Raw genomic sequence first — 288,358 nt, forward strand, 5'->3', positions numbered from 1 at the left:
GTTGATTCCATACCATTCCATTGCATTCCTTTCCATTCCATTGGGGTTGATTTCATTCCATTCCATTCCATTCCATTCCATTCCATCCCGTTTCATTCCATTCCATTCCATTCCATTTCATTCCATTCCCTTCCATTGCAATCTGGTTAAATTCATTCCATTCCATTCCATTCCATTCGGGTTGATTGCATTCCATTACATTCCATTCCATTACATTCCATTCCAATCCATTCCATTCGGGTTGATTCCATTCCATTCCAGTCCATTCCATTCCATTCCATTTCATCCCATTCCTTTCCATTTGGGTTGATTCCATTCCATTCCATACCATTACATTACTTTTCGTTCCGGTCCATTCCATTCGGTTTGATTCCATTCCATTCTATTCCATTCCATTCCAGTCTGATTGATTCCGTTCCATTCCATTACATTCCATTCGTTTCCATTCCATTCCATTCCTATCCATTCCATTCCATTTCGGTTGATTCCATTCCATTCCATTTCATTCAATTCCATTCCATTTCATTTCATTTCTCTCCATTCCATTCCATTCCATTCCATTCCATTCCATTCCATTCCATTAGGGTTGATTCCATTCCATTCCCCTCGATTCCATTCCATTCCTTTAGGGTTGATTCCATTCCATTCGATTCCATTCCGTTCCATTCCATTCCATTCCATTCCATTAGGGTTGATTCCATTACATTCCATTCCGTTACTTTCCATTCCATTAGGGTTGATTACAGTCCATTACATTCCATTCCATTCTGTTGCACTCCATTCCATTCCGGTTGATCCATTCCATTCCATTTCTTTCCATTCCGTTCCATTCCATTCAATTTCATTTCATTCCATTCCATTCCATTCCATTCCATTCCGTTCCATTCCATTCCATTCCATGATTTTCCATTCCATTCCATTCGGGTTGCTTCCGTTCGATTCCATTCCATTCCATTCCATTCCTTTCCGTTCCAGTCCTTTCGTGTTGACTTCTTTTCATTCCATTTCATTCCATTCAATTCCATTCCATTCTGGTTTATTCCATTCCATTCGATTACATTCCATTCCATTCGTGTTGATTCCATTCCTTTCCACTCCATTTAATTCCATTCCATTCCATTTGGGTTGATTCCATTCCATTCCATTCCATTCCATTCCATTCCATTAGATTACATTACATTCCAGTCCATTCCATTGGGGTTGATTCCATTCCATTCCAGTCCATTCCATTCCATTCCATTCCATTCCATCCAATTCCATTCCATTTGGGTTGATTCCATTCCATTCCATGCCATTACATTGCATTTCATTCCGGTCCATTCCATTCGGTTTGATTCCATTCCATTCCATTCCATTCCATTCCATTCAGTTCCAGTCTGCTTGATTCCATTCCATTCCATTCCACTCCATTCGGTTCCATTCCATTCCATTCCTTTCCATTCCATTCCTTTCCGGTTGATTCCATTCCATTCCATTTCATTCCATTCCATTCCATTTCCTTGCATTCCATTCCACTCCATTCCATTCCATTGCATTCCGGTTGATTCCACTCCATTCCATTCCATTCCATTCCATGCCATTCCATTGCAATCGTGTTGATTTCATTCCATTCCATTCCATTCTATTCAATTCCATTCCATTCCATTCCACTCCATTGCATTCCATTCAATTTGGATTGATTCCATTCCATTCCATTCCATTCCATTCCATTCCATTCCATTCCATGCCATTCCATTCCATTTCATTCCATTCCATTCCATTTCATTCCATTCCATTCCATTTCATTCCATTCCATTCCATTTCATTCCATTCCATTTCATTCCATTCCATTCCATTCCATTCCATTTCATTCCATTCCATTCCATTCCATTCCATTCCATTCCATTCCATTCCATTCCATTTCATTCCATTCCATTCCATTCCATTCCATTCCATTCCATTCCATTTCATTTTAATCCATTCCATTCCATTTCATTCCATTCCATTCCATTTCATTCCAATCTATTCCATTCCATTCCATTTCATTCCATTCCATTCCAATGCATTCCATGATATTCCATTCCATTCCATTCCGGTTGATTCCATTTGATTCCATTCCATTCCATTCTCTTCCATTCCATTCCTTTCGGGTTGATTCCATTTCATTGCATGCCAATTCATTCCATTAGATTCCATTCCATTCGGGTTGATTCCATTCCATTCCATTCCATTCCATTGCATTCCATTCCGTTTGGGATGATTCCATTCCATTCCTTTCCATTCCTTTCCATTCAATTCCATTCCATTAGGGTTGGTTCCATTCCATTCCATTCCCTTGCATTCCATTCCATTCGCGTTGAGTCCACTCGATTCCATTCCATTCCATTCCATTCCATTCCATTCCATTCCATTCCATTCCATTCCATTCCGGTTGATTTCATTCCGTTCCGTTGCATTCCATTCCATTGCATTCCATTCCATTTCATTCCATTCGGGTTGTTTCCATTCGATTCCATTCCATTCCATTCCATTCCATTCCATTCGGGTTGATTCCATTCGATTCCATTCGATTCCATTCCATTCCATTCGGGTTGACTCCCTTCCTTAACATTCCATTTAATTCGATTCCATTCCATTTGGGTTGATTCCATTCCATTCCATTCCATTACATTACATTCCAGTTCATTCCATTCGGGTTGATTCCATTCCATTCCATTCCATTCCAGTGCATTCCATTCGAGTTGATTCCATTCCATTCCATTGCATTCCATTGCATTCCTTTCCATTCCGTTCGGGTTGATTCCATTCCATTCCATTCCATTCCATTCCATTCCATTCCGGTGGATTCCATTCCATTCCATTCGATTCCAATCCATTCCATTCCATTCCATTCCATTACGGTTGATTCCATTCGGTTCCATTCCATTCCATTCCATTCCATTCCGGTTGATTCCATTCGTTTCCACTCCATTTAATTCCATTCCATTCCAATCCATTCCATTTGGGTTGATTGCATTCCATTCCATTCCATTGTGTTACATTACATTCAAGTCCATTCCATTCGGGTTGATTTCATTCCATTCCATTCCAGTCCATTCCATTCCATCCCATTCCATTCCATTTGGTTTGATTCCATTCCATTCCATACCATTACATTACATTTGATTCCAGGTCATTCCATTCGGTTTGATTCCATTCCATTCCATTCCATTCCATTCTGGTTGATTCCATTCTATTCCATTCCATTCATTTCATTCCATTCGGTTCCATTCAATTCCATTCCTTTCCATTCCATTCCATTCCGGTTGATTCCATTCCATTCCATTTCATTCCATTCCATTCCATTTCATTCCATTCCATTCCATTTCATTCCATTCCATTCCATTTCACTCCATTCCATTCCATTTCATTCCGTTCCATTCAATTTCACTCCATTCCATTCCATTTCATTTCATTCCATTCCATTGCATTCCATTCCATTCCATTTCATTCCATTCCATTTCACTCCATTCCATTCCATTTCATTCCATTCCATTCCATTTCATTCCATTCCATTCCATTTCACTCCATTCCATTCCATTTCATTCCATTACATTCCATTTCATTCCATTCCATTCCATTTCATTCCATTCCATTCCATTTCACTCCATTCCATTCCATTTCATTCCATTCCATTCCAATTCATTCCATTCCATTCCATTCCATTCCATTTCATTCCATTCCATTCCATTTCATTCCATTCCATTCCATTTCATTCCATTCCATTCCATTCCATTCCATTTCATTCCATTCCATTCCATTTCATTCCATTCCATTCCATTCCATTCCATTTCATTCCATTCCATTCCATTCCATTCCATTCCATTTTAATCCATTCCATTCCATTTCATTGCATTCCATTCCATTTCATTCCAATCTATTCCATTCCATTCCATTTCATTGCATTCCATTCCAATGAATTCCATGATATTCCATTCCATTCCATTCCGGTAGATTCCATTTGATTCCTTTCCATTCCATTCTCTTCCATTCCATTCCTTTCGGGTTGATTCCATTTCATTGCATTCCAATTCATTCCATTAGATTCCATTCCATTCACGTTGATTCCATTCCATTCCATTCCATTCCATTGCATTCCATTCCGTTTTGGATGATTCCATTCCATTCCCTTCCATTCCTTTCCATTCAATTCCATTCCATTAGGGTTGGTTCCATTCCATTCCATTCCCTTGCATTCCATTCCATTCGCTTTGAGTCCATTCATTTCCATTCCATTCCATTCCGTTCCATTCCATTCCATTGCATTCCATTCCATTCCATTCTATTCGGGTTGATTCCATTCGATTCCATTCCATTCCATTCCATTCCATTCCATTCCATTCGGGTTGACTCCCTTCCTTTCCATTCCATTTAATTCGATTCCATTGCATTTGGGTTGATTCCATTCCATTCCATTCCATTCCATTACATACCAGTTCATTCCATTCGGGTTGATTCCATTCCATTCCATTCCATTCCAGTCCATTCCATTCGAGTTGATTCCATTCCATTCCATTCAATTTCATTCCATTCCATTCCATTCTATTCTGGTTGATTCCATTCCACTCCATTCCATTCCATTTCTTTCAATTCCAGTCCATTCGTGTCCATTCCATTCCATTCCTTTACGTTCCATTCCATTCGGGTTGAATGCATTCCATTCCACTCCATTCCATTCCATTCCATTCCATTCCATTCCATTCCATTCCTTTCCATTCCATTCCATTTTGTTTTATTCCATTCCATTCCCTTCCATTCCGTTCCATTCCATTCGGGTTGATTCCATTCCATTCCATTCCATTCCATTCGTGTTGATTCCATTCCATTCCAATCCATTCCATCCCACTCCATTCCATTCCATTAGTTTTGATTCCATTCCATTCCATTCCATTCCATTCCATTCGCGTTGATGCCATTCGATTCCATTCCATTCCATTCTAATCCATTCCATTCCACTCGGGTTGATTCCTTTCAATACCATTCTATTCCATTCCATTCCATTCCCATTCGGGTTCATTCCATTCCAGTCCATTCCACTCCATTCCATTCCATTCCATTCCCTTCCATAAGTGTTGATTCCATTCTATTCCATTCTATTCTATTCCATCCAATTCCATTCCATTCCATTCCATTCCATTCCGTTCCACTCCATTCCATTCCATTCCATTCCAAAGGGTTGATTCCATTCTATTCCATTCTCTTCTATTCCATCCAATTCCACTCCATTCCTTTCCATTCCATAAGATTTGAATTAATTCCATTCCATTCCATTCCATTCATTCCGTTCCATTCCATTCCATTCCATTCCATTCCATTTGGGTAGATTACATTTGAGTCCATTCCATTCCATTCTATTCCATTCCATTGCATTCCATTCGTGTTGATTCCATTCCATTCCATTCCACTCCATTCCACTCCATTGCATTCCATTCATGTTGATTTCATTCTATTCCATTCTATTCCTTTCCATTCCATTCCATTCCATTCCATTCCATTCTATTCCATTCCATTCCATTCCATTCTTTTCAATTCCATTCCATTCCATTCCATTCCTTTCCCTTCTGGTTGATTCCATTGCAATCCATTCCATTCCATTCCATTCCATTCAATTAGGTATGATTCCATTCCATTCCATTCCATTCCATTCCCTTCCATTCTATTTGGGTTGATTCCTTTCCATTACAATCTATTCCATTCCATTCCATTCCATTAGGGATGATTCCATTCCATTCCATTCCATTCCATTCCATTCTGGTTTATTCCATTCCATTCGATTCCATTCCATTCCATTACATTCCATTCGGGTTGTTTCCATTCGTTTCCACTCCATTTAATTCCATTCCATTCCAATCCATTCCACTTGGGTTGATTCCACTCCATTCCATTCCATTGTGTTACATTACATTGAAGTCCATTCGATTCGGGTTGATTCCATTCCATTCCATTCCAGTCCATTCCTTTCCACTCCATTCCATCCCATTCCATTCCATTCCATTCTGGTTGATTCCATTCCATTCCATTCCATTCCATTCCATTCCATTCGGTTCCATTCCATACCATTCCTTTCCATTCCATTCCATTCCGGTTGATTCCATTCCATTCCATTTCATTCCATTCCATTCCATTTCACTCCATTCCATTCCATTTCACTCCATTCCATTCCATTTCACTCCATTCCATTCCATTTCACTCCATTCCATTCCATTCCATTGCATTCCATTCCATTCGGATTGATTCCATTCCATTCCATTCCATTCCATTCTTGTTGATTCCAGTCGATTCCATTCCATTCCATTCCATTACGTTCGGGTTGATTCCATTCCATTCCATTCCATTTAATTCGATTCCATTCCATTTGGGTTGATTCCATTCCATTCCATTCCGTTCCATTCCATCCCATTATATTCCAGTTCATACCATTCGGGTTGATTCCATTCCACTCCATTCCATTGCATTCCGTTCCATTCAATTCCATTGCATTCCATTCCATTCGTGTTGATTAGATTCCATTCCATTCCATTCCATTCCATTCCATCCCATTCCATTCGGTTTGATTCCATTCCTTTCCATTCCATTCCATTCCATTCCATTCCATTCCATTCGGGATGATTCCATTCCATTCCGTTCCATACCATTACATTCAATTCCACTCTGGTTGATTCCATTCCATTCCATTCCATTCCATTCCATCATATTCCATTCCATTCCATTCCGGTTGATTCCATTCGATTCCATTCGATTGCATTCCATTCCATTCCATTTCATAAGAGTTGATTATATTCCATTCCATTCCATTCCATTCCATTCCCTTCCATTCAATTCCATTTCATTCCATTCCATTCCATTCCTTTCCATTATTGTTGATTCCATTCCATTCCATTCCATTCCATTCCATTAGTGTTGATTGCATTCCATTCCATTCCATTCCACTCCATTCCCTTCCATTCCACTCCATTCCTTTCCTTTCCATTCCATTCTATTCCATTCCATTCCATTACATCACATTCCTTTCCCTTCGAGTTGATTGCGTTCCAATCCATTCCATTCCATTCCGTTCCATCAGGGTTGATTCCATTCCATTCCATTCCATTCCATTCCATTCCCTTCCCTTCCATTTGGGTTGATTCCTTTCCATTCCATTCTATTCCATTCCATTCGAGTTGATTCCATTCCATTCCATTCCATTCCATTGCATTTCGGCTGATTCTATTCCATTCCATTCCTTTCCATTGCATTTGGGTTGATTCCATTCCATTCCATTCCATTCCATTCCATTTCATTCCATTCGGGATGATTCCATTCCATTCCTTCCATCCCATTCCATTCGGGATGATTCCATTCCATTCCATTCCATCCCATTCCATTCCACTCGGGTTGAGTCCATTGCATTCCATTCCATTCCATTCCATTCCATTCAATGATATTCCATTCCATTCCTTTCCGGTTGATTCCATTCAATTCCATTCGATTGCATTCCATTCCATTTGGATTGATTCCAGTCGATTCCATTCCATTCCATTCCATTCCGTTCGGGATGATTCCATTCCATTCCATTCCATTTAATACGATTCCATTCTATTTGGGTTGTTTCCATTCCATTCCATTCCATTCCATTATATTCCAGGTCTTTCCATTCAGGTTGATTCGATTCCATTCCATTCCATTCCATTCCAGTCCATTCCATTTGGGTTGATTCCATTCCATTCCATTCAATTTCATTCCATTCCATTCCTTTCTATTCTATGCTGTGTGATTCCATTCCATTCCATTCCATTCCATTCCTTTCCATTCCATTTCATTCGCTTCCATTCCATTCCATTCCTTTCGGCTCCATTCCATTCGGGTGGAATCCATTCCATTCCATTTCATTCCTTTCCATTCCATTCCATTCCATTCCTTTCCATTCCATTCTATTCCATTCCATTCGGGTTGATTCCATTCCATTGCATTCCATTGCATTCCTTTCCATTCCTTTCGTGTTGATTCCATTCCATTCCATTCCATTCCATTTCGGTGGATTCCATTCCGTTCCATTCGATTCCAATCCATTCCATTCCACTCCATTCCATTACGGTTGATTCCATTCCGTTCCATTCCATTCCATTCCATTCCATTCGGGTTGATTCCATTATTTTCCACTCCATTTAATTCCATTCCATTCCAATCCATTCCATTTGGGTTGATTCCATTCCATTCCATTCCACTGTGTTTCATTACATTCAAGTCCATTCCATTCGGGTTGATTCCATTCCATTCCATTCCATTCGGTTCCATTCCATTCCATTCCTTTCCATTCCATTCCATTCCGGTTGATTCCTTTCCATTCCACTTCATTCCATTCCATTCCATTTCATTCCATTCCATTCCATTTCAGTCCATTCCATTCCATTTAATTCCATTCCATTCCATTTCATTCCATTCCATTCCATTTCATTCCATTCCATTCCAATCCATTCCATTCCATTCCATTCGTGTTGATTCCATTCGAGCCCATTCCATTCCATTCCAATCCATTCTATTCCATTCCATCCCATTCCATTCCACTCCATTCCATTCCGGTTGGTTCCATTCCATTCCATTCCATTCTGGTTTATTCCATTCCATTCCATTCCATTCCATTCCATTCCATTCCATTCGGATTGATTCCATTCCTTTCCACTCCTTTTAATTCCATTCCATTCCAATCCATTCCATCTGGGTTGATTCCATTCCATTCCATTCCATTCCATTCCATTACATTACATTACATTACATTGCATTCCAGTCCATTACATTCGGGTTCATTCCATTCCATTCCATTCCATTCCATTCCATTCTATTCCATTCCATTCTGGTTGATTCCATTCCATTGCATTCCATTGCATTCCTTTCCATTCCTTTCGTGTTGATTTCATTCCATTCCATTCCATTCCATTTCGGTGGAATCCATTCCGTTCCATTCGATTCCAATCCATTCCATTCCACTCCATTCCATTACGGTTGATTCCATTCCGTTCCATTCCATTCCATTCCATTCCATTCGGGTTGATTCCATTATTTTCCACTCCATTTAATTCCATTCCATTCCAATCCATTCCATTTGGGTTGATTCCATTCCATTCCATTCCACTGTGTTTCATTACATTCAACTCCATTCCATTCGGGTTGATTCCATTCCATTCCATTCCATTCGGTTCCATTCCATTCCATTCCATTCCATGATATTCCGTTACATTCCATTCCGGTTGATTCCATTCGATTCCATTCCATTTCATTCCATTCCATTGCATTCCAATCCATAAGAGTTGATTTAATTCGATTCCATTCCATTCCATTCCATTCTGTTCCATTCCATTCCATTCCATTCCATTCCATTCCATTCGGGTTGATTCCATTCGAGTCCATTCCATTCCATTCCAATTCACTCTATTCCGTTCCTTTCAATTGCATTCCATTCCGTTAGTGTTGATTCCATTCCATTCCATTCCATTTCATTCCATTCCCCTCCATTCCCTTCCATTCCACTCCATTCCATTCGATTCCATTCTATTCCATTCCATTCCATTACATTGCATTCCATTCCTTTTGGGTTGATTCCATTCCAATCCATTCCATTCCATGCCATTCCATCAGGGTTGATTCCAATCCTTTCCATTCCATTCCATTCCCTTCCCTTCCATTTGGGTTGATTCCTTTCCATTCTATTCCTTTCCATTGCATTTGGTTTGATTCCATTCCAATGCATTCCATTCCACTCCATTCGGGATGATTCCATTCCATTCCATTCCATTCCACTCGGGTTGATTCCATTCCAATCCATTCCATTCCATTCCATTCCATTCCATTCCATTCCATGATATTCCATTCTATTCCATTCCGGTTGATTCCATTCGATTCCACTCGATTCCATTCGGTTCCATTCCATTCCATTCCTTTCCATTCCATTCCATTCCATTTCATTCCATTCCATTCCATTCCATTCATATCATTCCATTCCATTCCATTCCATATCATTCCATTCCATTCCATTCTATATCATTCCATTCCATTCCATTCCATTTCATTTCAGTCCATTCCATTCAATTCCATTCCATTCCACTTCTTTGCATTCCATTCTATTCCATTCCATTCGGGTTGATTCCATTCCATTCCATTCCATTCCCTTCCATTCCATTCCATTCGGGTCCATTCCATTCCATTCCATTCCATTCCATTCCATTCAATTCGGTTGGATTCCATTCCATTCCTTTCCATTCCATTCCATTCCATTCCTTTCAGGTTGATTCCGTTCCATTCCATTCCATTCCCATCCATACCATTCCATTCAATTTCATTCCATTCGGGTTAATTCCATTCTATTCGATTCGGTTTGATATGATTCGATTCAATTCAATTCCAGTCCATTCCATTAGGGTTGATTCCAATCCGTTCCATTCCATTCCCTTCCTTTCCATTCGGGATGACTGCATACCATTCGATTCCATTCCATTCCACTCCTTTCCTTTTCATTCCATTCGGGTTGATTCCATTCCATTCCATTCCATTCTATTCCATTCCATTCGGGTTGATTCCACTCCGTTCCATTCCATTCCATTCCATTCCATTCCATTCCATTCCATTCCATTCCATTGCAACCGTGTTGATTTCATTCCATTCCATTCCATTCTATTCCATTCCATTCCTTTCCATTCCTTTCCACTCCATTCCATTCCATTCCACTCCATTCCATTCCATTCCATTTGGGTTGATTCCATTCCATTCCACTCCATTCCATTCCATTCCTATCGGGTTGATTCCATTCCATTCCATTCCATTCGTGTTGATTCCATTCCATTCCATTCCATTCCATTTCATTCCATTCCATTCCTTTCCATTCCATTCCATTCCATTCCATTCCGTTCCATTCCATTCCTTTCCATTCCGTTCCATTCCATTCCATTCCATTCTGTTCCATTCCATTCCATTCCATTCCATTCCATTCTATTCCATTCCATTCGGGTTGATTCCATTCCATTCCATTCCATTTCATTCGGGTTCATTCCATTCCATTCCGTTCCATTGCATTCCAATCCATTCAATTCGTCTGGATTCCATTCCATTCCATTCTATTTCATTCCATTCCATTCCATTTCGGTTGATCCCTTTCCATTCCATTCCATTCCATTCCATTCCATTCCATTCCATTTGGGTTGATTCCATTCTATTCCATTCCATTCCATTCAATTCCATTCGGGATTATTCCATTCCATTCCATTCCATTCCAATCAATTCCACTCGTGTTGATTCCATTCCATTCCATTCCATTCCATTCCATTCCATTCCATGATATTCCGTTACATTCCATTCCGGTTGATTCCATTCGATTCCATTCCATTTCATTCCATTCCATTCCATTCCAATCCGTAAGAGTTGATTTAATTCGATTCCATTCCATTCCATTCCATTCTGTTCCATTCCATTCCATTCCATTCCATTCCATTCCATTCCATTCCATTCGGGTTGATTCCATTCGAGTCCATTCCATTCCATTCCAATTCACTCTATTCCATTCCTTTCAATTGCATTCCATTCCATTAGTGTTGATTCCATTCCATTCCATTCCATTCCATTCCATTCCATTCCATTCCCCTCCATTCCCTTCCATTCCGCTCCATTCCATTCGATTCCATTCTATTCCATTCCATTTCATTACATTACATTACATTCCTTTTGGGTTGATTCCATTCCAATCCATTCCATTCCATTCCATTCCATCAGGGTTGATTCCATTCCTTTCCATTCCATTCCATTCCCTTCCCTTCCATTTGGGTTGAGTCCTTTCCATTCTATTCCTTTCCATTGCATTTGGTTTGATTCCATTCCAATGCATTCTATTCCATTCCATTCGGGATGATTCCATTCAATTCCATTCCATTCCATTCCATTCCATTCCATGATATTCCATTCTATTCCATTCCGGTTGATTCCATTTGAATCCACTCGATTCCATTCCGTTCCATTCCATTCTATTCCATTCCATTCTTTTCGGGTTGATTCCATTTCTTTGCATTCCAATTCATTCCATTAGATTTCATTCCGTTCGGGCTGATTCCATTCCATTCCACATCTTTCCATTTCATTCCATTCCGTTTTGGATGATTCCAATCCATTACCTTCCATTCCATTCCATTCAATTCGATTGCAATAGGGTTGGCTCCATTCCATTCCATTCCCTTGCATTCCATTCCATTCCACTCGGGTTGATTCCGTTCCATTCCATTCCATTCCATTCCATTCGCGTTGAGTCCATTCGATTTCATCCCATTCCATTCCATTCCATTCCAGTCCGGTTGATTCCACTCCGTTCCGTTCCATTCCAATCCATTGCATTCCATTCCATTCCATTCCATTCTGGTTGATTCCAGTCAACTCCATTCCATTCCATTCTGCTCGGGTTGATTCCATTCCATTCCATTCCATTTGATTCATTTCCATTCCCTTTGGGTTTATTCCATTCCATTCCATTCCAGTCCATTCCATTCCAGTTCATTCCATTTGCGTTGATTCCATTCCACTCCATTCCATTCCATTCCATTCCGTTCTATTCCATTCGTGATGATTGCATTCCATTCCATTCCATTCCATTCCATTCCATTCCACTCCATTCCCTTCCATTCCGCTCCATTCCGTTCGATTCCATTCTATTCCATTCCATTCCATTCCCTTCGGGTTGATTCCATTCCAATCCATTCCAATCCATTCCATTCCATTCCATCAGGGTTGATTCCATTCCTTTCCATTCCATTCCAATCCCTTCCCTTCCATTTGGGTTGATACCTTTCCATTACATTCCTTTCCATTGCATTTGGGTTGATTCCATTCCATTCCATTCCATTCCATTCCATTCGGGATGATTCCATTCCATTCCATTCCATTCCATTCCATTCCATTCCATTCAATTCCACTTGGGTTGATTCCAATCCAATCCATGACATTCCATTCCATTCCATTCTATGATATTCCATTCTATTCCATTCCGTTTGATTCCATTCGATTTCATTCGATTCCATTCCGTTCCATTCCATTCTATTCCATACCATTCTTTTTGGGTTGATTCAATTTTATTGCATTCCAATTCATTCCATTAGATTTCATTCCGTTCGGGTTGATTCCATTCCATTCCATTCCATTGCATTCCATTCCGTTTGGGATGATTCCCTTCCATTCCCTTCCATTCCATTCCATTCAATTCCATTCCTTTAGGGTTGGTTCCATTACATTCCATTCCCTTGCATTCCATTCCATTCGCGTAGAGTCCATTCGATTCCATTCCATTCCATTCCATTCCATTCCGGTTGATTCCTTTCCGTTCCGTTCCATTGCATTCCATTGCATTCCATTCCATTCCATTCCATTCCCTTCCATTCCACTCCATTCCATTCCATTCCATTCCATTCTATTCCATTCCATTCCATTACGTTCCATTCCATTCGGATTGATTCCTTTGCAATCCATTCCGTTCCATTCCATTCCATTCCATTCCATTTCATTCCATTCCTTTCCATTCCATTCCATTCCATTCCATTCCATTCCATTCTATTCCATTCCATTCCATTCCATTGCATTCCATTCCATTCCATTCCCTTCCATTCCACTCCATTCCATTCCATTCTATTCCATTCCATTCCATTCTATTATGTTCCATTCCAATCGGATTGATTCCATTGCAATCCATTCCGTTCCATTCCATTCCATTCCATTCCATTTCATTCCATTCTTTTCCATTCCATTCCATTCCATTCCATTCCATTCTATTCCATTCCATTCGTGTTGATTCCATTCCATTCCATTCCATTCCATTCTGGTTTATTCCATTCCATTCCATTCGGGTTGATTCCATTCGTTTCCACTCCATTTAATTCCATTCCATTCCAGTTCATTCCATTTGGGTTGATTGCATTCCACTCCATTCCATTCCATTCCATTCCGTTCTATTCCATTCGTGATGATTGCATTCCATTCCATTCCATTCCATTCCATTCCATTCCATTCCACTCCATTCCCTTCCATTCCATTCCATTAGTGTTTATTCCATTCCATTCCATTGCATTCCATTCCATTCCACTCCATTCCCTTCCATTCCACTCCATTCCATTCCATCCCTTTCAATTCTACTCCATTCCATTCCATTCCATTCCATTCCATTCCCTTCGGGTGGATTCCGTTCCAATCCATTCCATTCCATTCCATTCCATTCCATTCCATCAGGGTAGACTCCTTTCCATTCCATTCCATTCCATTCCCTTCCCTTCCATTTGGGTTGATTCCTTTCCATTCCATGCTATTCCATTCCATACGAGTTGATTGCATTCTATTCCGTTCCATTCCATTTCATTCGGGTGGATTCCATGCTATTCCATTCCATTCCATTCCATTCCATTCCATTCCGTTCCATTTCGGCTGATTCTATTCCGTTCCATTCCTTTCCATTGCATTTGGGTTGATTCCATTCCATTCCATTCCATTCCATTCGGGATGATTCCATTCCATTCCATTCCATTCCATTCCATTCCACTCGGGTTGATTCCATTCCATTCCATTCCATTCCATGACATTCCATTCCATTCCATTCGGGATGATTCCATTCCATTCCATTCCATTCCATTCAATTCCATTCGGTTTGATTCCATTCCATTCCATTCCATTCCATTCCATTCCATTCCATTCCATTCCATGATATTCCATTCCATCCCATTCCTGTTGATTCCATTCGATTCCATTCGATTCGATTCCATTCCATTCCATTCTATTCCATTCCATTGTTTTCGGGTTGATTCCATTTTATTCCATTCTAAATCATTCCATTAGATTCCATTCCGTTCGGGTGGATTCCATTCCATTCCCTTGCATTCCATTCCATTCAATTCCATTCAATTAGGTTTGGTTCCATTCCATTCCATTCCCTTGCGTTCCATTTCATTCCATTCGGGTTGATTCCATTCCATCCCATTCCATTCCACTCCATTCCATTCCAGTTGATTCCACTGCGTTCCGTTCCATTTAAATTCCACTCCATTCCATTCCATTCCATTCCATTCCATTCCATTCCATTCCATTCGGATTGATTCCATTCCATTCCATTCCACTCCATTCCTTTCCATTCCATTCATGTTGATTCCGCTCCATTCCATTCCATTCCATTCCACTGCACTTGTGTTGATTTCATTCCATTCCATTCCATTCTACTCCATTCCTTTCCATTCCCTTCCACTCCATTCGATTCCATTCCATTTGGGTTGATTCCATTCCATTCCATTCCATTCCATTCCATTCCATTCCATTCCATTCCATTCCAGTTGGGTTGATTCCATGCCATTCCATTCCATTCCATTCGTGTTGATTCCGTTTGATTCCATTCCATTCCATTCCATTCCATTCCATTCCATTCCAGTCGGGTTGATTCCATTCCATTCCATTCCATTCCATTCCAATCCATTCCATTCCTTTCCATTCCATTCCATACCGGTTGATTCCTTTCGATTCCATTCTATTCCATTCCATTCCATTCCATTCCATTCACTTGCATTCGGGTTGATTCCATTCCATTCCATGCCATTCTATTCCATTCCATTCCTTTCCATTAGGGTTGATTGCATTCCGTTCCATTCCCTTCCATTCCATTCCATTCCATTCCATTCCATTCTGGTTGATTCCAGTCGATTCCATTCCACTCCTTTCGGGTTGATTCCATTCAATTTCATTCCATTTAATTCGATTCCATTCCATTTGGGTTGATTCCATTCCATTCCATTCCATTCCATTTCATTACTTTCCAGTTCATTCCATTCTGGTTGATTCCATTCCACTCCATTCCATTGCATTCCATTCCATTCCATTCCATCCCATTCCATTCCATTCCATTCCATCCCATTCCATTCCATTAGGTTTGATTCCATTCCATTCAATTCCATTCTATGCCATTCCATTCGGAATGATTCCATTCCGTTCCATTCCATTCCATTCCATGATTTTCCATTCCATTCCATTCGGGTTGCTTCCGTTCGATTCCATTCCATTCCATTCCATTCCTTTCCGTTCCATTCCTTTCGTGTTGATTCCATTTCATTCCATTTCCTTCAATTCCATTAGCGTTGAGTCCATTCTATTCCATCCCATTCCATTCCATTCCTTTCGATTCCGGTTGGTTCCATTCCATTCCATTCCATTCCTCTCCATTCCATTCCATTCCATTCTGGTTTATTCCATTCCATTCCATTCCATTCCATTCCATTTGTGTTGATTCCCTTCATTTCCACTCCATTTAATTCCATTCCATTCTATTTGGGTTGATTCCATTCCATTCCATTCCATTCCATTATATTCCATTACATTCCAGTCCATTCCATTTGGGTTCATTCAATTCCACTCCAGTCCATTCCATTCCATTCCATCCCATTCCATTCCATTTGGGTTGAGTCCATTCCATTCCATGCCATTACATTACATTTCATTCCAGTCCATTCCTTTCAGTTTGATTCCATTCCACTGCATTCCATTCCATTCAATTCCATTCCATTCTGGTTCATTCCATTCCATTCCATTCCATTCGGTTCCATTCCATTCCATTCCTTTCCATTGCATTCCATTCTGGTTGATTCCATTCCATTCCATTTCATTCCATTCCATTCCATTTCCTTTCATTCCATTCCATTCAATGTCATTCCATTCCATTCCATTTCATTCCATTCCATTCCATTCCATTTCATTTCATTCCATTCCATTCAATGTCATTCCATTCCATTCCGTTTCATTCCATTCCATTCCATTCCATTTCATTTTATTCCATTCAGTTCCATTCCATTTCATTTTATTCCATTCCATTTCATTCCATTCCATTCCATTCCATTCCATTTCATTCCATTCCATTCCATCCCATTCCATTCCATTCCATTCCATTCTATTCCATTCAATTCCATTCCATTCTACTCCATTCTATTCCATTCCATTCGGGTTGATTCCATTCCATTCCGTTCCATTCCATTCCATTCCATTCGGTTGGATTCCATTCCATTCCATTCTATTCGATTCCATTCCATTCCATTCCAATCGGGTTGATTCCATTCCATTCCATTCCATTGCCATCCATTCCATGCCATTCAATTTCATTCCATTCGCGTTGATTCCATTCTATTCGATTCGATTTGATTTGATTCGATTTCATTCCATTCCAGTCCATTCCATTAGGGTTGATTCCAATCCGTTCCATTCCATTCCATTCCATTCCATTCGGGATGACTACATTCCATTCGATTCCATTCCATTCCACTCCTTCCCTTTGCATTCCATTCGGGTTGATTCCATTCCATTCCATTCCATTCCATTCCATTCCATTACATTCGGGTGGATTCCATTCCATTCCATTCCATTCCATTCTTATCCATGCCATTCCATTCCATTCCATTCCATTCCATACGTGTTGATTCCATTCGATTCCATTCTATTCCATTCCATTCCATTCCATTCTATTCGGATTGATTGCATTCCATTCCATTCCATTCCATTCCATTCCATTCCGTTACTATAGTGTTGATTCCATTCCATTCGATTCCATTCCGTTCCATTCCATTCCACTCCATTCCATTAGGGTTGATTCCATTCCATTCCATTCCATTCCGTTCCATTCCATTCCATTCCATTCCATTAGGGTTGATTCCATACCATTCCATTGCATTCCTTTCCATTCCATTGGGGTTGATTTCATTCCATTCCATTCCATTCCATTCCATTCCATTCCGTTTCATTCCATTCCATTCCATTCCATTTCATTCCATTCCCTTCCATTGCAATCTGGTTAAATTCATTCCATTCCATTCCATTCCATTCCATTCCATTCCATTCCATTCGGGATGGTTCCATTCCATTCCTTTCCATTCCATTCCATTCCATTCCCCTTCGGTTGATTCCCTTCCATTCCATTCCACTCCATTCCGTTCAATTCCATTCCATTCCATGATTTTCCATTCCATTCCATTCGGGATGATTCCATTCCATTCCGTTCCATACCATTACATTCAATTCCACTCGGGTTGATTCCATTCCATTCCATTCCATGATATTCCATTCCATTCCATTCCGGTTGATTCCATTCGATTCCATTTGATTGCATTCCATTTCATTCTATTTCATAAGAGTTGATTATATTCCATTCCATTCCATTCCATTCCATTCCTTTCCGTTCCATTCCATTCCATTCCATTCCGGTTGATTCCATTCGATTCCACTCGATTCCATTCGGTTCCATTCCATTCCATTCCTTTCCATTCCATTCCATTCCATTTCATTCCATTCCATTCCATTCCATTCATATCATTCCATTCCATTCCATTCCATATCATTCCATTCCATTCCATTCTATATCATTCCATTCCATTCCATTCCATTTCATTTCAGTCCATTCCATTCAATTCCATTCCATTCCACTTCTTTGCATTCCATTCTATTCCATTCCATTCGGGTTGATTCCATTCCATTCCATTCCATTCCCTTCCATTCCATTCCATTCGGGTCCATTCCATTCCATTCCATTCCATTCCATTCCATTCAATTCGGTTGGATTCCATTCCATTCCTTTCCATTCCATTCCATTCCATTCCTTTCAGGTTGATTCCGTTCCATTCCATTCCATTCCCATCCATACCATTCCATTCAATTTCATTCCATTCGGGTTGATTCCATTCTATTCGATTCGGTTTGATATGATTCGATTCAATTCAATTCCAGTCCATTCCATTAGGGTTGATTCCAATCCGTTCCATTCCATTCCCTTCCTTTCCATTCGGGATGACTGCATACCATTCGATTCCATTCCATTCCACTCCTTTCCTTTTCATTCCATTCGGGTTGATTCCATTCCATTCCATTCCATTCTATTCCATTCCATTCGGGTTGATTCCACTCCGTTCCATTCCATTCCATTCCATTCCATTCCATTCCATTCCATTCCATTGCAACCGTGTTGATTTCATTCCATTCCATTCCATTCTATTCCATTCCATTCCTTTCCATTCCTTTCCACTCCATTCCATTCCATTCCACTCCATTCCATTCCATTCCATTTGGGTTGATTCCATTCCATTCCACTCCATTCCATTCCATTCCTATCGGGTTGATTCCATTCCATTCCATTCCATTCGTGTTGATTCCATTCCATTCCATTCCATTCCATTTCATTCCATTCCATTCCTTTCCATTCCATTCCATTCCATTCCATTCCGTTCCATTCCATTCCTTTCCATTCCGTTCCATTCCATTCCATTCCATTCTGTTCCATTCCATTCCATTCCATTCCATTCCATTCCATTCCATTCTATTCCATTCCATTCGGGTTGATTCCATTCCATTCCATTCCATTTCATTCGGGTTCATTCCATTCCATTCCGTTCCATTCCATTCCAATCCATTCAATTCGTCTGGATTCCATTCCATTCCATTCTATTTCATTCCATTCCATTCCATTTCGGTTGATCCCTTTCCATTCCATTCCATTCCATTCCATTCCATTCCATTCCATTCCATTTGGGTTGATTCCATTCTATTCCATTCCATTCCATTCAATTCCATTCGGGATTATTCCATTCCATTCCATTCCATTCCAATCAATTCCACTCGTGTTGATTCCATTCCATTCCATTCCATTCCATTCCATTCCATTCCATGATATTCCGTTACATTCCATTCCGGTTGATTCCATTCGATTCCATTCCATTTCATTCCATTCCATTCCATTCCAATCCGTAAGAGTTGATTTAATTCGATTCCATTCCATTCCATTCCATTCTGTTCCATTCCATTCCATTCCATTCCATTCCATTCCATTCCATTCGAGTTGATTCCATTCGAGTCCATTCCATTCCATTCCAATTCACTCTATTCCATTCCTTTCAATTGCATTCCATTCCATTAGTGTTGATTCCATTCCATTCCATTCCATTCCATTCCATTCCATTCCCCTCCATTCCCTTCCATTCCGCTCCATTCCATTCGATTCCATTCTATTCCATTCCATTTCATTACATTACATTACATTCCTTTTGGGTTGATTCCATTCCAATCCATTCCATTCCATTCCATTCCATCAGGGTTGATTCCATTCCTTTCCATTCCATTCCATTCCCTTCCCTTCCATTTGGGTTGAGTCCTTTCCATTCTATTCCTTTCCATTGCATTTGGTTTGATTCCATTCCAATGCATTCTATTCCATTCCATTCGGGATGATTCCATTCAATTCCATTCCATTCCATTCCATTCCATTCCATGATATTCCATTCTATTCCATTCCGGTTGATTCCATTTGAATCCACTCGATTCCATTCCGTTCCATTCCATTCTATTCCATTCCATTCTTTTCGGGTTGATTCCATTTCTTTGCATTCCAATTCATTCCATTAGATTTCATTCCGTTCGGGCTGATTCCATTCCATTCCACATCTTTCCATTTCATTCCATTCCGTTTTGGATGATTCCAATCCATTACCTTCCATTCCATTCCATTCAATTCGATTGCAATAGGGTTGGTTCCATTCCATTCCATTCCCTTGCATTCCATTCCATTCCACTCGGGTTGATTCCGTTCCATTCCATTCCATTCCATTCCATTCGCGTTGAGTCCATTCGATTTCATCCCATTCCATTCCATTCCATTCCAGTCCGGTTGATTCCACTCCGTTCCGTTCCATTCCAATCCATTGCATTCCATTCCATTCCATTCCATTCTGGTTGATTCCAGTCAACTCCATTCCATTCCATTCTGCTCGGGTTGATTCCATTCCATTCCATTCCATTTGATTCATTTCCATTCCCTTTGGGTTTATTCCATTCCATTCCATTCCAGTCCATTCCATTCCAGTTCATTCCATTTGCGTTGATTCCATTCCACTCCATTCCATTCCATTCCATTCCGTTCTATTCCATTCGTGATGATTGCATTCCATTCCATTCCATTCCATTCCATTCCATTCCACTCCATTCCCTTCCATTCCGCTCCATTCCGTTCGATTCCATTCTATTCCATTCCATTCCATTCCCTTCGGGTTGATTCCATTCCAATCCATTCCAATCCATTCCATTCCATTCCATCAGGGTTGATTCCATTCCTTTCCATTCCATTCCAATCCCTTCCCTTCCATTTGGGTTGATACCTTTCCATTACATTCCTTTCCATTGCATTTGGGTTGATTCCATTCCATTCCATTCCATTCCATTCCATTCGGGATGATTCCATTCCATTCCATTCCATTCCATTCCATTCCATTCCATTCAATTCCACTTGGGTTGATTCCAATCCAATCCATGACATTCCATTCCATTCCATTCTATGATATTCCATTCTATTCCATTCCGTTTGATTCCATTCGATTTCATTCGATTCCATTCCGTTCCATTCCATTCTATTCCATACCATTCTTTTTGGGTTGATTCAATTTTATTGCATTCCAATTCATTCCATTAGATTTCATTCCGTTCGGGTTGATTCCATTCCATTCCATTCCATTGCATTCCATTCCGTTTGGGATGATTCCCTTCCATTCCCTTCCATTCCATTCCATTCAATTCCATTCCTTTAGGGTTGGTTCCATTACATTCCATTCCCTTGCATTCCATTCCATTCGCGTAGAGTCCATTCGATTCCATTCCATTCCATTCCATTCCATTCCGGTTGATTCCTTTCCGTTCCGTTCCATTGCATTCCATTGCATTCCATTCCATTCCATTCCATTCCCTTCCATTCCACTCCATTCCATTCCATTCCATTCCATTCTATTCCATTCCATTCCATTACGTTCCATTCCATTCGGATTGATTCCATTGCAATCCATTCCGTTCCATTCCATTCCATTCCATTCCATTTCATTCCATTCCTTTCCATTCCATTCCATTCCATTCCATTCCATTCTATTCCATTCCATTCCATTCCATTGCATTCCATTCCATTCCATTCCCTTCCATTCCACTCCATTCCATTCCATTCTATTCCATTCCATTCCATTCTATTATGTTCCATTCCAATCGGATTGATTCCATTGCAATCCATTCCGTTCCATTCCATTCCATTCCATTCCATTTCATTCCATTCTTTTCCATTCCATTCCATTCCATTCCATTCCATTCTATTCCATTCCATTCGTGTTGATTCCATTCCATTCCATTCCATTCCATTCTGGTTTATTCCATTCCATTCCATTCGGGTTGATTCCATTCGTTTCCACTCCATTTAATTCCATTCCATTCCAGTTCATTCCATTTGGGTTGATTGCATTCCACTCCATTCCATTCCATTCCATTCCGTTCTATTCCATTCGTGATGATTGCATTCCATTCCATTCCATTCCATTCCATTCCATTCCATTCCATTCCACTCCATTCCCTTCCATTCCATTCCATTAGTGTTTATTCCATTCCATTCCATTGCATTCCATTCCATTCCACTCCATTCCCTTCCATTCCACTCCATTCCATTCCATCCCTTTCAATTCTACTCCATTCCATTCCATTCCATTCCATTCCATTCCCTTCGGGTGGATTCCGTTCCAATCCATTCCATTCCATTCCATTCCATCAGGGTAGACTCCTTTCCATTCCATTCAATTCCATTCCCTTCCCTTCCATTTGGGTTGATTCCTTTCCATTCCATGCTATTCCATTCCATACGAGTTGATTGCATTCTATTCCGTTCCATTCCATTTCATTCGGGTGGATTCCATGCTATTCCATTCCATTCCATTCCATTCCATTCCATTCCGTTCCATTTCGGCTGATTCTATTCCATTCCATTCCTTTCCATTGCATTTGGGTTGATTCCATTCCATTCCATTCCATTCCATTCGGGATGATTCCATTCCATTCCATTCCATTCCATTCCATTCCACTCGGGTTGATTCCATTCCATTCCATTCCATTCCATGACATTCCATTCCATTCCATTCGGGATGATTCCATTCCATTCCATTCCATTCCATTCAATTCCATTCGGTTTGATTCCATTCCATTCCATTCCATTCCATTCCATTCCATTCCATTCCATTCCATGATATTCCATTCCATCCCATTCCTGTTGATTCCATTCGATTCCATTCGATTCGATTCCATTCCATTCCATTCTATTCCATTCCATTGTTTTCGGGTTGATTCCATTTTATTCCATTCTAAATCATTCCATTAGATTCCATTCCGTTCGGGTGGATTCCATTCCATTCCCTTGCATTCCATTCCATTCAATTCCATTCAATTAGGTTTGGTTCCATTCCATTCCATTCCCTTGCGTTCCATTTCATTCCATTCGGGTTGATTCCATTCCATCCCATTCCATTCCACTCCATTCCATTCCAGTTGATTCCACTGCGTTCCGTTCCATTTAAATTCCACTCCATTCCATTCCATTCCATTCCATTCCATTCCATTCCATTCCATTCGGATTGATTCCATTCCATTCCATTCCACTCCATTCCTTTCCATTCCATTCATGTTGATTCCGCTCCATTCCATTCCATTCCATTCCACTGCACTTGTGTTGATTTCATTCCATTCCATTCCATTCTACTCCATTCCTTTCCATTCCCTTCCACTCCATTCGATTCCATTCCATTTGGGTTGATTCCATTCCATTCCATTCCATTCCATTCCATTCCATTCCATTCCATTCCATTCCATTCCAGTTGGGTTGATTCCATGCCATTCCATTCCATTCCATTCGTGTTGATTCCGTTTGATTCCATTCCATTCCATTCCATTCCATTCCATTCCATTCCAGTCGGGTTGATTCCATTCCATTCCATTCCATTCCATTCCAATCCATTCCATTCCTTTCCATTCCATTCCATACCGGTTGATTCCTTTCGATTCCATTCTATTCCATTCCATTCCATTCCATTCCATTCACTTGCATTCGGGTTGATTCCATTCCATTCCATGCCATTCTATTCCATTCCATTCCTTTCCATTAGGGTTGATTGCATTCCGTTCCATTCCCTTCCATTCCATTCCATTCCATTCCATTCCATTCTGGTTGATTCCAGTCGATTCCATTCCACTCCTTTCGGGTTGATTCCATTCAATTTCATTCCATTTAATTCGATTCCATTCCTTTTGGGTTGATTCCATTCCATTCCATTCCATTCCATTTCATTACTTTCCAGTTCATTCCATTCTGGTTGATTCCATTCCACTCCATTCCATTGCATTCCATTCCATTCCATTCCATCCCATTCCATTCCATTCCATTCCATCCCATTCCATTCCATTAGGTTTGATTCCATTCCATTCAATTCCATTCTATGCCATTCCATTCGGAATGATTCCATTCCGTTCCATTCCATTCCATTCCATGATTTTCCATTCCATTCCATTCGGGTTGCTTCCGTTCGATTCCATTCCATTCCATTCCATTCCTTTCCGTTCCATTCCTTTCGTGTTGATTCCATTTCATTCCATTTCCTTCAATTCCATTAGCGTTGAGTCCATTCTATTCCATCCCATTCCATTCCATTCCTTTCGATTCTGGTTGGTTCCATTCCATTCCATTCCATTCCTCTCCATTCCATTCCATTCCATTCTGGTTTATTCCATTCCATTCCATTCCATTCCATTCCATTTGTGTTGATTCCCTTCATTTCCACTCCATTTAATTCCATTCCATTCTATTTGGGTTGATTCCATTCCATTCCATTCCATTCCATTATATTCCATTACATTCCAGTCCATTCCATTTGGGTTCATTCAATTCCACTCCAGTCCATTCCATTCCATTCCATCCCATTCCATTCCATTTGGGTTGAGTCCATTCCATTCCATGCCATTACATTACATTTCATTCCAGTCCATTCCTTTCAGTTTGATTCCATTCCACTGCATTCCATTCCATTCAATTCCATTCCATTCTGGTTCATTCCATTCCATTCCATTCCATTCGGTTCCATTCCATTCCATTCCTTTCCATTGCATTCCATTCTGGTTGATTCCATTCCATTCCATTTCATTCCATTCCATTCCATTTCCTTTCATTCCATTCCATTCAATGTCATTCCATTCCATTCCATTTCATTCCATTCCATTCCATTCCATTTCATTTCATTCCATTCCATTCAATGTCATTCCATTCCATTCCGTTTCATTCCATTCCATTCCATTCCATTTCATTTTATTCCATTCAGTTCCATTCCATTTCATTTTATTCCATTCCATTTCATTCCATTCCATTCCATTCCATTCCATTTCATTCCATTCCATTCCATCCCATTCCATTCCATTCCATTCCATTCTATTCCATTCAATTCCATTCCATTCCACTCCATTCTATTCCATTCCATTCGGGTTGATTCCATTCCATTCCATTCCATTCCATTAGGGTTGTTTCCATTCCATTCCATTCCATTCCATTCCCTTCCATTCCATTTGGGTTTATTCCTTTCCATTCCATTCTATTCCATTCCATTCCTTCTATTCGGGTTGAATCCATTCCATTTCATTCCATTCCAATTCATTCCATTCCATTCCATTCGGGTGTTTTCCATGCGATCCCTTTCCATTCCATTCCTTTCTATTCCATTCCATTCCATTCCATTTCGTTTGATTCCATTCCATTCCATTCCATTCCATTCCATCCCATTTGCGTTGATTCCATTCCATTCCATTCCATTCCATTCCATTCCATTCCATTCCATTCGGGATGATTCCATTCCATTCCATTCCATACCATTCCATTCAATTCCACTCGGGTTGATTCCATTCCATTCCATTCCATTCCATTCCATTCCATGATATTCCATTCCATTCCATTCCGGTTGATTCCATTCGATTCCATTCGATTCCATTCCTTTCCATTCCATTCCATTTCGTTCCATTCCATTGCATTCCATTCCATTCCATTCCATTCCATTCCATTCCATTCCATTCCATTCGGGTTGATTCCATTCGAGTCCATTCCATTCCATTCCAATCCATCCTATTCCATTCCATTCAATTCCATTCCATTGATTCCATTCCATTCCATTATTGTTGATTCCATTCCATTCCATTCCATTTCATTCCGTTACACTCCATTCCCTTCCATTCCACTCCATTCCATTCCATTCCATTCCATTCCATTCCATTCTATTCCATTCCATTCCATTCCCTTCCATTCCATTTGGGTTGATTCCTTTCCATTCCTTTCTATTCCATTCCATTCCATTCCATTCGGGTTGAATCCATTCCATTCCATTCCATTCCAATTCATTCCATTCCATTCCATTCGGGTGTATTCCATGCGATTCCCTTCCATTCCATTCCTTTCTATTCCATTCCATTCCATTCCATTTCGTTTGATTCCATTCCATTCCATTCCATTCCATTAGGGTTGTTTCCATTCCATTCCATTCCATTCCATTCCCTTCCATTCCATATGGGTTGATTCCTTTCCATTCCATTCTATTCCATTCCATTCCTTCCATTCGGGTTGAATCCATTCCATTCCATTCCATTCCAATTCATTCCATTCCATTCCATTCGGGTGTTTTCCATGGGATCCCTTTCCATTCCATTCGTTTCTATTCCATTCCATTTCATTCCAATTCGTTTGATTCCATTCCATTCCATTCCATTCCATTCCATCCGATTTGCGTTGATTCCATTCCATTCCATTCCATTCCATTCCATTCCATTCCATTCCATTTGGGTTGATTCCATTCCATTCTATTCCATTCCATTCCATTCGGGATGATTCCATTCCATTCCATTCCATACCATTCCATTCAATTCCACTCGGGTGGATTCCATTCCATTCCATTCCATTCCATTCCATTCCATTCCATGATATTCCATTCCATTCCATTCTGGTTGATTCCATTCGATTCCATTCGATTCCATTCCTTTCCATTCCATTCCATTTCTTTCCATTCCATTGCATTCCATTCCATTCCATTCCATTCCATTCCATTCCATTCCATTCCATGCGGGTTGATTCCATTCGAGTCCATTCGATTCCATTCCAATCCATCCTATTCCATTCCATTCAATTCCATTCCATTGATTCCATTCCATTCCATTCCATTTCATTCCGTTACACTCCTTTCCCTTCCATTCCACTCCATTCCATTCCATTCCATTCCATTCTATTCCATTCCATTCCATTCCCTTCCATTCCATTTGGGTTGATTCCTTTCCATTCCTTTCTATTCCATTCCATTCCATTCCATTCGGGTTGAATCCATTCCATTCCATTCCATTCCAATTCATTCCATTCCATTCCATTCGGGTGTATTCCGTGCGATTCCCTTCCATTCCATTACTTTCTATTCCATTCCATTCCATTCCATTTCGTTTGATTCCATTCCATTCCATTCCATTCCATTCCATTCCATTCCATTTGGTTTGATTCCATTCCATTCCATTCCATTCCATTCCATTCCATTCCATTCCACTCGGGATGATTCCATTCCATTCCATTCCAAACCATTCCATTCAATTCCACTCGGGTTGATTCCATTCCATTCCATTCCATTCCATTCCATTCCATTCCATTCCATTCCATTCCATTCCGTTCTATTCCATTCCATTCCATTCCATTCCGGTTGATTACATTCATTTCCATTCGATTGCATTCGATTCCATTCCATTCCATTCCATTCCATTCCGTTCTATTCCATTCCATTCCATTCCATTCGGGTTGATTCCATTCGAGTGCATTCCATTCCATTTCAATCCGTCCTATTCCATTCCATTCAATTCTATTCCATTCCATTCCATTCCCTTCAAATCCATTGCATTAGAGTTGACTCCATTCCATTCCATTCCATTCCATTCCATTCCACTCCATTCCCTTGCATTCCAGTCCATTCCATTCCGTTCCATTCCATTCTATTCCATTCCATTCCATTACATTCCATTCCCTTCGGGTTTATTCCGTTCCAATCCATTCCATTCCATTCCATTCCATTCCATTCCATTCCATCAGGGTTGATTCCATTCCATTCCATTCCATTCCATTCCCTTCCCTTCCATTTCGGTTGAATCCTTTCCATTCCATTCTATTCCATTCCATTCGAGTTTATTCCATTCTATTCCATTCCATTCCGTTCCCTTCGGGTGGATTCCATGCTATTACATTCCATTCCATTCCATTCCATTTCGGCTGATTCTGTTCCATTCCATTCATTTCCATTGCATTTGGGTTGATTCCATTCCATTCCATCCCATTCCATTCCATTCCATTCCATTCCATTCAATTCCACTCGGGTTGATTCCATTCCATTCCATTCCATTCCATTCCATTCCATTCCATTCCATTATATTCCATTCCATTCCATTCCTGTTAATTCCATTCGATTCCATTCGATTCCATTCCATTCCTTTCCATTCTATTCCATTCCATTCCTTTCGGTTTGATTCCATTTCATTCCATTTCAATTCATTCCATTAGATACCATTCCGTTCGGTTTGATTCCATTCCATTGCATTCCACTCCGTTTGGGACGATACCATTCCATTCCCTTCCATTCCCTTCCATTCAATTCCATTGCATTAGGGTTGGTTCCTTTCCATTCCATTCCCTTGCGTTCCATTCCATTCCATTCGGGTTGATTCCATTCCATCCCATTCCATTCCATTCCATTCCATTCGCGTTGAGTCCATTCAATTCCATCCCATTCCATTCCATTCCATTCCTTTCCGGTTGATTCCATTCCGTTCCGTTCCATTCCATTCCATTGCATTCCATTCCATTCCATTCTGGTTGATTCCTGTCGATTCCATTCCATTCCATTCCATTCCGTTCGGGTTGATTCCATTCCATTCCATTCCAATTAATTCGATTCCATTCCATTTGGGTTGATTCCATTCCATTCCATTCCATTACATTACATTATATTCCAGTTCATTCCATTCGGGTTGATTCCATTCCATTCCATTCCATTCCATTCCATTCCATTCCATCCCATTTCATTCGGGTTGATTCCATTCCATTCCATTCCATTCCATTCCATTCCATTCCATTCTATTCCATTCGGTATGATTACATTCCATTCCATTCCATTCCCCTTGGCTTGATTCCCTTCCATTCCATTCGATTCCAGTCCATTCCATTCCACTGCATTCCGTTCCATTCCATTCCATTCCATGATTTTCCATTCCATTCCATTCGGGTTGCTTCCGTTCAATTCCATTCCTTTCCATTCCATTCTTTTCCGTTCCAGTCCTTTCGGGTTGATTCCATTTCATTCCATTTCATTCCATTCCATTAGCGATGAGTCCATTCGATTCCATCCCTTTCCATTCCATTCCCTTCCATTCCGGTTGGTTCCATTCCATTCCATACCATTGCACTCCACTCCATTCGATTACATTCGGGTTTATTCCATTCCATTCCATTCCATTCCATTCCATTCCATTCCCTTCCATTTGGATTGATTCCATTCCTTTCCACTCCATTTAATTCCATTCCATTCCTTTCCATTCCATTTGGGTTGATTTCATTCCATTCCATTCCATTCCATTCCATTCCATTCCATTCTATTCCATTCCGTTCCATTCCCTTCCATTCCATTTGGGTTGATTCCTTTCCATTCCTTTCTATTCCATTCCATTCCATTCCATTCGGGTTGAATCCATTCCATTCCATTCCATTCCAATTCATTCCATTCCATTCCATTCGGGTGTATTCCATGCGATTCCCTTCCATTCCATTCCTTTCTATTCCATTCCATTCCATTCCATTTCGTTTGATTCCATTCCATTCCATTCCATTCCATTAGGGTTGTTTCCATTCCATTCCATTCCATTCCATTCCCTTCCATTCCATTTGGGTTGATTCCTTTCCATTCCATTCTATTCCATTCCATTCCTTCCATTCGGGTTGAATCCATTCCATTCCATTCCATTCCAATTCATTCCATTCCATTCCATTCGGGTGTTTTCCATGGGATCCCTTTCCATTCCATTCGTTTCTATTCCATTCCATTTCATTCCAATTCGTTTGATTCCATTCCATTCCATTCCATTCCATTCCATTCCATCCGATTTGCGTTGATTCCATTCCATTCCATTCCATTCCATTCCATTCCATTCCATTTGGGTTGATTCCATTCCATTCTATTCCATTCCATTCCATTCGGGATGATTCCATTCCATTCCATTCCATACCATTCCATTCAATTCCACTCGGGTGGATTCCATTCCATTCCATTCCATTCCATTCCATTCCATTCCATGATATTCCATTCCATTCCATTCTGGTTGATTCCATTCGATTCCATTCGATTCCATTCCTTTGCATTCCATTCCATTTCTTTCCATTCCATTGCATTCCATTCCATTCCATTCCATTCCATTCCATTCCATGCGGGTTGATTCCATTCGAGTCCATTCGATTCCATTCCAATCCATCCTATTCCATTCCATTCAATTCCATTCCATTGATTCCATTCCATTCCATTCCATTTCATTCCGTTACACTCCTTTCCCTTCCATTCCACTCCATTCCATTCCATTCCATTCCATTCCATTCCATTCCATTCTATTCCATTCCATTCCATTCCCTTCCATTCCATTTGGGTTGATTCCTTTCCATTCCTTTCTATTCCATTCCATTCCATTCCATTCGGATTGAATCCATTCCATTCCATTCCATTCCAATTCATTCCATTCCATTCCATTCGGGTGTATTCCGTGCGATTCCCTTCCATTCCATTACTTTCTATTCCATTCCATTCCATTCCATTTCGTTTGATTCCATTCCATTCCATTCCATTCCATTCCATTCCATTTGGTTTGATTCCATTCCATTCCATTCCATTCCATTCCATTCCATTCCATTCCACTCGGGATGATTCCATTCCATTCCATTCCAAACCATTCCATTCAATTCCACTCGGGTTGATTCCATTCCATTCCATTCCATTCCATTCCATTCCATTCCATTCCGTTCTATTCCATTCCATTCCATTCCATTCCGGTTGATTACATTCATTTCCATTCGATTGCATTCGATTCCATTCCATTCCATTCCATTCCATTCCGTTCTATTCCATTCCATTCCATTCCATTCGGGTTGATTCCATTCGAGTGCATTCCATTCCATTTCAATCCGTCCTATTCCATTCCATTCAATTCTATTCCATTCCATTCCATTCCCTTCAAATCCATTGCATTAGAGTTGACTCCATTCCATTCCATTCCATTCCATTCCATTCCACTCCATTCCCTTGCATTCCAGTCCATTCCATTCCGTTCCATTCCATTCTATTCCATTCCATTCCATTACATTCCATTCCCTTCGGGTTGATTCCGTTCCAATCCATTCCATTCCATTCCATTCCATTCCATTCCATTCCATCAGGGTTGATTCCATTCCATTCCATTCCATTCCATTCCCTTCCCTTCCATTTGGGTTGAATCCTTTCCATTCCATTCTATTCCATTCCATTCGAGTTTATTCCATTCTATTCCATTCCATTCCGTTCCCTTCGGGTGGATTCCATGCTATTACATTCCATTCCATTCCATTCCATTTCGGCTGATTCTGTTCCATTCCATTCATTTCCATTGCATTTGGGTTGATTCCATTCCATTCCATCCCATTCCATTCCATTCCATTCCATTCCATTCAATTCCACTCGGGTTGATTCCATTCCATTCCATTCCATTCCATTCCATTCCATTCCATTATATTCCATTCCATTCCATTCCTGTTAATTCCATTCGATTCCATTCGATTCCATTCCATTCCTTTCCATTCTATTCCATTCCATTCCTTTCGGTTTGATTCCATTTCATTCCATTTCAATTCATTCCATTAGATACCATTCCGTTCGGTTTGATTCCATTCCATTGCATTCCACTCCGTTTGGGACGATACCATTCCATTCCCTTCCATTCCCTTCCATTCAATTCCATTGCATTAGGGTTGGTTCCTTTCCATTCCATTCCCTTGCGTTCCATTCCATTCCATTCGGGTTGATTCCATTCCATCCCATTCCATTCCATTCCATTCCATTCGCGTTGAGTCCATTCAATTCCATCCCATTCCATTCCATTCCATTCCTTTCCGGTTGATTCCATTCCGTTCCGTTCCATTCCATTCCATTGCATTCCATTCCATTCCATTCTGGTTGATTCCTGTCGATTCCATTCCATTCCATTCCATTCCGTTCGGGTTGATTCCATTCCATTCCATTCCACTTAATTCGATTCCATTCCATTTGGGTTGATTCCATTCCATTCCATTCCATTCCATTACATTATATTCCAGTTCATTCCATTCGGGTTGATTCCATTCCATTCCATTCCATTCCATTCCATTCCATTCCATTGCATTCCATTCCATTCGTGTTGATTCCATTCCATTCCATTCCATTCCATTCCATTCCATCCCATTTCATTCGGGTTGATTCCATTCCATTCCATTCCATTCCATTACATTATATTCCAGTTCATTCCATTCGGGTTGATTCCATTCCATTCCATTCCATTCCATTCCATTCCATTCCATTGCATTCCATTCCATTCGTGTTGATTCCATTCCATTCCATTCCATTCCATTCCATTCCATTCCATTCCATTCGGGATGATTCCATTCCATTCCATTCCATACCATTCCATTCAATTCCACTCGGGTTGATTCCATTCCATTCCATTCCATTCCATTCCATTCCATGATATTCCATTCCATTCCATTCCGGTTGATTCCATTCGATTCCATTCGATTCCATTCCTTTCCATTCCATTCCATTTCGTTCCATTCCATTGCATTCCATTCCATTCCATTCCATTCCATTCCATTCCATTCCATTCCATTCGGGTTGATTCCATTCGAGTCCATTCCATTCCATTCCAATCCATCCTATTCCATTCCATTCAATTCCATTCCATTGATTCCATTCCATTCCATTATTGTTGATTCCATTCCATTCCATTCCATTTCATTCCGTTACACTCCATTCCCTTCCATTCCACTCCATTCCATTCCATTCCATTCCATTCCATTCCATTCTATTCCATTCCATTCCATTCCCTTCCATTCCATTTGGGTTGATTCCTTTCCATTCCTTTCTATTCCATTCCATTCCATTCCATTCGGGTTGAATCCATTCCATTCCATTCCATTCCAATTCATTCCATTCCATTCCATTCGGGTGTATTCCATGCGATTCCCTTCCATTCCATTCCTTTCTATTCCATTCCATTCCATTCCATTTCGTTTGATTCCATTCCATTCCATTCCATTCCATTAGGGTTGTTTCCATTCCATTCCATTCCATTCCATTCCCTTCCATTCCATATGGGTTGATTCCTTTCCATTCCATTCTATTCCATTCCATTCCTTCCATTCGGGTTGAATCCATTCCATTCCATTCCATTCCAATTCATTCCATTCCATTCCATTCGGGTGTTTTCCATGGGATCCCTTTCCATTCCATTCGTTTCTATTCCATTCCATTTCATTCCAATTCGTTTGATTCCATTCCATTCCATTCCATTCCATTCCATCCGATTTGCGTTGATTCCATTCCATTCCATTCCATTCCATTCCATTCCATTCCATTCCATTTGGGTTGATTCCATTCCATTCTATTCCATTCCATTCCATTCGGGATGATTCCATTCCATTCCATTCCATACCATTCCATTCAATTCCACTCGGGTGGATTCCATTCCATTCCATTCCATTCCATTCCATTCCATTCCATGATATTCCATTCCATTCCATTCTGGTTGATTCCATTCGATTCCATTCGATTCCATTCCTTTCCATTCCATTCCATTTCTTTCCATTCCATTGCATTCCATTCCATTCCATTCCATTCCATTCCATTCCATTCCATTCCATGCGGGTTGATTCCATTCGAGTCCATTCGATTCCATTCCAATCCATCCTATTCCATTCCATTCAATTCCATTCCATTGATTCCATTCCATTCCATTCCATTTCATTCCGTTACACTCCTTTCCCTTCCATTCCACTCCATTCCATTCCATTCCATTCCATTCTATTCCATTCCATTCCATTCCCTTCCATTCCATTTGGGTTGATTCCTTTCCATTCCTTTCTATTCCATTCCATTCCATTCCATTCGGGTTGAATCCATTCCATTCCATTCCATTCCAATTCATTCCATTCCATTCCATTCGGGTGTATTCCGTGCGATTCCCTTCCATTCCATTACTTTCTATTCCATTCCATTCCATTCCATTTCGTTTGATTCCATTCCATTCCATTCCATTCCATTCCATTCCATTTGGTTTGATTCCATTCCATTCCATTCCATTCCATTCCATTCCATTCCATTCCACTCGGGATGATTCCATTCCATTCCATTCCAAACCATTCCATTCAATTCCACTCGGGTTGATTCCATTCCATTCCATTCCATTCCATTCCATTCCATTCCATTCCATTCCATTCCATTCCGTTCTATTCCATTCCATTCCATTCCATTCCGGTTGATTACATTCATTTCCATTCGATTGCATTCGATTCCATTCCATTCCATTCCATTCCATTCCGTTCTATTCCATTCCATTCCATTCCATTCGGGTTGATTCCATTCGAGTGCATTCCATTCCATTTCAATCCGTCCTATTCCATTCCATTCAATTCTATTCCATTCCATTCCATTCCCTTCAAATCCATTGCATTAGAGTTGACTCCATTCCATTCCATTCCATTCCATTCCATTCCACTCCATTCCCTTGCATTCCAGTCCATTCCATTCCGTTCCATTCCATTCTATTCCATTCCATTCCATTACATTCCATTCCCTTCGGGTTTATTCCGTTCCAATCCATTCCATTCCATTCCATTCCATTCCATTCCATTCCATCAGGGTTGATTCCATTCCATTCCATTCCATTCCATTCCCTTCCCTTCCATTTCGGTTGAATCCTTTCCATTCCATTCTATTCCATTCCATTCGAGTTTATTCCATTCTATTCCATTCCATTCCGTTCCCTTCGGGTGGATTCCATGCTATTACATTCCATTCCATTCCATTCCATTTCGGCTGATTCTGTTCCATTCCATTCATTTCCATTGCATTTGGGTTGATTCCATTCCATTCCATCCCATTCCATTCCATTCCATTCCATTCCATTCAATTCCACTCGGGTTGATTCCATTCCATTCCATTCCATTCCATTCCATTCCATTCCATTCCATTATATTCCATTCCATTCCATTCCTGTTAATTCCATTCGATTCCATTCGATTCCATTCCATTCCTTTCCATTCTATTCCATTCCATTCCTTTCGGTTTGATTCCATTTCATTCCATTTCAATTCATTCCATTAGATACCATTCCGTTCGGTTTGATTCCATTCCATTGCATTCCACTCCGTTTGGGAAGATACCATTCCATTCCCTTCCATTCCCTTCCATTCAATTCCATTGCATTAGGGTTGGTTCCTTTCCATTCCATTCCCTTGCGTTCCATTCCATTCCATTCGGGTTGATTCCATTCCATCCCATTCCATTCCATTCCATTCCATTCGCGTTGAGTCCATTCAATTCCATCCCATTCCATTCCATTCCATTCCTTTCCGGTTGATTCCATTCCGTTCCGTTCCATTCCATTCCATTGCATTCCATTCCATTCCATTCTGGTTGATTCCTGTCGATTCCATTCCATTCCATTCCATTCCGTTCGGGTTGATTCCATTCCATTCCATTCCAATTAATTCGATTCCATTCCATTTGGGTTGATTCCATTCCATTCCATTCCATTACATTACATTATATTCCAGTTCATTCCATTCGGGTTGATTCCATTCCATTCCATTCCATTCCATTCCATTCCATTCCATTCCATCCCATTTCATTCGGGTTGATTCCATTCCATTCCATTCCATTCCATTCCATTCCATTCTATTCCATTCGGTATGATTACATTCCATTCCATTCCATTCCCCTTGGCTTGATTCCCTTCCATTCCATTCGATTCCAGTCCATTCCATTCCACTGCATTCCGTTCCATTCCATTCCATTCCATGATTTTCCATTCCATTCCATTCGGGTTGCTTCCGTTCAATTCCATTCCTTTCCATTCCATTCTTTTCCGTTCCAGTCCTTTCGGGTTGATTCCATTTCATTCCATTTCATTCCATTCCATTAGCGATGAGTCCATTCGATTCCATCCCTTTCCATTCCATTCCCTTCCATTCCGGTTGGTTCCATTCCATTCCATACCATTGCACTCCACTCCATTCGATTACATTCGGGTTTATTCCATTCCATTCCATTCCATTCCATTCCATTCCATTCCCTTCCATTTGGATTGATTCCATTCCTTTCCACTCCATTTAATTCCATTCCATTCCTTTCCATTCCATTTGGGTTGATTTCATTCCATTCCATTCCATTCCATTCCATTCCATTCCATTCTATTCCATTCCGTTCCATTCCCTTCCATTCCATTTGGGTTGATTCCTTTCCATTCCTTTCTATTCCATTCCATTCCATTCCATTCGGGTTGAATCCATTCCATTCCATTCCATTCCAATTCATTCCATTCCATTCCATTCGGGTGTATTCCATGCGATTCCCTTCCATTCCATTCCTTTCTATTCCATTCCATTCCATTCCATTTCGTTTGATTCCATTCCATTCCATTCCATTCCATTAGGGTTGTTTCCATTCCATTCCATTCCATTCCATTCCCTTCCATTCCATTTGGGTTGATTCCTTTCCATTCCATTCTATTCCATTCCATTCCTTCCATTCGGGTTGAATCCATTCCATTCCATTCCATTCCAATTCATTCCATTCCATTCCATTCGGGTGTTTTCCATGGGATCCCTTTCCATTCCATTCGTTTCTATTCCATTCCATTTCATTCCAATTCGTTTGATTCCATTCCATTCCATTCCATTCCATTCCATTCCATCCGATTTGCGTTGATTCCATTCCATTCCATTCCATTCCATTCCATTCCATTCCATTTGGGTTGATTCCATTCCATTCTATTCCATTCCATTCCATTCGGGATGATTCCATTCCATTCCATTCCATACCATTCCATTCAATTCCACTCGGGTGGATTCCATTCCATTCCATTCCATTCCATTCCATTCCATTCCATGATATTCCATTCCATTCCATTCTGGTTGATTCCATTCGATTCCATTCGATTCCATTCCTTTGCATTCCATTCCATTTCTTTCCATTCCATTGCATTCCATTCCATTCCATTCCATTCCATTCCATTCCATGCGGGTTGATTCCATTCGAGTCCATTCGATTCCATTCCAATCCATCCTATTCCATTCCATTCAATTCCATTCCATTGATTCCATTCCATTCCATTCCATTTCATTCCGTTACACTCCTTTCCCTTCCATTCCACTCCATTCCATTCCATTCCATTCCATTCCATTCCATTCCATTCTATTCCATTCCATTCCATTCCCTTCCATTCCATTTGGGTTGATTCCTTTCCATTCCTTTCTATTCCATTCCATTCCATTCCATTCGGGTTGAATCCATTCCATTCCATTCCATTCCAATTCATTCCATTCCATTCCATTCGGGTGTATTCCGTGCGATTCCCTTCCATTCCATTACTTTCTATTCCATTCCATTCCATTCCATTTCGTTTGATTCCATTCCATTCCATTCCATTCCATTCCATTCCATTTGGTTTGATTCCATTCCATTCCATTCCATTCCATTCCATTCCATTCCATTCCACTCGGGATGATTCCATTCCATTCCATTCCAAACCATTCCATTCAATTCCACTCGGGTTGATTCCATTCCATTCCATTCCATTCCATTCCATTCCATTCCATTCCGTTCTATTCCATTCCATTCCATTCCATTCCGGTTGATTACATTCATTTCCATTCGATTGCATTCGATTCCATTCCATTCCATTCCATTCCATTCCGTTCTATTCCATTCCATTCCATTCCATTCGGGTTGATTCCATTCGAGTGCATTCCATTCCATTTCAATCCGTCCTATTCCATTCCATTCAATTCTATTCCATTCCATTCCATTCCCTTCAAATCCATTGCATTAGAGTTGACTCCATTCCATTCCATTCCATTCCATTCCATTCCACTCCATTCCCTTGCATTCCAGTCCATTCCATTCCGTTCCATTCCATTCTATTCCATTCCATTCCATTACATTCCATTCCCTTCGGGTTGATTCCGTTCCAATCCATTCCATTCCATTCCATTCCATTCCATTCCATTCCATCAGGGTTGATTCCATTCCATTCCATTCCATTCCATTCCCTTCCCTTCCATTTGGGTTGAATCCTTTCCATTCCATTCTATTCCATTCCATTCGAGTTTATTCCATTCTATTCCATTCCATTCCGTTCCCTTCGGGTGGATTCCATGCTATTACATTCCATTCCATTCCATTCCATTTCGGCTGATTCTGTTCCATTCCATTCATTTCCATTGCATTTGGGTTGATTCCATTCCATTCCATCCCATTCCATTCCATTCCATTCCATTCCATTCAATTCCACTCGGGTTGATTCCATTCCATTCCATTCCATTCCATTCCATTCCATTCCATTATATTCCATTCCATTCCATTCCTGTTAATTCCATTCGATTCCATTCGATTCCATTCCATTCCTTTCCATTCTATTCCATTCCATTCCTTTCGGTTTGATTCCATTTCATTCCATTTCAATTCATTCCATTAGATACCATTCCGTTCGGTTTGATTCCATTCCATTGCATTCCACTCCGTTTGGGACGATACCATTCCATTCCCTTCCATTCCCTTCCATTCAATTCCATTGCATTAGGGTTGGTTCCTTTCCATTCCATTCCCTTGCGTTCCATTCCATTCCATTCGGGTTGATTCCATTCCATCCCATTCCATTCCATTCCATTCCATTCGCGTTGAGTCCATTCAATTCCATCCCATTCCATTCCATTCCATTCCTTTCCGGTTGATTCCATTCCGTTCCGTTCCATTCCATTCCATTGCATTCCATTCCATTCCATTCTGGTTGATTCCTGTCGATTCCATTCCATTCCATTCCATTCCGTTCGGGTTGATTCCATTCCATTCCATTCCACTTAATTCGATTCCATTCCATTTGGGTTGATTCCATTCCATTCCATTCCATTCCATTACATTATATTCCAGTTCATTCCATTCGGGTTGATTCCATTCCATTCCATTCCATTCCATTCCATTCCATTCCATTGCATTCCATTCCATTCGTGTTGATTCCATTCCATTCCATTCCATTCCATTCCATTCCATCCCATTTCATTCGGGTTGATTCCATTCCATTCCATTCCATTCCGTTACATTCCATTCTATTCCATTCGGTATGATTACATTCCATTCCATTCCATTCCCCTTGGCTTGATTCCCTTCCATTCCATTCGATTCCAGTATATTCCATTCCACTGCATTCCGTTCCATTCCATTCCATTCCATGATTTTCCATTCCATTCCATTCGGGTTGCTTCCGTTCAATTCCATTCCTTTCCATTCCATTCTTTTCCGTTCCAGTCCTTTCGGGTTGATTCCATTTCATTCCATTTCATTCCATTCCATTAGCGATGAGTCCATTCGATTCCATCCCTTTCCATTCCATTCCCTTCCATTCCGGTTGGTTCCATTCCATTCCATACCATTGCACTCCACTCCATTCGATTACATTCGGGTTTATTCCATTCCATTCCATTCCATTCCATTCCATTCCATTCCCTTCCATTTGGATTGATTCCATTCCTTTCCACTCCATTTAATTCCATTCCATTCCTTTCCATTCCATTTGGGTTGATTTCATTCCATTCCATTCCATTCCATTGCATTACATTCCAGTCCATTCCATTCGGGTTGATTCCATACCATTCCAGTCCATTCCATTCCATTCAATTGCATCCCATTCCATTGCATTTTGGTTGATTCCATTCCATTCCATACCATTACATTTCATTTCATTCCAGTCTATTCCGTTCGGTTTGATCCCATTCCATTCTATTCCATTCCATTCCATTCCATTCCAGTCTGGTTGATTCCATTCCATTCCATTCCATTCCATTCCACTCGTTTCCATTCCATTCCATTCCTTTCCATTCCATTCCATTCCGGTTGATTCCATTCCATTCCATTTCATTCCATTCCGTTCCATTTCATTCCATTCCATTCAATTCCATTCCATTTCATTTTATTCCATTCCATTCCATTCCATTCCATTCCAATCTATTCCATTCCATTCCATTCGGGTTGATTCCATTCCATTCCATTCCATTCCATTCCATTCCATTTCATTCGGGTTCATTCCATTCCATTCCATTCCATTCCATTCCATTCCATTCCATTCCATTAGGGTTGATTCCATTCCATTCCACTCCATTCAATTCCATTCTTTTAGGGTTGATTCCTTTCCATTCGATTCCATTCCGTTCCTTTCCATTCCATTCCATTCCATTAGGGTTGATTCCATTCCATTCCATTCCATTCCATTTCATTCCTTTGCATTCCATTCCATTCCGGTTGATTCCATTCCATTCCATTCCATTCCATTCCATTCCATTCCATTCCATTCCATTCCATTCCATTCCATTCAATTTCATTTCATTCCATTCCATTCCATTTCATTCCATTCCATTCCATTCCCTTCGGGTTGATTCCATTCCATTCCATTCCATTCCATTAGGGTTGTTTTCATTCCATTCCATTCCATTCCATTCCCTTGCATTCCATTTGGGTTGATTCCTTTCCATTCCATTCTGTTCCATTCCATTCCATTCCATTCGGGTTGAATCCATTCCATTCCATTCCATTCCAATTCATTCTTTCCATTCCATTCGGATGTATTCCATGCGATTCCCTTCCATTCCATTCCTTTCTATTCCATTCCATTCCATTCCATTTCGGTTGATTCCATTCCATTCTTTTCCATTCCATTCCATTCCATTTGGGTTGATTCCATTCCATTCCATTCCATTCCATTCCTTTTGGGTTGATTCCATTCCATTCCATTGCATTCCATTCCAATCCATTTGGGTTGATTCCATTCCATTCCATTGCATTCCATTCCATTCCATTCCATGATATTCCATTCAATTCCATTCCAGTTGATTCCATTCGATTCCTTTCGATTCCATTCCATTCCATTCCGTTCCATTCCGTTCCATTCCATTCCATTCCATTCCATTCCATTTGGGTTGATACCATTCGAGTCCATTCCATTCCATTCCAATCCATCCTATTCCATTCCATTCAATTCCATTCCATTCCATTCCATTCCATTCCATTACTGTTGATTCCATTCCATTCCATTCCATTCCATTCCACTCCATTCCCTTCCATTCCACTCCATTCCATTCCATTCCATTCTATTCCATTCCATTCCATTCCATTATATTCCATTACCTTCGGATTGATTCCGTTCCAATCCATTCCATTCCATTCCACTCCATTCCCTTCCATTCCACTCCATTCCATTCCAGTCTATTCCATTCCATTCCACTCCATTACATTCCATTCCCTTCGGGTTGATTCCGTTCCAATCCATTCCATTCCATTCCATTCCATTCCATTCCATTCCATTCCATTCCATTCCCTTCCCTTCCCTTCCATTTGGGTTGATTCCTTTCCATTCCATTCTATTCCATTCCATTCGAGTTGCTTCCATTCCGTTCCATTACATTCCATTCCTTTCCTGTGGATTCCATGCTATTCCATTCCATTCCATTCCATTCCATTCCATTGCATTCCATTCCATTTCGGCTGATTCTATTCCATTCCATTCCTTTCCATTGCATTTGGGTTGATTCCATTCCATTCCATTCCATTCCATTCCATTCCATTCCACTCAGGACGATTCCATTCCATTCCACTCCATTCCATTCCATTCCAATGGGGTTGATTCCATTCCATTCCCTTCCATTCCATTCCAATCCATTCCATTATATTCCATTCCATTCCATTCCGGTTGATTCCACTCGATTCCATTCGATTCCATTCCATTCCATTCCATTCTATCCCATTCCATTCCTTTCGGGTTGATTCCATTTAATTCCATTCCAATTCATTCCATTAGATTCCATTCCGTTTGGTTTGATTCCATTCCATTCCATTCCATTGCATTCCATTCCGTTTGGGATGATTCCATTCCATTTCCTTCCATTCCATTCTATTCCATTGCATTCCATTAGGGTTGGTTCCATTCCATTGCATTTCTTTCCATTCAATTCCATTCCATTAGGGTTGGTTCCATTCCATTCCATTCCCTTGCATTCCATTCCATTCCATTCGGGTTTATTCCATTCCATCCCATTCCATTCCATTTCATTCCATTCCGGTTGATTCCATTCTCTTCCGTTCCATTCCATTCCATTGCATTCCATTCCATTGCATTCCATTCTGGTTGATTCCAGTCGATTCCATTCCATGCCATTCCATTCCATTCGGGTTGATTCCTTTCCATTCCATTCCATTTAATTCGATTCCATTGCATTTGGGTTGATTCCATTCCATTCCATTCCATTCCATTCCATTCCATTCCATTCCATTATATTCCAGTTCATTCCATTCGGGTTGATTCCACTCCACTCCATTCCATTCCATTCCATTCCATTCCATTGCATTCCATTCCATTCGTGTTGATTCCATTCCATTCCATTCCCTTCCATCCCTTTCCATTCGGGTTGATTCCATTCCATTCCATTCCATTCCATTCCATTCCATTCCATTCTGGTTGATTCCAGTAGATTCCATCCATTCCGTTCGTGTTGATTCCATTTCATTCCATTCCATTTAATTCGATTCCATTCCATTTGGGTTGATTCCATTCCATTCCATTCCATTCCATTCCATTCCATTCCATTCCATTCCAGTTCATTCCATTCGGGTTGATTCCATTCCACTCCATTCCATTCCATTCCATTCCATTCCATTCCAATCCATTCCATTGTATTCGGGTTGATTCCATTCCATTCAATTCCATTCTATGCCATTCCATTCGGGATGATTCCATTCCATTCCAATCCATTCTATTCCATTCCCCTCGGGTTGATTCCCTTCCGTTCCATTCCTTTTCATTCCATTCCATTCCATTCCATCCCGTTCTATTCCATTCCATGATTTTCCATTCCATTCCATTCGGTATGCTTCCTTTCGATTCCATTCCATTCCATTCCATTCCATTCCATTCCATTCAATTCCATTCTGGTTTATTCCATTCCATTCCATTCCATTCCATTCCATTCCATTCCATTCCATTCCATTCGTGTTGATTCCATTCCTTTCCACTCCATTTAATTCCATTCCATTCCATTTGGGTTGATTCCATTCCATTCCATTCCATTCCATGCCATTCCATTCCATTCCATTCCAGTCCATTCCATTTGGATTGATTTCATTCCATTCCAGTCCATTCCATTCCATTCCATTCCATTCCATTCCATCCCATTCCATTCCATTTGGTTTGATTCCATTCCATTCCATGCCATTACATAACATTTCATTCCAGTCCATTCCATTCGGTTTGATTCCATTCCATTCCATTCCACTCCATTCCATTCCATTCCATTCTGGTTGATTCCATTCCATTCCATTCCATTCCATTCGGTTCCATTCCATTCCATTCCTTTCCATTCCATTCCATTCCGGTTGATTCCATTCCATTCCATTTCATTCCACTCCATTCCATTTCATTTCATTCCATTCCATTGCATTTCATTCCATTCAATTCCATTCCATTCCATTCCATTTTATTCCATTCCATTCCATTTCATTCCATTCCATTCCATTCCATTCCATTCCATTCCATGCCATTCCATTCTATTCTATTCCATTCCATTCGGGTTGATTCCATTCGATTCCATTCCATTCCATTCCATTCCATTCCATTTCATTCGGGTTCATTCCATTCCATTCCATTCCATTCCATTACATTACATTCCGGTGGATTCCATTCCATTCCTTTCGATTCCATTCCATTCCATTGCATTCCATTTGGGGTGTTTCCATTGCATTCCTTTCCATTCCCATCCATTCCATTCCATTCAATTTCATTCCATTCGCGTTGATTCCATTCTATTCGATTCGATTTGATTTGATTCGATTCCATTCCATTCCAGTCCATTCCTTTAGGGTTTATTTCCATTCCGTTCTATTCCATTCCATTCCATTCGGGATGACTCCTTACCATTCGATTCCATTTCATTCCACTTCTTTCCTTTCCATTGCATTCGGGTTGATTCCATTCCACTCCATTCCATTGCATTCCATTCCATTCCATACCATTCCATTCCATTCCATTCCACTCCATTCCATTCCGTTCCATTCCGGTTGATTCCACTCCATTCTATTCCATTCCATTCCATTCCATGCCATGCCATTGCAATCGTGTTGATTTCATTCCATTCCATTCCATTCTATTCCATTCCATTCCATTCCATTCCACTCCATTGCATTCTATTCCACTTGGGTTGATTCCATTCCATTCCGTTCCATTCCATTCCAGTCTGGTTGATTCCATTCCATTCCATTCCATTCCATTCGTGTTGATTCCCTTCATTTCCATTCCATTCCATTTCATTCCATTCCATTGCATTGCATTCCAGTCGGGTTGATTCTATTCCATTCCATTCTATTCCATTCCATTCCATTCCATTCCGGTGGATTCCATTCCATTCCATTCCACTCCATTCCAATCCATTCCATTCCATTCCATTCCATTCCATTCCATTCCATTCCATTCCATTCCATTCCATGCGCGTTGATTCCATTCGTTTCCATTCTATTCCATTCCGTTCCATTCCATTCCATTCGGGTTGGTTGCATTCCATTCCATTCCATTCCATTCCATTCCATTCCATTCCTTTCCATTAGGGTTGATTCCACTCCATTCCACTCCATTCCATTCCACTCCTTCAGGGTTGATTCCATTCCATTCCATTCCATTCCTTTCCACTCCATTCCATTCCATTCCATAAGAGTTGATTCCATTCCATTCCATTCCACTCCTTTCCATTCCATTAGGGTTGATTCCATTCCATTCCATTCCATTCCATTTCATTTCATTCCATTCCATTCCATTGCAATCAGGTTGATTTCATTACATTTCATTGCATTCCATTCCTTTCCATTCCATTTGGGTTGATTTCATTCCATTCCATTCCATTACATTACATTCCAGTCCATTCCATTCGGGTTGATTCCATTTCATTACAGTGCATTCCATTCCATTCCATTCAATTCCATCCCATTCCATTCCATTTGAGTTGCTTCCATTCCATGCCATACCATTACATTCCCTTTCATTCCAGTCTATTCCATTCGGTTTGATTCCATTCCATTCTATTCCATTCCATTCCATTCCACTCCATTCCATTCCATTCCATTCCATTCCATTCTGGTTGATTCCATTCCATTCCATTCGGTTCCATTCCATTCCATTCCTTTCCATTCCATTCCATTCCGGTTGTTTCCATTCCATTCCATTCCGGTTGATTCCATTCCATTCCATTTCATTCCATTCCGTTCCATTTCACTCCATTCCATTCCATTCCATTTCATTTTATTCCATTCCATTCCATTCCATTCCATTCCATTCGGTTTGATTCCATTCCATTCCATTCCATTCCATTCCATTTCATTCGGGTTCATTCCATTCCATTCCATTCCATTCCATTCCATTTGGGTTGATTCCATTCCATTCCATTCCATTCCATTCCATTCGGGATGATTCCATTCCATTCCATTCCATTCCATACCATTCCATTCAATTCCACTCGGGTTGATTCCATTCCATTCCATTCCATTCCATTCCATGATATTCCATTCCATTCCATTCCGGTTGATTCCATTCAATTCCATTCGATTCCATTCCTTTCCATTCCATTCCAATTCGTTCCATTCCATTGCATTCCATTCCATTCCATTCCATTCCATTCCATTCCATGCGGGTTGATTCCATTCGAGTCCATTCCATTCCATTCCAATCCATCCTATTCCATTCCATTCAATTCCATTCCATTGATTCCATTCCATTCCATTATTGTTGATTCCATTCCATTCCATTCCATTTCATTCCGTTACACTCCATTCCCTTCCATTCCACTCCATTCCATTCCATTCCATTCCATTCCATTCCATTCTATTCCATTCCATTCCATTCCCTTCCATTCCATTTGGGTTGATTCCTTTCCATTCCTTTCTATTCCATTCCATTCCATTCCATTCGGGTTGAATCCATTCCATTCCATTCCATTCCAATTCATTCCATTCCATTCCATTCGGGTGTATTCCGTGCGATTCCCTTCCATTCCATTACTTTCTATTCCATTCCATTCCATTCCATTTCGTTTGATTCCATTCCATTCCATACTATTCCATTCCATTCCATTTGGTTTGATTCCATTCCATTCCATTCCATTCCATTCCATTCCACTCGGGATGATTCCATTCCATTCCATTCCAAACCATTCCATTCAATTCCACTCGGGTTGATTCCATTCCATTCCATTCCATTCCATTCCATTCCATTCCATTCCGGTTGATTACATTCATTTCCATTCGATTGCATTCGATTCCATTCCATTCCATTCCATTCCATTCCATTCCATTCCATTCCGTTCTATTCCATTCCATTCCATTCCATTCCTGTTGATTACATTCATTTCCATTCGATTGCATTCGATTCCATTCCATTCCATTCCATTCCATTCCATTCCATTCCATTCCATTCCGTTCTATTCCATTCCATTCCATTCCATTCGTGTTGATTCCATTCGAGTGCATTCCATTCCATTTCAATCCGTCCTATTCCATTCCATTCAATTCTATTCCATTCCATTCCCTTCAAATCCATTGCATTAGAGTTGACTCCATTCCATTCCATTCCATTCCATTCCATTCCATTCCATTCCACTCCATTCCCTTGCATTCCAGTCCATTCCATTCCGTTCCATTCCATTCTATTCCATTCCATTCCATTACATTCCATTCCCTTCGGGTTGATTCCGTTCCAATCCATTCCATTCCATTCCATTCCATTCCATTCCATTCCATCAGGGTTGATTCCATTCCATTCCATTCCATTCCATTCCCTTCCCTTCCATTTTGGTTGAATCCTTTCCATTCCATTCTATTCCATTCCATTCGAGTTTATTCCATTCTATTCCATTCCATTCCGTTCCTTTCGGGTGGATTCCATGCTATTACATTCCATTCCATTCCATTCCATTTCGGCTGATTCTTTTCCATTCCATTCCTTTCCATTGCATTTGGGTTGATTCCATTCCATTCCATCCCATTCCATTCCATTCCATTCCATTCCATTCAATTCCACTCGGGTTGATTCCATTCCATTCCATTCCATTCCATTCCATTCCATTCCATTCCATTATATTCCATTCCATTCCATTCCTGTTAATTCCATTCGATTCCATTCGATTCCATTCCATTCCTTTCCATTCTATTCCATTCCATTCCTTTCGGTTTGATTCCATTTCATTCCATTTCAATTCATTCCATTAGATACCATTCCGTTCGGTTTGATTCCATTCCATTGCATTCCACTCCGTTTGGGACGATACCATTCCATTCCCTTCCATTCCCTTCCATTCAATTCCATTGCGTTAGGGTTGGTTCCTTTCCATTCCATTCCCTTGCGTTCCATTCCATTCCATTCGGGTTGATTCCATTCCATCCCATTCCATTCCATTCCATTCCATTCGCGTTGAGTCCATTCAATTCCATCCCATTCCATTCCATTCCATTCCTTTCCGGTTGACTCCATTCCGTTCCGTTCCATTCCATTCCATTGCATTCCATTCCATTCCATTCTGGTTGATTCCTGTCGATTCCATTCCATTCCATTCCATTCCGTTCGGGTTGATTCCATTCCATTCCATTCCACTTAATTCGATTCCATTCCATTTGGGTTGATTCCATTCCATTCCATTCCATTCCATTACATTATATTCCAGTTCATTCCATTCGGGTTGATTCCATTCCATTCCATTCCATTCCATTCCATTCCATTCCATTCCATTCCATCCCATTTCATTCGGGTTGATTCCATTCCATTCCATTCCATTCCGTTACATTCCATTCTATTCCATTCGGTATGATTACATTCCATTCCATTCCATTCCCCTTGGCTTGATTCCCTTCCATTCCATTCGATTCCAGTCCATTCCATTCCACTGCATTCCGTTCCATTCCATTCCATTCCATGATTTTCCATTCCATTCCATTCGGGTTGCTTCCGTTCAATTCCATTCCTTTCCATTCCATTCTTTTCCGTTCCAGTCCTTTCGGGTTGATTCCATTTCATTCCATTTCATTCCATTCCATTAGCGATGAGTCCATTCGATTCCATCCCTTTCCATTCCATTCCCTTCCATTCCGGTTGGTTCCATTCCATTCCATACCATTGCACTCCACTCCATTCGATTACATTCGGGTTTATTCCATTACATTCCATTCCATTCCATTCCATTCCATTCCATTCCCTTCCATTTGGATTGATTCCATTCCTTTCCACTCCATTTAATTCCATTCCATTCCTTTCCATTCCATTTGGGTTGATTTCATTCCATTCCATTCCATTCCATTCCATTCCATTCCATTCTATTCCATTCCATTCCATTCCCTTCCATTCCATTTGGGTTGATTCCTTTCCATTCCTTTCTATTCCATTCCATTCCATTCCATTCGGGTTGAATCCATTCCATTCCATTCCATTCCAATTCATTCCATTCCATTCCATTCGGGTGTATTCCATGCGATTCCCTTCCATTCCATTCCTTTCTATTCCATTCCATTCCATTCCATTTCGTTTGATTCCATTCCATTCCATTCCATTCCATTAGGGTTGTTTCCATTCCATTCCATTCCATTCCATTCCCTTCCATTCCATTTGGGTTGATTCCTTTCCATTCCATTCTATTCCATTCCATTCCTTCCATTCGGGTTGAATCCATTCCATTCCATTCCATTCCAATTCATTCCATTCCATTCCATTCGGGTGTTTTCCATGGGATCCCTTTCCATTCCATTCGTTTCTATTCCATTCCATTTCATTCCAATTCGTTTGATTCCATTCCATTCCATTCCATTCCATTCCATCCGATTTGCGTTGATTCCATTCCATTCCATTCCATTCCATTCCATTCCATTCCATTTGGGTTGATTCCATTCCATTCTATTCCATTCCATTCCATTCGGGATGATTCCATTCCATTCCATTCCATACCATTCCATTCAATTCCACTCGGGTGGATTCCATTCCATTCCATTCCATTCCATTCCATTCCATTCCATGATATTCCATTCCATTCCATTCTGGTTGATTCCATTCGATTCCATTCGATTCCATTCCTTTGCATTCCATTCCATTTCTTTCCATTCCATTGCATTCCATTCCATTCCATTCCATTCCATTCCATTCCATGCGGGTTGATTCCATTCGAGTCCATTCGATTCCATTCCAATCCATCCTATTCCATTCCATTCAATTCCATTCCATTGATTCCATTCCATTCCATTCCATTTCATTCCGTTACACTCCTTTCCCTTCCATTCCACTCCATTCCATTCCATTCCATTCCATTCCATTCCATTCCATTCTATTCCATTCCATTCCATTCCCTTCCATTCCATTTGGGTTGATTCCTTTCCATTCCTTTCTATTCCATTCCATTCCATTCCATTCGGGTTGAATCCATTCCATTCCATTCCATTCCAATTCATTCCATTCCATTCCATTCGGGTGTATTCCGTGCGATTCCCTTCCATTCCATTACTTTCTATTCCATTCCATTCCATTCCATTTCGTTTGATTCCATTCCATTCCATTCCATTCCATTCCATTCCATTCCATTTGGTTTGATTCCATTCCATTCCATTCCATTCCATTCCATTCCATTCCATTCCATTCCACTCGGGATGATTCCATTCCATTCCATTCCAAACCATTCCATTCAATTCCACTCGGGTTGATTCCATTCCATTCCATTCCATTCCATTCCATTCCATTCCATTCCATTCCATTCCGTTCTATTCCATTCCATTCCATTCCATTCCGGTTGATTACATTCATTTCCATTCGATTGCATTCGATTCCATTCCATTCCATTCCATTCCATTCCGTTCTATTCCATTCCATTCCATTCCATTCGGGTTGATTCCATTCGAGTGCATTCCATTCCATTTCAATCCGTCCTATTCCATTCCATTCAATTCTATTCCATTCCATTCCATTCCCTTCAAATCCATTGCATTAGAGTTGACTCCATTCCATTCCATTCCATTCCATTCCATTCCACTCCATTCCCTTGCATTCCAGTCCATTCCATTCCGTTCCATTCCATTCTATTCCATTCCATTCCATTACATTCCATTCCCTTCGGGTTGATTCCGTTCCAATCCATTCCATTCCATTCCATTCCATTCCATTCCATTCCATCAGGGTTGATTCCATTCCATTCCATTCCATTCCATTCCCTTCCCTTCCATTTGGGTTGAATCCTTTCCATTCCATTCTATTCCATTCCATTCGAGTTTATTCCATTCTATTCCATTCCATTCCGTTCCCTTCGGGTGGATTCCATGCTATTACATTCCATTCCATTCCATTCCATTTCGGCTGATTCTGTTCCATTCCATTCATTTCCATTGCATTTGGGTTGATTCCATTCCATTCCATCCCATTCCATTCCATTCCATTCCATTCCATTCAATTCCACTCGGGTTGATTCCATTCCATTCCACTCCATTCCATTCCATTCCATTCCATTATATTCCATTCCATTCCATTCCTGTTAATTCCATTCGATTCCATTCGATTCCATTCCATTCCTTTCCATTCTATTCCATTCCATTCCTTTCGGTTTGATTCCATTTCATTCCATTTCAATTCATTCCATTAGATACCATTCCGTTCGGTTTGATTCCATTCCATTGCATTCCACTCCGTTTGGGACGATACCATTCCATTCCCTTCCATTCCCTTCCATTCAATTCCATTGCATTAGGGTTGGTTCCTTTCCATTCCATTCCCTTGCGTTCCATTCCATTCCATTCGGGTTGATTCCATTCCATCCCATTCCATTCCATTCCATTCCATTCGCGTTGAGTCCATTCAATTCCATCCCATTCCATTCCATTCCATTCCTTTCCGGTTGATTCCATTCCGTTCCGTTCCATTCCATTCCATTGCATTCCATTCCATTCCATTCTGGTTGATTCCTGTCGATTCCATTCCATTCCATTCCATTCCGTTCGGGTTGATTCCATTCCATTCCATTCCACTTAATTCGATTCCATTCCATTTGGGTTGATTCCATTCCATTCCATTCCATTCCATTACATTATATTCCAGTTCATTCCATTCGGGTTGATTCCATTCCATTCCATTCCATTCCATTCCATTCCATTCCATTCCATTGCATTCCATTCCATTCGTGTTGATTCCATTCCATTCCATTCCATTCCATTCCATTCCATCCCATTTCATTCGGGTTGATTCCATTCCATTCCATTCCATTCCGTTACATTCCATTCTATTCCATTCGGTATGATTACATTCCATTCCATTCCATTCCCCTTGGCTTGATTCCCTTCCATTCCATTCGATTCCAGTCCATTCCATTCCACTGCATTCCGTTCCATTCCATTCCATTCCATGATTTTCCATTCCATTCCATTCGGGTTGCTTCCGTTCAATTCCATTCCTTTCCATTCCATTCTTTTCCGTTCCAGTCCTTTCGGGTTGATTCCATTTCATTCCATTTCATTCCATTCCATTAGCGATGAGTCCATTCGATTCCATCCCTTTCCATTCCATTCCCTTCCATTCCGGTTGGTTCCATTCCATTCCATACCATTGCACTCCACTCCATTCGATTACATTCGGGTTTATTCCATTACATTCCATTCCATTCCATTCCATTCCATTCCCTTCCATTTGGATTGATTCCATTCCTTTCCACTCCATTTAATTCCATTCCATTCCTTTCCATTCCATTTGGGTTGATTTCATTCCATTCCATTCCATTCCATTGCATTACATTCCAGTCCATTCCATTCGGGTTGATTCCATACCATTCCAGTCCATTCCATTCCATTCAATTCCATCCCATTCCATTGCATTTTGGTTGATTCCATTCCATTCCATACCATTACATTTCATTTCATTCCAGTCTATTCCGTTCGGTTTGATCCCATTCCATTCTATTCCATTCCATTCCATTCCATTCCAGTCTGGTTGATTCCATTCCATTCCATTCCATTCCATTCCACTCGTTTCCATTCCATTCCATTCCTTTCCATTCCATTCCATTCCGGTTGATTCCATTCCATTCCATTTCATTCCATTCCGTTCCATTTCATTCCATTCCATTCAATTCCATTCCATTTCATTTTATTCCATTCCATTCCATTCCATTCCATTCCAATCTATTCCATTCCATTCCATTCGGGTTGATTCCATTCCATTCCATTCCATTCCATTCCATTCCATTCCATTTCATTCGGGTTCATTCCATTCCATTCCATTCCATTCCATTCCATTCCATTCCATTCCATTAGGGTTGATTCCATTCCATTCCACTCCATTCAATTCCATTCTTTTAGGGTTGATTCCTTTCAATTCGATTCCATTCCGTTCCTTTCCATTCCATTCCATTCCATTAGGGTTGATTCCATTCCATTCCATTCCATTCCATTTCATTCCTTTGCATTCCATTCCATTCCGGTTGATTCCATTCCATTCCATTCCATTCCATTCCATTCCATTCCATTCCATTCCATTCCATTCAATTTCATTTCATTCCATTCCATTCCATTTCATTCCATTCCATTCCATTGCAATCGGGTTGATTTCATTCCATTCCATTCCATTACATTCCATTCCCTTCGGGTTGATTCCATTCCATTCCATTCCATTCCATTAGGGTTGTTTTCATTCCATTCCATTCCATTCCATTCCCTTGCATTCCATTTGGGTTGATTCCTTTCCATTCCATTCTGTTCCATTCCATTCCATTCCATTCGGGTTGAATCCATTCCATTCCATTCCATTCCAATTCATTCTTTCCATTCCATTCGGATGTATTCCATGCGATTCCCTTCCATTCCATTCCTTTCTATTCCATTCCATTCCATTCCATTTCGGTTGATTCCATTCCATTCTTTTCCATTCCATTCCATTCCATTTGGGTTGATTCCATTCCATTCCATTCCATTCCATTCCTTTTGGGTTGATTCCATTCCATTCCATTGCATTCCATTCCAATCCATTTGGGTTGATTACATTCCATTCCATTCCATTCCATTTCGGTTGATTCCATTCCATTCTTTTCCATTCCATTCCATTCCATTTGGGTTGATTCCATTCCATTCCATTCCATTCCATTCCTTTTGGGTTGATTCCATTCCATTCCATTGCATTCCATTCCAATCCATTTGGGTTGATTCCATTCCATTCCATTGCATTCCATTCCATTCCATTCCATGATATTCCATTCAATTCCATTCCAGTTGATTCCATTCGATTCCTTTCGATTCCATTCCATTCCATTCCGTTCCATTCCGTTCCATTCCATTCCATTCCATTCCATTCCATTTGGGTTGATACCATTCGAGTCCATTCCATTCCATTCCAATCCATCCTATTCCATTCCATTCAATTCCATTCCATTCCATTCCATTCCATTCCATTACTGTTGATTCCATTCCATTCCATTCCATTCCATTCAATTTCATTTCATTCCATTCCATTCCATTTCATTCCATTCCATTCCATTGCAATCGGGTTGATTTCATTCCATTCCATTCCATTACATTCCATTCCCTTCGGGTTGATTCCATTCCATTCCATTCCATTCCATTAGGGTTGTTTTCATTCCATTCCATTCCATTCCATTCCCTTGCATTCCATTTGGGTTGATTCCTTTCCATTCCATTCTGTTCCATTCCATTCCATTCCATTCGGGTTGAATCCATTCCATTCCATTCCATTCCAATTCATTCTTTCCATTCCATTCGGATGTATTCCATGCGATTCCCTTCCATTCCATTCCTTTCTATTCCATTCCATTCCATTCCATTTCGGTTGATTCCATTCCATTCTTTTCCATTCCATTCCATTCCATTTGGGTTGATTCCATTCCATTCCATTCCATTCCATTCCTTTTGGGTTGATTCCATTCCATTCCATTGCATTCCATTCCAATCCATTTGGGTTGATTACATTCCATTCCATTCCATTCCATTTCGGTTGATTCCATTCCATTCTTTTCCATTCCATTCCATTCCATTTGGGTTGATTCCATTCCATTCCATTCCATTCCATTCCTTTTGGGTTGATTCCATTCCATTCCATTGCATTCCATTCCAATCCATTTGGGTTGATTCCATTCCATTCCATTGCATTCCATTCCATTCCATTCCATGATATTCCATTCAATTCCATTCCAGTTGATTCCATTCGATTCCTTTCGATTCCATTCCATTCCATTCCGTTCCATTCCGTTCCATTCCATTCCATTCCATTCCATTCCATTTGGGTTGATACCATTCGAGTCCATTCCATTCCATTCCAATCCATCCTATTCCATTCCATTCAATTCCATTCCATTCCATTCCATTCCATTCCATTACTGTTGATTCCATTCCATTCCATTCCATTCCATTCCACTCCATTCCCTTCCATTCCACTCCATTCCATTCCATTCCATTCTATTCCATTCCATTCCATTCCATTATATTCCATTACCTTCGGATTGATTCCGTTCCAATCCATTCCATTCCATTCCACTCCATTCCCTTCCATTCCACTCCATTCCATTCCAGTCTATTCCATTCCATTCCACTCCATTACATTCCATTCCCTTCGGGTTGATTCCGTTCCAATCCATTCCATTCCATTCCATTCCATTCCATTCCATTCCATTCCATTCCATTCCATTCCATCAGGGTTGATTCCATTCCATTCCATTCCATTCCATTCCATTCCCTTCCCTTCCCTTCCATTTGGGTTGATTCCTTTCCATTCCATTCTATTCCATTCCATTCGAGTTGCTTCCATTCCGTTCCATTACATTCCATTCCTTTCCTGTGGATTCCATGCTATTCCATTCCATTCCATTCCATTCCATTCCATTCCATTGCATTCCATTCCATTTCGGCTGATTCTATTCCATTCCATTCCTTTCCATTGCATTTGGGTTGATTCCATTCCATTCCATTCCATTCCATTCCATTCCATTCCATTCCACTCAGGACGATTCCATTCCATTCCACTCCATTCCATTCCATTCCAATGGGGTTGATTCCATTCCATTCCCTTCCATTCCATTCCAATCCATTCCATTATATTCCATTCCATTCCATTCCGGTTGATTCCACTCGATTCCATTCGATTCCATTCCATTCCATTCCATTCTATCCCATTCCATTCCTTTCGGGTTGATTCCATTTAATTCCATTCCAATTCATTCCATTAGATGCCATTCCGTTTGGTTTGATTCCATTCCATTCCATTCCATTGCATTCCATTCCGTTTGGGATGATTCCATTCCATTTCCTTCCATTCCATTCTATTCCATTGCATTCCATTAGGGTTGGTTCCATTCCATTGCATTTCTTTCCATTCAATTCCATTCCATTAGGGTTGGTTCCATTCCATTCCATTCCCTTGCATTCCATTCCATTCCATTCGGGTTTATTCCATTCCATCCCATTCCATTCCATTTCATTCCATTCCGGTTGATTCCATTCTCTTCCGTTCCATTCCATTCCATTGCATTCCATTCCATTGCATTCCATTCTGGTTGATTCCAGTCGATTCCATTCCATGCCATTCCATTCCATTCGGGTTGATTCCTTTCCATTCCATTCCATTTAATTCGATTCCATTGCATTTGGGTTGATTCCATTCCATTCCATTCCATTCCATTCCATTCCATTCCATTATATTCCAGTTCATTCCATTCGGGTTGATTCCACTCCACTCCATTCCATTCCATTCCATTCCATTCCATTGCATTCCATTCCATTCGTGTTGATTCCATTCCATTCCATTCCCTTCCATCCCTTTCCATTCGGGTTGATTCCATTCCATTCCATTCCATTCCATTCCATTCCATTCTGGTTGATTCCAGTAGATTCCATCCATTCCGTTCGTGTTGATTCCATTTCATTCCATTCCATTTAATTCGATTCCATTCCATTTGGGTTGATTCCATTCCATTCCATTCCATTCCATTCCATTCCATTCCATTCCAGTTCATTCCATTCGGGTTGATTCCATTCCACTCCATTCCATTCCATTCCATTCCATTCCATTCCAATCCATTCCATTGTATTCGGGTTGATTCCATTCCATTCAATTCCATTCTATGCCATTCCATTCGGGATGATTCCATTCCATTCCAATCCATTCTATTCCATTCCCCTCGGGTTGATTCCCTTCCGTTCCATTCCTTTTCATTCCATTCCATTCCATTCCATCCCGTTCTATTCCATTCCATGATTTTCCATTCCATTCCATTCGGTATGCTTCCTTTCGATTCCATTCCATTCCATTCCATTCCATTCCATTCCATTCAATTCCATTCTGGTTTATTCCATTCCATTCCATTCCATTCCATTCCATTCCATTCCATTCCATTCCATTCGTGTTGATTCCATTCCTTTCCACTCCATTTAATTCCATTCCATTCCATTTGGGTTGATTCCATTCCATTCCATTCCATTCCATGCCATTCCATTCCATTCCATTCCAGTCCATTCCATTTGGATTGATTTCATTCCATTCCAGTCCATTCCATTCCATTCCATTCCATTCCATTCCATCCCATTCCATTCCATTTGGTTTGATTCCATTCCATTCCATGCCATTACATAACATTTCATTCCAGTCCATTCCATTCGGTTTGATTCCATTCCATTCCATTCCACTCCATTCCATTCCATTCCATTCTGGTTGATTCCATTCCATTCCATTCCATTCCATTCGGTTCCATTCCATTCCATTCCTTTCCATTCCATTCCATTCCGGTTGATTCCATTCCATTCCATTTCATTCCACTCCATTCCATTTCATTTCATTCCATTCCATTGCATTTCATTCCATTCAATTCCATTCCATTCCATTCCATTTTATTCCATTCCATTCCATTTCATTCCATTCCATTCCATTCCATTCCATTCCATTCCATGCCATTCCATTCTATTCTATTCCATTCCATTCGGGTTGATTCCATTCGATTCCATTCCATTCCATTCCATTCCATTCCATTTCATTCGGGTTCATTCCATTCCATTCCATTCCATTCCATTACATTACATTCCGGTGGATTCCATTCCATTCCTTTCGATTCCATTCCATTCCATTGCATTCCATTTGGGGTGTTTCCATTGCATTCCTTTCCATTCCCATCCATTCCATTCCATTCAATTTCATTCCATTCGCGTTGATTCCATTCTATTCGATTCGATTTGATTTGATTCGATTCCATTCCATTCCAGTCCATTCCTTTAGGGTTTATTTCCATTCCGTTCTATTCCATTCCATTCCATTCGGGATGACTCCTTACCATTCGATTCCATTTCATTCCACTTCTTTCCTTTCCATTGCATTCGGGTTGATTCCATTCCACTCCATTCCATTGCATTCCATTCCATTCCATACCATTCCATTCCATTCCATTCCACTCCATTCCATTCCGTTCCATTCCGGTTGATTCCACTCCATTCTATTCCATTCCATTCCATTCCATGCCATGCCATTGCAATCGTGTTGATTTCATTCCATTCCATTCCATTCTATTCCATTCCATTCCATTCCATTCCACTCCATTGCATTCTATTCCACTTGGGTTGATTCCATTCCATTCCGTTCCATTCCATTCCAGTCTGGTTGATTCCATTCCATTCCATTCCATTCCATTCGTGTTGATTCCCTTCATTTCCATTCCATTCCATTTCATTCCATTCCATTGCATTGCATTCCAGTCGGGTTGATTCTATTCCATTCCATTCTATTCCATTCCATTCCATTCCATTCCGGTGGATTCCATTCCATTCCATTCCACTCCATTCCAATCCATTCCATTCCATTCCATTCCATTCCATTCCATTCCATTCCATTCCATTCCATTCCATTCCATGCGCGTTGATTCCATTCGTTTCCATTCTATTCCATTCCGTTCCATTCCATTCCATTCGGGTTGGTTGCATTCCATTCCATTCCATTCCATTCCATTCCATTCCATTCCTTTCCATTAGGGTTGATTCCACTCCATTCCACTCCATTCCATTCCACTCCTTCAGGGTTGATTCCATTCCATTCCATTCCATTCCTTTCCACTCCATTCCATTCCATTCCATAAGAGTTGATTCCATTCCATTCCATTCCACTCCTTTCCATTCCATTAGGGTTGATTCCATTCCATTCCATTCCATTCCATTTCATTTCATTCCATTCCATTCCATTGCAATCAGGTTGATTTCATTACATTTCATTGCATTCCATTCCTTTCCATTCCATTTGGGTTGATTTCATTCCATTCCATTCCATTACATTACATTCCAGTCCATTCCATTCGGGTTGATTCCATTCCATTACAGTGCATTCCATTCCATTCCATTCAATTCCATCCCATTCCATTCCATTTGAGTTGCTTCCATTCCATGTCATACCATTACATTCCCTTTCATTCCAGTCTATTCCATTCGGTTTGATTCCATTCCATTCTATTCCATTCCATTCCATTCCACTCCATTCCATTCCATTCCATTCCATTCCATTCTGGTTGATTCCATTCCATTCCATTCGGTTCCATTCCATTCCATTCCTTTCCATTCCATTCCATTCCGGTTGTTTCCATTCCATTCCATTCCGGTTGATTCCATTCCATTCCATTTCATTCCATTCCGTTCCATTTCACTCCATTCCATTCCATTCCATTTCATTTTATTCCATTCCATTCCATTCCATTCCATTCCATTCGGTTTGATTCCATTCCATTCCATTCCATTCCATTCCATTTCATTCGGGTTCATTCCATTCCATTCCATTCCATTCCATTCCATTTGGGTTGATTCCATTCCATTCCATTCCATTCCATTCCATTCGGGATGATTCCATTCCATTCCATTCCATTCCATACCATTCCATTCAATTCCACTCGGGTTGATTCCATTCCATTCCATTCCATTCCATTCCATGATATTCCATTCCATTCCATTCCGGTTGATTCCATTCAATTCCATTCGATTCCATTCCTTTCCATTCCATTCCAATTCGTTCCATTCCATTGCATTCCATTCCATTCCATTCCATTCCATTCCATTCCATGCGGGTTGATTCCATTCGAGTCCATTCCATTCCATTCCAATCCATCCTATTCCATTCCATTCAATTCCATTCCATTGATTCCATTCCATTCCATTATTGTTGATTCCATTCCATTCCATTCCATTTCATTCCGTTACACTCCATTCCCTTCCATTCCACTCCATTCCATTCCATTCCATTCCATTCCATTCCATTCTATTCCATTCCATTCCATTCCCTTCCATTCCATTTGGGTTGATTCCTTTCCATTCCTTTCTATTCCATTCCATTCCATTCCATTCGGGTTGAATCCATTCCATTCCATTCCATTCCAGTTCATTCCATTCCATTCCATTCGGGTGTATTCCGTGCGATTCCCTTCCATTCCATTACTTTCTATTCCATTCCATTCCATTCCATTTCGTTTGATTCCATTCCATTCCATACTATTCCATTCCATTCCATTTGGTTTGATTCCATTCCATTTCATTCCATTCCATTCCATTCCACTCGGGATGATTCCATTCCATTCCATTCCAAACCATTCCATTCAATTCCACTCGGGTTGATTCCATTCCATTCCATTCCATTCCATTCCATTCCATTCCATTCCATTCCGGTTGATTACATTCATTTCCATTCGATTGCATTCGATTCCATTCCATTCCATTCCATTCCATTCCATTCCATTCCATTCCGTTCTATTCCATTCCATTCCATTCCATTCCTGTTGATTACATTCATTTCCATTCGATTGCATTCGATTCCATTCCATTCCATTCCATTCCATCATGGTTGATTCCATTCCATTCCATTCCATTCCATTCCATTCCCTTCCCTTCCATTTGGGTTGATTCCTTTCCATTCCATTCTATTCCATTCCATTCGAGTTGATTCCATTCCGTTCCATTACATTCCATTCCTTTCGTGTGGATTCCATGCTATTCCATTCCATTCCATTCCATTCCATTCCATTGCATTCCATTCCATTTCGGCTGATTCTATTCCATTCCATTCCTTTCCATTGCATTTGGGTTGATTCCATTCCATTCCATTCCATTCCATTCCATTCCACTCAGGACGATTCCATTCCATTCCACTCCATTCCATTCCATTCCAATGGGGTTGATTCCATTCCATTCCCTTCCATTCCATTCCAATCCATTCCATTATATTCCATTCCATTCCATTCCGGTTGATTCCACTCGATTCCATTCGATTCCATTCCATTCCATTCCATTCTATCCCATTCCATTCCTTTCGGGTTGATTCCATTTAATTCCATTCCAATTCATTCCATTAGATTCCATTCCGTTTGGTTTGATTCCATTCCATTCCATTCCATTGCATTCCATTCCGTTTGGGATGATTCCATTCCATTCCCTTCCATTCCATTCCATTCCATTCCATTCCATTAGGGTTGGTTCCATTCCATTCCATTTCTTTCCATTCAATTCCACTCCATTAGGGTTGGTTCCATTCCATTCCATTCCCTTGCATTCCATTCCATTCCATTCGGGTTTATTCCATTCCATCCCATTCCATTCCATTTCATTCCATTCCGGTTGATTCCATTCCCTTCCGTTCCATTCCATTCCATTGCATTCCATTCCATTGCATTCCATTCTGGTTGATTCCAGTCGATTCCATTCCATGCCATTCCATTCCATTCGGGTTGATTCCTTTCCATTCCATTCCATTTAATTCGATTCCATTGCATTTGGGTTGATTCCATTCCATTCCTTTCCATTCCATTCCATTCCATTCCATTCCATTATATTCCAGTTCATTCCATTCGGGTTGATTCCACTCCACTCCATTCCATTCCATTCCATTCCATTCCATTGCATTCCATTCCATTCGTGTTGATTCCATTCCATTCCATTCACTTCCATCCCTTTCCATTCGGGTTGATTCCATTCCTTTCCATTCCATTCCATTCCATTCCATTCCATTCTGGTTGATTCCAGTAGATTCCATCCATTCCGTTCGGGTTGATTCCATTTCATTCCATTCCATTTAATTCGATTCCATTCCATTTGGGTTGATTCCATTCCATTCCATTCCATTCCATTCCATTCCAGTTCATTCCATTCGGGTTGATTCCATTCCACTCCATTCCATTCCATTCCATTCCATTCCATTCCATTCCATTCCAATCCATTCCATTGTATTCGGGTTGATTCCATTCCATTCAATTCCATTCTATGCCATTCCATTCGGGATGATTCCATTCCATTCCAATCCATTCTATTCCATTCCCCTCGGGTTGATTCCCTTCCGTTCCATTCCTTTTCATTCCATTCCATTCCATTCCATCCCGTTCCATTCCATTCCATGATTTTCCATTCCATTCCATTCGGTTTGCTTCCGTTCGATTCCATTCCATTCCATTCCATTCCATTCCATTCTGGTTTATTCCATTCCATTCCATTCCATTCCATTCCATTCCATGCGGGTTGATTCCATTCGAGTCCATTCCATTCCATTCCAATCCATCCTATTCCATTCCATTCAATTCCATTCCATTGATTCCATTCCATTCCATTATTGTTGATTCCATTCCATTCCATTCCATTTCATTCCGTTACACTCCATTCCCTTCCATTCCACTCCATTCCATTCCATTCCATTCCATTATATTCCAATCCATTCCATTCCCTTCCATTCCATTTGGGTTGATTCCTTTCCATTCCTTTCTATTCCATTCCATTCCATTCCATTCGGGTTGAATCCATTCCATTCCATTCCATTCCAATTCATTCCATTCCATTCCATTCGGGTGTATTCCGTGCGATTCCCTTCCATTCCATTACTTTCTATTCCATTCCATTCCATTCCATTTCGTTTGATTCCATTCCATTCCATTCTATTCCATTCCATTCCATTTGGTTTGATTCCATTCCATTCCATTCCATTCCATTCCATTCCACTCGGGATGATTCCATTCCATTCCATTCCAAACCATTCCATTCAATTCCACTCGGGTTGATTCCATTCCATTCCATTCCATTCCATTCCATTCCATTCCATTCCATTCCGGTTGATTACATTCATTTCCATTCGATTGCATTCGATTCCATTCCATTCCATTCCATTCCATTCCATTCCATTCCGTTCTATTCCATTCCATTCCATTCCATTCCTGTTGATTACATTCATTTCCATTCGATTGCATTCGATTCCATTCCATTCCATTCCATTCCATTCCATTCCATTCCATTCCGTTCTATTCCATTCCATTCCATTCCATTCGTGTTGATTCCATTCGAGTGCTTTCCATTCCATTTCAATCCGTCCTATTCCATTCCATTCAATTCTATTCCATTCCATTCCCTTCAAATCCATTGCATTAGAGTTGACTCCATTCCATTCCATTCCATTCCATTCCATTCCATTCCATTCCACTCCATTCCCTTGCATTCCAGTCCATTCCATTCCGTTCCATTCCATTCTATTCCATTCCATTCCATTACATTCCATTCCCTTCGGGTTGATTCCGTTCCAATCCATTCCATTCCATTCCATTCCATTCCATTCCATTCCATCATGGTTGATTCCATTCCATTCCATTCCATTCCATTCCCTTCCCTTCCATTTTGGTTGAATCCTTTCCATTCCATTCTATTCCATTCCATTCGAGTTTATTCCATTCTATTCCATTCCATTCCGTTCCTTTCGGGTGGATTCCATGCTATTACATTCCATTCCATTCCATTTCATTTCGGCTGATTCTTTTCCATTCCATTCCTTTCCATTGCATTTGGGTTGATTCCATTCCATTCCATCCCATTCCATTCCATTCCATTCCATTCCATTCAATTCCACTTGGGTTGATTCCATTCCATTCCATTCCATTCCATTCCATTCCATTCCATTCCATTCCATTCCATTATATTCCATTCCATTCCATTCCTGTTAATTCCATTCGATTCCATTCGATTCCATTCCATTCCTTTCCATTCTATTCCATTCCATTCCTTTCGGTTTGATTCCATTTCATTCCATTTCAATTCATTCCATTAGATACCATTCCGTTCGGTTTGATTCCATTCCATTGCATTCCACTCCGTTTGGGACGATACCATTCCATTCCCTTCCATTCCCTTCCATTCAATTCCATTGCGTTAGGGTTGGTTCCTTTCCATTCCATTCCCTTGCGTTCCATTCCATTCCATTCGGGTTGATTCCATTCCATCCCATTCCATTCCATTCCATTCCATTCGCGTTGAGTCCATTCAATTCCATCCCATTCCATTCCATTCCATTCCTTTCCGGTTGACTCCATTCCGTTCCGTTCCATTCCATTCCATTGCATTCCATTCCATTCCATTCTGGTTGATTCCTGTCGATTCCATTCCATTCCATTCCATTCCGTTCGGGTTGATTCCATTCCATTCCATTCCACTTAATTCGATTCCATTCCATTTGGGTTGATTCCATTCCATTCCATTCCATTCCATTCCATTACATTATATTCCAGTTCATTCCATTCGGGTTGATTCCATTCCATTCCATTCCATTCCATTCCATTCCATTCCATTCCATCCCATTTCATTCGGGTTGATTCCATTCCATTCCATTCCATTCCGTTACATTCCATTCTATTCCATTCGGTATGATTACATTCCATTCCATTCCATTCCCCTTGGCTTGATTCCCTTCCATTCCATTCGATTCCAGTCCATTCCATTCCACTGCATTCCGTTCCATTCCATTCCATTCCATGATTTTCCATTCCATTCCATTCGGGTTGCTTCCGTTCAATTCCATTCCTTTCCATTCCATTCTTTTCCGTTCCAGTCCTTTCGGGTTGATTCCATTTCATTCCATTTCATTCCATTACATTAGCGATGAGTCCATTCGATTCCATCCCTTTCCATTCCATTCCCTTCCATTCCGGTTGGATCCATTCCATTCCATACCATTGCACTCCACTCCATTCGATTACATTCGGGTTTATTCCATTCCATTCCATTCCAGTCCATTCCATTCCATTCCATTCCCTTCCATTTGGATTGATTCCATTCCTTTCCACTCCATTTAATTCCATACCATTCCTTTCCATTCCATTTGGGTTGATTTCATTCCATTCCATTCCATTCCATTGCATTACATTCCAGTCCATTCCATTCGGGTTGATTCCATTCCATTCCAGTCCATTCCATTCCATTCAATTCCATCCCATTCCATTGCATTTTGGTTGATTCCATTCCATTCCATACCATTACATTTCATTTCATTCCAGTCTATTCCATTCGGTTTGATCCCATTCCATTCTATTCCATTCCATTCCATTCCATTCCAGTCTGGTTGATTCCATTCCATTCCATTCCATTCCATTCCACTCGTTTCGATTCCATTCCATTCCATTCCTTTCCATTCCATTCCATTCCGGTTGATTCCATTCCATTCCATTTCATTCCATTCCGTTCCATTTCATTCCATTCCATTCAATTCCATTCCATTCCATTCCATTCCATTCCATGCGGGTTGATTCCATTCGAGTCCATTCCATTCCATTCCAATCCATCCTATTCCATTCCATTCAATTCCATTCCATTGATTCCATTCCATTCCATTATTGTTGATTCCATTCCATTCCATTCCATTTCATTCCGTTACACTCCATTCCCTTCCATTCCACTCCATTCCATTCCATTCCATTCCATTCCATTCCATTCTATTCCATTCCATTCCATTCCCTTCCATTCCATTTGGGTTGATTCCTTTCCATTCCTTTCTATTCCATTCCATTCCATTCCATTCGGGTTGAATCCATTCCATTCCATTCCATTCCAGTTCATTCCATTCCATTCCATTCGGGTGTATTCCGTGCGATTCCCTTCCATTCCATTACTTTCTATTCCATTCCATTCCATTCCATTTCGTTTGATTCCATTCCATTCCATACTATTCCATTCCATTCCATTTGGTTTGATTCCATTCCATTCCATTCCATTCCATTCCATTCCACTCGGGATGATTCCATTCCATTCCATTCCAAACCATTCCATTCAATTCCACTCGGGTTGATTCCATTCCATTCCATTCCATTCCATTCCATTCCATTCCATTCCATTCCGGTTGATTACATTCATTTCCATTCGATTGCATTCGATTCCATTCCATTCCATTCCATTCCATTCCATTCCATTCCATTCCGTTCTATTCCATTCCATTCCATTCCATTCCTGTTGATTACATTCATTTCCATTCGATTGCATTCGATTCCATTCCATTCCATTCCATTCCATTCCATTCCATTCCATTCCATTCCGTTCTATTCCATTCCATTCCATTCCATTCGTGTTGATTCCATTCGAGTGCATTCCATTCCATTTCAATCCGTCCTATTCCATTCCATTCAATTCTATTCCATTCCATTCCCTTCAAATCCATTGCATTAGAGTTGACTCCATTCCATTCCATTCCATTCCATTCCATTCCATTCCACTCCATTCCCTTGCATTCCAGTCCATTCCATTCCGTTCCATTCCATTCTATTCCATTCCATTCCATTACATTCCATTCCCTTCGGGTTGATTCCGTTCCAATCCATTCCATTCCATTCCATTCCATTCCATTCCATTCCATCAGGGTTGATTCCATTCCATTCCATTCCATTCCATTCCCTTCCCTTCCATTTTGGTTGAATCCTTTCCATTCCATTCTATTCCATTCCATTCGAGTTTATTCCATTCTATTCCATTCCATTCCGTTCCTTTCGGGTGGATTCCATGCTATTACATTCCATTCCATTCCATTCCATTTCGGCTGATTCTTTTCCATTCCATTCCTTTCCATTGCATTTGGGTTGATTCCATTCCATTCCATCCCATTCCATTCCATTCCATTCCATTCCATTCAATTCCACTCGGGTTGATTCCATTCCATTCCATTCCATTCCATTCCATTCCATTCCATTCCATTATATTCCATTCCATTCCATTCCTGTTAATTCCATTCGATTCCATTCGATTCCATTCCATTCCTTTCCATTCTATTCCATTCCATTCCTTTCGGTTTGATTCCATTTCATTCCATTTCAATTCATTCCATTAGATACCATTCCGTTCGGTTTGATTCCATTCCATTGCATTCCACTCCGTTTGGGACGATACCATTCCATTCCCTTCCATTCCCTTCCATTCAATTCCATTGCGTTAGGGTTGGTTCCTTTCCATTCCATTCCCTTGCGTTCCATTCCATTCCATTCGGGTTGATTCCATTCCATCCCATTCCATTCCATTCCATTCCATTCGCGTTGAGTCCATTCAATTCCATCCCATTCCATTCCATTCCATTCCTTTCCGGTTGACTCCATTCCGTTCCGTTCCATTCCATTCCATTGCATTCCATTCCATTCCATTCTGGTTGATTCCTGTCGATTCCATTCCATTCCATTCCATTCCGTTCGGGTTGATTCCATTCCATTCCATTCCACTTAATTCGATTCCATTCCATTTGGGTTGATTCCATTCCATTCCATTCCATTCCATTACATTATATTCCAGTTCATTCCATTCGGGTTGATTCCATTCCATTCCATTCCATTCCATTCCATTCCATTCCATTCCATTCCATTCCATTCCATCCCATTTCATTCGGGTTGATTCCATTCCATTCCATTCCATTCCGTTACATTCCATTCTATTCCATTCGGTATGATTACATTCCATTCCATTCCATTCCCCTTGGCTTGATTCCCTTCCATTCCATTCGATTCCAGTCCATTCCATTCCACTGCATTCCGTTCCATTCCATTCCATTCCATGATTTTCCATTCCATTCCATTCGGGTTGCTTCCGTTCAATTCCATTCCTTTCCATTCCATTCTTTTCCGTTCCAGTCCTTTCGGGTTGATTCCATTTCATTCCATTTCATTCCATTACATTAGCGATGAGTCCATTCGATTCCATCCCTTTCCATTCCATTCCCTTCCATTCCGGTTGGATCCATTCCATTCCATACCATTGCACTCCACTCCATTCGATTACATTCGGGTTTATTCCATTCCATTCCATTCCAATCCATTCCATTCCATTCCCTTCCATTTGGATTGATTCCATTCCTTTCCACTCCATTTAATTCCATACCATTCCTTTCCATTCCATTTGGGTTGATTTCATTCCATTCCATTCCATTCCATTGCATTACATTCCAGTCCATTCCATTCGGGTTGATTCCATTCCATTCCAGTCCATTCCATTCCATTCAATTCCATCCCATTCCATTGCATTTTGGTTGATTCCATTCCATTCCATACCATTACATTTCATTTCATTCCAGTCTATTCCATTCGGTTTGATCCCATTCCATTCTATTCCATTCCATTCCATTCCATTCCAGTCTGGTTGATTCCATTCCATTCCATTCCATTCCATTACACTCGTTTCCATTCCATTCCATTCCATTCCTTTCCATTCCATTCCATTCCGGTTGATTCCATTCCATTCCATTTCATTCCATTCCGTTCCATTTCATTCCATTCCATTCAATTCCATTCCATTTCATTTTATTCCATTCCATTCCATTCCATTCCATTCCAATCCATTCCATTCCATTCCATTCGGGTTGATTCCATTCCATTCCATTCCATTCCATTCCATTCCATTCCATTCCATTTCATTCGGGTTCATTCCATTCCATTCCATTCCATTCCATTCCATTCCATTCCATTCCATTAGGGTTGATTCCATTCCATTCTACTCCATTCAATTCCATTCTTTTAGGGTTGATTCCTTTCCATTCGATTCCATTCCGTTCCTTTCCATTCCATTCCATTCCATTAGGGTTGATTCCATTCCATTCCATTCCATTTCATTCCTTTGCATTCCATTCCATTCCGGTTGATTCCATTCCATTCCATTCCATTCCATTCCATTCCATTCCATTCCATTTCATTCGGGTTCATTCCATTCCATTCCATTCCATTCCATTCCATTCCATTCCATTAGGGTTGATTCCATTCCATTCCACTCCATTCAATTCCATTCTTTTAGGGTTGATTCCTTTCCATTCGATTCCATTCCGTTCCTTTCCATTCCATTCCATTCCATTAGGGTTGATTCCATTCCATTCCATTCCATTCCATTTCATTCCTTTGCATTCCATTCCATTCCGGTTGATTCCATTCCATTCCATTCCATTCCATTCCATTCCATTCCATTCCATTCCATTTCATTTCATTCCATTCCATTCCATTCCATTTCATTCCATTTCATTCCATTGCAATCAGGTTGATTTCATTCCATTCCATTCCATTACATTCCATTCCCTTCTGGTTGATTCCATTCCATTCCATTCCATTCCATTAGGGTTGTTTTCATTCCATTCCATTCCATTCCATTCCCTTCCATTCCATTTGGGTTGATTCCATTCCATTCCATTCCATTCCATTAGGGTTGTTTTCATTCCATTCCATTCCATTCCATTCCCTTCCATTACATTTGGGTTGATTCCTTTCCATTCCATTCTATTCCATTCCATTCCATTCCATTCGGGATGAATCCATTCCATTCCATTCCATTCCAATTCATTCTTTCCATTCCATTCGGATGTATTCCATGCGATTCCCTTCCATTCCATTCCTTTCTATTCCATTCCATTCCATTCCATTTCGGTTGATTCCATTCCATTCTTTTCCATTCCATTCCATTCCATTTGGGTTGATTCCATTCCATTCCATTCCATTCCATTCCTTTTTGGTTGATTCCATTCCATTCCATTGCATTCCATTCCAATCCATTTGGGTTGATTCCATTTCATTACATTGCATTCCATTCCATTCCTTTCCATTCGGGATGATACCATTCCATTCCATTGCATTCCATTCCATTCCATTCCATGATATTCCATTCAATTCCATTCCAGTTGATTCCATTCGATTCCTTTCGATTCCATTCCATTCCATTCCGTTCCATTCCTTTCCATTCCATTCCATTCCATTCGGGTTGATACCATTCGAGTCCATTCCATTCCATTCCAATCCATCCTATTCCATTCCATTCAATTCCATTCCATTCCATTCCATTCCATTACTGTTGATTCCATTCCATTCCATTCCATTCCATTCCACTCCATTTCCTTCCATTCCACTCCATTCCATTCCATTCCATTCCATTCTATTCCATTCCATTCCATTCCATTATATTCCATTACCTTCGGATTGATTCCGTTCCAATCCATTCCATTCCATTCCACTCCATTCCCTTCCATTCCACTCCATTCCATTCCAGACTATTCCATTCCATTCCACTCCATTACATTCCATTCCCTTCGGGTTGATTCCGTTCCAATCCATTCCATTCCATTCCATTCCATTCCATTCCATTCCATCATGGTTGATTCCATTCCATTCCATTCCATTCCATTCCATTCCCTTCCCTTCCATTTGGGTTGATTCCTTTCCATTCCATTCTATTCCATTCCATTCGAGTTGATTCCATTCCGTTCCATTACATTCCATTCCTTTCGTGTGGATTCCATGCTATTCCATTCCATTCCATTCCATTCCATTCCATTGCATTCCATTCCATTTCGGCTGATTCTATTCCATTCCATTCCTTTCCATTGCATTTGGGTTGATTCCATTCCATTCCATTCCATTCCATTCCATTCCACTCAGGACGATTCCATTCCATTCCACTCCATTCCATTCCATTCCAATGGGGTTGATTCCATTCCATTCCCTTCCATTCCATTCCAATCCATTCCATTATATTCCATTCCATTCCATTCCGGTTGATTCCACTCGATTCCATTCGATTCCATTCCATTCCATTCCATTCTATCCCATTCCATTCCTTTCGGGTTGATTCCATTTAATTCCATTCCAATTCATTCCATTAGATTCCATTCCGTTTGGTTTGATTCCATTCCATTCCATTCCATTGCATTCCATTCCGTTTGGGATGATTCCATTCCATTCCCTTCCATTCCATTCCATTCCATTCCATTCCATTAGGGTTGGTTCCATTCCATTCCATTTCTTTCCATTCAATTCCACTCCATTAGGGTTGGTTCCATTCCATTCCATTCCCTTGCATTCCATTCCATTCCATTCGGGTTTATTCCATTCCATCCCATTCCATTCCATTTCATTCCATTCCGGTTGATTCCATTCCCTTCCGTTCCATTCCATTCCATTGCATTCCATTCCATTGCATTCCATTCTGGTTGATTCCAGTCGATTCCATTCCATGCCATTCCATTCCATTCGGGTTGATTCCTTTCCATTCCATTCCATTTAATTCGATTCCATTGCATTTGGGTTGATTCCATTCCATTCCTTTCCATTCCATTCCATTCCATTCCATTCCATTATATTCCAGTTCATTCCATTCGGGTTGATTCCACTCCACTCCATTCCATTCCATTCCATTCCATTCCATTGCATTCCATTCCATTCGTGTTGATTCCATTCCATTCCATTCACTTCCATCCCTTTCCATTCGGGTTGATTCCATTCCTTTCCATTCCATTCCATTCCATTCCATTCCATTCTGGTTGATTCCAGTAGATTCCATCCATTCCGTTCGGGTTGATTCCATTTCATTCCATTCCATTTAATTCGATTCCATTCCATTTGGGTTGATTCCATTCCATTCCATTCCATTCCATTCCATTCCAGTTCATTCCATTCGGGTTGATTCCATTCCACTCCATTCCATTCCATTCCATTCCATTCCATTCCAATCCATTCCATTGTATTCGGGTTGATTCCATTCCATTCAATTCCATTCTATGCCATTCCATTCGGGATGATTCCATTCCATTCCAATCCATTCTATTCCATTCCCCTCGGGTTGATTCCCTTCCGTTCCATTCCTTTTCATTCCATTCCATTCCATTCCATCCCGTTCCATTCCATTCCATGATTTTCCATTCCATTCCATTCGGTTTGCTTCCGTTCGATTCCATTCCATTCCATTCCATTCCATTCCATTCTGGTTTATTCCATTCCATTCCATTCCATTCCATTCCATTCCATGCGGGTTGATTCCATTCGAGTCCATTCCATTCCATTCCAATCCATCCTATTCCATTCCATTCAATTCCATTCCATTGATTCCATTCCATTCCATTATTGTTGATTCCATTCCATTCCATTCCATTTCATTCCGTTACACTCCATTCCCTTCCATTCCACTCCATTCCATTCCATTCCATTCCATTCCATTCCATTCTATTCCAATCCATTCCATTCCCTTCCATTCCATTTGGGTTGATTCCTTTCCATTCCTTTCTATTCCATTCCATTCCATTCCATTCGGGTTGAATCCATTCCATTCCATTCCATTCCAATTCATTCCATTCCATTCCATTCGGGTGTATTCCGTGCGATTCCCTTCCATTCCATTACTTTCTATTCCATTCCATTCCATTCCATTTCGTTTGATTCCATTCCATTCCATTCTATTCCATTCCATTCCATTTGGTTTGATTCCATTCCATTCCATTCCATTCCATTCCATTCCATTCCACTCGGGATGATTCCATTCCATTCCATTCCAAACCATTCCATTCAATTCCACTCGGGTTGATTCCATTCCATTCCATTCCATTCCATTCCATTCCATTCCATTCCATTCCGGTTGATTACATTCATTTCCATTCGATTGCATTCGATTCCATTCCATTCCATTCCATTCCATTCCATTCCATTCCGTTCTATTCCATTCCATTCCATTCCATTCCTGTTGATTACATTCATTTCCATTCGATTGCATTCGATTCCATTCCATTCCATTCCATTCCATTCCATTCCATTCCATTCCGTTCTATTCCATTCCATTCCATTCCATTCGTGTTGATTCCATTCGAGTGCATTCCATTCCATTTCAATCCGTCCTATTCCATTCCATTCAATTCTATTCCATTCCATTCCCTTCAAATCCATTGCATTAGAGTTGACTCCATTCCATTCCATTCCATTCCATTCCATTCCATTCCATTCCACTCCATTCCCTTGCATTCCAGTCCATTCCATTCCGTTCCATTCCATTCTATTCCATTCCATTCCATTACATTCCATTCCCTTCGGGTTGATTCCGTTCCAATCCATTCCATTCCATTCCATTCCATTCCATTCCATTCCATTCCATCATGGTTGATTCCATTCCATTCCATTCCATTCCATTCCCTTCCCTTCCATTTTGGTTGAATCCTTTCCATTCCATTCTATTCCATTCCATTCGAGTTTATTCCATTCTATTCCATTCCATTCCGTTCCTTTCGGGTGGATTCCATGCTATTACATTCCATTCCATTCCATTTCATTTCGGCTGATTCTTTTCCATTCCATTCCTTTCCATTGCATTTGGGTTGATTCCATTCCATTCCATCCCATTCCATTCCATTCCATTCCATTCCATTCAATTCCACTTGGGTTGATTCCATTCCATTCCATTCCATTCCATTCCATTCCATTCCATTCCATTATATTCCATTCCATTCCATTCCTGTTAATTCCATTCGATTCCATTCGATTCCATTCCATTCCTTTCCATTCTATTCCATTCCATTCCTTTCGGTTTGATTCCATTTCATTCCATTTCAATTCATTCCATTAGATACCATTCCGTTCGGTTTGATTCCATTCCATTGCATTCCACTCCGTTTGGGACGATACCATTCCATTCCCTTCCATTCCCTTCCATTCAATTCCATTGCGTTAGGGTTGGTTCCTTTCCATTCCATTCCCTTGCGTTCCATTCCATTCCATTCGGGTTGATTCCATTCCATCCCATTCCATTCCATTCCATTCCATTCGCGTTGAGTCCATTCAATTCCATCCCATTCCATTCCATTCCATTCCTTTCCGGTTGACTCCATTCCGTTCCGTTCCATTCCATTCCATTGCATTCCATTCCATTCCATTCTGGTTGATTCCTGTCGATTCCATTCCATTCCATTCCATTCCGTTCGGGTTGATTCCATTCCATTCCATTCCACTTAATTCGATTCCATTCCATTTGGGTTGATTCCATTCCATTCCATTCCATTCCATTCCATTCCATTACATTATATTCCAGTTCATTCCATTCGGGTTGATTCCATTCCATTCCATTCCATTCCATTCCATTCCATTCCATTCCATCCCATTTCATTCGGGTTGATTCCATTCCATTCCATTCCATTCCGTTACATTCCATTCTATTCCATTCGGTATGATTACATTCCATTCCATTCCATTCCCCTTGGCTTGATTCCCTTCCATTCCATTCGATTCCAGTCCATTCCATTCCACTGCATTCCGTTCCATTCCATTCCATTCCATGATTTTCCATTCCATTCCATTCGGGTTGCTTCCGTTCAATTCCATTCCTTTCCATTCCATTCTTTTCCGTTCCAGTCCTTTCGGGTTGATTCCATTTCATTCCATTTCATTCCATTACATTAGCGATGAGTCCATTCGATTCCATCCCTTTCCATTCCATTCCCTTCCATTCCGGTTGGATCCATTCCATTCCATACCATTGCACTCCACTCCATTCGATTACATTCGGGTTTATTCCATTCCATTCCATTCCATTCCATTCCATTCCATTCCATTCCCTTCCATTTGGATTGATTCCATTCCTTTCCACTCCATTTAATTCCATACCATTCCTTTCCATTCCATTTGGGTTGATTTCATTCCATTCCATTCCATTCCATTGCATTACATTCCAGTCCATTCCATTCGGGTTGATTCCATTCCATTCCAGTCCATTCCATTCCATTCAATTCCATCCCATTCCATTGCATTTTGGTTGATTCCATTCCATTCCATACCATTACATTTCATTTCATTCCAGTCTATTCCATTCGGTTTGATCCCATTCCATTCTATTCCATTCCATTCCATTCCATTCCAGTCTGGTTGATTCCATTCCATTCCATTCCATTCCATTCCACTCGTTTCGATTCCATTCCATTCCATTCCTTTCCATTCCATTCCATTCCGGTTGATTCCATTCCATTCCATTTCATTCCATTCCGTTCCATTTCATTCCATTCCATTCAATTCCATTCCATTTCATTTTATTCCATTCCATTCCATTCCCTTCCATTCCAATCCATTCCATTCCATTCCATTCGGGTTGATTCCATTCCATTCCATTCCATTCCATTCCATTCCATTCCATTCCATTTCATTCGGGTTCATTCCATTCCATTCCATTCCATTCCATTCCATTCCAGTCCATTCCATTCCATTAGGGTTGATTCCATTCCATTCTAATCCATTCAATTCCATTCTTTTAGGGTTGATTCCTTTCCATTCGATTCCATTCCGTTCCTTTCCATTCCATTCCATTCCATTAGGGTTGATTCCATTCCATTCCATTCCATTCCATTTCATTCCTTTGCATTCCATTCCATTCCGGTTGATTCCATTCCATTGCATTCCATTCCATTCCATTCCATTCCATTCCATTTCATTCGGGTTCATTCCATTCCATTCCATTCCATTCCATTCCATTCCATTCCATTCCATTAGGGTTGATTCCATTCCATTCCACTCCATTCAGTTCCATTCTTTTAGGGTTGATTCCTTTCCATTCGATTCCATTCCGTTCCTTTCCATTCCATTCCATTCCATTAGGGTTGATTCCATTCCATTCCATTCCATTCCATTTCATTCCTTTGCATTCCATTCCATTCCGGTTGATTCCATTCCATTCCATTCCATTCCATTCCATTCCATTCCATTCCATTTCATTTCATTCCATTCCATTCCATTCCATTTCATTCCATTTCATTCCATTGCAATCAGGTTGATTTCATTCCATTCCATTCCATTACATTCCATTCCCTTCTGGTTGATTCCATTCCATTCCATTCCATTCCATTAGGGTTGTTTTCATTCCATTCCATTCCATTCCATTCCCTTCCATTCCATTTGGGTTGATTCCATTCCATTCCATTCCATTCCATTAGGGTTGTTTTCATTCCATTCCATTCCATTCCATTCCCTTCCATTACATTTGGGTTGATTCCTTTCCATTCCATTCTATTCCATTCCATTCCATTCCATTCGGGATGAATCCATTCCATTCCATTCCATTCCAATTCATTCTTTCCATTCCATTCGGATGTATTCCATGCGATTCCCTTCAATTCCATTCCTTTCTATTCCATTCCATTCCATTCCATTTCGGTTGATTCCATTCCATTCTTTTCCATTCCATTCCATTCCATTTGGGTTGATTCCATTCCATTCCATTCCATTCCATTCCTTTTTGGTTGATTCCATTCCATTCCATTGCATTCCATTCCAATCCATTTGGGTTGATTCCATTTCATTACATTGCATTCCATTCCATTCCTTTCCATTCGGGATGATACCATTCCATTCCATTGCATTCCATTCCATTCCATTCCATGATATTCCATTCAATTCCATTCCAGTTGATTCCATTCGATTCCTTTCGATTCCATTCCATTCCATTCCGTTCCATTCCTTTCCATTCCATTCCATTCCATTCGGGTTTATACCATTCGAGTCCATTCCATTCCATTCCAATCCATCCTATTCCATTCCATTCAATTCCATTCCATTCCATTCCATTCCATTACTGTTGATTCCATTCCATTCCATTCCATTCCATTCCACTCCATTCCCTTCCATTCCACTCCATTCCATTCCATTCCATTCCATTCTATTCCATTCCATTCCATTCCATTATATTCCATTACCTTCGGATTGATTCCGTTCCAATCCATTCCATTCCATTCCACTCCATTCCCTTCCATTCCACTCCATTCCATTCCAGACTATTCCATTCCATTCCACTCCATTACATTCCATTCCCTTCGGGTTGATTCCGTTCCAATCCATTCCATTCCATTCCATTCCATTCCATTCCATTCCATTCCATCATGGTTGATTCCATTCCATTCCATTCCATTCCATTCCATTCCATTCCCTTCCCTTCCATTTGGGTTGATTCCTTTCCATTCCATTCTATTCCATTCCATTCGAGTTGATTCCATTCCGTTCCATTACATTCCATTCCTTTCGTGTGGATTCCATGCTATTCCATTCCATTCCATTCCATTCCATTCCATTGCATTCCATTCCATTTCGGCTGATTCTATTCCATTCCATTCCTTTCCATTGCATTTGGGTTGATTCCATTCCATTCCATTCCATTCCATTCCATTCCACTCAGGAAGATTCCATTCCATTCCACTCCATTCCATTCCATTCCAATGGGGTTGATTCCATTCCATTCCCTTCCATTCCATTCCAATCCATTCCATTATATTCCATTCCATTCCATTCCGGTTGATTCCACTCGATTCCATTCGATTCCATTCCATTCCATTCCATTCTATCCCATTCCATTCCTTTCGGGTTGATTCCATTTAATTCCATTCCAATTCATTCCATTAGATTCCATTCCGTTTGGTTTGATTCCATTCCATTCCATTCCATTGCATTCCATTCCGTTTGGGATGATTCCATTCCATTCCCTTCCATTCCATTCCATTCCATTCCATTCCATTCCATTAGGGTTGGTTCCATTCCATTCCATTTCTTTCCATTCAATTCCACTCCATTAGGGTTGGTTCCATTCCATTCCATTCCCTTGCATTCCATTCCATTCCATTCGGGTTTATTCCATTCCATCCCATTCCATTCCATTTCATTCCATTCCGGTTGATTCCATTCCCTTCCGTTCCATTCCATTCCATTGCATTCCATTCCATTGCATTCCATTCTGGTTGATTCCAGTCGATTCCATTCCATGCCATTCCAATCCATTCGGGTTGATTCCTTTCCATTCCATTCCATTTAATTCGATTCCATTGCATTTGGGTTGATTCCATTCCATTCCATTCCATTCCATTCCATTCCATTATATTCCAGTTCATTCCATTCGGGTTGATTCCACTCCACTCCATTCCATTCCATTCCATTCCATTCCATTGCAATCCATTCCATCCGTGTTGATTCCATTCCATTCCATTCACTTCCATCCCTTTCCATTCGGGTTGATTCCATTCCTTTCCATTCCATTCCATTCCATTCCATTCCATTCTGGTTGATTCCAGTAGATTCCATCCATTCCGTTCGGGTTGATTCCATTTCATTCCATTCCATTTAATTCGATTCCATTCCATTTGGGTTGATTCCATTCCATTCCATTCCATTCCATTCCATTCCATTCCATTCCATTCCATTCCAGTTCATTCCATTCGGGTTGATTCCATTCCACTCCATTCCATTCCATTCCATTCCATTCCATTCCATTCCAATCCATTCCATTGTATTCGGGTTGATTCCATTCCATTCAATTCCATTCTATGCCATTCCATTCGGGATGATTCCATTCCATTCCAATCCATTCTATTCCATTCCCCTCGGGTTGATTCCCTTCCGTTCCATTCCTTTTCATTCCATTCCATTCCATTCCATCCCGTTCCATTCCATTCCATGATTTTCCATTCCATTCCATTCGGTTTGCTTCCGTTCGATTCCATTCCATTCCATTCCATTCCATTCCATTCTGGTTTATTCCATTCCATTCCATTCCATTCCATTCCATTCCATTCCATTCCATTCCATTCGTGTTGATTCCATTCCTTTCCACTCCATTTAATTCCATTCCATTCCATTTGGGTTGATTCCATTCCATTCCATTCCATTCCATTCCATTCCATTCCATTCCATTCCACTCGGGATGATTCCATGCCATTCCATTCCAAACCATTCCATTCAATTCCACTCGGGTTGATTCCATTCCATTCCATTCCATTCCATTCCATTCCATTCCATTCCATTCCATTACGGTTGATTACATTCATTTCCATTCGATTGCATTCGATTCCATTCCATTCCATTCCATTCCATTCCATTCCGTTCTATTCCATTCCATTCCATTCCATTCCTGTTGATTACATTCATTTCCATTCGATTGCATTCGATTCCATTCCATTCCATTCCATTCCATTCCATTCCATTCCATTCCGTTCTATTCCATTCCATTCCATTCCATTCGGGTTGATTCCATTCGAGTGCATTCCATTCCATTTCAATCCGTCCTATTCCATTCCATTCAATTCTATTCCATTCCATTCCCTTCAAATCCATTGCATTAGAGTTGACTCCATTCCATTCCATTCCATTCCATTCCATTCCATTCCATTCCATTCCATTCCACTCTATTCCCTTGCATTCCAGTCCATTCCATTCCGTTCCATTCCATTCTATTCCATTCCATTCCATTACATTCCATTCCCTTCGGGTTGATTCCGTTCCAATCCATTCCATTCCATTCCATTCCATTCCATTCCATTCCATTCCATTCCATTCCATCAGGGTTGATTCCATTCCATTCCATTCCATTCCATTCCCTTCCCTTCCATTTTGGTTGAATCCTTTCCATTCCATTCTATTCCATTCCATTCGAGTTTATTCCATTCTATTCCATTCCATTCCGTTCCTTTCGGGTGGATTCCATGCTATTACATTCCATTCCATTCCATTCCATTTCGGCTGATTCTTTTCCATTCCATTCCTTTCCATTGCATTTGGGTTGATTCCATTCCATTCCATCCCATTCCATTCCATTCCATTCCATTCCATTCAATTCCACTCGGGTTGATTCCATTCCATTCCATTCCATTCCATTCCATTCCATTCCATTCCATTCCATTATATTCCATTCCATTCCATTCCTGTTAATTCCATTCGATTCCATTCGATTCCATTCCATTCCTTTCCATTCTATTCCATTCCATTCCTTTCGGTTTGATTCCATTTCATTCCATTTCAATTCATTCCATTAGATACCATTCCGTTCGGTTTGATTCCATTCCATTGCATTCCACTCCGTTTGGGACGATAACATTCCATTCCCTTCCATTCCCTTCCATTCAATTCCATTGCGTTAGGGTTGGTTCCTTTCCATTCCATTCCCTTGCGTTCCATTCCATTCCATTCGGGTTGATTCCATTCCATCCCATTCCATTCCATTCCATTCCATTCGCGTTGAGTCCATTCAATTCCATCCCATTCCATTCCATTCCATTCCTTTCCGGTTGATTCCATTCCGTTCCTTTCCATTCCATTCCATTGCATTCCATTCCATTCCATTCTGGTTGATTCCTGTCGATTCCATTCCATTCCATTCCATTCCGTTCGGGTTGATTCCATTCCATTCCATTCCACTTAATTCGATTCCATTCCATTTGGGTTGATTCCATTCCATTCCATTCCATTCCATTACATTATATTCCAGTTCATTCCATTCGGGTTGATTCCATTCCATTCCATTCCATTCCATTCCATTCCATTCCATTCCATTGCATTCCATTCCATTCGTGTTGATTCCATTCCATTCCATTCCATTCCATTCCATTCCATTCCATCCCATTTCATTCGGGTTGATTCCATTCCATTCCATTCCGTTACATTCCATTCTATTCCATTCGGTATGATTCCATTCCATTCCATTCCATTCCATTCCCCTTGGCTTGATTCCCTTCCATTCCATTCGATTCCAGTCCATTCCATTCCACTGCATTCCGTTCCATTCCATTCCATTCCATGATTTTCCATTCCATTCCATTCGGGTGGCTTCCGTTCAATTCCATTCCTTTCCATTCCATTCTTTTCCGTTCCAGTCCTTTCGGGTTGATTCCATTTCATTCCATTTCATTCCATTACATTAGCGATGAGTCCATTCGATTCCATCCCTTTCCATTCCATTCCCTTCCATTCCGGTTGGATCCATTCCATTCCATACCATTGCACTCCACTCCATTCGATTACATTCGGGTTTATTCCATTCCATTCCATTCCATTCCATTCCATTCCATTCCCTTCCATTTGGATTGATTCCATTCCTTGCCACTCCATTTAATTCCATTCCATTCCTTTCCATTCCATTTGGGTTGATTTCATTCCATTCCATTCCATTCCATTGCATTACATTCCAGTCCATTCCATTCGGGTTGATTCCATTCCATTCCAGTCCATTCCATTCCATTCAATTCCATCCCATTCCATTGCATTTTGGTTGATTCCATTCCATTCCATACCATTACATTTCATTTCATTCCAGTCTATTCCATTCGGTTTGATCCCATTCCATTCTATTCCATTCCATTCCATTCCATTCCAGTCTGGTTGATTCCATTCCATTCCATTCCATTCCATTCCACTCGTTTCCATTCCATTCCATTCCTTTCCATTCCATTCCATTCCGGTTGATTCCATTCCATTCCATTTCATTCCATTCCGTTCCATTTCATTCCATTCCATTCAATTCCATTCCATTTCATTTTATTCCATTCCATTCCATTCCATTCCATTCCAATCCATTCCATTCCATTCCATTCGGGTTGATTCCATTCCATTCCATTCCATTCCATTCCATTCCATTTCATTCGGGTTCATTCCATTCCATTCCATTCCATTCCATTCCATTCCATTCCATTAGGGTTGATTCCATTCCATTCCACTCCATTCAATTCCATTCTTTTAGGGTTGATTCCTTTCCATTCGATTCCATTCCGTTCCTTTCCATTCCATTCCATTCCGTTAGGGTTGATTCCATTCCATTCCATTCCATTCCATTTCATTCCTTTGCATTCCATTCCATTCCGGTTGATTCCATTCCATTCCATTCCATTCCATTCCATTCCATTCCATTCCATTTCATTCCATTCCATTCCATTCCATTTCATTACATTTCATTCCATTGCAATCAGGTTGATTTCATTCCATTCCATTCCATTACATTCCATTCCCTTCGGGTTGATTCCATTCCATTCCATTCCATTCCATTAGGGTTGTTTTCATTCCATTGCATTCCATTCCATTCCCTTCCATTCCATTTGGGTTGATTCCATTCCATTCCATTCCATTCCATTAGGGTTGTTTTCATTCCATTCCATTCCATTCCATTCCCTTCCATTCCATTTGGGTTGATTCCTTTCCATTCCCTTCTATTCCATTCCATTCCATTCCATTCGGGATGAATCCATTCCATTCCATTCCATTCCAATTCATTCTTTCCATTCCATTCGGATGTATTCCACGCGATTCCCTTCCATTCCATTCCTTTCTATTCCATTCCATTCCATTCCATTTCGGTTGATTCCATTCCATTCTTTTCCATTCCATTCCATTCCATTTGGGTTGATTCCATTCCATTCCATTCCATTCCATTCCTTTTTGGTTGATTCCATTCCATTCCATTGCATTCCATTCCAATCCATTTGGGTTGATTCCATTTCATTACATTGCATTCCATTCCATTCCTTTCCATTCGGGATGATTCCATTCCATTCCATTGCATTCCATTCCATTCCATTCCATGATATTCCATTCAATTCCATTCCAGTTGATTCCATTCGATTCCTTTCGATTCCATTCCATTCCATTCCGTTCCATTCCGTTCCATTCCATTCCATTCCATTCCATTCGTGTTGATACCATTCGAGTCCATTCCATTCCATTCCAATCCATCCTATTCCATTCCATTCAATTCCATTCCATTCCATTCCATTCCAGTCTATTCCATTCCATTCCACTCCATTACATTCCATTCCCTTCGGGTTGATTCCGTTCCAATCCATTCCATTCCATTCCATTCCATTCCATTCCATTCCATTCCATTCCATCATGGTTGATTCCATTCCCTTCCATTCCATTCCATTCCATTCCATTCCATTCCCTTCCCTTCCCTTCCATTTGGGTTGATTCCTTTCCATTCCATTCTATTCCATTCCATTCGAGTTGATTCCATTCCGTTCCATTACATTCCATTCCTTTCGTGTGGATTCCATGCTATTCCATTCCATTCCATTCCATTCCATTCCATTGCATTCCATTCCATTTCGGCTGATTCTCTTCCATTCCATTCCTTTCCATTGCATTTGGGTTGATTCCATTCCATTCCATTCCATTCCATTCCATTCCATTCCATTCCACTCAGGACGATTCCATTCCATTCCACTCCATTCCATTCCATTCCAATGGGGTTGATTCCATTCCATTCCCTTCCATTCCATTCCAATCCATTCCATTATATTCCATTCCATTCCATTCCGGTTGATTCCACTCGATTCCATTCGATTCCATTCCATTCCATTCCATTCTATCCCATTCCATTCCTTTCGGGTTGATTCCATTTAATTCCATTCCAATTCATTCCATTAGATTCCATTCCGTTTGGTTTGATTCCATTCCATTCCATTCCATTGCATTCCATTCCGTTTGGGATGATTCCATTCCATTTCCTTCCATTCCATTCTATTCCATTGCATTCCATTAGGGTTGGTTCCATTCCATTGCATTTCTTTCCATTCAATTCCATTCCATTAGGGTTGGTTCCATTCCATTCCATTCCCTTGCATTCCATTCCATTCCATTCGGGTTTATTCCATTCCATCCCATTCCATTCCATTTCATTCCATTCCGGTTGATTCCATTCTCTTCCGTTCCATTCCATTCCATTGCATTCCATTCCATTGCATTCCATTCTGGTTGATTCCAGTCGATTCCATTCCATGCCATTCCATTCCATTCGGGTTGATTCCTTTCCATTCCATTCCATTTAATTCGATTCCATTGCATTTGGGTTGATTCCATTCCATTCCATTCCATTCCATTCCATTCCATTCCATTCCATTCCATTATATTCCAGTTCATTCCATTCGGGTTGATTCCACTCCACTCCATTCCATTCCATTCCATTCCATTCCATTGCATTCCATTCCATTCGTGTTGATTCCATTCCATTCCATTCCCTTCCATCCCTTTCCATTCGGGTTGATTCCATTCCATTCCATTCCATTCCATTCCATTCCATTCTGGTTGATTCCAGTAGATTCCATCCATTCCGTTCGTGTTGATTCCATTTCATTCCATTCCATTTAATTCGATTCCATTCCATTTGGGTTGATTCCATTCCATTCCATTCCATTCCATTCCATTCCATTCCATTCCAGTTCATTCCATTCGGGTTGATTCCATTCCACTCCATTCCATTCCATTCCATTCCATTCCATTCCAATCCATTCCATTGTATTCGGGTTGATTCCATTCCATTCAATTCCATTCTATGCCATTCCATTCGGGATGATTCCATTCCATTCCAATCCATTCTATTCCATTCCCCTCGGGTTGATTCCCTTCCGTTCCATTCCTTTTCATTCCATTCCATTCCATTCCATCCCGTTCTATTCCATTCCATGATTTTCCATTCCATTCCATTCGGTTTGCTTCCTTTCGATTCCATTCCATTCCATTCCATTCCATTCCATTCCATTCCATTCCATTCCATTCTGGTTTATTCCATTCCATTCCATTCCATTCCATTCCATTCCATTCCATTCCATTCCATTCGTGTTGATTCCATTCCTTTCCACTCCATTTAATTCCATTCCATTCCATTTGGGTTGATTCCATTCCATTCCATTCCATTCCATGCCATTCCATTCCATTCCATTCCAGTCCATTCCATTTGGATTGATTTCATTCCATTCCAGTCCATTCCATTCCATTCCATTCCATTCCATTCCATTCCATCCCATTCCATTCCATTTGGTTTGATTCCATTCCATTCCATGCCATTACATAACATTTCATTCCAGTCCATTCCATTCGGTTTGATTCCATTCCATTCCATTCCACTCCATTCCATTCCATTCCATTCTGGTTGATTCCATTCCATTCCATTCCATTCCATTCGGTTCCATTCCATTCCATTCCTTTCCATTCCATTCCATTCCGGTTGATTCCATTCCATTCCATTTCATTCCACTCCATTCCATTTCATTTCATTCCATTCCATTGCATTTCATTCCATTCAATTCCATTCCATTCCATTCCATTTTATTCCATTCCATTCCATTTCATTCCATTCCATTCCATTCCATTCCATTCCATTCCATGCCATTCCATTCTATTCTATTCCATTCCATTCGGGTTGATTCCATTCGATTCCATTCCATTCCATTCCATTCCATTCCATTTCATTCGGGTTCATTCCATTCCATTCCATTCCATTCCATTACATTACATTCCGGTGGATTCCATTCCATTCCTTTCGATTCCATTCCATTCCATTGCATTCCATTTGGGGTGTTTCCATTGCATTCCTTTCCATTCCCATCCATTCCATTCCATTCAATTTCATTCCATTCGCGTTGATTCCATTCTATTCGATTCGATTTGATTTGATTCGATTCCATTCCATTCCAGTCCATTCCTTTAGGGTTTATTTCCATTCCGTTCTATTCCATTCCATTCCATTCGGGATGACTCCTTACCATTCGATTCCATTTCATTCCACTTCTTTCCTTTCCATTGCATTCGGGTTGATTCCATTCCACTCCATTCCATTGCATTCCATTCCATTCCATACCATTCCATTTCATTCCATTCCACTCCATTCCATTCCGTTCCATTCCGGTTGATTCCACTCCATTCTATTCCATTCCATTCCATTCCATGCCATGCCATTGCAATCGTGTTGATTTCATTCCATTCCATTCCATTCTATTCCATTCCATTCCATTCCATTCCACTCCATTGCATTCTATTCCACTTGGGTTGATTCCATTCCATTCCGTTCCATTCCATTCCAGTCTGGTTGATTCCATTCCATTCCATTCCATTCCATTCGTGTTGATTCCCTTCATTTCCATTCCATTCCATTTCATTCCATTCCATTGCATTGCATTCCAGTCGGGTTGATTCTATTCCATTCCATTCTATTCCATTCCATTCCATTCCATTCCGGTGGATTCCATTCCATTCCATTCCACTCCATTCCAATCCATTCCATTCCATTCCATTCCATTCCATTCCATTCCATTCCATGCGCGTTGATTCCATTCGTTTCCATTCTATTCCATTCCGTTCCATTCCATTCCATTCGGGTTGGTTGCATTCCATTCCATTCCATTCCATTCCATTCCATTCCATTCCTTTCCATTAGGGTTGATTCCACTCCATTCCACTCCATTCCATTCCACTCCTTCAGGGTTGATTCCATTCCATTCCATTCCATTCCTTTCCACTCCATTCCATTCCATTCCATAAGAGTTGATTCCATTCCATTCCATTCCACTCCTTTCCATTCCGTTAGGGTTGATTCCATTCCATTCCATTCCATTCCATTTCATTTCATTCCATTCCATTCCATTGCAATCAGGTTGATTTCATTACATTTCATTGCATTCCATTCCTTTCCATTCCATTTGGGTTGATTTCATTCCATTCCATTCCATTACATTACATTCCAGTCCGTTCCATTCGGGTTGATTCCATTCCATTACAGTGCATTCCATTCCATTCCATTCAATTCCATCCCATTCCATTCCATTTGAGTTGCTTCCATTCCATGCCATACCATTACATTCCCTTTCATTCCAGTCTATTCCATTCGGTTTGATTCCATTCCATTCTATTCCATTCCATTCCATTCCACTCCATTCCATTCCATTCCATTCCATTCCATTCTGGTTGATTCCATTCCATTCCATTCGGTTCCATTCCATTCCATTCCTTTCCATTCCATTCCATTCCGGTTGTTTCCATTCCATTCCATTCCGGTTGATTCCATTCCATTCCATTTCATTCCATTCCGTTCCATTTCACTCCATTCCATTCCATTCCATTTCATTTTATTCCATTCCATTCCATTCCATTCCATTCCATTCGGTTTGATTCCATTCCATTCCATTCCATTCCATTCCATTTCATTCGGGTTCATTCCATTCCATTCCATTCCATTCCATTCCATTTGGGTTGATTCCATTCCATTCCATTCCATTCCATTCCATTCGGGATGATTCCATTCCATTCCATTCCATTCCATACCATTCCATTCAATTCCACTCGGGTTGATTCCATTCCATTCCATTCCATTCCATTCCATGATATTCCATTCCATTCCATTCCGGTTGATTCCATTCGATTCCATTCGATTCCATTCCTTTCCATTCCATTCCAATTCGTTCCATTCCATTGCATTCCATTCCATTCCATTCCATTCCATTCCATTCCATGCGGGTTGATTCCATTCGAGTCCATTCCATTCCATTCCAATCCATCCTATTCCATTCCATTCAATTCCATTCCATTGATTCCATTCCATTCCATTATTGTTGATTCCATTCCATTCCATTCCATTTCATTCCGTTACACTCCATTCCCTTCCATTCCACTCCATTCCATTCCATTCCATTCCATTCCATTCCATTCTATTCCATTCCATTCCATTCCCTTCCATTCCATTTGGGTTGATTCCTTTCCATTCCTTTCTATTCCATTCCATTCCATTCCATTCGGGTTGAATCCATTCCATTCCATTCCATTCCAATTCATTCCATTCCATTCCATTCGGGTGTATTCCGTGCGATTCCCTTCCATTCCATTACTTTCTATTCCATTCCATTCCATTCCATTTCGTTTGATTCCATTCCATTCCATACTATTCCATTCCATTCCATTTGGTTTGATTCCATTCCATTCCATTCCATTCCATTCCATTCCATTCCACTCGGGATGATTCCATTCCATTCCATTCCAAACCATTCCATTCAATTCCACTCGGGTTGATTCCATTCCATTCCATTCCATTCCATTCCATTCCATTCCATTCCATTCCGGTTGATTACATTCATTTCCATTCGATTGCATTCGATTCCATTCCATTCCATTCCATTCCATTCCATTCCATTCCATTCCACTCCGTTCTATTCCATTCCATTCCATTCCATTCCTGTTGATTACATTCATTTCCATTCGATTGCATTCGATTCCATTCCATTCCATTCCATTCCATTCCATTCCATTCCGTTCTATTCCATTCCATTCCATTCCATTCGTGTTGATTCCATTCGAGTGCATTCCATTCCATTTCAATCCGTCCTATTCCATTCCATTCAATTCTATTCCATTCCATTCCCTTCAAATCCATTGCATTAGAGTTGACTCCATTCCATTCCATTCCATTCCATTCCATTCCATTCCATTCCATTCCATTCCAATCCATTCCCTTGCATTCCAGTCCATTCCATTCCGTTCCATTCCATTCTATTCCATTCCATTCCATTACATTCCATTCCCTTCGGGTTGATTCCGTTCCAATCCATTCCATTCCATTCCATTCCATTCCATCAGGGTTGATTCCATTCCATTCCATTCCATTCCATTCCCTTCCCTTCCATTTTGGTTGAATCCTTTCCATTCCATTCTATTCCATTCCATTCGAGTTTATTCCATTCTATTCCATTCCATTCCGTTGCTTTCGGGTGGATTCCATGCTATTACATTCCATTCCATTCCATTCCATTTCGGCTGATTCTTTTCAATTCCATTCCTTTCCATTGCATTTGGGTTGATTCCATTCCATTCCATCCCATTCCATTCCATTCCATTCCATTCCATTCAATTCCACTCGGGTTGATTCCATTCCATTCCATTCCATTCCATTCCATTCCATTCCATTCCATTCCATTCCATTGCATTCCATTCCATTCGTGTTGATTCCATTCCATTCCATTCCATTCCATTCCATTCCATTCCATCCCATTTCATTCGGGTTGATTCCATTCCATTCCATTCCATTCCGTTACATTCCATTCTATTCCATTCGGTATGATTCCATTCCATTCCATTCCATTCCCCTTGGCTTGATTCCCTTCCATTCCATTCGATTCCAGTCCATTCCATTCCACTGCATTCCGTTCCATTCCATTCCATTCCATGATTTTCCATTCCATTCCATTCGGGTGGCTTCCGTTCAATTCCATTCCTTTCCATTCCATTCTTTTCCGTTCCAGTCCTTTCGGGTTGATTCCATTTCATTCCATTTCATTCCATTCCATTAGCGATGAGTCCATTCGATTCCATCCCTTTCCATTCCATTCCCTTCCATTCCGGTTGGATCCATTCCATTCCATACCATTGCACTCCACTCCATTCGATTACATTCGGGTTTATTCCATTCCATTCCATTCCATTCCATTCCATTCCATTCCATTCCCTTCCATTTGGATTGATTCCATTCCTTTCCACTCCATTTAATTCCATTCCATTCCTTTCCATTCCATTTGGGTTGATTTCATTCCATTCCATTCCATTCCATTGCATTACATTCCAGTCCATTCCATTCGGGTTGATTCCATTCCATTCCAGTCCATTCCATTCCATTCAATTCCATCCCATTCCATTGCATTTTGGTTGATTCCATTCCATTCCATACCATTACATTTCATTTCATTCCAGTCTATTCCATTCGGTTTGATCCCATTCCATTCTATTCCATTCCATTCCATTCCATTCCAGTCTGGTTGATTCCATTCCATTCCATTCCATTCCATTCCACTCGTTTCCATTCCATTCCATTCCTTTCCATTCCATTCCATTCCGGTTGATTCCATTCCATTCCATTTCATTCCATTCCGTTCCATTTCATTCCATTCCATTCAATTCCATTCCATTTCATTTTATTCCATTCCATTCCATTCCATTCCATTCCAATCCATTCCATTCCATTCCATTCGGGTTGATTCCATTCCATTCCATTCCATTCCATTCCATTCCATTTCATTCGGGTTCATTCCATTCCATTCCATTCCATTCCATTCCATTCCATTAGGGTTGATTCCATTCCATTCCACTCCATTCAATTCCATTCTTTTAGGGTTGATTCCTTTCCATTCGATTCCATTCCGTTCCTTTCCATTCCATTCCATTCCATTAGGGTTGATTCCATTCCATTCCATTCCATTCCATTTCATTCCTTTGCATTCCATTCCATTCCGGTTGATTCCATTCCATTCCATTCCATTCCATTCCATTCCATTCCATTCCATTCCACTCCATTCCATTCCATTCCATTCCATTTCATTTCATTCCATTCCATTCCATTCCATTTCATTCCATTCCATTCCATTGCAATCAGGTTGATTTCATTCCATTCCATTCCATTACATTCCATTCCCTTCGGGTTGATTCCATTCCATTCCATTCCATTCCATTAGGGTTGTTTTCATTCCATTCCATTCCATTCCATTCCCTTCCATTCCATTTGGGTTGATTCCATTCCATTCCATTCCATTCCATTAGGGTTGTTTTCATTCCATTCCATTCCATTCCATTCCCTTCCATTCCATTTGGGTTGATTCCTTTCCATTCCCTTCTATTCCATTCCATTCCATTCCATTCGGGATGAATCCATTCCATTCCATTCCATTCCAATTCATTCTTTCCATTCCATTCGGATGTATTCCACGCGATTCCCTTCCATTCCATTCCTTTCTATTCCATTCCATTCCATTCCATTTCGGTTGATTCCATTCCATTCTTTTCCATTCCATTCCATTCCATTTGGGTTGATTCCATTCCATTCCATTCCATTCCATTCCTTTTTGGTTGATTCCATTCCATTCCATTGCATTCCATTCCAATCCATTTGGGTTGATTCCATTTCATTACATTGCATTCCATTCCATTCCTTTCCATTCGGGATGATTCCATTCCATTCCATTGCATTCCATTCCATTCCATTCCATGATATTCCATTCAATTCCATTCCAGTTGATTCCATTCGATTCCTTTCGATTCCATTCCATTCCATTCCGTTCCATTCCGTTCCATTCCATTCCATTCCATTCCATTCGGGTTGATACCATTCGAGTCCATTCCATTCCATTCCAATCCATCCTATTCCATTCCATTCAATTCCATTCCATTCCATTCCATTCCATTCCAGTCTATTCCATTCCATTCCACTCCATTACATTCCATTCCCTTCGGGTTGATTCCGTTCCAATCCATTCCATTCCTTTCCATTCCATTCCATTCCATTCCATTCCATCATGTTTGATTCCATTCCCTTCCATTCCATTCCATTCCATTCCATTCCATTCCCTTCCCTTCCCTTCCATTTGGGTTGATTCCTTTCCATTCCATTCTATTCCATTCCATTCGAGTTGATTCCATTCCGTTCCATTACATTCCATTCCTTTCGTGTGGATTCCATGCTATTCCATTCCATTCCATTCCATTCCATTCCATTGCATTCCATTCCATTTCGGCTGATTCTCTTCCATTCCATTCCTTTCCATTGCATTTGGGTTGATTCCATTCCATTCCATTCCATTCCATTCCATTCCATTCCATTCCACTCAGGACGATTCCATTCCATTCCACTCCATTCCATTCCATTCCAATGGGGTTGATTCCATTCCATTCCCTTCCATTCCATTCCAATCCATTCCATTATATTCCATTCCATTCCATTCCGGTTGATTCCACTCGATTCCATTCGATTCCATTCCATTCCATTCCATTCTATCCCATTCCATTCCTTTCGGGTTGATTCCATTTAATTCCATTCCAATTCATTCCATTAGATTCCATTCCGTTTGGTTTGATTCCATTCCATTCCATTCCATTGCATTCCATTCCGTTTGGGATGATTCCATTCCATTCCCTTCCATTCCATTCCATTCCATTCCATTCCATTAGGGTTGGTTCCATTCCATTCCATTTCTTTCCATTCAATTCCATTCCATTAGGGTTGGTTCCATTCCATTCCATTCCCTTGCATTCCATTCCATTCCATTCGGGTTTATTCCATTCCATCCCATTCCATTCCATTTCATTCCATTCCGGTTGATTCCATTCCCTTCCGTTCCATTCCATTCCATTGCATTCCATTCCATTGCATTCCATTCTGGTTGATTCCAGTCGATTCCATTCCATGCCATTCCATTCCATTCGGGTTGATTCCTTTCCATTCCATTCCATTTAATTCGATTCCATTGCATTTGGGTTGATTCCATTCCATTCCATTCCATTCCATTCCATTCCATTCCATTCCATTATATTCCAGTTCATTCCATTCGGGTTGATTCCACTCCACTCCATTCCATTGCATTCCATTCCATTCCATTGCATTCCATTCCATTCGTGTTGATTCCATTCCATTCCATTCACTTCCATCCCTTTCCATTCGGGTTGATTCCATTCCTTTCCATTCCATTCCATTCCATTCCATTCTGGTTGATTCCAGTAGATTCCATCCATTCCAGTCTGGTTGATTCCATTCCATTCCATTCCATTCCATTCCACTCGTTTCCATTCCATTCCATTCCTTTCCATTCCATTCCATTCCGGTTGATTCCATTCCATTCCATTTCATTCCATTCCGTTCCATTTCATTCCATTCCATTCAATTCCATTCCATTTCATTTTATTCCATTCCATTCCATTCCATTCCATTCCAATCCATTCCATTCCATTCCATTCGGGTTGATTCCATTCCATTCCATTCCATTCCATTCCATTCCATTTCATTCGGGTTCATTCCATTCCATTCCATTCCATTCCATTCCATTCCATTAGGGTTGATTCCATTCCATTCCACTCCATTCAATTCCATTCTTTTAGGGTTGATTCCTTTCCATTCGATTCCATTCCGTTCCTTTCCATTCCATTCCATTCCATTAGGGTTGATTCCATTCCATTCCATTCCATTCCATTTCATTCCTTTGCATTCCATTCCATTCCGGTTGATTCCATTCCATTCCATTCCATTCCATTCCATTCCATTCCATTCCATTCCACTCCATTCCATTCCATTCCATTCCATTTCATTTCATTCCATTCCATTCCATTCCATTTCATTCCATTCCATTCCATTGCAATCAGGTTGATTTCATTCCATTCCATTCCATTACATTCCATTCCCTTCGGGTTGATTCCATTCCATTCCATTCCATTCCATTAGGGTTGTTTTCATTCCATTCCATTCCATTCCATTCCCTTCCATTCCATTTGGGTTGATTCCATTCCATTCCATTCCATTCCATTAGGGTTGTTTTCATTCCATTCCATTCCATTCCATTCCCTTCCATTCCATTTGGGTTGATTCCTTTCCATTCCCTTCTATTCCATTCCATTCCATTCCATTCGTGATGAATCCATTCCATTCCATTCCATTCCAATTCATTCTTTCCATTCCATTCGGTTGTATTCCACGCGATTCCCTTCCATTCCATTCCTTTCTATTCCATTCCATTCCATTCCATTTCGGTTGATTCCATTCCATTCTTTTCCATTCCATTCCATTCCATTTGGGTTGATTCCATTCCATTCCATTCCATTCCATTCCTTTTTGGTTGATTCCATTCCATTCCATTGCATTCCATTCCAATCCATTTGGGTTGATTCCATTTCATTACATTGCATTCCATTCCATTCCTTTCCATTCGGGATGATTCCATTCCATTCCATTGCATTCCATTCCATTCCATTCCATGATATTCCATTCAATTCCATTCCAGTTGATTCCATTCGATTCCTTTCGATTCCATTCCATTCCATTCCGTTCCATTCCGTTCCATTCCATTCCATTCCATTCCATTCGGGTTGATACCATTCGAGTCCATTCCATTCCATTCCAATCCATCCTATTCCATTCCATTCAATTCCATTCCATTCCATTCCATTCCATTCCAGTCTATTCCATTCCATTCCACTCCATTACATTCCATTCCCTTCGGGTTGATTCCGTTCCAATCCATTCCATTCCTTTCCATTCCATTCCATTCCATTCCATTCCATCATGGTTGATTCCATTCCCTTCCATTCCATTCCATTCCATTCCATTCCATTCCCTTCCCTTCCCTTCCATTTGGGTTGATTCCTTTCCATTCCATTCTATTCCATTCCATTCGAGTTGATTCCATTCCGTTCCATTACATTCCATTCCTTTCGTGTGGATTCCATGCTATTCCATTCCATTCCATTCCATTCCATTCCATTGCATTCCATTCCATTTCGGCTGATTCTCTTCCATTCCATTCCTTTCCATTGCATTTGGGTTGATTCCATTCCATTCCATTCCATTCCATTCCATTCCATTCCATTCCACTCAGGACGATTCCATTCCATTCCACTCCATTCCATTCCATTCCAATGGGGTTGATTCCATTCCATTCCCTTCCATTCCATTCCAATCCATTCCATTATATTCCATTCCATTCCATTCCGGTTGATTCCACTCGATTCCATTCGATTCCATTCCATTCCATTCCATTCTATCCCATTCCATTCCTTTCGGGTTGATTCCATTTAATTCCATTCCAATTCATTCCATTAGATTCCATTCCGTTTGGTTTGATTCCATTCCATTCCATTCCATTGCATTCCATTCCGTTTGGGATGATTCCATTCCATTCCCTTCCATTCCATTCCATTCCATTCCATTCCATTAGGGTTGGTTCCATTCCATTCCATTTCTTTCCATTCAATTCCATTCCATTAGGGTTGGTTCCATTCCATTCCATTCCCTTGCATTCCATTCCATTCCATTCGGGTTTATTCCATTCCATCCCATTCCATTCCATTTCATTCCATTCCGGTTGATTCCATTCCCTTCCGTTCCATTCCATTCCATTGCATTCCATTCCATTGCATTCCATTCTGGTTGATTCCAGTCGATTCCATTCCATGCCATTCCATTCCATTCGGGTTGATTCCTTTCCATTCCATTCCATTTAATTCGATTCCATTGCATTTGGGTTGATTCCATTCCATTCCATTCCATTCCATTCCATTCCATTCCATTCCATTATATTCCAGTTCATTCCATTCGGGTTGATTCCACTCCACTCCATTCCATTGCATTCCATTCCATTCCATTGCATTCCATTCCATTCGTGTTGATTCCATTCCATTCCATTCACTTCCATCCCTTTCCATTCGGGTTGATTCCATTCCTTTCCATTCCATTCCATTCCATTCCATTCTGGTTGATTCCAGTAGATTCCATCCATTCCGTTCGGGTTGATTCCATTTCATTCCATTCCATTTAATTCGATTCCATTGAATTTGGGTTGATTCCATTCCATTCCATTCCATTCCATTCCATTCCTGTTCATTCCATTCGGGTTGATTCCATTCCACTCCATTCCATTCCATTCCATTCCAATCCATTCCATTGTATTCGGGTTGATTCCATTCCATTCAATTCCATTCTATGCCATTCCATTCGGCATGATTCCATTCCATTCCAATCCATTCTATTCCATTCCCCTCGGGTTGATTCCCTTCCGTTCCATTCCTTTTCATTCCATTCCATTCCATTCCATCCCGTTCCATTCCATTCCATGATTTTCCATTCCATTCCATTCGGTTTGCTTCCGTTCGATTCCATTCCATTCCATTCCATTCCATTCTGGTTTATTCCATTCCATTCCATTCCATTCCATTCCATTCCATTCCATTCCATTCCATTCGTGTTGATTCCATTCCTTTCCACTCCATTTAATTCCATTCCATTCCATTTGGGTTGATTCCATTCCATTCCATTCCATTCCATTTGGATTGATTTCATTCCATTCCATTCCATTCCATTCCATTCCATTCCATTTTATTCCATTCCATTCCATTCCATTCCATTCCATTCCATTCCATTTCATTCCATTCCATTCCATTTCATTTCATTCCATTCAATTCCATTTCATTCCATTCAATTCCATTCCATTCCATTCCATTCCATTCCATTCCATTTTATTCCATTCCATTTCATTCCATTCCTTTCCATTCCATTCCATACCATTCCATTCCATTCCATTCCACTCCATTCCATTCCGTTCCATTCCGGTTGATTCCACTCCATTCTATTCCATTCCATTCCATTCCATGCCATGCCATTGCAATCGTGTTGATTTCATTCCATTCCATTCCATTCTATTCCATTCCATTCCATTCCATTCCACTCCATTGCATTCTATTCCACTTGGGTTGATTCCATTCCATTCCGTTCCATTCCATTCCAGTCGGGTTGATTCCATTCCATTCCATTCCATTCCATTCCATTCGTGTTGATTCCCTTCATTTCCATTCCATTCCATTTCATTCCATTCCATTGCATTGCATTCCAGTCGGGTTGATTCCATTCCATTCCATTCTATTCCATTCCATTCCGGTGGATTCCATTCCATTCCATTCCATTCCACTCCATTCCAATCCATTCCATTCCATTCCATTCCATTCCATTCCATTCCATTCCATTCCATGCGCGTTGATTCTATTCGTTTCCATTCTATTCCATTCCGTTCCATTCCATTCCATTCGGGTTGGTTGCATTCCATTCCATTCCATTCCATTCCATTCCTTTCCATTCCATTCCTTTCCATTAGGGTTGATTCCACTCCATTCCACTCCATTCCATTCCACTCCTTCAGGGTTGATTCCATTCCATTCCATTCCATTCCTTTCCACTCCATTCCATTCCATTCCATAAGAGTTGATTCCATTCCATTCCATTCCACTCCTTTCCATTCCATTAGGGTTGATTCCATTCCATTCCATACCATTCCATTTCATTTCATTCCATTCCATTCCATTGCAATCAGGTTGATTTCATTACATTTCATTGCATTCCATTCCTTTCCATTCCATTTGGGTTGATTTCATTCCATTCCATTCCATTACATTACATTCCAGTCCATTCCATTCGGGTTGATTCCATTCCATTACAGTGCATTCCATTCCATTCCATTCCATTCCATCCCATTCCATTCCATTTGAGTTGCTTCCATTCCATGCCATACCATTACATTCCATTTCATTCCAGTCTATTCCATTCGGTTTGATTCCATACCATTCTATTCCATTCCATTCCATTCCACTCCATTCCATTCCATTCCATTCCATTCTGGTTGATTCCATTCCATTCCATTCCATTCCATTCGGTTCCATTCCATTCCATTCCTTTCCATTCCATTCCATTCCGGTTGTTTCCATTCCATTCCATTCCGGTTGATTCCATTCCATTCCATTTCATTCCATTCCGTTCCATTTCACTCCATTCCATTCCATTCCATTTCATTTTATTCCATTCCATTCCATTCCATTCCATTCCATTCGGTTTGATTCCATTCCATTCCATTCCATTCCATTCCATTTCATTCGCGTTCATTCCATTCCATTCCATTCCATTCCATTCCATTCGGGTTGATTCCTTTCCATTCGACTCCATTCCATTCCATTCCTTTAGGGTTGATTCCTTTCCATTCGATTCCATTCCTTTCCATTCCATTCCATTCCATTAGGGTTGATTGAATTCTATTCCATTCCATTCCATTCCATTCCATTCCTTTGCATTCCATTCCATTCCGGTTGATTCCATTCCATTCCATTTCATTCCATTCCATTCCATTCCATTCCATTTCATTCCATTCCATTCCATTCCATTCCATTCCATTCCATTCCATTTCATTCCCTTCCATTCCACTCCATTCCATTCCAGTCTATTCCATTCCATTCCACTCCATTACATTCCATTCCCTTCGGGTTGATTCCGTTCCAATCCATTCCATTCCATTCCATTCCATTCCATTCCATTCCATTCCATCATGGTTGATTCCATTCCATTCCATTCCATTCCATTCCATTCCATTCCATTCCCTTCCCTTCCCTTCCATTTGGGTTGATTCCTTTCCATTCCATTCTATTCCATTCCATTCGAGTTGATTCCATTCCGTTCCATTACATTCCATTCCTTTCGTGTGGATTCCATGCTATTCCATTCCATTCCATTCCATTCCATTCCATTGCATTCCATTCCATTTCGGCTGATTCTATTCCATTCCATTCCTTTCCATTGCATTTGGGTTGATTACATTCCATTCCATTCCATTCCATTCCATTCCACTCAGGACGATTCCATTCCATTCCACTCCATTCCATTCCATTCCAATGGGGTTGATTCCATTCCATTCCCTTCCATTCCATTCCAATCCATTCCATTATATTCCATTCCATTCCATTGCGGTTGATTCCACTCGATTCCATTCGATTCCATTCCATTACATTCCATTCTATCCCATTCCATTCCTTTCGGGTTGATTCCATTTAATTCCATTCCAATTCATTCCATTAGATTCCATTCCGTTTGGTTTGATTCCATTCCATTCCATTCCATTGCATTCCATTCCGTTTGGGATGATTCCATTCCATTCCATTCCATTCCATTCCATTACGGTTGATTACATTCATTTCCATTCGATTGCATTCGATTCCATTCCATTCCATTCCATTCCATTCCATTCCGTTCTATTCCATTCCATTCCATTCCATTCCTGTTGATTACATTCATTTCCATTCGATTGCATTCGATTCCATTCCATTCCATTCCATTCCATTCCATTCCATTCCATTCCATTCCATTCCGTTCTATTCCATTCCATTCCATTCCATTCGGGTTGATTCCATTCGAGTGCATTCCATTCCATTTCAATCCGTCCTATTCCATTCCATTCAATTCTATTCCATTCCATTCCCTTCAAATCCATTGCATTAGAGTTGACTCCATTCCATTCCATTCCATTCCATTCCATTCCATTCCATTCCATTCCATTCCACTCTATTCCCTTGCATTCCAGTCCATTCCATTCCGTTCCATTCCATTCTATTCCATTCAATTCCATTACATTCCATTCCCTTCGGGTTGATTCCGTTCCAATCCATTCCATTCCATTCCATTCCATTCCATTCCATTCCATTCCATTCCATTCCATTCCATCAGGGTTGATTCCATTCCATTCCATTCCATTCCATTCCCTTCCCTTCCATTTTGGTTGAATCCTTTCCATTCCATTCTATTCCATTCCATTCGAGTTTATTCCATTCTATTCCATTCCATTCCGTTCCTTTCGGGTGGATTCCATGCTATTACATTCCATTCCATTCCATTCCATTTCGGCTGATTCTTTTCCATTCCATTCCTTTCCATTGCATTTGGGTTGATTCCATTCCATTCCATCCCATTCCATTCCATTCCATTCCATTCCATTCAATTCCACTCGGGTTGATTCCATTCCATTCCATTCCATTCCATTCCATTCCATTCCATTCCATTATATTCCATTCCATTCCATTCCTGTTAATTCCATTCGATTCCATTCGATTCCATTCCATTCCTTTCCATTCTATTCCATTCCATTCCTTTCGGTTTGATTCCATTTCATTCCATTTCAATTCATTCCATTAGATACCATTCCGTTCGGTTTGATTCCATTCCATTGCATTCCACTCCGTTTGGGACGATAACATTCCATTCCCTTCCATTCCCTTCCATTCAATTCCATTGCGTTAGGGTTGGTTCCTTTCCATTCCATTCCCTTGCGTTCCATTCCATTCCATTCGGGTTGATTCCATTCCATCCCATTCCATTCCATTCCATTCCATTCGCGTTGAGTCCATTCAATTCCATCCCATTCCATTCCATTCCATTCCTTTCCGGTTGATTCCATTCCGTTCCGTTCCATTCCATTCCATTGCATTCCATTCCATTCCATTCTGGTTGATTCCTGTCGATTCCATTCCATTCCATTCCATTCCGTTCGGGTTGATTCCATTCCATTCCATTCCACTTAATTCGATTCCATTCCATTTGGGTTGATTCCATTCCATTCCATTCCATTCCATTCCATTATATTCCAGTTCATTCCATTCGGGTTGATTCCATTCCATTCCATTCCATTCCATTCCATTCCATTCCATTCCATTGCATTCCATTCCATTCGTGTTGATTCCATTCCATTCCATTCCATTCCATTCCATCCCATTTCATTCGGGTTGATTCCATTCCATTCCATTCCATTCCGTTACATTCCATTCTATTCCATTCGGTATGATTCCATTCCATTCCATTCCATTCCCCTTGGCTTGATTCCCTTCCATTCCATTCGATTCCAGTCCATTCCATTCCACTGCATTCCGTTCCATTCCATTCCATTCCATGATTTTCCATTCCATTCCATTCGGGTGGCTTCCGTTCAATTCCATTCCTTTCCATTCCATTCTTTTCCGTTCCAGTCCTTTCGGGTTGATTCCATTTCATTCCATTTCATTCCATTCCATTAGCGATGAGTCCATTCGATTCCATCCCTTTCCATTCCATTCCCTTCCATTCCGGTTGGATCCATTCCATTCCATACCATTGCACTCCACTCCATTCGATTACATTCGGGTTTATTCCATTCCATTCCATTCCATTCCATTCCATTCCATTCCCTTCCATTTGGATTGATTCCATTCCTTGCCACTCCATTTAATTCCATTCCATTCCTTTCCATTCCATTTGGGTTGATTTCATTCCATTCCATTCCATTCCATTGCATTACATTCCAGTCCATTCCATTCGGGTTGATTCCATTCCATTCCAGTCCATTCCATTCCATTCAATTCCATCCCATTCCATTGCATTTTGGTTGATTCCATTCCATTCCATACCATTACATTTCATTTCATTCCAGTCTATTCCATTCGGTTTGATCCCATTCCATTCTATTCCATTCCATTCCATTCCATTCCAGTCTGGTTGATTCCATTCCATTCCATTCCATTCCATTCCACTCGTTTCCATTCCATTCCATTCCTTTCCATTCCATTCCATTCCGGTTGATTCCATTCCATTCCATTTCATTCCATTCCGTTCCATTTCATTCCATTCCATTCAATTCCATTCCATTTCATTTTATTCCATTCCATTCCATTCCATTCCATTCCAATCCATTCCATTCCATTCCATTCGGGTTGATTCCATTCCATTCCATTCCATTCCATTCCATTCCATTTCATTCGGGTTCATTCCATTCCATTCCATTCCATTCCATTCCATTCCATTAGTGTTGATTCCATTCCATTCCACTCCATTCAATTCCATTCTTTTAGGGTTGATTCCTTTCCATTCGATTCCATTCCGTTCCTTTCCATTCCATTCCATTCCATTAGGGTTGATTCCATTCCATTCCATTCCATTCCATTTCATTCCTTTGCATTCCATTCCATTCCGGTTGATTCCATTCCATTCCATTCCATTCCATTCCATTCCATTCCATTCCATTCCATTCCATTCCATTTCATTTCATTCCATTCCATTCCATTCCATTTCATTCCATTCCATTCCATTGCAATCAGGTTGATTTCATTCCATTCCATTCCATTACATTCCATTCCCTTCGGGTTGATTCCATTCCATTCCATTCCATTCCATTAGGGTTGTTTTCATTCCATTCCATTCCATTCCATTCCCTTCCATTCCATTTGGGTTGATTCCATTCCATTCCATTCCATTCCATTAGGGTTGTTTTCATTCCATTCCATTCCATTCCATTCCCTTCCGTTCCATTTGGGTTGATTCCTTTCCATTCCCTTCTATTCCATTCCATTCCATTCCATTCGGGATGAATCCATTCCATTCCATTCCATTCCAATTCATTCTTTCCATTCCATTCGGATGTATTCCACGCGATTCCCTTCCATTCCATTCCTTTCTATTCCATTCCATTCCATTCCATTTCGGTTGATTCCATTCCATTCTTTTCCATTCCATTCCATTCCATTTGGGTTGATTCCATTCCATTCCATTCCATTCCATTCCTTTTTGGTTGATTCCATTCCATTCCATTGCATTCCATTCCAATCCATTTGGGTTGATTCCATTTCATTACATTGCATTCCATTCCATTCCTTTCCATTCGGGATGATTCCATTCCATTCCATTGCATTCCATTCCATTCCATTCCATGATATTCCATTCAATTCCATTCCAGTTGATTCCATTCGATTCCTTTCGATTCCATTCCATTCCATTCCGTTCCATTCCGTTCCATTCCATTCCATTCCATTCCATTCGGGTTGATACCATTCGAGTCCATTCCATTCCATTCCAATCCATCCTATTCCATTCCATTCAATTCCATTCCATTCCATTCCATTCCATTCCAGTCTATTCCATTCCATTCCACTCCATTACATTCCATTCCCTTCGGGTTGATTCCGTTCCAATCCATTCCATTCCATTCCATTCCATTCCATTTCATTCCATTCCATTCCATTCCATCATGGTTGATTCCATTCCCTTCCATTCCATTCCATTCCATTCCATTCCCTTCCCTTCCCTTCCATTTGGGTTGATTCCTTTCCATTCCATTCTATTCCATTCCATTCGAGTTGATTCCATTCCGTTCCATTACATTCCATTCCTTTCGTGTGGATTCCATGCTATTCCATTCCATTCCATTCCATTCCATTCCATTGCATTCCATTCCATTTCGGCTGATTCTCTTCCATTCCATTCCTTTCCATTGCATTTGGGTTGATTCCATTCCATTCCATTCCATTCCATTCCATTCCATTCCATTCCACTCAGGACGATTCCATTCCATTCCACTCCATTCCATTCCATTCCAATGGGGTTGATTCCATTCCATTCCCTTCCATTCCATTCCAATCCATTCCATTATATTCCATTCCATTCCATTCCGGTTGATTCCACTCGATTCCATTCGATTCCATTCCATTCCATTCCATTCTATCCCATTCCATTCCTTTCGGGTTGATTCCATTTAATTCCATTCCAATTCATTCCATTAGATTCCATTCCGTTTGGTTTGATTCCATTCCATTCCATTCCATTGCATTCCATTCCGTTTGGGATGATTCCATTCCATTCCCTTCCATTCCATTCCATTCCATTCCATTCCATTAGGGTTGGTTCCATTCCATTCCATTTCTTTCCATTCAATTCCATTCCATTAGGGTTGGTTCCATTCCATTCCATTCCCTTGCATTCCATTCCATTCCATTCGGGTTTATTCCATTCCATCCCATTCCATTCCATTTCATTCCATTCCGGTTGATTCCATTCCCTTCCGTTCCATTCCATTCCATTGCATTCCATTCCATTGCATTCCATTCTGGTTGATTCCAGTCGATTCCATTCCATGCCATTCCATTCCATTCGGGTTGATTCCTTTCCATTCCATTCCATTTAATTCGATTCCATTGCATTTGGGTTGATTCCATTCCATTCCATTCCATTCCATTCCATTCCATTCCATTATATTCCAGTTCATTCCATTCGGGTTGATTCCACTCCACTCCATTCCATTCCATTCCATTCCATTCCATTGCATTCCATTCCATTCGTGTTGATTCCATTCCATTCCATTCACTTCCATCCCTTTCCATTCGGGTTGATTCCATTCCATTCCATTCCATTCCATTCCATTCTGGTTGATTCCAGTAGATTCCATCCATTCCGTTCGGGTTGATTCCATTTCATTCCATTCCATTTAATTCGATTCCATTGAATTTGGGTTGATTCCATTCCATTCCATTCCATTCCATTCCATTCCATTCCATTCCATTCCAGTTCATTCCATTCGGGTTGATTCCATTCCACTCCATTCCATTCCATTCCATTCCATTCCATTCCAATCCATTCCATTGTATTCGGGTTGATTCCATTCCATTCAATTCCATTCTATGCCATTCCATTCGGCATGATTCCATTCCATTCCAATCCATTCTATTCCATTCCCCTCGGGTTGATTCCCTTCCGTTCCATTCCTTTTCATTCCATTCCATTCCATTCCATCCCGTTCCATTCCATTCCATGATTTTCCATTCCATTCCATTCGGTTTGCTTCCGTTCGATTCCATTCCATTCCATTCCATTCCATTCCATTCTGGTTTATTCCATTCCATTCCATTCCATTCCATTCCATTCCATTCCATTCCATTCCATTCGTGTTGATTCCATTCCTTTCCACTCCATTTAATTCCATTCCATTCCATTTGGGTTGATTCCATTCCATTCCATTCCATTCCATTCCATTCCATTTGGATTGATTTCATTCCATTCCATTCCATTCCATTCCATTCCATTCCATTTTATTCCATTCCATTCCATTCCATTCCATTCCATTCCATTCCATTCCATTCCATTTCATTCCATTCCATTCCATTTCATTTCATTCCATTCAATTCCATTTCATTCCATTCAATTCCATTCCATTCCATTCCATTCCATTCCATTCCATTTTATTCCATTCCATTTCATTCCATTCCATTCCATTTCATTTAATTCCATTCAATTCCATTTCATTCCATTCAATTCCATTCCATTCCATTCCATTCCATTCCATTCCATTTTATTCCATTCCATTTCATTCCATTCCTTTCCATTCCATTCCATACCATTCCATTCCATTCCATTCCACTCCATTCCATTCCGTTCCATTCCGGTTGATTCCACTCCATTCTATTCCATTCCATTACATTCCATGCAATGCCATTGCAATCGTGTTGATTTCATTCCATTCCATTCCATTCTATTCCATTCCATTCCATTCCATTCCACTCCATTGCATTCTATTCCACTTGGGTTGATTCCATTCCATTCCGTTCCATTCCATTCCAGTCGGGTTGATTCCATTCCATTCCATTCCATTCCATTCCATTCGTGTTGATTCCCTTCATTTCCATTCCATTCCATTTCATTCCATTCCATTGCATTGCATTCCAGTCGGGTTGATTCCATTCCATTCCATTCTATTCCATTCCATTCCATTCCATTCCGGTGGATTCCATTCCATTCCATTCCTTTCCACTCCATTCCAATCCATTCCATTCCATTCCATTCCATTCCATTCCATTCCATTCCATGCGCGTTGATTCCATTCGTTTCCATTCTATTCCATTCCGTTCCATTCCATTCCATTCGGGTTGGTTGCATTCCATTCCATTCCATTCCATTCCATTCCTTTCCATTCCATTCCTTTCCATTAGGGTTGATTCCACTCCATTCCACTCCATTCCATTCCACTCCTTCAGGGTTGATTCCATTCCATTCCATTCCATTCCTTTCCACTCCATTCCATTCCATTCCATAAGAGTTGATTCCATTCCATTCCATTCCACTCCTTTCCATTCCATTAGGGTTGATTCCATTCCATTCCATACCATTCCATTTCATTTCATTCCATTCCATTCCATTGCAATCAGGTTGATTTCATTACATTTCATTGCATTCCATTCCTTTCCATTCCATTTGGGTTGATTTCATTCCATTCCATTACATTACATTACATTCCAGTCCATTCCATTCGGGTTGATTCCATTCCATTACAGTGCATTCCATTCCATTCCATTCAATTCCATCCCATTCCATTCCATTTGAGTTGCTTCCATTCCATGCCATACCATAACATTCCATTTCATTCCAGTCTATTCCATTCGGTTTGATTCCATACCATTCTATTCCATTCCATTCCATTCCACTCCATTCCATTCCATTCCATTCCATTCTGGTTGATTCCATTCCATTCCATTCCATTCCATTCGGTTCCATTCCATTCCATTCCTTTCCATTCCACTCCATTCCGGTTGTTTCCATTCCATTCCATTCCGGTTGATTCCATTCCATTCCATTTCATTCCATTCCGTTCCATTTCACTCCATTCCATTCCATTCCATTTCATTTTATTCCATTCCATTCCATTCCATTCCATTCCATTCCATTCGGTTTGATTCCATTCCATTCCATTCCATTCCATTCCATTTCATTCGGGTTCATTCCATTCCATTCCATTCCATTCCATTCCATTCGGGTTGATTCCTTTCCATTCGACTCCATTCCATTCCATTCCTTTAAGGTTGATTCCTTTCCATTCGATTCCATTCCTTTCCATTCCATTCCATTCCATTAAGGTTGATTGAATTCTATTCCATTCCATTCCATTCCATTCCATTCCTTTGCATTCCATTCCATTCCGGTTGATTCCATTCCATTCCATTTCATTCCATTCCATTCCATTCCATTCCATTTCATTCCATTCCATTCCATTCCATTCCATTTCATTCCATTCCATTCCATTCCATTCCATTCCATTCCATTCCATTTCATTCCCTTCCATTCCACTCCATTCCATTCCAGTCTATTCCATTCCATTCCACTCCATTACATTCCATTCCCTTCGGGTTGATTCCGTTCCAATCCATTCCATTCCATTCCATTCCATTCCATTCCATTCCATCATGGTTGATTCCATTCCATTCCATTCCATTCCATTCCATTCCATTCCATTTCATTCCCTTCCCTTCCCTTCCATTTGGGTTGATTCCTTTCCATTCCATTCTATTCCATTCCATTCGAGTTGATTCCATTCCGTTCCATTACATTCCATTCCTTTCGTGTGGATTCCATGCTATTCCATTCCATTCCATTCCATTCCATTCCATTCCATTGCATTCCATTCCATTTCGGCTGATTCTATTCCATTCCATTCCTTTCCATTGCATTTGGGTTGATTACATTCCATTCCATTCCATTCCATTCCATTCCACTCAGGACGATTCCATTCCATTCCACTCCATTCCATTCCATTCCAATGGGGTTGATTCCATTCCATTCCCTTCCATTCCATTCCAATCCATTCCATTATATTCCATTCCATTCCATTCCGGTTGATTCCACTCTATTCCATTCGATTCCATTCCATTCCATTCCATTCTATCCCATTCCATTCCTTTCGGGTTGATTCCATTTAATTCCATTCCAATTCATTCCATTAGATTCCATTCCGTTTGGTTTGATTCCATTCCATTCCATTCCATTGCATTCCATTCCGTTTGGGATGATTCCATTCCATTCCCTTCCATTCCATTCCATTCCATTCCATTCCATTAGGGTTGGTTCCATTCCATTCCATTTCTTTCCATTCAATTCCATTCCATTAGGGTTGGTTCCATTCCATTCCATTCCCTTGCATTCCATTCCATTCCATTCGGGTTTATTCCATTCCATCCCATTCCATTCCATTTCATTCCATTCCGGTTGATTCCATTCCCTTCCGTTCCATTCCATTCCATTCCATTCCATTCGGGTTGATTCCATTCGAGTGCATTCCATTCCATTTCAATCCGTCCTATTCCATTCCATTCAATTCTATTCCATTCCATTCCCTTCAAATCCATTGCATTAGAGTTGACTCCATTCCATTCCATTCCATTCCATTCCATTCCACTTCATTCCCTTGCATTCCAGTCCATTCCATTCCGTTCCATTCCATTCTATTCCATTCCATTCCATTACATTACATTCCCTTCGGGTTGATTCCGTTCCAATCCATTCCATTCCATTCCATTCCATTCCATTCCATTCCATCAGGGTTGATTCCATTCCATTCCATTCCATTCCATTCCCTTCCCTTCCATTTTGGTTGAATCCTTTCCATTCCATTCTATTCCATTCCATTCGAGTTTATTCCATTCTATTCCATTCCATTCCGTTCCTTTCGGGTGGATTCCATGCTATTACATTCCATTCCATTCCATTCCATTTTGGCTGATTCTGTTCCATTCCATTCCTTTCCATTGCATTTGGGTTGATTCCATTCCATTCCATCCCATTCCATTCCATTCCATTCAATTCCACTCGGGTTGATTCCATTCCATTCCATTCCATTCCATTCCATTCCATTCCATTCCATTCCATTATATTCCATTCCATTCCATTCCTGTTAATTCCATTCGATTCCATTCGATTCCATTCCATTCCTTTCCATTCTATTCCATTCCATTCCTTTAGGTTTGATTCCATTTCATTCCATTTTAATTCATTCCATTAGATACCATTCCGTTCGGTTTGATTCCATTCCATTGCATTCCACTCCGTTTGGGACGATACCATTCCATTCCCTTCCATTCCCTTCCATTCAATTCCATTGCGTTAGGGTTGGTTCCTTTCCATTCCATTCCCTTGCGTTCCATTCCATTCCATTCGGGTTGATTCCATTCCATCCCATTCCATTCCATTCCATTCCATTCGCGTTGAGTCCATTCAATTCCATCCCATTCCATTCCATTCCATTCCTTTCCGGTTGATTCCATTCCGTTCCGTTCCATTCCATTCCATTGCATTCCATTCCATTCCATTCTGGTTGATTCCTGTCGATTCCATTCCATTCCATTCCATTCCGTTCGGGTTGATTCCATTCCATTCCATTCCACTTAATTCGATTCCATTCCATTTGGGTTGATTCCATTCCATTCCATTCCATTCCATTACATTATATTCCAGTTCATTCCATTCGGGTTGATTCCATTCCATTCCATTCCATTCCATTCCATTCCATTCCATTGCATTCCATTCCATTCGTGTTGATTCCATTCCATTCCATTCCATTCCATTCCATTCCATTCCATCCCATTTCATTCGGGTTGATTCCATTCCATTCCATTCCATTCCGTTACATTCCATTCTATTCCATTCGGTATGATTCCATTCCATTCCATTCCATTCCCCTTGGCTTGATTCCCTTCCATTCCATTCGATTCCAGTCCATTCCATTCCACTGCATTCCGTTCCATTCCATTCCATTCCATGATTTTCCATTCCATTCCATTCGGGTGGCTTCCGTTCAATTCCATTCCTTTCCATTCCATTCTTTTCCGTTCCAGTCCTTTCGGGTTGATTCCATTTCATTCCATTTCATTCCATTCCATTAGCGATGAGTCCATTCGATTCCATCCCTTTCCATTCCATTCCCTTCCATTCCGGTTGGATCCATTCCATTCCATACCATTGCACTCCACTCCATTCGATTACATTCGGGTTTATTCCATTCCATTCCATTCCATTCCATTCCATTCCATTCCCTTCCATTTGGATTGATTCCATTCCTTGCCACTCCATTTAATTCCATTCCATTCCTTTCCATTCCATTTGGGTTGATTTCATTCCATTCCATTCCATTCCATTGCATTACATTCCAGTCCATTCCATTCGGGTTGATTCCATTCCATTCCAGTCCATTCCATTCCATTCAATTCCATCCCATTCCATTGCATTTTGGTTGATTCCATTCCATTCCATACCATTACATTTCATTTCATTCCAGTCTATTCCATTCGGTTTGATCCCATTCCATTCTATTCCATTCCATTCCATTCCATTCCAGTCTGGTTGATTCCATTCCATTCCATTCCATTCCATTCCACTCGTTTCCATTCCATTCCATTCCTTTCCATTCCATTCCATTCCGGTTGATTCCATTCCATTCCATTTCATTCCATTCCGTTCCATTTCATTCCATTCCATTCAATTCCATTCCATTTCATTTTATTCCATTCCATTCCATTCCATTCCATTCCAATCCATTCCATTCCATTCCATTCGGGTTGATTCCATTCCATTCCATTCCATTCCATTCCATTCCATTTCATTCGGGTTCATTCCATTCCATTCCATTCCATTCCATTCCATTCCATTAGGGTTGATTCCATTCCATTCCATTCCATTCCATTTCATTCCTTTGCATTCCATTCCATTCCGGTTGATTCCATTCCATTCCATTCCATTCCATTCCATTCCATTCCATTCCATTCCATTTCATTCCATTCCATTCCATTTCATTCCATTCCATTCCATTGCAATCAGGTTGATTTCATTCCATTCCATTCCATTACATTCCATTCCCTTCGGGTTGATTCCATTCCATTCCATTCCATTCCATTAGGGTTGTTTTCATTCCATTCCATTCCATTCCATTCCCTTCCATTCCATTTGGGTTGATTCCATTCCATTCCATTCCATTCCATTAGGGTTGTTTTCATTCCATTCCATTCCATTCCATTCCCTTCCATTCCATTTGGGTTGATTCCTTTCCATTCCATTCTATTCCATTCCATTCCATTCCATTCGGGATGAATCCATTCCATTCCATTCCATTCCAATTCATTCTTTCCATTCCATTCGGATGTATTCCACGCGATTCCCTTCCATTCCATTCCTTTCTATTCCATTCCATTCCATTCCATTTCGGTTGATTCCATTCCATTCTTTTCCATTCCATTCCATTCCATTTGGGTTGATTCCATTCCATTCCATTCCATTCCATTCCTTTTTGGTTGATTCCTTTCCATTCCATTGCATTCCATTCCAATCCATTTGGGTTGATTCCATTTAATTACATTGCATTCCATTCCATTCCTTTCCATTCGGGATGATTCCATTCCATTCCATTGCATTCCATTCCATTCCATTTCATGATATTCCATTCAATTCCATTCCAGTTGATTCCATTCGATTCCTTTCGATTCCATTCCATTCCATTCCGTTCCATTCCGTTCCATTCCATTCCATTCCATTCCATTCGGGTTGATACCATTCGAGTCCATTCCATTCCATTCCAATCCATCCTATTCCATTCCATTCAATTCCATTCCATTCCATTCCAGTCTATTCCATTCCATTCCACTCCATTACATTCCATTCCCTTCGGGTTGATTCCGTTCAAATCCATTCCATTCCATTCCATTCCATTCCATTCCATTCCATTCCATTCCATCATGGTTGATTCCATTCCATTCCATTCCATTCCATTCCATTCCATTCCATTCCCTTCCCTTCACTTCCATTTGGGTTGATTCCTTTCCATTCCATTCTACTCCATTCCATTCGAGTTGATTCCATTCCGTTCCATTACATTCCATTCCTTTCGTGTGGATTCCATGCTATTCCATTCCATTCCATTCCATTCCATTCCATTGCATTCCATTCCATTTCGGCTGATTCTATTCCATTCCATTCCTTTCCATTGCATTTGGGTTGATTCCATTCCATTCCATTCCATTCCATTCCATTCCATTCCACTCAGGACGATTCCATTCCATTCCACTCCATTCCATTCCATTCCAATGGGGTTGATTCCATTCCATTCCCTTCCATTCCATTCCAATCCATTCCATTATATTCCATTCCATTCCATTCCGGTTGATTCCACTCGATTCCATTCGATTCCATTCCATTCCATTCCATTCTATCCCATTCCATTCCTTTCGGGTTGATTCCATTTAATTCCATTCCAATTCATTCCATTAGATTCCATTCCGTTTGGTTTGATTCCATTCCATTCCATTCCATTGCATTCCATTCCGTTTGGGATGATTCCATTCCATTCCCTTCCATTCCATTCCATTCCATTCCATTCCATTAGGGTTGGTTCCATTCCATTCCATTTCTTTCCATTCAATTCCATTCCATTAGGGTTGGTTCCATTCCATTCCATTCCCTTGCATTCCATTCCATTCCATTCGGGTTTATTCCATTCCATCCCATTCCATTCCATTCCATTCCATTCGCGTTGAGTCCATTCAATTCCATCCCATTCCATTCCATTCCATTCCTTTCCGGTTGATTCCATTCCATTCCATTCCATTCCATTCCATTCCGTTCTATTCCATTCCATTCCATTCCATTCGGGTTGATTCCATTCGAGTGCATTCCATTCCATTTCAATCCGTCCTATTCCATTCCATTCAATTCTATTCCATTCCATTCCCTTCAAATCCATTGCATTAGAGTTGACTCCATTCCATTCCATTCCATTCCATTCCATTCCACTCCATTCCCTTGCATTCCAGTCCATTCCATTCCGTTCCATTCCATTCTATTCCATTCCATTCCATTACATTACATTCCCTTCGGGTTGATTCCGTTCCAATCCATTCCATTCCATTCCATTCCATTCCATTCCATTCCATTCCATCAGGGTTGATTCCATTCCATTCCATTCCATTCCATTCCCTTCCCTTCCATTTTGGTTGAATCCTTTCCATTCCATTCTATTCCATTCCATTCGAGTTTATTCCATTCTATTCCATTCCATTCCGTTCCTTTCGGGTGGATTCCATGCTATTACATTCCATTCCATTCCATTCCATTTCGGCTGATTCTGTTCCATTCCATTCCTTTCCATTGCATTTGGGTTGATTCCATTCCATTCCATCCCATTCCATTCCATTCCATTCCATTCCATTCCATTCAATTCCACTCGGGTTGATTCCATTCCATTCCATTCCATTCCATTCCATTCCATTCCATTCCATTCCATTATATTCCATTCCATTCCATTCCTGTTAATTCCATTCGATTCCATTCGATTCCATTCCATTCCTTTCCATTCTATTCCATTCCATTCCTTTAGGTTTGATTCCATTTCATTCCATTTTAATTCATTCCATTAGATACCATTCCGTTCGGTTTGATTCCATTCCATTGCATTCCACTCCGTTTGGGACGATACCATTCCATTCCCTTCCATTCCCTTCCATTCAATTCCATTGCGTTAGGGTTGGTTCCTTTCCATTCCATTCCCTTGCGTTCCATTCCATTCCATTCGGGTTGATTCCATTCCATCCCATTCCATTCCATTCCATTCCATTCGCGTTGAGTCCATTCAATTCCATCCCATTCCATTCCATTCCATTCCTTTCCGGTTGATTCCATTCCGTTCCGTTCCATTCCATTCCATTGCATTCCATTCCATTCCATTCTGGTTGATTCCTGTCGATTCCATTCCATTCCATTCCATTCCGTTCGGGTTGATTCCATTCCATTCCATTCCACTTAATTCGATTCCATTCCATTTGGGTTGATTCCATTCCATTCCATTCCATTCCATTACATTATATTCCAGTTCATTCCATTCGGGTTGATTCCATTCCATTCCATTCCATTCCATTCCATTCCATTCCATTGCATTCCATTCCATTCGTGTTGATTCCATTCCATTCCATTCCATTCCATTCCATTCCATTCCATCCCATTTCATTCGGGTTGATTCCATTCCATTCCATTCCATTCCGTTACATTCCATTCTATTCCATTCGGTATGATTCCATTCCATTCCATTCCATTCCCCTTGGCTTGATTCCCTTCCATTCCATTCGATTCCAGTCCATTCCATTCCACTGCATTCCGTTCCATTCCATTCCATTCCATGATTTTCCATTCCATTCCATTCGGGTGGCTTCCGTTCAATTCCATTCCTTTCCATTCCATTCTTTTCCGTTCCAGTCCTTTCGGGTTGATTCCATTTCATTCCATTTCATTCCATTCCATTAGCGATGAGTCCATTCGATTCCATCCCTTTCCATTCCATTCCCTTCCATTCCGGTTGGATCCATTCCATTCCATACCATTGCACTCCACTCCATTCGATTACATTCGGGTTTATTCCATTCCATTCCATTCCATTCCATTCCATTCCATTCCATTCCCTTCCATTTGGATTGATTCCATTCCTTGCCACTCCATTTAATTCCATTCCATTCCTTTCCATTCCATTTGGGTTGATTTCATTCCATTCCATTCCATTCCATTGCATTACATTCCAGTCCATTCCATTCGGGTTGATTCCATTCCATTCCAGTCCATTCCATTCCATTCAATTCCATCCCATTCCATTGCATTTTGGTTGATTCCATTCCATTCCATACCATTACATTTCATTTCATTCCAGTCTATTCCATTCGGTTTGATCCCATTCCATTCTATTCCATTCCATTCCATTCCATTCCAGTCTGGTTGATTCCATTCCATTCCATTCCATTCCATTCCACTCGTTTCCATTCCATTCCATTCCTTTCCATTCCATTCCATTCCGGTTGATTCCATTCCATTCCATTTCATTCCATTCCGTTCCATTTCATTCCATTCCATTCAATTCCATTCCATTTCATTTTATTCCATTCCATTCCATTCCATTCCATTCCAATCCATTCCATTCCATTCCATTCGGGTTGATTCCATTCCATTCCATTCCATTCCATTCCATTCCATTTCATTCGGGTTCATTCCATTCCATTCCATTCCATTCCATTCCATTCCATTAGGGTTGATTCCATTCCATTCCATTCCATTCCATTTCATTCCTTTGCATTCCATTCCATTCCGGTTGATTCCATTCCATTCCATTCCATTCCATTCCATTCCATTCCATTCCATTCCATTTCATTCCATTCCATTCCATTTCATTCCATTCCATTCCATTGCAATCAGGTTGATTTCATTCCATTCCATTCCATTACATTCCATTCCCTTCGGGTTGATTCCATTCCATTCCATTCCATTCCATTAGGGTTGTTTTCATTCCATTCCATTCCATTCCATTCCCTTCCATTCCATTTGGGTTGATTCCATTCCATTCCATTCCATTCCATTAGGGTTGTTTTCATTCCATTCCATTCCATTCCATTCCCTTCCATTCCATTTGGGTTGATTCCTTTCCATTCCATTCTATTCCATTCCATTCCATTCCATTCGGGATGAATCCATTCCATTCCATTCCATTCCAATTCATTCTTTCCATTCCATTCGGATGTATTCCACGCGATTCCCTTCCATTCCATTCCTTTCTATTCCATTCCATTCCATTCCATTTCGGTTGATTCCATTCCATTCTTTTCCATTCCATTCCATTCCATTTGGGTTGATTCCATTCCATTCCATTCCATTCCATTCCTTTTTGGTTGATTCCTTTCCATTCCATTGCATTCCATTCCAATCCATTTGGGTTGATTCCATTTAATTACATTGCATTCCATTCCATTCCTTTCCATTCGGGATGATTCCATTCCATTCCATTGCATTCCATTCCATTCCATTTCATGATATTCCATTCAATTCCATTCCAGTTGATTCCATTCGACTCCTTTCGATTCCATTCCATTCCATTCCGTTCCATTCCGTTCCATTCCATTCCATTCCATTCCATTCGGGTTGATACCATTCGAGTCCATTCCATTCCATTCCAATCCATCCTATTCCATTCCATTCAATTCCATTCCATTCCATTCCAGTCTATTCCATTCCATTCCACTCCATTACATTCCATTCCCTTCGGGTTGATTCCGTTCCAATCCATTCCATTCCATTCCATTCCATTCCATTCCATTCCATTCCATTCCATTCCATCATGGTTGATTCCATTCCATTCCATTCCATTCCATTCCATTCCATTCCATTCCCTTCCCTTCACTTCCATTTGGGTTGATTCCTTTCCATTCCATTCTACTCCATTCCATTCGAGTTGATTCCATTCCGTTCCATTACATTCCATTCCTTTCGTGTGGATTCCATGCTATTCCATTCCATTCCATTCCATTCCATTCCATTGCATTCCATTCCATTTCGGCTGATTCTATTCCATTCCATTCCTTTCCATTGCATTTGGGTTGATTCCATTCCATTCCATTCCATTCCATTCCATTCCATTCCACTCAGGACGATTCCATTCCATTCCACTCCATTCCATTCCATTCCAATGGGGTTGATTCCATTCCATTCCCTTCCATTCCATTCCAATCCATTCCATTATATTCCATTCCATTCCATTCCGGTTGATTCCACTCGATTCCATTCGATTCCATTCCATTCCATTCCATTCCATTCTATCCCATTCCATTCCTTTCGGGTTGATTCCATTTAATTCCATTCCAATTCATTCCATTAGATTCCATTCCGTTTGGTTTGATTCCATTCCATTCCATTCCATTGCATTCCATTCCGTTTGGGATGATTCCATTCCATTCCCTTCCATTCCATTCCATTCCATTCCATTCCATTAGGGTTGGTTCCATTCCATTCCATTTCTTTCCATTCAATTCCATTCCATTAGGGTTGGTTCCATTCCATTCCATTCCCTTGCATTCCATTCCATTCCATTCGGGTTTATTCCATTCCATCCCATTCCATTCCATTTCATTCCATTCCGGTTGATTCCATTCCCTTCCGTTCCATTCCATTCCATTGCATTCCATTCCATTGCATTCCATTCTGGTTGATTCCAGTCGATTCCATTCCATGCCATTCCATTCCATTCGGGTTGATTCCTTTCCATTCCATTCCATTTAATTCGATTCCATTGCATTTGGGTTGATTCCATTCCATTCCATTCCATTCCATTCCATTCCACTATATTCCAGTTCATTCCATTCGGGTTGATTCCACTCCACTCTATTCCATTCCATTCCATTCCATTCCATTGCATTCCATTCCATTCGTGTTGATTCCATTCCATTCCATTCACTTCCATCCCTTTCCATTCGGGTTGATTCCATTCCATTCCATTCCATTCCATTCCATTCTGGTTGATTCCAGTAGATTCCATCCATTCCGTTCGGGTTGATTCCATTTCATTCCATTCCATTTAATTCGATTCCATTGAATTTGGGTTGATTCCATTCCATTCCATTCCATTCCATTCCATTCCATTCCAGTTCATTCCATTCGAGTTGATTCCATTCCACTCCATTCCATTCCATTCCATTCCATTCCATTCCATTCCATTCCATTCCAATCCATTCCATTGTATTCGGGTTGATTCCATTCCATTCAATTCCATTCTATGCCATTCCATTCGGGATGATTCCATTCCATTCCAATCCATTCTATTCCATTCCCCTCGGGTTGATTCCCTTCCGTTCCATTCCTTTTCATTCCATTCCATTCCATTCCATCCCGTTCCATTCCATTCCATGATTTTCCATTCCATTCCATTCGGTTTGCTTCCGTTCGATTCCATTCCATTCCATTCCATTCCATTCCATTCTGGTTTATTCCATTCCATTCCATTCCATTCCATTCCATTCCATTCGTGTTGATTCCATTCCTTTCCACTCCATTTAATTCCATTCCATTCCATTTGGGTTGATTCCATTCCATTCCATTCCATTCCATTCCATTCCATTCCATTCCATTTGGATTGATTTCATTCCATTCCATTCCATTCCATTCCATTCCATTCCATTTTATTCCATTCCATTCCCTTCCATTCCATTCCATTCCATTCCATTCCATTTCATTCCATTCCATTCCATTTCATTTCATTCCATTCAATTCCATTTCATTCCATTCAATTCCATTCCATTCCATTCCATTCCATTCCATTCCATTTTATTCCATTCCATTTCATTCCATTCCTTTCCATTCCATTCCATACCATTCCATTCCATTCCATTCCACTCCATTCCATTCCGTTACATTCCGGTTGATTCCACTCCATTCTATTCCATTCCATTCCATTCCATTCCATGCCATGCCATTGCAATCGTGTTGATTTCATTCCATTCCATTCCATTCTATTCCATTCCATTCCATTCCATTCCACTCCATTGCATTCTATTCCACTTGGGTTGATTCCATTCCATTCCGTTCCATTCCATTCCAGTCGGGTTGATTCCATTCCATTCCATTCCATTCCATTCCATTCCATTCGTGTTGATTCCCTTCATTTCCATTCCATTCCATTTCATTCCATTCCATTGCATTGCATTCCAGTCGGGTTGATTCCATTCCATTCCATTCTATTCCATTCCATTCCATTCCATTCCGGTGGATTCCATTCCATTCCATTCCACTCCATTCCAATCCATTCTATTCCATTCCATTCCATTCCATTCCATTCCATTCCATTCCATGCGCGTTGATTCCATTCGTTTCCATTCTATTCCATTCCGTTCCATTCCATTCCATTCGGGTTGGTTGCATTCCATTCCATTCCATTCCATTCCATTCCATTCCATTCCATTCCTTTCCATTAGGGTTGATTCCACTCCATTCCACTCCATTCCATTCCACTCCTTCAGGGTTGATTCCATTCCATTCCATTCCATTCCTTTCCACTCCATTCCATTCCATTCCATAAGAGTTGATTCCATTCCATTCCATTCCACTCCTTTCCATTCCATTAGGGTTGATTCCATTCCATTCCATACCATTCCATTTCATTTCATTCCATTCCATTCCATTGCAATCAGGTTGATTTCATTACATTTCATTGCATTCCATTCCTTTCCATTCCATTTGGGTTGATTTCATTCCATTCCATTCCATTACATTACTTTCCAGTCCATTCCATTCGGGTTGATTCCATTCCATTACAGTGCATTCCATTCCATTCCATTCCATTCCATCCCATTCCATTCCATTTGAGTTGCTTCCATTCCATGCCATACCATTACATTCCATTTCATTCCAGTCTATTCCATTCGGTTTGATTCCATACCATTCTATTCCATTCCATTCCATTCCACTCCATTCCATTCCATTCCATTCCATTCTGGTTGATTCCATTCCATTCCATTCCATTCCATTCGGTTCCATTCCATTCCATTCCTTTCCATTCCATTCCATTCCGGTTGTTTCCATTCCATTCCATTCCGGTTGATTCCATTCCATTCCATTTCATTCCATTCCGTTCCATTTCACTCCATTCCATTCCATTCCATTTCATTTTATTCCATTCCATTCCATTCCATTCCATTCCAGTCGGTTTGATTCCATTCCATTCCATTCCATTCCATTCCATTTCATTCGGGTTCATTCCATTCCATTCCATTCCATTCCATTCCATTCCATTCGGGTTGATTCCTTTCCATTCGACTCCATTCCATTCCATTCCTTTAGGGTTGATTCCTTTCCATTCGATTCCATTCCTTTCCATTCCATTCCATTCCATTAGGGTTGATTGAATTCTATTCCATTCCATTCCATTCCATTCCTTTGCATTCCATTCCATTCCGGTTGATTCCATTCCATTCCATTTCATTCCATTCCATTCCATTCCATTCCATTTCATTCCATTCCATTCCATTCCATTCCATTCCATTCCATTCCATTCCATTCCATTCCATTTCATTCCATTCCATTCCATTGCAATCGGTTTTATTTCATTCCATTCCATTCCATTCCATTCCATTCACTTCGGGTTGATTCCATTCCATTCCATTCCATTCTTTAGGGTTCTTTCCATTCCATTCCATTCCACTCAATTCCCATCCATTCCATTTGGGTTGATTCCTTTCCATTCCATTCTATTCCATTGCATTCCATTCCATTCGGGATGAATCCATTCCATTCCATTCCATTCCAATTCATTCCATTCCATTCGGGTGTATTCCATGCGATTCCCCTCCATTCCATTCCTTTCTATTCCATTCCATTCCATTCCATTTCGGTTGATTCCATTCCATTCCATTCCATTCCATTCCATTCCATTCCATTCCATTCCGTTTGGGTTGATTCCATTCCATTCCATTGCATTCCATTCCATTCCATTCCATTCCATTCGGGTTGAGTCCATTACATTCCATTCCATTCCATTCCATGATATTCCATTCCATTCCATTCCGGTTGATTCCATTCGATTCCATTCGATTGCATTCCATTCCATTCCATTTCATAAGAGTTGATTATATTCCATTCCATTCCATTCCATTCCATTCCGTTCCATTCCATTCCATTCCATTCCATTCGGGTTGATTCCATTCGAGTCCATTCCATTCCATTCCAATCCATTCTATTCCCTTCCATTCAATTCCATTTCATTCCATTCCATTCCATTCCATTATTGTTGATTCCATTCCATTCCATTCCATTCCCTTCCATTCCATTCTATTCCATTAGTGTTGATTCCATTCCATTCCATTCTATTCCATTCCATTCCATTCCATTCCACTCCATTCCCTTCCATTCGACTCCATTCCATTCCTTTCCATTCCATTCTATTCCATTCCATTCCATTACATTACATTCCTTTCCCTTCGTGTTGATTAGGTTCAAATCCATTCCATTCCATTCCATTTCATTCCATTCCATTCCATTCCATTCCATTCCATTCCATCAGTGTTGATTCCATTCCATTCCATTCCATTCCATTCCATTCCATTCCCTTCCCTTCCATTTGGGTTGATTCCTTTCCATTCCATTCTATTCCATTCCATTCGAGTTGATTCCATTCCATTCCATTCCATTTAGGTGGATTCCATGCTATTCCATTCCATTCCATTCCATTCCATTCCATTCCATTCCATTCCATTATATTCCATTCCATTCCTTTCCATTGCATTTGGGTTGATTCCATTCCATTCCATTCCATTCCATTCCATTTCATTCCATTCGGGATGATTCCATTCCATTCCATTCCATTCCATTCCATTCCACTCGGGTTGAGTCCATTCCATTCCATTCCATTCCATTCCATGATATTCCATTCCATTCCCTTCCGGTTGATTCCATTCGATTCCATTCGATTGCATTCCATTCCATTCCATTTCATAAGAGTTGATTATATTCCATTCCATTCCATTCCATTCTATTCCATTCCATTCCATTCGGGTTGATTCCATTCGAGTCCATTCCATTCCATTCCAATCCATTCTATTCCCTTCCATTCAATTCCATTTCATTCCATTCCATTCCATTATTGTTGATTCCATTCCATTCCATTCCATTCCATTCCATTCCATTTGTGTTGATTCCATTCCATTCCATTCCATTCCATTCCACTCCATTCCCTTCCATTCCACTCCATTCCATTCCTTTCCATTCCATTCTATTCCATTCCATTCCATTCCATTACATTCCTTTCCCTTCGGGTTGATTCCGTTCCAATCCATTCCATTCCATTCCATTCCATTCCATTCCATTCCATCAGGGTTGATTCCATTCCATTCCATTCCCTTCCCTTCCATTTGGGTTGATTCCTTTCCATTCCATTCTATTCCATTCCATTCGAGTTGATTCCATTCCATTCCATTCCATTCTGGTGGATTCCATGCTATTCCATTCCATTCCATTCCATTCCATTCCATTCCATTCCATTTCGGCTGATTCTATTCCATTCCATTCCTTTCCATTGCATTTGAGTTGATTCCATTCCATTCCATTCCATTCCTTTCAATTCCATTCCATTCCTTTCAATTCCATTCCATTCCATTCCATTCCAGTCAATTCCACTCCGGTTGATTCCATTCCATTCCATTCCATTCCATTCCATTGCATTCCATTATATTCCATTCCATTCTGGTTGATTCCATTCGATTCCATTCGATTCCATTCCATTCCATTCCATTCTATTCCATTCCATTCCTTTCGGGTTGATTCCATTTCATTCCATTCCAATTCAATCCATTAGATTCCATTCCGCTCGGTTTGATTCCATTCCATTCCATTCCATTCCATTTCATTCCATTCCGTTGGGGATGACTCCATTCCATTCCCTTCCATTCCATTCCATTCTATTCCATTCCATTAGGGTTGGTTGCATTCCATTCCATTCCCTTGCGTTCCATTCCATTCCATTTGGGTTGATTCGATTCCATCCCATTCCATTCCATTCCATTCCACTCGCGTTGAGTCCATTCGATTCCATCCCATTCCATTCCATTCCACTGTATTCCGGTTGATTCCATTCCGTTCCGTTCCATTCCATTCCATTGCATTCCATTCCATTCCATTCCATTCCATTTGGGTTGATTCCAGTCGATTCCATTCCATTCCATTCCATTCCGTTCGGGATGATTCCCTTCCATTCCATTCCATTCCATTATATTCTAGGTCTTTCCATTCAGGTTGATTCTATTCGATTCCATTCCATTCCATTCCAGTACATTCCATTTTAGTTGATTCCATTCCATTCCATTCAATTTCATTCCATTCCATTCCATTCTATTCTATGCTTGGTGATTCCATTCCAATCCATTCCATTCCTTTCCATTCCATTTCATTCGCATCCATTCCATTCCATTCCTTTCGGCTCCGTTCCATTCGGGTGGAATCCATTCCATTCCATTTCATTCCTTTCCATTCCATTCGGGTTGATTCCATTCCATTGCATTCCATTGCATTCCTTTCCATTCCGTTCGGGTTGATTCCATTCCATTCCATTCCATTCCATTCCATTCCATTCCGGTGGATTCCATTCCATTCCATTCCATTCCAATCCATTCCATTCCATTCCATTCCATTACGGTTGATTCCATTCCGTTCCATTCCATTCCATTCCATTCTGGTTGATTCCATTCTTTTCCACTACATTTAATTCCATTCCATTCCAATCCATTCCATTTGGGTTGATTCCATTCCATTCCATTCCATTGTGTTACATTACATTCACGTCCATTCCATTCGGGTTGATTCCATTTCATTCCATTCCAGTACATTCCATTCCATTCCATTCCATTCCATCCCATTCCATTCCTTTTGATTTGATTCCATTCCATTCCATACCATTACATTACATTTCATTCCAGTCCATTCCAATCGGTATGATTCCATTCCATTCCATTCCATTCCAATCTGGTTGATTCCATTCCATTCCATTCCATTCCATTCCATTCCATTCTTTCGGTTCCATTCCATTCCATTCCTTTCCAATCCATTCCATTCCGGTTGATTCCATTCCATTCCATTTCATTCCATTCCATTCCATTTCATTCCATTCCATTCCATTTCATTCCATTCCATTCCATTTCATTCCATTCCATTCCAATCCATTCCATTCCATTCCATTCGTGTTGATTCCATTCGAGTCCATTCCATTCCATTCCAATCCATTCTATTCCATTCCATCCCATTCCATTCCAATCCATTCCATTCCGGTTGGTTCCATTCCATTCCATTCCATTCTGGTTTATTCCATTCCATTCCATTCCATTCCATTCCATTCCATTCCAATCCATTCGGATTGATTCCATTCCTTTCCACTCCTTTTAATTCCATTCCATTACAATCCATTCCATTTGGGTTAATTCCATTCCATTCCATTCCATTCCATTCCATTACATTACATTCTATTCCAGTCCATTCCATTCGGGTTGATTCCATTCCATTCCAGTCCATTCCATTCCATTCCATTCCATCCCATTCCATTCCATTCGGTTTGATTCCATTCCATTCCATTCCATTCTGGTTGATTCCATTCGATTCCATTCCATTCCATTCGGTTCCATTCCATACAATTCCTTTCCATTCCATTCCCTTCCATTTCATTCCATTCCATTCCATTTCATTCCATTCCATTCCATTCCATTCCATATCATTCCATTCCATTCCATTCCATCCCATATCATTCCATTCCATTCCATTCCATATCATTCCATTCCATTCCATTCCATTTCATTTCAGTCCATTCCATTCAATTCCATTCCATTCCACTTCATTGCATTCCATTCTATTCCATTCCTTTCGGGGTGATTCCATTCCATTCCATTCCATTCCATTCCATTCTTTCGTTTCCATTCCATTCCATACCTTTCCATTCCATTCCATTCCATTCCATTCCATTCCATTCCATTCTGTTCCATTCCATTCCATTCCATTTCATTCCATTCCATTCCATTTCATTCCATTCCATTCCAATCCATTCCATTCCATTCCATTCGTGTTGATTCCATTCGAGTCCATTCCATTCCATTCCAATCCATTCTTTTCCATTCCATCCCATTCCATTCCAATCCATTCCATTCCGGTTGGTTCCATTCCATTCCATTCCATTCTGGTTTATTCCATTCCATTCCATTCCATTCAATTCCATTCCATTCCATTCCATTCCATTCGGATTGATTCCATTCCTTTCCACTCCTTTTAATTCCATTCCATTCCAATCCATTCCATTTGGGTTAATTCCATTCCATTCCATTCCATTCCATTCCAATACATTGCATTCCAGTCCATTCCATTCGGGTTGATTCCATTCCATTCCAGTCCATTCCATTCCATTCCATTCCATCCCGTTCCATTCCATTCGGTTTGATTCCATTCCATTCCATTCCATTCTGGTTGATTCCATTCCATTCCATTTCATTCCATTCCATTCCATTTCATTCCATTCCATTTCATTCCATTCCATTCCATTTCATTCCATTCCATTCCATTCCATTCCATTCCATATCATTCCATTCCATGCCATTCCACTCCATATCATTCCATTCCATTCCATTCCATATCATTCCATTCCATTCCATTCCATTCCATTTCATTTCAGTCCATTCCATTCAATTCCATTCCATTCCACTTCATTGCATTCCATTCTATTCCATTCCATTCCACTTCATTGCATTCCATTCTATTCCATTCCATTCGGGTTGATTCCATTCCATTCCATTCCATTCCATTCCATTCCATTCCATTCAATTCGGTTGGATTCCATTCCATTCCATTCCATTCCATTCCATGGCATTCCATTCCTTTCAGGTTGATTCCGTTCCATTCCATTCCATTCCCATCCATTCCATTCCATTCAATTTCATTCCATTCGATTTGATTCCATTCAATTTGATTCGGTTTGATATGATTCGATTCCATTCCATTCCAGTCCATTCCATTAGGGTTAATTCCATTCCGTTCCATTCCATTCCCTTCCATTCCATTCGGGATTACTGCATACCATTTGATTCCATTCCATTCCACTCCTTTCCTTTTCATTCCATTCGGGTTGATTCCATTCCATTCCATTCCATTCCATTCCATTCCATTCCACTCCATTCCATTCCATTCCATTCGGGTTGATTCCACTCCATTCCATTCCATTGCATTCCATTCCATTCCATTGCAACCGTGTTGATTTCATTCCATTCAATTCCATTCTATTCCATTCCATTCCATTCCATTCCTTTCCACTCCATTCCATTCCATTCCACTCCATTCCATTCCATTCCATTTGGGTTGATTCCATGCCATTCCACTCCATTCCATTCCATTCCAGTCGGGTTGATTCCATTCCATTCCATTCCATTCGTGTTGATTCCATTCCATTCCATTCCATTCCATTTCATTCCATTCCATTCCATTCCATTCCATTCCATTCCATTCCATTCCATTCCATACCTTTCCATTCCATTCCATTCCATTCCATTCCATTCCATTCCATTCTGTTCCATTCCATTCCATTCCATTCCATTCCATTCTATTCCATTCCATTCGGGTTGATTCCATTCGATTCCATTCCATTCCATTCCATTTCATTCCATTCCATTCCATTTCATTCGGGTTCATTCCATTCCATTCCATTCTTTTCCATTACATTACATTCCGGTGGATTCCATTCCATTCCTTTCGATTCCATTCCATTCCATTGCATTCCATTTGGGGTGTTTCCATTGCATTCCTTTCCATTCCCATCCATTCCATTCCATTCAATTTCATTCAACTTGCGCTGATTCCATTCTATTCGATTCGATTTGATTTGATTCGATTCCATTCCATTCCAGTCCATTCCTTTAGGGTTTATTTCCATTCCGTTCTATTCCATTCCATTCCATTCGGGATGACTCCATACCATTCGATTCCATTTCATTCCACTTCTTTCCTTTCCATTGCATTCGGGTTGATTCCATTCCACTCCATTCCATTGCATTCCATTCCATTCCATACCATTCCATTCCATTCCATTCCACTCCATTCCATTCCGTTCCATTCCGGTTGATTCCACTCCATTCCATTCCATTCCATTCCATTCCATGCCATGCCATTGCAATCGTGTTGATTTCATTCCATTCCATTCCTTTCCATTCCATTCCATTATATTCCAGTTCATTCCATTCGGGTTGATTCCATTCCACTCCATTCCATTCCATTCCATTCCATTCCATTCCATTGCATTCCATTCGTGTTGATTCCATTCCATTCCATTCCCTTCCATCCCTTTCCATTCGGGTTGATTCCATTCCATTCCATTCCATTCCATTCCATTCTGGTTGATTCCAGTCGATTCCATCCATTCCGTTTGTGTTGATTCCATTTCATTCCATTCCATTTAATTCGATTCCATTCCATTTGGGTTGATTCCATTCCATTCCATTCCATTCCATTCCATTCCATTCCAGTTCATTCCATTCGGGTTGATTCCATTCCACTCCATTCCATTCCATTCCATTCCATTCCAATCCATTCCATTGTATTCGGGTTGATTCCATTCCATTCAATTCCATTCTATGCCATTCCATTCGGGATGATTCCATTCCATTCCAATCCATTCTATTCCATTCCCCTCGGGTTGATTCCCTTCCGTTCCATTCCTTTTCATTCCATTCCATTCCATTCGATCCCGTTCCATTCCATTCCATGATTTTCCATTCCATTCCATTCGGTTTGCTTCCGTTCGATTCCATTCCATTCCATTCCATTCTGGTTTATTCCATTCCATTCCATTCCATTCCATTCCATTCCATTCCATTCCATTCCATTCGTGTTGATTCCATTCCTTTCCACTCCATTTAATTCCATTCCATTCCATTTGGGTTGATTCCATTCCATTCCATTCCATTCCATTCCATTACATTCCAGTCCATTCCATTTGGATTGATTTCATTCCATTCCAGTCCATTCCATTCCATTCCATTACATTACATTCCATTCCATCCCATTCCATTCCATTGCATTCCATCCCATTCCATTCCATTTGGTTTGATTCCATTCCATTCCATGCCATTACATAACATTTCATTCCAGTCCATTCCATTCGGTTTGATTCCATTCCATTCCATTCCACTCCATTCCATTCCATTCCATTCCATTCTGGTTGATTCCATTCCATTCCATTCCATTCCATTCGGTTCCATTCCATTCCATTCCTTTCCATTCCATTCCATTCCGGTTGATTCCATTCCATTCCATTTCATTCCATTCCATTCCATTTCATTTCATTCCATTCCATAGCATTTCATTCCATTCAATTCCATTCCATTCCATTCCATTCCATTCCATTTTATTCCTTTCCATTCCATTTCATTCCATTCCATTCCATTCCATTCCATTCTATTCTATTCCATTCCATTCGGGTTGATTCCATTCGATTCCATTCCATTCCATTCCATTCCATTCCATTCCATTCCATTTCATTCGGCTTCATTCCATTCCATTCCATTACATTACATTACATTCCGGTGGATTCCATTCCATTCCTTTCGATTCCATTCCATTCCATTGCATTCCATTTGGGGTGTTTCCATTGCATTCCTTTCCATTCCCATCCATTCCATTCCATTCAATTTCATTCCATTCGCGTTGATTCCATTCTATTCGATTCGATTTGATTTGATTCGATTCCATTCCATTCCAGTCCATTCCTTTAGGGTTTATTTCCATTCTGTTCTATTCCATTCCATTCCATTCGGGATGACTCCATACCATTCGATTCCATTTCATTCTACTTCTTTCCTTTCCATTGCATTCGGGTTGATTCCATTCCACTCCATTCCATTGCATTCCATTCCATTCCATACCATTCCATTCCATTCCATTCCACTCCATTCCATTCCGTTCCATTCCGGTTGATTCCACTCCATTCCATTCCATTCCATGCCATGCCATTGCAATCGTGTTGATTTCATTCCATTCCATTCCATTCTATTCCATTCCATTCCATTCCATTCCATTCCACTCCATTGCATTCTATTCCACTTGGGTTGATTCCATTCCATTCCGTTCCATTCCATTCCAGTCTGGTTGATTCCATTCCATTCCATTCCATTCCATTCGTGTTGATTCCCTTCATTTGCATTCCATTCCATTTCATTCCATTCCATTGCATTGCATTCCAGTCGGGTTGATTCCATTCCATTCCATTCTATTCCATTCCATTCCATTCCATTCCATTCCGGTGGATTCCATTCCATTCCATTCCACTCCATTCCAATCCATTCCATTCCATTCCATTCCATTCCATTCCATTCCATTCCATGCGTGTTGATTCCATTCGTTTCCATTCTATTCCATTCCGTTCCATTCCATTCCATTCCATTCGGGTTGGTTGCATTCCATTCCATTCAATTCCATTCCATTCCATTCCATTCCATTCCATTCCATTCCTTTCCATTAGGGTTGATTCCATTCCATTCCATTCCATTCCTTTCCATTCCATTCCATTCCATTCCATAAGGGTTGATTCCATTCCATTCCATTCCACTCCTTTCCATTCCATTAGGGTTGATTCCATTCCATTCCATTCCATTTCATTTCATTCCATTCCATTACATTTCATTCCATTCCATTCCATTGCAATCAGGTTGATTTCATTACATTTCATTGCATTCCATTCCTTTCCATTCCATTTGGGTTGATTTCATTCCATTCCATTCCATTACATTACATTCCAGTCCATTCCATTCGGGTTGATTCCATTCCATTACAGTGCATTCCATTCCATTCCATTCAATTCCATCCCATTCCATTCCATTTGAGTTGCTTCCATTCCATTCCATACCATTACATTCCATTTCATTCCAGTCTATTCCATTCGGTTTGATTCCATTCCATTCTATTCCATTCCATTCCATTCCACTCCATTCCATTCCATTCCATTCCATTCTGGTTGATTCCATTCCATTCCATTCCATTCCATTCGGTTCCATTCCATTCCATTCCTTTCCATTCCATTCCATTATATTCCAGTTCATTCCATTCGGGTTGATTCCATTCCACTCCATTCCATTCCATTCGTGTTGATTCCATTCCATTCCATTCCCTTCCATCCGTTTCCATTCGGGTTGATTCCATTCCATTCCATTCCATTCCATTCTGGTTGATTCCAGTCGATTCCATCCTTTCCGTTTGTGTTGATTCCATTTCATTCCATTCCATTTAATTCGATTCCATTCCATTTGGGTTGATTCCATTCCATTCCATTCCATTCCATTCCAGTTCATTCCATTCGGGTTGATTCCATTCCACTCCATTCCATTCCATTCCATTCCATTCCAATCCATTCCATTGTATTCGGGTTGATTCCATTCCATTCAATTCCATTCTATGCCATTCCATTCGGGATGATTCCATTCCATTCCAATCCATTCTATTCCATTCCCCTCGGGTTGATTCCCTTCCGTTCCATTCCTTTTCATTCCATTCCATTCCATTCCATCCCGTTCCATTCCATTCCATGATTTTCCATTCCATTCCATTCGGTTTGCTTCCGTTCGATTCCATTCCATTCCATTCCATTCTGGTTAATTCCATTCCATTCCATTCCATTCCATTCCATTCCATTCGTGTTGATTCCATTCCTTTCCACTCCATTTAATTCCATTCCATTCCATTTGGGTTGATTCCATTCCATTCCATTCCATTCCATTCCATTACATTCCAGTCCATTCCATTTGGATTGATTTCATTCCATTCCAGTCCATTCCATTCCATTCCATTCCATTCCATTCCATTCCATTCCATTCCATTACGGTTGATTACATTCATTTCCATTCGATTGCATTCGATTCCATTCCATTCCATTCCATTCCATTCCATTCCGTTCTATTCCATTCCATTCCATTCCATTCCTGTTGATTACATTCATTTCCATTCGATTGCATTCGATTCCATTCCATTCCATTCCATTCCATTCCATTCCATTCCGTTCTATTCCATTCCATTCCATTCCATTCGGGTTGATTCCATTCGAGTGCATTCCATTCCATTTCAATCCGTCCTATTCCATTCCATTCAATTCTATTCCATTCCATTCCCTTCAAATCCATTGCATTAGAGTTGACTCCATTCCATTCCATTCCATTCCATTCCATTCCACTCCATTCCCTTGCATTCCAGTCCATTCCATTCCGTTCCATTCCATTCTATTCCATTCCATTCCATTACATTACATTCCCGTCGGGTTGATTCCGTTCCAATCCATTCCATTCCATTCCATTCCATTCCATTCCATTCCATCAGGGTTGATTCCATTCCATTCCATTCCATTCCATTCCCTTCCCTTCCATTTTGGTTGAATCCTTTCCATTCCATTCTATTCCATTCCATTCGAGTTTATTCCATTCTATTCCATTCCATTCCGTTCCTTTCGGGTGGATTCCATGCTATTACATTCCATTCCATTCCATTCCATTTCGGCTGATTCTGTTCCATTCCATTCCTTTCCATTGCATTTGGGTTGATTCCATTCCATTCCATCCCATTCCATTCCATTCCATTCCATTCCATTCCATTCAATTCCACTCGGGTTGATTCCATTCCATTCCATTCCATTCCATTCCATTCCATTCCATTATATTCCATTCCATTCCATTCCTGTTAATTCCATTCGATTCCATTCGATTCCATTCCATTCCTTTCCATTCTATTCCATTCCATTCCTTTCGGTTTGATTCCATTTCATTCCATTTCAATTCATTCCATTAGATACCATTCCGTTCGGTTTGATTCCATTCCATTGCATTCCACTCCGTTTGGGACGATACCATTCCATTCCCTTCCATTCCCTTCCATTCAATTCCATTGCGTTAGGGTTGGTTCCTTTCCATTCCATTCCCTTGCGTTCCATTCCATTCCATTCGGGTTGATTCCATTCCATCCCATTCCATTCGATTCCATTCCATTCGCGTTGAGTCCATTCAATTCCATCCCATTCCATTCCATTCCATTCCTTTCCGGTTGATTCCATTCCGTTCCGTTCCATTCCATTCCATTGCATTCCATTCCATTCCATTCTGGTTGATTCCTGTCGATTCCATTCCATTCCATTCCATTCCGTTCGGGTTGATTCCATTCCATTCCATTCCACTTAATTCGATTCCATTCCATTTGGGTTGATTCCATTCCATTCCATTCCATTCCATTACATTATATTCCAGTTCATTCCATTCGGGTTGATTCCATTCCATTCCATTCCATTCCATTCCATTCCATTCCATTCCATTGCATTCCATTCCATTCGTGTTGATTCCGTTCCATTCCATTCCATTCCATTCCATTCCATTCCATTCCATCCCATTTCATTCGGGTTGATTCCATTCCATTCCATTCCATTCCGTTACATTCCATTCTATTCCATTCGGTATGATTCCATTCCATTCCATTCCATTCCCCTTGGCTTGATTCCCTTCCATTCCATTCGATTCCAGTCCATTCCATTCCACTGCATTCCGTTCCATTCCATTCCATTCCATGATTTTCCATTCCATTCCATTCGGGTGGCTTCCGTTCAATTCCATTCCTTTCCATTCCATTCTTTTCCGTTCCAGTCCTTTCGGGTTGATTCCATTTCATTCCATTTCATTCCATTCCATTAGCGATGAGTCCATTCGATTCCATCCCTTTCCATTCCATTCCCTTCCATTCCGGTTGGATCCATTCCATTCCATACCATTGCACTCCACTCCATTCGATTACATTCGGGTTTATTCCATTCCATTCCATTCCATTCCATTCCATTCCATTCCATTCCCTTCCATTTGGATTGATTCCATTCCTTGCCACTCCATTTAATTCCATTCCATTCCTTTCCATTCCATTTGGGTTGATTTCATTCCATTCCATTCCATTCCATTGCATTACATTCCAGTCCATTCCATTCGGGTTGATTCCATTCCATTCCAGTCCATTCCATTCCATTCAATTCCATCCCATTCCATTGCATTTTGGTTGATTCCATTCCATTCCATACCATTACATTTCATTTCATTCCAGTCTATTCCATTCGGTTTGATCCCATTCCATTCTATTCCATTCCATTCCATTCCATTCCAGTCTGGTTGATTCCATTCCATTCCATTCCATTCCATTCCACTCGTTTCCATTCCATTCCATTCCTTTCCATTCCATTCCATTCCGGTTGATTCCATTCCATTCCATTTCATTCCATTCCGTTCCATTTCATTCCATTCCATTCAATTCCATTCCATTTCATTTTATTCCATTCCATTCCATTCCAATCCATTCCATTCCATTCCATTCGGGTTGATTCCATTCCATTCCATTCCATTCCATTCCATTCCATTTCATTCGGGTTCATTCCATTCCATTCCATTCCATTCCATTCCATTAGGGTTGATTCCATTCCATTCCACTCCATTCAATTCCATTCTTTTAGGGTTGATTCCTTTCCATTCGATTCCATTCCGTTCCTTTCCATTCCATTCCATTCCATTAGGGTTGATTCCATTCCATTCCATTCCATTCCATTTCATTCCTTTGCATTCCATTCCATTCCGGTTGATTCCATTCCATTCCATTCCATTCCATTCCATTCCATTCCATTCCATTTCATTTCATTCCATTCCATTCCATTCCATTTCATTCCATTCCATTCCATTGCAATCAGGTTGATTTCATTCCATTCCATTCCATTACATTCCATTCCCTTCGGGTTGATTCCATTCCATTCCATTCCATTCCATTCCATTAGGGTTGTTTTCATTCCATTCCATTCCATTCCATTCCCTTCCATTCCATTTGGGTTGATTCCATTCCATTCCATTCCATTCCATTAGGGTTGTTTTCATTCCATTCCATTCCATTCCATTCCCTTCCATTCCATTTGGGTTGATTCCTTTCCATTCCATTCTATTCCATTCCATTCCATTCCATTCGGGATGAATCCATTCCATTCCATTCCATTCCAATTCATTCTTTCCATTCCATTCGGATGTATTCCACGCGATTCCCTTCCATTCCATTCCTTTCTATTCCATTCCATTCCATTCCATTTCGGTTGATTCCATTCCATTCTTTTCCATTCCATTCCATTCCATTTGGGTTGATTCCATTCCATTCCATTCCATTCCATTCCTTTTTGGTTGATTCCTTTCCATTCCATTGCATTCCATTCCAATCCATTTGGGTTGATTCCATTTCATTACATTGCATTCCATTCCATTCCTTTCCATTCGGGATGATTCCATTCCATTCCATTGCATTCCATTCCATTCCATTCCATGATATTCCATTCAATTCCATTCCAGTTGATTCCATTCGATTCCTTTCGATTCCATTCCATTCCATTCCGTTCCATTCCGTTCCATTCCATTCCATTCCATTCCATTCGGGTTGATACCATTCGAGTCCATTCCATTCCATTCCAATCCATCCTATTCCATTCCATTCAATTCCATTCCATTCCATTCCAGTCTATTCCATTCCATTCCACTCCATTACATTCCATTCCCTTCGGGTTGATTCCGTTCCAATCCATTCCATTCCATTCCATTCCATCATGGTTGATTCCATTCCATTCCATTCCATTCCATTCCATTCCATTCCCTTCCCTTCCCTTCCATTTGGGTTGATTCCTTTCCATTCCATTCTATTCCATTCCATTCGAGTTGATTCCATTCCGTTCCATTACATTCCATTCCTTTCGTGTGGATTCCATGCTATTCCATTCCATTCCATTCCATTCCATTCCATTGCATTCCATTCCATTTCGGCTGATTCTATTCCATTCCATTCCTTTCCATTGCATTTGGGTTGATTCCATTCCATTCCATTCCATTCCATTCCATTCCATTCCATTCCACTCAGGACGATTCCATTCCATTCCACTCCATTCCATTCCATTCCAATGGGGTTGATTCCATTCCATTCCCTTCCATTCCATTCCAATCCATTCCATTATATTCCATTCCATTCCATTCCGGTTGATTCCACTCGATTCCATTCGATTCCATTCCATTCCATTCCATTCTATCCCATTCCATTCCTTTCGGGTTGATTCCATTTAATTCCATTCCAATTCATTCCATTAGATTCCATTCCGTTTGGTTTGATTCCATTCCATTCCATTCCATTGCATTCCATTCCGTTTGGGATGATTCCATTCCATTCCCTTCCATTCCATTCCATTCCATTCCATTCCATTAGGGTTGGTTCCATTCCATTCCATTTCTTTCCATTCAATTCCATTCCATTAGGGTTGGTTCCATTCCATTCCATTCCCTTGCATTCCATTCCATTCCATTCGGGTTTATTCCATTCCATCCCATTCCATTCCATTTCATTCCATTCCGGTTGATTCCATTCCCTTCCGTTCCATTCCATTCCATTGCATTCCATTCCATTGCATTCCATTCTGGTTGATTCCAGTCGATTCCATTCCATGCCATTCCATTCCATTCGGGTTGATTCCTTTCCATTCCATTCCATTTAATTCGATTCCATTGCATTTGGGTTGATTCCATTCCATTCCATTCCATTCCATTCCATTCCACTATATTCCAGTTCATTCCATTCGGGTTGATTCCACTCCACTCCATTCCATTCCATTCCATTCCATTCCATTGCATTCCATTCCATTCGTGTTGATTCCATTCCATTCCATTCACTTCCATCCCTTTCCATTCGGGTTGATTCCATTCCATTCCATTCCATTCCATTCCATTCTGGTTGATTCCAGTAGATTCCATCCATTCCGTTCGGGTTGATTCCATTTCATTCCATTCCATTTAATTCGATTCCATTGAATTTGGGTTGATTCCATTCCATTCCATTCCATTCCATTCCATTCCATTCCATTCCAGTTCATTCCATTCGAGTTGATTCCATTCCACTCCATTCCATTCCATTCCATTCCATTCCATTCCATTCCATTCCAATCCATTCCATTGTATTCGGGTTGATTCCATTCCATTCAATTCCATTCTATGCCATTCCATTCGGGATGATTCCATTCCATTCCAATCCATTCTATTCCATTCCCCTCGGGTTGATTCCCTTCCGTTCCATTCCTTTTCATTCCATTCCAATCCATTCCATCCCGTTCCATTCCATTCCATGATTTTCCATTCCATTCCATTCGGTTTGCTTCCGTTCGATTCCATTCCATTCCATTCCATTCCATTCCATTCTGGTTTATTCCATTCCATTCCATTCCATTCCATTCCATTCCATTCCATTCCATTCCATTCGTGTTGATTCCATTCCTTTCCACTCCATTTAATTCCATTCCATTCCATTTGGGTTGATTCCATTCCATTCCATTCCATTCCACTCCATTCCATTTGGATTGATTTCATTCCATTCCATTCCATTCCATTCCATTCCATTCCATTTTATTCCATTCCATTCCCTTCCATTCCATTCCATTCCATTCCATTCCATTTCATTCCATTCCATTCCATTTCATTTTATTCCATTCCATTCCCTTCCATTCCATTCCATTCCATTCCATTCCATTTCATTCCATTCCATTCCATTTCATTTCATTCCATTCAATTCCATTTCATTCCATTCAATTCCATTCCATTCCATTCCATTCCATTCCATTTTATTCCATTCCATTTCATTCCATTCCTTTCCATTCCATTCCATACCATTCCATTCCATTCCATTCCACTCCATTCCATTCCGTTACATTCCGGTTGATTCCACTCCATTCTATTCCATTCCATTCCATTCCATTCCATGCCATGCCATTGCAATCGTGTTGATTTCATTCCATTCCATTCCATTCTATTCCATTCCATTCCATTCCATTCCACTCCATTGCATTCTATTCCACTTGGGTTGATTCCATTCCATTCCGTTCCATTCCATTCCAGTCGGGTTGATTCCATTCCATTCCATTCCATTCCATTCCATTCGTGTTGATTCCCTTCATTTCCATTCCATTCCATTTCATTCCATTCCATTGCATTGCATTCCAGTCGGGTTGATTCCATTCCATTCCATTCTATTCCATTCCATTCCATTCCATTCCGGTGGATTCCATTCCATTCCATTCCACTCCATTCCAATCCATTCTTTTCCATTCCATTCCATTCCATTCCATTCCATTCCATGCGCGTTGATTCCATTCGTTTCCATTCTATTCCATTCCGTTCCATTCCATTCCATTCGGGTTGGTTGCTTTCCATTCCATTCCATTCCATTCCATTCCATTCCATTCCATTCCATTCCTTTCCATTAGGGTTGATTCCACTCCATTCCACTCCATTCCATTCCACTCCTTCAGTGTTGATTCCATTCCATTCCATTCCATTCCTTTCCACTCCATTCCATTCCATTCCATAAGAGTTGATTCCATTCCATTCCATTCCACTCCTTTCCATTCCATTAGGGTTGATTCCATTCCATTCCATACCATTCCATTTCATTTCATTCCATTCCATTCCATTGCAATCAGGTTGATTTCATTACATTTCATTGCATTCCATTCCTTTCCATTCCATTTGGGTTGATTTCATTCCATTCCATTCCATTACATTACATTCCAGTCCATTCCATTCGGGTTGATTCCATTCCATTACAGTGAATTCCATTCCATTCCATTCAATTCCATCCCATTCCATTCCATTTGAGTTGCTTCCATTCCATGCCATACCATTACATTCCATTTCATTCCAGTCTATTCCATTCGGTTTGATTCCATACCATTCTATTCCATTCCATTCCATTCCACTCCATTCCATTCCATTCCATTCCATTCTGGTTGATTCCATTCCATTCCATTCCATTCCATTCCATTCGGTTCCATTCCATTCCATTCCTTTCCATTCCATTCCATTCCGGTTGTTTCCATTCCATTCCATTCCGGTTGATTCCATTCCATTCCATTTCATTCCATTCCGTTCCATTTCACTCCATTCCATGCCATTCCATTTCATTTTATTCCATTCCATTCCATTCCATTCCATTCCATTCGGTTTGATTCCATTCCATTCCATTCCATTCCATTCCATTTCATTCGGGTTCATTCCATTCCATTCCATTCCATTCCATTCCATTCCATTCGGGTTGATTCCTTTCCATTCGACTCCATTCCATTCCATTCCTTTAGGGTTGATTCCTTTCCATTCGATTCCATTCCTTTCCATTCCATTCCATTCCATTAGGGTTGATTGAATTCTATTCCATTCCATTCCATTCCATTCCATTCCTTTGCATTCCATTCCATTCCGGTTGATTCCATTCCATTCCATTTCATTCCATTCCATTCCATTCCATTCCATTTCATTCCATTCCATTCCATTCCATTCCATTCCATTCCATTCCATTCCATTCCATTTCATTCCATTCCATTCCATTGCAATCCGTTTTATTTCATTCCATTCCATTCCATTCCATTCCATTCACTTCGGGTTGATTCCATTCCATTCCATTCCATTCTTTAGGGTTGTTTCCATTCCATTCCATTCCACTCAATTCCCATCCATTCCATTTGGGTTGATTCCTTTCCATTCCATTCTATTCCATTGCATTCCATTCCATTCGGGATGAATCCATTCCATTCCATTCCATTCCAATTCATTCCATTCCATTCGGGTGTATTCCATGCGATTCCCCTCCATTCCATTCCTTTCTATTCCATTCCATTACATTCCATTTCGGTTGATTCCATTCCATTCCATTCCATTCCATTCCATTCCATTCCATTCCATTCCATTCCGTTTGGGTTGATTCCATTCCATTCCATTGCATTCCATTCCATTCCATTCCATTCCATTCGGGTTGAGTCCATTACATTCCATTCCATTCCATTCCATGATATTCCATTCCATTCCATTCCGGTTGATTCCATTCGATTCCATTCGATTGCATTCCATTCCATTCCATTTCATAAGAGTTGATTATATTCCATTCCATTCCATTCCATTCCATTCCGTTCCATTCCATTCCATTCGGGTTGATTCCATTCGAGTCCATTCCATTCCATTCCAATCCATTCTATTCCCTTCCACTCAATTCCATTTCATTCCATTCCATTCCATTCCATTTTTGTTGATTCCATTCCATTCCATTCCATTCCCTTCCATTCCATTCTATTCCATTAGTGTTGATTCCATTCCATTCCATTCTATTCCATTCCATTCCATTCCATTCCACTCCATTCCCTTCCATTCGACTCCATTCCATTCCTTTCCATTCCATTCTATTCCATTCCATTCCATTACATTACATTCCTTTCCCTTCGTGTTGATTAGGTTCAAATCCATTCCATTCCATTCCATTTCATTCCATTCCATTCCATTCCATTCCATTCCATCAGGGTTGATTCCATTCCATTCCATTCCATTCCATTCCATTCCATTCCCTTCCCTTCCATTTGGGTTGATTCCTTTCCATTCCATTCTATTCCATTCCATTCGAGTTGATTCCATTCCATTCCATTCCATTTAGGTGGATTCCATGCTATTCCATTCCATTCCATTCCATTCCATTCCATTCCATTCCATTCCATTATATTCCATTCCATTCCTTTCCATTGCATTTGGGTTGATTCCATTCCATTCCATTCCATTCCATTCCATTTCATTCCATTCGGGATGATTCCATTCCATTCCATTCCATTCCATTCCATGATATTCCATTCCATTCCCTTCCGGTTGATTCCATTCGATTCCATTCGATTGCATTCCATTCCATTCCATTTCATAAGAGTTGATTATATTCCATTCCATTCCATTCCATTCTATTCCATTCCATTCCATTCGGGTTGATTCCATTCGAGTCCATTCCATTCCATTCCAATCCATTCTATTCCCTTCCATTCAATTCCATTTCATTCCATTCCATTCCATTATTGTTGATTCCATTCCATTCCATTCCATTCCATTCCATTCCATTCCATTTGTGTTGATTCCATTCCATTCCATTCCATTCCATTCCACTCCATTCCCTTCCATTCCACTCCATTCCATTCCTTTCCATTCCATTCTATTCCATTCCATTCCATTCCATTACATTCCTTTCCCTTCGGGTTGATTCCGTTCCAATCCATTCCATTCCATTCCATTCCATTCCATTCCATTCCATCAGGGTTGATTCCATTCCATTCCATTCCATTCCATTCCATTCCCTTCCCTTCCATTTGGGTTGATTCCTTTCCATTCCATTCTATTCCATTCCATTCGAGTTGATTCCATTCCATTCCATTCCATTCTGGTGGATTCCATGCTATTCCATTCCATTCCATTCCATTCCATTCCATTCCATTCCATTCCATTCCATTTCGGCTGATTCTATTCCATTCCATTCCTTTCCATTGCATTTGAGTTGATTCCATTCCATTCCATTCCATTCCTTTCAATTCCATTCCATTCCTTTCAATTCCATTCCATTCCATTCCATTCCAGTCAATTCCACTCCGGTTGATTCCATTCCATTCCATTCCATTCCATTCCATTGCATTCCATTATATTCCATTCCATTCTGGTTGATTCCATTCGATTCCATTCGATTCCATTCCATTCCATTCCATTCTATTCCATTCCATTCCTTTCGGGTTGATTCCATTTCATTCCATTCCAATTCAATCCATTAGATTCCATTCCGCTCGGTTTGATTCCATTCCATTCCATTCCATTCCATTTCATTCCATTCCGTTGGGGATGACTCCATTCCATTCCCTTCCATTCCATTCCATTCTATTCCATTCCATTAGGGTTGGTTGCATTCCATTCCATTCCCTTGCGTTCCATTCCATTCCATTTGGGTTGATTCGATTCCATCCCATTCCATTCCATTCCATTCCACTCGCGTTGAGTCCATTCGATTCCATCCCATTCCATTCCATTCCACTGTATTCCGGTTGATTCCATTCCGTTCCGTTCCATTCCATTCCATTGCATTCCATTCCATTCCATTCCATTCCATTCCATTTGGGTTGATTCCAGTCGATTCCATTCCATTCCATTCCATTCCGTTCGGGATGATTCCCTTCCATTCCATTCCATTCCATTATATTCTAGGTCTTTCCATTCAGGTTGATTCTATTCGATTCCATTCCATTCCATTCCAGTACATTCCATTTTAGTTGATTCCATTCCATTCCATTCAATTTCATTCCATTCCATTCCATTCTATTCTATGCTTGGTGATTCCATTCCAATCCATTCCATTCCTTTCCATTCCATTTCATTCGCATCCATTCCATTCCATTCCTTTCGGCTCCGTTCCATTCGGGTGGAATCCATTCCATTCCATTTCATTCCTTTCCATTCCATTCGGGTTGATTCCATTCCATTGCATTCCATTGCATTCCTTTCCATTCCGTTCGGGTTGATTCCATTCCATTCCATTCCATTCCATTCCATTCCATTCCATTCCATTCCGGTGGATTCCATTCCATTCCATTCCATTCCAATCCATTCCATTCCATTCCATTCCATTACGGTTGATTCCATTCCGTTCCATTCCATTCCATTCCATTCTGGTTGATTCCATTCTTTTCCACTACATTTAATTCCATTCCATTCCAATCCATTCCATTTTGGTTGATTCCATTCCATTCCATTCCATTGTGTTACATTACATTCACGTCCATTCCATTCGGGTTGATTCCATTTCATTCCATTCCAGTACATTCCATTCCATTCCATTCCATCCCATTCCATTCCTTTTGATTTGATTCCATTCCATTCCATACCATTACATTACATTTCATTCCAGTCCATTCCAATCGGTATGATTCCATTCCATTCCATTCCATTCCAATCTGGTTGATTCCATTCCATTCCATTCCATTCCATTCCATTCCATTCTTTCGGTTCCATTCCATTCCATTCCTTTCCAATCCATTCCATTCCGGTTGATTCCATTCCATTCCATTTCATTCCATTCCATTCCATTTCATTCCATTCCATTCCATTTCATTCCATTCCATTCCATTTCATTCCATTCCATTCCAATCCATTCCATTCCATTCCATTCGTGTTGATTCCATTCGAGTCCATTCCATTCCATTCCAATCCATTCTATTCCATTCCATCCCATTCCATTCCAATCCATTCGATTCCGGTTGGTTCCATTCCATTCCATTCCATTCTGGTTTATTCCATTCCATTCCATTCCATTCCATTCCATTCCATTCCAATCCATTCGGATTGATTCCATTCCTTTCCACTCCTTTTAATTCCATTCCATTACAATCCATTCCATTTGGGTTAATTCCATTCCATTCCATTCCATTCCATTCCATTACATTACATTCTATTCCAGTCCATTCCATTCGGGTTGATTCCATTCCATTCCAGTCCATTCCATTCCATTCCATTCCATCCCATTCCATTCCATTCGGTTTGATTCCATTCCATTCCATTCCATTCTGGTTGATTCCATTCGATTCCATTCCATTCCATTCGGTTCCATTCCATACAATTCCTTTCCATTCCATTCCCTTCAATTTCATTCCATTCCATTCCATTTCATTCCATTCCATTCCATTCCATTCCATTCCATTCCATTCCATTCCATTCCATATCATTCCATTCCATTCCATTCCATCCCATATCATTCCATTCCATTCCATTCCATATCATTCCATTCCATTCCATTCCATTTCATTTCAGTCCATTCCATTCAATTCCATTCCATTCCACTTCATTGCATTCCATTCTATTCCATTCCTTTCGGGTTGATTCCATTCCATTCCATTCCATTCCATTCCATTCTTTCGTTTCCATTCCATTCCATACCTTTCCATTCCATTCCATTCCATTCCATTCCATTCCATTCCATTCTGTTCCATTCCATTCCATTCCATTTCATTCCATTCCATTCCATTTCATTCCATTCCATTCCAATCCATTCCATTCCATTCCATTCCATTCGTGTTGATTCCATTCGAGTCCATTCCATTCCATTCCAATCCATTCTTTTCCATTCCATCCCATTCCATTCCAATCCATTCCATTCCGGTTGGTTCCATTCCATTCCATTCCATTCTGGTTTATTCCATTCCATTCCATTCCATTCAATTCCATTCCATTCCATTCCATTCCATTCGGATTGATTCCATTCCTTTCCACTCCTTTTAATTCCATTCCATTCCAATCCATTCCATTTGGGTTAATTCCATTCCATTCCATTCCATTCCATTCCAATACATTGCATTCCAGTCCATTCCATTCGGGTTGATTCCATTCCATTCCAGTCCATTCCATTCCATTCCATTCCATCCCGTTCCATTCCATTCGGTTTGATTCCATTCCATTCCATTCCATTCTGGTTGATTCCATTCCATTCCATTTCATTCCATTCCATTCCATTTCATTCCATTCCATTTCATTCCATTCCATTCCATTTCATTCCATTCCATTCCATTTCATTCCATTCCATTCCATTCCATTCCATTCCATTCCATTCCATATCATTCCATTCCATGCCATTCCACTCCATATCATTCCATTCCATTCCATTCCATATCATTCCATTCCATTCCATTCCATTCCATTCCATTTCATTTCAGTCCATTCCATTCAATTCCATTCCATTCCACTTCATTGCATTCCATTCTATTCCATTCCATTCGGGTTGATTCCATTCCATTCCATTCCATTCCATTCCATTCCATTCCATTCAATTCGGTTGGATTCCATTCCATTCCATTCCATTCCATTCCATGGCATTCCATTCCATTCAGGTTGATTCCGTTCCATTCCATTCCATTCCCATCCATTCCATTCCATTCAATTTCATTCCATTCGATTTGATTCCATTCAATTTGATTCGGTTTGATATGATTCGATTCCATTCCATTCCAGTCCATTCCATTAGGGTTAATACCATTCCGTTCCATTCCATTCCCTTCCATTCCATTCGGGATTACTGCATACCATTTGATTCCATTCCATTCCACTCCTTTCCTTTTCATTCCATTCGGGTTGATTCCATTCCATTCCATTCCATTCCATTCCATTCCACTCCATTCCATTCCATTCCATTCGGGTTGATTCCACTCCATTCCATTCCATTGCATTCCATTCCATTCCATTGCAACCGTGTTGATTTCATTCCATTCAATTCCATTCTATTCCATTCCATTCCATTCCATTCCTTTCCACTCCATTCCATTCCATTCCACTCCATTCCATTCCATTCCATTTGGGTTGATTCCATGCCATTCCACTCCATTCCATTCCATTCCAGTCGGGTTGATTCCATTCCATTCCATTCCATTCGTGTTGATTCCATTCCATTCCATTCCATTCCATTTCATTCCATTCCATTCCATTCCATTCCATTCCATTCCATTCCATTCCATACCTTTCCATTCCATTCCATTCCATTCCATTCCATTCCATTCTGTTCCATTCCATTCCATTCCATTCCATTCCATTCTATTCCATTCCATTCGGGTTGATTCCATTCGATTCCATTCCATTCCATTCCATTTCATTCCATTCCATTCCATTTCATTCGGGTTCATTCCATTCCATTCCATTCTTTTCCATTACATTACATTCCGGTGGATTCCATTCCATTCCTTTCGATTCCATTCCATTCCATTGCATTCCATTTGGGGTGTTTCCATTGCATTCCTTTCCATTCCCATCCATTCCATTCCATTCAATTTCATTCAACTTGCGCTGATTCCATTCTATTCGATTCGATTTGATTTGATTCGATTCCATTCCATTCCAGTCCATTCCTTTAGGGTTTATTTCCATTCCGTTCTATTCCATTCCATTCCATTCGGGATGACTGCATACCATTCGATTCCATTTCATTCCACTTCTTTCCTTTCCATTGCATTCGGGTTGATTCCATTCCACTCCATTCCATTGCATTCCATTCCATTCAATACCATTCCATTCCATTCCATTCCACTCCATTCCATTCCGTTCCATTCCGGTTGATTCCACTCCATTCCATTCCATTCCATTCCATTCCATGCCATGCCATTGCAATCGTGTTGATTTCATTCCATTCCATTCCTTTCCATTCCATTCCATTATATTCCAGTTCATTCCATTCGGGTTGATTCCATTCCACTCCATTCCATTCCATTCCATTCCATTCCATTCCATTGCATTCCATTCGTGTTGATTCCATTCCATTCCCTTCCATCCCTTTCCATTCGGGTTGATTCCATTCCATTCCATTCCATTCCATTCCATTCTGGTTGATTCCAGTCGATTCCATCCATTCCGTTTGTGTTGATTCCATTTCATTCCATTCCATTTAATTCGATTCCATTCCATTTGGGTTGATTCCATTCCATTCCATTCCATTCCATTCCATTCCATTCCATTCCAGTTCATTCCATTCGGGTTGATTCCATTCCACTCCATTCCATTCCATTCCATTCCATTCCAATCCATTCCATTGTATTCGGGTTGATTCCATTCCATTCAATTCCATTCTATGCCATTCCATTCGGGATGATTCCATTCCATTCCAATCCATTCTATTCCATTCCCCTCGGGTTGATTCCCTTCCGTTCCATTCCTTTTCATTCCATTCCATTCCATTCCATCCCGTTCCATTCCATTCTATGATTTTCCATTCCATTCCATTCGGTTTGCTTCCGTTCGATTCCATTCCATTCCATTCCATTCTGGTTTATTCCATTCCATTCCATTCCATTCCATTCCATTCCATTCGTGTTGATTCCATTCCTTTCCACTCCATTTAATTCCATTCCATTCCATTTGGGTTGATTCCATTCCATTCCATTCCATTCCATTACATTACATTCCAGTCCATTCCATTTGGATTGATTTCATTCCATTCCAGTCCATTCCATTCCATTCCATTACATTACATTCCATTCCATCCCATTCCATTCCATTGCATTCCATCCCATTCCATTCCATTTGGTTTGATTCCATTCCATTCCATGCCATTACATAACATTTCATTCCAGTCCATTCCATTCGGTTTGATTCCATTCCATTCCATTCCACTCCATTCCATTCCATTCCATTCCATTCTGGTTGATTCCATTCCATTCCATTCCATTCCATTCGGTTCCATTCCATTCCATTCCTTTCCATTCCATTCCATTCCGGTTGATTCCATTCCATTCCATTTCATTCCATTCCATTCCATTTCATTTCATTCCATTCCATAGCATTTCATTCCATTCCATTCCATTCCATTCCATTCCATTCCATTCCATTCCATTTTATTCCTTTCCATTCCATTTCATTCCATTCCATTCCATTCCATTCCATTCCATTCCATTCCATTCTATTCTATTCCATTCCATTCGGGTTGATTCCATTCGATTCCATTCCATTCCATTCCATTCCATTCCATTCCATTCCATTTCATTCGGCTTCATTCCATTCCATTCCATTACATTACATTACATTACATTCCGGTGGATTCCATTCCATTCCTTTCGATTCCATTCCATTCCATTGCATTCCATTTGGGGTGTTTCCATTGCATTCCTTTCCATTCCCATCCATTCCATTCCATTCAATTTCATTCCATTCGCGTTGATTCCATTCTATTCGATTCGATTTGATTTGATTCGATTCCATTCCATTCCAGTCCATTCCTTTAGGGTTTATTTCCATTCTGTTCTATTCCATTCCATTCCATTCGGGATGACTCCATACCATTCGATTCCATTTCATTCTACTTCTTTCCTTTCCATTGCATTCGGGTTGATTCCATTCCACTCCATTCCATTGTATTCCATTCCATTCCATACCATTCCATTCCATTCCATTCCACTCCATTCCATTCCGTTCCATTCCGGTTGATTCCACTCCATTGCATTCCATTCCATGCCATGCCATTGCAATCGTGTTGATTTCATTCCATTCCATTCCATTCTATTCCATTCCATTCCATTCCATTCCATTCCACTCCATTGCATTCTATTCCACTTGGGTTGATTCCATTCCATTCCGTTCCATTCCATTCCAGTCTGGTTGATTCCATTCCATTCCATTCCATTCCATTCGTGTTGATTCCCTTCATTTGCATTCCATTCCATTTCATTCCATTCCATTGCATTGCATTCCAGTCGGGTTGATTCCATTCCATTCCATTCTATTCCATTCCATTCCATTCCATTCCATTCCGGTGGATTCCATTCCATTCCATTCCACTCCATTCCAATCCATTCCATTCCATTCCATTCCATTCCATTCCATTCCATTCCATGCGTGTTGATTCCATTCGTTTCCATTCTATTCCATTCCGTTCCATTCCATTCCATTCCATTCGGGTTGGTTGCATTCCATTCCATTCCATTCCATTCCATTCCATTCCATTCCATTCCTTTCCATTAGGGTTGATTCCACTCCATTCCACTCCATTCCATTCCACTCCTTCAGGGTTGATTCCATTCCATTCCATTCCATTCCTTTCCATTCCATTCCATTCCATTCCATAAGAGTTGATTCCATTCCATTCCATTCCACTCCTTTCCATTCCATTAGGGTTGATTCCATTCCATTCCATTCCATTCCATTTCATTTCATTCCATTCCATTCCATTTCATTCCATTCCATTCCATTGCAATCAGGTTGATTTCATTACATTTCATTGCATTCCATTCCTTTCCATTCCATTTGGGTTGATTTCATTCCATTCCATTCCATTACATTACATTCCAGTCCATTCCATTCGGGTTGATTCTATTCCATTACAGTGCATTCCATTCCATTCCATTCAATTCCATCCCATTCCATTCCATTTGAGTTGCTTCCATTCCATTCCATACCATTACATGCCATTTCATTCCAGTCTATTCCATTCGGTTTGATTCCGTTCCATTCTATTACATTCCATTCCATTCCACTCCATTCCATTCCATTCCATTCCATTCTGGTTGATTCCATTCCATTCCATTCCATTCCATTCGGTTCCATTCCATTCCATTCCTTTCCATTCCATTCCATTCCGGTTGATTCCATTCCATTCCATTTCATTCCATTCCGTTCCATTTCTCTCCATTCCATTCCATTCCATTTCATTTTATTCCATTCCATTCCATTCCATTCCATTCCATTTCATTCGGGTTCATTCCATTCCATTCCATTCCATTCCATTCCATTAGGGTTGATTCCTTTCCATTCGACTCCATTCCATTCCATTCCTTTAGGGTTGTTTCCTTTCCATTCGATTCCATTCCTTTCCATTCCATTCCATTACATTAGGGTTGATTGAATTCTATTCCATTCCATTCCATTCCATTCCTTTGCATTCCATTCCATTCCGGTTGATTCCATTCCATTCCATTTCATTCCGTTCCATTCCATTCCATTCCATTTCATTCCATTCCATTCCACTCCATTCCATTTCATTCCATTCCATTCCATTCCATTCCATTTCATTCCATTCCATTCCATTGCAATCGGTTTGATTTCATTCCATTCCATTCCATTCCATTCCCTTCGGGTTGATTCCATTCCATTCCATTCCATTCCATTCCATTAGGGTTGTTTCCATTCCATTCCATTCCACTCAATTCCCTTCCATTCCATTTGGGTGGATTCCTTTCCATTCCATTCTATTCCATTGCATTCCATTCCATTCGGGATGAATCCATTCCATTCCATTCCATTCCAATTCATTCCATTCCATTCCATTCGGGTGTATTCCATGCGATTCCCCTCCATTCCATTCCTTTCTATTCCTTTCCATTCCATTCCGCTCCGGTTGATTCCATTCCATTCCATTTCATTCCATTCCGTTCCATTTCACTCCATTCCATTCCATTCCATTTCATTTTATTCCAATCCATTCCATTCCATTCCATTCCATTCGGTTTGATTCCATTCCATTCCATTCCATTCCATTCCATTTCATTCGGGTTCATTCCATTCCATTCCATTCCATTCCATTCCATTCCATTAGGGTTGATTCCTTTCCATTCGACTACATTCCATTCCATTCCTTTAAGGTTGTTTCCTTTCCATTCGATTCCATTCCTTTCCATTCCATTCCATTCCATTAGGGTTGATTGAATTCTATTCCATTCCATTCCATTCCATTCCTTTGCATTCCATTCCATTCCGGTTGATTCCATTCCATTCCATTTCATTCCCTTCCATTCCATTCCATTCCATTTCATTCCATTCCATTCCATTCCATTCCATTTCATTCCATTCCATTCCATTGCATTCCATTTCATTCCATTCCATTCCATTGCAATCGGTTTGATTTCATTCCATTCCATTCCATTCCTTTCCCTTCGGGTTGATTCCATTCCATTCCATTCCATTCCATTCCATTAGGGTTGTTTCCATTCCATTCCATTCCACTCAATTCCCTTCCATTCCATTTGGGTTGATTCCTTTCCATTCCATTCTATTCCATTGCATTCCATTCCATTCGGGATGAATGGATTCCATTCCATTCCATTCCAATTCATTCCATTCCATTCCATTCGGGTGTATTCCATGCGATTCCCCTCCATTCCATTCCTTTCTATTCCTTTCCATTCCATTGCATTTCGGTTGATTCCATTCCATTCCATTCCATTCCATTCCATTCCATTCAATTCCATTTGGGTTGATTCCATTCCATTCCATTCCATTCCATTCCATTCCATTCCATTTGGGTTGATTCCATTCCATTCCATTCCATTCCATTCCATTCGGGATGATACCATTCCATTCGATTGCATTCCATTCCATTCCATTACATTCCACTCGGGTTGAGTCCATTCCATTCCATTCCATTCCATTCCATGATATTCCATTCCATTCCATTCCGGTTGATTCCATTCGATTCCATTCCATTCCATTCCATTCCATTCCACTCGGGTTGAGTCCATTCGATTCCATTCGATTGCATTCCATTCCATTCCATTTCAAAAGAGTTGATTATATTCCATTCCATTCCATTCCATTCCATTCCGTTCCATTCCATTCCATTCCATTCCATTCCATTCCATTCCATTCCATTCGGGTTGATTCCATTCGAGTCCATTCCATTCCATTCCAATCCATTCTATTCCCTTCCATTCAATTCCATTTCATTCCATTCCATTCCATTCCATTATTGTTGATTCCATTCCATTCCATTCCATTCCATTCCATTCCATGATATTCCATTCCATTCCATTCCGGTTGATTCCATTCGATTCCATTCGATTCCATTCCTTTCCATTCCATTCCATTTCATTCCATTCCATTCCATTCCATTCCATTCCATTCCATTCGGGTTGATTCCTTTCCATTCGACTCCATTCCATTCCATTCCTTTAGGGTTGATTCCTTTCCATTCGATTCCATTCCTTTCCATTCCATTCCATTCCATTAGGGTTGATTGAATTCTATTCCATTCCATTCCATTCCATTCCATTCCTTTGCATTCCATTCCATTCCGGTTGATTCCATTCCATTCCATTTCATTCCATTCCATTCCATTCCATTCCATTTCATTCCATTCCATTCCATTCCATTCCATTCCATTCCATTCCATTTCATTCCATTCCATTCCATTGCAATCGGTTTTATTTCATTCCATTCCATTCCATTCCATTCCATTCACTTCGGGTTGATTCCATTCCATTCCATTCCATTCTTTAGGGTTGTTTCCATTCCATTCCATTCCACTCAATTCCCATCCATTCCATTTGGGTTGATTCCTTTCCATTCCATTCTATTCCATTGCATTCCATTCCATTCGGGATGAATCCATTCCATTCCATTCCATTCCAATTCATTCCATTCCATTCGGGTGTATTCCATGCGATTCCCCTCCATTCCATGCCTTTCTATTCCATTCCATTCCATTCCATTTCGGTTGATTCCATTCCATTCCATTCCATTCCATTCCATTCCATTCCATTCCGTTTGGGTTGATTCCATTCCATTCCATTGCATTCCATTCCATTCCATTCCATTCGGGTTGAGTCCATTACATTCCATTCCATTCCATTCCATGATATTCCATTCCATTCCATTCCGGTTGATTCCATTCTATTCCATTCGATTTCATTCCATTCCATTCCATTTCATAAGAGTTGATTATATTCCATTCCATTCCATTCCATTCCATTCCGTTCCATTCCATTCCATTCCATTCCATTCGGGTTGATTCCATTCGAGTCCATTCCATTCCATTCCAATCCATTCTATTCCCTTCCATTCAATTCCATTTCATTCCATTCCATTCCATTCCATTATTGTTGATTCCATTCCATTCCATTCCATTCCCTTCCATTCCATTCTATTCCATTAGTGTTGATTCCATTCCATTCCATTCCATTCCATTCCACTCCATTCCCTTCCATTCGACTCCATTCCATTCCTTTCCATTCCATTCTATTCCATTCCATTCCATTACATTACATTCCTTTCCCTTCGTGTTGATTAGGTTCAAATCCATTCCATTCCATTCCATTTCATTCCATTCCATTCCATTCCATTCCATTCCATCAGGGTTGATTCCATTCCATTCCATTCCATTACATTCCATTCCATTCCCTTCCCTTCCATTTGGGTTGATTCCTTTCCATTCCATTCTATTCCATTCCATTCGAGTTGATTCCATTCCATTCCATTCCATTTAGGTGGATTCCATGCTATTCCATTCCATTCCATTCCATTCCATTCCATTCCATTCCATTCCATTCCATTATATTCCATTCCATTCCTTTCCATTGCATTTGGGTTGATTCCATTCCATTCCATTCCATTCCATTCCATTTCATTCCATTCGGGATGATTCCATTCCATTCCATTCCATTCCATTCCATTCCACTCGGGTTGAGTCCATTCCATTCCATTCCATTCCATTCCATGATATTCCATTCCATTCCCTTCCGGTTGATTCCATTCGATTCCATTCGATTGCATTCCATTCCATTCCATTTCATAAGAGTTGATTATATTCCATTCCATTCCATTCCATTCTATTCCATTCCATTCCATTCGGGTTGATTCCATTCGAGTCCATTCCATTCCATTCCAATCCATTCTATTCCCTTCCATTCAATTCCATTTCATTCCATTCCATTCCATTATTGTTGATTCCATTCCATTCCATTCCATTCCATTCCATTCCATTCCATTTGTGTTGATTCCATTCCATTCCATTCCATTCCATTCCACTCCATTCCCTTCCATTCCACTCCATTCCATTCCTTTCCATTCCATTCTATTCCATTCCATTCCATTCCATTACATTCCTTTCCCTTCGGGTTGATTCCGTTCCAATCCATTCCATTCCATTCCATTCCATTCCATTCCATTCCATTCCATTCCATCAGGGTTGATTCCATTCCATTCCATTCCATTCCATTCCATTCCATTCCATTCCATTCCCTTCCCTTCCATTTGGGTTGATTCCTTTCCATTCCATTCTATTCCATTCCATTCGAGTTGATTCCATTCCATTCCATTCCATTCTGGTGGATTCCATGCTATTCCATTCCATTCCATTCCATTCCATTCCATTCCATTCCATTTCGGCTGATTCTATTCCATTCCATTCCTTTCCATTGCATTTGAGTTGATTCCATTCCATTCCATTCCATTCCTTTCAATTCCATTCCATTCCTTTCAATTCCATTCCATTCCATTCCATTCCAGTCAATTCCACTCCGGTTGATTCCATTCCATTCCATTCCATTCCATTCCATTGCATTCCATTATATTCCATTCCATTCTGGTTGATTCCATTCGATTCCATTCGATTCCATTCCATTCCATTCCATTCTATTCCATTCCATTCCTTTCGGTTTGATTCCATTTCATTCCATTCCAATTCAATCCATTAGATTCCATTCCGCTCGGTTTGATTCCATTCCATTCCATTCCATTCCATTTCATTCCATTCCGTTGGGGATGACTCCATTCCATTCCCTTCCATTCCATTCCATTCTATTCCATTCCATTAGGGTTGGTTGCATTCCATTCCATTCCCTTGCGTTCCATTCCATTCCATTTGGGTTGATTCGATTCCATCCCATTCCATTCCATTCCATTCCACTCGCGTTGAGTCCATTCGATTCCATCCCATTCCATTCCATTCCACTGTATTCCGGTTGATTCCATTCCGTTCCGTTCCATTCCATTCCATTGCATTCCATTCCATTCCATTCCATTCCATTTGGGTTGATTCCAGTCGATTCCATTCCATTCCATTCCATTCCGTTCGGGATGATTCCCTTCCATTCCATTCCATTCCATTATATTCTAGGTCTTTCCATTCAGGTTGATTCTATTCGATTCCATTCCATTCCATTCCAGTCCATTCCATTTTAGTTGATTCCATTCCATTCCATTCAATTTCATTCCATTCCATTCCATTCTATTCTATGCTTGGTGATTCCATTCCAATCCATTCCATTCCTTTCCATTCCATTTCATTCGCATCCATTCCATTCCATTCCTTTCGGCTCCGTTCCATTCGGGTGGAATCCATTCCATTCCATTTCATTCCTTTCCATTCCATTCGGGTTGATTCCATTCCATTGCATTCCATTGCATTCCTTTCCATTCCGTTCGGGTTGATTCCATTCCATTCCATTCCATTCCATTCCATTCCATTCCATTCCGGTGGATTCCATTCCATTCCATTCGATTCCAATCCATTCCATTCCATTCCATTCCATTACGGTTGATTCCATTCCGTTCCATTCCATTCCATTCCATTCTGGTTGATTCCATTCTTTTCCACTACATTTAATTCCATTCCATTCCAATCCATTCCATTTGGGTTGATTCCATTCCATTCCATTCCATTGTGTTACATTACATTCACGTCCATTCCATTCGGGTTGATTCCATTTCATTCCATTCCAGTCCATTCCATTCCATTCCATTCCATCCCATTCCATTCCTTTTGGTTTGATTCCATTCCATTCCATACCATTACATTACATTTCATTCCAGTCCATTCCAATCGGTATGATTCCATTCCATTCCATTCCATTCCAATCTGGTTGATTCCATTCCATTCCATTCCATTCCATTCCATTCCATTCTTTCGGTTCCATTCCATTCCATTCCTTTCCAATCCATTCCATTCCGGTTGATTCCATTCCATTCCATTTCATTCCATTCCATTCCATTTCATTCCATTCCATTCCATTTCATTCCATTCCATTCCATTTCATTCCATTCCATTCCAATCCATTCCATTCCATTCCATTCGTGTTGATTCCATTCGAGTCCATTCCATTCCATTCCAATCCATTCTATTCCATTCCATCCCATTCCATTCCAATCCATTCCATTCCGGTTGGTTCCATTCCATTCCATTCCATTCTGGTTTATTCCATTCCATTCTATTCCATTCCATTCCATTCCATTCCAATCCATTCGGATTGATTCCATTCCTTTCCACTCCTTTTAATTCCATTCCATTACAATCCATTCCATTTGGGTTAATTCCATTCCATTCCATTCCATTCCATTCCATTCCATTACATTCTATTCCAGTCCATTCCATTCGGGTTGATTCCATTCCATTCCAGTCCATTCCATTCCATTCCATTCCATCCCATTCCATTCCATTCGGTTTGATTCCATTCCATTCCATTCCATTCTGGTTGATTCCATTCGATTCCATTCCATTCCATTCGGTTCCATTCCATACAATTCCTTTCCATTCCATTCCCTTCCATTTCATTCCATTCCATTCCATTTCATTCCATTCCATTCCATTCCATTCCATTCCATTCCATATCATTCCATTCCATTCCATTCCATCCCATATCATTCCATTCCATTCCATTCCATATCATTCCATTCCATTCCATTCCATTTCATTTCAGTCCATTCCATTCAATTCCATTCCATTCCACTTCATTGCATTCCATTCTATTCCATTCCTTTCGGGTTGATTCCATTCCATTCCATTCCATTCCATTCCATTCTTTCGTTTGCATTCCATTCCATACCTTTCCATTCCATTCCATTCCATTCCATTCCATTCCATTCCATTCTGTTCCATTCCATTCCATTCCATTTCATTCCATTCCATTCCATTTCATTCCATTCCATTCCAATCCATTCCATTCCATTCCATTCGTGTTGATTCCATTCGAGTCCATTCCATTCCATTTCATTCCATTCCATTCCATTTCATTCCATTCCATTCCAATCCATTCCATTCCATTCCATTCGTGTTGATTCCATTCGAGTCCATTCCATTCCATTCCAATCCATTCTTTTCCATTCCATCCCATTCCATTCCAATCCATTCCATTCCGGTTGGTTCCATTCCATTCCATTCCATTCTGGTTTATTCCATTCCATTCCATTCCATTCAATTCCATTCCATTCCATTCCATTCCATTCGGATTGATTCCATTCCTTTCCACTCCTTTTAATTCCATTCCATTCCAATCCATTCCATTTGGGTTAATTCCATTCCATTCCATTCCATTCCATTCCAGTACATTGCATTCCAGTCCATTCCATTCGGGTTGATTCCATTCCATTCCAGTCCATTCCATTCCATTCCATTCCATCCCGTTCCATTCCATTCGGTTTGATTCCATTCCATTCCATTCCATTCTGGTTGATTCCATTCCATTCCATTTCATTCCATTCCATTCCATTTCATTCCATTCCATTTCATTCCATTCCATTCCATTTCATTCCATTCCATTCCATTCCATTCCATTCCATTCCATTCCATATCATTCCATTCCATGCCATTCCACTCCATATCATTCCATTCCATTCCATTCCATATCATTCCATTCCATTCCATTCCATTCCATTCCATTTCATTTCAGTCCATTCCATTCAATTCCATTCCATTCCACTTCATTGCATTCCATTCTATTCCATTCCATTCGGGTTGATTCCATTCCATTCCATTCCATTCCATTCCATTCCATTCCATTCAATTCGGTTGGATTCCATTCCATTCCATTCCATTCCATTCCATTCCATGGCATTCCATTCCTTTCAGGTTGATTCCGTTCCATTCCATTCCATTCCCATCCATTCCATTCCATTCAATTTCATTCCATTCGATTTGATTCCATTCAATTTGATTCGGTTTGATATGATTCGATTCCATTCCATTCCAGTCCATTTCATTAGGGTTAATTCCATTCCGTTCCATTCCATTCCCTTCCATTCCATTCGGGATTACTGCATACCATTTGATTCCATTCCATTCCACTCCTTTCCTTTTCATTCCATTCGGGTTGATTCCATTCCATTCCATTCCATTCCATTCCATTCCACTCCATTCCATTCCATTCCATTTGGGTTGATTCCATGCCATTCCACTCCATTCCATTCCATTCCAGTCGGGTTGATTCCATTCCATTCCATTCCATTCGTGTTGATTCCATTCCATTCCACTCCATTCCATTTCATTCCATTCCATTCCATTCCATTCCATTCCATTCCATTCCATTCCATACCTTTCCATTCCATTCCATTCCATTCCATTCCATTCCATTCCATTCTGTTCCATTCCATTCCATTCCATTCCATTCCATTCTATTCCATTCCATTCGGGTTGATTCCATTCGATTCCATTCCATTCCATTCCATTTCTTTCCATTCCATTCCATTTCATTCGGGTTCATTCCATTCCATTCCATTCTTTTCCATTACATTACATTCCGGTGGATTCCATTCCATTCCTTTCGATTCCATTCCATTCCATTGCATTCCATTTGGGGTGTTTCCATTGCATTCCTTTCCATTCCCATCCATTCCATTCCATTCAATTTCATTCAACTTGCGCTGATTCCATTCTATTCGATTCGATTTGATTTGATTCGATTCCATTCCATTCCAGTCCATTCCTTTAGGGTTTATTTCCATTCCGTTCTATTCCATTCCATTCCATTCGGGATGACTCCATACCATTCGATTCCATTTCATTCCACTTCTTTCCTTTCCATTGCATTCGGGTTGATTCCATTCCACTCCATTCCATTGCATTCCATTCCATTCCATACCATTCCATTCCATTCCATTCCACTCCATTCCATTCCGTTCCATTCCGGTTGATTCCACTCCATTCCATTCCATTCCATTCCATTCCATGAAATGCCATTGCAATCGTGTTGATTTCATTCCATTCCATTCCTTTCCATTCCATTCCATTATATTCCAGTTCATTCCATTCGGGTTGATTCCATTCCACTCCATTCCATTCCATTCCATTCCATTCCATTCCATTGCATTCCATTCGTGTTGATTCCATTCCATTCCCTTCCATCCCTTTCGATTCGGGTTGATTCCATTCCATTCCATTCCATTCCATTCCATTCTGGTTGATTCCAGTCGATTCCATCCATTCCGTTTGTGTTGATTCCATTTCATTCCATTCCATTTAATTCGATTCCATTACATTTGGGTTGATTCCATTCCATTCCATTCCATTCCATTCCAGTTCATTCCATTCGGGTTGATTCCATTCCACTCCATTCCATTCCATTCCATTCCATTCCAATCCATTCCATTGTATTCGGGTTGATTCCATTCCATTCAATTCCATTCTATGCCATTCCATTCGGGATGATTCCATTCCATTCCAATCCATTCTATTCCATTCCCCTCGGGTTGATTCCCTTCCGTTCCATTCCTTTTCATTCCATTCCATTCCATTCCATCCCGTTCCATTCCATTCCATGATTTTCCATTCCATTCCATTCGGTTTGCTTCCGTTCGATTCCATTCCATTCCATTCCATTCTGGTTTATTCCATTCCATTCCATTCCATTCCATTCCATTCCATTCCATTCGTGTTGATTCCATTCCTTTCCACTCCATTTAATTCCATTCCATTCCATTTGGGTTGATTCCATTCCATTCCATTCCATTCCATTACATTACATTCCAGTCCATTCCATTTGGATTGATTTCATTCCATTCCAGTCCATTCCATTCCATTCCGTTACATTACATTCCATTCCATCCCATTCCATTCCATTGCATTCCATCCCATTCCATTCCATTTGGTTTGATTCCATTCCATTCCATGCCATTACATAACATTTCATTCCAGTCCATTCCATTCGGTTTGATTCCATTCCATTCCATTCCACTCCATTCCATTCCATTCCATTCCATTCTGGTTGATTCCATTCCATTCCATTCCATTCCATTCGGTTCCATTCCATTCCATTCCTTTCCATTCCATTCCATTCCGGTTGATTCCATTCCATTCCATTTCATTCCATTCCATTCCATTTCATTTCATTCCATTCCATAGCATTTCATTCCATTCAATTCCATTCCATTCCATTCCATTCCATTCCATTCCATTTTATTCCTTTCCATTCCATTTCATTCCATTCCATTCCATTCCATTCCATTCCATTCCATTCTATTCTATTCCATTCCATTCGGGTTGATTCCATTCGATTCCATTCCATTCCATTCCATTCCATTCCATTCCATTCCATTCCATTTCATTCGGCTTCATTCCATTCCATTCCATTACATTACATTACATTCCGGTGGATTCCATTCCATTCCTTTCGATTCCATTCCATTCCATTGCATTCCATTTGGGGTGTTTCCATTGCATTCCTTTCCATTCCCATCCATTCCATTCCATTCAATTTCATTCCATTCGCGTTGATTCCATTCTATTCGATTCGATTTGATTTGATTCGATTCCATTCCATTCCAGTCCATTCCTTTAGGGTTTATTTCCATTCTGTTCTATTCCATTCCATTCCATTCGGGATGACTCCATACCATTCGATTCCATTTCATTCTACTTCTTTCCTTTCCATTGCATTGGGGTTGATTCCATTCCACTCCATTCCATTGCATTCCATTCCATTCCATACCATTCCATTCCATTCCATTCCACTCCATTCCATTCCGTTCCATTCCGGTTGATTCCACTCCATTCCATTCCATTCCATGCCATGCCATTGCAATCGTGTTGATTTCATTCCATTCCATTCCATTCTATTCCATTCCATTCCATTCCATTCCACTCCATTGCATTCTATTCCACTTGGGTTGATTCCATTCCATTCCGTTCCATTCCATTCCAGTCTGGTTGATTCCATTCCATTCCATTCCATTCCATTCGTGTTGATTCCCTTCATTTGCATTCCATTCCATTTCATTCCATTCCATTGCATTGCATTCCAGTCAGGTTGATTCCATTCCATTCCATTCTATTCCATTCCATTCCATTCCATTCCATTCCGGTGGATTCCATTCCATTCCATTCCACTCCATTCCAATCCATTCCATTCCATTCCATTCCATTCCATTCCATTCCATTCGAGTTGATTCCATTCGAGTCCATTCCATTCCATTCCAATCCATTCTATTCCCTTCCATTCAATTCCATTTCATTCCATTCCATTCCATTCCATTATTGTTGATTCCATTCCATTCCAATCCATCCTATTCCATTCCATTCAATTTCATTCCATTCCATTCCATTGATTCCATTCCATTCCATTATTGTTGATTCCATTCCATTCCATTCCATTTCATTCCGTTACACTCCATTCCCTTCCATTCCACTCCATTCCATTCCATTCCATTCCATTCCATTCCATTCCATTCCATTCTATTCCATTCCATTCCATTCCCTTCCATTCCATTTGGGTTGATTCCTTTCCATTCCATTCTATTCCATTCCATTCCATTCCATTCGGGTTGAATCCATTCCATTCCATTCCATTCCAATTCATTCCAATCCATTCCATTCGGGTGTATTCCATGCGATTCCCTTCCATTCCATTCCTTTCTATTCCATTCCATTCCATTCCATTTCGTTTGATTCCATTCCATTCCATTCCATTCCATTCCATTCCATTCCATTCCATTTGGTTTGATTCCATTCCATTCCATTCCATTCCATTCCATTCCATTCCATTCCATTCCTTTCGGGTGCATTCCATGCTATTCCATTCCATTCCATTCCATTCCATTCCATTCCATTCCATTTCGGCTGATTCTATTCCTTTCCATTCCATGATTTTCTATTCCATTCCATTCGGGTTGCTTCCATTCGATTCCATTCCATTCCATTCCATTCCATTCCATTCCATTCTATTCCATTCCATTCTGGTTGATTCCTTTCCATTCCATTCCATTTCTTTCCATTCCATTTCCTTCGTGTTCATTCCATTCCATTCCGTTGCATTCCATTCCAATCCATTCAATTCGGTTGTATTCCATTCCATTCCAATCCATTCTATTCCATTCCATCCCATTCAATTCCATTCCATTCCATTCCGGTTGATTCCACTCGATTCCATTCGATTCCATTCCATTCCATTCCATTCTGTTCCATTCCATTCCTTTCGGGTTGATTCCATTTCATTCCATTCCAACTCGTTCCATTAGATTCCATTCCGTTCGGTTTCATTCGATTCCATTCCACTCCATTCCATTGCATTCCATTCCGTTTGGGATGATTCCATTCCATTCCCTTCCATTCCATTCCCTTCAATTCCATTGCATTAGGGTTTGTTCCATTCCATTCCATTCCCTTGCGTTCCATTCCATTCCATTCGGGTTGATTCCATTCCATCCCATTCCATTCTATTCCATTCCATTCGCGTTCAGTCCATTCGATTCCATCCCATTCCATTTCATTCCATTCCATTCCGGTTGATTCCATTCCGTTCCGTTCCATTCCATTCCGTTGCATTCCATTCCATTCCATTCCATTCTGGTTGATTCCAGTCGATTCCATTCCATTCCATTCCATTCGGGTTGATTGCTTTCCATTCCATTCCATTTAATTCGATTCCATTCCATTTGGGTTGATTCCATTCCATTCCATTCCATTGTATTCCATTATATTCGAGTACATTCCATTCGGGTTGATTCCATTCCGTTCCATTCCATTCCATTCCATTCCATTCCATTCCATTCCATTGCATTGCATTCCATTCGTGTTGTATCCACTCCATTCCATTCCATTCCATTCCATTCCATCCCATTCCATTCCATTCCATCCCATTCCATTCGCGTTGATTCCATTCCATTCCATTCCATTCCATTCCATTCCATTCCATTCGGGATGATTCCATTCCATTCCATTCCATTCCATTCAATTCCATTCCATTCCATTCGGGATGATTCCATTCCATTCCATTCCATGCCATTCCCCTTGGGTTTATTCCCTTCCATTCCATTCCATTCGGGATGATTCCATTCCATTCCATTCCATGCCATTCCCCTTGGGTTTATTCCCTTCCATTCCATTCCATTCCCGTCCATTCCATTCCACTCCATTCCGTTCCATTCCATTCCATTCCACGATTTTCCATTCCATTCCATTCGGGTGGCTTCCGTTCGATTCCATTTTTCTCCATTCCTTTCCGTTCCAGTCCTTTCGGGTTGATTCCATTTCATTCCATTTGATTCCATTCCATTAGCGTTGAGTCCATTCGATTCCATCCCATTCCATTCCATTCCCTTCCATTACGGTTGGTTCCATTCCATTCCATTCCATTGCACTCCATTCCGTTCCATTCCATTCTGGTTTATTCCATTCTATTCCATTCCATTCCATTCCATTCCATTCCATTCCATTCCATTCCATTCGGGTTAATTCCATTCCTTTCCACTCCATTTAATTCCATTCTATTCCTTTCCATTCCATTTGGGTTGATTTCAGTCCATTCCATTCCATTACATTACATTACATTCCAGTCCATTCCATTCGACTGGATTCCATTCCATTCCAGTCCATTCCATTCCATTCAATTCCATCACATTCCATTCCATTTGGGTTGATTCCATTCCATTCCACTCCATTCCATTCCATTCCTTTAGGGTTGATACCTTTGTATTCGATTCCATTCCGTTCCATTCCATTCCATTCCATTCCATTAGGGTTGATTCCATTCCATTCCATTCCATTCCATTCCATTCCATTCCATTCCATTCCATTCCTTTGCATTCCATTCCATTCCGCTTGATTCCATTCCATTCCATTCCATTCCATTCCATTCCATTCCATTCCATTCCATTGCATTCCATTGCAATCGGGTTGATTTCATTCCATTCCATTACACTACATTCCATTCCATTCACTTCGGGTTGATTCCGTGCCATTCCTTTCCATTCCATTAGGGTTGTTTCCATTCGATTCCATTCCATTCCATTCCCTTCCATTCCATTTTGGTTGATTCCTTTCCATTCCATTCTATTCCATTCCATTCCTTTCCATTCGGGTTGAATCAATTCCATTCCATTCCATTCCAATTCATTCCATTCCATTCCATTCGGGTGTATTCCATGCTATTCCCTTCCATTCCATTCCTTTCTATTCCATTCCATTCCATTCCATTTGTGATGATTCCATTCCATTCCATTCCATTCCATTCCATTCCATTCCATTCCATTCCATTCCATTTGGGTTGATTGCATTCCATTCCATTACATTCCATTCATATTCCATTCCATGATATTCCATTCCATTCCATTCCGGTTGATTCCATTCGATTCCATTCGATTCCATTCCGTTCCATTCCATTCCATTCCGTTCCATTCCATTCCATTCCACTCCGTTCCATTCCATTCCATTCCATTCCATTCGGGTTGATTCCATTCCATTCCATTCCATTCCATTGATTCCATTCCATTCCATTATTGTTGATTCCATTCCATTCCATTCCATTCCATTCCATTCCATGATATTCCACTCCATTCCATTCCGGTTGATTCCATTCGATTCCATTCCTTTCCATTCCATTCCATTCCGTTCCATTCCATTCCATTCCATTGCATTCCATTCGGGTTGATTCCATTCGAGTCCATTCCATTCCATTCCAATCCATCCTATTCCATTCCATTCAATTCCATTCAATTCCATTCCATTGATTCCCTTCCATTCCACTATTGTTGATTCCATTCCATTCCATTCCATTTCATTCCATTACACTCCATTCCCTTCCATTCCACTCCATTCCGTTCCATTCCATTCCATTCCATTCCATTCTATTCCATTCCATTCCATTACATTCCATTCCCTGCAGGTTGATTCCTTTCCAATCCATTCCATTCCATTCCATTCCTTTTCATTCTATTCCATTCCATTCCATCATGGTTGTTTCCATTCCATTCCATTCCATTCCATTGCATTCCATTCCCTTCCATTCCATTTGGGTTGATTCCTTTCCATTCCATTCCATTCCATACCATTCCTTTCCATTCCATTCGGGTGGCTTCCATGCTATTCCGTTCCATTCCACTCCATTCCATTTCGGCTGATTCTATTCCATTCCATTCATTTCCATTGCACTTGTGTTGATTCCATTCCATTCCATTTCATTCCATTCCATTCCATTCCATTCGGGATGATTCCATTCCATTCCATTCCATTCCATTCAATTCCACTCGGTTTGATGCCATTCTATTCCATTCCATTCCATTCCATTCCATTCCATTATATTCCATTCCATTCCATTCTATTCCATTCCATTCCATTCCATTAGGGTTGTTTCCTTTCCATTCCATTCCATTCAATTAACTTCCATTCCATTTGGGTTGATTCCTTTCCATTCCATTCTATTCCATTCCACTCCATTCGGGTTGAATCCATTCCATTCCGTTCCATTCCAATTCATTCCATTCCATTCCATTCAGGTTTATTCCATGCGATTCCCTTCCATTCCATTCCTTTCTATTCCATTCCATTCCCTTCCATTCCATTTCATTCCATTCCATTCCATTCTGGTTTATTCCATTCCATTCCATTCCATTACATTCCATTCCAGTCCATTCGGGTTGATTCCATTCCTTTCCACTCCATTTAATTCCATTCCATTCCATTCCATTCCATTTGGGTTGGTTCCATTCCATTCCGTTCCATTCCATTACATTACATTCCAGTCCATTCCATTCGTGTTGATTCCATTCCATTCCATTCCATTCCATTCCATTCCATTCCATTCCATTCCATTCCATTCCATTTGGGTTGATTCCATTCCATTCCATACCATTACATTACATTTCATTCCAGTCCATTCCATTCGGTTTGGTTTGATTCCATTCCATTCCATTCCTTTCCATTCCATTCCATTCCATTCCATTCTGGTTGATTACATTCCATAACATCCCATTCCATTCGGTTCCATTCCATTACATTCCTTTCCATTCCATTCCATTCCGGTTGATTCCATTCCATTCCATTTCATTCCATTTCATTCCTTTCCATTCCATTTCATTCCATTCCATTCCACTTCATTCCATTTCATTCCATTCCATTCCATTTCATTTTATTCCATTCCATTCCATTTCATTCCATTCCATTCCTTTCCATTCCATTCCAATCCATTCAATTCGGTTGGATTCCATTCCATTCCATTCTATTCCATTCCATTCCATTTCGGTTGTTTCCATTCCATTCCATTCCATTCCATTCCATTCAGGATGATTCCATTCCAATCCTTTGCATTCCATTCCATTCCGGTTGATTCCATTCCATTCCATTCCATTCCATTCCATTCCATTCCATTCCATATCATTTCATTCCATTCCATTCCATTCCATTTCATTCCATTCCATTCCATTGCAATCGGGTTGATTTCTTTCCATTCCATTCCATTCCATTCCATTCCATTCGGGTTGATTCCATTCCATTCCGTTCCATTACATTCCATTAGGGTTGTTTCCATTCCAATCCATTCCATTCCATTGCCTTCCATTCCATTTGGGTTGATTCCTTTCCATTCCATTCCATTCCAGTTGATTCCATTCCGTTCCGTTCCATTCCATTCCATTGCATTCCATTTCATTCCATTCCCTTCTGGTTGATTCCAGTCGATTCGATTCCATTCCATTCCATTCCATTTGGGATGATTCCATTCCATTCCATTCCAAACAATTCCATTCAATTCCACTCTGCTTGATTCCATTCCGTTCCATTCCATTCGATTCCATTCCATTCCATTCCATTCCATTCCATTCCATTCCATTCCATTCCATAAGAGTTGATTAAATTCCATTCCATTCCATTCCATTCCATTCCATTCCGTTCCGTTCCATTCCATTCCATTTCATTCCATTCCATTCAATTCGGGTTGATTCCATTCGAGTCCATTCCATTCCATTCCAATCCATCCTATTCCATTCCATTCAATTCCATTCCATTCCATTCCATTCCATTCCATTCCATTAGTGTTGATTCCATTCCATTCCATTCCATTCCATTCCATTCCACTCCATTTCCTTCCATTCCATTCCATTCCACTCCATTCCCTTCCATTCCACTCCATTCCATTCCATTCCATTCCATTCCATTCCATTCCATTCCATTCCATTACATTCCCTTCGGGTTGATTCCGTTCCAATCCATTCCATTCCATTCCATTCCATCAGGGTTGATTCCATTCCATTCCATTCCATTCCATTCCCTTCCCTTCCGTTTGTGTTGATTTCTTTCCATTCCATTCTATTCCATTCCATTCGAGTTGATTCCATTCCATTCCATTCCATTCCACTACTTTCGGGTGGTTTACATGCTATTCCATTCTATTCCATTCCATTCCATTCCATTTCGGCTGATTCTATTCCATTCCATTCCATGATTTTCTGTTCCATTGCATTTGGGTTGCTTCCATTCGATTCGATTCGATTCGATTCGATTCGATTCGATTCGATTCCATTCCATTCCATTCCATTCCATTCCATTCCATTCGGGTTGATTCCTTTCCATTCCATTCCATTCCGTTCCATTCCATTTCATTCGTGTTCATTCCATTCCATTCCGTTCAATTCCATTCCAATCCATTCAATTCGGTTGGATTCCATTCCATTCCATTCAATTCTATTCCATTCCATTCCATTTCGGTTGTTTCCATTCCATTCCATTCCATTGTATTCCATTATATTCGAGTACATTCCATTCGGGTTGATTCTATTCCACTCCATTCCATTCCATTCCATTCCATTCCATTCCATTCCATTCCATTGCATTCCATTCCATTCGTGTTGAGTCCACTCCATTCCATTCCATTCCATTCCATTCCATTCCATCCCATTCCATTCGCGTTGATTCCATTCCATTCCATTCCATTCCATTCCATTCCATTCCATTCCATTCCATTCGGGATGATTCCATTCCATTCCATTCCGTTCCATTCCCATTGGGTTTATTCCCTTCCAATCCATTCCATTCCAGTCCATTCCATTCCACGCCATTCCGTTCCATTCCATTCCATTCCAAGATTTTCCATTCCATTCTATTCTGGTTCCTTCCATTTGATTCCATTCTACTCCATTCCTTTCCGTTCCAGTCCTTTCGGGTTGATTCCATTTCATTCCATTTCATTCCATTCCATTAGCGTTGAGTCCATTCGATTCCATCCCATTCCATTCCATTCCCTTCCATTACGGTTGGTTCCATTCCATTCCATTCCATTGCACTCCATTCCGTTCCATTCCATTCTGGTTTATTCCATTCCATTCCATGCCATTCCATTCCATTCCATTCGGGTTGATTCCATTCCTTTCCAATCCATTTAATTCCATTCCATTCCTTTCCATTCCATTTGGGGTGATTTCATTCAATTCCATTCCATTCCATTACATTACATTCCAGTCCATTGCATTCGAGTTGATTCCATTCCATTCCAGTCCATTCCATTCCATTCAATTCCAACCCGTTCCATTCCATTTGGGTTGATTCCATTCCATTCCACTCCATTCCATTCCATTCTTTTAGGGTTGATTCCTTTCTATTCGATTCCATTCCGTTCCATTCAATTCCATTCCATTCCATTAGGGTTGATTTCGTTCCATTCCATTCCATTCCATTCCATTCCATTCCATTCCATTCCTTTGCATTCCATTCCATTCCGGTTGATTCCATTCCATTCCATTTCATTCCATTCCATTCCATTCCATTCCATTGCAATCGGGTTGATTTCATTCCATTCCATTCCATTACATTCCATTCACTTCGGGTTGATTCCATTCCATTCCATTCCATTCCATTAGGGTTGTTTCCATTCCATTCCATTCCATTCCATTCCATTCCCTTCCATTCCATTTGGGTTGATTCCTTTCCATTCCTTTCTATTCCATTCCATTCCTTCCATTCGGGTTGAATCCATTCCATTCCATTGCATTCCAATTCATTCCATTCCATTCCATTCCATTCTGGTTGATTCCAGTCGATTCCATTCCATTCCATTCCATTCGGGTTGATTGCTTTCCATTCCATTCCATTTAATTCGATTCCATTCCATTTGGGTTGATTCCATTCCATTCCATTCCATTGTATTCCATTATATTCGAGTACATTCCATTCGGGTTGATTCCATTCCATTCCATTCCATTCCATTCCATTCCATTCCATTCCATTCCATTGCATTGCATTCCATTCGTGTTGTATCCACTCCATTCCATTCCATTCCATTCCATTCCATCCCATTCCATTCCATTCCATCCCATTCCATTCGCGTTGATTCCATTCCATTCCATTCCATTCCATTCCATTCCATTCCATTCGGGATGATTCCATTCCATTCCATTCCATTCCATTCAATTCCATTCCATTCCATTCGGGATGATTCCATTCCATTCCATTCCATGCCATTCCCCTTGGGTTTATTCCCTTCCATTCCATTCCATTCGGGATGATTCCATTCCATTCCATTCCATGCCATTCCCCTTGGGTTTATTCCCTTCCATTCCATTCCATTCCCGTCCATTCCATTCCACTCCATTCCGTTCCATTCCATTCCATTCCACGATTTTCCATTCCATTCCATTCGGGTGGCTTCCGTTCGATTCCATTTTTCTCCATTCCTTTCCGTTCCAGTCCTTTCGGGTTGATTCCATTTCATTCCATTTGATTCCATTCCATTAGCGTTGAGTCCATTCGATTCCATCCCATTCCATTCCATTCCCTTCCATTACGGTTGGTTCCATTCCATTCCATTCCATTGCACTCCATTCCGTTCCATTCCATTCTGGTTTATTCCATTCTATTCCATTCCATTCCATTCCATTCCATTCCATTCCATTCCATTCCATTCGGGTTAATTCCATTCCTTTCCACTCCATTTAATTCCATTCTATTCCTTTCCATTCCATTTGGGTTGATTTCAGTCCATTCCATTCCATTACATTACATTACATTCCAGTCCATTCCATTCGACTGGATTCCATTCCATTCCAGTCCATTCCATTCCATTCAATTCCATCACATTCCATTCCATTTGGGTTGATTCCATTCCATTCCACTCCATTCCATTCCATTCCTTTAGGGTTGATACCTTTCTATTCGATTCCATTCCGTTCCATTCCATTCCATTCCATTCCATTAGGGTTGATTCCATTCCATTCCATTCCATTCCATTCCATTCCATTCCATTCCATTCCATTCCATTCCATTCCTTTGCATTCCATTCCATTCCGGTTGATTCCATTCCATTCCATTCCATTCCATTCCATTCCATTCCATTCCATTCCATTGCATTCCATTGCAATCGGGTTGATTTCATTCCATTCCATTACACTACATTCCATTCCATTCACTTCGGGTTGATTCCGTGCCATTCCTTTCCATTCCATTAGGGTTGTTTCCATTCGATTCCATTCCATTCCATTCCCTTCCATTCCATTTTGGTTGATTCCTTTCCATTCCATTCTATTCCATTCCATTCCTTTCCATTCGGGTTGAATCAATTCCATTCCATTCCATTCCAATTCATTCCATTCCATTCCATTCGGGTGTATTCCATGCTATTCCCTTCCATTCCATTCCTTTCTATTCCATTCCATTCCATTCCATTTGTGATGATTCCATTCCATTCCATTCCATTCCATTCCATTCCATTCCATTCCATTCCATTCCATTTGGGTTGATTGCATTCCATTCCATTCCATTCCATTCATATTCCATTCCATGATATTCCATTCCATTCCATTCCGGTTGATTCCATTCGATTCCATTCGATTCCATTCCGTTCCATTCCATTCCATTCCGTTCCATTCCATTCCATTCCACTCCGTTCCATTCCATTCCATTCCATTCCATTCGGGTTGATTCCATTCCATTCCATTCCATTCCATTGATTCCATTCCATTCCATTATTGTTGATTCCATTCCATTCCATTCCATTCCATTCCATTCCATGATATTCCACTCCATTCCATTCCGGTTGATTCCATTCGATTCCATTCCTTTCCATTCCATTCCATTCCGTTCCATTCCATTCCATTCCATTGCATTCCATTCGGGTTGATTCCATTCGAGTCCATTCCATTCCATTCCAATCCATCCTATTCCATTCCATTCAATTCCATTCAATTCCATTCCATTGATTCCCTTCCATTCCACTATTGTTGATTCCATTCCATTCCATTCCATTTCATTCCATTACACTCCATTCCCTTCCATTCCACTCCATTCCGTTCCATTCCATTCCATTCCATTCCATTCTATTCCATTCCATTCCATTACATTCCATTCCCTGCAGGTTGATTCCTTTCCAATCCATTCCATTCCATTCCATTCCATTTCATTCTATTCCATTCCATTCCATCATGGTTGTTTCCATTCCATTCCATTCCATTCCATTGCATTCCATTCCCTTCCATTCCATTTGGGTTGATTCCTTTCCATTCCATTCCATTCCATACCATTCCTTTCCATTCCATTCGGGTGGCTTCCATGCTATTCCGTTCCATTCCACTCCATTACATTTCGGCTGATTCTATTCCATTCCATTCATTTCCATTGCACTTGTGTTGATTCCATTCCATTCCATTTCATTCCATTCCATTCCATTCCATTCGGGATGATTCCATTCCATTCCATTCCATTCCATTCAATTCCACTCGGTTTGATGCCATTCTATTCCATTCCATTCCATTCCATTCCATTCCATTATATTCCATTCCATTCCATTCTATTCCATTCCATTCCATTCCATTAGGGTTGTTTCCTTTCCATTCCATTCCATTCAATTAACTTCCATTCCATTTGGGTTGATTCCTTTCCATTCCATTCTATTCCATTCCACTCCATTCGGGTTGAATCCATTCCATTCCGTTCCATTCCAATTCATTCCATTCCATTCCATTCAGGTTTATTCCATGCGATTCCCTTCCATTCCATTCCTTTCTATTCCATTCCATTCCCTTCCATTCCATTTCATTCCATTCCATTCCATTCTGGTTTATTCCATTCCATTCCATTCCATTACATTCCATTCCAGTCCATTCGGGTTGATTCCATTCCTTTCCACTCCATTTAATTCCATTCCATTCCATTCCATTCCATTTGGGTTGGTTCCATTCCATTCCGTTCCATTCCATTACATTACATTCCAGTCCATTCCATTCGTGTTGATTCCATTCCATTCCATTCCATTCCATTCCATTCCATTCCATTCCATTCCATTCCATTTGGGTTGATTCCATTCCATTCCATACCATTACATTACATTTCATTCCAGTCCATTCCATTCGGTTTGGTTTGATTCCATTCCATTCCATTCCATTCCATTCCATTCCATTCCATTCCATTCTGGTTGATTACATTCCATAACATCCCATTCCATTCGGTTCCATTCCATTACATTCCTTTCCATTCCATTCCATTCCGGTTGATTCCATTCCATTCCATTTCATTCCATTTCATTCCTTTCCATTCCATTTCATTCCATTCCATTCCCCTTCATTCCATTTCATTCCATTCCATTCCATTTCATTTTATTCCATTCCATTCCATTTCATTCCATTCCATTCCTTTCCATTCCATTCCAATCCATTCAATTCGGTTGGATTCCATTCCATTCCATTCTATTCCATTCCATTCCATTTCGGTTGTTTCCATTCCATTCCATTCCATTCCATTCCATTCAGGATGATTCCATTCCAATCCTTTGCATTCCATTCCATTCCGGTTGATTCCATTCCATTCCATTCCATTCCATTCCATTCCATTCCATTCCATATCATTTCATTCCATTCCATTCCATTCCATTTCATTCCATTCCATTCCATTGCAATCGGGTTGATTTCTTTCCATTCCATTCCATTCCATTCCATTCCATTCGGGTTGATTCCATTCCATTCCGTTCCATTACATTCCATTAGGGTTGTTTCCATTCCAATCCATTCCATTCCATTGCCTTCCATTCCATTTGGGTTGATTCCTTTCCATTCCATTCCATTCCAGTTGATTCCATTCCGTTCCGTTCCATTCCATTCCATTGCATTCCATTTCATTCCATTCCCTTCTGGTTGATTCCAGTCGATTCGATTCCATTCCATTCCATTCCATTTGGGATGATTCCATTCCATTCCATTCCAAACAATTCCATTCAATTCCACTCTGCTTGATTCCATTCCGTTCCATTCCATTCGATTCCATTCCATTCCATTCCATTCCATTCCATTCCATTCCATAAGAGTTGATTAAATTCCATTCCATTCCATTCCATTCCATTCCATTCTGTTCCGTTCCATTCCATTCCATTTCATTCCATTCCATTCAATTCGGGTTGATTCCATTCGAGTCCATTCCATTCCATTCCAATCCATCCTATTCCATTCCATTCAATTCCATTCCATTCCATTCCATTCCATTCCATTCCATTAGTGTTGATTCCATTCCATTCCATTCCATTCCATTCCATTCCACTCCATTTCCTTCCATTCCATTCCATTCCACTCCATTCCCTTCCATTCCACTCCATTCCATTCCATTCCATTCCATTCCATTCCATTCCATTCCATTACATTCCCTTCGGGTTGATTCCGTTCCAATCCATTCCATTCCATTCCATTCCATCAGGGTTGATTCCATTCCATTCCATTCCATTCCATTCCCTTCCCTTCCGTTTGTGTTGATTTCTTTCCATTCCATTCTATTCCATTCCATTCGAGTTGATTCCATTCCATTCCATTCCATTCCACTACTTTCGGGTGGTTTACATGCTATTCCATTCTATTCCATTCCATTCCATTCCATTTCGGCTGATTCTATTCCATTCCATTCCATGATTTTCTGTTCCATTGCATTTGGGTTGCTTCCATTCGATTCGATTCGATTCGATTCGATTCGATTCGATTCGATTCGATTCCATTCCATTCCATTCCATTCCATTCCATTCCATTCGGGTTGATTCCTTTCCATTCCATTCCATTCCGTTCCATTCCATTTCATTCGTGTTCATTCCATTCCATTCCGTTCAATTCCATTCCAATCCATTCAATTCGGTTGGATTCCATTCCATTCCATTCAATTCTATTCCATTCCATTCCATTTCGGTTGTTTCCATTCCATTCCATTCCATTGTATTCCATTATATTCGAGTACATTCCATTCGGGTTGATTCTATTCCACTCCATTCCATTCCATTCCATTCCATTCCATTCCATTCCATTCCATTCCATTGCATTCCATTCCATTCGTGTTGAGTCCACTCCATTCCATTCCATTCCATTCCATTCCATTCCATCCCATTCCATTCGCGTTGATTCCATTCCATTCCATTCCATTCCATTCCATTCCATTCCATTCCATTCCATTCGGGATGATTCCATTCCATTCCATTCCGTTCCATTCCCATTGGGTTTATTCCCTTCCAATCCATTCCATTCCAGTCCATTCCATTCCACGCCATTCCGTTCCATTCCATTCCATTCCAAGATTTTCCATTCCATTCTATTCTGGTTCCTTCCATTTGATTCCATTCTACTCCATTCCTTTCCGTTCCAGTCCTTTCGGGTTGATTCCATTTCATTCCATTTCATTCCATTCCATTAGCGTTGAGTCCATTCGATTCCATCCCATTCCATTCCATTCCCTTCCATTACGGTTGGTTCCATTCCATTCCATTCCATTGCACTCCATTCCGTTCCATTCCATTCTGGTTTATTCCATTCCATTCCATGCCATTCCATTCCATTCCATTCGGGTTGATTCCATTCCTTTCCAATCCATTTAATTCCATTCCATTCCTTTCCATTCCATTTGGGGTGATTTCATTCAATTCCATTCCATTCCATTACATTACATTCCAGTCCATTGCATTCGAGTTGATTCCATTCCATTCCAGTCCATTCCATTCCATTCAATTCCAACCCGTTCCATTCCATTTGGGTTGATTCCATTCCATTCCACTCCATTCCATTCCATTCTTTTAGGGTTGATTCCTTTCTATTCGATTCCATTCCGTTCCATTCAATTCCATTCCATTCCATTAGGGTTGATTTCGTTCCATTCCATTCCATTCCATTCCATTCCATTCCATTCCATTCCTTTGCATTCCATTCCATTCCGGTTGATTCCATTCCATTCCATTTCATTCCATTCCATTCCATTCCATTCCATTGCAATCGGGTTGATTTCATTCCATTCCATTCCATTACATTCCATTCACTTCGGGTTGATTCCATTCCATTCCATTCCATTCCATTAGGGTTGTTTCCATTCCATTCCATTCCATTCCATTCCCTTCCATTCCATTTGGGTTGATTCCTTTCCATTCCTTTCTATTCCATTCCATTCCTTCCATTCGGGTTGAATCCATTCCATTGCATTGCATTCCAATTCATTCCATTCCATTCCATTCGGGTGTTTTCCATGCGATTCCTTTCCATTCCATTCCTTTCTATTCCATTTCATTCCATTCCATTTCGTTTGATTCCATTCCATTCCATACCATTGAATTCCATTCCATTCCGTCCCATTTGCGTTGATTCCATTCCATTCCATTCCATTCCATTCCATTCCATTTGGGTTGATTCCACTCCATTCCATTCCATTCCATTCCATTCCATTCCATTCCATTCCATTCGGGATGTTTCCAATCCATTCCATTCCATTCCATTCCAATCAATTCCACTCGGGTTGATTCCATTCCATTCCATTCCATTCCATTCCATTCCATTCCATTCGATGATATTCCATTCCATTCCATTCCGGTTGATTCCATTCGATTCCATTCGATTCCATTCCTTTCCATTCCATTCCATTTCGTTCCATTCCACTGCATTCCATTCCATTCGATTCCATTCTGGTTGATTCCATTCGAGTCCATTCCATTCCATTCCAATCCATCCTATTCCATTCCATTCAATTCCATTCCATTCCATTCCATTGATTACATCCCATTCCATTATTGTTGATTCCATTCCATTCCATTCCATTTCATTCCGTTACACTCCATTCCCTTCCATTCCACTCCATTCCATTCCATTCCATTCCATTATTGTTGATTCCATTCCATTCCATTCCATTTCATTCCGTTACAATCCATTCCCTTCCATTCCACTCCATTCCATTCCATTCCATTCCATTCCATTCCATTCCATTCCATTCTATTCCATTCCATTCCATTCCCTTCCATTCCATTTGGGTTGATTCCTTTCCATTCCATTCTATTCCATTCCATTCCATTCCATTCGGGTTGAATCCATTCCATTCCATTCCATTCCAATTCATTCCAATCCATTCCATTCGGGTGTATTCCATGCGATTCCCTTCCATTCCATTCCTTTCTATTCCATTCCATTCCATTCCATTTCGTTTGATTCCATTCCATTCCATTCCATTCCATTCCATTTGGTTTGATTCCATTCCATTCCATTCCATTCCATTCCACTCGGGATGATTCCAGTCCAATCCATTCCAAACCATTCCATTCAATTCCACTCGGGTTGATTCCATTCCATTCCATTCCATTCCATTCCATTCCATTCCATTCCATTCCATGATATTCCATTCCATTCCATTCCGGTTGATTACATTCAATTCCATTCGATTGCATTCAATTCCATTCCATTCCATTCCATTCCATTCCGTTCCATTCCATTCCATTCCATTCCATTCGGGTTGATTCCATTCGAGTGCATTCCGTTCCATTTCAATCCGTCCTATTCCATTCCATTCAATTCTATTCCATTCCATTCCATTCCATTCCCTTCAAATCCGTTGCATTAGAGTTGACTCCATTCCATTCCATTCCATTCCATTCCATTCCACTCCATTCCCTTGCATTCCAGTCCATTCCATTCCGTTCCATTCCATTCTATTCCATTCCATTACATTCCATTCCCTTCGGGTTGATTCCGTTCCAATCCATTCCATTCCATTACCTTCCATTCCATTCCATTCCATTCCATTCCATCAGGGTTGATTCCATTCCATTCCATTCCATTGCATTCCCTTCCCTTCCATTTGGGTTGAATCCTTTCCATTCCATTCTATTCCATTCCATTCGAGTTTATTCCATTCTATTCCATTCCATTACTTTCCATTGCATTTGGGTTGATTCCATTGCATTCCATCCCATTCCATTCCATTCCATTCCATTCCATTCCATTCCATTCAATTCCACTCGGGTTGATTCCATTCCATTCCATTCCATTCCATTCCATTCCAATCCATTATATTCCATTCCATTCTATTCCTGTTAATTCCATTCGATTCCATTCGTTTCCATTCCATTCCTTTCCATTCTATTCCATTCCATTCGTTTCGGTTTGATTCCATTTCATTCCATTTCAATTCATTCCATTAGATACCATTCCGTTCGATTTGATTCCATTCCATTGCATTCCATTCCGTTTGGGACGATACCATTCCATTCCCTTCCATTCCGTTCCATTCAATTCCATTGCATTAGGGTTGGTTCCTTTCCATTCCATTCCCTTGCGTTCCATTCCATTCCATTCCATTCGGGTTGATTCCATTCCATCCCATTCCATTCCATTCCATTCCATTCGCGTTGAGTCCATTCAATTCCATCCCATTCCATTCCATTCCATTCCTTTCCGGTTGATTCCATTCCGTTCCGTTCCATTCCATTCCATTGCATTCCATTCCATTCCATTCTGGTTGATTCCAGTCGATTCCATTCCATTCCATTCCATTCCGTTCGGGTTGATTCCATTCCATTCCATTCCACTTAATTCGATTCCATTCCATTTGGGTTGATTCCATTCCATTCCATTCCATTCCATTCCATTCCATTCCATTATATTCCAGTTCATTCCATTCGGGTTGATTCCATTCCACTCCATTCCATTCCATTCCATTCCATTCCATTCCATTGCATTCCATTCCATTCGTGTTGATTCCATTCCATTCCATTCCATTCCATCCCATTTCATTCGGGTTGATTCCATTCCATTCCATTCCATTCCGTTACATTCCATTCTATTCCATTTGGTATGATTCCATTCCATTCCATTCCATTCCATTCCCCTTGGCTTGATTCCCTTCCATTCCATTCGATTCCAGTCCATTCCATTCCACTGCATTCCGTTCCATTCCATTCCAATCCATGATTTTCCATTCCATTCCATTCGGGTTGCATCCGTTCAATTCCATTCCATTCCATTCCATTCCTTTCCGTTCCAGTCCTTTCGGGTTGATTCCATTTCATTCCATTTCATTACATTCCATTAGCGATGAGTCAATTCGATTCCATCCCTTTCCATTCCATTCCCTTCCATTCCGGTTGGTTCCATTCCATTCCATACCATTGCACTCCACTCCATTCTATTACATTCGGGTTTATTCCATTCCATTCCATTCCATTCCATTCTATTCCCTTCCATTCGGATTGATTCCATTCCTTTCCACTCCATTTAATTCCATTCCATTCCTTTCCATTCCATTTGGGTTGATTTCATTCCATTCCATTCCATTCCATTGCATTACATTCCAGTCCATTCCATTCGGGTTGATTCCATTCCATTCCAGTCCATTCCATTCCATTCAATTCCATCCCATTCCATTCCATTTTGGTTGATTCCATTCCATTCCATACCATTACATTTCATTTCATTCCAGTCTATTCCATTCGGTTTGATCCCATTCCATTCTATTCCATTCCATTCCATTCCATTCCAGTCTGGTTGATTCCATTCCATTCCATTCCATTCCATTCCACTCGTTTCCATTCCATTCCATTCCTTTCCATTCCATTCCATTCCGGTTGATTCCATTCCATGCCATTTCATTCCATTCCGTTCCATTTCATTCCATTCCATTCAATTCCATTCCATTCCATTCCATTCCATTCCATTCCATTCCAATCCATTCCATTCCATTCCATTCGGGTTGATTCCATTCCATTCCATTCCATTCCATTCCATTCCATTCCATTTCATTCGGGTTCATTCCATTCCATTCCATTCCATTCCATTCCATTCCATTCCATTCCATTAGGGTTGATTCCATTCCATTCCACTCCATTCAATTCCATTCTTTTAGGGTTGATTCCTTTCCATTCGATTCCATTCCGTTCCTTTCCATTCCATTCCATTCCATTAGGGTTGATTCCATTCCATTCGATTCCATTCCATTCCTTTGCATTCCATTCCATTCCGGTTGATTCCATTCGATTCCATTCCATTCCATTCCATTCCATTCCATTTCATTCCATTCCATTCCATTCCATTTCATTCCATTCCATTCCATTGCAATCGGGTTGATTTCATTACATTCCATTCCATTACATTCCATTCCTTTGGGTTGATTCCATTCCATTCCATTCCATTCCATTAGGATTGTTTTCATTCCATTCCATTCCATTCCATTCCATTCCCTTCCATTCCATTTGGGTTGATTCCTTTCCATTCCATTGTATTCCATTCCATTCCATTCCATTCGGGTTGAATCTATTCCATTCCATTCCATTCCAATTCAATCCATTCCATTCCATTCGGATGTATTCCATGAGATTCCCTTCCATTCCATTCCTTTCTATTCCATTCCATACCATTCCATTTCGGTTGATTCCATTCCATTCTTTTCCATTCCATTCCATTCCACTTGGGTTGATTCTTTTCCATTCCATTCTATTCCATTCCATTCGAGTTGATTCCATTCCGTTCCATTACATTCCATTCCTTTCGTGTGGATTCCATGCTATTCCATTCCATTCCATTCCATTCCATTCCATTCCATTCCATTCCATTCCTTTCCATTTCGGCTGATTCTATTCCATTCCATTCCTTTCCATTGCATTTGGGTTGATTCCATTCCATTCCATTCCATTCCATTCCATTCCATTCCATTCCATTCCACTCAGGACGATTCCATTCCATTCCATTCCATTCCATTCCATTCCATTCCAATGGGTTTGATTCCATTCCATTCCCTTCCATTCCATTCCAATCCATTCCATTATATTCCATTCCATTCCATTCCGGTTGATTCCACTCGATTCCATTCGATTCCATTCCATTCCATTCCATTCTATCCCATTCCATTCCTTTCGCGTTGATTCCATTTAATTCCATTCCAATTCATTCCATTAGATTCCATTCCGTTTGTTTTGATTCCATTCCATTCCATTCCATTGCATTCCATTCCGTTTGGGATGATTCCATTCCATTCCTTTCCATTCCATTCCATTCAATTCCATTCCATTAGGGTTGGTTCGATTCCATTCCATTTCTTTCCATTCAATTCCATTCCATTAGGGTTGGTTCCATTCCATTCCATTCCCTTGCATTCCATTCCATTCCATTCGGGTTTATTCCATTCCATCCCATTCCATTCCATTTCATTCCATTCCGGTTGATTCCATTCACTTCCGTTCCATTCCATTCCATTGCATTCCATTCCATTGCATTCCATTCTGGTTGATTCCAGTCGATTCCATTCCATGCCATTCCATTCCCTTCGGGTTGATTCCTTTCCATTCCATTCCATTTAATTCGATTCCATTGCATTTGGGTTGATTCCATTCCATTCCATTCCATTCCATTCCATTCCATTATATTCCAGTTCATTCCATTCGGGTTGATTCCATTCCACTCCATTCCATTCCATTCCATTCCATTCCATTGCATTCCATTCCATTCGTGTTGATTCCATTCCATTCCATTCCCTTCCATCCCTTTCCATTCGGGTTGATTCCATTCCATTCCATTCCATTCCATTCCATTCTGGTTGATTACAGTCGATTCCATCCATTCCGTTCGGGTTGATTCCATTTCATTCCATTCCATTTAATTCGATTCCATTCCATTTGGGTTGATTCCATTCCATTCCATTCCATTCCATTCCATTACAGTTCATTCCATTCGGGTTGATTCCATTCCACTCCATTCCATTCCATTCCATTCCATTCCAATCCTTTCCATTGCATTCGGGTTGATTCCATTCCATTCAATTCCATTCTATGCCATTCCATTCGGGATGATTCCATTCCATTCCAATCCATTCTATTCCATTCCCCTCGGGTTGATTCCCTTCCGTTCCATTCCTTTTCATTCCATTCCATTCCATTCCATTCCGTTCCATTCCATTCCATGATTTTCCATTCCATTCCATTCGGTTTGCTTCCGTTCGATTCCATTCCATTCCATTCCATTCTGGTTTATTCCATTCCATTCCATTCCATTCCATTCCATTCCATTCCATTCGTGTTGATTCCATTCCTTTCCACTCCATTTAATTCCATTCCATTCCATTTGGGTTGATTCCATTCCATTCCATTCCATTCCATTCCATTACATTCCAGTCCATTCCATTTGGATTGATTTCATTCCATTCCAGTCCATTCCATTCCATTCCATTCCATTCCATTCCATTCCATTCCTTTCCATTCCATGATATTCCATTCCATTCCATTCCGGTTGATTCCATTCGACTCCATTCGATTCCATTCCATTCCATTCCATTCTATTCCATTCCACTCCTTTCGGGTTGATTCCATTTCATTCCATTCCAATTCATTCCATTAGATTCCATTTCGTTCGGGTTGATTCCATTCCATTCCATTCCATTGCATTCCATTCCGTTTCGGATGATTCCATTCCATTCCATTCCATTCAATTCCATTCCATTAGGGTTGGTTCCATTCCATTCCGTTCCCTTGCATTCAGTTCCATTCCATTTGGGTTGATTCCATTCCATTCCATTCCATTCCATTCCATTCCATTCCATTCCAATCCAATTGCGTTGAGTCCATTCGATTCCATCCCATTCCATTCCGTTCCGTTCCATTCCGATTGATTCCATTCTGTTCCGTTCCATTCCATTCCATTCCATTCCATTCCATTTCATTCCATTCCATTCCATTTCATTCCATTCCATTCCATTGCAATCGGTTTGATTTCATTCCATTCCATTCCATTTCATTCCATTCCATTCCATTCCCATCGGGTTGATTCCATTCCATTGCATTCCATTCCATTAGGGTTGTTTCCATTTCATTCCATTCCATTCCCTTCCCTTCCATTCCATTTGGGTTGATTCCTTTCCATTCCATTCTATTCCATTCCATTCCATTCCATTCGGGTTGAATCCATTCCATTCCATTCCATTCCAATTCATTCCATTCCAATCCATTTGGGTGTATTCCATGCGATTCCCTTCCATTCCATTCCTTTCTATTCCATTCCATTCCATTCCATTTCAGTTGATTGCATTCTATTCCATTCCATTTAGTTTGATTCCATTCCATTCCATTCCATTCCATTCCATTCCATTCGGGATGATTCCATTCCATTCCATTCCATACCATTCCATTCAATTCCACTCGGGTTGATTCCATTTCATTCTTTTCCATTCCATTCCATTCCATTCCATTCCATGATATTCCATTTCATTCCATTCCGGTTGATTACATTCAATTCCTTTGGATTCCATTCCATTCCATTCCATTCCATTCCATTCCATAAGAGTTGGTTAAATTCCATTCCAGTCCATTCCATTCCATTCCATTCGGGATGATTCCATTCCATTCCATTCCATACCATTCCAATCAATTCCACTCGGGTTGACTCCATTCCATTCCATTCCATTCCATTCCATTCCATGATATTCCATTCCATTCCATTGCGGTTGATTCCATTCAATTCCATTCGATTCCATTCCTTTCCATTCCATTCCATTTCGTTCCATTCCACTGCATTCCATTCCATTCGATTCCATTCGGGTTGATTCCATTCGAGTCCATTCCATTCCATTCCAATCCATCCTATTCCATTCCATTCAATTCCATTCCATTCCATTCCATTGATTACATTCCATTCCATTATTGTTGATTCCATTCCATTCCATTCCATTTCATTCCGTTACACTCCATTCCCTTCCATTCCACTCCATTCCATTCCATTCCATTCCATTCCATTCCGTTCTATTCCATTCCATTCCATTCCCTTCCATTCCATTTGGGTTGATTCCTTTCCATTCCATTCTATTCCATTCCATTCCATTCCATTCGGGTTGAATCCATTCCATTCCATTCCATTCCAATTCATTCCAATCCATTCCATTCGGGTGTATTCCATGTGATTCCCTTCCATTCCATTCCTTTCTATTCCATTCCATTCCATTCCATTTCGTTTGATTCCATTCCATTCCATTCCATTCCATTCCATTTGGTATGCTTCCATTCCAATCCATTCCATTCCATTCCATTCCATTCCATTCCATTCCACTCGGGATAATTCCAGTCCAATCCATTCCAAACCATTCCATTCAATTCCACTAGGGTTGATTCCATTCCATTCCATTCCATTCCGGTTGATTACATTCAATTCCATTCGATTGCATTCGATTCGATTCCATTCCATTCCATTCCATTCCACTCCATTCCGTTCCATTCCATTCCATTCCATTCCATTCGGGTTGATTCCATTCGAGTGCATTCCGTTCCATTTCAATCCGTCCTATTCCATTCCATTCAATTCTATTCCATTCCATTCCATTCCATTCCCTTCAAATCCATTGCATTAGAGTTGACTCCATTCCATTCCATTCCATTCCATTCCATTCCACTCCATTCCCTTTCATTCCAGTCCATTCCATTCCGTTCCATTCCATTCTATTCCATTCCATTCCATTACATTCCATTCCCTTCGGGTTGATTCCGTTCCAATCCATTCCATTCCATTCCGTTCCATTCCATTCCATTCCATTCCATTCCATCAGGGTAGATTCCATTCTATTCCATTCCATTGCATTCCCTTCCCTTCCATTTGGGTTGAATCCTTTCCATTCCATTTTATTCCATTCCGTTACTTTCCATTGCATTTGGGTTGATTCCATTGCATTCCATCCCATTCCATTCCATTCCATTCCATTCTATTCAATTCCACTCGGGTTGATTCCATTCCATTCCATTCCATTCCATTCCATTCCATTCCATTCCATTCCATTATATTCCATTCCATTCCATTCCTGTTAATTCCATTCGATTCCATTCGTTTCCATTCCATTCCTTTCCATTCTATTCCATTCCATTCGTTTCGGTTTGATTCCATTTCATTCCATTTCAATTCATTCCATTAGATACCATTCCGTTCGGTTTGATTCCATTCCATTGCATTACATTCCGTTTGGGACGATACCATTCCCTTCCCTTCCATTCCGTTCCATTCAATTCCATTGCATTAGGGTTGGTTCCTTTCCATTCCATTCCCTTGCGTTCCATTCCATTCCATTCGGGTTGATTCCATTCCATCCCATTCCATTCCATTCCATTCCATTCGCGTTGAGTCCATTCAATTCCATCCCATTCCATTCCATTCCATTCCTTTCCGGTTGATTCCATTCCGTTCCATTCCATTCCATTCCATTGCATTCCATTCCATTCCATTCTGGTTGATTCCAGTCGATTCCATTCCATTCCATTCCATTCCGTTCGGGTTGATTCCATTCCATTCCATTCCACTTAATTCGATTCCATTCCATTTGGGTTGATTCCATTCCATTCCATTCCATTCCATTCCATTACATTACATTATATTCCAGTTCATTCCATTCGGGTTGATTCCATTCCACTCCATTCCATTCCATTCCATTCCATTCCATTGCATTCCATTCCATTCGTGTTGATTCCATTCCATTCCATTCCATTCCATTCCATTCCATCCCATTTCATTCGTGTTGATTCCATTCCATTCCATTCCATTCCGTTACATTCCATTCTATTCCATTCGGTATGATTCCATTCCATTCCATTCCATTCCCCTTGGCTTGATTCCCTTCCATTCCATTCGATTCCAGTCCATTCCATTCCACTGCATTCCGTTCCATTCCATTCCAATCCATGATTTTCCATTCCATTCCATTCGGGTTGCATCCGTTCAATTCCATTCCATTCCATTCCATTCCTTTCCGTTCCAGTCCTTTCGGGTTGATTCAATTTCATTCCATTTCATTCCATTCCATTAGCGATGAGTCAATTCGATTCCATCCCTTTCCATTCCATTCCCTTCCATTCCGGTTGGTTCCATTCCATTCCATACCATTGCACTCCACTCCATTCGATTACATTCGGGTTTATTCCATTCCATTCCATTCCATTCCATTCTATTCCCTTCCATTCGGATTGATTCCATTCCTTTCCACTCCATTTAATTCCATTCCATTCCTTTCCATTCCATTTGGGTTGAATTCATTCCATTCCATTCCATTCCATTGCATTACATTCCAGTCCATTCCATTCGGGTTGTTTCCATTCCATTCCAGTCCATTCCATTCCATTCAATTCCATCCCATTCCATTCCATTTTGGTTGATTCCATTCCATTCCATACCATTACATTTCATTTCATTCCAGTCTATTCCATTCGGTTTGATCCCATTCCATTCTATTCCATTCCATTCCATTCCATTCCAGTCTGGTTGATTCCATTCCATTCCATTCCATTCCATTCCACTCGTTTCCATTCCATTCCATTCCTTTCCATTCCATTCCATTCCGGTTGATTCCATTCCATGCCATTTCATTCCATTCCGTTCCATTTCATTCCATTCCATTCAATTCCATTCCATTCCATTCCATTCCATTCCAATCCATTCCATTCCATTCCATTCGGGTTGATTCCATTCCATTCCATTCCATTCCATTCCATTCCATTCCATTTCATTCGGGTTCATTCCATTCCATTCCATTCCATTCCATTCCATTCCATTAGGGTTGATTCCATTCCATTCCACTCCATTCAATTCCATTCTTTTAGGGTTGATTCCTTTCCATTCGATTCCATTCCGTTCCTTTCCATTCCATCTCATTCCATTAGGGTTGATTCCATTCCATTCCATTCCATTCCATTTCATTCCTTTGCATTCCATTCCATTCCGGTTGATTCCATTCGATTCCATTCCATTCCATTCCATTCCATTCCATTCCATTCCATTCCATTTCATTTCATTCCATTCCATTCCATTCCATTCCATTCCATTCCATTCCATTCCATTCCATTTCATTTCATTCCATTCCATTCCATTCCATTTCATTCCATTCCATTCCATTGCAATCGGTTTGATTTCATTACATTCCATTCCATTACATTCCATTCCTTTGGGTTGATTCCATTCCATTCCATTCCATTCCATTAGGATTGTTTTCATTCCATTCCATTCCATTCCATTCCCTTCCATTCCATTTGGGTTGATTCCTTTCCATTCCATTGTATTCCATTCCATTCCATTCCATTCGGGTTGAATCCATTCCATTCCATTCCATTCCAATTCAATCCATTCCATTCCATTCGGATGTATTCCATGTGATTCCCTTCCATTCCATTCCTTTCTATTCCATTCCATTCCATTCCATTTCGGTTGATTCCATTCCATTCTTTTCCATTCCATTCCATTCCACTTGGGTTGATTCTTTTCCATTCCATTCTATTCCATTCCATTCGAGTTGATTCCATTCCGTTCCATTACATTCCATTCCTTTCATGTGGATTCCATGCTATTCCATTCCATTCCATTCCATTCCATTCCATTCCATTCCATTCCATTCCTTTCCATTTCGGCTGATTCTATTCCATTCCATTCCTTTCCATTGCATTTGGGTTGATTCCATTCCATTCCATTCCATTCCATTCCACTCAGGACGATTCCATTCCATTCCATTCCATTCCATTCCATTCCATTCCATTCCAATGGGTTTGATTCCATTCCATTCCCTTCCATTCCATTCCAATCCATTCCATTATATTCCATTCCATTCCATTCCGGTTGATTCCACTCGATTCCATTCGATTCCATTCCATTCCATTCCATTCTATCCCATTCCATTCCTTTCGCGTTGATTCCATTTAATTCCATTCCAATTCATTCCATTAGATTCCATTCCGTTTGTTTTGATTCCATTCCATTCCATTCCATTGCATTCCATTCCGTTTGGGATGATTCCATTCCATTCCTTTCCATTCCATTCCATTCAATTCCATTCCATTAGGGTTGGTTCGATTCCATTCCATTTCTTTCCATTCAATTCCATTCCATTACGGTTGGTTCCATTCCATTCCATTCCCTTGCATTCCATTCCATTCCATTCGGGTTTATTCCATTCCATCCCATTCCATTCCATTTCATTCCATTCCGGTTGATTCCATTCACTTCCGTTCCATTCCATTCCATTGCATTCCATTCCATTGCATTCCATTCTGGTTGATTCCAGTCGATTCCATTCCATGCCATTCCATTCCATTCGGGTTGATTCCTTTCCATTCCATTCCATTTAATTCGACTCCATTGCATTTGGGTTGATTCCATTCCATTCCATTCCATTCCATTCCATTCCATTATATTCCAGTTCATTCCATTCGGGTTGATTCCATTCCACTCCATTCCATTCCGTTCCATTCCATTCCATTGCATTCCATTCCATTCGTGTTGATTCCATTCCATTCCATTCCCTTCCATCCCTTTCCATTCGGGTTGATTCCATTCCATTCCATTCCATTCCATTCCATTCTGGTTGATTACAGTTGATTCCATCCATTCCGTTCGGGTTGATTCCATTTCATTCCATTCCATTTAATTCGATTCCATTCCATTTGGGTTGATTCCATTCCATTCCATTCCATTCCATTCCATTACAGTTCATTCCATTCGGGTTGATTCCATTCCACTCCATTCCATTCCATTCCATTCCATTCCAATCCATTCCATTACATTCGGGTTGATTCCATTCCATTCAATTCCATTCTATGCCATTCCATTCGGGATGATTCCATTCCATTCCAATCCATTCTATTCCATTCCCCTCGGGTTGATTCCCTTCCGTTCCATTCCTTTTCATTCCATTCCATTCCATTCCATTCCGTTCCATTCCATTCCATGATTTTCCATTCCATTCCATTCGGTTTGCTTCCGTTCGATTCTATTCTATTCCATTCCATTCCATTCCATTCCATTCCATTCCATTCCATTCCATTCTGGTTTATTCCATTCCATTCCATTCCATTCCATTCCATTCCATTCCATTCCATTCCATTCCATTCGTGTTGATTCCATTCCTTTCCACTCCATTTAATTCCATTCCATTCCATTTGGGTTGATTCCATTCCATTCCATTCCATTCCATTCCATTACATTCCAGTCCATTCCATTTGGATTGATTTCATTCCATTCCAGTCCATTCCATTCCATTCCATTCCATTCCATTCCATTCCATTCCATTCATTTCCATTCCATGATATTCCATTCCATTCCTTTCCGGTTGATTCCATTCGACTCCATTCGATTCCATTCCATTCCATTCCATTCTATTCCATTCCACTCCTTCCGGGTTGATTCCATTTCATTTCATTCCAATTCATTCCATTAGATTCCATTCCGTTCGGGTTGATTCCATTCCATTCCATTCCATTGCATTCCATTCCGTTTCGGATGATTCCATTCCATTCCCTTCCATTCCATTCCATTCAATTCCATTCCATTAGGGTTGGTTCCATTCCATTCCGTTCCCTTGCATTCAGTTCCATTCCATTTGGGTTGATTCCATTCCATTCCATTCCATTCCATTCCATTCCATTCCATTCCATTCCAATTGCGTTGAGTCCATTCGATTCTATCCCATTCCATTCCGTTCCATTCCAGTCCGATTGATTCCATTCTGTTCCGTTCCATTCCATTCCATTCCATTCCATTCCATTTCTTTGCATTGCATTCCATTGCAATCGGTTTGATTTCATTCCATTCCATTCCATTTGATTCCATTCCATTCCATTCTCATCGGGTTGATTCCATTCCATTGCATTCCATTCCATTAGGGTTGTTTCCATTTCATTCCATTCCATTCCCTTCCCTTCCATTCCATTTGGGTTGATTCCTTTCCATTCCATTCTATTCCATTCCATTCCATTCCATTCGGGTTGAATCCATTCCATTCCATTCCATTCCAATTCATTCCATTCCAATCCATTTGGGTGTATTCCATGCGATTCCCTTCCATTCCATTCCTTTCTATTCCATTCCATTCCATTCCATTTCGGTTGATTGCATTCTATTCCATTCCATTTGGGTTGATTCCATTCCATTCCATTCCATTCCTTTCCATTCCATTCCATTGGGGATGATTCCATTCCATTCCATTCCATACCATTCCATTCAATTCCACCCGGGTTGATTCCATTTCATTCTTTTCCATTCCATTCCATTCCATTCCATTCCATTCCGTGATATTCCATTCCATTCCATTCCGGTTGATTACATTCAATTCCTTTGGATTCCATTCCATTCCATTCCATTCCATTCCATTCCATTCCATAAGAGTTGGTTAAATTCCATTCCATTCCATTCCATTCCATTCCGTTCCATTCCATTCCATTCCATTCCATTCCATTCCATTCCATTCCATTCCATTCCATTCCTTTCAGGTTGACTGCATTCGAGTGCATTCCATTCCATTCCAATCCATCCTATTCCATTCCATTCAATTCCATTTCATTCCATTCCATTGCATTCCGTTAGTGTTGATTCAATTCGAATCCATTCCATTCCATTCTATTCCATTCCATTAGGGTTGATTCCATTCCATTCCATTCCATTCCATTCCATTTCATTCGGGTTCATTCCATTCCATTCCATTCCATTCCATTCCATTCCATTCCATTCCATTAGGGTTGATTCCACTCCATTCGAATCCATTACATTCCCTTCCATTCCATTAGGGTTGATTCCACTCCATTCGAATCCATTCCATTCCCTTCCTTTAGGGTTGATTCCTTTCCATTCAATTCCATTCCGTTCCATTGCATTCCATTCCATTCCATTAGGGTTGATTCCTTTCCATTCCATTCCATTCCATTCCTTTGCATTCGATTCCATTCCAGTTGATTCCATTCCATTTCATTTCATTCCATTCCATTCCATTCCATTCCATTCCATTAGGGTTGTTTCTATTCCATTCCATTCCATTCCCTTCCATTCCATTTGGGTTGATTCCTTTCCATTCCATTCTATTCCATTCCATTCCATTCCATTCGGGTTGAATCCATTCCATTCCATTCCATTCCAATTCACTCCATTCCCTTCCATTCGTGTGTATTCCATGCGATTCCCTTCCATTCCATTCCTTTCTATTCCATTCCATTCCATTCCATTTCGGTTGACTCCATTCCATTCCATTCCACTCCATTCCATTCCATCCCATTCCATTCGGGTTGATTCCATTCCATTCCATTCCATTCCATTCCCTTCCATCCCATTCCATTCGGGTTGATTCCATTCCGTTCCATTCCATTCCATTCCATTCCATCCTTGTTGATTCCAGTCGATTCCATTCCATTCCGTTCTCGTTGATTCCATTCCATTCCATTCCACTTAATTCGATTCCAATCCATTTGGGTTGACTCCATTCCATTCCATTCAATTCCATTCCATTCCATTCCATTCCAGTTCATACCATTCGGGTTGATTCCATTCCACTCCATTCCATTCCATTCCATTCCATTCTGTTCCATTCCATTCCATGATTTTTCATTCCATTCCATTCGGGTTGCCTCCGTTCGATTCCATTCCATTCCATTCCATTCCTTTCCATTCCAGTCCTTTCGTGTTGATTCCATTTCATTCCATTTCATTCCATTCCATTCCATTCCATTCTGGTTTATTCCATTCCATTTCATTCCATTCCATTCCATTCCATTCCATTCGTGTTGATTCCATTCCTTTTCACTCCATTTAATTCCATTCCATTCCATTTGGGTTGATTCCATTCCATTCCATTCCATTCCATTCCATTCCATTCCATTTGGATTGATTCCATTCCATCCCATTCCATTCCATTTGGGTTGATTCCATTCCATTCCATTCCATTCCATTTCATTCGGGTTCATTCCATTCCATTCCATTGCATTCCATTCCATTCCATTCCATTCGGGTGGATTCCATTCCATTCCATTCCATTCCATTCCATTCCATTCCATTCCATTTGGGTTGTTTCCATTGCATTGCATCCCATTCCCATCCATTCCTTTCCATTCAATTTCACTTCATTCGCGTTGATTCCATTCTATTCGATTCGATTTCATTTGATTCGATTCCATTCCATTCCAGTCCATTCCATTAGGGTTTATTTCCATTCCGTTGCATTCCATTCCATTCCATTCGGGATGACTCCATACCATTCGATTCCATTCCATTCCACTCCGTTCCTTTCCATTCCATTCGGGTTGATTCTATTCCACTCCATTCCATTGCATTCCATTCCATTCCATTCCACTCCATTCCATTCCATTCCATTCCACTCGATTGCATTCTATTCCATTTATGTTGATTCCATTCCACTCCATTGCATTCCATTCCAGTCGGGTTGATTCCTTTCCATTCCATTCGTTTGATTCCCTTCATTTCGATTCCATTCCATTTCATTCCATTCCATTGCATTGCATTCCAGTCGGGTTGATTCCATTCCATTCCATTCTATTCCTTTCCATTCCATTCCATTCCATTCCATTCCATTCCATTCCTTTGGATTCCATTCCATTCCATTCCATTCCATTCCATTCCATTCCATTCCATTCCATTCCATTCCTTTCCATTCCATTGCATGCGCGTTGATTCCATTCATTTCCATTCTATTCCATTCCATTCCATTCCATTCCATTCGGGTTGATGGCATTCCATTCCATTCCATTCCATTCCATTCCATTCCATTCCATTCCTTTCCATTAGGGTTGATTTTACTCCATTCCACTCCATTCCATTCCACTCCTTCAAGGTTGATTCCATTCCATTCGATTCCGTTCCTTTCCATTCAATTCCATTCCATTCCATTAGGGTTGATTCCATTCCATTCCATTCCATTCCATTCCATTCCATTCTGGTTTATTCCATTCCATTTCATTCCATTCCATTCCATTCCATTCCATTCGTGTTGATTCCATTCCTTTTCACTCCATTTAATTCCATTCCATTCCATTTGGGTTGATTCCATTCCATTCCATTCCATTCCATTCCATTCCATTCCATTCCATTCCATTTGGATTGATTCCATTCCATCCCATTCCATTCCATTTGGGTTGATTCCATTCCATTCCATTTCATTCGGGTTCATTCCATTCCATTCCATTCCATTCCATTCCATTCCATTCGGGTGGATTCCATTCCATTCCATTCCATTCCATTCCATTCCATTCCATTCCATTCCATTTGGGTTGTTTCCTTTGCATTGCATCCCATTCCCATCTATTCCATTCCATTCAATTTCACTTCATTCGCGTTGATTCCATTCTATTTGATTCGATTTCATTTGATTCGATTCCATTCCATTCCAGTCCATTCCATTAGGGTTTATTTCCATTCCGTTGCATTCCATTCCATTCCATTCGGGATGACTCCATAACATTCGATTCCATTCCATTCCACTCCGTTCCTTTCCATTCCATTCGGGTTGATTCTATTCCACTCCATTCCATTGCATTCCATTCCATTCCATTCCACTCCATTCCATTCCATTCCATTCCACTCGATTGCATTCTATTCCATTTATGTTGATTCCATTCCACTCCATTGCATTCCATTCCAGTCGGGTTGATTCCTTTCCATTCCATTCGTTTGATTCCCTTCATTTCCATTCCATTCCATTTCATTCCATTCCATTGCATTGCATTCCAGTCGGGTTGATTCCATTCCATTCCATTCTATTCCTTTCCATTCCATTCCATTCCATTCCATTCCATTCCATTCCTTTGGATTCCATTCCATTCCATTCCATTCCATTCCATTCCATTCCATTCCATTCCATTCCATTCCTTTCCATTCCATTGCATGCGCGTTGATTCCATTCATTTCCATTCTATTCCATTCCATTCCATTCCATTCCATTCGGGTTGATGGCATTCCATTCCATTCCATTCCATTCCATTCCATTCCTTTCCATTAGGGTTGATTTTACTCCATTCCACTCCATTCCATTCCACTCCTTCAAGGTTGATTCCATTCCATTCGATTCCGTTCCTTTCCATTCAATTCCATTCCATTCCATTAGGGTTGATTCCATTCCATTCCATTCCGTTCCATTCCATTCCATTCCATTCCATTCCATTTCATTTCATTCCATTCCATTCCATTCCATTTCATTCCATTCCATTCTATTCCATTCCATTTCGGTTGATTAAATTCCATTCCATTCCACTTCAGTCCATTCCATTCCATTCGGGATGATTCCATTCCATTCCATTCCATTCCATTCCATTCAATTCCACTCGGTTGATTCCATTCCATTCCCTTCCATTCCATTCCAGGATATTCCATTCCATTCCATTCCATTCCAGTTGATTCCATTCGATTCCATTCCATTCCATTCCATTCCATTCCATTCCATTCCATTCCATAAGGGTTGATTAAATTCCATTCCATTCCATCCCATTCCATTCCGTTCCATTCCATTCCAATCCATTCCATTCCATTCCGTTCGGGTTGATTCCATTCGAGTCCATTCCATTCCATTCCATTCCATTCTATTCCATCCCATCCCATTCCATTCCAATTCATTCCATTCCGTTTGGTTCCATTCCATTCCATTCCATTCCACTCCATTCCATTCCATTCCATTCTGGTTTATTCCATTCCATTCCATTCCATTCCATTCCATTCCATTCCATCTGGGTTGATTCCATTCCATTCCATACCATTACATTCCATTTCATTCCAGTCTATTCCATTCGGTTTGATTCCATTCCATTCAATTCCATTCCATTCTATTCGTTTCCATTCCATTCCATTCCTTTCCATTCCATTCCATTCCGGTTGATTCCATTCCAATCCATTTCATTCCATTCCGTTCCCTTTCATTCCATTCCATTCCATTCCATTAAATTTCATTTTATTCCATTCCATTCCATTCCATTCCATTCCATTCCATTCGGTTTGATTCCATTCCATTCCATTCCATTTCATTCGGTTTCATTCCATTCCACTCCATTCCATTCCATTCCATTAGGGTTGATTCCGTTCCATTCCACTCCATTCCATTCCATTCCTTTAGGGTTGATTCCTTTCCATTCGATTCCATTCCATTCCATTCCATTCCATTCCATTCCATTCCATTCCATTAGGGTTGATTCCATTGCATTCCAGTTCTTTGCATTCCATTCCATTCCTGTTGATTCCATTCCATTCCATTCCATTCCATTCCATTTCACTCCATTTCATTCCATTCCATTCCATTCCATTTCATTCCATTCTATTCCATTGCAATCGGGTTGATTTCATTCTATTGCATTCCATTACATTCCATTCCCTTCGGGTTGATTCCATTCCATTCCATTCCATTCCATTAGGGTAGTTTCCATTCCATTCCATTCCATTCCATTCCCTTCCATTCCATTTGGGTTGATTCCTTTCCATTCCATTCTATTCCATTCCATTCCATTCCATTCGTGTTGAATCCATTCCATTCCATTCCATTCCAATTCATTCCATTCCATTGCATTCGGTTGTATTCCATTCCATTCCATTCCATTCCATTCCATTCCATTCCCCGCGGGTTGATTCCCTTCCATTCCATTCCATTGCATTCCATTCCATTCCGTTCCCTTCCATTCCATTCCATGCCATTCGGTTGATTCCATTCGAGTCCATTCCATTCCATTCCAATCCATCCTATTCCATTCCATTCCATTCCATTCCATTCCATTCCATTCCATTCCATTAGTGTTGATTCCATTCCATTCCATTGCATTCCATTCCATTCCACTCCATTCCCTTCCATTCCACTCCATTCCATTCCATTCCTTTCAATTCTACTCCATTCCATTCCATTCCATTACATTCCATTCCCTTCGGGTGGATTCCGTTCCAATCCATTCCATTCCATTCCATTCCATTCCATCAGGGTAGACTCCTTTCCATTCCATTCCATTCCATTCCCTTCCCTTCCATTTGGGTTGATTCCATTCCATTCCATGCTATTCCATTCCATTCGAGTTGATTGCATTCTATTCCGTTCCATTCCATTTCATTCGGGTGGATTCCATGCTATTCCATTCCATTCCATTCCATTCCATTCCTTTCCGTTCCATTTCGGCTGATTCTATTCCATTCCATTCTTTTCCATTGCATTTGGGTTGATTCCATTCCATTCCATTCCATTCCATTCGGGATGATTCCATTCCATTCCATTCCATTCCATTCCATTCCACTCGGGTTGATTCCATTCCATTCCATTCCATTCCATGACATTCCATTCCATTCCATGACATTCCATTCCATTCCATTCGGGATGATTCCATTCCATTCCATTCCATTCCATTCAATTCCATTCGGTTTGATTCCATTCCATTCCATTCCATTCCATTCCATGATATTCCATTCCATCCCATTCCGGTTGATTCCATTCGATTCCATTCGATTCGATTCCATTCCATTCCATTCTATTCCATTCCATTGTTTTCGGGTTGATTCCATTTCATTCCATTCTAATTCATTCCATTAGATTCCATTCCGTTCGGGTGGATTCCATTCCATTCCCTTGCATTCCATTCCATTCAATTCCATTCAATTAGGTTTGGTTCCATTCCATTCCATTCCCTTGCGTTCCATTCCATTCCATTCGGGTTGATTCCATTCCATCCCATTCCATTCCATTCTATTCCATTCGCGTTGAGTCCATTCGATTCCATCCCATTCCATTCCACTCCATTCCATTCCAGTTGATTCCACTGCGTTCCGTTCCATTTAAATTCCGTTGCATTCCATTCCCTTCCATTCCATTCCATTCCATTCCATTCCATTCGGATTGATTCCATTCCATTCCATTCCACTCCATTCCTTTCCATTCCATTCGGGTTGATTCCGCTCCATTCCATTCCATTCCATTCCACTGCACTTGTGTTGATTTCATTCCATTCCATTCCATTCTACTCCATTCCTTTCCATTCCCTTCCACTCCATTCCATTCCATTCCATTTGGGTTGATTCCATTCCATTCCATTCCATTCCATTCCATTCCATTCCATTCCATTCCATTCCAGTTGTGTTGATTCCATGCCATTCCATTCCATTCCATTCGTGTTGATTCCGTTTGATTCCATTCCATTCCATTCCATTCCATTGCATTCCATTCCATTCAATTCCAGTTGGGTTGATTCCATTCCTTTCCATTCCATTCCATTCCAATCCATTCCATTCCTTTCCATTCCATTCCATACCGGTTGATTCCTTTCGATTCCATTCAATTCCATTCCATTCCATTCCAATCCATTCACTTGCATTAGGGTTGATTCCATTCCATTCCATGCCATTCTATTCCATTCCATTCCTTTCCATTAGGGTTGATTCCATTCCGTTCCATTCCATTCCATTGCATTCCATTCCATTCCATTCCATTCTGGTTGATTCCAGTCGATTCCATTCCACTCCGTTCGGGTTGATTCCATTCAATTCCATTCCATTTAATTCGATTCCATTCCATTTGGGTTGATTCCATTCCATTCCATTCCATTTCATTACTTTCCAGTTCATTCCATTCGGGTTGATTCCATTCCACTCCATTCCATTGCATTCCATTCCATTCCATTCCATCCCATTCCATTCCATTCCATTCCATTCCATCCCATTCCATTCCATTCGGTTTGATTCCATTCCATTCAATTCCATTCTATGCTATTCCATTCGGAATGATTCCATTCCATTCCATTCCATTCCATTCCATGATTTTCCATTCCATTCCATTCGGGTTGCTTCCGTTCGATTCCATTCCATTCCATTCCATTCCTTTCCGTTCCATTCCTTTCGTGTTGATTCCATTTCTTTCCATTTCCTTCAATTCCATTTGCGTTGAGTCCATTCTATTCCATCCCATTCCATTCCATTCCTTTCCATTCCGGTTGGTTCCATTCCATTCCATTCTGGTTTATTCCATTCCATTCCATTCCATTCCATTCCATTTGTGTTGATTCCCTTCCTTTCCACTCCATTTAATTCCATTCCATTCTATTTGGGTTGATTCCATTCCATTCCATTCCATTCCATTATATTCCATTACATTCCAGTCCATTCCATTTGGGTTGATTCTATTCCACTCCAGTCCATTCCATTCCATTCCATCCCATTCCATTCCATTTGGGTTGAGTCCATTCCATTCCATGCCATTACATTACATTTCATTCCAGTCCATTCCTTTCAGTTTGATTCCATTCCATTGCATTCCATTCCATTCAATTCCATTACATTCTGGTTCATTCCATTCCACTCCATTCCATTCGGTTCCATTCCATTCCATTACTTTCCATTGCATTCCATTCTGGTTGATTCCATTCCATTCCATTTCATTCCATTCCATTCCATTTCCTTTCATTCCATTCCATTCAATGTCATTCCATTCCATTCCATTTCATTCCATTCCATTCCAATCCATTTCATTTCATTCCATTCCATTCAATGTCATTCCATTCCATTCCGTTTCATTCCATTCCATTCCATTTTATTCCATTCAGTTCCATTCCATTTCATTTTATTCCATTCCATTTCATTCCATTCCATTCCATTCCATTCCATTTCATTCCATTCCATTCCATTCCATCCCATTCCATTCCATTCCATTCCATTCTATTCCATTCAATTCCATTCCATTCCACTCCATTCTATTCCATTCCATTCGGGTTGATTCCATTCCATTCCATTCCATTCCATTCCATTCCATTCCATTCCATTCCATTCCATTCCATTCGGTTGGATTCCATTCCATTCCATTCGATTCGATTCCATTCCATTCCATTCCAATCGGGTTGATTCCATTCCATTCCATTCCATTGCCATCCATTCCATGCCATTCAATTTCATTCCATTCGCGTTGATTCCATTCTATTCGATTCGGTTTGATTTGATTCGATTTCATTCCATTCCAGTCCATTCCATTAGGGTTGATTCCAATCCGTTCCATTCCATTCCATTCCATTCCATTCGGGATGACTACATTCCATTCGATTCCATTCCATTCCACTCCTTCCCTTTGCATTCCATTCGGGTTGATTCCATTCCATTCCATTCCATTCCATTCCATTCCATTCGGGTGGATTCCATTCCATTCCATTCCATTCCATTCTTATCCATGCCATTCCATTCCATTCCATTCCAATCCATTCCATACGTGTTGATTCCATTCGATTCCATTCTATTCCATTCCATTCCATTCCATTCCATTCCATTCCATTCCATTCTATTCGGGTTGATTGCATTCCATTCCATTCCATTCCATTCCATTCCATTCCATTCCATTCCATTACTATAGTGTTGATTCCATTCGATTCGATTCCATTCCGTTCCATTCCATTCCACTCCATTCCATTAGGGTTGATTCCATACCATTCCATTCCATTCCTTTTCATTCCATTGGGGTTGATTTCATTCCATTCCATTCCATTCCATTCCATTCCATTCCGTTTCATTCCATTCCATTCCATTCCATTTCATTCCTTTCCCTTACATTGCAATCTGGTTGAATTCATTCCATTCCATTCCATTCCATTCCATTCCATTCCATTCGGGTTGATTGCATTCCATTACATTCCATTCCATTACATTACATTCCAATCCATTCCATTCGGGTTGATTCTATTCCATTCCAGTCCATTCCATTCCATTCCATTCCATCCCATTTCTTTCCATTTGGGTTGATTCCATTCCATTCCATACCATTACATTAATTTTCATTCCAGTCCATTCCATTCGGTTTGATTCCATTCCATTCTATTCCATTCCATTCCAGTCTGATTGATTCCGTTCCATTCCATTCCATTCCATTCGTTTCCATTCCATTCCATTCCTATCCATTCCATTCCATTTCGGTTGATTCCATTCCATTCCATTTCATTCCATTCCATTCCATTTCATTTCATTTCTCTCCATTCCATTCCACTCCATTCCATTCCATTCCATTCCATTAGGGTTGATTCCATTCCATTCCCCTCGATTCCATTCCATTCCTTTAGGGTTGATTCCATTCCATTCGATTCCATTCCGTTCCATTCCATTCCATTGCATTCCATTAGGGTTGATTCCATTACATTCCATTCCGTTACTTTCCATTCCATTAGGGTTGATTACATTCCATTACATTCCATTCCATTCTGTTGCACTCCATTCCATTCCGGTTGATTCCATTCCATTCCATTTCTTTCCATTCCGTTCCATTCCATTCAATTTCATTTCATTCCATTCCATTCCATTCCATTCCTTTCCATTCCATTCCATTCCATGATTTTCCATTCCATTCCATTCGGGTTGCTTCCGTTCGATTCCATTCCATTCCATTCCATTCCTTTCCGTTCCAGTCCTTTCGTGTTGACTTCTTTTCATTCCATTTCATTCCATTCAATTCCATTCCATTCTGGTTTATTCGATTCCATTCCATTCCATTCCATTCCATTCGTGTTGATTCCATTCCTTTCCACTCCATTTCATTCCATTCCATTCCATTTGGGTTGATTCCATTCCATTCCATTCCATTCCATTCCATTAGATTACATTACATTCCAGTCCATTCCATTGGGGTTGATTCCATTCCATTCCAGTCCATTCCATTCCATTCCATTCCATTCCATTCCATTCCATTCCATCCAATTCCATTCCATTTGGGTTGATTCCATTCCTTTCCATGCCATTCCATTGCGTTTCCATTCCATTCCATTCCAGTCTGCTTGATTCCATTCCATTCCATTCCATTCCATTCGGTTCCATTCCATTCCATTCCTTTCCATTCCATTCCATTCCGGTTGATTCCATTCCATTCCATTTCATTTCATTCCATTTCCTTGCATTCCATTCCACTCCATTCCATTCCATTGCATTCCAGTTGATTCCACTCCATTCCATTCCATTCTATTCCATGCCATTCCATTGCAATCGTGTTGATTTCATTCCATTCCATTCCATTCTATTCAATTCCATTCCATTCCATTCCACTCCATTGCATTCCATTCCATTTGGATTGATTCCATTCCATTCCATTCCATTAAATTCCATTCCATTCCATGCCATTCCATTCCATTTCATTCCATTCCATTCCATTGCATTCCATTCCATTCCATTCCATTTCATTCCATTCCATTCCATTCCATTCCATTCCATTCCATTCCATTCCATTCCATTCCATTCCATTCCATTCCATTTCATTTTAATCCATTCCATTCCATTTCATTCCATTCCATTCCATTTCATTCCAATCTATTCCATTGCATTCCATTTCATTCCATTCCATTCCAATGAATTCCATGATATTCCATTCCATTCCATTCCGGTTGATTCCATTTGATTCCATTCCATTCCATTCTCTTCCATTCCATTCCTTTCGGGTTGATTCCATTTCATTGCATGCCAATTCATTCCATTAGATTCCATTCCATTCGGGTTGATTCCATTCCATTCCATTCCATTCCATTGCATTCCATTCCGTTTGGGATGATTCCATTCCATTCCCTTCCATTCCTTTCCATTCAATTCCATTCCATTAGGGTTGGTTCCATTCCATTCCATTCCCTTGCATTCCATTCCATTCGCGTTGAGTCCACTCGATTCCATTCCATTCCATTCCATTCAATTCCGGTTGATTCCATTCCGTTCCGTTGCATTCCATTCCATTGCATTCCATTCCATTTCATTCCATTCGGGTTGTTTCCATTCGATTCCATTCCATTCCATTCCATTCCATTCGGGTTGATTCCATTCGATTCCATTCGATTCCATTCCATTCCATTCGGGTTGACTCCCTTCCTTAACATTCCATTTAAATCGATTCCATTCCATTTGGGTTGATTCCATTCCATTCCATTCCATTCCATTACATTCCAGTTCATTCCATTCGGGTTGATTCCATTCCATTCCATTCCATTCCAGTGCATTCCATTCGAGTTGATTCCATTCCATTCCATTGCATTCCATTGCATTCCTTTCCATTCCGTTCGGGTTGATTCCATTCCATTCCATTCCATTCCATTCCATTCCATTCCGGTGGATTCCATTCCATTCCATTCGGTCCCAATCCATTCCATTCCATTCCATTCCATTACGGTTGATTCCATTCCGTTCCATTCCATTCCATTCCATTCCATTCCGGTTGATTCCATTCGTTTCCACTCCATTTAATTCCATTCCATTCCAATCCATTCCATTTGGGTTGATTGCATTCCATTCCATTCCATTGTGTTACATTACATTCAAGTCCATTCCATTCGGGTTGATTTCATTCCATTCCATTCCAGTCCATTCCATTCCATCCCATTCCATTCCATTTGGTTTGATTCCATTCCATTCGATACCATTACATTACATTTGATTCCAGTTCATTCCATTCGGTTTGATTCCATTCCATTCCATTCCATTCCATTCCATTCTGGTTGATTCCATTCCATTCCATTCCATTCATTCCATTCCATTCGGTTCCATTCAATTCCATTCCTTTCCATTCCATTCCATTCCGGTTGATTCCATTCCATTCCATTTCATTCCATTCCATTCCATTTCACTCCATTCCATTCCATTTCATTCCGTTCCATTCCATTTCACTCCATTCCATTCCATTTCATTCCATTCCATTCCATTTCATTCCATTCCATTTCATTCCATTCCATTTCATTCCATTCCATTCCATTTCACTCCATTCCATTCCATTCCATTTCATTCCATTCCATTCCATTCCATTCCATTTCATTCCATTCCATTCCATTCCATTCCATTTCATTCCATTCCATTCCATTCCATTCCATTTCATTCCATTCCATTCCATTCCATTCCATTTCATTCCATTCCATTCCATTCCATTCCATTTTAATCCATTCCATTCCATTTCATTGCATTCCATTCCATTTCATTCCAATCTATTCCATTCCATTCCATTTCATTCCATTCCATTCCAATGAATTCCATGATATTCCATTCCATTCCATTCCGGTTGATTCCATTTGATTCCTTTCCATTCCATTCTCTTCCATTCCATTCCTTTCGGGTTGATTCCATTTCATTGCATTCCAATTCATTCCATTAGATTCCATTCCATTCAGGTTGATTCCATTCCATTCCATTGCATTCCATTCCGTTTTGGATGATTCCATTCCATTCCCTTCCATTCCTTTCCATTCAATTCCATTCCATTAGGGTTGGTTCCATTCCATTCCATTCCCTTGCATTCCATTCCATTCGCGTTGAGTCCATTCATTTCCATTCCATTCCATTCCTTTCCATTCCATTCCATTGCATTCCATTCTATTTCATTCCATTCGGGTTGTTTCCATTCGATGCCTTTCCATTCCATTCCATTCTATTCGGGTTGATTCCATTCCATTCCATTCCATTCCATTCGTGTTGATTCCATTCCATTCCAATCCATTCCATCCCACTCCATTCCATTCCATTAGTGTTGATTCCATTCCATTCCATTCCATTCCATTCCATTCGCGTTGATGCCATTCGATTCCATTCCATTCCATTCTAATCCATTCCATTCCACTCGGGTTGTTTCCTTTCAATACCATTCTATTCCATTCCATTCCATTCCCATTCGGGTTCATTCCATTCCAGTCCATTCCACTCCATTCCATTCCATTCCATTCCCTTCCATAAGTGTTGATTCCATTCTATTCCATTCTATTCTATTCCATCCAATTCCATTCCATTCCATTCCATTCCATTCCATTCCACTCCATTCCATTCCATTCCATTCCAATGGGTTGATTCCATTCTATTCCATTCTCTTCTATTCCATCCAATTCCATTCCATTCCTTTCCATTCCATAAGATTTGAATTAATTCCATTCAATTCCATTCCATTCATTCCGTTCCATTCCATTCCATTCCATTCCATTCCATTTTGGTAGATTACATTTGAGTCCATTCCATTCCATTCTATTCCATTCCATTGCATTCCATTCGTGTTGATTCCATTCCATTCCATTCCACTCCATTCCACTCCATTGCATTCCATTCATGTTGATTTCATTCCATTCCATTCTATTCCTTTCCATTCCATTCCATTCCATTCCATTCCATTCTATTCCATTCCATTCCATTCCATTCTTTTCCATTCCATTCCATTCCATTCCATTCCTTTCCCTTCTGGTTTATTCCATTGCAATCCATTCCATTCCATTCCATTCCATTCAATTAGGTTTGATTCCATTCCATTCCATTCCACTCCATTCCCTTCCATTCTATTTGGGTTGAATCCTTTCCATTACAGTCTATTCCATTCCATTCCATTCCATTAGGGATGATTCCATTCCATTCCATTCCATTCCATTCCATTCCATTCCATTCTGGTTTATTCCATTCCATTCCATTCCATTCCATTCCATTCCATTACATTCCATTCGGGTTGTTTCCATTCGTTTCCACTCCATTTAATTCCATTCCATTCCAATCCATTCCATTTGGGTTGATTCCATTCCATTCCATTCCATTCTGTTACATTACATTCAAGTCCATTCGATTCGGGTTGATTCCATTCCATTCCATTCCAGTCCATTCCTTTCCATTCCATTCCATCCCATTCCATTCCATTCCATTCTGGTTGATTCCATTCCATTCCATTCCATTCCATTCCATTCCATTCCATTCGGTTCCATTCCATACCATTCCTTTCCATTCCATTCCGGTTGATTCCATTCCATTCCATTTCATTCCATTCCATTCCATTTCACTCCATTCCATTCCATTTCACTCCATTCCATTCCATTTCACTCCATTCCATTCCATTCCATTGCATTCCATTCCATTCGGATTGATTCCATTCCATTCCATTCCATTCCATTCTTGTTGATTCCAGTCGATTCCATTCCATTCCATTCCATTCCGTTCGGGTTGATTCCATTCCATTCCATTCCATTTAATCCGATTCCATTCCATTTGGGTTGAGTCCATTCCATTCCATTCCGTTCCATTCCATCCCATTATATTCCAGTTCATACCATTCGGGTTGATTCCATTCCACTCCATTCCATTGCATTCCATTCCATTCAATTCCATTGCATTCCATTCCATTTGTGTTGATTAGATTCCATTCCATTCCATTCCATTCCATTCCATTCCAACCCATTCCATTCGGTTTGATTCCATTCCTTTCCATTCCATTCCATTCCATTCCATTCCATTCCATTCGGGATGATTCCATTCCATTCCGTTCCATACCATTACATTCAATTCTACTCTGGTTGTTTCCATTCCATTCCATTCCATTCCATTCCATTCCATCATATTCCATTCCATTCCATTCCGGTTGATTCCATTCGATTCCATTCGATTGCATTCCATTCCATTCCATTTCATAAGAGTTGATTATATTCCATTCCATTCCATTCCATTCCATTCCGTTCCGTTCAATTCCATTCCATTCCATTCCATTGGATTCCTTTCGGGTTGATTCCATTCGAGTCCATTGCATTCCAATCCATTCTATTCCCTTCTATTCAATTCCATTTCATTCCATTCCATTCCATTCCATTATTGTTGATTCCATTCCATTCCATTCCATTTCATTCCATTAGTGTTGATTCCATTCCATTCCATTCCATTCCACTCCATTCTCTTCCATTCCACTCCATTCCATTCCTTTCCATTCCATTCTATTCCATTCCATTACATCACATTCTTTTCCCTTCGAGTTGATTCCGTTCCAATCCATTCCCTTCCATTCCATTCCATCAGGGTTGATTCCATTCCATTCCATTCCATTCCATTCCATTCCATTCCATTCCCTTCCCTTCCATTTGGGTTGATTCCTTTCCATTCCATTCTATTCCATTCCATTCGAGTTGATTCCATTCCATTCCATTCCATTCCATTGCATTTCGGCTGATTCTATTCCATTCCATTCCTTTCCATTGCATTTGGGTTGATTCCATTCCATTCCATTCCATTCCACTCCATTTCATTCCATTCGGGATGATTCCATTCCATTCCATTCCATCCCATTCCATTCGGGATGATTCCATTCCATTCCATTCCATCCCATTCCATTCCACTCGGGTTGAGTCCATTCCATCCCATTCCATTCCATTCCATTCCATTCCATGATATTCCATTCCATTCCTTTCCGGTTGATTCCATTCGATTCCATTCGATTGCATTCCATTCCATTCCATTTCATAAGAGTTGATTATATTCCATTCCATTCCATTCCATTCCGTTCCGTTCCATTCCATTCCACTCCATTCTATTCCATTCGGGTGGATTCCATGCTATTCCATTCCACTCCATTCCCTTCCATTCCACTCCATTCCGTTCCGTTCCATTCCATTCTATTCCATTCCATTCCATTCCATTATATTCCTTTCCCTTCGGGTTTATTCCGTTCCAATCCATTCCATTCCATTCCATTCCATTCCATTCCCTTCCATTTGTATTGATTCCTTTCCATTCCATTCTATTCCATTCCATTCGAGTTGATTCCATTCCATTCCATTCCATTCGGGTGGATTCCATGCTATTCCATTCCATTCCATTCCATTCCATTCCATTTCGGCTGATTCTATTCCATTCCATTGCTTTCCATTGCATTTGGGTTGATTCCATTCCATTCCATTCCATTGCTTTCAATTGCATTCCATTCGGAATGATTCCATTCCATTCCATTCCATTCCAGTCAATTCCACTCCGGATGATTCCATTCCATTCCATTCCATTCCATTCCATTGCATTCCATTATATTCCATTCCATTCTGGTTGATTCCATTCGATTCCATTCGATTCCATTCCATTCCATCCCATTCTATTCCATTCCATTCCTTTCGGGTTCATTCCATTTCATTCCATTCCAATTCAATCCATTAGATTCCATTCCGTTCGGTTTGACTCCATTCCATTCCATTCCATTCCATTTCATTCCATTCCGTTGGGGATGACTCCATTCCATTCCCTTCCATTCCATTCCATTCGATTCCATTCCATTAGGGTTGGTTGCATTCCATTCCATTCCCTTGCGTTCCATTCCATTCCATTTGGGTTGATTCCATTCCATCCCATTCCATTCCATTCCATTCCACTCGCGTTGAGTCCTTTCGATTCCATCCCATTCCATTCCATTCCATTGTATTCCGGTTGATTCCATTCCGTTCCAATCCATTCCATTCAACTGCATTCCATTCCATTCCATTCCATTCCATTTGGGTTGATTCCAGTCGATTCCATTCCATTCCATTCCATTCCGTTCGGGATGATTCCATTCCATTCCATTCCATTTAATACGATTCCATTCTATTTGGGTTGATTCCATTCCATTCCATTCCATTCCATTATATTCCAGGTCTTTCCATTCAGGTTGATTCGATTCCATTCCATTCCATTCCATTCCAGTCCATTCCATTTGAGTTGATTCCATTCCATTCCATTCAATTTCATTCCATTCCATTCCATTCAATTTCATTCCATTCCATTCCATTCTATTCTATGCTGTGTGATTCCATTCCATTCCATTCCATTCCATTCCTTTCCATTCCATTTCATTCGCTTCCATTCCATTCCATTCCTTTCGGCTCCATTCCATTCGGGTGGAATCCATTCCATTCCATTTCATTCCTTTCCATTCCATTCCATTCCATTCCATTCCATTCTATTCCATTCCATTCGGGTTGATTGCATTCCATTGCATTCCATTGCATTCCTTTCCATTCCTTTCGTGTTGATTCCATTCCATTCCATTCCATTCCATTTCGGTGGGTTCCATTCCATTCCATTCGATTCCAATCCATTCCATTCCTCTACATTCCATTACGGTTGATTCCATTCCGTTCCATTCCATTCCATTCCATTCGGGTTGATTCCATTATTTTCCACTCCATTTAATTCCATTCCATTCCAATCCATTCCATTTGGGTTGATTCCATTCCATTCCATTCCACTGTGTTTCATTACATTCAAGTCCATTCCATTCGGGTTGATTCCATTCCATTCCATTCCATTCGGTTCCATTCCATTCCATTCCTTTCCATTCCATTCCATTCCGGTTGTTTCCATTCCATTCCACTTCATTCCATTCCATTCCATTTCATTCCATTCCATTCCATTTCAGTCCATTCCATTCCATTTAATTCCATTCCATTCCATTTCATTCCATTCCATTCCATTTCATTCCATTCCATTCCAATCCATTCCATTCCATTCCATTCGGGTTGATTCCATTCGAGTCCATTCCATTCCATTCCAATCCATTCTATTCCATTCCATCCCATTCCATTCCACTCCATTCCATTCCGGTTGGTTCCATTCCATTCCATTCCATTCTGGTTTATTCCATTCCATTCCATTCCATTCCATTCCATTCCATTCCATTCCATTCCATTCGGATTGATTCCATTCCTTTCCACTCCTTTTAATTCCATTCCATTCCAATCCATTCCATTTGGGTTGATTCCATTCCATTCCATTCCATTCCATTCCATTCCATTACATTACATTACATTGCATTCCAGTCCATTCCATTCGGGTTGATTCCATTCCATTCCAGTCCATTCCATTCCATTCCATTCCATCCCATTCCATTCCATTCGGTTTGATTCCATTCCATTCCATTCCATTCCATTCCATTCCATTCCATTCCATTCCATTCCATTCTGGTTGATTCCATTCGATTCCATTCCATTCCATTCGGTTCCATTCCATTCCATTCCTTTCCATTCCATTCCATATCATTCCATTCCATTCCATTCCATATCATTCCATTCCATTCCATTCCATTTCATTTCAGTCCATTCCATTCAATTCCATTCCATTCCATTCCACTTCATTGCATTCCATTCTATTCCATTCCATTCGGGTTGATTCCATTCCATTCCAATCCATTCCTTTCCATTCCATTCGGGTCCATTCCATTCCATTCCATTCCATTCCATTCAATTCGGTTGGATTCCATTCCATTCCTTTCCATTCCATTCCATTCCATTCCATTCCATTCCTTTCAGGTTGATTCCGTTCCATTCCATTCCATTCCCATCCATTCCATTCCATTCATTTTCATTCCATTCGGGTTGATTCCATTCTATTCGATTCGGTTTGATATGATTCGATTCCATTCAATTCCAGTCCATTCCATTAAGGTTGATTCCATTCCGTTCCATTGCATTCCCTTCCATTCCATTCGGGATGACTGCATACCATTCGATTCCATTCCATTCCTCTCCTTTCCTTTTCATTCCATTCGGGTTGATTCCATTCCATTCCATTCCATTCCATTCCATTCGGGTTGATTCCACTCCATTCCATTCCATTCCATTCCATTCCATTCCATTCCATTCCATTGCAACCGTGTTGATTTCATTCCATTCCATTCGTTTCTATTCCATTCCATTCCTTTCCATTGCTTTCCACTCCATTCCATTCCATTCCACTCCATTCCATTTCATTCCATTCGTGTTGATTCCATTCCATTCCATTCCATTCCATTCCATTCCATTCCATTCCATTCCTTTCCTTTCCATTCCATTCCATTCCATTCCATTCTGTTCCTTTCCATTCCATTCCATTCCATTCCATTCCATTCCATTCCCTTCGCGTTGTGTCCATTCGATTTCATCCCATTCCATTCCATTCCATTCCAGTCCGTTTGATTCCATTCCGTTCCGTTCCATTCCATTCCATTGCATTCCATTCCATTCCATTCTTGTTGATTCCAGTCATCTCCATTCCATTCCATTCCGCTCGCGTTGATTCCATTCCATTCCATTCCATTTGATTCATTTCCATTCCCTTTGGGTTGATTCCATTCCATTCCATTCCATTCCATTCCATTCCAGTTAATTCCATTTGGGTTGATTCCATTCCTCTCCATTCCATTCCATTCCATTCCGTTCCATTCCATTCGTGATGATTGCATTCCATTCCATTCCATTCCATTCCATTCCATTCCATTCCCGTCGGGTTGATTCCATTCCATTCCATTGCTTTCCGTTCCATTCCTTTCGGGTTGATTCCATTTCATTCCGATTCATTCCATTCCATTAGCGTTGAGTCCATTCGATTCCATCCCATTCCATTCCATTCCATTCCGGCTGGTTCAATTCCATTCCATTCCATTCCATTCCGGTTCGTTCCATTCCATTCCATTCCATTCCACTCCATTCCATTCTGGTTTATTCCATTCCATTCCATTCCATTTCATTCCATTCCATTCCATTCCATTGCATTCGGGATGATTCCATACCTTTCCACTCCATTTAACTCCATTCCATTCCTTTCCATTCCATTTGGGTTGATTCCATTCCATTCCATTCCATTCCATTCCATTCCATTCCATTCCATTCCATTACCTTCCAGTCCATTCCATTCGGGTTGATTCCATTCCATTCCAGTCCATTCCATTCTATTCCATTCCATCCCATTCCATTCCACTTGGGTTGATTCCATTCCATTCCATTTCATTCCATTCCATTCCATTCCATTCCATTCCATTCTGGTTGATTCCATTCCATAACATTCCATTCCATTCGGTTCCATTCCATTCCATTGGTTTAAATTCCATTCCATTCCGGTTGATTCCATTCCATTCCATTTCATTTCATTCCATTCCACTTCATTCCATTCCATACCATTTCATTTCATTCCATTCCATTTCATTCGATTCCATTCCATTTCATTCTCTTCCATTCCATTTCATTCCATTCCATTCCATTTCATTCTATTTCATTCCATTCCATTCCATTTCATTTTATTCCTTTCCATTCCATTCCATTGCATTCCACACCATTCCATTCCATTCCATTCCATTCCATGATATTCCGTTACATTCCATTCCGGTTGATTCCATTCGATTCCATTCCATTTCATTCCATTCCATTCCATTCCAATCCATAAGAGTTGATTTAATTCGATTCCATTCCATTCCATTCCATTCTGTTCCATTCCATTCCATTCCATTCCATTCCATTCCATTCGGGTTGATTCCATTCGAGTCCATTCCATTCCATTCCTATTCACTCTATTCCATTCCTTTCAATTGCATTCCATTCCATTAGTGTTGATTCCATTCCATTCCATTCCATTCCATTCCATTCCATTGCATTCCATTCCATTCCATTCCCCTCCATTCCCTTCCATTCCACTCCATTCCATTCGATTCCATTCTATTCCATTCCATTCCATTACATTACATTCCATTCCTTTTGGGTTGATTCCATTGCAATCCATTCCATTCCATTCCATTCCATCAGGGTTGATTCCATTCCTTTCCATTCCATTCCATTCCCTTCCCTTCCATTTGGGTTGATTCCTTTCCATTCTATTCCTTTCCATTGCATTTGGTTTGATTCCATTCCAATGCATTCCATTCCATTCCATTCGGGATGATTCCATTCCATTCCATTCCATTCCATTCCATTCCACTCGGGTTGATTCCATTCCAATCCTTTCCATTCCATTCCATTCCATTCCATTCCATTCCATTCCATTCCATTCCATGATATTCCATTCTATTCCATTCCGGTTGATTCCATTCGATTCCACTCGATTCCATTCCGTTCCATTCCATTCTATTCCATTCCATTCTTTTCGGGTTGATTCAATTTCATTGCATTCCAATTCATTCCATTAGATTTCATTCCGTTCGGGCTGATTCCATTCCATTCCATTCCATTCCATTGTATTCCATTCCGTTTTGGATGATTCCAATCCATTCCCTTCCATTCCATTCCATTTAATTCGATTGCAATAGGGTTGGTTACATTCCATTCCATTCCCTTGCATTCCATTCCATTCCACTCGGGTTGATTCCATTCCATTCCATTCCATTCCATTCCCTTTGCGTTGTGTCCATTCGATTTCATCCCATTCCATTCCATTCCATTCCAGTCCGTTTGATTCCATTCCGTTCCGTTCCATTCCATTCCATTGCATTCCATTCCACTCCATTCCATTCTGGTTTATTCCATTCCATTCCATTCCATTTCATTCCATTCCATTCCATTCCATTGCATTCGGGATGATTCCATACCTTTCCACTCCATTTAACTCCATTCCATTCCTTTCCATTCCATTTGGGTTGATTCCATTCCATTCCATTCCATTCCATTCCATTCCATTCCATTCCATTCCATTACCTTCCAGTCCATTCCATTCGGGTTGATTCCATTCCATTCCAGGCCATTCCATTCCATTCCATTCCATCCCATTCCATTCCACTTGAGTTGATTCCATTCCATTCCATTCCATTCCATTCCATTCCATTCCATTCTGGTTGATTCCATTCCATAACATTCCATTCCATTCGGTTCCATTCCATTCCATTGCTTTAAATTCCATTCCATTCCGGTTGATTCCATTCCATTCCATTTCATTTCATTCCATTCCACTTCATTCCATTCCATACCATTTCATTTCATTCCATTCCATTTCATTCGATTCCATTCCATTTCATTCTATTCCATTCCATTTCATTCCATTCCATTCCATTTCATTCTATTTCATTCCATTCCATTACATTTCATTTTATTCCATTCCATTCCATTCCATTGCATTCCACACCATTCCATTCCATTCCATTCCATTCAATTCCATTCTATTCCATTCCATTCCATTCCATTCCATTCTATTCTATTCCATTCCATTCCAATCCATTCCATTCCATTCCATTCTATTCCATTCCATTCGGATTGATTCCATTCCATTTCATTCCATTCCATTCCATTCCATTTCATTCGGGTTCATTCCATTCCATTCCGTTCCATTCCATTCCAATCCATTCAATTCGGTTTGATTCCATTCCATTCCATTCTATTCCATTCCATTCCATTCCATTTCGGTTAATTCCATTCCATTCCATTCCATTCCATTTCCGTTGATTCCATTCCATTCCATTCCATTCCATTCCTTTCCTTTCCATTCCATTCCATTCCATTCCATTCCATTCCATTCCATTCCATTCTATTCCATTCCATTCGGGTTGATTCCATTGCATTCCATTCCATTCCATTTCATTCGGGTTCATTCCATTACATTCCGTTCCATTCCATTCCAATCCATTGAATTCGGATGGATTCCATTCCATTCCATTCTATTTCATTCCATTCCATTCCATTTCGGTTGATTCCATTCCACTCCATTCCATTCCATTCAATTCCACTCGGGTTGATTCCATTCCATTCCATTCCATTCTATTCCATTCCATTCAATTCCATGATATTCCGTTACATTCCATTCTGGTTGATTCCATTCGATTCCATTCCATTCCATTCCATTCCATTCCATTCCACTCCATTCCCTTCCATTCCGCTCCATTCCGTTCGATTCCATTCTATTCCATTCCATTCCATTCCTTTCTGGTTGATTCCATTGCAATCCATTCCAATCCATTCCATTCCATTCCATCAGGGTTGATTCCATTCATTTCCATTCCATTCCATTCCCTTCCCTTCCATTTGGGTTGATACCTTTCCATTACATTCCTTTCCATTGCATTTGGGTTGATTCCATTCCATTCCATTCCATTCCATTCCATTCCATTCGGGATGTTTCCATTCCATTCCATTCCATTCCATTCCATTCAATTCCACTCGGGTTGATTCCAATCCAATCCATGCCATTCCATTCCATTCCATTCTATGATATTCCTTTCTATTCCCTTACCGTTGATTCCATTCGATTCCATTCGATTCCATTCCGTTCCATTCCATTCTATTCCATTCCATTGCATTCCATTATATTCCTATCCCTTCGGGTTGATTCCATTCCAATCCATTCCAATCCATTCCATTCCATTCCATTCCATTCCATTCTATTCCATTCCATTCCATTCAACAGGGTTGATTCCATTCCATTCCATTCCATTCCATTCCATTCCCTTCCCTTCCATTTGGGTTGATTCTTTTCCATTCCATTCTATTCCATTCCATTCGAGTTGATTCCGTTCCATTCCATTCCATTCGGGTGGATTCCATGCTATTCCATTCCATTCCATTCCATTCCATTCCATTCCATTTCGGCTGATTCTATTCCATTCCATTCCTTTCCATTGCATTTGGGTTGATTCCATTCCATTCCATTCTATTCCTTTCAATTCCATTCCATTCGGGATGATTCCATTCCATTCCATTCCATTCCAGTCAATTCCACTCCGGATGATTCCATTCCATTCCATTCCATTGCATTCCATTGCATTCCATTATATTCCATTCCATTCTGGTTGATTCCATTCGATTCCATTCGATTCCATTCCATTCCATTCTATTCCATTCCATTCCTTTCGGGTTGATTCCATTTCATTCCATTGCAATTCAATCCATTAGATTCCATTCCGCTCGGTTTGATTCCATTCCATTCCATTCCATTCCATTTCATTCCATTCCGTTGGGGATGACTCCATTCCATTCCCTTCCATTCCATTCCATTCCATTCCATTCTATTAGGGTTGGTTGCATTCCATTCCATTCCCTTGCGTTCCATTCCATTCCATTTGGGTTGATTCCATACCATCCCATTCCATTCCATTCCATTCCACTCGCGTTGAGTCCATTCGATTCCATCCCATTCCATTCCATTCCATTTTATTCCGGTTGATTCCATTCCGTTCCGATCCATTCAATTCCATTGCATTCCATTCCATTCCATTCCATTCCATTTGGGTTGATTCCAGTCGATTCCATTCCATTCCATTCCATTCTGTTCGGGATGATTCCATTCCATTCCATTCCATTCCATTTAATACAATTCCATTCTATTTGGGTTGATTCCATTCCATTCCATTCCATTCCATTCCATTGTATTCCAGGTCTTTCCATTCAGGTTGATTCGATTCCATTCCATTCCATTCCACTCCATTCCATTTGAGTTGATTCCATTCCATTCCATTCCATTCTACTCTATGCTGGGTGATTCCATTCCATTCCATTCCATTCCTTTCCATTCCATTTCATTCGCTTGCATTCCATTCCATTTCTTTCGGCTCCATTCCATTCGGGTGGAATCCATTCCATTCCATTTCATTCCTTTCCATTCCATTCCATTCCATTCCATTCTATTCCATTCCATTCGGGTTGATTCCATTCCATTGCATTGCATTGCATTCCTTTCCATTCCGTTCGTGTTGATTCCATTCCATTCCATTCCATTCCATTCCAATCCATTCCATTCCATTCCATTCCCTTACGGTTGATTCCATTCCGTTCCATTCCATTCCATTCCATTCCATTCGGGTTGATTCCATTCTTTTCCACTCCATTTAATTCCATTCCATTCCAATCAATTCCATTTGGGTTGATTCCATTCCATTCCATTCCATTGTGTTACATTACATTCAAGTCCATTCCATTCGGGTTGATTCCATTCCATTCCATCCCAGTCCATACAATTCCATTCCATTCCATCCCATTCCATTCCATTTGGTTTGATTCCATTCCATTCCATACCATTACATTACATTTCATTCCAGTCCATTCCATTCGGTTTGATTCCATTCCATTCCATTCCATTCCATTCTGGTTGATTCCATTCCATTCCATTCCATTCCATTCCATTCCATTCGGTTCCATTCCATTCCATTCCTTTCCATTCCATTCCATTCCGGTTGATTCCATTCCATTCCATTTCATTCCATTCCATTCCATTTCATTCCATTCCATTCCATTTCATTCCATTCCATTCCAATCCATTCCATTCCATTCCATTTGGGTTGAATCCATTCGAGTCCATTCCATTCCATTCCAATCCATTCTATTCCATTCCATCCCATTCCATTCCACTCCATTCCATTCCGGTTGGTTCCATTCCATTCCATTCCATTCTGGTTTATTCCATTCCATTCCATTCCATTCCTTTCCATTCCATTCGAATTGATTCCATTCCTTTCCACTCCTTTTAATTCCATTCCATTCCAATCCATTCCATTTGGGTTGATTCCATTCCATTCCATTCCATTCCATTCCATTCCATTACATTACATTGCATTCCAGTCCATTCCATTCGGGTTGATTCCATTCCATTCCAGTCCATTCCATTCCATTCCATTCCATCCCATTCCATTCCATTCGGTTTGATGCCATTCCATTCCATTAAATTCCATTCCATTCCATTCCATTCCATTCTGGCTGATTCCATGCGATTCCATTCCATTCCATTCGGTTCCATTCCATTCCATTACTTTCCATTAGCATTCCATTCCATTTCATTCCATTCCATTCCATTCCATTCCTTTCCATTCCATATCATTCCATTCCATTCCATTCCATTCCATATCATTCCATTCCATTCCATTCCATTTCATTCCATTCCATTCCATTCCATTTCATTCGGGTTCATTCCATTCCATTCCGTTCCATTCCATTCCAATCCATTCAATTCGGTTTGATTCCATTCCATTCCATTCTATTCCATTCCATTCCATTCCATTTCGGTTAATTCCTTTCCATTCCATTCCATTCCATTTCCGTTGATTCCATTCCGTTCCATTCCATTCCATTCCTTTCCTTTCTATTCCATTCCATTCCATTCCATTCCATTCCATTCGGGTTGATTCCATTGCATTCCATTCCATTCCATTTCATTCGGGTTCATTCCATTACATTCCGTTCCATTCCATTCCAATCCATTGAATTCGGCTGGATTCCATTCCATTCCATTCTATTTCATTCCATTCCATTCCATTTCGTTTGATTCCATTCCACTCCATTCCATTCCATTCAATTCCACTCGGGTTGATTCCATTCCATTCCATTCCATTCTATTCCATTCCATTCAATTCCATGATACTCCGTTACATTCCATTCCGGTTGATTCCATTCGATTCCATTCGATTCCATTCCATTCCATTCCATAAGATTTGATTAAATTCGATTCCATTCCATTCCATTCCATTCTCTTCCATTCCATTCCATTCCATTCGGATTGATTCCACTCGAGTCCATTCCATTCCATTCCATTCCAATTCATTCTATTCCATTCCTTTCAATTCCATTCCATTCCATTAGCGTTGATTCCATTCCATTCCATTCCATTCCATTCCATTCCACTCCATTCCCTTCCATTCCGCTCCATTCCGTTCGATTCCATTCTATTCCATTCCATTCCATTCCCTTCTGGTTGATTCCATTGCAATCCATTCCAATCCATTCCATTCCATTCCATCAGGGTTGATTCCATTCCTTTCCATTCCATTCCATTCCCTTCCCTTCCATTTGGGTTGATACCTTTCCATTACATTCCTTTCCATTGCATTTGGGTTGATTCCATTCCATTCCATTCCATTCCTTTCCATTCGGGATGATTCCATTCCATTCCATTCCATTCCATTCCATTCAATTCCACTCGGGTTGATTCCAATCCAATCCATGCCATTCCATTCCATTCCATTCTATGATATTCCTTTCTATTCCATTCCCGTTGATTCCTTTCGATTCCATTCGATTCCATTCCGTTCCATTCCATTCTTTTCGATTCCATTGCATTCCATTATATTCCTTTCCCTTCGGGTTGATTCCGTTCCAATCCATTCCATTCCATTCCATTCCATTCCATTCCATTCCATTCCATTCCATTCCATTCTATTCCATTCCATTCCAACAGGGTTGATTCCATTCCATTCCATTCCATTCCATTCCCTTCCCTTCCATTTGGGTTGATTCCTTTCCATTCCATTCTATTCCATTCCATTCGAGTTGATTCCATTCCATTCCATTCCATTCGGTTGGATTCCATGCTATTCCATTCCATTCCATTCCATTTCGGCTGATTCTATTCCATTCCATTCCTTTCCATTGCATTTGGCTTGATTCCGTTCCATTCCATTGCATTCCTTTCAATTCCATTCCATTCGGGATGATTCCATTCCATTCCATTCCATTCCAGTTAATTCCACTCCGGATGATTCCATTCCATTCCATTCCATTGCATTCCATTGCATTCCATTTTATTCCATTCCATTCCGGTTGATTCCATTCGATACCATTCGATTCCATTCCATTCCATTCTATTCCATTCCATTCCTTTCGGGTTGATTCCATTTCATTCCATTCCAATTCAATCCATTAGATTCCATTCCGCTCGGTTTGATTCCATTCCATTCCATTCCATTCCATTTCATTCCATTCCTTTGGGGATGACTCCATTCCATTCCCTTCCATTCCATTCCATTCCATTCCATTCTATTAGGGTTGGTTGCATTCCATTCCATTCCCTTGCGTTCCATTCCATTCCATTTGGGTTGATTCCATACCATCCCATTCCATTCCATTCCATTCCACTCGCGTTGAGTCCATTCGATTCCATCCCATTCCATTCCATTCCATTGTATTCCGGTTGATTCCATTCCGTTCCGATCCATTCCATTCCATTGCATTCCATTCCATTCCATTCCATTCCATTTGGGTTGATTCCAGTCGATTCCATTCCATTCCATTCCATTCTGTTCGGGATGATTCCATTCCATTCCATTCCATTCCATTTAATACAATTCCATTCTATTTGGGTTGATTCCATTCCATTCCATTCCATTCCATTCCATTGTATTCCAGGTCTCTCCATTCAGGTTGATTCGATTCCATTCCATTCCATTCCACTCCATTCCATTTGAGTTGATTCCATTCCATTCCATTCCATTCTACTCTATGCTGGGTGATTCCATTCCATTCCATTCCATTCCTTTCCATTCCATTTCATTCGCTTGCATTCCATTCCATTTCTTTCGGCTCCATTCCATTCGGGTGGAATCCATTCCATTCCATTTCATTCCTTTCCATTCCATTCCATTCCATTCCATTCTATTCCATTCCATTCGGGTTGATTCCATTCCATTGCATTGCATTGCATTCCTTTCCATGCCGTTCGTGTTGATTCCATTCCATTCCATTCCATTACATTCCAATCCATTCCATTCCATTCCATTCCCTTACGGTTGATTCCATTCCGTTCCATTACATTCCATTCCATTCCATTCGGGTTGATTCCATTCTTTTCCACTCCATTTAATTCCATTCCATTCCAATCAATTCCATTTGGGTTGATTCCATTCCATTCCATTCCATTGTGTTACATTACATTCAAGTCCATTCCATTCGGGTTGATTCCATTCCATTCCATCCCAGTCCATACAATTCCATTCCATTCCATCCCATTCCATTCCATTTGGTTTGATTCCATTCCATTCCATACCATTACATTACATTTCATTCCAGTCCATTCCATTCGGTTTGATTCCATTCCATTCCATTCCATTCCATTCTGGTTGATTCCATTCCATTCCATTCCATTCCATTCCATTCGGTTCCATTCCATTCCATTCCTTTCCATTCCATTCCATTCCGGTTGATTCCATTCCATTCCATTTCATTCCATTCCATTCCATTTCATTCCATTCCATTCCATTTCATTCCATTCCATTCCAATCCATTCCATTCCATTCCATTTGGGTTGAATCCATTCGAGTCCATTCCATTCCATTCCAATCCATTCTATTCAATTCCATCCCATTCCATTCCATCCCATTCCATTCCACTCCATTCCATTCCGGTTGGTTCCATTCCATTCCATTCCATTCTGGTTTATTCCATTCCATTCCATTCCATTCCTTTCCATTCCATTCGAATTGATTCCATTCCTTTCCACTCCTTTTAATTCCATTCCATTCCAATCCATTCCATTTGGGTTGATTCCATTCCATTCCATTCCATTCCATTCCATTCCATTACATTACATTGCATTCCAGTCCATTCCATTCGGGTTGATTCCATTACATTCCAGTCCATTCCATTCCATTCCATTCCATCCCATTCCATTCCATTCGGTTTGATGCCATTCCATTCCATTAAATTCCATTCCATTCCATTCCATTCCATTCTGGTTGATTCCATGCGATTCCATTCCATTCCATTCGGTTCCATTCCATTCCATTACTTTCCATTAGCATTCCATTCCATTTCATTCCATTCCATTCCATTCCATTCCTTTCCATTCCATATCATTCCATTCCATTCCATTCCATTCCATATCATTCCATTCCATTCCATTCCATTTCATTCCATTCCATTCCATTCCATTTCATTCGGGTTCATTCCATTCCATTCCGTTCCATTCCATTCCAATCCATTCAATTCGGTTTGATTCCATTCCATTCCATTCTATTCCATTCCATTCCATTCCATTTCGGTTAATTCCTTTCCATTCCATTCCATTCCATTTCCGTTGATTCCATTCCGTTCCATTCCATTCCATTCCTTTCCTTTCTATTCCATTCCATTCCATTCCATTCCATTCCATTCGGGTTGATTCCATTGCATTCCATTCCATTCCATTTCATTCGGGTTCATTCCATTACATTCCGTTCCATTCCATTTCAATCCATTGAATTCGGCTGGATTCCATTCCATTCCATTCTATTTCATTCCATTCCATTCCATTTCGTTTGATTCCATTCCACTCCATTCCATTCCATTCAATTCCGCTCGGGTTGATTCCATTCCATTCCATTCCATTCTATTCCATTCCATTCAATTCCATGATACTCCGTTACATTCCATTCCGGTTGATTCCATTCGATTCCATTCGATTCCATTCCATTCCATTCCATAAGATTTGATTAAATTCGATTCCATTCCATTCCATTCCATTCTCTTCCATTCCATTCCATTCCATTCGGATTGATTCCACTCGAGTCCATTCCATTCCATTCCATTCCAATTCATTCTATTCCATTCCTTTCAATTCCATTCCATTCCATTAGCGTTGATTCCATTCCATTCCATTCCATTCCATTCCATTCCACTCCATTCCCTTCCATTCCGCTCCATTCCGTTCGATTCCATTCTATTCCATTCCATTCCATTCCCTTCTGGTTGATTCCATTGCAATCCATTCCAATCCATTCCATTCCATTCCATCAGGGTTGATTCCATTCCTTTCCATTCCATTCCATTCCCTTCCCTTCCATTTGGGTTGATACCTTTCCATTACATTCCTTTCCATTGCATTTGGGTTGATTCCATTCCATTCCATTCCATTCCATTCCATTCGGGATGATTCCATTCCATTCCATTCCATTCCATTCCATTCAATTCCACTCGGGTTGATTCCAATCCAATCCATGCCATTCCATTCCATTCCATTCTATGATATTCCTTTCTATTCCATTCCCGTTGATTCCATTCGATTCCATTCGATTCCATTCCGTTCCATTCCATTCTTTTCGATTCCATTGCATTCCATTATATTCCTTTCCCTTCGGGTTGATTCCGTTCCAATCCATTCCATTCCATTCCATTCCATTCCATTCCATTCCATTCTATTCCATTCCATTCCAACAGGGTTGATTCCATTCCATTCCATTCCATTCCATTCCCTTCCCTTCCATTTGGGTTGATTCCTTTCCATTCCATTCTATTCCATTCCATTCGAGTTGATTCCATTCCATTCCATTCCATTCGGTTGGATTCCCTGCTATTCCATTCCATTCCATTCCATTTCGGCTGATTCTATTCCATTCCATTCCTTTCCATTGCATTTGGCTTGATTCCGTTCCATTCCATTGCATTCCTTTCAATTCCATTCCATTCGGGATGATTCCATTCCATTCCATTCCATTCCAGTCAATTGCACTCCGGATGATTCCATTCCATTCCATTCCATTGCATTCCATTGCGTTCCATTTTATTCCATTCCATTCCGGTTGATTCCATTCGATACCATTCGATTCCATTCCATTCCATTCTATTCCATTCCATTCCTTTCGGGTTGATTCCATTTCATTCCATTCCAATTCAATCCATTAGATTCCATTCCGCTCGGTTTGATTCCATTCCATTCCATTCCATTCCATTTCATTCCATTCCGTTGGGGATGACTCCATTCCATTCCCTTCCATTCCATTCCATTCCATTCCATTCTATTAGGGTTGGTTGCATTCCATTCCATTCCATTGCATTCCATTCCATTCCATTCCATTCCATTTGGGTTGATTCCAGTCGATTCCATTCCATTCCATTCCATTCTGTTCGGGATGATTCCATTCCATTCCATTCCATTCCATTTAATACAATTCCATTCTATTTGGGTTGATTCCATTCCATTCCATTCCATTCCATTCCATTGTATTCCAGGTCTTTCCATTCAGGTTGATTCGATTCCATTCCATTCCATTCCACTCCATTCCATTTGAGTTGATTCCATTCCATTCCATTCCATTCTACTCTATGCTGGGTGATTCCATTCCATTCCATTCCATTCCTTTCCATTCCATTTCATTCGCTTGCATTCCATTCCATTTCTTTCGGCTCCATTCCATTCGGGTGGAATCCATTCCATTCCATTTCATTCCTTTCCATTCCATTCCATTCCATTCCATTCTATTCCATTCCATTCGGGTTGATTCCATTCCATTGCATTGCATTGCATTCCTTTCCATTCCGTTCGTGTTGATTCCATTCCATTCCATTCCATTCCATTCCAATCCATTCCATTCCATTCCATTCCCTTACGGTTGATTCCATTCCGTTCCATTCCATTCCATTCCATTCCATTCGGGTTGATTCCATTCTTTTCCACTCCATTTAATTCCATTCCATTCCAATCAATTCCATTTGGGTTGATTCCATTCCATTCCATTCCATTGTGTTACATTACATTCAAGTCCATTCCATTCGGGTTGATTCCATTCCATTCCATCCCAGTCCATACAATTCCATTCCATTCCATCCCATTCCATTCCATTTGGTTTGATTCCATTCCATTCCATACCATTACATTACATTTCATTCCAGTCCATTCCATTCGGTTTGATTCCATTCCATTCCATTCCATTCCATTCTGGTTGATTCCATTCCATTCCATTCCATTCCATTCCATTCCATTCGGTTCCATTCCATTCCATTCCTTTCCATTCCATTCCATTCCGGTTGATTCCATTCCATTCCATTTCATTCCATTCCATTCCATTTCATTCCATTCCATTCCATTTCATTCCATTCCATTCCAATCCATTCCATTCCATTCCATTTGGGTTGAATCCATTCGAGTCCATTCCATTCCATTCCAATCCATTCTATTCCATTCCATCCCATTCCATTCCACTCCATTCCATTCCGGTTGGTTCCATTCCATTCCATTCCATTCTGGTTTATTCCATTCCATTCCATTCCATTCCTTTCCATTCCATTCGAATTGATTCCATTCCTTTCCACTCCTTTTAATTCCATTCCATTCCAATCCATTCCATTTGGGTTGATTCCATTCCATTCCATTCCATTCCATTCCATTCCATTACATTACATTGCATTCCAGTCCATTCCATTCGGGTTGATTCCATTCCATTCCAGTCCATTCCATTCCATTCCATTCCATCCCATTCCATTCCATTCGGTTTGATGCCATTCCATTCCATTAAATTCCATTCCATTCCATTCCATTCCATTCTGGCTGATTCCATGCGATTCCATTCCATTCCATTCGGTTCCATTCCATTCCATTACTTTCCATTAGCATTCCATTCCATTTCATTCCATTCCATTCCATTCCATTCCTTTCCATTCCATATCATTCCATTCCATTCCATTCCATTCCATATCATTCCATTCCATTCCATTCCATTTCATTCCATTCCATTCCATTCCATTTCATTCGGGTTCATTCCATTCCATTCCGTTCCATTCCATTCCAATCCATTCAATTCGGTTTGATTCCATTCCATTCCATTCTATTCCATTCCATTCCATTCCATTTCGGTTAATTCCTTTCCATTCCATTCCATTCCATTTCCGTTGATTCCATTCCGTTCCATTCCATTCCATTCCTTTCCTTTCTATTCCATTCCATTCCATTCCATTCCATTCCATTCGGGTTGATTCCATTGCATTCCATTCCATTCCATTTCATTCGGGTTCATTCCATTACATTCCGTTCCATTCCATTCCAATCCATTGAATTCGGCTGGATTCCATTCCATTCCATTCTATTTCATTCCATTCCATTCCATTTCGTTTGATTCCATTCCACTCCATTCCATTCCATTCAATTCCACTCGGGTTGATTCCATTCCATTCCATTCCATTCTATTCCATTCCATTCAATTCCATGATACTCCGTTACATTCCATTCCGGTTGATTCCATTCGATTCCATTCGATTCCATTCCATTCCATTCCATAAGATTTGATTAAATTCGATTCCATTCCATTCCATTCCATTCTCTTCCATTCCATTCCATTCCATTCGGATTGATTCCACTCGAGTCCATTCCATTCCATTCCATTCCAATTCATTCTATTCCATTCCTTTCAATTCCATTCCATTCCATTAGCGTTGATTCCATTCCATTCCATTCCATTCCATTCCATTCCACTCCATTCCCTTCCATTCCGCTCCATTCCGTTCGATTCCATTCTATTCCATTCCATTCCATTCCCTTCTGGTTGATTCCATTGCAATCCATTCCAATCCATTCCATTCCATTCCATCAGGGTTGATTCCATTCCTTTCCATTCCATTCCATTCCCTTCCCTTCCATTTGGGTTGATACCTTTCCATTACATTCCTTTCCATTGCATTTGGGTTGATTCCATTCCATTCCATTCCATTCCTTTCCATTCGGGATGATTCCATTCCATTCCATTCCATTCCATTCCATTCAATTCCACTCGGGTTGATTCCAATCCAATCCATGCCATTCCATTCCATTCCATTCTATGATATTCCTTTCTATTCCATTCCCGTTGATTCCTTTCGATTCCATTCGATTCCATTCCGTTCCATTCCATTCTTTTCGATTCCATTGCATTCCATTATATTCCTTTCCCTTCGGGTTGATTCCGTTCCAATCCATTCCATTCCATTCCATTCCATTCCATTCCATTCCATTCCATTCCATTCCATTCTATTCCATTCCATTCCAACAGGGTTGATTCCATTCCATTCCATTCCATTCCATTCCCTTCCCTTCCATTTGGGTTGATTCCTTTCCATTCCATTCTATTCCATTCCATTCGAGTTGATTCCATTCCATTCCATTCCATTCGGTTGGATTCCATGCTATTCCATTCCATTCCATTCCATTTCGGCTGATTCTATTCCATTCCATTCCTTTCCATTGCATTTGGCTTGATTCCGTTCCATTCCATTGCATTCCTTTCAATTCCATTCCATTCGGGATGATTCCATTCCATTCCATTCCATTCCAGTTAATTCCACTCCGGATGATTCCATTCCATTCCATTCCATTGCATTCCATTGCATTCCATTTTATTCCATTCCATTCCGGTTGATTCCATTCGATACCATTCGATTCCATTCCATTCCATTCTATTCCATTCCATTCCTTTCGGGTTGATTCCATTTCATTCCATTCCAATTCAATCCATTAGATTCCATTCCGCTCGGTTTGATTCCATTCCATTCCATTCCATTCCATTTCATTCCATTCCTTTGGGGATGACTCCATTCCATTCCCTTCCATTCCATTCCATTCCATTCCATTCTATTAGGGTTGGTTGCATTCCATTCCATTCCCTTGCGTTCCATTCCATTCCATTTGGGTTGATTCCATACCATCCCATTCCATTCCATTCCATTCCACTCGCGTTGAGTCCATTCGATTCCATCCCATTCCATTCCATTCCATTGTATTCCGGTTGATTCCATTCCGTTCCGATCCATTCCATTCCATTGCATTCCATTCCATTCCATTCCATTCCATTTGGGTTGATTCCAGTCGATTCCATTCCATTCCATTCCATTCTGTTCGGGATGATTCCATTCCATTCCATTCCATTCCATTTAATACAATTCCATTCTATTTGGGTTGATTCCATTCCATTCCATTCCATTCCATTCCATTGTATTCCAGGTCTCTCCATTCAGGTTGATTCGATTCCATTCCATTCCATTCCACTCCATTCCATTTGAGTTGATTCCATTCCATTCCATTCCATTCTACTCTATGCTGGGTGATTCCATTCCATTCCATTCCATTCCTTTCCATTCCATTTCATTCGCTTGCATTCCATTCCATTTCTTTCGGCTCCATTCCATTCGGGTGGAATCCATTCCATTCCATTTCATTCCTTTCCATTCCATTCCATTCCATTCCATTCTATTCCATTCCATTCGGGTTGATTCCATTCCATTGCATTGCATTGCATTCCTTTCCATGCCGTTCGTGTTGATTCCATTCCATTCCATTCCATTACATTCCAATCCATTCCATTCCATTCCATTCCCTTACGGTTGATTCCATTCCGTTCCATTACATTCCATTCCATTCCATTCGGGTTGATTCCATTCTTTTCCACTCCATTTAATTCCATTCCATTCCAATCAATTCCATTTGGGTTGATTCCATTCCATTCCATTCCATTGTGTTACATTACATTCAAGTCCATTCCATTCGGGTTGATTCCATTCCATTCCATCCCAGTCCATACAATTCCATTCCATTCCATCCCATTCCATTCCATTTGGTTTGATTCCATTCCATTCCATACCATTACATTACATTTCATTCCAGTCCATTCCATTCGGTTTGATTCCATTCCATTCCATTCCATTCCATTCTGGTTGATTCCATTCCATTCCATTCCATTCCATTCCATTCGGTTCCATTCCATTCCATTCCTTTCCATTCCATTCCATTCCGGTTGATTCCATTCCATTCCATTTCATTCCATTCCATTCCATTTCATTCCATTCCATTCCATTTCATTCCATTCCATTCCAATCCATTCCATTCCATTCCATTTGGGTTGAATCCATTCGAGTCCATTCCATTCCATTCCAATCCATTCTATTCAATTCCATCCCATTCCATTCCATCCCATTCCATTCCACTCCATTCCATTCCGGTTGGTTCCATTCCATTCCATTCCATTCTGGTTTATTCCATTCCATTCCATTCCATTCCTTTCCATTCCATTCGAATTGATTCCATTCCTTTCCACTCCTTTTAATTCCATTCCATTCCAATCCATTCCATTTGGGTTGATTCCATTCCATTCCATTCCATTCCATTCCATTCCATTACATTACATTGCATTCCAGTCCATTCCATTCGGGTTGATTCCATTACATTCCAGTCCATTCCATTCCATTCCATTCCATCCCATTCCATTCCATTCGGTTTGATGCCATTCCATTCCATTAAATTCCATTCCATTCCATTCCATTCCATTCTGGTTGATTCCATGCGATTCCATTCCATTCCATTCGGTTCCATTCCATTCCATTACTTTCCATTAGCATTCCATTCCATTTCATTCCATTCCATTCCATTCCATTCCTTTCCATTCCATATCATTCCATTCCATTCCATTCCATTCCATATCATTCCATTCCATTCCATTCCATTTCATTCCATTCCATTCCATTCCATTTCATTCGGGTTCATTCCATTCCATTCCGTTCCATTCCATTCCAATCCATTCAATTCGGTTTGATTCCATTCCATTCCATTCTATTCCATTCCATTCCATTCCATTTCGGTTAATTCCTTTCCATTCCATTCCATTCCATTTCCGTTGATTCCATTCCGTTCCATTCCATTCCATTCCTTTCCTTTCTATTCCATTCCATTCCATTCCATTCCATTCCATTTGGGTTGATTCCATTGCATTCCATTCCATTCCATTTCATTCGGGTTCATTCCATTACATTCCGTTCCATTCCATTTCAATCCATTGAATTCGGCTGGATTCCATTCCATTCCATTCTATTTCATTCCATTCCATTCCATTTCGTTTGATTCCATTCCACTCCATTCCATTCCATTCAATTCCGCTCGGGTTGATTCCATTCCATTCCATTCCATTCTATTCCATTCCATTCAATTCCATGATACTCCGTTACATTCCATTCCGGTTGATTCCATTCGATTCCATTCGATTCCATTCCATTCCATTCCATAAGATTTGATTAAATTCGATTCCATTCCATTCCATTCCATTCTCTTCCATTCCATTCCATTCCATTCGGATTGATTCCACTCGAGTCCATTCCATTCCATTCCATTCCAATTCATTCTATTCCATTCCTTTCAATTCCATTCCATTCCATTAGCGTTGATTCCATTCCATTCCATTCCATTCCATTCCATTCCACTCCATTCCCTTCCATTCCGCTCCATTCCGTTCGATTCCATTCTATTCCATTCCATTCCATTCCCTTCTGGTTGATTCCATTGCAATCCATTCCAATCCATTCCATTCCATTCCATCAGGGTTGATTCCATTCCTTTCCATTCCATTCCATTCCCTTCCCTTCCATTTGGGTTGATACCTTTCCATTACATTCCTTTCCATTGCATTTGGGTTGATTCCATTCCATTCCATTCCATTCCATTCCATTCGGGATGATTCCATTCCATTCCATTCCATTCCATTCCATTCAATTCCACTCGGGTTGATTCCAATCCAATCCATGCCATTCCATTCCATTCCATTCTATGATATTCCTTTCTATTCCATTCCCGTTGATTCCATTCGATTCCATTCGATTCCATTCCGTTCCATTCCATTCTTTTCGATTCCATTGCATTCCATTATATTCCTTTCCCTTCGGGTTGATTCCGTTCCAATCCATTCCATTCCATTCCATTCCATTCCATTCCATTCCATTCTATTCCATTCCATTCCAACAGGGTTGATTCCATTCCATTCCATTCCATTCCATTCCCTTCCCTTCCATTTGGGTTGATTCCTTTCCATTCCATTCTATTCCATTCCATTCGAGTTGATTCCATTCCATTCCATTCCATTCGGTTGGATTCCCTGCTATTCCATTCCATTCCATTCCATTTCGGCTGATTCTATTCCATTCCATTCCTTTCCATTGCATTTGGCTTGATTCCGTTCCATTCCATTGCATTCCTTTCAATTCCATTCCATTCGGGATGATTCCATTCCATTCCATTCCATTCCAGTCAATTGCACTCCGGATGATTCCATTCCATTCCATTCCATTGCATTCCATTGCGTTCCATTTTATTCCATTCCATTCCGGTTGATTCCATTCGATACCATTCGATTCCATTCCATTCCATTCTATTCCATTCCATTCCTTTCGGGTTGATTCCATTTCATTCCATTCCAATTCAATCCATTAGATTCCATTCCGCTCGGTTTGATTCCATTCCATTCCATTCCATTCCATTTCATTCCATTCCGTTGGGGATGACTCCATTCCATTCCCTTCCATTCCATTCCATTCCATTCCATTCTATTAGGGTTGGTTGCATTCCATTCCATTCCCTTGCATTCCATTCCATTCCATTTGGGTTGATTCCATTCCATCCCATTCCATTCCATTCCATTCCACTCGCGTTGAGTCCATTCAATTCTTTCCCATTCCATTCCATTCCATTGTATTCCGGTTGATTCCATTCCGTTCCGATCCATTCCATTCCATTGCATTCCATTCCATTCCAATCCATTCCATTTGGGTTGATTCCATTCCATTCCATTCCATTCCATTCCATTACATTACATTGCATTCCATTCCATTCCATTCGGGTTGATTCCATACCATTCCAGTCCATTCCATTCCATTCCATCCCATTCCATTCCATTCGGTTTGATTCAATTCCATTCCATTCCATTCCATTCCATTCCATTCCATTCTGGTTGATTCCATTCGATTCCATTCCATTCCATTCGGTTCCATTCCATTCCATTCCTTTCCATTCCATTCCATTCCATTTCATTCCATTCCATTCCATTCCATTCTATTCATATCATTCCATTCCATTCCATTCCATTCCATATCATTCCATTCCATTCCATTCTATATCATTCCATTCCATTCCATTCCATTTCATTTCAGTCCATTCCATTCAATTCCATTCCATTCCACTTCATTGCATTCCATTCTATTCCATTCCATTCGGGTTGATTCCATTCCATTCCATTCCATTCCATTCCATTCCCTTCCATTCCATTCCATTCGGGTTGATTCCATTCCATTCCACTCCATTCCATTCCATTCAATTCGGTTGGATTCCATTCCATTCCTTTCCATTCCATTCCATTCCATTCCTTTCAGGTTGATTCCGTTCCATTCCATTCCATTCCCATGCATACCATTCCATTGAATTTCATTCCATTCGGGTTGATTCCATTCTATTCGATTCGGTTTGATATGATTCGATTCCATTCAATTCCAGTCCATTCCATTAGGGTTGATTCCAATCCGTTCCATTCCATTCCCTTCCTTTTCATTCGGGATTACTGCATACCATTCGATTCCATTCCATTCCACTCCTTTCCTTTTCATTCCATTCGGGTTGATTCCATTCCATTCCATTCCATTCGTGTTGATTCCATTCCATTCCATTCCATTCCATTTCATTCCATTCCATTCCATTCCATTCCTATCGGGTTGATTCCATTCCATTCCATTCCATTCGTGTTGATTCCATTCCATTCCATTCCATTCCATTTCATTCCATTCCATTCCATTCCATTCCATTCCATTCCGTTCCGTTCCATTCCATTCCTTTCCATTCCGTTCCATTCCATTCCATTCCATTCTGTTCCATTCCATTCCATTCCATTCCATTCCTTTCTATTCCATTCCATTCCATTTCATTCGGGTTCATTCCATTCCATTCCGTTCCATTCCATTCCAATCCATTCAATTCGGCTGGATTCCGTTCCATTCCCTTCTATTTCATTCCATTCCATTCCATTTCGGTTGATCCCTTTCCATTCCATTCCATTCCATTCCATTCCATTCCATTCCATTCCATTCCATTTGGGTTGATTCCATTCTATTCCATTCCATGCCATTCAAATCCATTCGGGATTATTCCATTCCATTCCATTCCATTCCAATCAATTCCACTCGGGTTGATTCCATTCCATTCCATTCCATTCCATTCCATTCCATGATATTCCGTTACATTCCATTCCGGTTGATTCCATTCGATTCCATTCCATTTCATTCCATTCCATTCCTTTCCAATCCGTAAGAGTTGATTTAATTCGATTCCATTCCATTCCATTCCATTCTGTTCCATTCCATTCCATTCCATTCCATTCCATTCCATTCGGGTTGATTCCATTCGAGTCCATTCCATTCCATTCCATTTCACTCTATTCCATTCCTTTCAATTGCATTCCATTCCATTAGTGTTGATTCCATTCCATTCCATTCCATTCCATTCCATTCCCCTCCATTCCCTTCCATTCCGCTCCATTCCATTCGATTCCATTCTATTCCATTCCATTTCATTACATTACATTACATTCCTTTTGGGTTGATTCCATTCCAATCCATTCCATTCCATCAGGGTTGATTCCATTCCTTTCCATTCCATTCCATTCCCTTCCCTTCCATTTGGGTTGAGTCCTTTCCATTCTATTCCTTTCCATTGCATTTGGTTTGATTCCATTCCAATGCATTCTATTCCATTCCATTCGGGATGATTCCATTCCATTCCATTCCATTCCATTCCACTCGGGTTGATTCCATTCCAATCCATTCCATTCCATTCCATTCCATTCCATTCCATGATATTCCATTCTATTCCATTCCGGTTGATTCCATTTGATTCCACTCGATTCCATTCCGTTCCATTCCATTCTATTCCATTCCATTCTTTTCGGGTTGATTCCATTTCTTTGCATTCCAATACTTTCAATTAGATTTCATTCCGTTCGGGCTGATTCCATTCCATTCCATATCTTTCCATTGCATTCCATTCCGTTTTGGATGATTCCAATCCATTCCCTTCCATTCCATTCCATTCAATTCGATTGCAATAGGGTTGGTTCCATTCCATTCCATTCCCTTGCATTCCATTCCATTCCACTCGGGTTGATTCCATTCCATTCCATTCCATTCCATTCCATTCCATTCGCGTTGAGTCCATTCGATTTCATCCCATTCCATTCCATTCCATTCCAGTCCGGTTGATTCCACTCCGTTCCGTTCCATTCCAATCCATTGCATTCCCTTCCATTCCATTCCATTCTGGTTGATTCCAGTCAACTCCATTCCATTCCATTCCGCTCGGGTTGATTCCATTCAATTCCATTCCATTTGATTCATTTCCATTCCCTTTGGGTTTATTCCATTCCATTCCATTCCAGTCCATTCCATTCCAGTTCATTCCATTTGGGTTGATTCCATTCCACTCCATTCCATTCCATTCCATTCCGTTCTATTCCATTCGTGATGATTGCATTCCATTCCATTCCATTCCATTCCATTCCACTTCATTCCCTTCCATTCCGCTCCATTCCGTTCGATTCCATTCTATTCCATTCCATTCCATTCCCTTCGCGTTGATTCCATTCCAATCCATTCCAATCCATTCCATTCCATTCCATCAGGGTTGACTCCATTCCTTTCCATTCCATTCCATTCCCTTCCCTTCCATTTGGGTTGATACCTTTCCATTACTTTCCTTTCCATTGCATTTGGGTTGATTCCATTCCATTCCATTCCATTCCATTCCATTCCATTCGGGATGATTCCATTCCATTTCATTCCATTCCATCCCATTCCATTCAATTCCACTCGGGTTGATTCCAATCCAATCCATGCCATTCCATTCCATTCCATTCTATGATATTCCATTCTATTCCATTCCGGTTGATTCCATTCGATTTCATTCGATTCCATTCCGTTCCATTCCATTCTATTCCATTCCATTCTTTTTGGGTTGATTCAATTTTATTGCATTCCAATTCATTCCATTAGATTTCATTCCGTTCGGGTTGATTCCATTCCATTCCATTCCATTGCATTCCATTCCGTTTGGGATGATTCCCTTCCATTCCCTTCCATTCCATTCCATTCAATTCCATTCCATTAGGGTTGGTTCCATTCCATTCCATTCCCTTGCACTCCATTCCATTCGCGTAGAGTCCATTCGATTCCATTCCATTCCATTCCATTCCATTCCGGTTGATTCCTTTCCGTTCCGTTCCATTGCATTCCATTGCATTCCATTCCATTCCCTTCCATTCCACTCCATTCCATTCCATTCCATTCCATTCTATTCCATTCCATTCCATTACGTTCCATTCCATCCGGATTGATTACATTGCAATCCATTCCGTTCCATTCCATTCCATTCCATTCCATTTCATTCCATTCCTATCCATTCCATTCCATTCCATTCCACTCCATTCTATTCCATTCCATTCCATTCCATTGCATTCCATTCCATTCCATTCCCTTACATTCCACTCCATTCCATTCCATTCTATTCCATTCCATTCCATTCCATTATGTTCCATTCCAATCGGATTGATTCCATTGCAATCCATTCCGTTCCATTCCATTCCATTCCATTTCATTCCATTCCTTTCCATTCCATTCCATTCCATTCCATTCCATTCCATTCCATTCCATTCTATTCCATTCCATTCGTGTTGATTCCATTCCATTCCATTCCATTCCATTCTGGTTTATTCCATTCCATTCCATTCGGGTTGATTCCATTCGTTTCCACTCCATTTAATTCCATTCCATTCCAGTTCATTGCATTTGGGTTGATTCCATTCCACTCCATTCCATTCCATTCCATTCCGTTCTATTCCATTCGTGATGATTGCATTCCATTCCATTCCATTCCATTCCATTCCATTCCACTCCATTCCCTTCCATTCCGCTCCATTCCGTTCGATTCCATTCTATTCCATTCCATTCCATTCCCTTCGGGTTGATTCCATTCCAATCCATTCCAATCCATTCCATTCCATTCCATCAGGGTTGATTCCATTCCTTTCCATTCCATTCCATTCCCTTCCCTTCCATTTGGGTTGATACCTTTCCATTACATTCCTTTCCATTGCATTTGGATTGATTCCATTCCATTCCATTAAATTCCATTCAATTCCATTCCATTCGGGATGATTCCATTCCATTCCATTCCATTCCATTCAATTCCACTCGGGTTGATTCCAATCCAATCCATGCCATTCCATTCCATTCCATTCTATGATATTCCATTCTATTCCATTCCGCTTGATTCCATTCGATTTCATTCGATTCCATTCCGTTCCATTCCATTCTATTCCATTCCATTCTTTTCGGGTTGATTCAATTTTATTGCATTCCAATTCATTCCATTAGATTTCATTCCGTTCGTGTTGATTCCATTCCATTCCATTCCATTGCATTCCATTCCGTTTGGGATGATTCCCTTCCATTCCCTTCCATTCCATTCCATTCAATTCCATTCCATTAGGGTTGGTTCCATTCCATTCCATTCCCTTGCATTCCATTCCATTCGCGTAGAGTCCATTCGATTCCATTCCATTCCATTCCATTCCATTCCATTCCGGTTGATTACATTCCGTTTCGTTCCATTGCATTCCATTGCATTCCATTCCATTCCATTCCATTCCATTCCATTCCATTCCATTCCATTCCCTTCCATTCCACTCCACTCCATTCCATTCCATTCCATTCCATTCCATTCCATTCCATTCCATTCCATTACGTTCCATTCCATTCGGATTGATTCCATTGCAATCCATTCCGTTCCATTCCATTCCATTCCATTCCATTTCATTCCATTCCTTTCCATTCCATTCCATTCCATTCCATTCCATTCCATTCTATTCCATTCCATTCCATTCCATTGCATTCCATTCCATTCCATTCCCTTCCATTCCACTCCATTCCATTCCATTCCATTCCATTCCATTCCATTATGTTCCATTCCAATCGGATTGATTCCATTGCAATCCATTCCGTTCCATTCCATTCCATTCCATTCCATTTCATTCCATTCCTTTCCTTTCCATTCCATTCCATTCCATTCCATTCCATTCTATTCCATTCCGTTCGTGTTGATTCCATTCCATTCCATTCCATTCCATTCCATTCTGGTTTATTCCATTCCATTCCATTCGGGTTCATTCCATTCGTTTCCACTCCATTTAATTCCATTCCATTCCAATCCATTCCATTTGGGTTGCTTCCATTCCATTCCATTCCATTGTGTTACATTACATTCAAGTGCATTCGATTCGGGTTGATTCCATTCCATTCCATTCAGGTCCATTCCATTCCATTCCATTACATCCCATTCCGTTCCATTCTATTTTTTTGATTCCATTCCATTCCATACCGTTACATTACATTTCATTCCAGTCCATTCCATTCGGTTTCATTCCATTCCATTCCATTCCATTCCATTCTGGTTGATTCCATTCCATTCCATTCCATTCCATTCCGTTCGGTTCCATTCCATACCATTCCTTTCCATTCCATTCCATTCCGGTTGATTCCATTCCATTCCATTTCACTCCATTCCATTCCATTTCACTCCATTCCATTCCATTTCACTCCATTCCATTCCATTTCATTCCATTCCATTTCACTCCATTCCATTCCATTTCACTCCATTCCATTCCATTTCACTCCATTCCATTCCATTTCACTCCATTCCATTCCATTTCATTCCATTCCATTCCATTCCATTCCATTCCATTCCATTCCATTCCATTTCATTCCATTCCATTTCATTCCATTCCATTCCATTCCATTCCATTTCATTCCATTCCATTCCATTTCATTCCATTCCATTCCATTCCATTCCATTCCATTCCATTCCATTTCATTCCATTCCATTCCATTCCATTCCATTTCATGTTAATCCATTCCATTCCATTTCATTCCATTCCATTCCATGTCATTCCAATCTATTCCATTCCATTCCATTCCATTCCATTCTATTCCATTCCATTCGGGTTGATTCCATTGCATTCCGTTCCATTCCATTTCATTCGGGTTCATTCCATTCCATTCCATTCCATTACATTCGGGATGATTCCTTTCCATTCCATTCCATTCCATTCAATTCCATTCGGTTTGATTCCATTCTATTCCCTTCCATTCTATTCCATTCCATTCCATTCCATGATATTCCATTCCATTCCATTCCATGATATTCCATTCCATTCCATTCCATGACATTCCTTTCCATTCCATTCCGGTTGATTCCATTCGATTCCATTGCATTCGATTCCATTCCATTCCATTCTATTCCATTCCATTGCTTTCGGGTTGATTCCATTTCATTCCATTCCAATTCATTCCATTAGATTACATTCCGTTCCATTCCATTCCATTCCATTGCATTCCATTCCATTCCATTGCATTCCATTCCATTCCATTCCATTCCATTCCATTCCATTCCGATTGTTTCCATTCCATTCCATTCCATTCCATCTTGTTGATTCCAGTCGTTTCCATTCCATTCCATTCCATTCCGTTCGCGTTGATTCCATTCCATTCCATTCCATTTAATTCGATTCCATTCCATTTGGGTTGATTCCATTCCGTTCCATTCCATTCCATCCCATTATATTCCAGTTCATACCATTCGGGTTGATTCCATTCCACTCCATTCCATTGCATTCCATTCCATTCAATTCCATTGCATTCCATTCCATTCGTGTTGATTAGATTCCATTCCATTCCATTCCATTCCATTCCATTCCATTCCATTCGGTTTGATTCCATTCCTTTCCATTCCATTCCATTCCATTCCATTCCATTCCATTCGGGATGGTTCCATTCCATTCCATTCCATTCCATTCCCCTTCGGTTGATTCCCTTCCATTCCATTCCACTCCATTCCGTTCCATTCCATTCCATTCCATGATTTTCCATTCCATTCCATTCGGGATGATTCCATTCCATTCCGTTCCATACCATTACATTCAATTCCACTCGGGTTGATTCCATTCCATTCCATTCCATTCCATTCCATGATATTCCATTCCATTCCATTCCGGTTGATTCCATTCGAATCCATTTGATTGCATTCCATTTCATTCCATTTCATAAGAGTTGATTATATTCCATTCCATTCCATTCCATTCCATTCCTTTCCGTTCCATTCCATTCCATTCCGTTCGGGTTGATTCCATTCGAGTCCATTCCATTCCATTCCAATCCATTCTATTCCCTTCCATTCAATTCCATTTCATTCCATTCCATTCCATTCCATTATTGTTGATTCCATTCCATTCCATTCCATTCCATTAGTGTTGATTCCATTCCATTCCATTCCATTCCATTCCACTCCATTCCACTCCATTCCCTTCCATTCCACTCCATTCCATTCCTTTCCATTCCATTCTATTCCATTCCATTCCATTCCATTCCATTCCATCACGGTTGATTCCATTCCATTCCATTCCATTCCATTCCAGTCCCTTCCCTTCCATTTGGGTTGATTCCTTTCCATTCCATTCTATTCCATTCCATTCGAGTTGATTCCATTCCATTCCATTCCATTCAGTTGGATTCCATGCTATTCCATTCCATTCCATTCCATTCCATTCCATTCCATTCCATTCCATTCCATTTCGGCTGATTCTATTCCATTCCATTCCTTTCCATTGCATTTGGGTTGATTCCATTCCATTGCATTCCATTCCATTAGGGTTGTTTCTATTCCATTCCATTCCATTCCCTTCCATTCCATTTGGGTTGATTCCTTTCCATTCGATTCTATTCCATTCCATTCCATTCCATTCAGGTTGAATCCATTCCATTCCATTACATTCCAATTCATTCCATTCCATTCCATTCGGGTGTATTCCATGCGATTCCCTTCCATTCCATTCCTTTCTATTCCATTCCACTCCATTCCATTTCGGTTGATTCCATTCCATTCCATTCCATTTCATTCCATTCCATTCCATTCCATTCCATTCCATTTGGGTTGATTCCATTCCACTCCATTCCATCCCATTCCATTCCATTCCATTCGGGTTGATTCCGTTCCATTCCATTCCATTCGGGATGATTCCATTCCATTCCATTCCATACAATTCCACTCAATTCCACTCCGCTTGATTCCATTCCATTCCATTCCATTCGATTCCATTCGATTCCATTCCATTCCATTCCATTCCATTCCATTCCATTCCATTCTATTCCATTCCATTCCATTCCATTCCATTCCATTCTATTCCATTCCATTCGTGTTGATTCCTTTCCATTCCATTCCATTCCTTTCCATTCCATTTCATTCGTGTTCATTCCATTCCATTCCGTTCCATTACATTCCAATCCATTCAATTCGGTTGGATTCCATTCCTTTCTATTCTATTCTATTCCATTCCATTTCATTTCGGTTGATTCCATTCCATTCCACTCCCTTGTATTCCATTATATTCGAGTACATTCCATTCGGGTTGATTCCATTCCACTCCATTCCATTCCATTCCATTCCATTCCATTGCATTCCATTCCATTCGTGTTGAATCCACTCCATTCCATTCCATTCCATTCCATCCCATTCCATTCGCGTTGATTCCATTCCATTCCATTCCATTCCATTCGGGATGATTCCATTCCATTCCCCATGGGTTTATTCCCTTCCAATCCATTCCATTCCAGTCCATTCCATTCCACTCCATTCCGTTCCATTCCATTCCATTCCACGATTTTCCATTCCATTCAATTCGGGTTGCTTCCGTTCGATTCCATTCTACTCCATTCCTTTCCGTTCCAGTCCTTTCGGGTTGATTCCATTTCATTCCATTTCATTCCATTCCATTAGCGTTGAGTCCATTCGATTCCATCCCATTCCATTCCATTCCCTTCCATTTCGGTTGGTTCCATTCCATTCCATTCCATTGCACTCCATTCCGTTCCATTCCATTCAGGTTTATTCCATTCCATTCCATTCCATTCCATTCCATTCCATTCCATTCGGGTTGATTCCATTCCTTTCCACTCCATTTAATTCCATTCCATTCCTTTCCATTCCATTTGGGTTGATTTCATTCCATTCCATTCCATTCCATTACATTACATTCCAGTCCATTGCATTCGATTTGATTCCATTCCATTCCAGTCCATTCCATTCCATTCAATTCCATCCCGTTCCATTCCATTTGGGTTGATTCCATTCCATTCCACTCCATTCCATTCCATTCCTTTATGGTTGATTCCTTTCTATTCGATTCCATTCAGGTCCATTCCATTCCATTCCATTCCATTAGGGTTGATTCCGTTCCATTCCATTCCATTCCATTCCATTTCATTCCATTCCATTCCATTCCTTTGCATTCCATTCCATTCTGGTTGATTCCATTCCATTCCATTCCATTCCATTCCATTCCTTTGCATTCCATTCCATTCCGGTTGATTCCATTCCATTCCATTCCATTCCATTCCATTCCATTCCATTCCATTTCAATCGGGTTGATTTCATTCCATTCCATTCCATTACATTCCATTCACTTCGGGTTGATTCCATTCCATTCCATTCCATTCCATTAGGGTTGTTTCCATTCCATTCCATTCCATTCCATTCCCTTCCATTCCATTTGGGTTTATTCCTTTCCATTCCATTCTATTCCATTCCATTCCTTCCATTCGGGTTGAATCCATTCCATTCCATTCCATTCCAATTCATTCCATTCCATTCCATTCGGGTGTTTTCCATGCGATCCCTTTCCATTCCATTCCTTTCTATTCCATTCCATTCCATTCCATTTCGTTTGATTCCATTCCATTCCATTCCATTCCATTCCATCCCATTTGCGTTGATTCCATTCCATTCCATTCCATTCCATTCCATTCCATTCCATTCCATTCCATTCGGGATGATTCCATTCCATTCCACTGCATACCATTCCATTCAATTCCACTCGGGTTGATTCCATTCCATTGCATTCCATTCCATTCCATTCCATGATATTCCATTCCATTCCATTCCGGTTGATTCCATTCGATTCCATTCGATTCCATTCCTTTCCATTCCATTCCATTCCATTCCATTCCATTCCATTCCATTCCATTCCGGTTGATTCCATTCGAGTCCATTCCATTCCATTCCAATCCATCCTATTCCATTCCATTCAATTACATTCCATTGATTCCATTCCATTCCATTATTGTTGATTCCATTCCATTCCATTCCATTTCATTCCGTTACACTCCATTCCCTTCCATTCCACTCCATTCCATTCCCTTCCATTCCATTCCATTCCATTCCATTCCATTCCATTCTATTCCATTCCATTCCATTCCCTTCCATTCCATTTGGGTTGATTCCTTTCCATTCCTTTCTATTCCATTCCATTCCATTCCATTCGGGTTGAATCCATTCCATTCCATTCCATTCCAATTCATTCCATTCCATTCCATTCGGGTGTATTCCATGCGATTCCCTTCCATTCCATTCCTTTCTATTCCATTCCATTCCATTCCATTTCGTTTGATTCCATTCCATTCCATTCCATTCCATTAGTGTTGTTTCCATTCCATTCCATTCCATTCCCTTCCATTCCATTTGGGTTTATTCCTTTCCATTCCATTCTATTCCATTCCATTCCTTCCATTCGGGTTGAATCCATTCCATTCCATTCCATTCCAATTCATTCCATTCCATTCCATTCGGGTGTTTTCCATGGGATCCCTTTCCATTCCATTCCTTTCTATTCCATTCCATTCCATTTCGTTTGATTCCATTCCATTCCATTCCATTCCATTCCATTCCATCCCATTTGCGTTGATTCCATTCCATTCCATTCCATTCCATTCCATTCCATTCCATTCCATTCCATTCCATTTGGGTTGATTCCATTCCATTCCATTCCATTCCATTCCATTCGGGATGATTCCATTCCATTCCATTCCATACCATTCCATTCAATTCCACTCGGGTTGATTCCATTCCATTCCATTCCATTCCATTCCATTCCTTTCCATGATATTCCATTCCATTCCATTCCGGTTGATTCCATTCGATTCCATTCGATTCCATTCCTTTCCATTCCATTCCATTCCATTCCATTCCATTCGGGTTGATTCCATTCGAGTCCATTCCATTCCATTCCAATCCATCCTATTCCATTCCATTCAATTCCATTCCATTGATTCCATTCCATTCCATTATTGTTGATTCCATTCCATTCCATTCCATTTCATTCCGTTACACTCCATTCCCTTCCATTCCACTCCATTCCATTCCCTTCCATTCCATTCCATTACATTCCATTCCATTCTATTCCATTCCATTCCATTCCCTTCCATTCCATTTGGGTTGATTCCTTTCCATTCCTTTCTATTCCATTCCATTCCATTCCATTCGGGTTGAATCCATTCCATTCCATTCCATTCCAATTCATTCCATTCCATTCCATTCGGGTGTTTTCCATGGGATCCCTTTCCATTCCATTCCTTTCCATTCCATTCCATTCCATTCCATTTCGTTTGATTCCATTCCATTCCATTCCATTCCATTCCATCCCATTTGCGTTGATTCCATTCCATTCCATTCCATTCCATTCCATTCCATTCCATTCCATTTGGGTTGATTCCATTCCATTCCATTCCATTCCATTCCATTCGGGATGATTCCATTCCATTCCATTCCATACCATTCCATTCAATTCCACTCGGGTTGATTCCATTACATTCCATTCCATTCCATTCCATTCCATTCCATGATATTCCATTCCATTCCATTCCGGTTGATTCCATTCGATTCCATTCGATTCCATTCCTTTCCATTCCATTCCATTCCATTCCATTCCATTCCATTCCATTCGGGTTGATTCCATTCGAGTCCATTCCATTCCATTCCAATCCATCCTATTCCATTCCATTCAATTCCATTCCATTGATTCCATTCCATTCCATTATTGTTGATTCCATTCCATTCCATTCCATTTCATTCCGTTACACTCCATTCCCTTCCATTCCACTCCATTCCATTCCCTTCCATTCCATTCCATTCCATTCTATTCCATTCCATTCCATTCCCTTCCATTCCATTTGGGTTGATTCCTTTCCATTCCTTTCTATTCCATTCCATTCCATTCCATTCGGGTTGAATCCATTCCATTCCATTCCATTCCAATTCATTCCATTCCATTCCATTCGGGTGTATTCCATGCGATTCCCTTCCATTCCATTCCTTTCTATTCCATTCCATTCCATTCCATTTCGTTTGATTCCATTCCATTCCATTCCATTCCATTAGGGTTGTTTCCATTCCATTCCATTCCATTCCATTCCCTTCCATTCCATTTGGGTTTATTCTTTTCCATTCCATTCTATTCCATTCCATTCCTTCCATTCGGGTTGAATCCATTCCATTCCATTCCATTCCAATTCATTCCATTCCATTCCATTCTGGTGTTTTCCATGGGATCCCTTTGCATTCCATTCCTTTCTATTCCATCCCATTCCATTCCATTTCGTTTGATTCCATTCCATTCCATTCCATTCCATTCCATCCCATTTGCGTTGATTCCATTCCATTCCATTCCATTCCATTCCATTCCATTCCATTTGGGTTGATTCCATTCCATTCCATTCCATTCCATTCCATTCGGGATGATTCCATTCCATTCCATTCCATACCATTCCATTCAATTCCACTCGGGTTGATTCCATTCCATTCCATTCCATTCCATTCCATTCCATTCCATGATATTCCATTCCATTCCATTCCGGTTGATTCCATTCGATTCCATTCGATTCCATTCCTTTCCATTCCATTCCATTTCTTTCCATTCCATTGCATTCCATTCCATTCCATTCCATTCCATTCCATTCGGGTTGATTCCATTCGAGTCCATTCCATTCCATTCCAATCCATCCTATTCCATTCCATTCAATTCCATTCCATTGATTCCATTCCATTCCATTATTGTTGATTCCATTCCATTCCATTCCATTTCATTCCGTTACACTACATTCCCTTCCATTCCACTCCATTCCATTCCGTTCCATTCCATTCCATTCCATTCTATTCCATTCCATTCCATTCCCTTCCATTCCATTTGGGTTGATTCCTTTCCATTCCTTTCTATTCCATTCCATTCCATTCCATTCTGGTTGAATCCATTCCATTCCATTCCATTCCAATTCATTCCATTCCATTCCATTCGGGTGTATTCCGTGCGATTCCCTTCCATTCCATTACTTTCTATTCCATTCCATTCCATTCCATTTCGCTTGATTCCATTCCATTCCATTCCATTTGGTTTGATTCCATTCCATTCCATTGCATTCCATTCCATTCCATTCCACTCCATTCCATTCCATTCCATTCCACTCGGGATGATTCCATTCCATTCCATTCCAAACCATTCCATTCAATTCCACTCGGGTTGATTCCATTCCATTCCATTCCATTCCATTCCATTCCATTCCATTCCATTCCATTCCATTCCATTCCGGTTGATTACATTCATTTCCATTCGATTGCATTCGATTCCATTCCATTCCATTCCATTCCATTCCGTTCTATTCCATTCCATTCCATTCCATTCCGGTTGATTACATTCATTTACATTCGATTGCATTCGATTCCATTCCATTCCATTCCATTCCATTCCATTCCGTTCTATTCCATTCCATTCCATTCCATTCGGGTTGATTCCATTCGAGTGCATTCCATTCCATTTCAATCCGTCCTATTCCATTCCATTCAATTCTATTCCATTCCATTCCATTCCCTTCAAATCCATTGCATTAGAGTTGACTCCATTCCATTCCATTCCATTCCATTCCATTCCATTCCATTCCACTCCATTCCCTTGCATTCCAGTCCATTCCATTCCGTTCCATTCCATTCTATTCCATTCCATTCCATTACATTCCATTCCCTTCGGGTTGATTCCGTTCCAGTCCATTCCATTCCATTCCATTCCATTCCATTCCATTCCATTCCATTCCATTCCATCAGGGTTGATTCCATTCCATTCCATTCCATTCCATTCCCTTCCCTTCCATTTGGGTTGAATCCTTTCCATTCCATTCTATTCCATTCCATTCGAGTTTATTCCATTCTATTCCATTCCATTCCGTTCCTTTCGGGTGGATTCCATGCTATTACATTCCATTCCATTCCATTCCATTTCGGCTGATTCTGTTCCATTCCATTCCTTTCCATTGCATTTGGGTTGATTCCATTCCATTCCATCGCATTCCATTCCATTCCATTCCATTCCATTCAATTCCACTCGGGTTGATTCCATTCCATTCCATTCCATTATATTCCATTCCATTCCATTCCTGTTAATTCCATTCGATTCCATTCGATTCCATTCCATTCCTTTCCATTCTATTCCATTCCATTCCTTTCGGTTTGATTCCATTTCATTCCATTTCAATTCATTCCATTAGATACCATTCCGTTCGGTTTGAGTCCATTCCATTGCATTCCACTCCGTTTGGGACGATACCATTCCATTCCCTTCCATTCCCTTCCATTCAATTCCATTGCATTAGGGTTGGTTCCTTTCCATTCCATTCCCTTGCGTTCCATTCCATTCCATTCGGGTTGATTCCATTCCATCCCATTCCATTCCATTCCATTCCATTCACGTTGAGTCCATTCAATTCCATCCCATTCCATTCCATTCCATTCCTTTCCGGTTGATTCCATTCCGTTCCGTTCCATTCCATTCCATTGCATTCCATTACATTCCATTCTGGTTGATTCCTGTCGATTCCATTCGATTCCATTCCATTCCGTTCGGGTTGATTCCATTCCATTCCATTCCACTTAATTCGATTCCATTCCATTTGGGTTGATTCCATTCCATTCCATTCCATTCCATTACATTATATTCCAGTTCATTCCATTCGGGTTGATTCCATTCCATTCCATTCCATTCCATTCCATTCCATTGCATTCCATTCCATTCGTGTTGATTCCATTCCATTCCATTCCATTCCATTCCATCCCATTTCATTTGGGTTGATTCCATTCCATTCCATTCCATTCCGTTACATTCCATTCGGGTTGATTCCATTCCATTCCATTCCATTCCATTACATTATATTCCAGTTCATTCCATTTGGGTTGATTCCATTCCATTCCATTCCATTCCATTCCATTCCATTCCATTCCATTCCATTGCATTCCATTCCATTCGTGTTGATTCCATTCCATTCCATTCCATTCCTTTCCATCCCATTTCATTCGGGTTGATTCCATTCCATTCCATTCCATTCCGTTACATTCCATTCTATTCCATTCGGTATGATTACATTCCATTCCATTCCATTCCCCTTGGCTTGATTCCCTTCCATTCCATTCGATTCCAGTCCATTCCATTCCACTGCATTCCGTTCCATTCCATTCCATTCCATGATATTCCATTCCATTCCATTCGGGTTGCTTCCGTTCAATTCCATTCCTTTCCATTCCATTCTTTTCCGTTCCAGTCCTTTCGGGTTGATTCCTTTTCATTCCATTTCATTCCATTCCATTAGCGATGAGTCCATTCGATTCCATCCCTTTACATTCCATTCCCTTCCATTCCGGTTGGTTCCATTCCATTCCATACCATTGCACTCCACTCCATTCGATTACATTCGGGTTTATTCCATTCCATTCCATTCCATTCCATTCCATTCCGTTCCGTTCCATTCCATTCCATTTCATTCCATTCCATTCCATTCGGGTTGATTCCATTCGAGTCCATTCCATTCCATTCCAATCCATCCTATTCCATGCCATTCAATTCCATTCCATTCCATTCCATTAGTGTGGATTCCATTCCATTCCATTCCACTCCATTTCCTTCCATTCCATTCCATTCCACTCCATTCCCTTCCATTCCACTCCATTCCATTCCATTCCATTCCATTCTATTCCATTCCATTCCATTCCATTCCATTACATTCCCTTCGCGTTGATTCCGTTCCAATCCATTCCATTCCATTCCATTCCATCAGGGTTGATTCCATTCCATTCCATTCTATTCCATTCCCTTCCCTTCCGTTTTTGTTGATTTCTTTCCATTCCATTCTATTCCATTCCATTCGAGTTGATTCCATTCCATTCCATTCCATTCCACTCCATTCGGGTGGATTCCATGCTATTCCATTCCATTCCATTCCATTCCATTCCATTCCATTTCGGCTGATTCTATTCCATTCCATTCCATGATTTTCTGTTCCATTCCATTTGGGTTGCTTCCATTCGATTCCATTCCATTCCATTCCATTCCATTCCATTCCATTCCATTCTATTCCATTCCATTCCATTCCATTCCATTCCATTCTATTCCATTCCATTCGTGTTGATTCCTTTCCATTCCATTCCATTCCTTTCCATTCCATTTCATTCGTGTTCATTCCATTCCATTCCGTTCCATTCCATTCCAATCCATTCAATTCGGTTGGATTCCATTCCTTTCTATTCTATTCTATTCCATTCCATTCCATTTCGGTTGATTCCATTCCATTCCACTCCCTTGTATTCCATTATATTCGAGTACATTCCATTCGGGTTGATTCCATTCCACTCCATTCCATTCCATTCCATTCCATTGCATTCCATTCCATTCGTGTTGAATCCACTCCATTCCATTCCATTCCATTCCATCCCATTCCATTCGCGTTGATTCCATTCCATTCCATTCCATTCCATTCGGGATGATTCCATTCCATTCCCCTTGGGTTTATTCCCTTCCAATCCATTCCATTCCAGTCCATTCCATTCCACTCCATTCCGTTCCATTCCATTCCATTCCACGATTTTCCATTCCATTCAATTCGGGTTGCTTCCGTTCGATTCCATTCTACTCCATTCCTTTCCGTTCCAGTCCTTTCGGGTTGATTCCATTTCATTCCATTTCATTCCATTCCATTAGCGTTGAGTCCACTCGATTCCATCCCATTCCATTCCATTCCCTTCCATTTCGGTTGGTTCCATTCCATTCCATTCCATTGCTCTCCATTCCGTTCCATTCCATTCAGGTTTATTCCATTCCATTCCATTCCATTCCATTCCATTCCATTCCATTCCATTCCATTCCATTCGGGTTGATTCCATTCCTTTCCACTCCATTTAATTCCATTCCATTCCTTTCCATTCCATTTGGGTTGATTTCATTCCATTCCATTCCATTCCATTACATTACATTCCAGTCCATTGCATTCGATTTGATTCCATTCCATTCCAGTCCATTCCATTCCATTCAATTCCATCCCGTTCCATTCCATTCGGGTTGATTCCATTCCATTCCACTCCATTCCATTCCATTCCTTTAGGGTTGATTCCTTTCTATTCGATTCCATTCAGGTCCATTCCATTCCATTCCATTCCATTAGGGTTGATTCCGTTCCATTCCATTCCATTCCATTCCATTTCATTCCATTCCATTCCATTCCTTTGCATTCCATTCCATTCCGGTTGATTCCATTCCATTCCATTCCATTCCATTCCATTCCTTTGCATTCCATTCCATTCCGGTTGATTCCATTCCATTCCATTCCATTCCATTCCTTTCCATTCCATTCCATTCCATTCCATTTCAATCGGGTTGATTTCATTCCATTCCATTCCATTACATTCCATTCACTTCGGGTTGATTCCATTCCATTCCATTCCATTCCATTAGGGTTGTTTCCATTCCATTCCATTCCATTCCATTCCCTTCCATTCCATTTGAGTTTATTCCTTTCCATTCCATTCTATTCCATTCCATTCCTTCCATTCGGGTTGAATCCATTCCATTCCATTCCATTCCAATTCATTCCATTCCATTCCATTCGGGTGTTTTCCATGCGATCCCTTTCCATTCCATTCCTTTCTATTCCATTCCATTCCATTCCATTTCGTTTGATTCCATTCCATTCCATTCCATCCCATTTGCGTTGATTCCATTCCATTCCATTCCATTCCATTCCATTCCATTCCATTCCATTCCATTCGGGATGATTCCATTCCATTCCACTGCATACCATTCCATTCAATTCCACTCGGGTTGATTCCATTCCATTCCATTCCATTCCATTCCATTCCATGATATTCCATTCCATTCCATTCCGGTTGATTCCATTCGATTCCATTCGATTCCATTCCTTTCCATTCCATTCCATTCCATTCCATTCCATTCCATTCCATTCGGGTTGATTCCATTCGAGTCCATTCCATTCCATTCCAATCCATCCTATTCCATTCCATTCAATTCCATTCCATTGATTCCATTCCATTCCATTATTGTTGATTCCATTCCATTCCATTCCATTTCATTCCGTTACCCTCCATTCCCTTCCATTCCACTCCATTCCATTCCCTTCCATTCCATTCCATTCCATTCCATTCCATTCTATTCCATTCCATTCCATTCCCTTCCATTCCATTTGGGTTGATTCCTTTCCATTCCTTTCTATTCCATTCCATTCCATTCCATTCGGGTTGAATCCATTCCATTCCATTCCATTCCAATTCATTCCATTCCATTCCATTCGGGTGTATTCCATGCGATTCCCTTCCATTCCATTCCTTTCTATTCCATTCCATTCCATTCCATTTCGTTTGATTCCATTCCATTCCATTCCATTCCATTAGGGTTGTTTCCATTCCATTCCATTCCCTTCCATTCCATTTGGGTTTATTCCTTTCCATTCCATTCTATTCCATTCCCTTCCTTCCATTCGGGTTGAATCCATTCCATTCCATTCCATTCCAATTCATTCCATTCCATTCCATTCGGGTGTTTTCCATGGGATCCCTTTCCATTCCATTCCTTTCTATTCCATTCCATTCCATTTCGTTTGATTCCATTCCATTCCATTCCATTCCATTCCATCCCATTTGCGTTGATTCCATTCCATTCCATTCCATTCCATTCCATTCCATTCCATTCCATTCCATTCCATTTGGGTTGATTCCATTCCATTCCATTCCATTCCATTCCATTCCATTCGGGATGATTCCATTCCATTCCATTCCATACCATTCCATTCAATTCCACTCGGGTTGATTACATTCCATTCCATTCCATTCCATTCCATGATATTCCATTCCATTCCATTCCGGTTGATTCCATTCGATTCCATTCGATTCCATTCCTTTCCATTCCATTCCATTCCATTCCATTGATTCCATTCGGGTTGATTCCATTCGAGTCCATTCCATTCCATTCCAATCCATCCTATTCCATTCCATTCAATTCCATTCCATTGATTCCATTCCATTCCATTATTGTTGATTCCATTCCATTCCATTCCATTTCATTCCGTTACACTCCATTCCCTTCCATTCCACTCCATTCCATTCCCTTCCACTCCTTTCCATTCCATTCCATTCCATTCTATTCCATTCCATTCCATTCCCTTCCATTCCATTTGGGTTGATTCCTTTCCATTCCTTTCTATTCCATTCCATTCCATTCCATTCGGGTTGAATCCATTCCATTCCATTCCATTCCAATTCATTCCATTCCATTCCATTCGGGTGTTTTCCATGGGATCCCTTTCCATTCCATTCCTTTCTATTCCATTCCATTCCATTCCATTTCGTTTGATTCCATTCCATTCCATTCCATTCCATTCCATCCCATTTGCGTTGATTCCATTCCATTCCATTCCATTCCATTCCATTCCATTCCATTCCATTCCATTCCATTCCATTCCATTTGGGTTGATTCCATTCCATTCCATTCCATTCCATTCCATTCGGGATGATTCCATTCCATTCCATTCCATACCATTCCATTCAATTCCACTCGGGTTGATTCCATTCCATTCCATTCCATTCCATTCCATTCCATTCCATGATATTCCATTCCATTCCATTCCGGTTGATTCCATTCGATTCCATTCGATTCCATTCCTTTCCATTCCATTCCATTCCATTCCATTCCATTCCATTCGGGTTGATTCCATTCGAGTCCATTCCATTCCATTCCAATCCATCCTATTCCATTCCATTCAATTCCATTCCATTGATTCCATTCCATTCCATTATTGTTGATTCCATTCCATTCCATTCCATTTCATTCCGTTACACTCCATTCCCTTCCATTCCACTCCATTCCATTCCCTTCCATTCCATTCCATTCCATTCCATTCCATTCTATTCCATTCCATTCCATTCCCTTCCATTCCATTTGGGTTGATTCCTTTCCATTCCTTTCTATTCCATTCCATTCCATTCCATTCGGGTTGAATCCATTCCATTCCATTCCATTCCAATTCATTCCATTCCATTCGGGTGTATTCCATGCGATTCCCTTCCATTCCATTCCTTTCTATTCCATTCCATTCCATTCCATTTCGTTTGATTCCATTCCATTCCATTCCATTCCATTCCATCCCATTTGCGTTGATTCCATTCCATTCCATTCCATTCCATTCCATTCCATTTGGGTTGATTCCATTCCATTCCATTCCATTCCATTCCATTCGGGATGATTCCATTCCATTCCATTCCATACCATTCCATTCAATTCCACTCGGGTTGATTCCATTCCATTCCATTCCATTCCGGTTGATTCCATTCGATTCCATTCGATTCCATTCCTTTCCATTCCATTCCATTTCTTTCCATTCCATTGCATTCCATTCCATTCCATTCCATTCCATTCGGGTTGATTCCATTCGAGTCCATTCCATTCCATTCCAATCCATCCTATTCCATTCCATTCAATTCCATTCCATTGATTCCATTCCATTCCATTATTGTTGATTCCATTCCATTCCATTCCATTTCATTCCGTTACACTACATTCCCTTCCATTCCACTCCATTCCATTCCGTTCCATTCCATTCCATTCCATTCTATTCCATTCCATTCCATTCCCTTCCATTCCATTTGGGTTGATTCCTTTCCATTCCTTTCTATTCCATTCCATTCCATTCCATTCCATTCGGGTTGAATCCATTCCATTCCATTCCATTCCAATTCATTCCATTCCATTCCATTCGGGTGTATTCCGTGCGATTCCCTTCCATTCCATTACTTTCTATTCCATTCCATTCCATTCCATTTCGCTTGATTCCATTCCATTCCATTCCATTTGGTTTGATTCCATTCCATTCCATTCCATTCCATTCCATTCCATTCCACTCCATTCCATTCCATTCCATTCCACTCGGGATGATTCCATTCCATTCCATTCCAAACCATTCCATTCAATTCCACTCGGGTTGATTCCATTCCATTCCATTCCATTCCATTCCATTCCATTCCATTCCATTCCATTCCGGTTGATTACATTCATTTCCATTCGATTGCATTCGATTCCATTCCATTCCATTCCATTCCATTCCGTTCTATTCCATTCCATTCCATTCCATTCCGGTTGATTACATTCATTTACATTCGATTGCATTCGATTCCATTCCATTCCATTCCATTCCATTCCGTTCTATTCCATTCCATTCCATTCCATTCGGGTTGATTCCATTCGAGTGCATTCCATTCCATTTCAATCCGTCCTATTCCATTCCATTCAATTCTATTACATTCCATTCCATTCCCTTCAAATCCATTGCATTAGAGTTGACTCCATTCCATTCCATTCCATTCCTTTCCATTCCATTCCATTCCATTCCACTCCATTCCCTTGCATTCCAGTCCATTCCATTCCGTTCCATTCCATTCTATTCCATTCCATTCCATTACATTCCATTCCCTTCGGGTTGATTCCGTTCCAGTCCATTCCATTCCATTCCATTCCATTCCATTCCATTCCATTCCATCAGGGTTGATTCCATTCCATTCTATTCCATTCCATTCCCTTCCCTTCCATTTGGGTTGAATCCTTTCCATTCCATTCTATTCCATTCCATTCGAGTTTATTCCATTCTATTCCATTCCATTCCGTTTCTTTCGGGTGGATTCCATGCTATTACATTCCATTCCATTCCATTCCATTTCGGCTGATTCTGTTCCATTCCATTCCTTTCCATTGCATTTGGGTTGATTCCATTACATTCCATCCCATTCCATTCCATTCCATTCCATTCCATTCAATTCCACTCGGGTTGATTCCATTCCATTCCATTCCATTATATTCCATTCCATTCCATTCCTGTTAATTCCATTCGATTCCATTCGATTCCATTCCATTCCTTTCCATTCTATTCCATTCCATTCCTTTCGGTTTGATTCCATTTCATTCCATTTCAATTCATTCCATTAGATACCATTCCGTTCGGTTTGAGTCCATTCCATTGCATTCCACTCCATTTGGGACGATACCATTCCATTCCCTTCCATTCCCTTCCATTCAATTCCATTGCATTAGGGTTGGTTCCTTTCCATTCCATTCCCTTGCGTTCCATTCCATTCCATTCGGGTTGATTCCATTCCATCCCATTCCATTCCATTCCATTCCATTCACGTTGAGTCCATTCAATTCCATCCCATTCCATTCCATTCCATTCCTTTCCGGTTGATTCCATTCCGTTCCGTTCCATTCCATTCCATTGCATTCCATTCCATTCCATTCTGGTTGATTCCTGTCGATTCCATTCCATTCCATTCCATTCCATTCCGTTCGGGTTGATTCCATTCCATTCCATTCCACTTAATTCGATTCCATTCCATTTAGGTTGATTCCATTCCATTCCATTCCATTCCATTACATTATATTCCAGTTCATTCCATTCGGGTTGATTCCATTCCATTCCATTCCATTCCATTCCATTCCATTCCATTCCATTCCATTCCATTGCATTCCATTCCATTCGTGTTGATTCCATTCCATTCCATTCCATTCCATTCCATCCCATTTCATTCGGGTTGATTCCATTCCATTCCATTCCATTCCGTTACATTCCATTCCGTTCCATTCCATTCCATTTCATTCCATTCCATTCCATTCGGGTTGATTCCATTCGAGTCCATTCCATTCCATTCCAATCCATCCTATTCCATTCCATTCAATTCCATTCCATTCCATTCCATTAGTGTGGATTCCATTCCATTCCATTCCACTCCATTTCCTTCCATTCCACTCCATTCCACTCCATTCCCTTCCATTCCACTCCATTCCATTCCATTCCATTCCATTCTATTCCTTTCCATTCCATTCCATTCCATTACATTCCCTTCGCGTTGATTCCGTTCCAATCCATTCCATTCCATTCCATTCCATCAGGGTTGATTCCATTCCATTCCATTCTATTCCATTCCCTTCCCTTCCGTTTTTGTTGATTTCTTTCCATTCCATTCTATTCCATTCCATTCGAGTTGATTCCATTCCATTCCATTCCATTCCACTCCATTCGGGTGGATTCCATGCTATTCCATTCCATTCCATTCCATTCCATTCCATTCCATTTCGGCTGATTCTATTCCATTCGATTCCATGATTTTCTGTTCCATTCCATTCGGGTTGATTCCATTCGATTCCATTCCATTCCATTCCATTCCATTCCATTCCATTCCATTCCATTCTATTCCATTCCATTCCATTCCATTCCATTCCATTCTATTCCATTCCATTCGTGTTGATTCCTTTCCATTCCATTCCATTCCTTTCCATTCCATTTCATTCGTGTTCATTCCATTCCATTCCGTTCCATTCCATTCCAATCCATTCAATTCGGTTGGATTCCATTCCTTTCTATTCTATTCTATTCCATTCCATTCCATTTCTGTTGATTCCATTCCATTCCACTCCCTTGTATTCCATTATATTCGAGTACATTCCATTCGGGTTGATTCCATTCCACTCCATTCCATTCCATTCCATTCCATTCCATTGCATTCCATTCCATTCGTGTTGAATCCACTCCATTCCATTCCATTCCATTCCATCCCATTCCATTCGCGTTGATTCCATTCCATTCCATTCCATTCCATTCGGGATGATTCCATTCCATTCCCCTTGGGTTTATTCCCTTCCAATCCATTCCATTCCAGTCCATTCCATTCCACTCCATTCCGTTCCATTCCATTCCATTCCACGATTTTCCATTCCATTCAATTCGCGTTGCTTCCGTTCGATTCCATTCTACTCCATTCCTTTCCGTTCCAGTCCTTTCGGGTTGATTCCATTTCATTCCATTTCATTCCATTCCATTAGCGTTGAGTCCATTCGATTCCATCCCATTCCATTCCATTCCCTTCCATTTCGGTTGTTTCCATTCCATTCCATTCCATTGTACTCCATTCCGTTCCATTCCATTCCATTCGGGTTGATTCCATTCCTTTCCACTCCATTTAATTCCATTCCATTCCTTTCCATTCCATTTGGGTTGATTTCATTCCATTCCATTCCATTCCATTACATTACATTCCAGTCCATTGCATTCGATTTGATTCCATTCCATTCCAGTCCATTCCATTCCATTCAATTCCATCCCGTTCCATTCCATTCGGGTTGATTCCATTCCATTCCACTCCATTCCATTCCATTCCTTTAGGGTTGATTCCTTTCTATTCGATTCCATTCAGGTCCATTCCATTCCATTCCATTCCTTTCCGGTTGATTCCATTCCGTTCCGTTCCATTCCATTCCATTGCATTCCATTCCATTCCATTCTGGTTGATTCCTGTCGATTCCATTCCATTCCATTCCATTCCATTAGGGTTGTTTCCATTCCATTCCATTCCATTCCATTCCCTTCCATTCCATTTGGGTTTATTCCTTTCCATTCCATTCTATTCCATTCCATTCCTTCCATTCGGGTTGAATCCATTCCATTCCATTCCATTCCAATTCATTCCATTCCATTCCATTCAGGTGTTTTCCATGCGATCCCTTTCCATTCCATTCCTTTCTATTCCATTCCATTCCATTCCATTTCGTTTGATTCCATTCCATTCCATTCCATCCCATTTGCGTTGATTCCATTCCATTCCATTCCATTCCATTCCATTCCATTCCATTCCATTCGGGATGATTCCATTCCATTCCACTGCATACCATTCCATTCAATTCCACTCGGGTTGATTCCATTCCATTCCATTCCATTCCATTCCATTCCATGATATTCCATTCCATTCCATTCCGGTTGATTCCATTCGATTCCATTCGATTCCATTCCTTTCCATTCCATTCCATTCCATTCCATTCCATTCCATTCCATTCGGGTTGATTCCATTCGAGTCCATTCCATTCCATTCCAATCCATCCTATTCCATTCCATTCAATTCCATTCCATTGATTCCATTCCATTCCATTATTGTTGATTCCATTCCATTCCATTCCATTTCATTCCGTTACACTCCATTCCCTTCCATTCCACTCCATTCCATTCCCTACCATTCCATTCCATTCCATTCCATTCCATTCTATTCCATTCCATTCCATTCCCTTCCATTCCATTTGGGTTGATTCCTTTCCATTCCTTTCTATTCCATTCCATTCCATTCCATTCGGGTTGAATCCATTCCATTCCATTCCATTCCAATTCATTCCATTCCATTCCATTCGGGTGTATTCCATGCGATTCCCTTCCATTCCATTCCTTTCTATTCCATTCCATTCCATTCCATTTCGTTTGATTCCATTCCATTCCATTCCATTCCATTAGGGTTGTTTCCATTCCATTCCATTCCATTCCCTTCCATTCCATTTGGGTTTATTCCTTTCCATTCCATTCTATTCCATTCAATTCCTTCCATTCGGGTTGAATCCATTCCATTCCATTCCATTCCAATTCATTCCATTCCATTCCATTCGGGTGTTTTCCATGGGATCCCTTTCCATTCCATTCCTTTCTATTCCATTCCATTCCATTTCGTTTGATTCCATTCCATTCCATTCCATTCCATTCCATCCCATTTGCGTTGATTCCATTCCATTCCATTCCATTCCATTCCATTCCATTCCATTCCATTTGGGTTGATTCCATTCCATTCCATTCCATTCCATTCCATTCCATTCGGGATGATTCCATTCCATTTCATTCCATACCATTCCATTCAATTCCACTCGGGTTGATTCCATTCCATTCCATTCCATTCCATTCCATTCCATTCCATTCCATTCCATGATATTCCATTCCATTCCATTCCGGTTGATTCCATTCGATTCCATTCGATTCCATTCCTTTCCATTCCATTCCATTCCATTCCATTCGGGTTGATTCCATTCGAGTCCATTCCATTCCATTCCAATCCATCCTATTCCATTCCATTCAATTCCATTCCATTGATTCCATTCCATTCCATTATTGTTGATTCCATTCCATTCCATTCCATTTCATTCCGTTACACTCCATTCCATTCCATTCCACTACATTCCATTCCCTTCCATTCCATTCCATTCCATTCCATTCCATTCTATTCCATTCCATTCCATTCCCTTCCATTCCATTTGGGTTGATTCCTTTCCATTCCTTTCTATTCCATTCCATTCCATTCCATTCGGGTTGAATCCATTCCATTCCATTCCATTCCAATTCATTCCATTCCATTCCATTCGGGTGTTTTCCATGGGATCCCTTTCCATTCCATTCCTTTCTATTCCATTCCATTCCATTTCATTTCGTTTGATTCCATTCCATTCCATTCCATTCCATTCCATCCCATTTGCGTTGATTCCATTCCATTCCATTCCATTCCATTCCATTCCATTCCATTCCATTTGGGTTGATTCCATTCCATTCCATTCCTTTCCATTCCATTCCATTCGGGATGATTCCATTCCATTCCATTCCATACCATTCCATTCAATTCCACTCGGGTTGATTCCATTCCATTCCATTCCATTCCATGATATTCCATTCCATTCCATTCCGGTTGATTCCATTCGATTCCATTCGATTCCATTCCTTTCCATTCCATTCCATTCCATTCCATTCCATTCCATTCCATTCCATTCGGGTTGATTCCATTCGAGTCCATTCCATTCCATTCCAATCCATCCTATTCCATTCCATTCAATTCCATTCCATTGATTCCATTCCATTCCATTATTGCTGATTCCATTCCATTCCATTCCATTTCATTCCGTTACACTCCATTCCCTTCCATTCCACTCCATTCCATTCCCTTCCATTCCATTCCATTCCATTCCATTCCATTCTATTCCATTCCATTCCATTCCCTTCCATTCCATTTGGGTTGATTCCTTTCCATTCCTTTCTATTCCATTCCATTCCATTCCATTCGGGTTGAATCCATTCCATTCCATTCCATTCCAATTCATTCCATTCCATTCCATTCGGGTGTATTCCATGCGATTCCCTTCCATTCCATTCCTTTCTATTCCATTCCATTCCATTCCATTTCGTTTGATTCCATTCCATTCCATTCCATTCCATTAGGGTTGTTTCCATTCCATTCCATTCCATTCCATTCCCTTCCATTCCATTTGGGTTTATTCCTTTCCATTCCATTCTATTCCATTCCATTCCTTCCATTCGGGTTGAATCCATTCCATTCCATTCCATTCCAATTCATTCCATTCCATTCCATTCGGGTGTTTTCCATGGGATCCCTTTCCATTCCATTCCTTTCTATTCCATTCCATTCCATTCCATTTCGTTTGATTCCATTCCATTCCATTCCATTCCATTCCATCCCATTTGCGTTGATTCCATTCCATTCCATTCCATTCCATTCCATTCCATTCCATTCCATTCCATTCCATTCCATTTCGGTTGATTCCATTCCATTCCATTCCATTCCATTCCATTCGGGATGATTCCATTCCATTCCATTCCATACCATTCCATTCAATTCCACTCGGGTTGATTCCATTCCATTCCATTCCATTCCATTCCATTCCATTCCATTCCATGATATTCCATTCCATTCCATTCCGGTTGATTCCATTCGATTCCATTCGATTCCATTCCTTTCCATTCCATTCCATTTCTTTCCATTCCATTGCATTCCATTCCATTCCATTCCATTCCATTCCATTCCATTCGGGTTGATTCCATTCGAGTCCATTCCATTCCATTCCAATCCATCCTATTCCATTCCATTCAATTCCATTCCATTGATTCCATTCCATTCCATTATTGTTGATTCCATTCCATTCCATTCCATTTCATTCCGTTACACTCCATTCCCTTCCATTCCACTCCATTCCATTCCGTTCCATTCCATTCCATTCCATTCTATTCCATTCCATTCCATTCCCTTCCATTCCATTTGGGTTGATTCCTTTCCATTCCTTTCTATTCCATTCCATTCCATTCCATTCGGGTTGAATCCATTCCATTCCATTCCATTCCAATTCATTCCATTCCATTCCATTCGGGTGTATTCCGTGCGATTCCCTTCCATTCCATTACTTTCTATTCCATTCCATTCCATTCCATTTCGCTTGATTCCATTCCATTCCATTCCATTTGGTTTGATTCCATTCCATTCCATTCCATTCCATTCCATTCCATTCCATTCCATTCCATTCCACTCGGGATGATTCCATTCCATTCCATTCCAAACCATTCCATTCAATTCCACTCGGGTTGATTCCATTCCATTCCATTCCATTCCATTCCATTCCATTCCATTCCATTCCGGTTGATTACATTCATTTCCATTCGATTGCATTCGATTCCATTCCATTCCATTCCATTCCATTCCGTTCTATTCCATTCCATTCCATTCCATTCCGGTTGATTACATTCATTTCCATTCGATTGCATTCGATTCCATTCCATTCCATTCCATTCCATTCCATTCCATTCCATTCCGTTCTATTCCATTCCATTCCATTCCATTCGGGTTGATTCCATTCGAGTGCATTCCATTCCATTTCAATCCGTCCTATTCCATTCCATTCAATTCTATTCCATTCCATTCCATTCCCTTCAAATCCATTGCATTAGAGTTGACTCCATTCCATTCCATTCCATTCCATTCCATTCCATTCCATTCCACTCCATTCCCTTGCATTCCAGTCCATTCCATTCCGTTCCATTCCATTCTATTCCATTCCATTCCATTACATTCCATTCCCTTCGGGTTGATTCCGTTCCAGTCCATTCCATTCCATTCCATTCCATTCCATTCCATTCCATTCCATCAGGGTTGATTCCATTCCATTCCATTCCATTCCATTCCCTTCCCTTCCATTTGGGTTGAATCCTTTCCATTCCATTCTATTCCATTCCATTCGAGTTTATTCCATTCTATTCCATTCCATTCCGTTCCTTTCGGGTGGATTCCATGCTGTTACATTCCATTCCATTCCATTCCATTTCGGCTGATTCTGTTCCATTCCATTCCTTTCCATTGCATTTGGGTTGATTCCTTTCCATTCCATCCCATTCCATTCCATTCCATTCCATTCCATTCCATTCCATTCCATTCGGGATGATTCCATTCCATTCCACTGCATACCATTCCATTCAATTCCACTCGGGTTGATTCCATTCCATTCCATTCCATTCCATTCCATTCCATTCCATTCCATTCCATGATATTCCATTCCATTCCATTCCGGTTGATTCCATTCGATTCCATTCGATTCCATTCCTTTCCATTCCATTCCATTCCATTCCATTCCATTCCATTCCATTCGGGTTGATTCCATTCGAGTCCATTCCATTCCATTCCAATCCATCCTATTCCATTCCATTCAATTCCATTCCATTGATTCCATTCCATTCCATTATTGTTGATTCCATTCCATTCCATTCCATTTCATTCCGTTACACTCCATTCCCTTCCATTCCACTCCATTCCATTCCCTTCCATTCCATTCCATTGCATTCCATTCCATTCTATTCCACTCCATTCCATTCCCTTCCATTCCATTTGGGTTGATTCCTTTCCATTCCTTTCTATTCCATTCCATTCCATTCCATTCGGGTTGAATCCATTCCATTCCATTCCATTCCAATTCATTCTATTCCATTCCATTCGGGTGTATTCCATGCGATTCCCTTCCATTCCATTCCTTTATATTCCATTCCATTCCATTCCATTTCCTTTGATTCCATTCCATTCCATTCCATTCCATTAGGGTTGTTTCCATTCCATTCCATTCCCTTCCATTCCATTTGGGTTTATTCCTTTCCATTCCATTCTATTCCATTCCCTTCCTTCCATTCGGGTTGAATCCATTCCATTCCATTCCATTCCAATTCATTCCATTCCATTCCATTCGGGTGTTTTCCATGGGATCCCTTTCCATTCCATTCCTTTCTATTCCATTCCATTCCATTTCGTTTGATTCCATTCCATTCCATTCCATTCCATTCCATCCCATTTGCGTTGATTCCATTCCATTCCATTCCATTCCATTCCATTCCATTCCATTCCATTCCATTTGGGTTGATTCCATTCCATTCCATTCCATTCCATTCCATTCCATTCCATTCGGGATGATTCCATTCCATTCCATTCCATACCATTCCATTCAATTCCACTCGGGTTGATTCCATTCCATTCCATTCCATTCCATTCCATTCCATGATATTCCATTCCATTCCATTCCGGTTGATTCCATTCGATTCCATTCGATTCCATTCCTTTCCATTCCATTCCATTCCATTCCACTCCATTCCATTCGGGTTGATTCCATTCGAGTCCATTCCATTCCATTCCAATCCATCCTATTCCATTCCATTCAATTCCATTCCATTGATTCCATTCCATTCCATTATAGTTGATTCCATTCCATTCCATTCCATTTCATTCCGCTACACTCCATTCCCTTCCATTCCACTCCATTCCATTCCCTTCCATTCCATTCCATTCCATTCCATTCCATTCCATTCTATTCCATTCCATTCCATTCCCTTCCATTCCATTTGGGTTGATTCCTTTCCATTCCTTTCTATTCCATTCCATTCCATTCCATTCGGGTTGAATCCATTCCATTCCATTCCATTCCAATTCATTCCATTCCATTCCATTCGGGTGTTTTCCATGGGATCCCTTTCCATTCCATTCCTTTCTATTCCATTCCATTCCATTCCATTTCGTTTGATTCCATTCCATTCCATTCCATTCCATTCCATCCCATTTGCGTTGATTCCATTCCATTCCATTCCATTCCATTCCATTCCATTCCATTCCATTTGGGTTGATTCCATTCCATTCCATTCCATTCCATTCCATTCGGGATGATTCCATTCCATTCCATTCCATACCATTCCATTCAATTCCACTCGGGTTGATTCCATTCCATTCCATTCCATTCCATTCCATTCCATGATATGCCATTCCATTCCATTCCGGTTGATTCCATTCGATTCCATTCGATTCCATTCCTTTCCATTCCATTCCATTCCATTCCATTCCATTCCATTCCATTCCATTCGGGTTGATTCCATTCGAGTCCATTCCATTCCATTCCAATCCATCCTATTCCATTCCATTCAATTCCATTCCATTGATTCCATTCCATTCCATTATTGTTGATTCCATTCCATTCCATTCCATTTCATTCCGTTACACTCCATTCCCTTCCATTCCACTCCATTCCATTCCCTTCCATTCAATTCCATTCCATTCCATTCCATTCCATTCTATTCCATTCCATTCCATTCCCTTCCATTCCATTTGGGTTGATTCCTTTCCATTCCTTTCTATTCCATTCCATTCCATTCCATTCGGGTTGAATCCATTCCATTCCATTCCATTCCAATTCATTCCATTCCATTCCATTCGGGTGTATTCCATGCGATTCCCTTCCATTCCATTCCTTTCTATTCCATTCCATTCCATTCCATTTCGTTTGATTCCATTCCATTCCATTCCATTCCATTAGGGTTGTTTCCATTCCATTCCATTCCATTCCATTCCCTTCCATTCCATTTGGGTTTATTCCTTTCCATTCCATTCTATTCCATTCCATTCCTTCCATTCGGGTTGAATCCATTCCATTCCATTCCATTCCAATTCATTCCATTCCATTCCATTCGGGTGTTTTCCATGGGATCCCTTTCCATTCCATTCCTTTCTATTCCATTCCATTCCATTCCATTTCGTTTGATTCCATTCCATTCCATTCCATTCCATTCCATCCCATTTGCGTTGATTCCATTCCATTCCATTCCATTCCATTCCATTCCATTCCATTCCATTCCATTCCATTCCATTTGGGTTGATTCCATTCCATTCCATTCCATTCCATTCCATTCCATTCCATTCGGGATGATTCCATTCCATTCCATTCCATACCATTCCATTCAATTCCACTCGGGTTGATTCCATTCCATTCCATTCCATTCCATTCCATGATATTCCATTCCATTCCATTCCGGTTGATTCCATTCGATTCCATTCGATTCCATTCCTTTCCATTCCATTCCATTTCTTTCCATTCCATTGCATTCCATTCCATTCCATTCCATTCCATTCCATTCCATTCGGGTTGATTCCATTCGAGTCCATTCCATTCCATTCCAATCCATCCTATTCCATTCCATTCAATTCCATTCCATTGATTCCATTCCATTCCATTATTGTTGATTCCATTCCATTCCATTCCATTTCATTCCGTTACACTCCATTCCCTTCCATTCCACTCCATTCCATTCCGTTCCATTCCATTCCATTCCATTCTATTCCATTCCATTCCATTCCCTTCCATTCCATTTGGGTTGATTCCTTTCCATTCCTTTCTATTCCATTCCATTCCATTCCATTCGGGTTGAATCCATTCCATTCCATTCCATTCCAATTCATTCCATTCCATTCCATTCGGGTGTATTCCGTGCGATTCCCTTCCATTCCATTACTTTCTATTCCATTCCATTCCATTCCATTTCGCTTGATTCCATTCCATTCCATTCCATTTGGTTTGATTCCATTCCATTCCATTCCATTCCATTCCATTCCATTCCATTCCATTCCATTCCACTCGGGATGATTCCATTCCATTCCATTCCAAACCATTCCATTCAATTCCACTCGGGTTGATTCCATTCCATTCCATTCCATTCCATTCCATTCCATTCCATTCCATTCCATTCCGGTTGATTACATTCATTTCCATTCGATTGCATTCGATTCCATTCCATTCCATTCCATTCCATTCCGTTCTATTCCATTCCATTCCATTCCATTCCGGTTGATTACATTCATTTCCATTCGATTGCATTCGATTCCATTCCATTCCATTCCATTCCATTCCATTCCGTTCTATTCCATTCCATTCCATTCCATTCCATTCGGGTTGATTCCATTCGAGTGCATTCCATTCCATTTCAATCCGTCCTATTCCATTCCATTCAATTCTATTCCATTCCATTCCATTCCCTTCAAATCCATTGCATTAGAGTTGACTCCATTCCATTCCATTCCATTCCATTCCATTCCATTCCATTCCATTCCACTCCATTCCCTTGCATTCCAGTCCATTCCATTCCGTTCCATTCCATTCTATTCCATTCCATTCCATTACATTCCATTCCCTTCGGGTTGATTCCGTTCCAGTCCATTCCATTCCATTCCATTCCATTCCATTCCATTCCATTCCATTCCATTCCATCAGGGTTGATTCCATTCCATTCCATTCCATTCCATTCCCTTCCCTTCCATTTGGGTTGAATCCTTTCCATTCCATTCTATTCCATTCCATTCGAGTTTATTCCATTCTATTCCATTCCATTCCGTTCCTTTCGGGTGGATTCCATGCTATTACATTCCATTCCATTCCATTCCGTTCCTTTCGGGTGGATTCCATGCTATTACATTCCATTCCATTCCATTCCATTTCGGCTGATTCTGTTCCATTCCATTCCTTTCCATTGCATTTGGGTTGATTCCATTCCATTCCATCCCATTCCATTCCATTCCATTCCATTCCATTCCATTCAATTCCACTCGGGTTGATTCCATTCCATTCCATTCCATTCCATTCCATTCCATTCCATTCCATTCCATTATATTCCATTCCATTCCATTCCTGTTAATTCCATTCGATTCCATTCGATTCCATTCCATTCCTTTCCATTCTATTCCATTCCATTCCTTTCGGTTTGATTCCATTTCATTCCATTTCAATTCATTCCATTAGATACCATTCCGTTCGGTTTGAGTCCATTCCATTGCATTCCACTCCGTTTGGGACGATACCATTCCATTCCCTTCAATTCCCTTCCATTCAATTCCATTGCATTAGGGTTGGTTCCTTTCCATTCCATTCCCTTGCGTTCCATTCCATTCCATTCGGGTTGATTCCATTCCATCCCATTCCATTCCATTCCATTCCATTCACGTTGAGTCCATTCAATTCCATCCCATTCCATTCCATTCCATTCCTTTCCGGTTGATTCCATTCCGTTCCGTTCCATTCCATTCCATTGCATTCCATTCCATTCCATTCTGGTTGATTCCTGTCGATTCCATTCCATTCCATTCCATTCCATTAGGGTTGTTTCCATTCCATTCCATTCCATTCCATTCCCTTCCATTCCATTTGGGTTTATTCCTTTCCATTCCATTCTATTCCATTCCATTCCTTCCATTCGGGTTGAATCCATTCCATTCCATTCCATTCCAATTCATTCCATTCCATTCCATTCAGGTGTTTTCCATGCGATCCCTTTCCATTCCATTCCTTTCTATTCCATTCCATTCCATTCCATTTCGTTTGATTCCATTCCATTCCATTCCATCCCATTTGCGTTGATTCCATTCCATTCCATTCCATTCCATTCCATTCCATTCCATTCCATTCCATTCGGGATGATTCCATTCCATTCCACTGCATACCATTCCATTCAATTCCAATCGGGTTGATTCCATTCCATTCCATTCCATTCCATTCCATTCCATGATATTCCATTCCATTCCATTCCGGTTGATTCCATTCGATTCCATTCGATTCCATTCCTTTCCATTCCATTCCATTCCATTCCATTCCATTCCATTCCATTCGGGTTGATTCCATTCGAGTCCATTCCATTCCATTCCAATCCATCCTATTCCATTCCATTCAATTCCATTCCATTGATTCCATTCCATTCCATTATTGTTGATTCCATTCCATTCCATTCCATTTCATTCCGTTACACTCCATTCCCTTCCATTCCACTCCATTCCATTCCCTACCATTCCATTCCATTCCATTCCATTCCATTCTATTCCATTCCATTCCATTCCCTTCCATTCCATTTGGGTTGATTCCTTTCCATTCCTTTCTATTCCATTCCATTCCATTCCATTCGGGTTGAATCCATTCCATTCCATTCCATTCCAATTCATTCCATTCCATTCCATTCGGGTGTATTCCATGCGATTCCCTTCCATTCCATTCCTTTCTATTCCATTCCATTCCATTCCATTTCGTTTGATTCCATTCCATTCCATTCCATTCCATTAGGGTTGTTTCCATTCCATTCCATTCCATTCCCTTCCATTCCATTTGGGTTTATTCCTTTCCATTCCATTCTATTCCATTCAATTCCTTCCATTCGGGTTGAATCCATTCCATTCCATTCCATTCCAATTCATTCCATTCCATTCCATTCGGGTGTTTTCCATGGGATCCCTTTCCATTCCATTCCTTTCTATTCCATTCCATTCCATTTCGTTTGATTCCATTCCATTCCATTCCATTCCATTCCATCCCATTTGCGTTGATTCCATTCCATTCCATTCCATTCCATTCCATTCCATTCCATTCCATTCCATTTGGGTTGATTCCATTCCATTCCATTCCATTCCATTCCATTCCATTCGGGATGATTCCATTCCATTTCATTCCATACCATTCCATTCAATTCCACTCGGGTTGATTCCATTCCATTCCATTCCATTCCATTCCATTCCATTCCATTCCATTCCATGATATTCCATTCCATTCCATTCCGGTTGATTCCATTCGATTCCATTCGATTCCATTCCTTTCCATTCCATTCCATTCCATTCCATTCGGGTTGATTCCATTCGAGTCCATTCCATTCCATTCCAATCCATCCTATTCCATTCCATTCAATTCCATTCCATTGATTCCATTCCATTCCATTATTGTTGATTCCATTCCATTCCATTCCATTTCATTCCGTTACACTCCATTCCCTTCCATTCCACTACATTCCATTCCCTTCCATTCCATTCCATTCCATTCCATTCCATTCTATTCCATTCCATTCCATTCCCTTCCATTCCATTTGGGTTGATTCCTTTCCATTCCTTTCTATTCCATTCCATTCCATTCCATTCGGGTTGAATCCATTCCATTCCATTCCATTCCAATTCATTCCATTCCATTCCATTCGGGTGTTTTCCATGGGATCCCTTTCCATTCCATTCCTTTCTATTCCATTCCATTCCATTTCATTTCGTTTGATTCCATTCCATTCCATTCCATTCCATTCCATCCCATTTGCGTTGATTCCATTCCATTCCATTCCATTCCATTCCATTCCATTCCATTCCATTTGGGTTGATTCCATTCCATTCCATTCCTTTCCATTCCATTCCATTCGGGATGATTCCATTCCATTCCATTCCATACCATTCCATTCAATTCCACTCGGGTTGATTCCATTCCATTCCATTCCATTCCATGATATTCCATTCCATTCCATTCCGGTTGATTCCATTCGATTCCATTCGATTCCATTCCTTTCCATTCCATTCCATTCCATTCCATTCCATTCCATTCCATTCCATTCGGGTTGATTCCATTCGAGTCCATTCCATTCCATTCCAATCCATCCTATTCCATTCCATTCAATTCCATTCCATTGATTCCATTCCATTCCATTATTGCTGATTCCATTCCATTCCATTCCATTTCATTCCGTTACACTCCATTCCCTTCCATTCCACTCCATTCCATTCCCTTCCATTCCATTCCATTCCATTCCATTCCATTCTATTCCATTCCATTCCATTCCCTTCCATTCCATTTGGGTTGATTCCTTTCCATTCCTTTCTATTCCATTCCATTCCATTCCATTCGGGTTGAATCCATTCCATTCCATTCCATTCCAATTCATTCCATTCCATTCCATTCGGGTGTATTCCATGCGATTCCCTTCCATTCCATTCCTTTCTATTCCATTCCATTCCATTCCATTTCGTTTGATTCCATTGCATTCCATTCCATTCCATTAGGGTTGTTTCCATTCCATTCCATTCCATTCCATTCCCTTCCATTCCATTTGGGTTTATTCCTTTCCATTCCATTCTATTCCATTCCATTCCTTCCATTCGTGTTGAATCCATTCCATTCCATTCCATTCCAATTCATTCCATTCCATTCCATTCGGGTGTTTTCCATGGGATCCCTTTCCATTCCATTCCTTTCTATTCCATTCCATTCCATTCCATTTCGTTTGATTCCATTCCATTCCATTCCATTCCATTCCATTCCATCCCATTTGCGTTGATTCCATTCCATTCCATTCCATTCCATTCCATTCCATTCCATTCCATTCCATTCCATTTCGGTTGATTCCATTCCATTCCATTCCATTCCATTCCATTCGGGATGATTCCATTCCATTCCATTCCATACCATTCCATTCAATTCCACTCGGGTTGATTCCATTCCATTCCATTCCATTCCATTCCATTCCATTCCATTCCATGATATTCCATTCCATTCCATTCCGGTTGATTCCATTCGATTCCATTCGATTCCATTCCTTTCCATTCCATTCCATTTCTTTCCATTCCATTGCATTCCATTCCATTCCATTCCATTCCATTCCATTCCATTCGGGTTGATTCCATTCGAGTCCATTCCATTCCATTCCAATCCATCCTATTCCATTCCATTCAATTCCATTCCATTGATTCCATTCCATTCCATTATTGTTGATTCCATTCCATTCCATTCCATTTCATTCCGTTACACTCCATTCCCTTCCATTCCACTCCATTCCATTCCGTTCCATTCCATTCCATTCCATTCTATTCCATTCCATTCCATTCCCTTCCATTCCATTTGGGTTGATTCCTTTCCATTCCTTTCTATTCCATTCCATTCCATTCCATTCGGGTTGAATCCATTCCATTCCATTCCATTCCAATTCATTCCATTCCATTCCATTCGGGTGTATTCCGTGCGATTCCCTTCCATTCCATTACTTTCTATTCCATTCCATTCCATTCCATTTCGCTTGATTCCATTCCATTCCATTCCATTTGGTTTGATTCCATTCCATTCCATTCCATTCCATTCCATTCCATTCCATTCCATTCCATTCCATTCCACTCGGGATGATTCCATTCCATTCCATTCCAAACCATTCCATTCAATTCCACTCGGGTTGATTCCATTCCATTCCATTCCATTCCATTCCATTCCATTCCATTCCATTCCGGTTGATTACATTCATTTCCATTCGATTGCATTCGATTCCATTCCATTCCATTCCATTCCATTCCGTTCTATTCCATTCCATTCCATTCCATTCCGGTTGATTACATTCATTTCCATTCGATTGCATTCGATTCCATTCCATTCCATTCCATTCCATTCCATTCCATTCCATTCCGTTCTATTCCATTCCATTCCATTCCATTCGGGTTGATTCCATTCGAGTGCATTCCATTCCATTTCAAACCGTCCTATTCCATTCCATTCAATTCTATTCCATTCCATTCCATTCCCTTCAAATCCATTGCATTAGAGTTGACTCCATTCCATTCCATTCCATTCCATTCCATTCCATTCCATTCCATTCCACTCCATTCCCTTGCATTCCAGTCCATTCCATTCCGTTCCATTCCATTCTATTCCATTCCATTCCATTACATTCCATTCCCTTCGGGTTGATTCCGTTCCAGTCCATTCCATTCCATTCCATTCCATTCCATTCCATTCCATTCCATCAGGGTTGATTCCATTCCATTCCATTCCATTCCATTCCCTTCCCTTCCATTTGGGTTGAATCCTTTCCATTCCATTCTATTCCATTCCATTCGAGTTTATTCCATTCTATTCCATTCCATTCCGTTCCTTTCGGGTGGATTCCATGCTGTTACATTCCATTCCATTCCATTCCATTTCGGCTGATTCTGTTCCATTCCATTCCTTTCCATTGCATTTGGGTTGATTCCATTCCATTCCATCCCATTCCATTCCATTCCATTCCATTCCATTCCATTCCATTCCATTCGGGATGATTCCATTCCATTCCACTGCATACCATTCCATTCAATTCCACTCGGGTTGATTCCATTCCATTCCATTCCATTCCATTCCATTCCATTCCATTCCATGATATTCCATTCCATTCCATTCCGGTTGATTCCATTCGATTCCATTCGATTCCATTCCTTTCCATTCCATTCCATTCCATTCCATTCCATTCCATTCCATTCGGGTTGATTCCATTCGAGTCCATTCCATTCCATTCCAATCCATCCTATTCCATTCCATTCAATTCCATTCCATTGATTCCATTCCATTCCATTATTGTTGATTCCATTCCATTCCATTCCATTTCATTCCGTTACACTCCATTCCCTTCCATTCCACTCCATTCCATTCCCTTCCATTCCATTCCATTCCATTCCATTCCATTCTATTCCACTCCATTCCATTCCCTTCCATTCCATTTGGGTTGATTCCTTTCCATTCCTTTCTATTCCATTCCATTCCATTCCATTCGGGTTGAATCCATTCCATTCCATTCCATTCCAATTCATTCTATTCCATTCCATTCGGGTGTATTCCATGCGATTCCCTTCCATTCCATTCCTTTATATTCCATTCCATTCCATTCCATTTCGTTTGATTCCATTCCATTCCATTCCATTCCATTAGGGTTGTTTCCATTCCATTCCATTCCCTTCCATTCCATTTGGGTTTATTCCTTTCCATTCCATTCTATTCCATTCCCTTCCTTCCATTCGGGTTGAATCCATTCCATTCCATTCCATTCCAATTCATTCCATTCCATTCCATTCGGGTGTTTTCCATGGGATCCCTTTCCATTCCATTCCTTTCTATTCCATTCCATTCCATTTCGTTTGATTCCATTCCATTCCATTCCATTCCATTCCATCCCATTTGCGTTGATTCCATTCCATTCCATTCCATTCCATTCCATTCCATTCCATTCCATTCCATTCCATTTGGGTTGATTCCATTCCATTCCATTCCATTCCATTCCATTCCATTCCATTCGGGATGATTCCATTCCATTCCATTCCATACCATTCCATTCAATTCCACTCGGGTTGATTCCATTCCATTCCATTCCATTCCATTCCATTCCATGATATTCCATTCCATTCCATTCCGGTTGATTCCATTCGATTCCATTCGATTCCATTCCTTTCCATTCCATTCCATTCCATTCCACTCCATTCCATTCGGGTTGATTCCATTCGAGTCCATTCCATTCCATTCCAATCCATCCTATTCCATTCCATTCAATTCCATTCCATTGATTCCATTCCATTCCATTATAGTTGATTCCATTCCATTCCATTCCATTTCATTCCGTTACACTCCATTCCCTTCCATTCCACTCCATTCCATTCCCTTCCATTCCATTCCATTCCATTCCATTCCATTCCATTCTATTCCATTCCATTCCATTCCCTTCCATTCCATTTGGGTTGATTCCTTTCCATTCCTTTCTATTCCATTCCATTCCATTCCATTCGGGTTGAATCCATTCCATTCCATTCCATTCCAATTCATTCCATTCCATTCCATTCGGGTGTTTTCCATGGGATCCCTTTCCATTCCATTCCTTTCTATTCCATTCCATTCCATTCCATTTCGTTTGATTCCATTCCATTCCATTCCATTCCATTCCATCCCATTTGCGTTGATTCCATTCCATTCCATTCCATTCCATTCCATTCCATTCCATTCCATTTGGGTTGATTCCATTCCATTCCATTCCATTCCATTCCATTCGGGATGATTCCATTCCATTCCATTCCATACCATTCCATTCAATTCCACTCGGGTTGATTCCATTCCATTCCATTCCATTCCATTCCATTCCATGATATGCCATTCCATTCCATTCCGGTTGATTCCATTCGATTCCATTCGATTCCATTCCTTTCCATTCCATTCCATTCCATTCCATTCCATTCCATTCCATTCCATTCAGGTTGATTCCATTCGAGTCCATTCCATTCCATTCCAATCCATCCTATTCCATTCCATTCAATTCCATTCCATTGATTCCATTCCATTCCATTATTGTTGATTCCATTCCATTCCATTCCATTTCATTCCGTTACACTCCATTCCCTTCCATTCCACTCCATTCCATTCCCTTCCATTCCATTCCATTCCATTCCATTCCATTCCATTCTATTCCATTCCATTCCATTCCCTTCCATTCCATTTGGGTTGATTCCTTTCCATTCCTTTCTATTCCATTCCATTCCATTCCATTCGGGTTGAATCCATTCCATTCCATTCCATTCCAATTCATTCCATTCCATTCCATTCGGGTGTATTCCATGCGATTCCCTTCCATTCCATTCCTTTCTATTCCATTCCATTCCATTCCATTTCGTTTGATTCCATTCCATTCCATTCCATTCCATTAGGGTTGTTTCCATTCCATTCCATTCCATTCCATTCCCTTCCATTCCATTTGGGTTTATTCCTTTCCATTCCATTCTATTCCATTCCATTCCTTCCATTCGGGTTGAATCCATTCCATTCCATTCCATTCCAATTCATTCCATTCCATTCCATTCGGGTGTTTTCCATGGGATCCCTTTCCATTCCATTCCTTTCTATTCCATTCCATTCCATTCCATTTCGTTTGATTCCATTCCATTCCATTCCATTCCATTCCATCCCATTTGCGTTGATTCCATTCCATTCCATTCCATTCCATTCCATTCCATTCCATTCCATTCCATTCCATTCCATTCCATTTGGGTTGATTCCATTCCATTCCATTCCATTCCATTCCATTCCATTCCATTCGGGATGATTCCATTCCATTCCATTCCATACCATTCCATTCAATTCCACTCGGGTTGATTCCATTCCATTCCATTCCATTCCATTCCATTCCATTCCATGATATTCCATTCCATTCCATTCCGGTTGATTCCATTCGATTCCATTCGATTCCATTCCTTTCCATTCCATTCCATTTCTTTCCATTCCATTGCATTCCATTCCATTCCATTCCATTCCATTCCATTCCATTCGGGTTGATTCCATTCGAGTCCATTCCATTCCATTCCAATCCATCCTATTCCATTCCATTCAATTCCATTCCATTGATTCCATTCCATTCCATTATTGTTGATTCCATTCCATTCCATTCCATTTCATTCCGTTACACTCCATTGCCTTCCATTCCACTCCATTCCATTCCGTTCCATTCCATTCCATTCCATTCTATTCCATTCCATTCCATTCCCTTCCATTCCATTTGGGTTGATTCCTTTCCATTCCTTTCTATTCCATTCCATTCCATTCCATTCGGGTTGAATCCATTCCATTCCATTCCATTCCAATTCATTCCATTCCATTCCATTCGGGTGTATTCCGTGCGATTCCCTTCCATTCCATTACTTTCTATTCCATTCCATTCCATTCCATTTCGCTTGATTCCATTCCATTCCATTCCATTTGGTTTGATTCCATTCCATTCCATTCCATTCCATTCCATTCCATTCCATTCCATTCCATTCCACTCGGGATGATTCCATTCCATTCCATTCCAAACCATTCCATTCAATTCCACTCGGGTTGATTCCATTCCATTCCATTCCATTCCATTCCATTCCATTCCATTCCATTCCATTCCGGTTGATTACATTCATTTCCATTCGATTGCATTCGATTCCATTCCATTCCATTCCATTCCATTCCGTTCTATTCCATTCCATTCCATTCCATTCCGGTTGATTACATTCATTTCCATTCGATTGCATTCGATTCCATTCCATTCCATTCCATTCCATTCCATTCCGTTCTATTCCATTCCATTCCATTCCATTCCATTCGGGTTGATTCCATTCGAGTGCATTCCATTCCATTTCAATCCGTCCTATTCCATTCCATTCAATTCTATTCCATTCCATTCCATTCCCTTCAAATCCATTGCATTAGAGTTGACTCCATTCCATTCCATTCCATTCCATTCCATTCCATTCCATTCCACTCCATTCCCTTGCATTCCAGTCCATTCCATTCCGTTCCATTCCATTCTATTCCATTCCATTCCATTACATTCCATTCCCTTCGGGTTGATTCCGTTCCAGTCCATTCCATTCCATTCCATTCCATTCCATTCCATTCCATTCCATTCCATCAGGGTTGATTCCATTCCATTCCATTCCATTCCATTCCCTTCCCTTCCATTTGGGTTGAATCCTTTCCATTCCATTCTATTCCATTCCATTCGAGTTTATTCCATTCTATTCCATTCCATTCCGTTCCTTTCGGGTGGATTCCATGCTATTACATTCCATTCCATTCCATTCCATTTCGGCTGATTCTGTTCCATTCCATTCCTTTCCATTGCATTTGGGTTGATTCCATTCCATTCCATCCCATTCCATTCCATTCCATTCCATTCCATTCAATTCCACTCGGGTTGATTCCATTCCATTCCATTCCATTCCATTCCATTCCATTCCATTCCATTATATTCCATTCCATTCCATTCCTGTTAATTCCATTCGATTCCATTCGATTCCATTCCATTCCTTTCCATTCTATTCCATTCCATTCCTTTCGGTTTGATTCCATTTCATTCCATTTCAATTCATTCCATTAGATACCATTCCGTTCGGTTTGAGTCCATTCCATTGCATTCCACTCCGTTTGGGACGATACCATTCCATTCCCTTCCATTCCCTTCCATTCAATTCCATTGCATTAGGGTTGGTTCCTTTCCATTCCATTCCCTTGCGTTCCATTCCATTCCATTCGGGTTGATTCCATTCCATCCCATTCCATTCCATTCCATTCCATTCACGTTGAGTCCATTCAATTCCATCCCATTCCATTCCATTCCATTCCTTTCCGGTTGATTCCATTCCGTTCCGTTCCATTCCATTCCATTGCATTCCATTCCATTCCATTCTGGTTGATTCCTGTCGATTCCATTCCATTCCATTCCATTCCATTAGGGTTGTTTCCATTCCATTCCATTCCATTCCATTCCCTTCCATTCCATTTGGGTTTATTCCTTTCCATTCCATTCTATTCCATTCCATTCCTTCCATTCGGGTTGAATCCATTCCATTCCATTCCATTCCAATTCATTCCATTCCATTCCATTCAGGTGTTTTCCATGCGATCCCTTTCCATTCCATTCCTTTCTATTCCATTCCATTCCATTCCATTTCGTTTGATTCCATTCCATTCCATTCCATCCCATTTGCGTTGATTCCATTCCATTCCATTCCATTCCATTCCATTCCATTCCATTCCATTCCATTCGGGATGATTCCATTCCATTCCACTGCATACCATTCCATTCAATTCCACTCGGGTTGATTCCATTCCATTCCATTCCATTCCATTCCATTCCATGATATTCCATTCCATTCCATTCCGGTTGATTCCATTCGATTCCATTCGATTCCATTCCTTTCCATTCCATTCCATTCCATTCCATTCCATTCCATTCCATTCGGGTTGATTCCATTCGATTCCATTCCATTCCATTCCAATCCATCCTATTCCATTCCATTCAATTCCATTCCATTGATTCCATTCCATTCCATTATTGTTGATTCCATTCCATTCCATTCCATTTCATTCCGTTACACTCCATTCCCTTCCATTCCACTCCATTCCATTCCCGACCATTCCATTCCATTCCATTCCATTCCATTCTATTCCATTCCATTCCATTCCCTTCCATTCCATTTGGGTTGATTCCTTTCCATTCCTTTCTATTCCATTCCATTCCATTCCATTCGGGTTGAATCCATTCCATTCCATTCCATTCCAATTCATTCCATTCCATTCCATTCGGGTGTATTCCATGCGATTTCCTTCCATTCCATTCCTTTCTATTCCATTCCATTCCATTCCATTTCGTTTGATTCCATTCCATTCCATTCCATTCCATTAGGGTTGTTTCCATTCCATTCCATTCCATTCCCTTCCATTCCATTTGGGTTTATTCCTTTCCATTCCATTCTATTCCATTCAATTCCTTCCATTCGGGTTGAATCCATTCCATTCCATTCCATTCCAATTCATTCCATTCCATTCCATTCGGGTGTTTTCCATGGGATCCCTTTCCATTCCATTCCTTTCTATTCCATTCCATTCCATTTCGTTTGATTCCATTCCATTCCATTCCATTCCATTCCATCCCATTTGCGTTGATTCCATTCCATTCCATTCCATTCCATTCCATTCCATTCCATTCCATTTGGGTTGATTCCATTCCATTCCATTCCATTCCATTCCATTCCATTCGGGATGATTCCATTCCATTTCATTCCATACCATTCCATTCAATTCCACTCGGGTTGATTCCATTCCATTCCATTCCATTCCATTCCATTCCATTCCATTCCATTCCATGATATTCCATTCCATTCCATTCCGGTTGATTCCATTCGATTCCATTCGATTCCATTCCTTTCCATTCCATTCCATTCCATTCCATTCCATTCGGGTTGATTCCATTCGAGTCCATTCCATTCCATTCCAATCCATCCTATTCCATTCCATTCAATTCCATTCCATTGATTCCATTCCATTCCATTATTGTTGATTCCATTCCATTCCATTCCATTTCATTCCGTTACACTCCATTCCCTTCCATTCCACTACATTCCATTCCCTTCCATTCCATTCCATTCCATTCCATTCCATTCTATTCCATTCCATTCCATTCCCTTCCATTCCATTTGGGTTGATTCCTTTCCATTCCTTTCTATTCCATTCCATTCCATTCCATTCGGGTTGAATCCATTCCATTCCATTCCATTCCAATTCATTCCATTCCATTCCATTCGGGTGTTTTCCATGGGATCCCTTTCCATTCCATTCCTTTCTATTCCATTCCATTCCATTTCATTTCGTTTGATTCCATTCCATTCCATTCCATTCCATTCCATCCCATTTGCGTTGATTCCATTCCATTCCATTCCATTCCATTCCATTCCATTCCATTCCATTCCATTTGGGTTGATTCCATTCCATTCCATTCCTTTCCATTCCATTCCATTCGGGATGATTCCATTCCATTCCATTCCATACCATTCCATTCAATTCCACTCGGGTTGATTCCATTCCATTCCATTCCATTCCATGATATTCCATTCCATTCCATTCCGGTTGATTCCATTCGATTCCATTCGATTCCATTCCTTTCCATTCCATTCCATTCCATTCCATTCCATTCCATTCCATTCCATTCGGGTTGATTCCATTCGAGTCCATTCCATTCCATTCCAATCCATCCTATTCCATTCCATTCAATTCCATTCCATTGATTCCATTCCATTCCATTATTGCTGATTCCATTCCATTCCATTCCATTTCATTCCGTTACACTCCATTCCCTTCCATTCCACTCCATTCCATTCCCTTCCATTCCATTCCATTCCATTCCATTCCATTCTATTCCATTCCATTCCATTCCCTTCCATTCCATTTGGGTTGATTCCTTTCCATTCCTTTCTATTCCATTCCATTCCATTCCATTCGGGTTGAATCCATTCCATTCCATTCCATTCCAATTCATTCCATTCCATTCCATTCGGGTGTATTCCATGCGATTCCCTTCCATTCCATTCCTTTCTATTCCATTCCATTCCATTCCATTTCGTTTGATTCCATTCCATTCCATTCCATTCCATTAGGGTTGTTTCCATTCCATTCCATTCCATTCCATTCCCTTCCATTCCATTTGGGTTTATTCCTTTCCATTCCATTCTATTCCATTCCATTCCTTCCATTCGGGTTGAATCCATTCCATTCCATTCCATTCCAATTCATTCCATTCCATTCCATTCGGGTGTTTTCCATGGGATCCCTTTCCATTCCATTCCTTTCTATTCCATTCCATTCCATTCCATTTCGTTTGATTCCATTCCATTCCATTCCATTCCATTCCATCCCATTTGCGTTGATTCCATTCCATTCCATTCCATTCCATTCCATTCCATTCCATTCCATTCCATTCCATTTCGGTTGATTCCATTCCATTCCATTCCATTCCATTCCATTCGGGATGATTCCATTCCATTCCATTCCATACCATTCCATTCAATTCCACTCGGGTTGATTCCATTCCATTCCATTCCATTCCATTCCATTCCATTCCATTCCATTCCATTCCATGATATTCCATTCCATTCCATTCCGGTTGATTCCATTCGATTCCATTCGATTCCATTCCTTTCCATTCCATTCCATTTCTTTCCATTCCATTGCATTCCATTCCATTCCATTCCATTCCATTCCATTCCATTCGGGTTGATTCCATTCGAGTCCATTCCATTCCATTCCAATCCATCCTATTCCATTCCATTCAATTCCATTCCATTGATTCCATTCCATTCCATTATTGTTGATTCCATTCCATTCCATTCCATTTCATTCCGTTACACTCCATTCCCTTCCATTCCACTCCATTCCATTCCGTTCCATTCCATTCCATTCCATTCTATTCCATTCCATTCCATTCCCTTCCATTCCATTTGGGTTGATTCCTTTCCATTCCTTTCTATTCCATTCCATTCCATTCCATTCGGGTTGAATCCATTCCATTCCATTCCATTCCAATTCATTCCATTCCATTCCATTCGGGTGTATTCCGTGCGATTCCCTTCCATTCCATTACTTTCTATTCCATTCCATTCCATTCCATTTCGCTTGATTCCATTCCATTCCATTCCATTTGGTTTGATTCCATTCCATTCCATTCCATTCCATTCCATTCCATTCCATTCCATTCCACTCGGGATGATTCCATTCCATTCCATTCCAAACCATTCAATTCAATTCCACTCGGGTTGATTCCATTCCATTCCATTCCATTCCATTCCATTCCATTCCATTCCATTCCGGTTGATTACATTCATTTCCATTCGATTGCATTCGATTCCATTCCATTCCATTCCATTCCATTCCGTTCTATTCCATTCCATTCCATTCCATTCCGGTTGATTACATTCATTTCCATTCGATTGCATTCGATTCCATTCCATTCCATTCCATTCCATTCCATTCCATTCCATTCCGTTCTATTCCATTCCATTCCATTCCATTCGGGTTGATTCCATTCGAGTGCATTCCATTCCATTTCAATCCGTCCTATTCCATTCCATTCAATTCTATTCCATTCCATTCCATTCCCTTCAAATCCATTGCATTAGAGTTGACTCCATTCCATTCCATTCCATTCCATTCCATTCCATTCCATTCCACTCCATTCCCTTGCATTCCAGTCCATTCCATTCCGTTCCATTCCATTCTATTCCATTCCATTCCATTCCATTACATTCCATTCCCTTCGGGTTGATTCCGTTCCAGTCCATTCCATTCCATTCCATTCCATTCCATTCCATTCCATTCCATCAGGGTTGATTCCATTCCATTCCATTCCATTCCATTCCCTTCCCTTCCATTTGGGTTGAATCCTTTCCATTCCATTCTATTCCATTCCATTCGAGTTTATTCCATTCTATTCCATTCCATTCCGTTCCTTTCGGGTGGATTCCATGCTGTTACATTCCATTCCATTCCATTCCATTTCGGCTGATTCTGTTCCATTCCATTCCTTTCCATTGCATTTGGGTTGATTCCATTCCATTCCATCCCATTCCATTCCATTCCATTCCATTCCATTCAATTCCACTCGGGTTGATTCCATTCCATTCCATTCCATTCCATTCCATTGCATTATATTCCATTCCATTCCATTCCTGTTAATTCCATTCGATTCCATTCGATTCCATTCCATTCCTTTCCATTCTATTCCATTCCATTCCTTTCGGTTTGATTCCATTTCATTCCATTTCAATTCATTCCATTAGATACCATTCCGTTCGGTTTGAGTCCATTCCATTGCATTCCACTCCGTTTGGGACGATACCATTCCATTCCCTTCCATTCCCTTCCATTCAATTCCATTGCATTAGGGTTGGTTCCTTTCCATTCCATTCCCTTGCGTTCCATTCCATTCCATTCGGGTTGATTCCATTCCATCCCATTCCATTCCATTCCATTCCATTCACGTTGAGTCCATTCAATTCCATCCCATTCCATTCCATTCCATTCCTTTCCGGTTGATTCCATTCCGTTCCGTTCCATTCCATTCCATTGCATTCCATTCCATTCCATTCTGGTTGATTCCTGTCGATTCCATTCCATTCCATTCCATTCCGTTCGGGTTGATTCCATTCCATTCCATTCCACTTAATTCGATTCCATTCCATTTGGGTTGATTCCATTCCTTTACATTCCATTCCATTCCATTACATTATATTCCAGTTCATTCCATTCGGGTTGATTCCATTCCATTCCATTCCATTCCATTCCATTCCATTCCATTCCATTCCATTGCATTCCATTCCATTCGTGTTGATTCCATTCCATTCCATTCCATTCCATTCCATTCCATCCCATTTCATTCGGGTTGATTCCATTCCATTCCATTCCATTCCGTTACATTCCATTCTATTCCATTCGGTATGATTACATTCCATTCCATTCCATTCCCCTTGGCTTGATTCCCTTCCATTCCATTCGATTCCAGTCCATTCCATTCCACTGCATTCCGTTCCATTCCATTCCATTCCATGATATTCCATTCCATTCCATTCGGGTTGCTTCCGTTCAATTCCATTCCTTTCCATTCCATTCTTTTCCGTTCCAGTCCTTTCGGGTTGATTCCATTTCATTCCATTTCATTCCATTCCATTAGCGATGAGTCCATTCGATTCCATCCCTTTACATTCCATTCCCTTCCATTCCGGTTGGTTCCATTCCATTCCATACCATTGCACTCCACTCCATTCGATTACATTCGGGTTTATTCCATTCCATTCCATTCCATTCCATTCCATTCCCTTCCATTTGGATTGGTTCCATTCCTTTCCACTCCATTTAATTCCATTCCATTCCTTTCCATTCCATTTGGGTTGATTTCATTCCATTCCATTCCATTCCATTGCATTACATTCCAGTCCATTCCATTCGGGTTGATTCCATTCCATTCCAGTCCATTCCATTCCATTCAATTCCATCCCATTCCATTGCATTTTGGTTGATTCCATTCCATTCCATACCATTACATTTCATTTCATTCCAGTCTATTCCATTCGGTTTGATCGCATTCCATTCTATTCCATTCCATTCCATTCCATTCCAGTCTGGTTGATTCCATTCCATTCCATTCCATTCCATTCCATTCCACTCCATTCCATTCCATTCCACTCGTTTCCATTCCATTCCATTCCTTTCCATTCCATTCCATTCCGGTTGATTCCATTCCATTCCATTTCATTCCATTCCGTTCCATTTCATTCCATTCCATTCAATTCCATTCCATTTCATTTTATTCCATTCCATTCCATTCCATTCCATTCCAATCCATTCCATTCCATTCCATTCGGGTTGATTCCATTCCATTCCATTCCATTCCATTCCATTCCATTCCATTTCATTCGGGTTCATTCCATTCCATTCCATTCCATTCCATTCCATTCCATTCCAATCCATTAGGGTTGATTCCATTCCATTCCACTCCATTCAATTCCATTCTTTTAGGGTTGATTCCTTTCCATTCGATTCCATTCCGTTCCTTTCCATTCCATTCCATTCCATTAGGGTTGATTCCATTCCATTCCATTCCATTCCATTTCATTCCTTTGCATTCCATTCCATTCCGGTTGATTCCATTCCATTCCATTCCATTCCATTCCATTCCATTCCATTCCATTTCATTTCATTCCATTCCATTCCATTCCATTTCATTCCATTCCATTCCATTGCAATCGGGTTGATTTCATTCCATTCCATTCCATTACATTCCATTCCCTTCGAGTTGATTCCATTCCATTCCATTCCATTCCATTAGGGTTGTTTTCATTCCATTCCATTCCATTCCATTCCATTCCATTCCCTTCCATTCCATTTGGGTTGATTCCTTTCCATTCCATTCTATTCCATTCCATTCCATTCCATTCCATTCGGGTTGAATCCATTCCATTCCATTCCATTCCAATTCATTCTTTCCATTCCATTCGGATGTATTCCATGCGATTCCCTTCCATTCCATTCCTTTCTATTCCATTCCATTCCATTCCATTTCGGTTGATTCCATTCCATTCTTTTCCATTCCATTCCATTCCATTAGGGTTGATTCCATTCCATTCCATTCCATTCCATTTCATTCCTTTGCATTCCATTCCATTCCGGTTGATTCCATTCCATTCCATTCCATTCCATTCCATTCCATTCCATTCCATTCCATTTCATTTCATTCCATTCCATTCCATTCCATTTCATTCCATTCCATTCCATTGCAATCGGGTTGATTTCATTCCATTCCATTCCATTACATTCCATTCCCTTCGGGTTGATTCCATTCCATTCCATTCCATTCCATTAGGGTTGTTTTCATTCCATTCCTTTCCATTCCATTCCCTTCCATTCCATTTGGGTTGATTCCTTTCCATTCCATTCTATTCCATTCCATTCCATTCCATTCGGGTTGAATCCATTCCATTCCATTCCATTCCAATTCATTCTTTCCATTCCATTCGGATGTATTCCATGCGATTCCCTTCCATTCCATTCCTTTCTATTCCATTCCATTCCATTCCATTTCGGTTGATTCCATTCCATTCTTTTCCATTCCATTCCATTCCTTTTGGGTTGATTCCATTCCATTCCATTGCATTCCATTCCAATCCATTTGGGTTGATTCCATTTCATTACATTGCATTCCATTCCATTCCTTTCCATTCGGGATGATTCCATTCCATTCCATTGCATTCCATTCCATTCCATTCCATGATATTCCATTCAATTCCATTCCAGTTGATTCCATTCGATTCCTTTCGATTCCATTCCATTCCATTCCGTTCCATTCCGTTCCATTCCATTCCATTCCATTCCATTCCTTTCCATTCGTGTTGATACCATTCGAGTCCATTCCATTCCATTCCAATCCATCCTATTCCATTCCATTCAATTCCATTCCATTCCATTCCATTCCATTACTGTTGATTCCATTCCATTCCATTCCATTCCATTCCACTCCATTCCCTTCCATTCCACTCCATTCCATTCCATTCCATCCTATTCCATTCCATTCCATTCCATTCCATTCCCTTCCCTTCCCTTCCATTTGGGTTGATTCCTTTCCATTCCATTCTATTCCATTCCATTCGAGTTGATTCCATTCCGTTCCATTACATTCCATTCCTTTCGTGTGGATTCCATGCTATTCCATTCCATTCCATTCCATTCCATTCCATTGCATTCCATTCCATTTCGGCTGATTCTATTCCATTCCATTCCTTTCCATTGCATTTGGGTTGATTCCATTCCATTCCATTCCATTCCATTCCATTCCATTCCATTCCACTCCATTCCATTCCATTCCAATGGGGTTGATTCCATTCCATTCCCTTCCATTCCATTCCAATCCATTCCATTATATTCCATTCCATTCCATTCCGGTTGATTCCACTCGATTCCATTCGATTCCATTCCATTCCATTCCATTCTATCCCATTCCATTCCTTTCGGGTTGATTCCATTTAATTCCATTCCAATTCATTCCATTAGATTCCATTCCGTTTGGTTTGATTCCATTCCATTCCATTCCATTGCATTCCATTCCGTTTGGGATGATTCCATTCCATTCCCTTCCATTCCATTCCATTCCATTCCATTCCATTAGGGTTGGTTCCATTCCATTCCATTTCTTTCCATTCAATTCCATTCCATTAGGGTTGGTTCCATTCCATTCCATTCCCTTGCATTCCATTCCATTCCATTCGGGTTTATTCCATTCCATCCCATTCCATTCCATTTCATTCCATTCCGGTTGATTCCATTCCCTTCCGTTCCATTCCATTCCATTGCATTCCATTCCATTGCATTCCATTCTGGTTGATTCCAGTCGATTCCATTCCATGCCATTCCATTCCATTCGGGTTGATTCCTTTCCATTCCATTCCATTTAATTCGATTCCATTGCATTTGGGTTGATTCCATTCCATTCCATTCCATTCCATTATATTCCAGTTCATTCCATTCGGGTTGATTCCACTCCACTCCATTCCATTCCATTCCATTCCATTCCATTGCATTCCATTCCATTCGTGTTGATTCCATTCCATTCCATTCCCTTCCATCCTTTTCCATTCGGGTTGATTCCATTCCATTCCATTCCATTCCATTCCATTCCATTCTGGTGATGCCAGTAGATTCCATCCATTCCGTTCGGGTTGATTCCATTTCATTCCATTCCATTTAATTCGATTCCATTCCATTTGGGTTGATTCCATTCCATTCCATTCTATTCCATTCCATTCCATTCCATTCCATTCCAGTTCATTCCATTCGGGTTGATTCCATTCCACTCCATTCCATTCCATTCCATTCCATTCCATTCCATTCCAATCCATTCCATTGTATTCGGGTTTATTCCATTCCATTCAATTCCATTCTATGCCATTCCATTCGGGATGATTCCATTCCATTCCAATCCATTCTATTCCATTCCCCTTGGGTTGATTCCCTTCCGTTCCATTCCTTTTCATTCCATTCCATTCCATTCCATCCCGTTCCATTCCATTCCATGATTTTCCATTCCATTCCATTCGGTTTGCTTCCGTTCGATTCCATTCCATTCCATTCCATTCTGGTTTATTCCATTCCATTCCATTCCATTGCATTCCATTCCATTCCATTCGTGTTGATTCCATTCCTTTCCACTCCATTTAATTCCATTCCATTCCATTTGGGTTGATTGCATTCCATTCCATTCCATTCCATTCCATTACATTCCAGTCCATTCCATTTGGATTGATTTCATTCCATTCCATTCCATTCCATTCCGTTCCATTACATTACATTCCATTCCATCCCATTCCATTCCATTCCATTCCATCCCATTCCGTTCCATTTGGTTTGATTCCATTGCATTCCATGCCATTACATAACATTTCATTCCAGTCCATTCCATTCGGTTTGATTCCATTCCATTCCATTCCACTCCATTCCATTCCATTCCATTCCATTCTGGTTGATTCCATTCCATTCCATTCCATTCCATTCTGTTCCATTCCATTCCATTCCTTTCCATTCCATTCCATTCCGGTTGATTCCATTCCATTCCATTTCATTCCATTCCATTCCATTTCATTTCATTCCATTCCATAGCATTTCATTACATTCAATTCCATTCCATTCCATTCCATTCCATTCCATTCCATTCCATTCCATTTTATTCCATTCCATTCCATTTCATTCCATTCCATTCCATTCCATTCCATTCCATTCCATTCCATTCCATTCTATTCTATTCCATTCCATTCGGGTTGATTCCATTCGATTCCATTCCATTCCATTCCATTCCATTCCATTTCATTCGGCTTCATTCCATTCCATTCCATTATATTACATTACATTCCGGTGGATTCCATTCCATTCCTTTCGATTCCATTCCATTACATTGCATTCCATTTGGGGTGTTTCCATTGCATTCCTTTCCATTCCCATCCATTCCATTCCATTCAATTTCATTCCATTCGCGTTGATTCCATTCTATTCGATTCGATTTGATTTGATTCGATTCCATTCCATTCCAGTCCATTCCTTTAAGGTTTATTTCCATTCCGTTCTATTCCATTCCATTCCATTCGGGATGACTCCATACCATTCGATTCCATTTCATTCTACTTCTTTCCTTTCCATTGCATTCGGGTTGATTCCATTCCACTCCATTCCATTGCATTCCATTCCATTCCATACCATGCCATTCCATTCCATTCCACTCCATTCCATTCCGTTCCATTCCGGTTGATTCCACTCCATTCCATTCCATTCCATGCCATGCCATTGCAATCGTGTTGATTTCATTCCATTCCATTCCATTCTATTCCATTCCATTCCATTCCATTCCATTCCACTCCATTGCATTCTATTCCACTTGGGTTGATTCCATTCCATTCCGTTCCATTCCATTCCAGTCGGGTTGATTCCATTCCATTCCATTCCATTCCATTCGTGTTGATTCCCTTCATTTCCATTCCATTCCATTTCATTCCATTCCATTGCATTGCATTCCAGTCGGGTTGATTCCATTCCATTCCATTCTATTCCATTCCATTCCATTCCATTCTATTCCATTCCATTCCATTCCATTCCATTCCAGTGGATTCCATTCCATTCCATTCCACTCCATTCCAATCCATTCCATTCCATTCCATTCCATTCCATTCCATTCCATTCCATTCCATTCCATGCGTGTTGATTCCATTCGTTTCCATTCTATTCCATTCCGTTCCATTCCATTCCATTCCATTCGGGTTGGTTGCATTCCATTCCATTCCATTCCATTCCATTCCATTCCATTCCATTCCTTTCCATTAGGGTTGATTCCATTCCATTCCATTCCATTCCTTTCCATTCCATTCCATTCCATTCCATAAGAGTTGATGCCATTCCATTCCATTCCACTCCTTTCCATTCCATTAGGGTTGATTCCTTTCCATTCCATTCCATTCCATTTCATTTCATTCCATTCCATTCCATTTCATTCCATTCCATTCCATTGCAATCAGGTTGATTTCATTACATTTCATTGCATTCCATTCCTTTCCATTCCATTTGGGTTGATTTCATTCCATTCCATTCCATTACATTACATTCCAGTCCATTCCATTCGGGTTGATTCCATTCCATTCCATTGCATTCCATTCCATTCGTGTTGATTCTATTCCATTCCATTCCCTTCCATCCCTTTCCAATCGGGTTGATTCCATTCCATTCCATTCCATTCCATTCCATTCCATTCCATTCTGGTTGATTCCAGTCGATTCCATCCATTCCGTTCGGGTTGATTCCATTTCATTCCATTCCATTTAATTCGATTCCATACCATTTGGGTTGATTCCATTCCATTCCATTCCATTCCATTCCAGTTCATTCCATTCGGGTTGATTCCATTCCACTCCATTCCATTCCATTCCATTCCATTCCAATCCATTCCATTGTATTCGGGTTGAATCCATTCCATTAAATTCCATTCTATGCCATTCCATTCGGGATGATTCCATTCCATTCCAATCCATTCTATTCCATTCCCCTCGGGTTGATTCCCTTCCGTTCCATTCCTTTTCATTCCATTCCATTCCATTCCATCCCGTTCCATTCCATTCCATGATTTTCCATTCCATTCCATTCGGTTTGCTTCCGTTCGATTCCATTCCATTCCATTCCATTCTGGTTTATTCCATTCCATTCCATTCCATTCCATTCCATTCCATTCCATTCCATTCGTGTTGATTCCATTCCTTTCCACTCCATTTAATTCCATTCCATTCCATTTGGGTTGATTCCATTCCATTCCATTCCATTCCATTCCATTACATTCCAGTCCATTCCATTTGGATTGATTTCATTCCATTCCAGTCCATTCCATTCCATTCCATTCCATTACATTCCATTCCATTCCATCCCATTCCATTCCATTCCATTCCATCCCATTCCATTCCATTTGGTTTGATTCCATTCCATTCCATGCCATTACATAACATTTCATTCCAGTCCATTCCATTCGGTTTGATTCCATTCCATTCCATTCCACTCCATTCCATTCCATTCCATTCCATTCTGGTTGATTCCATTCCATTCCATTCCATTCCATTCCATTCGGTTCCATTCCATTCCATTCCTTTCCATTCCATTCCATTCCGGTTGATTCCACTCCATTCCATTCCATTCCATGCCATGGCATTGCAATCGTGTTGATTTCATTCCATTCCATTCCATTCTATTCCATTCCATTCCATTCCATTCCACTCCATTGCATTCTATTCCACTTGGGTTGATTCCATTCCATTCCGTTCCATTCCATTCCAGTCGGGTTGATTCCATTCCATTCCATTCCATTCCATTCCATTCCATTCCATTCCATTCGTGTTGATTCCCTTCATTTCCATTCCATTCCATTTCATTCCATTCCATTGCATTGCATTCCAGTCGGGTTGATTCCATTCCATTCCATTCTATTCCATTCCATTCCATTCCATTCCGGTGGATTCCATTCCATTCCATTCCACTCCATTCCAATCCATTCCATTCCATTCCATTCCATTCCATGCCATTCCATGCGTGTTGATTCCATTCGTTTCCATTCTATTCCATTCCGTTCCATTCCATTCCATTCCATTCGGTTTGGTTGCATTCCATTCCATTCCATTCCATTCCATTCCATTCCATTCCTTTCCATTAGGGTTGATTCCACTACATTCCACTCCATTCCATTCCACTCCTTCAGGGTTGATTCCATTCCATTCCATTCCATTCCTTTCCATTCCATTCCATTCCATTCCATAAGAGTTGATTCCATTCCATTCCATTCCACTCCTTTCCATTCCATTAGGGTTGATTCCATTCCATTCCATTCCATTCCATTTCATTTCATTCCATTCCATTCCATTTCATTCCATTCAATTCCATTGCAATCAGGTTGATTTCATTACATTTCATTGCATTCCATTCCTTTCCATTCCATTTGGGTTGATTTCATTCCATTCCATTCCATTACATTACATTCCAGTCCATTCCATTCGGGTTGATTCCATTCCATTACAGTGCATTCCATTCCATTCCATTCAATTCCATCCCATTCCATTCCATTTGAGTTGCTTCCATTCCATTCCATACCATTACATTCCATTTCATTCCAGTCTATTCCATTCGGTTTGATTCCATTCCATTCTATTCCATTCCATTCCATTCCACTCCATTCCATTCCATTCCATTCCATTCTGGTTGATTCCATTCCATTCCATTCCATTCCATTCGGTTCCATTCCATTCCATTCCTTTCCATTCCATTCCATTATATTCCAGTTCATTCCATTCGGGTTGATTCCATTCCACTCCATTCCATTCCATTCCATTCCATTCCATTGCATTCCATTCCATTCGTGTTGATTCCATTCCATTCCATTCCCTTCCATGCCTTTCCATTCGGGTTGATTCCATTCCATTCCATTCCATTCCATTCCATTCTGGTTGATTCCCGTCGATTCCAACCATTCCGTTTGTGTTGATTCCATTTCATTCCATTCCATTTAATTCGATTCCATTCCATTTGGGTTGATTCCATTCCATTCCATTCCATTCCATTCCAGTTCATTCCATTCGGGTTGATTCCATTCCACTCCATTCCATTCCATTCCATTCCATTCCATTCCAATCCATTCCATTGTATTCGGGTTGATTCCATTCCATTCAATTCCATTCTATGCCATTCCATTCGGGATGATTCCATTCCATTCCAATCCATTCTATTCCATTCCCCTCGGGTTGATTCCCTTCCGTTCCATTCCTTTTCATTCCATTCCATTCCATTCCATCCCGTTCCATTCCATTCCATGATTTTCCATTCCATTCCATTCGGTTTGCTTCCGTTCGATTCCATTCCATTCCATTCCATTCTGGTTTATTCCATTCCATTCCATTCCATTCCATTCCATTCCATTCCATTCGTGTTGATTCCATTCCTTTCCACTCCATTTAATTCCATTCCATTCCATTTGGGTTGATTCCATTCCATTCCATTCCATTCCATTACATTCCATTACATTCCAGTCCATTCCATTTGGATTGATTTCATTCCATTCCAGTCCATTCCATTCCATTCCATTCCATTCCATTACATTCCATTCCATCCCATTCCATTCCATTCCATTCCATCCCATTCCATTCCATTGGGTTTGATTCCATTCCATTCCATGCCATTACATAACATTTCATTCCAGTCCATTCCATTCGGTTTGATTCCATTCCATTCCATTCCACTCCATTCCATTCCATTCCATTCCATTCTGGTTGATTCCATTCCATTCCATTCCATTCCATTCCATTCGGTTCCATTCCATTCCATTCCTTTCCATTCCATTCCATTCCGGTTGATTCCATTCCATTCCATTTCATTCCATTCCATTCCATTTCATTTCATTCCATTCCATAGCATTTCATTCCATTCAATTCCATTCCATTCCATTCCATTCCATTCCATTTTATTCCATTCCATTCCATTTCATTCCATTCCATTCCATTCCATTCCATTCCATTCCATTCCATTCTATTCTATTCCATTCCATTCGGGTTGATTCCATTCGATTCCATTCCATTCCATTCCATTCCATTCCATTTCATTCGGGTTCATTCCATTCCATTCCATTCCATTACATTACATTACATTCCAGTGGATTCCATTCCATTCCTTTCGATTCCATTCCATTCCATTGCATTCCATTTGGGGTGTTTCCATTGCATTCCTTTCCATTCCCATCCATTCCATTCCATTCAATTTCATTCCATTCGCGTTGATTCCATTCTATTCGATTCGATTTGATTTGATTTGATTCCATTCCATTCCAGTCCATTCCTTTAGGGTTTATTTCCATTCCGTTCTATTCCATTCCATTCCATTCGGGATGACTCCATACCATTCGATTCCATTTCATTCTACTTCTTTCCTTTCCATTGCATTCGGGTTGATTCCATTCCACTCCATTCCATTGCATTGCATTCCATTCCATTCCATACAATTCCATTCCATTCCATTCCACTCCATTCCATTCCGTTCCATTCCGGTTGATTCCACTCCATTCCATTCCATTCCATGCCATGGCATTGCAATCGTGTTGATTTCATTCCATTCCATTCCATTCTATTCCATTCCATTCCATTCCATTCCACTCCATTGCATTCTATTCCACTTGGGTTGATTCCATTCCATTCCGTTCCATTCCATTCCAGTCGGGTTGATTCCATTCCATTCCATTCCATTCCATTCGGGTTGATTCCCTTCATTTCCATTCCATTCCATTTCATTCCATTCCATTGCATTGCATTCCAGTCGGGTTGATTCCATTCCATTCCATTCTATTCCATTCCATTCCATTCCATTCCGGTGGATTCCATTCCATTCCATTCCACTACATTCCAATCCATTCCATTCCATTCCATTCCATTCCATGCCATTCCATGCGTGTTGATTCCATTCGTTTCCATTCTATTCCATTCCGTTCCATTCCATTCCATTCCATTCGGGTTGGTTGCATTCCATTCCATTCCATTCCATTCCATTCCATTCCATTCCATTCCATTCCATTCCATTCGTTTCCATTAGTGTTGATTCCACTCCATTCCACTCCATTCCATTCCACTCCTTCAGGGTTGATTCCATTCCATTCCATTCCATTCCTTTCCATTCCATTCCATTCCATTCCATAAGAGTTGATTCCATTCCATTCCATTCCACTCCTTTCCATTCCATTAGGGTTGATTCCATTCCATTCCATTCCATTCCATTTCATTTCATTCCATTCCATTCCATTTCATTCCATTCCATTCCATTGCAATCAGGTTGATTTCATTACATTTCATTGCATTCCATTCCTTTCCATTCCATTTGGGTTGATTTCATTCCATTCCATTCCATTACATTACATTACAGTCCATTCCATTCGGGTTGATTCCATTCCATTACAGTGCATTCCATTCCATTCCATTCAATTCCATCCCATTCCATTCCATTTGAGTTGCTTCCATTCCATTCCATACCATTACATTCCATTTCATTCCAGTCTATTCCATTCGGTTTGATTCCATTCCATTCAATTCCATTCCATTCCATTCCACTCCATTCCATTCCATTCCATTCCATTCTGGTTGATTCCATTCCATTCCATTCCATTCCATTCGGTTCCATTCCATTCCATTCCTTTCCATTCCATTCCATTCTGGTTGATTCCATTCCATTCCATTTCATTCCATTCCGTTCCATTTCACTCCATTCCATTCCATTCCATTTCATTTTATTCCATTCCATTCCATTCGGTTTGATTCCATTCCATTCCATTCCATTCCATTCCATTTCATTCGGGTTCATTCCATTCCATTCCATTCCATTCCATTCCATTCCATTAGGGTTGATTCCTTTCCATTCGACTCCATTCCATTCCATTCCTTTAGGGTTGTTTCCTTTCCATTCGATTCCATTCCTTTCCATTCCATTCCATTCCATTAGGGTTGATTGAATTCTATTCCATTCCATTCCATTCCATTCCTTTGCATTCCATTCCATTCCGGTTGATTCCATTCCATTCCATTTCATTCCATTCCATTCCATTCCATTCCCTTTCATTCCATTCCATTCCATTCCATTCCCTTTCATTCCATTCCATTCCATTCCATTCCATTTCATTCCATTCCATTCCATTGCAATCGGTTTGATTTCATTCCATTCCATTCCATTCCATTCCCTTCGGGTTGATTCCATTCCATTCCATTCCATTCCATTCCACTAGGGTTGTTTCCATTCCATTCCATTCCACTCAATTCCCTTCCATTCCATTTGGGTTGATTCCTTTCCATTCCATTCTATTCCATTGCATTCCATTCCATTCGGGATGAATCCATTCCATTCCATTCCATTCCAATTCATTCCATTCCATTCCATTCGGGTGTATTCCATGCGATTCCCCTCCATTCCATTCCTTTCTATTCCTTTCAATTCCATTGCATTTCGGTTGATTCCATTCCATTCCATTCCATTCCATTCCATTCAATTCCATTTGGGTTGATTCCATTCCATTCCATTCCATTCCATTCCATTCCGTTCCACTCGGTTTGAGTCCATTCCATTCCATTCCATTCCATTCCATGATATTCCATTCCATTCCATTCCGGTTGATTCCATTCGATTCCATTCCATTCCATTCCATTCCATTCCACTCGGGTTGAGTCCATTCGATTCCATTCGATTGCATTCCATTCCATTCCATTTCATAAGAGTTGATTATATTCCTTTCCATTCCATTCCATTCCATTCCGTTCCATTCCATTCCATTCCATTCCATTCCATTCCATTCGGGTTGATTCCATTCGAGTCCATTCCATTCCATTCCAATCCATTCTATTCCCTTCCATTCAATTCCATTTCATTCCATTCCATTCCATTCCATTATTGTTGATTCCATTCCATTCCATTCCATTCCATTCCATTCCATTCCATTCCATTAGTGTTGATTCCATTCCATTCCATTCTATTCCATTCCATTCCATTCCATTCCACTCCATTCCCTTCCATTCGACTCCATTCCATTCCTTTCCATTCCATTCTATTCCATTCCATTCCATTACATTACATTCCTTTCCCTTCGTGTTGATTCCGTTCAAATCCATTCCATTGCATTCCATTCCATTCCATTCCATTCCATCAGGGTTGATTCCATTCCATTCCATTCCATTCCATTCCATTCCATTCCATTCCCTTCCCTTCCATTTGGGTTGATTCCTTTCCATTCCATTCTATTCCATTCCATTCGAGTTGATTCCATTCCATTCCATTCCATTTGGGTGGATTCGATGCTATTCCATTCCATTCCATTCCATTCCATTCCATTCCATTCCCTTCCATTCCATTCCATTTCGGCTGATTCTATTCCATTCCATTCCTTTCCATTGCATTTGGGTTGATTCCATTCCATTCCATTCCATTCCATTCCATTCCATTTCATTCCATTCGGGATGATTCCATTCCATTCCATTCCATTCCATTCCATTCCATTCCACTCGGGTTGAGTCCATTCCATTCCATTCCATTCCATTCCATGATATTCCATTCCATTCCATTCCGGTTGATTCCATTCGATTCCATTCGATTGCATTCCATTCCTTTCCATTTCATAAGAGTTGATTATATTCCATTCCATTCCATTCCATTCCATTCCGTTCCGTTCCACTCCATTCTATTCCATTCCATTCCATTCGGGTTGATTCCATTCGAGTCCATTCCATTCCATTCCAATCCATTCTATTCCCTTCCATTCAATTCCATTTCATTCCATTCCATTCCATTATTGGTGATTCCATTCCATTCCATTCCATTCCATTCCATTCCATTCCATTTGTGTTGATTCCATTCCATTCCATTCCATTCCTTTCCATTCCACTCCATTTCCTTCCATTCCACTCCATTCCATTCCTTTCCATTCCATTCTATTCCATTCCATTCCATTCCATTACATTCCTTTCCCTTCGGGTTGATTCCGTTCCAATCCATTCCATTCCATTCCATTCAATTCCATTCCATTCCATCAGGGTTGATTCCATTACATTCCATTCCATTCCATTCCATTCCTTTCCCTTCCCTTCCATTTGGGTGGATTCCTTTCCATTCCATTCTATTCCATTCCATTCGAGTTGATTCCATTCCATTCCATTCCATTCTGGTGGATTCCATGCTATTCCATTCCATTCCATTCCATTCCATTCCATTCCATTCCATTCCATTCCATTCCATTTCATTCCATTCCATTCCATTCCATTCCATTCCATTCCATTTCGGCTGATTCTATTCCATTCCATTCTTTCCATTGCATTTGAGTTGATTCCATTCCATTCCATTCCATTCCTTTCAATTCCATTCCATTCGGGATGATTCCATTCCATTCCATTCCATTCCAGTCAATTCCACTCCGGTTGATTCCATTCCATTCCATTCCATTCCATTCCATTGCATTCCATTATATTCCATTCCATTCTGGTTGATTCCATTCGATTCCATTCGATTCCATTCCATTCCATTCCATTCTATTCCATTCCATTCCTTTCGGGTTGATTCCATTTCATTCCATTCCAATTCAATCCATTAGATTCCATTCCGATCAGTTTGATTCCATTCCATTCCATTCCATTCCATTTCATTCCATTCCGTTGGGGATGACTCCATTCCATTCCCTTCCATTCCATTCCATTCGATTCCATTCCATTAGGGTTGGTTGCATTCCATTCCATTCCCTTGCGTTCCATTCTATTCCATTTGGGTTGTTTCCATTCCATCCCATTCCATTCCATTCCATTCCACTCGCGTTGAGTCCATTCGATTCCATCCCATTCCATTCCATTCCATGGTATTCCGGTTGATTCCATTCCGTTCCGTTCCATTCCATTCCATTGCATTCCATTCCATTCCATTCCATTCCATTTGGGTTGATTCCAGTCGATTCCATTCCATTCCATTCCATTCCGTTCGGGATGATTCCCTTCCATTCCATTCCATTCCATTATATTCCAGGTCTTTCCATTCAGGTTCATTCGATTCGATTCCATTCCATTCCATTCCAGTCCATTCCATTTTAGTTGATTCCATTCCATTCCATTCTATTTCATTCCATTCCATTCCATTCTATTCTATGCTGGGTGATTCCATTCCAATCCATTCCATTCCTTTCCATTCCATTTCATTCGCATCCATTCCATTGCATTCCTTTTGGCTCCGTTCCATTCGGGTGGAATCCATTCCATTCCATTTCATTCCTTTCCATTCCATTCGGGTTGATTCCATTCCATTGCATTCCATTGCATTCCTTTCCATTCCGTTCGGGTTGATTCCATTCCATTCCATTCCATTCCATATCATTCCATTCCATTCCATTCCATTTCATTTCAGTCCATTCCATTCAATTC

The sequence above is a fragment of the Pan paniscus genome, chromosome 19 (assembly GCF_029289425.2).
Source record: "Pan paniscus chromosome 19, NHGRI_mPanPan1-v2.0_pri, whole genome shotgun sequence".
NCBI lineage: Eukaryota > Metazoa > Chordata > Mammalia > Primates > Hominidae > Pan > Pan paniscus.